Here is a 288358-nt window from a genome sequence, read left to right as displayed (position 1 = left end):
TTAAAGGAACCGTCATTCGGCGAGTAGGCGTCGGGAGAAGAGGATGTTCTGCGTCGGCTGGAAGATGATGGCTCCGGAAGAAAGAAGATTGAAGATGCTGCTTGATAGAAGACTTCATCCCGATGATGGACTTCCGACTTCAGCCCGATGATGGATTTCTTCAGTCGCCGCTTGGATCCAGACTTCAGCCCGAGGATGGACGTCACTCTTCAGCCCCCCGCTTGGGCTTGGATCAACATTTCCGAGGCTTGGATCAAGACTTCCGAGGACCGATCGGTGAACCTGGTATGGTGAAGATAAGGTAGGAAGATCTTCAGGGGCTTAGTGTTAGGTTTATTTAAGGGGGGTTTGGGTTAGATTAGGGGTATGTGGGTGGTGGGTTGTAATGTTGGGGGGGTATTGTATGTGTTTTTTTTACAGGCAAAAGAGCTGAATTCTTTGGGGCATGCCCCGCAAAGGGCCCTGTTCAGGGCTGGTAAGGTAAAAGAGCTTTGAACTTTTTTAATTTAGAATAGGGTAGGGCATTTTTTTATTTTGGGGAGCTTTGTTATTTTATTAGGGGGCTTAGAGTAGGTGTAATTAGTTTAAAATTGTTGTAATATTTTTCTAATGTTTGTAAATATTTTTTTATTTTTTGTAACTTAGTTCTTTTTTATTTTTTGTACTTTAGTTAGTTTATTTCATTGTATTTATTTGTAGGAATTGTATTTAATTAATTTATTGATAGTGTAGTGTTAGGTTTAATTGTAGATAATTGTAGGTATTGGATTTAATTAATTTATTGATAGTGTAGTGTTAGGTTTAATTGTAGGTAATTGTAGGTATTTTATTTAATTAATTTATTGATAGTGTAGTGTTAGGTTTAATTGTAACTTAGGTTAGGATTTATTTTACAGGTAATTTTGTAATTATTTTAACTAGGTAACTATTAAATAGTTATTAACTATTTAATAGCTATTGTACCTGATTAAAATAATTACAAAGTTGCCTGTAAAATAAATATTAATCCTAAAATAGCTATAATTATAATTTATATTGTAGCTATATTAGGGTTTATTTTACAGGTAAGTATTTAGCTTTGTAACAGAAAGAGAAAACCAATGGCACTACTTTTTTATTATTGAAAGAATTATTAGAAGCTCTAGATCTCTATATGTGGCAGACTGGGGAGTATATCCCCGATCAATGCTGTGGTATATGAGTCTGTGGTGCTGTGTACTGTATGTAAATTATGGAGGCTGGATGTGGTTAAAGAGATAACCACAGAAAGGAGTACACTTGTAGCACTCGAGAGCTTGTAATTTTATGCTTTTTTAATCATAAGGGTCAAAGTGGTGAATAAAGTGGTGAAATGTTAGTAAAGACAACACTAGTTCCCTATTATACTAAATCTAACTAATTTAAAACTTAACATTTATTAATTCACAGTGCTAAAATTTGCGGAAAACAAAAAATCAATTAAAAACACTTAACCAAAATGTGTGCTAAGTAAGATTATGTAAAGTAATAGAGTGGGCTAATAATACTAGGGTAAGAGTCTCTATTTGGGTTATTCTCTGTAGGGGGGTCGTGTAATATGGGTACAATCGACAGGGGGTTAAATATACTTATAAATGAAGTCCGGATCAGTACTTAGTATGTAGTACCTATGTGGCCCCTATCTTATGTGTCAGTACTGACAGCAGCTGACTGGAGATATTTTGGATATAAACTCTCTAGGGATTTAATATCCTTACTTAATAATTAGAACCGTTTGGAGTAGTATTGTAACTATAAAGTGGTTAAGCAAAATTGACTCCTTAGGGTTGGGGTTGACACTTAAGTGTGTTCACTCAGAACTTGTCTGATAGATACCATGTATAGTGGGGTTGGGTTGAATGGAATAGGTTATAAATCCTATATTGTGAGTCTGCTCGTGTATTATGCCACCTATAGGTGTAGTTTATCATTCAACGTAGATACCAGAGTTCGGGTGTGTATTGTATTACTGACCTGCTTATTCAAACAGGGCTAGCAGGATAACACGTAGTTGATTTCATTGGCTAGATAATAGTATGGGTTGTCAGAATCTCACAAACTGCGATTCTGAATTGATATTAGCCAGTGGAGGTAGTTTAATACGTGTAGTTGGTTGTGACTGGATTGGCTCTATATCAATATTGGTTGTCAGGATCTCCCAAATTGAGATTCTAAATCTATGTCATTAAATACAATAGTTTCAAACATATAATTATTTGTGACTAAGATTTACTTATGTCATGTGGTTATTAGAGTTATTTCGATAGAGTTCAATAGATATTTGGTTCATAGCTCAATTGATGCAGCAATATGTGTTACAAATTTTGTTACATTTTATTATTTCTGAATGTGCTCGTGTAAATACAATTTAATTGCTGAAAAAACTACCTGCAACTTTTCAGTTAGAGTTGTATAGTTTGTTAACATGTAGTAAACCGCTTCTAATGTCCTCTATTTTTCTGATATTATGTTAGCTATCTCTTAGCTTTAGGAGAAATATCTTAGACTTGATTTTTTATACGTTTGTTAAAGTCACAGTATTGGTATTCTTAGAAAACAACACCCACTTGTACTCTGTTAGTGTCTAGTATTTGGGTTTTAAATGATTGAGATTTAATAGTGTTTGTACATTTTCATGTCATAGTATTGCTCTCTTATGGAGTAACTCCCCCCGCTATTCTGTTAGTAAGCGTTATCATTATAGCGATATAGAGTCCGTTTTATTATTTTCAAATATCACCCACCACCATTCTATTAGTAAGCATAGTTCTTATCACGGTATAGAATCAGTTTTTTATTATACAATATCTCCCACCAGTACGTGGATAGAAAGCATTATTGTAGTAACGGTATACAGCCGGTTTTGTTGCTCGTTGTGGGCTTACTGGTAAAGCCCAGTGTTACCCTTATTTTCTTTTGGCGCTTTTGAAATTTAAATTGTTTAGCCGTTAATACTATCTTACACACAAGCAATAGCTGTAATTTAAAAAGTAGCCATTTCTATCTTGTAGCCAGTACTATATTGATCCCATATGAGTCTTAAATACAACTGACCTCCCTTGTTTTCGTTTTAAGTTAAATAGAGACTCGAGTATATTGCCTCAATTCAATAACAAATTTACATTTAGCATTACTAATGGTTAGCATCTAAAAATACAGGAGTTCGCAATGACTCCTCACCATTTCCCTAAATCCCTAACATGTTTCGCCGTCTAACACGGCTTTTTCAAAGGGTTATCGCGATTGCACTGTCTGCATACGCCTTTTAAACCCGATTGGTAGTTAGCTCCATCCAATGGGAAGTAGCTGTGCAGGTGGGATGATCATCATTTAGTCGCAAGCCTTCTGGGTAATGTAGTTTTATGCGAGGCTTGATTGTGACACTGAGTTTTACTGGTGCCAGAAATTATTTACGTCTATAATTGACGTTTAAACGTTAACTTTAGCCTTGATTTAGACCGGATTACCATGTTGGATATATTGCTCTATTAATTTACCACAATATTGTTATGTGTTTTATTCGAAGGAACTCAATGTATTAACTTCATGATTACTTTTATAAACTGAAAAGTATTATTATTTGTTACTTAAAGAAGAAGTCATTAGCAGAATGCAAATTTTATTGTGGTAATCTTTACTTTAAATAAAAAAGTAAAAGAAGTTGAAACAGTGACAGTTAGACACTGTATACCATGTGTTTCTTATTTGTTATACTATTGATGGACCCTAAAGATGCTATTATTATGCTTAGATGGGACCTTAAGAAATAGTCATAGTGAATAACTAGAACTAATATACATAAGTAAAAAATAGTGCATAGAATATGCTCTAATGTGCACTAAAATGTGAGTGAAAGAAATTATAATATTTCACAGATTTGTGTCTTATAATAGGCTTTATATGATTCAGTGATTTAAACATATTTTTAAGGGGAAATTGTGACGTGATTATAGGTAAGTGTCCCTGTGGGTAATATTGGTATTTGTGTTTGGTGTTGACGTCCTAAATTTTTTTAATAAAATTAAAAATTTGAAGGGGTGGTTGGATCGGCTAGAGTGGCAGAGGGAGAAAGTGAAAGTTAATAAACAAAGGGGAAAAAGAAAAAACGTGTCCTAGTGCAAGAAAAGGTGCTAAGATGTATTGGGATTACGGTGTCTCCAGTTATTGATCCCATTTTCGTTATTATATTTGATGATATTTACCACTATGTCATAAGATAATGTCAATTCTCGCATTTACTGATTATGATGATTTTATTATCTTTAATTTTATGCCTTTTAGGGAGATATATCAATTGAATTCTCACTTGGCCATAATGGACAGATGTTTATTGGTTATAGTTTCATAAAAAGGGAACAGAGCGCAACCGCAACTCAAGGTAAAACTTTTTTTATTATATCATGCGCTAAAAACAAATTGCACTTACAAGAAGTTAGCAATATTCAAGCCTTTAGGTATTAACAGTCCGCTGGATCACAGTTTCTCTCTTGGCTCTTCACACTGGGATCGATTATGGCGTCTCCGTGAAAACCCCAGGCTCAGATGTTAATAACCCAAATGATGACGGATAAACGAGTACTTGTAAGAACAAATGAATATAAATGTCTATCAACAGTGTCCCTATTGATGTCTACGCGTTTCGTCGTCCTTTGTCGGGACTTTCTCAAGACTCAGGGTATGATAACTTATTTCGCGGGGATCCTCTTCTTAAACGTCCAGCTATGTTTCCATTGGTTGAACTATAGGCCTATCGTAGACTCCGATCCGACACACCCACTAACAAACAATGTGTCTCATTTGTGGTAAGTCAGATGTGAGTCGCCGATGTTGATATTCTGATTAAAATTTAAAACACAACATTACACAGAATGCATATTGCAGTAAAACTGAATGAATATGTTTGGCAATACAAAACAAAACAACAACGTCTTATAATATACCTAAATATACGAACATATCATTATTTTGTGCTTTTGAATAGCGATTGTGGGGCTCTTGCTTACTACACACTCTACTAGTATTTAAGAATTCCTTAAAGGGATATAGACTTTACTTTATCCCTTATATACCTCCTATTGTTAGTAATAGTGATGTACCAACACCAATTCTAATCCTCACTAATGTGTGCTTTCCTATAATTTAAAAATTTAAAAATTTACACTGTTAAAACCCTAAGACTTTAAATTCATAAAAATACACTGCTCAAAAAAATAAAGGGAACACTTAAACAACACAATGTAACTCCAACTCAATCACACTTCTGTGAAATCAAACTGTCCACTTAGGAAGCAACACTGAGTGACAATCAATGTCACATGCTGTTGTGCAAATGGGATAGACAACAGGTGGAAATTATAGGCAATTAGCAAGACACCCCCAATAAAGGAGTAGTTCTGCAGGTGGTGACCACAGACCACTTCTCAGTTCCTATGCTTTCTGGCTGATGTTTTGGTCACTTATGAATGCTGGCTGTGCTTTCACTCTAGTGGTAGCATGAGACGGAGTCTACAACCCACACAAGTGGCTCAGGTAGTGCAGCTCATCCAGGATGGCACATCAATACGAGCTGTGGCAAGAAGGATTGCTGTGTCTGTCAGCGTAGTGTCCAGAGCATGGAGGCGCTACCAGGAGACAGGCCAGTACATCAGGAGACGTGGAGGAGGCCATAGGAGGGCAACAACCCAGCAGCAGGACCGCTACCTCCGCCTTTGTGCAAGGAGGAACAGAAGGAGCACTGTCAGAGGCCTGCAAAATGACCTCAAGCAGGCCACAAATGTGCATGTGTCTGCTCAAACAGTCAGAAACAGACTCCATGAGGGGGGTATGAGGGCCCGACGTCCACAGGTGGGGGTTGTGCTTACAGCCCAACACCGTGCAAGACGTTTGGCATTTGCCAGAGAACACCAAGATTGGCAAATTCGCCACTGGCGCCCTGTGCTCTTCACAGATGAAAGCAGGTGCACACTGAGCACATTTGACAGATGTGACAGTCTGGAGATGCCGTGGAAAACGTTCTGCTGCCTGCAACATCCTCCAGCATGGCCGGTTTGGCAGTAGGTCAGTAATGGTGTGGGGTGGCATTTCTTTGAGGGGCCGAACAGCCCTCCATGTGCTCTCCAGAGGTAGCCTGACTGCCATTAGGTATCAAGATGAGATCCTCAGACCCCTTGTGAGACCATATGCTGGTGCAGTTGGCCCTGGGTTCCTCCTAATGCAAGACAATGCTAGACCTCATGTGGCTGGAGTGTGTCAGCAGTTCCTGCAAGACGAAGGCATTGATGCTATGGACTGGCCCACCCGTTCCCCAGACCTGAATCCAATTGAGCACATCTGGGACATCATGTCTCGCTCCATCCACCAACTTCACGTTGCACCACAGACTGTCCAGGAGTTGGTGGATGCTTTAGTCCAGGTCTGGGAGGAGATCCCTCAGGAGACCATCCGCCACCTCATCAGGAGCATGCACAGGCATTGTAGGGAGGTCATACAGGCACGTGGAGGCCACACACACTACTGAGCCTCATTTTGACTTGTTTTAAGGACATTACATCAAAGTTGGATCCGCCTGTAGTGTGTTTTTCCACTTTAATTTTGAGTGTGACTCCAAATCCAGACCTCCATGGGTTAAAAAATTTGATTTCCATTTTTTAATTTTTGTGTGATTTTGTTGTCAGCACATTCAACTATGTAAAGAACAAAGTATTTAATTAGAATATTTTATTCATTCAGATCTAGGATGTGTTATTTTAGTGTTCCCTTTATTTTTTTGAGCAGTGTACTAACTTAAATTTTTTTTTTACTGCTTATTAACTTGCCTTGATCTCTTTAGAATAGTTGTTACTTGTAAAAGTGTACCTATGATAATTAGTTAATAAATTATTACAATCAAATCATGAATGCTTGGAGATCCAAATCTATGTTTAACCCTTTTGGAACCAAGCAATCTAACAACTGAATCCACTTTGTTTCTCTTTTTCTTAATTCTGTTAATCTTTGGTGGGGATTAGAAGTCACAGATACTGTTTCTAAAATACTAATTTTAAGACTACTAGGGTCCTTGTTATGGAACTCACGGAAGTGATCAGACACACTATGTGTCTTTAGACCTTGTTCTATGTTGTAAATATGCTCATAGCATCTACGTTTCACTTTCCTTTTTGTCCTTCCTACATAGACACACCCACATTTACATGTTAGGCTATAGACCACATATGTTGATTGACAGGTGCCTCTTGATTTGATGGGAAATGATTTCGAATGACTTGTGTCCTTAATGGAATCCCTATTCCAGATCAAGGGGCACATGCAACAGTTTTTTCGGCCACATTTAAAGGTCCCTGGTTTCCCTTTTGCCCATTGGTATAATGTTCCCAGGCCACCTTGTTTATTCTGGTCTAACATCGGTAATTTGGAGGGGGCTAGTATATTTTTTAGGCTCCTATTTTTCTTATACACAATATTCGGTTTATCTTTAATTGCGTCCTTAAGTAATGGGTCTGCCTGCAAGATACCCCAATGTTTATTCAGAATTTTCTTAAAGAAACCAGCCCCTTCATTGTACGTGGTTATGAACCTAATTGTATTATGCTCAGATCCTTCATTAATAGTTCTCTTTTTGGAACATAATAGTGAGTCCCTACTACACACTGTATTCCTACTTCTTGCTTCTGTTATCAGCTTTTTATCATACTCCTTTTCTAGGAACTTCATTTCTAGCACGTCAGCTTCCCTACTGAAATCCTCTAATTTTGTGCAATTTCTTCGTACCCTACGGAATTGCCCGTAAGGGATATTTTGTATCCATGATCTCTTATGGCCACTATTGGCATTTAGGAATCCGTTACTGTCCGTGGGTTTGCGGAAATTTTTTACCATTACAGTATTTGGACTACCTTCACTGAAAAATTCAACGTCCAAAAATTCAATACTAGATTTGGACATTTTGCTAGTAAATGATAGATTAAAAGTATTGATATTCATATAATTGATAAATTCTGTGGCCAATAGTTCCTCTCCTTGCCATATAATGATAATATCGTCAATGTATCTCAGATACTTGACGATATACTTTGCAAAGGGGTTATTATTCCAAATTTTCATATCTTCAAATTGGGCCATGTATATATTAGCGTACGAAGGTGCCATCGGGGTACCCATGGCCGTCCCTTGGATTTGTCTATAAAAATTACCCTGAAAATTAAAGTAATTCTTACTTAATATAAAATCTATTGCTTTGATTAAAGCTGTTTATTTGATATGCCACTATTAGCACCTACAGAGTTAAAAGCTTCTATTCCTTCTTTATGAGGAATACTGGTGTATAAGGAAGACACGTCGCATGTTATCCACACATAATTCTCATTCCATATTAAACCTTCTAATTGAGTGATAACATCCAACGTGTCTTTAACATACGATTTGATTTCTTTCACGATTGGCTGCATAAAAAAGTCAATATAAGTGGATAAATTACTGGTGATTGATTCCACCCCTGAAATAATGGGACGGCCAGGGGGATTACATGGATCTTTATGTAGTTTAGGAATATGATAGAAAATGGGTATCTTTGGGTGGGGATTATATATAAATCCATATTCCTCATTGTTCAGGATAGATTCATTTTTAGCCTCACTTAAGATGCTTAACAGCTGTTTATTATATTCGGGAACCAAACGAGGAAAGCGAAGTGGTAAAAGAACCAAAGAAACAGAGAGAAAGGAACAACATCTAGAGAAAGCCAAAGATAACATTTTCAATTTATCTAGTACTGAATTAACCAACTCAGATATATTGTTGCTAAACAAAGGGCTTAAATTTGCCCCTAAACAACTCCCAAATAAATTTGAGACCTATATTGACCTCCAGAAGTTTGTACGCAAACTAAACCTCAAGAGGTATTATACAAAGACTAATACAACTTACAAAGCAGTAAACATGAAAGACCAGATAGAAAACATTTGGGATAAAAAAGATGTTGAAACTCTGAGGATTCTCAATGAGCTCAAAGATACAAGAGATGTAGAAAATGGTGTGAACTCAGAATTGGACGACTTGTTAGAATTAAGTTTACATGATTCTGAGGTTGAAATAAAACACAGTAATTTTAAACGCCCATCTTCTTTTAATCCCACGTCCACGCAGGGAGAATATATTCCAGTATTCAATACATTAATGACTGAAGAACTAAATAGATATTTTGATTCAGGTACCTTCAAGAATAAGTTTAAGTTTAAAGATAATTTAAGTCAGCAAGAACGAATATCTCTTAACAAGTTGAAAAACGATAAACAGTTGGTCATAAGACAGGCGGATAAGGGTGGGGGGATTATTGTCCAGAACAGGGCAGATTACTTAAATGAAGCTTCTAGACTTTTGGGAGATACTCAAACTTATGAAAAATTATGCAGAGATCCCACGGTCGAATATAATAAACAGCTGTTAAGCATCTTAAGTGAGGCTAAAAATGAATCTATCCTGAACAATGAGGAATATGGATTTATATATAATCCCCACCCAAAGATACCCATTTTCTATCATATTCCTAAACTACATAAAGATCCATGTAATCCCCCTGGCCGTCCCATTATTTCAGGGGTGGAATCAATCACCAGTAATTTATCCACTTATATTGACTTTTTTATGCAGCCAATCGTGAAAGAAATCAAATCGTATGTTAAAGACACGTTGGATGTTATCACTCAATTAGAAGGTTTAATATGGAATGAGAATTATGTGTGGATAACATGCGACGTGTCTTCCTTATACACCAGTATTCCTCATAAAGAAGGAATAGAAGCTTTTAACTCTGTAGGTGCTAATAGTGGCATATCAAATAAACAGCTTGAGTTTTTAATCAAAGCAATAGATTTTATATTAAGTAAGAATTACTTTAATTTTCAGGGTAATTTTTATAGACAAATCCAAGGGACGGCCATGGGTACCCCGATGGCACCTTCGTACGCTAATATATACATGGCCCAATTTGAAGATATGAAAATTTGGAATAATAACCCCTTTGCAAAGTATATCGTCAAGTATCTGAGATACATTGACGATATTATCATTATATGGCAAGGAGAGGAACTATTGGCCACAGAATTTATCAATTATATGAATATCAATACTTTTAATCTATCATTTACTAGCAAAATGTCCAAATCTAGTATTGAATTTTTGGACGTTGAATTTTTCAGTGAAGGTAGTCCAAATACTGTAATGGTAAAAAATTTCCGCAAACCCACGGACAGTAACGGATTCCTAAATGCCAATAGTGGCCATAAGAGATCATGGATACAAAATATCCCTTACGGGCAATTCCGTAGGGTACGAAGAAATTGCACAAAATTAGAGGATTTCAGTAGGGAAGCTGACGTGCTAGAAATGAAGTTCCTAGAAAAGGAGTATGATAAAAAGCTGATAACAGAAGCAAGAAGTAGGAATACAGTGTGTAGTAGGGACTCACTATTATGTTCCAAAAAGAGAACTATTAATGAAGGATCTGAGCATAATACAATTAGGTTCATAACCACGTACAATGAAGGGGCTGGTTTCTTTAAGAAAATTCTGAATAAACATTGGGGTATCTTGCAGGCAGACCCATTACTTAAGGACGCAATTAAAGATAAACCGAATATTGTGTATAAGAAAAATAGGAGCCTAAAAAATATACTAGCCCCCTCCAAATTACCGATGTTAGACCAGAATAAACAAGGTGGCCTGGGAACATTATACCAATGGGCAAAAGGGAAACCAGGGACCTTTAAATGTGGCCGAAAAAACTGTTGCATGTGCCCCTTGATCTGGAATAGGGATTCCATTAAGGACACAAGTCATTCGAAATCATTTCCCATCAAATCAAGAGGCACCTGTCAATCAACATATGTGGTCTATAGCCTAACATGTAAATGTGGGTGTGTCTATGTAGGAAGGACAAAAAGGAAAGTGAAACGTAGATGCTATGAGCATATTTACAACATAGAACAAGGTCTAAAGACACATAGTGTGTCTGATCACTTCCGTGAGTTCCATAACAAGGACCCTAGTAGTCTTAAAATTAGTATTTTAGAAACAGTATCTGTGACTTCTAATCCCCACCAAAGATTAACAGAATTAAGAAAAAGAGAAACAAAGTGGATTCAGTTGTTAGATTGCTTGGTTCCAAAAGGGTTAAACATAGATTTGGATCTCCAAGCATTCATGATTTGATTGTAATAATTTATTAACTAATTATCATAGGTACACTTTTACAAGTAACAACTATTCTAAAGAGATCAAGGCAAGTTAATAAGCAGTAAAAAAAAATTTAAGTTAGTATTTTTATGAATTTAAAGTCTTAGGGTTTTAACAGTGTAAATTTTTAAATTTTTAAATTATAGGAAAGCACACATTAGTGAGGATTAGAATTGGTGTTGGTACATCACTATTACTAACAATAGGAGGTATATAAGGGATAAAGTAAAGTCTATATCCCTTTAAGGAATTCTTAAATACTAGTAGAGTGTGTAGTAAGCAAGAGCCCCACAATCGCTATTCAAAAGCACAAAATAATGATATGTTCGTATATTTAGGTATATTATAAGACGTTGTTGTTTTGTTTTGTATTGCCAAACATATTCATTCAGTTTTACTGCAATATGCATTCTGTGTAATGTGTTTTAAATTTTAATCAGAATATCAACATCGGCGACTCACATCTGACTTACCACAAATGAGACACATTGTTTGTTAGTGGGTGTGTCGGATCGGAGTCTACGATAGGCCTATAGTTCAACCAATGGAAACATAGCTGGACGTTTAAGAAGAGGATCCCCGCGAAATAAGTTATCATACCCTGAGTCTTGAGAAAGTCCCGACAAAGGAGGACGAAACGCGTAGACATCAATAGGGACACTGTTGATAGACATTTATATTCAGTTGTTCTTACAAGTACTCGTTTATCCGTCATCATTTGGGTTATTAACATCTGAGCCTGGGGTTTTCACGGAGACGCCATAATCGATCCCAGTGTGAAGAGCCAAGAGAGAAACTGTGATCCAGCGGACTGTTAATACCTAAAGGCTTGAATATTGCTAACTTCTTGTAAGTGCAATTTGTTTTTAGCGCATGATATAATAAAAAAAGTTTTACCTTGAGTTGCGGTTGCGCTCTGTTCCCTTTTTGTGTTCGCAGCTTTCCGTGGTTTGGGCGCTCTTCAGCGTCTAACGAGCATCAAAGCAGCACCGCTCTCAACAACAGAGACAGGAGGATCTTTATTCTGACACTCGAATATATGTTTAAGTTTACCATACTCCTGGGGACATCGAGGTGAGATAGGTAGCATATGTCAAGCTACTTTTTAGTTTGTTTTAATGTTATATGTAACAGTTAGGTGATGTTTTATTTTTGAATATTGCATTTGTCAATTCAATTGATTTTCAACATTGTTCATATTGACTGTGTTGTTCTATTGTGTAATAGGAGTGCTTAGCAGTCGGCTCACGTAGACATTTTTACATTGTGAATTTTTACTTTGTATGCTAATCTTGTAACCGGTCTAGTGTGTAGAGTACAGCCAGCTGATAATAGGTTACAGTAGGCTCTACAGCAGTGGTCAGTTAGCGCAGTGTTAGGGTAATAGTATAGGTTATAGTTTCATAAAATTATTTGTATTCTCATTAATTTTGTGCCCTATCTACTTGTATCACTGGCTGCAGTAATCTGAAATATGATGATTATAATTCAGTTAGAGTCATATTTGTTCTACCTTTGAGTCTCAAATATATATAATCATCTATTATTGACATAGTGGATTCTTCTACATTATATCCTAGCTATTAGCTCCTTCAATTTATTAGTCTTCTTCTATTTGATTCATTATTGAAGCTTTTGAGCTTGATAGAATCTATTGTTATGCGTTCCTGTTTTCTTTCATACCTACTTAACAATATACTGTTTGTTATAGAATGGTATGTGTCATGTTTTCTATTCTTGATGTTTTACGTATTCTTTTGGCTTTTTCCTTTATATTGTTAGTTGTCTTTTGCATGTTTTTCTTATTGTCATTATAGTTTCAAGAGTAAATATAATTCTTGTATTTTGAAAATATTTTATATTGATTTATTGCACTTTAAAGAAAAGAGCTAAAATTATTTTATTCATTATTGGAGTTAAAGTTTCAAGAGTATATCTAACTCTTGTATTTTGAAGATATTTTATGTGGGTTTGTTGCACTTTAAAGGAAAGGGCTGAAATTATTTTGTTCGTTAAGTCCATGTGGTTGGACACTGTTGAGCAAAAATATCCATTTTGTCTCTGCTTGTAATAATCTTGTTTCCAGGTCACCTCCTCGAATGCCTAGGGAGATTTTTTTGTAGGCCAAAGCATTTTACTTCATTTTGTCTTGATTGATGATGATTGAGGAAGTGTCTGGCCACAGAAGTAATTTTTTTGCCATCTTTGAGGTCCTTGTCGGCATTTTTAATATTCCTCAGGTGCTCCTGAAGTCTGGTTCTTATTTTTCTTGTTGTCATTCCAACGTAGTATTTCTTACATTTACATTGGAGGGCGTAAATGACCCCTTCTGTATGACAATTTATATATTTATTGATTTTGTGTTTTTTATCAAATCTGTCTGTGATAGAATCTATCTTCAACATGAAGCTACAGGTGCTACAGGTGCCACATTTGTATGTGCCTGGTTTAAAGGCATTTCTTGTTTTAGGGCCTTGAAAATGGCTTGGACTGACCAGGTCTTTTAGATTTTTCGTTCGTCTATAGCCTACTTGTACTCTATCTTCCAGCAATTTCCCCAAAATTGGATCCGATTTTAGGATGTGCCAATGCTCGTTAATCACATTAGTGATTGCTTTAGAGTTGGGGGTTATAGGTAGTTATAAACCTTACTTTACTGTCGGATTTCTTGGGTCTAGTTTCAAGTAGAGAAGTTCTTTCTGTCTTTCTTGCCCTAAATTCTGCCTTTTTAATGGACCTTTTACTATATCCACGTTGTATTAATCTTTCTCTGAGTTCCTTTGCTCTTTGATTGTAATTAGCTTCATTTGAGCAGTTTCTACGCATTCGTAGGAACTCTCCAGTTGGTAGTGCTCTTATGGTGTTAGGTGCATGTGCACTGGTGCTTTGTAAGAGACTATTTGTCGCTGTTTTTTTGCGATGAACATCTGTGAGCAGATTTCCTTGGTCATCTTTTGTTATTAAAAGGTCCAAGAAGGCAATTGATTTTTGGTTAGCTTCATGTGTCAATTTGATGTTAAATTTGTTGTTATTTAGCACCTGGAGGAATGCATCTAGTTCTTCTTTTGAACCCTCCCATAGGAACAGTACATCATCAATGTACCGCAGCCATAGGGGTATGTACTTTAGGATCATTAGTATCAGAGAAGACTGTACTGTGCTCCCACCACCCTAAAAATAGGTTGGCGTACGTGGGAGCACAGGCCGTCCCCATGGCAGTTCCACGGATTTGTAAGAAGAATTGATGGTTAAATGTGAATGAATTGTGTGTCAGGACAAATTTTAATAGTTCCAGAACAAATTTGTCATGTTCAATATTTTCTTCAGATCCCATTTTTAGAAAATAATCAATTGCTTGTAGACCCAGATCATGACGGATGCAGGTATACAGTGACTCAACATCCGCCGTTACTAACCAAGTGGAGGTAGTTACTTGGATGTTAAGTAATTGATTTAGGACATCACGGGTGTCTTGTACATAGGAGCTTAGGTGGGGTAGATATTCTCTCAATCTGTAGTCTACATACTGGCTCGCCTTTTCGGTAATGCTATTAATTCCTGAAATAATTGGGCGTCCAGGGGGATGTTTGATGTTCTTATGCACTTTCGGAATGAGATAGAAGGTTGGTGTTGTTGGTTCAGAGTTTTTTAGAAAGGAATGCTCCTTAGTTGTTATGATTTTTTGTTTTTTTGCAGAATCAATGAATTTGTTGTATTTTAACAAATACTCTTGTGTTGGATTAAAGTTTAATTTTTGATAACAGGTTTTATCATTGAGTTGTGATTCTGCCTCTTGGAGGTATAATGTGATAGGCCAGATCACTATATTGCCGCCCTTGTCCGAATTTCTGATAATGACATCTTCCCATTTCTTCATTTCATCCAGAGCTTTTAGTTCTTGTTTAGTTAAGTTCATTGCCGTCTGGATTTCTCCCATTTTCATTATTTCGGAACAGACCAGTTGGTTGAAGACCTCTATTTGGGGACAATCCTGTGACTTAGGCATGTATTTAGATTTGTTTTTAATTCTCTCTCTCCATGACTTTTGTTCGACAGGTTCATTTTCTTTAAGTAACTCTTCTAAGGTTTCCAGACAGTTTTGTTCTTCCTCTGTCCATTCTTCTGTGTTTGAAGGGTCTGTCGTTTTATTATATAGTCTTTTGAGAGTTAATTTCCTTAAGAACAATTGAAGGTCTTTGATTACGTCAAATTTGTCCATCGATGGTGTGGGACAAAAGGACAAGCCTTTTGACAGTACATTTTTATGATGTATAGTTAGAATCTTGTCTGATAGATTGATTATCCTCATTGTTTCATCTTTATTTGAGAGAATGGGCTCGGTGGTCTCCGATAGGGAGTATGTCCTTGTTTGTTGGATTTGTTTTGTGAGCGGCTTCTCATTGGTCTCTTTGTTTTTCCTCCTGCCTCTTCTCGTGTGTTTTCTTCTGAAGAGGCATTGTCCTCTAAAAAATTCTTCCGTTTATTTCGGTTAGAGAGTATGTTTGGGCCAGGGGTTGATGTGCCTGGTTCAGGTTCTGTATCAGTATTTTCTGATTCCTCTCCTTCTGTGTCTGAGATGTCACTTTGTACTATGTTCACTCGTGATTGTCTATTTGGGTTGGTGTTAAATTTTCTTTTCCACTTGTATACTTTTTTATTTTCATAGTCAGACTTATCTCTACTCAATTTCCCCTGTTTGGTTTGTTTAATTTCCTGTTCATATTTTTCCAGTTCTTGTTGGTATTTTTTGTACATATTTTCAAAATCTTTATTTGTTTCGAACTCCTTCAGCATCTGATTTTGTTTTTGTATTTCGGTTTCTAATAAGTCATATTCTGACTTATCATGTTTAATTAAAATTTTCATAAGTTTGACCGAACACTCTGTGAGTGCTTCTTCCCATTCAGTGCCTAGATTTGGATTTCGGAATTCGAACGCCGGGAAAAGTTGTATACGTAAGCCTCTGGGTATGAGTTTATGTTCAAGATATTTTTCGAAAAAATGGTGATTCCACCATAGTTTGTCCTGTTTGTGCATGGTTTTGTGAATGTTTTTTAATGCTAAATTCATTTTATCCTGTACATTGACTGTTAGATTTTGAGGATTTTTAAAGACCTCATTTAAATCAGCCTCTCTTTTTTGTTGTCTGGATAGTCTGTCAGTTTCCCACTTGGATGACATTGTACTTAGGCAACAACGTGTGTCTAACTATACCACTATTGATTATAATTGTTCTTTATTTTTGAACAATTACACGGTGTGCTCTATTGGTAGAGAATCCTGTATTACAGGTTTTTGTATTACTTGGTAACAGAAAGAGAAAACCAATGGCACTACTTTTTTATTATTGAAAGAATTATTAGAAGCTCTAGATCTCTATATGTGGCAGACTGGGGAGTATATCCCCAATCAATGCTGTGGTATATGAGTCTGTGGTGCTGTGTACTGTATGTAAATTATGGAGGCTGGATGTGGTTAAAGAGATAACCACAGAAAGGAGTACACTTGTAGCACTCGAGAGCTTGTAATTTTATGCTTTTTTAATCATAAGGGTCAAAGTGGTGAATAAAGTGGTGAAATGTTAGTAAAGACAACACTAGTTCCCTATTATACTAAATCTAACTAATTTAAAACTTAACATTTATTAATTCACAGTGCTAAAATTTGCGGAAAACAAAAAATCAATTAAAGACACTTAACCAAAATGTGTGCTAAGTAAGATTATGTAAAGTAATAGATTGGGCTAATAATACTAGGGTAAGAGTCTCTATTTGGGTTATTCTCTGTAGGGGGGTCGTGTAATATGGGTACAATCGACAGGGGGTTAAATATACTTATAAATGAAGTCCGGATCAGTACTTAGTATGTAGTACCTATGTGGCCCCTATCTTATGTGTCAGTACTGACAGCAGCTGACTGGAGATATTTTGGATATAAACTCTCTAGGGATTTAATATCCTTACTTAATAATTAGAACCGTTTGGAGTAGTATTGTAACTATAAAGTGGTTAAGCAAAATTGACTCCTTAGGGTTGGGGTTGACACTTAAGTGTGTTCACTCAGAACTTGTCTGATAGATACCATGTATAGTGGGGTTGGGTTGAATGGAATAGGTTATAAATCCTATATTGTGAGTCTGCTCGTGTATTATGCCACCTATAGGTGTAGTTTATCATTCAACGTAGATACCAGAGTTCGGGTGTGTATTGTATTACTGACCTGCTTATTCAAACAGGGCTAGCAGGATAACACGTAGTTGATTTCATTGGCTAGATAATAGTATGGGTTGTCAGAATCTCACAAACTGCGATTCTGAATTGATATTAGCCAGTGGAGGTAGTTTAATACGTGTAGTTGGTTGTGACTGGATTGGCTTTATATCAATATTGGTTGTCAGGATCTCCCAAATTGAGATTCTAAATCTATGTCATTAAATACAATAGTTTCAAACATATAATTATTTGTGACTAAGATAATTATTTGTGTCTAAGATATTAATTATTTCAGGAATTAATAGCATTACCGAAAAGGCGAGCCAGTATGTAGACTACAGGTTGAGAGAATATCTACCCCAACTAAGCTCCTATGTACAAGACACCCGTGATGTCCTAAATCAATTACTTAACATCCAAGTAACTACCTCCACTTGGTTAGTAACGGCGGATGTTGAGTCACTGTATACCTGCATCCGTCATGATCTGGGTCTACAAGCAATTGATTATTTTCTAAAATGGGATCTGAAGAAAATATTGAACATGACAAATTTGTTCTGGAACTATTAAAATTTGTCCTGACACACAATTCATTCACATTTAACCATCAATTCTTCTTACAAATCCGTGGAACTGCCATGGGGACGGCCTGTGCTCCCACGTACGCCAACCTATTTTTAGGGTGGTGGGAGCACAGTACAGTCTTCTCTGATACTAATGATCATTTCCTAAAGTACATACCCCTATGGCTGCGGTACATTGATGATGTACTGTTCCCATGGGAGGGTTCAAAAGAAGAACTAGATGCATTCCTCCAGGTGCTAAATAACAACAAATTTAACATCAAATTGACACATGAAGCTAACCAAAAATCAATTGCCTTCTTGGACCTTTTAATAACAAAAGATGACCAAGGAAATCTGCTCACAGATGTTCATCGCAAAAAAACAGCGACAAATAATCTCTTACAAAGCACCAGTGCACATGCACCTAACACCATAAGAGCACTACCAACTGGAGAGTTCCTACGAATGCGTAGAAACTGCTCAAATGAAGCTAATTACAATCAAAGAGCAAAGGAACTCAGAGAAAGATTAATACAACGTGGATATAGTAAAAGGTCCATTAAAAAGGCAGAATTTAGGGCAAGAAAGACAGAAAGAACTTCTCTACTTGAAACTAGACCCAAGAAATCCGACAGTAAAGTAAGGTTTATAACTACCTATAACCCCAACTCTAAAGCAATCACTAATGTGATTAACGAGCATTGGCACATCCTAAAATCGGATCCAATTTTGGGGAAATTGCTGGAAGATAGAGTACAAGTAGGCTATAGACGAACGAAAAATCTAAAAGACCTGGTCAGTCCAAGCCATTTTCAAGGCCCTAAAACAAGAAATGCCTTTAAACCAGGCACATACAAATGTGGCACCTGTAGCACCTGTAGCTTCATGTTGAAGATAGATTCTATCACAGACAGATTTGATAAAAAACACAAAATCAATAAATATATAAATTGTCATACAGAAGGGGTCATTTACGCTCTCCAATGTAAATGTAAGAAATACTACGTTGGAATGACAACAAGAAAAATAAGAACCAGACTTCAGGAGCACCTGAGGAATATTAAAAATGCCGACAAGGACCTCAAAGATGGCAAAAAAATTACTTCTGTGGCCAGACACTTCCTCAATCATCATCAATCAAGACAAAATGAAGTAAAATGCTTTGGCCTACAAAAAATCTCCCTAGGCATTCGAGGAGGTGACCTGGAAACAAGATTATTACAAGCAGAGACAAAATGGATATTTTTGCTCAACAGTGTCCAACCACATGGACTTAACGAACAAAATAATTTCAGCCCTTTCCTTTAAAGTGCAACAAACCCACATAAAATATCTTCAAAATACAAGAGTTAGATATACTCTTGAAACTTTAACTCCAATAATGAATAAAATAATTTTAGCTCTTTTCTTTAAAGTGCAATAAATCAATATAAAATATTTTCAAAATACAAGAATTTTATTTACTCTTGAAACTATAATGACAATAAGAAAAACATGCAGAAGACAACTAACAATATAAAGGAAAAAGCCAAAAGAATACGTAAAACATCAAGAATAGAAAACATGACACATACCATTCTATAACAAACAGTATATTGTTAAGTAGGTATGAAAGAAAACAGGAACGCATAACAATAGATTCTATCAAGCTCAAAAGCTTCAATAATGAATCAAATAGAAGAAGACTAATAAATTGAAGGAGCTAATAGCTAGGATATAATGTAGAAGAATCCACTATGTCAATAATAGATGATTATATATATTTGAGACTCAAAGGTAGAACAAATATGACTCTAACTGAATTATAATCATCATATTTCAGATTACTGCAGCCAGTGATACAAGTAGATAGGGCACAAAATTAATGAGAATACAAATAATTTTATGAAACTATAACCAATAAACATCTGTCCATTATGGCCAAGTGAGAATTCAATTGATATATCTCCCTAAAAGGCATAAAATTAAAGATAATAAAATCATCATAATCAGTAAATGCGAGAATTGACATTATCTTATGACATAGTGGTAAATATCATCAAATATAATAACGAAAATGGGATCAATAACTGGAGACACCGTAATCCCAATATATCTTAGCACCTTTTCTTGCACTAGGACACGTTTTTTCTTTTTCCCCTTTGTTTATTAACTTTCACTTTCTCCCTCTGCCACTCTAGCCGATCCAACCACCCCTTCAAATTTTTAATTTTATTAAAAAAATTTAGGACGTCAACACCAAACACAAATACCAATATTACCCACAGGGACACTTACCTATAATCACGTCACAATTTCCCCTTAAAAATATGTTTAAATCACTGAATCATATAAAGCCTATTATAAGACACAAATCTGTGAAATATTATAATTTCTTTCACTCACATTTTAGTGCACATTAGAGCATATTCTATGCACTATTTTTTACTTATGTATATTAGTTCTAGTTATTCACTATGACTATTTCTTAAGGTCCCATCTAAGCATAATAATAGCATCTTTAGGGTCCATCAATAGTATAAAAAATAAGAAACACATGGTATACAGTGTCTAACTGTCACTGTTTCAACTTCTTTTACTTTTTTATTTAAAGTAAAGATTACCACAATAAAATTTGCATTCTGCTAATGACTTCTTCTTTAAGTAACAAATAATAATACTTTTCAGTTTATAAAAGTAATCATGAAGTTAATACATTGAGTTCCTTCGAATAAAACACATAACAATATTGTGGTAAATTAATAGAGCAATATATCCAACATGGTAATCCGGTCTAAATCAAGGCTAAAGTTAACGTTTAAACGTCAATTATAGACGTAAATAATTTCTGGCACCAGTAAAACTCAGTGTCACAATCAAGCCTCGCATAAAACTACATTACCCAGAAGGCTTGCGACTAAATGATGATCATCCCACCTGCACAGCTACTTCCCATTGGATGGAGCTAACTACCAATCGGGTTTAAAAGGCGTATGCAGACAGTGCAATCGCGATAACCCTTTGAAAAAGCCGTGTTAGACGGTGAAACATGTTAGGGATTTAGGGAAATGGTGAGGAGTCATTGCGAACTCCTGTATTTTTAGATGCTAACCATTAGTAATGCTAAATGTAAATTTGTTATTGAATTGAGGCAATATACTCGAGTCTCTATTTAACTTAAAACGAAAACAAGGGAGGTCAGTTGTATTTAAGACTCATATGGGATCAATATAGTACTGGCTACAAGATAGAAATGGCTACTTTTTAAATTACAGCTATTGCTTGTGTGTAAGATAGTATTAACGGCTAAACAATTTAAATTTCAAAAGCGCCAAAAGAAAATAAGGGTAACACTGGGCTTTACCAGTAAGCCCACAACGAGCAACAAAACCGGCTGTATACCGTTACTACAATAATGCTTTCTATCCACGTACTGGTGGGAGATATTGTATAATAAAAAACTGATTCTATACCGTGATAAGAACTATGCTTACTAATAGAATGGTGGTGGGTGATATTTGAAAATAATAAAACGGACTCTATATCGCTATAATGATAACGCTTACTAACAGAATAGCGGGGGGAGTTACTCCATAAGAGAGCAATACTATGACATGAAAATGTACAAACACTATTAAATCTCAATCATTTAAAACCCAAATACTAGACACTAACAGAGTACAAGTGGGTGTTGTTTTCTAAGAATACCAATACTGTGACTTTAACAAACGTATAAAAAATCAAGTCTAAGATATTTCTCCTAAAGCTAAGAGATAGCTAACATAATATCAGAAAAATAGAGGACATTAGAAGCGGTTTACTACATGTTAACAAACTATACAACTCTAACTGAAAAGTTGCAGGTAGTTTTTTCAGCAATTAAATTGTATTTACACGAGCACATTCAGAAATGATAAAATGTAACAAAATTTGTAACACATATTGCTGCATCAATTGAGCTATGAACCAAATATCTATTGAACTCTATCGAAATAACTCTAATAACCACATGACATAAGTAAATCTTAGTCACAAATAATTATATGTTTGAAACTATTGTATTTAATGACATAGATTTAGAATCTCAATTTGGGAGATCCTGACAACCAATATTGATATAGAGCCAATCCAGTCACAACCAACTACACGTATTAAACTACCTCCACTGGCTAATATCAATTCAGAATCGCAGTTTGTGAGATTCTGACAACCCATACTATTATCTAGCCAATGAAATCAACTACGTGTTATCCTGCTAGCCCTGTTTGAATAAGCAGGTCAGTAATACAATACACACCCGAACTCTGGTATCTACGTTGAATGATAAACTACACCTATAGGTGGCATAATACACGAGCAGACTCACAATATAGGATTTATAACCTATTCCATTCAACCCAACCCCACTATACATGGTATCTATCAGACAAGTTCTGAGTGAACACACTTAAGTGTCAACCCCAACCCTAAGGAGTCAATTTTGCTTAACCACTTTATAGTTACAATACTACTCCAAACGGTTCTAATTATTAAGTAAGGATATTAAATCCCTAGAGAGTTTATATCCAAAATATCTCCAGTCAGCTGCTGTCAGTACTGACACATAAGATAGGGGCCACATAGGTACTACATACTAAGTACTGATCCGGACTTCATTTATAAGTATATTTAACCCCCTGTCGATTGTACCCATATTACACGACCCCCCTACAGAGAATAACCCAAATAGAGACTCTTACCCTAGTATTATTAGCCCACTCTATTACTTTACATAATCTTACTTAGCACACATTTTGGTTAAGTGTTTTTAATTGATTTTTTGTTTTCCGCAAATTTTAGCACTGTGAATTAATAAATGTTAAGTTTTAAATTAGTTAGATTTAGTATAATAGGGAACTAGTGTTGTCTTTACTAACATTTCACCACTTTATTCACCACTTTTGACCCTTATGATTAAAAAAGCATAAAATTACAAGCTCTCGAGTGCTACAAGTGTACTCCTTTCTGTGGTTATCTCTTTAACCACATCCAGCCTCCATAAGTATTTAGCTTTAAATAGGAATAATTTATTTAATAAGAGTTAATTTATTTCATTAGATTTAAATTATATTTAATTTAGGGGGGTGTTAGTGTTAGGGTTAGACTTAGCTTTAGGGGTTAATCCATTTATTACAGTAGCTGTGAGATTCGGTCGGCAGATTAGGGGTTAATAATTGAAGTTAGGTGTCGGTGATGTTAGGGAGGGCAGATTAGGGGTTAATACTATTTATTATAGGGTTATTGAGGCGGGAGTGAGGCGGATTAGGGGTTAATAACTTTATTATAGTAGCGGTGAGATCCGCTCGGCAGATTAGGGGTTAATAAGTGTAGGCAGGTGGAGGCGACGTTGAGGGGGGCAGATTAGGGGCTAATAAATATAATATAGGGGTCGGCGGTGTTAGGGGCAGCAGATAAGGGGTACATAAGGATAACGTAAGTAGCGGCGCTTTGCGGTCGGCAGATTAGGGGTTAATTATTGTAGGTAGCTGGCGGAGACGTTGTGGGGGGCAGGTTAGGGGTTAATAAATATAATATAGGGGTCGGCGGTGTTAGGGGCAGCAGATTAGGGGTACATAAGTATAACGTAGGTGGCGGTCGGCAGATTAGGGGTTAAAAAATGTAATCGACTGGCGGCGATGTGGGGGGACCTCGGTTTAGGGGTACATAGGTAGTTTATGGTTGTTTAGTGTACTTTAGAGCACAGTAGTTAAGAGCTTTATAAACCGGCGTTAGCACAGAAAGCTCTTAACTACTGACTTTTTTCTGCGGCTGGAGTTTTGTCGTTAGATTTCTAACGCTCACTTCAGCCACGACTCTAAATACCGGCGTTAGAAACATCCCATTGGAAAGATAGGATACGCAATTGACGTAAGGGGATCTGCGGTATGGAAAAGTCGCGGCTGAAAAGTGAGCGTTAGACCCTTTAATCACTGACTCCAAATACCAGAGGGCGGTAAAAACCAGCGTTAGGAGCCTCTAACGCTGGTTTTGACGGCTACTGCCCAACTCTAAATCTAGGCCTATGATAATTACAATATAACTATTAGTTATTTTGTGGCTAGCTTAGGTTTTTTTACAGGTAAGTTTGTATTTAGTTTTAAATAGGTATTACTTAGTTAATAATTGTAAGGTTTATTTAGCTTTATTTTAATTAGATTTAAGTTAGGGGATATTAGGGTTAGGGTTAGACTTATGCTTAGGGTTACGTTAGGGTTAGGTTTAGGGGTTAATAACTTTAGTGTAGTGACGGTGACATTGGGGCAGCAGATTAGGGGTTAATAACTGTAATGTAGGTGGCGGCGATGTTAAGGGCGGCAGATTAGGGGTTAATAGTTTTATTTAGGTGGCGGCGATGTTAAGGGCGGCAGATTAGGGGTTAATAGTTTTATTTAGTTGGCGGCGATGTTAAGGGCGGGAGATTAGGGGTTAATAACTGTAATGTAGGTTGCGGCGATGTTAAGGGTGGCAGATTAAGGGTTAATAGTTTTATTTAGGCGGCGGCGATGTTAAGGGCAGCAGATTATGGGTTAATAATTGTATGTAGGTGGTGGCGATGTTAAGGGCGGCAGATTAGGGGTTAATCATTTTATTTAGGCGGCGGCGATGTTAAGGGCAGCAGATTATGGGTTAATAATTGTATGTAGGTGGCGGCGATGTTGGGGCAGCAGATTAGTGGTGTTTAGACGTGGTTTTTGTGTTAGGTTTAAACATAACTTTTTCTTTCCCCATAGACATCAATGGGGCTGCGTTACGAAGTTTTGTTTCCACGGTCGCAGGTGTTAGGCTTCTTTTTTGCCGGCTCTCCCCATTGATGTCTATGGGGAAATTGTGCACGAGCACGTCAAAGCAGCGCTTGTATTTCGGTGCGGTATGGAGCTCAACGCAACCATTTCATCCCGCACAAGCCTGCTTTTTGTAAACCTGTAATACCAGCGCTATAGGGAGGTGAATTAACGCCGCTTTTATGACGGTTGTTAATTTCCCTATAGCGCTTAAAACTCGTAATCTAGCTGTATGTAAATTAAGCTTCACATTACTAGCACTACTAACATTGACTGCAATATGACTAAAATAACATTTTATAGTGTCTTGCTAAAGGTGAAAAACAGACACATGATATTTAAAATAATGCACTATTTCATGAAACATTAATGACAGGTTAACATGGATCATTAGGCTAAAAGAACCACAATGTATTTTAATCTTTATCAGACAATGCTACATCCAGTCATGAGTGAAACTGCACAGTTAAAGGTTTTATGATTAAAAATAGAACATTTCAGTGGTTTCACTGCCCCAAAGTATCTAAAGGGTCAGGAATTTGACAAATTGCTCTTTTAAACTGTTTAATAATTTTTGCCCTGTGTAAGCGAAAGGTGCGCAGTAACTGGAATGCTATTTTATTTAGTTTGTTAACTACATTAGGTATTAATCCTGAATTCATACTCTTTCATAATAATAATATTCGTCTAGTGTTTGGGTTTTTTTTGTTTAAAAAAAATAATAATTATCCAATTGCACTGCACCTTTGGTCTTATTTACTCAGTGGATGTGCAAAGAATACTCCCTGCTAGATCATATTTAAACAACGTCGGTTCCAGTCCTTGGTTAATCTATCCATGGGTTGCCTCCAGTTCAATACATGAAAGCAATGATATAAACATATCTCTCCTTGCACAATCTACAAAAGTGAAGTTTGATTATCACACACACCTCCCTTGCATGACATACAAAGTTAGGGGTGACTATGCACAATGACTGCAAGGTAAGGTTTATCTATCTGCATGGCCTATACACAGATAAAACAATAATCCCAAAAAAATGTAATCACCTGTGCTCCAGTTCAGATATCCTCAAAATGTGGCCTGTTAGGGAGACCTGAGGAAAAGTTTGAAAAGTGAAAACCAGTGATCTAGACGAAAGACATAGTCTATGATGCTATAATAAATTTATATTTTTAACTGAAGTTGCAGGACAGTGATAAATATATGCACTTGGTGTTGGTCCCTAGTGTCCTTTCTTGTTAGAGTTGACTAGTATTGACATAAATTCCTATCACCTTAGGCAGCATTCCCATAATTATTGTTTCCAATTCCATAATTCCTCCCTTGAGTAAGACTTTCTATACTCCTTAGTTATTGTATTTTTTCCTGTTGTCACTTGTTTTTTTTTTTTTACCCCTTTAACATTATTGTTTTGTGTTCTTGCTTTATAAGTCTGGTTGAATACATCATGGGATAGATAACTATCTAATGAAAATCCCCATGGATAGTATTTTTACATAATAATAAATAATAATTCTCAGGATAGATAGATAGATAGATAGATAGATAGATAGATAGATAGATAGATGATAGACAGACAGATAGATAGATAGTTAGATAGATCGATAGATAGATGATAGATAGAGAGATATGTGTATATGATATATACACACACAGCGAAACACAGACACATTAAAATGACTCAACACAAATTTAAATACCTTATGGAGTGTCGCACTATATTCAGAAATAAGTCTGGGGTGTCAGAACGTAATAAAGGCTGGTTGATTACAGTAATAGTATTTTTACAGAAAAATAGTAAATAATTCTTATTTTAAGACGGATAGATAGATAGATAGATAGATAGATAGATAGATAGATAGATAGATGTGTATATATGTATGTATATATATATATACATATATATATATATATATATATATATATATATATATATATATATATATATACACACACATTAAAGCGACTCAACACATGTAGTTGATTAAAACAATGGAAATATCTCAAGGGGTGTCATGCTAAATTCAGAAATAAGCGGCAGAAAGCAATACAACGTTGGTTGATTGAAGAGCAAAATAACTGAGGTGCTTATGATATTTAATCATATGCTTAAATTAAAGCATGTAAAATATACAAGTAGCACTTTCTGTGGAGCTGACAATCACATATCTAGATATTGTCAATTAATGGTACAAGACTGAAATGAAGTCTTTTAACCCTCTTTATAGATCTGCTATGTATGTGTAACATGAGACAGCAAGTAGTAAAAGGGAAAATTAAGTTTAAAAAATAAGCTATCATCGGATTTGATTGTACAACCTCTCTCCAGACACCTCATAACAGAGAAGCACTATTGTCTATAGTATTGAAGTGAATTATCTACACTTGCTAAATGCCCTGTGACCTAACACTGCCAGAATTCCTGTCCTGGGGCGACTCACATTAAGTCAGGAGTCAGCCAATCTTTACCACTGCTTGGAAACTGCCCCTTTTTCCTTTACAAAAGAGCCCTGCTAATTGACAGCACGAGACAGTACAGGACAAGAAAGGCTGCCATCACTGTTGCCATGGTGACAGTGTGGCCCTATGTAATGGCCAGCTGGTCGTCTTTTGTTGCAAGTAGCAGCTGAGGCCCCAGTTTTATTTGAATGGAAGACCACATATGTCCCCATTAAACAGTCATTTCCCCACAAAATATCATACCTAAGGGACCAGTTTAGAAAAATAGCACATAATGTGACGGGCAGGCAATGCATTAGGTCTGATTTGCATAATACAAGCACGAAACTTTATCATGTCACCAGGGCAATATCGAAACATAGAGGTAAAGAGAAGAAAAGTAAAACCTTTCTTGAATGAAAAGAATTTTCTTTGAAATATGTTTTAATAAATGTCATCTCTAACTTGTTCTGTTTTACCTACCTATAATATTCTATTTATGTGTTTAAGCAAGAGAGTTTTGAGGTACATTTTGCAAAGTATCAAGCACTATTTTTAGTGAATAAACAAAATGTACAGAGAAAGCCCAACACTAAATGACATCACAGAGTCATTTAACCCTAAAGTAGGAATTTTCCTGTGTTTTCTCAATTAAAATAAAGACCACTGCTCCATCACTTGCCCACCTGCTCTGAGGCCACGGACAGAAATCAACCCGATCGAATACGATCGGGTTGATTGACACCCCTTCTAGTGGCTGATCGGCCACAAATCTGCAGGGGGCGGAACCAGCAGTTCACAAGAACTGCTGGTGCAATGATAAATGCTGACAGTGTATGCTGTCTGCATTTTTCGATGTGCGGCGGAGATGATATACTACATCGTATCATGTCCGCTCGCACATTGATAAATACATCCCAATACATGTTTATCCCTGCACACCCTGCAGCATGTGTAACTCATAAGTGTCTAGAAAAACATGGCTGAGGTGATATCAGGAAAATGAAGCAAATTAGATAATAGAAGTAAATTAGAAAGTTGTTTAAAATGACATGCTCTTTCTAAATCACGAAAGAACATTTTTTGGGTTTCATGTCCCTTTAAAGAAACTATTTAACATAGCTCAAAGACCCTATATTTCAGATGTTATCTTTCCCTAATTTAACTCAGCAGAATAGATTATTTTAAGGAAACCTAACTTTGCCATTACTTTATAAAGGAAATCCCATAATATTAAATTACAAGAAAATAAAACAACATAAATAATGAAAGTATATTCCAAAGCTTTTTTCACTACACATAAATTAAAGGAACATTAAACCCAAACATTTTCTTTCATGATTCAGACAGAGAATACAATTTTAAATAACATTCCAATTTACTTCTATTATCTAATTTGCTTCATTCTTTAGATATTCTTTGTTAAAGAAATAGCAATGCACCTGGGTGAGCCAATCACATGAGGCAAATATGTGTAGCCACCAATCAGAAGCTACTGAGCCTATCTAGATATGCTTTTCAGGAAGGAATATCAAGAGAATGAAGCAAATTAGATAACAGAAGTAAATTAGAAAGTTGTTTAAAATAGTATTATCTATCTGAATCATGAAAGAAAAAAAATGGGTTTAATGTCCCTTTAAACATTACATATATTTTACAATCTAAAACTGTTTAGTATCTCATTAAACAGTTTTTTTCGCAGATGGATACTGGGCACAATAAAACATTGTGAGATTCAGGGGTCAAGTCCTACAAAAAAAAGTGTGGGAACTCACCAAGACTTTCACCTCCCTCACATTTAATATTATTTAATATATACACACACACTGTATTTAAATGTATAAAATTTATACACTTTGGTTAATGAAAGCAAATTAAATACAATAAAGTGTTGAATGGTTGCCTGAGAATCCTCCAGGGTTGAATGGTTGTCTGAGAATCCTCCTCTGTCACAGAGTCTCACCCACTTAGGTGCAATAGTCCTATTTCTGCTGAGGGTAGCTAAATAAACCTAGAGCAAGCCACACAGAAATGTAAGCACCATGTGTTACACATATTGCGCGGTGATCACACAGCAGGACTGCTGACATGCTTACATTTAGTGTATTGTAGGAAGTGCTACTGCACATTACTAGAGGATCTCACTATCCCTCTAACCAGACTGTGCTCTAGCTCCTTCCACTAGAGGGAACTTAGTTATACCTGCAAAAATAATGAAGGAACTCCGTTCCCATGCATTCCCGCTCGACTTGACCCCTGGTGAGATTCCCAGAGGATTACTTTTCTTGCATGTTATTACTTTAAATGATATGTTCTTAAAAAAGAAATTTAGTAATATCTTCAGTAAAAATCTTGCAAAACCCCACCTTACTTACGTCAGCCACTTAGGTTACTATATATAATAGTTTTGTGTTCAGTGATGATGATGATGATAACTAAACGCTGGCTAAAGTTATTCACGCAAACCACTTTTTCTAACAAAAAGTGACATTCTGCCTCTCTACAGAAAATCATACTGGAAAGGAAATGCAATGGCACAAATTTACCATACAATTATATTAATTTAAAGAGCACACAAATGTATACCGAGGTATTAATAGCTAATATATATTTGTTTTGCTAACCACGTTTTATTTATCCATGACAATATCCATAGGGCATGACTACTGAAACTACAAATAGCTTTCTAATCATAAAGTGTGCAATTCAACAGTGTAAACTATAACATTGTTTACGCAATTTAATATGTGAACTACAAATAGTTTGTTCTCTAACCAGAGTATTATAAATTGTATTTATATGTATCTTGCATATCAATAAGTAAATGTAATAAGCATGTTAATTCAAAGGTATTACAGAGTACGGGTGCAAGGCAAAAGCGCTGTTTCTTATGATAAGATGTCTTCGTCCCTGTGATAAACATTCATATAATTTCCTTCAAGCACTTGCAAATATGTTTTGCTAGAAGTGGAAGCTGCTTTTGAAATCATAAAGGCTTGTTTAATTTTATCTGCTTGTTTACTGCATTTCTCTCCTCTCATTAAATAATAAGACGCTTGTCAGATGATTGTCCAATTAGTAGCTCTAATGACTCGCTGTAATATGATTACGGAGTCCCATTCCAAAAGTACGACCTTGATTCCTTAGCAACCAGAGCTGTAATTGTGCAAGCAGATTACCTGTGTTCCCCCAAAAGAAGTTTAGGTGCAGTTAGCAATTGTGATAATGGATACATGATGCTTGAGAAAGAACTGCACTATCAGGACAAATCTGCCAATCTACATATAAATCTGGCATGAGGAGGTACCAGCAGCATTGCAAATCTGTGGTTGCTAAAAATCATACATAGATAGAAAGATAGATAGGATAGATAATAGATAGATAGATAGATAGATGATCGGTAGGTAGATAAATAGATGGATAGATAGATATATAGATAGATAAATAGATAGATAGATAAATAGAGGATAGATAGAGGATAGATAGATAGGTAGATAGATGGATAGAGTATCGGTAGATAGATAAATAAATAGATTATAGACAGAAAGATAGATAGATAGATAGATAGATAGATGGTAGATAGATAGATTATAGACAGATAGATAGTTAGTTAGATAGATAGACAGTCAGATAGAGGATAGATAAACTATTTGAAATCAGTTCTAATATTTATTACAAACATTTCCATAAAAAGCAAATAACTTGCAGGATTACCCTTATTTAAATGGACAATAAAAGCATTGTAATTACAATTCATTTTTTGTTGTTGCTATAAAATAACATACCACCCACCATCTTATTTGGAGAAGCCAATCTGGGTTTGAGTCTGCAGACAAATAAACTGTCTACAGTCATAATGTTAGTATTCAATGCATTCTGCAGTCTGTTATCTGTTAAAGCCATCTAGGAAATATATGTGGCAGGTTTAGCCTTGAGCCAGAGTTAGCTGACTCTGCCAATTTAAACCACAACCTAATCAAATGGGCTAAGCTTCCAGGGAGAGCAGACCTCATTAGCTTATCTCTCTATATTTACACAAAATCATCCTTATATTATCTCTCTATATCTCTCTAGGCTGACAAGATTCTGTAAGATGTATTGTAAAAAGAAAGGGACAGGAAAAGGGGGCATAATATGGCACACTTATGGTGAGATAATCTCAACAGTGTAGATATGTGTGGAGTGGAGTGAGTAAAACCTAACTTTTATTTGAGATATATTTAAAAGAAAGTGGAATAATCCACTAAAAAATTTAAATTGTGTCAACCAACAAATTGTGGAGTCAGATACGGGCGCCTCTGAAAAAGCAGTTGCGAAACGCACATCAGACGTTTGCACTGCTCCTCTCTGCCTGCTCATAACCTCTAGCTTAATTGTTGGCCCTTAAGGCAATATTTTAGATAGGCTTCGCTTAATATTTGGGGTATATGATTTAACTTAAATTGTGGGCCTTTTTTTGGCAATTTACTCGTTATTGGGTAAAGATATTTTACCTTTTCAGCATACAGGGAGTGCAGAATTATTAGGCAAATGAGTATTTTGACCACATCATCCTCTTTATGCATGTTGTCTTACTCCAAGCTGTATAGGCTCGAAAGCCTACTACCAATTAAGCATATTAGGTGATGTGCATCTCTGTAATGAGAAGGGGTGTGGTCTAATGACATCAACACCCTATATCAGGTGTGCATAACTATTAGGCAACTTCCTTTCCTTTCGCAAAATGGGTCAAAAGAAGGACTTGACAGGCTCAGAAAAGTAAAAAATAGTGAGATATCTTGCAGAGGGATGCAGCACTCTTAAAATTGCAAAGCTTCTGAAGCGTGATCATCGAACAATCAAGCGTTTCATTCAAAATAGTCAACAGGGTCGCAAGAAGCGTGTGGAAAAACCAAGGCGCAAAATAACTGCCCATGAACTGAGAAAAGTCAAGCGTGCAGCTGCCAAGATGAACTTGCCACCAGTTTGGCCATATTTCAGAGCTGCAACATCACTGGAGTGCCCAAAAGCACAAGGTGTGCAATACTCAGAGACATGGCCAAGGTAAGAAAGGCTGAAAGACGACCACCACTGAACAAGACACACAAGCTGAAACGTCAAGACTGGGCCAATAAATATCTCAAGACTGATTGTTCTAAGGTTTTATGGACTGATGAAATGAGAGTGAGTCTTGATGGGCCAGATTGATGGGCCCGTGGCTGGATTGGTAAAGGGCAGAGAGCTCCAGTCCGACTCAGACGGCAGCAAGGTGGAGGTGGAGTACTGGTTTGGGCTGGTATCATCAAAGATGAGCTTGTGGGGCCTTTTCAGGTTGAGGATGGAGTCAAGCTCAACTCCCAGTCCTACTGCCAGTTTCTGGAAGACACCTTCTTCAAGCAGTGGTACAGAAAGAAGTCTGCATCCTTCAAGAAAAACATGATTTTCATGCAGGACAATGCTCCATCACACGCGTCCAAGTACTCCACAGCGTGGCTGGCAAGAAAGGGTATAAAAGAAGAAAATCTAATGACATGGCCTCCTTGTTCACCTGATCTGAACCCCATTGAGAACCTGTGGTCCATCATCAAATGTGAGATTTACAAGGAGGGAAAACAGTACACCTCTCTGAACAGTGTCTGGGAGGCTGTGGTTGCTACTGCACGCAATGTTGATGGTGAACAGATCAAAACACTGACAGAATCCATGGATGGCAGGCTTTTGAGTGTCCTTGCAAAGAAAGGTGGCTATATTGGTCACTGATTTGTTTTTGTTTTGTTTTTGAATGTCAGAAATGTATATTTGTGAATGTTGAGATGTTATATTGGTTTCACTGGTAAAAATAAATAATTGAAATGGGTATATGTTTGTTTTTTGTTAAGTTGCCTAATAATTATGCACAGTAATAGTCACCTGCACACACAGATATCCCCCTAAAATAGCTATAACTAAAAACAAACTAAAAACTACTTCCAAAACTATTCAGCTTTGATATTAATGAGTTTTTTGGGTTCATTGAGAACATGGTTGTTGTTCAATAATAAAATTAATCCTCAAAAATACAACTTGCCTAATAATTCTGCACTCCCTGTAGATTATTATATACTGTGCTACTCTGGTTAAATCATTCTTACCTGCTAGATTTTTAAACACGGTTACTATCTGAAGTACTGACACTTTACTTATATAATTTTAAGGTGATAGTAGTTGTATTAGGCTAAACCTATTATTGAATTAAGAGGTTAGTGTCAGACCAGTGTAATATATAATCAATTGTGCCTGTGATCCTTAGGGAACCACAACTTATGTGCACATGCACTTCATGATATCTTTAAATTCATATTTGACACATTTAACCGTGTTCCTCTAGCCTGACATTGTGACACCACCACAGTATCTGCAGTTTGATGGCTCATTCGCTAGGGGGACAGGCTATCGGTGCAGATTGAGTACTGCACCGAATTATGAGAGGAGTATGTGTGTCAATTTGTTGGTTGACACAGTTTTAATTTTTTAGTGGATTATTCCACTTTCTATTAAATATATCTCAAATAAAAGTTAAGTTTTAATCACTACACTCCACACATCTCTACACTGTTAAGATTATCTCACCATAAGTGTGCCATATTATGCCCCCTTTTCCTGTCCCTTTCTTTTTACAATACACAAGCATAAGGCACTACCTACCTTAATACTCAGGCCTATATTTGGCAGGTCAAGCAGAGATAATCTCATAACTCCCCCCCTTCCCTAGGGGTTTTAGGGATACTATTTTCAAAGATTCTGTAAGATGCTTTGTCAGTATCGTAAGGCCCCTCAGAGATTGATTTAACCCCTTAATGACAACTGACGTACCAGGTACGTCCTGCAAAAACTTGCAGTTAGTGACAATGGACGTACCTGGTACGTCAGTTGTCTTAGAGAGTGCTGGAAGCGATCGCAATCGCTTCCAGCAGCTCTCAGGGTATTGCAGTGATGCCTCGATATTGAGGCATCCTGCAATACCCTTTAGAAAGCATCCGATGCAGAGAGAGCCACTCTGTGGCCCTCTCTGCACCGGTAGCGATGCGGCCGTTCGTTGGTGGGTGGGAGCTTACAGGGAGGAGGGTGGGCGGCCCATCGCTACCCGGCATCCGGTTCCTTCAAGTGTATTGTGCACGCCGGATGCCGGGAGCGTGCGGGGGCTGCGTGCACGCGCGCGCGTGCGTGTGTGTGCGCGTGCGCGCGCGCGCGCAGCAATCACTGGCACTGCCACCAATGAATTTAGTTAAGAGGGAGGGGGGCAGAATTTTTTTAAAAAATGATCAGGATCAGGATCTGGATCTGGGGGGGGGTGGTGGGGGGGGTGGTTGGGGCAGCTACACTACAGAAAAAATAAAAATAAAACATGTAACAAAACAACAAAACACTTTATTTTTTGGGGAAAACTGGGTACTGGCAGACAGCTGCCAGTACCCAAGATGGTGGCAATTAGGTAGGTGGGGAGGGTTAGAGAGGTGTTTGGGGGGGATCAGGGAGGTTGGGGGTTAAGGCAGGGGTCCATCACAGCTGAATAATTAAAAAAAAAAAAAAAAAAAAAAAAAAACACCTTTTATTTTAGTACTGGCAGACTTTCTGCCAGTACTTAAGATGGCGGGGACAATTGTGGGGTGGGGGAGGGAAGAGAGCTGTCTGGGAGGGATCAGGGGGTGGGATGTGTCAGGTGGGAGGCTAATCTCTACACTAAAGCTAAAATTAACCCTGCAAGCTCTCTACAAGCTACCTAATTAACCCCTTCACTGCTGGGCTTAATACAAGTGTGGTGCGCAGCAGCATTTAGCGGCCTCCGAATTGCCAAAAAGCAACGCCAAAGCCATATATGTCTGCTATTTATGAACAAAGGAGATCCCAGAGAAGCATTTACAACCATTTGTGCCATAATTGCACAAGCTGTTTGTAAATAATTTAAGTGAGAAACCTAAAATTGTGAAAAATGTCACTTTTTTTTTTATTTGCTCGCATTTGGCGGTGAAATGGTGGCATGAAATATACCAAAATGGGCCTAGATCAATACTTTGGGTTGTCTACTACACTACACTAAAGCTAAAATTAACCCTTCAAGGTCCCTACAAGATCCCTAATTAACCCCTTCACTGCTGGGCATAATACACGTGTGGTGCGCTGCTGCATTTAGCGGCCTTCTAATTACCAAAAAGCAACGCCAAAGCCATATATGTCTGCTATTTCTGAACAAAGGGGATCCCAGAGAAGCATTTACAACCATTTGTGCCATAATTGCACAAACTGTTTGTAAATAATTTCAGTGAGAAACCTAAAGTTTGTGACAAAATTTGTGAAAAAGTGAACAATTTTTTTTATTTGCTCGCATTTGGCAGTGAAATGGTGGCATGAAATATACCAAAATGGGCATAAATCAATACTTTGGGTTGTCTTCTAAAAAAAAATATATACATGTCAAGGGATTTTCAGGGATTCCGGACAGATATCAGTGTTCCAATGTAACTAGCGCTAATTTTGAAAAAAAGTGGTTTGGAAATAGCAAAGTTCTACTTGTACTTATTGCCCTATAACTTGCAAAAAAAGCAAACAACATGTAACCATTGGGTATTTCTAAACTCAGGACAAAATTTAGAAACTATTTAGCATGGGTGTTTTTTGGTGGTTGTAGATGTGTAACATATTTTGGAGGTCAAAGTTAGAAAAAGTGTGTTTTTTTCCATTTTTTCCTCATATTTTATATATTTTTTATATTAAATTATAAGATGTGATGAAAAAAATGGTATCTTTAGAAAGTCCATTTAATGGCGAGAAAAACGGTATATAATATGTGTGGGTACAGTAAATGAGTAAGAGGAAAATTACAGCTAAACACAAACACTGCAGAAATGTAAAAATAGCCATTGTCATTAAGGGTAAGAAAACTGAAAAATGGTCCGGTCATTAAGGGGTTAAAAACAATTTTTACCTTGGCTACTGTGTGTGTCGTTCAGAGGAGTTCACTAAAATACTTTATGCTAAGGGGAGACATTTACTTTACAATATAAAGGGACATGAAACTCAATTTTTTCTTTCATGATTTAGACCAAGGATACAGTTTTAAACAATTATCCAATTTACTTCTATTATCTAATTTGCTTAATTCTCTTGTTATTCTTTGTTGAAAATACATACCTAGGTAGGCTCAAGAGGTGGGAGCTAGCTGCTGATTGGTGGCTGAACATATATATCTCTGTCATTGGCTCACCAGTGTGTTCAGCTAGCTCCCAGCAGTGCATTGTTGCTCCTTCAACAAAGGATACCAACAGAATGAAGCAAAATTTATAATAAAAAAAGGAAATTGGAAAGTAGTTTTGAAATGTGTGCTTTATCTGATTTCATGTCTCTTTAATGCTCAGTAAAATAAACTGATGATTTCTCTCCATGCCGGCAAGTTTTTGAGAATCTATTCTCTATATATCCATGTCAATGTCACATTTTTTGAGGATATGCGTCCATACAGATGAAGCCATAAATGTTTTTTCATGATTCAAATCAATGTGATTTATAATTAACGTATGAAAGTGTTTTATACACTAGGGGACTATGCATGAAAACCATGTAAAACTATACTGTTTTATGTATGTAAAGAAAAACGTGAAATGGCTCCCTTTTGGGTTATATATAACTGTTATTTCTGGGTGCTCAGATGAAGAATTGGTGCCACAGAACAAACTGAATACTTTTTTCATTGTCTTAGCTTCATTTGTCCCATTGCTTATAATGCGGTTCTCAGCAACCGCAGAGAATTTTAGGAGCATGATCAATTGCACAAGTGTTGAATAACAATTACAGACAAATGAGACAATATGGCTGCTTGATGTGTGAAAAATCGGAAAAAAAAGAAATAAAATTTAAAAAAACATTGAACTCATTTTTGCTATTACGTTTAAAGAGACAGTCTGATCAAAATTAAACTCATGATTCAGATAGGGCATGCAATTTTAAACAACTTTCCAATTTACTTTTGTCATCAAGTTTTCTTTGTTCTCTTGGTATTCTTTGTTAAAAGCTAGACCTTGGTGGGCTCATTGAAGACTGCCTCTTATCTCAGTGCATTTTGGCAGTTTTTCCACAGTTACATACTGCAAATTCATGTGTGTCATATGGATAACAGTGTGCTCACTCCTGTTGAGTTATGTGTGAGTCCTCGCTGATTGGCTATAAAGCAAATCTGTCAAAAGGACTGAGATAAAGGGGCAGTCAGCTGAGACTTAGATACAAGGTAATCACAGAGGTAAAAAGTATATTAATATAATGGTGTTGGTTATGCAAAACTGGGGAATGGGTAATAAAGATATCTTTTTAAACAATAACATTTTGGTGTAGGCTGTCCCTTTAAAAGAGGCTATTTAACAATACAGTACAGTCAGAATTAAACATTCATTGTTCAGATAGAACATGTAATTAGGAAAAAAACTTCCCAGTTTATTTCTATTAACACATTTTTTTTGTTCTCTTGGTATTCTTTATTGAAGAGTAAACCTAGTTAGAAAGAAGCAAATTTCATAACAGAAGCAATCTGGAAAGTTTTTTGGGTTTTTTTAAATTGCATCAAAGTTTTGTTTTTCACATTATTGTCCCTTAAAGTGAAGGTTAAGTTACCTGTTTGTCGATCTTGAATTCAATTCTCTGTACCAAATGAATATGACTTTCATTCATCATCTTGTATCAAATCATTGTTAACTGTACTTATCGCCCTAATAAATCTATATTTAACCCGTTTTTTATTTATTTATTTATTGAATGATCACGTTCTCATTACATCCAATTGAAATTCTGGCCATTAGGCGGTCGTCGATCTACGTCACCCACTTCCCTTTTAAAGTGCGCATGCGCTAATGTCTCATTCTTAATATTGTACTCCACGCTCGTTCCCGTTTCATGCATGCCTCATAGATTGAAGTAGAACTAGAAACATACTTCACACTGTTTGTTATGGACGTCTCCGAAACTGAGAAGACCATTGCTGAACTTCGGATAAGTACTATTTTTAGTAAGTGTCGATGTGCATCACCAATATTATACTTATATACACACTTAGTTACCGATAGCATCGCATGCGCTGTAGTGGTAGAAATCGGCGATTCGCGCATGCGCAATAGTTATGTTCGTCGTGCTTGTGCTTTGAAGATGCGTATAGAGCGGGTGGGACCGCTCTATACGTCACAGCATAGAAAGTGCGGAAGTAGAGGTGGGGAGGAGTTTTCATATAAACGGTAGGCAGATATCTATTGATAAAAAATAGCGAAATTGATCAAAAAAATATTTATATTTATTTATATTCTATATATTCTATATTATTTATATTCTATTAATAATGTATGAATTTATGTCTTCAATTCAAGATAACTTTACCATCACTTTAATATAGACCTATATAAACTTGTATATCCGTTGCATATGAATATATGTTTCCTGGCTGTTTTAATTTAAATGTATCCAACTTTAACCCTTTTTATGCAATACACATCATACTTAATTGCTATCCTTTAACATGCATGGCAAAGAAATGATGCCTGCAAATTCAGAAGTATATTTCATTGCGCTTATTTCAAATATTCTACTTAAGCAAATAAATTAATTGTTATAACCATATTTAATTACATGTAATTTTCTTTACAGCACTGCTACTTGCAGACTAAAGAATGTGCCGTAACTGGTTAAAGAGAATTAGTAAAAAAATCACAAATTGTTCTCTTTGTGCTCTGAAATAACACATTTCTAAACTGGAGATCATTTTTGTAAACCTTTTTATAATTTAGACCAGCTTTTTTTTTTTTTTGGCTTGCATAGGCATGTTCCTCTCCACCAATAAAGCCATGTGAGGTATCCTAATTAAAGAGACATTGTACACTAGGGGCGAGATTACATATACGGCGCAGGCTTCAGCGCAAGCGCTGCAACCTGCGCCGCCCGTAATTTCACCTTGCACATCGGGGTATCCAAGAAACCCCGCCGGCAGTTCATAAAGTATTTGAACAGCCAATAGGATTTCAGTAACTCTCATCCTATTGACTGATTTGAATTTGAAGAATCCAATTAGCCAATAGGAATTCAAGGGACGCCATTTTTAATTGCGTACCTTTAATTCACTATCCAGTGTACGGCGGCGATCCACCAAATAGCCAATTGAATTTCAGTAGCTCTCATCCTATTGGCTGATTTGAACAGCCAATAGGATTTGAGTAGCTCTCATCCTATTGGCTGATTTGAATTTGAAGAATCAAATCAGCTAATAGGAATTCAAGGGACGCCATTTTTAATCGCGTACCTTGAATTCCCTATCCAGTGTACGGCGGCGATCGGACAAAGAGGATCCTCCACGCTCCATGGCTCCACAGTCGCCGGTCTTCAGTTCAAGGGTCGCCGATCTTCAATTCCAGGGTCGCCGGTGTTCAGTTCCAGGGTCGCCGGTCTTCAGCTCCGCGGTCATTGGTCTTCAGCTCCACGGTCATCGGTCTTCAGCTCCGCCCTCCGCTCCGCACTGGATTGTTCCTGGGAAAAAAAAGAAGAGGTCACCGCTTGGGACAGGACCTTCTCCGCCGGACTTCAGGAATGGAGAGTATCAACCTGGGGGTTAGACTTAGGTTTTTTTTTTTTAAAAAATATTATTATTTTTAATTTAGATTAGGGAGGGCAATTTGTAAAAGCGCTAAATGCCCTTTTAAGAGCAATGCCCAAACAAATGCCCCTTTCAGGGTATTGGGTAGTTTAGGTTTTTTAGTGTTAGGTTCTTTTATTTTTTGGGTTTGGTGGGTGGGGGGGTGTTTACTGTTAGGGGGGACTTTGTGTATTTTTACTGTAAAAGAGCTGTTTATCTTGGGGCAATGCCCTGCAAAAAGCCCTAGGGATAGGGATTAGGTATAATTTTGATAATTTTGTTTTTTATTTTCTGTAATCTTAGACTTTTTTATTTTCTGTAATAATTGTAGCTTAAAGGCACAGTCTACACCAGAATTTTAATTTTGACTAGACTGTCTCTTTAATTAGGTTTTTATTTTAAAAGTAACTTTAGTATTTTGTAATTTAGGTAATTTGGGTTAATTTAGGGGGTGTTAGGTTAGGGGGTGTTAGGTTAGGGGACTTAGTATTTTAATTATTTATTTGCGTTGTGGGCTTTGGAAGTTTAGGGGTTAATACTTTAATAGGTAGTTTGCGTTGTGGGCTTTGGCGGTTTAGGGGTTAATACTTTAATTGGTAGTTTGCGTTGTGGGATTTGGTGGTTTAGGGGTTAATATTTTAATAGGTAGTTTGCGTTGTGGGCTTTGGCGGTTTAGGGGTTAATATTTTAGTTATTACTTGCGGTGTGGGTTTGATGGCGGATATAGGGATTAATAGTTTAATTAGGCATATTGCGTTGTGGGGGGTTTGTTGGTTTAGGGGTTAATACTTTTATTAGTTCTGATGTGGGTTTGATGGCGGATATAGGGGTTAATATACTTTATTAATTATTGCGGTGGGGGATTGCGGTTGACAGGTAGATATTACGCATGCGTTAGGTGTTAGTTTATTTTTGCAGGCAGTTTCGGGAGTTATGGTGCTCCCATACTCCCATGCATAGTCCCATGCTTGCTGCGGCTGCCTTGTGTGGCGAGGTGAAAATGGAGTAAGATTTCTTCATTTTCGCCACGTATGTCCTTGCACTGAATATTGGATACCGATTTGCGACGCGGCCACATGTTATCTTATTTGAGTAAAAATTGCAGACGACGGGTGAAATATACGTGCCACATTTATATGCAGCGCTGTATATTGGATACTAAAACTGCTCAAAAACCGGCATATGTAATGGGCCCCTAGATTTTTCTTTGCATAAATGTTTTGTAGATGATCCATTTATATAGCCCACCTGGGGATGTTTTTGTAAAAATGTATAGTTTTGCTTATTTTTAAATAACATTGTGCTGATTTTCAGACTCCTAACCAAGCCCCAAAAATGTAGATGTATACTGATGTATACAGAATTCAGACTGCTTCTGTTTGTATAATGGGCCTTTTCATATGCAGGGGAGGAGGAGGTTCTGCTCTCAGCCCCCTTCAGTGGGTTCCCAAGCTAATCTTATCAACAGTGCTAAACTGGGAGCTTCTAAGTAAGTTTTTAAAAGGTTTTATACTGGATTTTTATATCAGTATCTGTGCATATTATTCTTTATAGTAGTGTCTATTACATGCAGCTATATGAATAAATGTATACTGCCCCTTTAGTCAATGAGCAATAACAGAAAGTCCCAAATTCTGAGGTCTCTCCCAATAATGAGACAGTGATATGCTCAGAATTGAATGATTGTCTTTTACTTCGCCTACTGACTATCAGGGGCGCGATCAAATATACGGCGCAGGTTTTGGCGCAAGCGTGGGAACCCGTGCCGCCCGTAATTTCACCTCCCACATCGGGGTATTACATATACTGCGCCATTAGATGCTAAACTGGCGTAAGTAGGACAAACTGGCGATCTTCCGAAATGTGCGCAAATACACATTTTAGTCGTTGCAAGTAACTTACGCCAGTATTTTGTCCACAGAAAGTCTCAATAAAGAGTAGTTTTATGCAAATTAGGCTAACACTCATAAAAATGAACCGCGATTTCATATAAAAATGCAACACGTAATTACGCTATTCAAAATTCATATATAAGCCCATGCGCAGCCGCCATTTTCTTCAGTGTGTTTGGATGGTTCGTTGAGCTACAGCACACTACACTGGAGTGGAGGATTAGTCAGAGTAGAGAGAGAGGCGCAAACAGAGGAGTTAGTTAGATTGCATTGTTGTTTCATTAAGCTTGTACACTTACACATATTTTTACATATTGCACACATTTTGCATACATAAATATACAAATACACCACACTTTTTTTTCTAACACCTCACACATTTTATTTGAATTTTACAGTGTAATAGGCTGAATGTTTGGTTGTGATTGTGTGTGATTGAACTGGGAGTGAGTGTGAGCGTGTGTAGTGTGATTTAGTGTGAGGATGGCAGGGAGAGGTAGGGCGGAGGGGAGGAGGGGAGAGGAGTAGCAGGGAGAGGAGTATTGTAGAGGACAGGAGGAGCAGTGGGGTCCCCGTCAGGGAGTAAGTGGAGTGGGGAGAGGGAGAGCTAGAAGGGATGATGGGAGGGGAGATGCCTGAGAGCCCCAGAGACCAGGCACATCTAGGAGAGGGACAGAGGGTGCACATGGGGACAGAAGGGGAGAGGAGGGAGAGGATAGGGAGGAACCCATACCAGGTACATCACAGGGAGGAAGCCAGGTGTCCATGGAGGATGAGAGGCTGAGATGTCCAGGACTGTTGAGGGCCTTAAAAAGCAGTGGAATGACTGCAAGAGGCGGGTGAAAGAAAATATGGGGCAGGAAGCTATGCACCAGAGGGGAACAGGCATGGTCCATCCCTAGACATAGAATATAACACCTGGCAGGAGATGATACGCAGGTCCCTGAGTATCACAGCAGTCCGTGGACTTCCAGGGGCTCGTGACTCAGGGGCTGCAACCACAGCACATCATGCTGGTGAGTAACATCCCACACACCAGTATTATATGTATTTGAGATATAACATCCTTTAATATCACACATTCATGTACACAATGAGGAGCATGGTATTTGGCCTACTAACAAAAACATCTACAATTATATTTGACATTAATGCTACTTAACACAATGCAATTCATGAAATGAGGTGGAATAGTGCAATACTAACATGTCTCAGAGTAACACAGGCCACAAGCCACATGTAGAGCTTTCAGTAAATGGACACTATAGCCATCACAATACTTTTAGCTCAAGAAAGTTGGTTCTGTGCCTACATCAGGCTAAAGTAAATTGTGTGACCATAGTGTCACTTAAAGAACACATTTTTTTCCATCATTGACATGTACACATAACTATTGTATGAAACACATACATGTATACTTTGCATATTAAAATCCCTCATAGCACAAATCACAATGTGCACATGCATGTTATAGAGTTTGACATGAGAATCAGTATAGGCTCTAGCATGTATCAATGTACATTGTATGCCCACATGGACATATATATGACTGTACTAATCTCTCTCATCATTTGACTCCTCCACAGAACCGCCTGTCAAGAGAATACAAACAGGCATGCAGCCACCAACACCACCACCAGTCACAGGCATGCAGCCACCACCACCACCACCACCAGTCACAGGCATGCAGCCACCACCACCACCAGTCTTCAGGCAACCACATGAACAGTATGCTCCCAGGCATGAGCAGGATTGGATGGCTTCAGTTGAGGACCCGGGAGTGATGCCACCACCATTACCATATGACCTCTGGAAAGATTCCTGGCCAGAGGAATATTCTTCTTTTGGCTTTGATGGGGAGCCAAGACAGCCACAAAGGGTCCATGTATTTACCCCCCCCCCCAACACAATCTCAGGGCAGTCATGGCTTTTACCCACACCCACAGACTATGTCACAAGAAGTGCCAACTGGACAGGCTGAGTGGTCACACACTGGTCATCAGTGGGACTATCAATCAACCCTGAGAGCTCCACCATCCTCATCACTTGGGAGAGCTCCACCATAATCATCACTTGGGAGAGCTCCACCATCCTCATCACTTGGAAGAGCTCCACCATCTGCAGATGAAAATATAGCTGAAAGTACTCAAGCACCAGCAGATGCAGCTGAACCTGTCCCACCAGAACTAGCAGATGCAGCTGAACCTGTCCCACCAGAACCAGCAGATGCAGCTGAACCTGCACCTCAAGCAACTAGAAGCCCTGCTGCTCAAGAGCCTGTGGATGCATTGTATTCTCCCCTGGGTGAGGAATACATTGCACTCCAGAGGAGGCTCATAACAAGCTCTGAGAGCAGACAAAAAGGCCAAGAAAGGTTCCACAGGAGCCAAGAGAGGTTATTCAGGAGCCAAGAGAGGTTCTTCAGGAGCCAAGAGAGGTTACACAAACGTAGCATAGAGCTGCAGAGAGACATGGCAGCATCATTAAGTGGAAGTGTTCAAAACCAGTCACAGATGATGCGAATTCTGTCTGATATGCAGATGCAGATGGACAATAGATGGCGAGAACAAAATCAACTCTTGGGTGTTTTGGTTGAGCACTTTACACACCAGCAGGACACTGCCTCCAGCCTATCATCTGTGGCCAGCAAACCAGCAGAAACATCAGAATCTTCTCAAACCAGGAGAACAAGGCAATCCACTTCAGTCACCTCAGCTCCCTCATCTAAGAAGCCAGAAAAGAAATAAATATTCTTATAGTTCACCATAAATCTTGTCCTCTGTTATTTATCATATAATTGTCATCCACATCCATGTAAGAGGTGTGTTTTAGTACACTAATATTGTTAAAACATATAATAAGACTTGTGTGGAAATGGCAAAAAAAGGTAATATTATCCTGTTTATGACATATTCTTGTACTATAACTCACATCCACAATAGTTGTTTCTGAAGGGTACATATAGTAATATTCACGTCTAAGATGTAAATCAATGTATCTCACATCCAATATAAATTGGCACATTGGTATATATAGTAGTGATGTTACTGATAGGGTGGGCATTATCAGGTGTTTTAAGTCTGCAGGTGAGAGGTCATGGTGTCTGTGATTGGTTTGACACAACTGCAAAGAGGCAGCCTTCAAGAAGGTCTTAGAAATTATCATATGAGCCATCCTAGGTTTTGCTTTCAACTAAGAATACCAAGAGAACAAAGCAACAGTTATAATTAAATCTGAAAGTAGTTTGAAATAACATGCCCTATTTAAAAGAAGAAGGTTTTTTATATATATATATATATATATATATATATATATATATATATATATATATATATATATATACCTGTGTATATATATATATGTATGTACGTACGTACATACGTACGTACGTATCTATGTATATATCTATCTAAAGGTGCATGCCACTTTTTCTTTTCAATCGAAAATATCATTAAAAATAAATACATTTTTTCTGGTTGAGAGACTTCATACGGTGGCATTTTATTGGAAAAATAACTAATGCAATTAAATACACATTATTACTTTCAATTGTATTATCTGTTTTTAGTATTGTAGGTGCCATTGTGCACAGTCATGTGATCCAACTGCCTGTACAGAGGTGATAGATGCCAAGTATATCTCATTGATGTGATTGACTGGATACAGTTTAAAACCGTGTCTTGGAATTATGACGTAATCTATGAGTAAGCGCTCTGTGTAGCGAGGAACGTGTAAGATGTTGATTTTTCACCTTCCATGTCAATTTCAATGGATACCAATATATGCTGTATTTTTATCTGAGCTTTCAGGAGTGCAGCTATCTTTTGTGTGAAATTAAATCCACACTGGGAGGAGTGATAATGGACTTGTTCTATTGGTTCAAATAATGATACATCTTACATTGTAAGAATCTTTTAATCCTTCTGTCTTTGTTGTACATACACAATTTATAATTATTAACCGTAAACCCCAAGAAGCACTGCAGAATTTGATTACACATTATTCATTAATGCATACATCTATCTAAATAATACAACAATGGATCTGCACTCACTGGATTTGTGGAAATATGTTAATTTACTAGGTACCGTTTCAGGGAACAAAACTCCCCAGTGCAAATCTATTGTTATGTTGAACTTTATTCTGACACCCTGGTAGTTTGCATATAGAGGTGAAGGTGCAAATCTCTACTGACTTTTACTATCTATCTATTTTTAAAAATAGGTGTTCTGCTTGCCTTGGTATTGGGCAATCAGGGGCAAAGTCTGTAGTGCCGTTTACATTGAATTCAAAGAATGATTTTTATTTTATCTATCTATCTATCTCTCTATTTATCTTTCTTTCTTTCTATCTATCTACTTCCATCAGAAGTTAGTGCTTCTCCCAGTGTTAACTGTGGCATGGTACATAGCATCATCACCTGCACTTTTAAGTGTGCACAAATAAAAAATGTGTGTGCACAGCTTACGGCAGTTGGAAGTATGATGTTGGTGTACAGGGGGGACAGCTTTCAAAATAGGATTATTCTGCAAAATATGAAAAGGTCAAGAGATGTGAAAGTATATTGCAAGAACAAATGTCCCTTTTTAGCGTGTCACACTTTGACTAACCCTACTATGATTGGCTAATAATAACAATATTCATGAAAACTGATGTTGTTTACAATATAAACATGTCAGAGATACCTATTTGGGCGCTGCATTACTATATTTTAGGGGTTCTTTGTATATATGGGGCCATAGCAATTCATAGGTTAGGCAACCTGTACAGCTTGATGGGTATATCTATATGTATTAATTAGGCTTTCATAACAAAAGATAATTTGACCAGACAGTGAAAGATAATTCTTGTAAAAAAAAAAAAAAAAAAACATTGCTTGCAAATCTTTTGTTATGCATATAAAATGTATGTGTTATCAGATATATACAGACCCAGCGTGCCATCTTGGAATTGTGGTTACTAGCATATTTGTCACTTTTGTCGTGAGTGATATGTTAGGTTTTTGTTTTATTATAAGAGTAGTCTGATTTGCATTGTACATACCATAAGAAGACGTAAACTGCCACTGTGTTTATGAACAGCCAGGCAATAATCACGTACAATTAATTTATGTCACACTGGATCTAAACTGATGATAACTAAACACAAACTTATGTTATTGTGAATACAAAGTGATTTGTCACTTTACTAACAACTCCTCCCGCTACAAGAGATAAAGGATCAGGTGATCTAAATGTCTCTAGGCTGGCGAGATTATTAAACAATTCTCTCGAGTCTAGTACTTCTTTTTCCCTCGTAGAATGATCTAAAGCCACTTTTTACCCAGAAAACATTTGTATTTTAAAAATCTTACAAAACGAATAATTGAACCATTTGCATAAAAGTACACTGGAAAAAACTGTATAAAAATTGTAACAAAATTCTACACCAAAAATTGTATTTTATCAAAAACTTAAAATTTGTATGCAAATTATTCAAGAATAAATCATATTTTATTTCGGGAAAGAATGATCGTGTTGTTAAACTGTTTTTTTTCTGATGTAAAAGGCCTTCCCTTTTTTTATATACAAGATGTAAAGTAATTATGTATTTGAATTTTGTATTGTTGATATAAATAAATAATAAAAATAAAAAAATAAATAAAAAAAGAATAAATCATATTAAATATATGCACAGCGTAAATAGTAATTTAATTACACTGGATGCGCAAAATAAAAACCCAGAAATTCTTATAAGTACAAACGACAAAGCAAAATTTCATTTTTTTCGGCCAGCGAGCTCCATTACTTTTAATATCTCGTCACTCATAGAAACTGCCCCATTTTTGCGATAATTCCACCAGGACAGCCCCTGCGAGGGTCGGCGAGAAAAAACATGTCTGATCTGGCAAAGTTTAGATCATCGGCCCAGAGTTTAAGCAGTTGTGCGAGCACTCACCCACAACTAAAGATTATGGCAACTTTTAACACCCCCCCCCGTCTTTACAGGGAGGCCGGGACAGTTAGGATTTTACACAGAAGCAAAAAGACACAGACAGATGCAATTCCCAGATTTTGTAAAGCTTTAATGTGATTTCATATTTGGTGTTTTTTTGCTGCCACAAACTTATCACTATGAGAACTTCATATTTTTAACACCACAAGTAAAATGTAACATAGTTTTGCTTTACCACTTGGTAATATTCACTTTAAACATTGCAGCTGTGACATTACCAGCACTGATATTGAATTCCCAATGCCAACTCTAATTATATTATTGCATGTAAAGGTATCCCATGCAAATGAGGCAGCGCATAAATGTCGCACACCACAACATTCTTAGGAAAATGACACCCCGTCTGAAAAAAAAAGGCTTTAATTGATTGTAAATGAGGGATTCTAGGTTTAGTGCAATTTGCATGCCTCAAGATATTTTTAAAACACATTTCCAAGAGTGGAATTTGCCCTCCATAACACTGTAGCCTGCAATTCTGTGAATGAGATATTAAATTGTTATGTTTTGATAATAAAGCCTCCTTGGCTGTTAGAGAGAGATGCAACATATTCCAAAGCAAAACATTATCCACATTGGCAGTAAAGGTGTTTATTATTATCATTATTAATATTTTTCTTTCCATGTATTCTCACGTGTCTTCCTGTGATTTTATTTTTCTCTTGATATTTCTGGGAGCTATTCCCTTAGTAATTTTCTTCATTGGTCACATGCTCCCCCTAATGGCCATTTTTATGTATTACAAAAAAACAAACAAAACACATATAAAACCTTTAGCCTGAGGTTAAAGTTCAGTTAAGACTCTACACATTAAGACAACTAATCAATTCAGGAATCCAGGGACCAAGGGAATTATTTTTAAAAGTATTACTTTATTTATTTTGTAATACTGATTTTAATTTGCTAATGGATTTGATAATCCATTTAAAAGTAATCTCTTAAAAATTAAGGATCCCATGTATTTTAATCTGTATAATGCAATGAATATCCTGCACTTAGAGCTTTGCCTTAAATAAGGTATTATGATCCAGAAAGTATTGCTGGGCATCAAGAAATTACAGCTAAATGAAAAAAAAAAACTCCCACTGATTTCAGAATTACACAGATGCTAAAAACAGCCTTTTTTAAAACAAAATATATGATTTTATTTAATATTTTACATGGTATGCTAGGGCTGTATGTCCCCTGTACACTTTATGTCCTTTTCATTCTGAAAAAAAAAGTATCAACAAACACAGGGGTGTCTGATTGGCAGCTCTGCAAACAAAGTAGGAGTGAAAATAAGATACATTTAAAAACTAATTAATGTAAGTGGGTGTAGAGATGACTCTACAACAACCCTTTCCATGTGTTTACTCCTGGAAAAACCACAACAATGCTCTATTTACTCATGTTTGCTTCTATTGTATTTTTCTCCCTAATGTCAAATTCACTTTCTGGAACAGGACCTACTCAATACACCCACTTTTTTTTAATTTGTATATACTTTATAGAGTGACAAAATAAAATATTACCCACAAGGGAAGTTATAATAGACATTATCTCTGTAACACATTTACAATACTGGGCACCCAGCAAGGAGTTTAGTTTATATTAACCCCTCCAGTGCTAGATAGGCATGCTTAATGCATTGTAACGCCATACATTGGAATGTCCCCTAGGCTATACATAGAAACAAATGATAAATACCATAGCAAGCATAACAAGCATACTGTTTCTCTTTGTCCAGTTCACTTAATTTATAGTGTTGCAATAATTGAAGTTGATGATATCCCAAAACTACTAATTAATTTACCCAGTAAATATAATTCTGAGTCTGGAAAATAAAAAGTAATATGGAATAAACAAATAAATTATGGAAAACATGAAAAAGTAAAGATCAACTATAAAGAAAAAGAAAAAAAAACATTTTGGGGATCAACCTTTTCATTCATTGTACAATATAAATACTGTATTTATTCCAGCAAAAACCAAAACAGTGGTTCACAGTTGTTGTTTTTTTGGAGCACTCTCATTCTAGTCATACCCAATTAATTTTTTAAGCCGTCACGCAAGGAATATGTAAATGTGCTAAAATGATCATTAACATACTGTGGGTATAGTTCGACAATATTAAGTGTCTATAACAAACATTTGAAGGTTATAAACATTAATATTAAAGGGACACTGAACTCAATTTTTTTTCTTTCGTGATTCAGATAGAGCATGACATTTTAAGCAACTTTCTAATGTACTCCTATTATCAAATGTTCTTTATTCTCTTGGTATCTTTATTTGAAATGCAAGAATGTACGTTTAGATGCCGGCCCATTTTTGGTGAGCAACCTGGGTTGTTCTTGCTGATTGGTGGCTAAATTCATCCACCAATAAAAAAAAAGTGCTGTCCAGAGTCTGAAATAATAAAAATGCTTAGTTGACTTCTTTTTCAAATAAAGATAGCAAAAGAATGAAGAAAATTGATAATAGGAGTAAATTAGAAAGTTGCTTAAAATTGCATGCTCTATCTGAATCCCAAAAGAAAAAAATTGGGTTCAGTGTCCCTTTAAAAAAAAGACGTTGAAAATATTTTGGGATAATTCCCCTCTCTGTTCTAGTTTTTTGTGACACCCTAAATTAAAGGTCTTGACAATGTGATTAAATATAACTGTTCTAAGCAACAAGCAAGTCACAGAGCTCATATGCACTACTACATTCTGCATATACTTGCAAACCAGAACCATAATTGAGTTAGTGAAATCATATTCAGGTATGTATAGCATACATGAACATTTTTTTTAGAAACAAATGTAAAATTAAAAAATAAATACAAAGTTTTCCTAGCTGATTATTTGAGTTTGCAAACTCTAAAGTGTAAGTAGTTAGTTTTGTATGTATGTGTTTCTAAAGAGTGAGACTTGATCAGTCTGTAAAAGCAGAATTTCACATTTCCGTTCCATCAGTCAATAGGTGTGAAACATACAGAAGTGTTGTAAAAATGTTCTGTGGGTTTGAAAAACATTTATTTGAAAAGTGGGTGGTTTGCATAAAAAGAAGCAGATTTTTTTTTTTTTTCAGGGCATAGAGCCAAAAATGGGGTGCATAAAGGTGGATACAATCATTGTGAAGTTTTAAATAAACTGGTCTGCAGTGTGACCTTAACCTCAGAAAAACTATGCAAGGTCAAAAAGTAAAAAAGAGACATATAAACATTATATCCTGACACCAATGCTGCTATGAGCAGCTGCCACCCAAAAGACAAAAGATTGGATTATCTCACGCTACTAGGAATTTACATTGTATAATCTCTTGTACGCATTCGGATCAAAATATTGCAGGCTAATGGGATTTTGATTGCTTGTTAGGAACAAAATATATATAAAATAAACAGAGCACACATTTTTATGTAGGTGAACAATATAATTCTACACATGATATATCTGTGACATATATTTATAGAGAGAGATCAACTAATTTGATACTATACATATTAATATTCCCTTAAAGGAACATTACAGTGGAGACAAGTTGCAAAAACACTGTGTAAAATTTACTTCATTTAAAAAAAGAAAGAAAGGTGTATTTATTTATTTAGTTTTTATTCCTAGATCTCCACTATTTATAATCCAACAATCAGATGCTTGCAAAGCCCCCAAAAACTCCACATTGTGCAAGATCCCATTCCAGCTTTTGGAATAAAAGGCTAAGCACAAAATGTACATTATAAAATTGCTACAGAGCTTCAGGAAAGATTGCACTGAGGTTTACTTTAACTTTTATGTTGGTGTGTGTGACACAAAAAAAGGTGCCATATTCAAATTGCAGAGAATGGTAATGGTTCAGTTATGGTAATTAGCAGCATTTTTCTTCACATAAATGCTTGAATGTAAAATTGCTAAAAACATATGAAGGGTTAAATGTCCGCTATATGATGATTTTTCAAAACATTCAGCTGAGCTACATTGGTGCAAACCAGTTAAACTGGCCAAAATCTCATACATAGAATAGAGGCACTTCCCGCCAAAACACAACATACAGACCTTTTTTTCTGTAATAAGTGATACACAGAGTTATAAAAGTGAAGATATTCTATTCTCATAGACATGTGGAAGCTTCCATTGATGAAAGGCTTTTTAGTTGATTCTTAGAAATGCCATCAGATGAAGGTCTATTGTGTGCACAAAGCATTCATGTCGATTTTTGTGTCAGTGTAGTTTGCAGTAGTAAAAAGAAGCCAATTTCAGGTTATTTATTGGCTATTGGATTTCCAAATCTCTGTGTCAATATCACAAATCCCCTGCGAGTACTGCATTCTTTATCAGCACAAACTAGAGTGTAAGGGACATAGCTGGCATTGCAAACACATCCATAGCAAACACTGACACATTCAGAAAATAAATAATGTCAATGGTATTTCTGTTGCTTAAAGGGACACTGAACCCAATTTTTTTTCTTTCGTGGTTCAGACAGAGCATGACATTTTAAGCAACTTTCTAATTTACTCCTATTTTCAAATTTTCTTTATTCTCTTGGTATCTTTATTTGAAATGCAAGAATGTAAGTTTAGATGCCGGCCCATTTTTGGTGAACAACCTGGGTTGTTCTTGCTGATTGGTGGATACATTCATCCACCAATAACAAAGTGCTGTCCTGAGTTCTGAACCAAGAAAAAAGCTTAGATGCCTTCTTTTTCAAATAAAGATAGCAAGAGAACGAAGAAAAATTGATAATGGGAGTAAATTAGAAAGTTGCTTAAAATTGCATGCTCTATCTGAATCACGAAAGAAAAAATTTGGCTTCAGTGTCCCTTTAAGTATATATATATATATATATATATATATATATATATATATATATATATACTTTTGCTTTATAAATAAAAGTATCTTATGAACTCACATAATTTGTTTTACTATTGAGAATTTAACCCCTAGCATGAACTTTGTTTCATGTACTCTTTATTTCATCCAAACTCCCACTTTAATTTATTGGGATTATATTGCCATAATAATTTGCTTTTTAATTTAAAGTAAAACAATATATTAAGCCCCAACAAATCATAAGTGTCTGCACTTTAACTCCTACTTTGTAATTAGCACATTAAAACTTTTTTTTTCTGTGACCATAGGGTATTTTAGAGGTGGTATGGAAGGGGTTAATCTTATTACACACACAAGTAAAAGGTCTGATTTCTAGATTTTGCTTGTATTACATACAGATCAATAGATAGATGCAGATAGATATAGACAGTTAAAAGTAGACAGACTCTGATATAGATTATTATAGAACGTTGCAAAAGTAGTTAAATATGGTTAAAATATAGATCAATACAAAAGATACTGATTATATGTGAATACAGAAAATTGATATAGATAGCTAACAAATAGATATATTTACACACAGAGGTATAAATACAGGCAGACAAATAAAGATAGGTTGATAGATTTCACATAGTGGTGAAATAAAAACACATTAATCTATCTCACAAATGATTAATTTAAAAACTATATGTATTCCATACACTAAAACACTCGACACCTCCCAGCTGTGGATAGAGACCTGTTGCCGTGCGTATGTCACCTGTAGCTCACACATCAGTGCAGGTGTGTATATTGTGCGCTGGCTCCCCCAGTGCTTTGAGGCTGTGCTTGCCTAGCACACTGTCAGTGACAGGGAAGAGGGGCGTGCCCAAGCTGTGTGTAAGAGTGTGGCTCTGCCTCCCAGTGCTGACATCCACATGTATAAGGGAGAGGAGAGACTGAGAGAGAGGCAGACAGAATAGTCTCACTGATCACACTCCCTGGCCATCATCACACCCCGGCAGATCTCCTGCGACCATTCAGCCAAAGATAAACTGCTAACCCACCAGAGGACCAGCCTTTCTATCCTGCTTCATTTGCTTTTCAGTTGCACAATTTCATTTTTTCTACAACTGCAACATCTCACCAGTGGAAATAACCATTTGTTTGCAAGGAAGAAGGAGACACTAAATATTTGCCACCCTTGTCTGGCTGTCCCAGTTAATACTTTTTGTTTCTGGGAGGGGTGTCATTTTGGGGGAACATATTTTGGAAAATTACTTCAGTCCAATAAAGGAATCCTCTTGCTCATGAGTTTGAAGTTTTTTTGCTCGTGCTGAAGGCACTAAGAGAAAAAAAAAGAACAGATTGGTCAAACTAAATGACTTTATAGCAAAGGATTTCAAATTTTTGTATTAAAGCGAAAATGGATTTTTGGACTCTTTATCTGGGAGTTATTTCTCTCTACTTTTCTGGATCCAGTGGTTCAAGTCAGGGAGGTAAGATTTTTAAAGTTATTACTAATTCCTGTATTGTTGGGATGTATGGGGGATCCACCTTCAGTTAGTACTTTGATGACCCGTGTGCGTGTCCCATGTCCAACAGAAGGGGCTACAGACATTGCTCCTTCCATCTCCAGCACTCACTCCCCCTTCTCCTCCCTTACAAAACGCATTCTCCAAAAGGAGACAGGCTCTGGCTGCTGCTGGATGTCACATCTGGAATAAATCAAAGGTTTAAAAATACTACAAAGCCTTTGCAATCCTCTTTTTTTTGCCTTCATGTGTTGTGTTGAAGCAGAGCATATCTCCCAAGCGTTACCTCTAGTCCCACTAGACGCGCATTAATCATTTATAAAGAACTTGATTTAAATTCCAATTAAAGGGGATTGCTGGGAAGAAAAGGAATCTGGATGTACAAGAGACAGAGTGCAAGATAGAGGGGGAAAATGTGTGTGATTGGGATCTTGCTGATAGGTTTTGAGATTATCTCAGTATTTGGCTGTTTACAGTTGTGCGTTGCCAGCAGAGCCCTAGTGCAGAGTGTGTGCGTCTGATCTACATGGGCTGTTTGGAAAGTGAGGCAATGAAATTACATTTTAGGAGATAAAACAAACAATGCAAACCTCAAAAATACACAACTCATGTGAAGTGTTTTTTGTAAGTCTTCCGTATGCTTTACTGCTTATGTGTCGTGCCAAACAGATACACACAAACTGGGAGTGCAGAGATAAAGTGATAACCACATATGTTTTATTTTATCTGTTAATAGTAATACCAATTCAGCAATGGCTTTCCTGCGGCTGCTTTCCAATGAATTTTGAACATCATTGGCCATTTTGAAACGAAAAGAGCTATGAGTGAGTAGTGAGTGCCGCATTTCAGACGAATGTCTTGAGGCATAAATATTAAAATAAGAACAAGTTGAAGGCGCAACGTTGTGGTTTATGTAGCACAATACACATATTCCATAAGATAACTTTGATCTCTCTTGAAGCAAGTCTGGCTCGCTTGTAAATAAGATTAGCTCTCAACGTGTCACAATAGAGATAGCAACAAGCAATTGTTACTGTCCTGCAAACTACAATGAAATTACACATAGTAACAATGCGCAAATACAGCCCAAAGGGTCATTGTTGGGAAGCTATTAGCCCTAATTGACTTTCTATTTCTTCTGTTATCTAGAAAAAAAATGTTTAAATAGATATGAGCCAGCAGGGTTTTTTTTTTGTTAAAAGGTGTTATTTTATAAATAAAATATGTACTGTTGTAACTTGGGAGTTGAGCGTCCCTCTAATGCAAGGTGGTCATGAATTTTACACGGGCTTGCTTGCTACACTGGTTGAATATTCAGCTGGCGTTGTGGCTGAACCAAAGCTACATTTCCTTGCTTGTATTACAATGATACCCTCTCTCCTTTAGTAACGCCTTTTATTTGCCAGCTGGGACACATACTGTAGAGTAGGGTTCTGCTAAAATATTAATAATTGTGCACTCTAAATAATGATAACAATAATAAAGCAAACCTAGAAAATGATTTATTCCTTATTCAAGCGATAGACAAATGGTGTGATAACTAGGGTAAGACAGTGCTGTATAGCTTGAAGTAAGGGAATTATTTCAATCAAAATATTCAGGGCTCAGCAATGACGTGAACCGGCACACTGCAGATCTGGCAGTGGAGAGAATGAGCCCTGTGATTTTAGAAAGAGGATTATCCATCTCAGTGTTGGATGAGGATTTCAGAAGGGAATGGCATCTTATGATCCCCAGCTAGCTAAGTGGCTTTGGCAATCATCCTCCCTTTAGGATCCCCATGTGATTAAAACTTTAAAGGGTGGAAAACATGCCTGGGGGGACTTGAGCCATAAATACTCATCTTGTCTGCTCTCTCCACATCTTTTCCTAGGGACAAGTAACCTATTTTTCCTTTAGCTGGATAAATTATGCTCTGGAATAATTGGATCATGGATGCATGTAAGATCCTTATTTGATCAAAGGCCAGCCACCTGGCATCCCACTATGACAATTTATGCATAGACTGGCTTAGATTTATAGAAAATAATGAAAAACAATCAAAAGTGACCTAGTTTACAATTGATCTGCAAGATCCAGTGGATCACTGTATGTATACACAGGGTTTTTGTATCACAGCATAGGTATATTTTGAATTTTTGGCCTAAGCAGAATTGTGCATGGTTGTTTAATAAAACTATGCTGGGATCCTAGCACATATGCTGCAGGATTCTACATTTTCTATATCTTTTTAGTACATTATAGAATATGCACACGTGCACCGACCGCCTGGCAATCATTTTCAGTCTGATTTTAATGTCTAAAGCATAGTAGTCTGCAAAAGCAGAGCTTTCAGTTAAACCAGTATTCAGCCTTTTTGGACATATCAATAAACTGATCACATGAAAGCATTTAGTGGCAACTGACTTTTGCAGTAAGCCTCTTTACCCGTAACTTGTGACAGAATTTATTCAGTGATGATGCAGGGATGAATGATGCTGGGATTAAATGTGAAATTGACACCTAAAACAAACACATTTGTAGGAATGGTAAGCTACTATTTGAGAAGCAGGAATTCACGTTATTTTTTATTTATAGTTGTCCTTATGATATAACAGTAATTTGTAAAGTGTTATTTTTGTAATATGATAAACAATAAGTACCAATATTTCACCACTAATAAAAGTCTGGTGCCTTCTCTTGAGTAGTGGACAATTGTATACTATTACTGGTCAACCAGATAAAGCACATCCCAGAAATAGATTGTTCAATACCCGCCATGTGGAGACTCATAAAAGTGACACCCAGCCTGGCTGGTTCACACTTCGTTGTCCACATTAACCACCACCTGTGTCACCATTAACCACTCTACTGCTCTGAAGCCAGGGACTGAGGAACATATGGACTTATCCATTCAGCTGCCCCTTTGGGAGGGTCATGTGAGGTCCCCCTCTATCAAAATTAGATGGGTTTTCCCTCTATGAGACAGCTTGAGAAAGCATTGTATGTCCTTAGGGTAGTAGCCAATCCCATATTTCTGCTCAGAAGTGTCTTCTGCAAATGAGCAAAGATAATTGTGTTTTAAGCCTATCAAAATGGGATATTTCATGCTCTGCTGAAAAGGGTTGATCTGTAATGTCAGAATGAGTTCCTTTTAAGCATACATTTTTGTAGAGAAAAATATGTCTAGACTCAAGCTGAAATCTAATTTAAGTATTAAATAGAATAAAATAGTCTACCAGAAGCATAGAGGCACACCCAGGCACTGAAAGCAGGGATTTAAAGCAATTTCTATTAATTCCAGCTTCGCATGATGGTGTTTTTGAATCTACTGAGATGTCACAATAGGGTTATTTGTCCTACAGATCTTTAGTTTTTATGTTTTCCGCACATAATCCACAATATTTACATTCAGCTATATAGTAAAGTTATTTTTTCCCTCTCAGAAGTATATATAAAATATCTACAGTACCTGTTCAAACCTCAGAGTTGCTGGTTTGAAACCCAACAGGGCAGACTCAGCTCGCCTCCTTTTTAGGTCCATACATTGATTACTATTATAATGGATAATTATGGCTATCTTTTTGTATCCGTTGTTATTGCTTGCTTAAAATTCAAGGCTTGTGCTTTTAGAACAGGGAACCCCCTAGGGTAGAAACGCTTTAAATAAATAATGCAATTATTAGACTAATGTCTTAAAATTGTCCATATATTTAATTTGTCTATAAACTCTTTAGAAGTGGTACTTTGATCTCAGAGTTACCATTAATATCTGCCATACCTATCCCTATAATGTATTATTGTGGAGTTGTTCACATGCCTGGAGCTGTACATTTAAAGATACATTTACACTTGTGTCTGCTCTAAGAGAAATTTCAGAGCCAGTATTTCATTCTTACTCTTGTCAGAAATAATGTTATATATAGTATCCTGTCAAAAAATGTTTTGGAGGTTTTATATTCTGATGTTTATCAAATGTAAACTTATTTTTTTTAAAGTATATAAAACATTTGTTGTTGTGGGAACAGCAAATCTATATTAATATTTAGTTAAAGGCATAGTAATCATGACGTTATGCTTCCGTTGAGCTCTATCGCCACCTATGTTTGAATTTCCTTAGTTTTTGCTTACATGACAAATTCTAAATTTACAGTCTCAGCCAATTGCAAAGCTTCATTGTTCATATACTGAAGAGTATCAGAACATGTCAAAAAATCTTCAGCACAAGGCTATCTACAACTTTTGATGTTAACAACTAATTGCTCTAGGTGTGTAGTTCTATGAAAATCGAAGTTGCAAGTAAAGTTTACTCTTGTAGGGTTGGTAAATATGAGCTTAAGTGTATAAAGAGCGAAGATAATGCATGTTTATTGTGCAACTTTACCAGGTCAGAATTTATAGATATGTTTCAATACAATGATTTCATTAAACGTCTGAGGTGGAAATGTGATACCAGAGACAGGTTGTTTTGTCCTCTAGGGTTGCAATCTATTCACTTTTGCCATGACAGTATGGTCTTAGACTGAAACACCCTACTTGCTTTATGACCTATGCACAGTTTTAAAGAATGCTAAATCCTAGACAGCATTGCTGTGATCAATCAAATGTTTTATAATATTTTCTGTGAAAATGTGGCAGCTTATTATTTGATTGTTGCACCTCTGAAGATATCATATGGTTGGGGCGGGGGATACATTTTAGAGTAACAGAAGAAAGCATTGGAAATGCTTCTACAAATTGTTAATAGATTCCGTCTGTTCTATTGTTAGTTGCAGATCATAATATTTGACCTTTTTGTTTGGGACTATTTAAAATTGCAAACTTTAAAATTACATAATGTAAATAACATCATAACAGATATGGTAGCAGTATTGCTTTGGAAAAGCCATGCAAGTATGCATATTTTAAATCTGTTTATTTGTCATTGTAGTGTCTACACTTCTATATAGTTAATTATTAACCAGCTGTTAAAATATGTATACAAGAGGCACGCATGTAACTTCTTTAACTCTATTCTTTGCTTTTAAAATGAATTGATATGTATGTCAATGTTAGGATACATTTTTTCCCAGTTTGAAATATATTTTATTTAGAGATATTTAGATTTTATAATCTGGGATATGGTGGGATTTTTTTTTCTTTCTTTCAGAAATTGTATGCAAAGTGGAGTTATAAGGAAAGTATTATATGGGTGACAGCAATCCTAATAGAGAAATTAAACACTGATATGAAGAGTTGGCATCATAAGCCAGACTCAATTATGTGTGTGTTGCTTTTATAGCAAGAAACTGTGAGGCCATGTGTGTATTCTTACTTTTTGTTCAGTAAACGGACATATCCCTTTTTGAAAACAACTCCCCAGCCTTGTCTTCCACATGATAATTTAAAGCAGGTGGCTACCAGAGACACAGACAATTTAGCCACCTGGTCTCCAATTATCATAGATATGTTCTATTTATGGACTAGTCTTATCCTGGGCACTACAATATGTTTGCATATAAGGAAAAAAGGGCTCGGTAATATAATCCCTGCACTGAAGTGAGTCTTTAAAAAAAGGAAAAATGTTAAAGAGCTCGGCTGGTGCTGAAAAATAGGTTTAGTTTGCTTAATTACACTTAGGGCATGATGATCAAATAACTCGCCGGCAATGAAAGAAATCACGCTAAATCTTTTTTTTTTTTTTTGGGGGGGGGGTTAGATCTTGTATTGTAGAGGTCTCCTCATATCCAGAGCCTTGCATAGTGAGATAAATATCTTTCAAGCTAAAATTTGCCGTTCGAAATTCTTTGAGAGGCCTTAAAGTACTGACAAGACTTCTTACAGGATCTCCCAGATCGGAGATCGTTAGAGAAATGGGCCCTTAGTGTGTTAAAAAATACATGGTAATACATGGTTGTAAAGCAAATCCTTGGTGATGAAAAACTGTGCAAGTAATACATAAATTATTACATAAAACACTAAATCAATACAGTGATCAAGGTTCTTTTGTTGGGTTAAAAGGACAGTATACTATAAAATTGTTTTTCCCTTAATGTGTTTCCAGTTACTTTTTTAATAAAGCTGCAGAGTATAAAATGTATAAGATTTGCCTTTTTAAAGCTTATTTGTGTATATGAATTAGCTTATTTTGTATTTTGAAGCCACAACCTAATAAAATGGGTTGAGCTTGTAGGTATAATCAGATCTCATTACTTTATCACATTGTGTACATATACCTGCTTCTTTATTTTATATCTGTCCATAAACCAATCACCAATACTTGGAGAGAACAATGGAAAATTAATATTTTATTACCTTATCTGTTCTATAACCGACTGGGAGTGTAATTTCTTCTACTGGCTGTGTTAACACAGCTTGGCCTTGAGGCCAAAAACTTTCAGGATGGGTGGGGATACCACAGGCTAAATAAACTATTTCAAATGCAAATATAAGGGTAATGGAAATACTTGCAAACAATTTAATACACTCCAGCAGGTAAAGTGGATCATTGGTAGCGATGGGCGAATGTTTCTAAATATTCGAAATTTAAAAAGAATTTTGATACATTCGTTCAAATCGAATTTCGAATGTTTATATAACATTCTATTTTCAAATTTTCGTTATCGAATTTTTAAATAAAATTCGAAAATATTTGTTTGAATAATAGAATGTTAAGCTATGTATTCATTCAATTTCGAAATGTAATATTCAAATTTGAATGTGACATTTGAATTTGAATGTAACATTTGAATTTAAAATAGTATTTCTAGTCTACAACTGTGTTTAATAAATGTAATATTCAAATTTGAAAGCAACATTCGAATTCGAATGTCACATTCAAATTCGAATAAGTATTTCTAGTCTAATACTGTGTTTTTTAAATGTAATATTCAAATTCAAATGTGACAGTAAACTGTCCCTTTAAGATACCTCTAGACACAGTAATGAGAAAATCTTCAGTCTTTGTGTGTTCCATTAATGTTTTAAGATTCTATGAGTGTCAACAATATTTTGAATTCAATAACTTATCTTCAAAATTCTGTTTGCTGCTGGTGATTCTGATAGATCAGTGAGAACAACCTCTTCTGTTGCCAGCAAATCCAACATCCTGTGCAGTCTAGATTCAGATCTTCAGTACTCTTATCTCTCATGTAGCAGGGTATATTAACCCCTCTGAAATTATCTGTATTAGTATTGCAATGTAATGTTACCTGCAAAGGGTCATTTGCATTTTCCTTTGGGAGATCATACACATCAAACACATACTTCTGTCATTTTGCAGACTGATAATGACAAATTAGCTTTATCTTTATGACATTTTCATAACTGGTTTAAACCCCTCCCCCATCATTTATAAAATACAAGCCAGTTATTTTCGTTCATTGAATGTTGTCTCCCTTAACAGCAAGGAGTTAAAAGAAATTGCACACAGCCATATAAAGTACAATCACAAGAACATTTAATTCATTTCATTTTTAAAGGGACAGTATACACTCATTTTCATATAACTGCATGTAATAGACACTACTATAAAGAATAAGATGCACAGATACTGATATAAAAATCCAGTATAAAACTGTTTAAAAACGTACTTAGAAGCTTTCAGTTTGGCTCTGTTGAAAAGGTAGTTGGAAAGCCCACTGCAAGTGGCAAATAAGACACTCCCCCTCCTTTTGCATATGAAAAGACCCTTTACACAAACAGGAGCAAGCTGGAGAAGGTAGCTGACGGTATTGAAATAAAACTTTGGGGCTTGGTTAGGAGTCTGAAAATCAGAGCAATGTTATTTAAAAATAAGTAAAACTATATATTTATTTAAAAAAAAAAAACTTTATGGGTTTTATAAATAGATCATCTACAAAACATTTATGCAAAGAAAAAATGAGTGTATAATGTCCCTTTAATATGCTGTATTGAGAGGACCATTTGTAGCAATTGGTGGCCCATGAGCATATCCTGTCACCCTTTCAGTCTGTAAGACTAGACTAGACTTGTATATTGTTTAAGTTATAGGCAAATCATTTATATTACTGTGAAAACACTTACGTTTAATGTACATGGTCGTGTAATGGTAGCCCATGGATTGTCTGTATATAAAATACAAAAAAGTTCTTGTTTTGTTGTTGTTGAAGTCGGTCAGCCTTTTTCTTTATTGAATAAAAGCTTGTGTAGTACAACCATCCAAAGGCTGTATTGCCCAAGCCATTAAATTGAATTTAACATGCCCCTGGGATATTGTTTCCATAGGGGAGAAGGAGGCAGAAGCGTTCCGGTGCACATCGCTATAAATTTCCTTGCTTTGCAGATGTGAGTAGCCAGGAGCGCAGTCCCAGTCACTCAGTTGATTCCGCTATATAGTTTCTAATTCTTTTTGTCCTCAGCTGTTTTTCAATATTGTACAGGAGAAAGGGACCAGGCAAAGTCTGCAATTCTAGGTGTTTTAAATACAAACCTGCCCCAAATGAACTATGCAATACTTCTTCTGTGATTCAGACAGATCATACCATTTTAAAAGGGGTTCTTCTATTAACAAATTTGCTTCGTTCCTATGATAATTGTTGTTGAAGATATACGTAGGTAAATGTCTGGAGCACTTACATGGCAGGGAATAATGCTGTTGCAAATGGATAACATTCTAGCAAAACTGCTGCCATATAGTGCTCCAAACATGTGCACACTCCTGAAAGGGACACTAAACCCCCAAAAAATATTTCATGATTCAGATAGAGAATACAATTTTAAATAACATTCCAATTGACTTCTATTATCTAATTTGCTTCATTCTTAAGATATCCTTTGTTGAATAAATAACAATGCACATGTATGAGCTAATCACACGAGGCATCTATGTGCATCAACCAATCAGCAGCTACTGAGCCTATCTAGATATGCTTTTCAGCAAAGAATATCAAGAGAATGAAGCAAATTAGATAAAAGAAGTAAATTAGAAAGTTCTTTAAAATTGCATGCTCTTCCTAAATCATGAAAGAAAAAATGTGGGTTTCATGTCCCTTTAAATTACATTCCTGCTTTTCAACAAGAGATACCAAGAGAACAAAGAAAATCTGATAACAGAAGTACATTAGAACGTTGTTTAAAATGACATGCTCTATATGAATCATTAAATAAACAATATGGGTTTCATGTCCCTTTATGTGTGCTGGTGTAGATTTATAATTTATATTTAGAAGTTTTTCTTGTACCTAATAACTTGTTGATCAGTGGAAAATGTTACTGGATTCTGTTATAGAAATAGCTCAGATCTCAATACATCACATGTTCAAAAATAGTGTATAAAATAGAAAAACAATCTCAGAAACTATTTATAACTGAAACTCCAAAATGATTAGGCTTCTGATTTGTATATATATATATGGATTAATAATAATATTAATAGTATTTCTGATCTGTATATATACAGATACAATAATAAAAGGTAACATAGCACTAAAATATTTGTAAATAAAGAAAATCATTTTTTTGTGATAAATATGAAATGAGACTTTAATTTCATTCGGTGAGGTCTTTAGTAAAGCTCACTATTAATCTATGGTTTCAGTGTGAGAGCTGTGAACACCTCCATACAATGTGTCAATTTAAGATGGAGAGACCTAGGGGTTGACCTGTGTAATGGAATGCTCTTTAAACACCAAGTTGCAAAGCATTGTGGTCCTGCGCCATTGAGACCCTTCACAGAAGAAAGGATTCTTTCTTGGGGTTTAGGAAGCTGTCAAGTACAGATAAGGCACTTGATCTAATCCTTTGGGGATACCAGTATGTATTAAAAAGGAAAAAATTAATTTCTAACTGCTGGGATTGCAGCCAAATTATGTGACCTTCGTACAGTGCAGCTGCAATGTAAAAATAAAGCTGCGATAAGTGAAATGCACGAATCCCACCAGAGTTGATGGCAAATAAAAAAAAATTAAATTATAAAAAAACAACTAAAATAAATTAAAACATGAGTGAGCTGGCTTACCTCTCATTTTCCTCTAAGGTTGGTTGGTTACTATAATCATTTTGTTAGGTCTAGTTTTTCAGAGATCTCTATTTAGTTACTTATATTTATTATTATTTTTTTTTTTTAAAACCTACAGTTTTGTAGAATAAATAATCAGAAATGTTATGCAGAACTACATATGTGTTTTCCCAGAAGGCCCAGGGACATCAAAATTCAACAGTTTCCTATATCTGGTTTGAATGTAATAGTTGAATTTGAATGTAATAATTGTATACAGTCAGTGCAAAGTCAGATCTTTGTGAATATTGCTGCTCATTCCAGCTTTTACACTAAAATCTGCAGCATCATTCCTTTCTCCTCCATTTGCTTTCTTATCTCAATCTTTTGCCATCTTCTTCAGCCCTTTAAATCACTGTTATTAAACTGTAGTTCTTTATGAAAGGTTTAGTGTGTCATTGCTAAACAAGATCTTAAAGGGACACAAAAACCAATTTTCTTTCTTTCAGGATACATACAATTTTAAACAACTTTCCAGTTTACTTATATTATAAAATTTGCTTCATTCCTTTGATAGCCTTTGCTGAAGAAGCAGGATTGCACTACTTAGAGTTAGCTGAACAAATCTAGCCAGCCAATCACAAGAGACAAATATGTGCAGGCACCAATCACCAGCAAGCTCCCAGTACAGTAGGATATGTACATAGTATTTTTCAACAATGAATACCAAGAGAACAAAGTACATTTGAAAATAGAAGTGAATTTACAAGTGTCTTAAAATGACATGCTCTATCTGAATTTCTTATCCCTTTAAACCATTTTGATAAACTATATGCTAAAGGGACATATAAATTATTGTTTTCCTTTGTGAGCATATTATTTAAAAAAAGTTTTCAATTTACTTCTGTTGTCAACTTTCTTTTGTTCTCATTGCGTTCTTTGTTGAATAGAAAGGTAGGTAGCATGCACATGGAAGAAAAAAAAGTGCTGCCATCTAGTGTTCTTGCAAATGAATAGCATTCTTGCAAAACTGCTGCCATATAGTGCAGTAGACACGCTCCTGAGCGTACCTTGCTGCTTTTCAACAAAGTATACAAAGAAAACTAAGAATATTTGATAATAGAAGTAAACTGGAAAGTTGATTAAAATTGCTTGCTGTACCTCAGGGCTGCTACCTGAATAATAAAAGAAATCATGTGTGTTCTGTGAACCATTTGTGTCTGGTAGGGCTGAGAATGTCAATAGCATGAACATCTTACTGTTGCCTTATCGTTTCAACTAGGGGTGTTTTTTTCTGCTATATTAAAGGGACACTAAACCTAAAATGTTTCTTTCATGATTCAGATAGAGCATGCAATTATAAGCAACTTTCTAATTTACTCCTATTATCAATTTTTCTTTGTTCTCTTGCTATCTTTATTTAAAAAGCAGGAATGTGATGCTTAGGAGCCGGACCATTTTTGGTTGAGAACCTGGGCTATTCTTGCTTATTGGTGGGTAAATGTAAGCCTCCAATAAGCAAGCGCTATCCATGGTGCTGAACCTAAAATGGGCTGGCTGCTAAGATTTACATTCCTGCTTTTAAAATAAAGATAGCAAGAAAATGAAGAAAAATTTATAATTGGAGTAAATTAGAAAGTTGCTTAAAATTTCATGCTCCATCTGAATCGTGAACGAAAAAAATTGGGTTCAGTGTCCCTTTAATGTCAAAACCAATATTGTCCCCACAAGTTTATTTTTTTCCCCCTGACTTGTCATTGTCCTCATTTCCTCTTGTGTTTTCTTCTCTGTCCCTTTTCTCTCCTTTGCACCTACCTAGCCATTTGCCCTTTATGATTCTGAAATTGCCTTAGGGCAGCAGTAAGGAAAAATGTGCTCTTGTATGCTTTTATATTATTCACTAATTCAGTCTAAGGGGTTTAAAGAGAAATTGTGCTGAAAAAAAAAAAAAAATTCTGGCATGAATATAATAGTACAGCAATTAAACACATTGAACATTTTTTTGTGCATAAAAAAATAAAGTAAAAAACAATTTAAATATAAAGCTTGTATAGCAGAAAATGTATGTACATAACTTTAACACTATTTTTGCCCTGTTGAAGACATTTGAAAAACATCCTGTGTAGCTAGGCTTATATTTTCTGCATGTTATCACATCTCGTGATGACATTGTTCATTACTTTATTCCTGTTTCTGAGAAGTGCTGGGAACAAAATAATCATGTAACCCCTTAGCTGCCAGGGAGTGCAACAATGCATTGCCATTTCTGGCTGTAAAGTGAATAATAAATTAACCTTGATGCCTTTTTATTAATATTAGTTCAGTTGCTGAAATACAAAGGTATTTAAAAAAAAAGTGAGTATTTGAAAAACGTAGAGATGAATTGATAAAATGTCCCGAAGCAAAAGTATCTAAACATTGTCTGATTTAAAAAAAATATACCAAATGCTGAGCAGTAAGTTACATACATTTCCGCATTCATTTTGCAAATGCAGTGATAAGTCACCATGAAAGGGTAAATATTAGTCAAATAATTGTTACACACAGTGTTTTAACATACTCATTTTTTATTTAATGCTAATATCTCTTTAAATAAAGTGTAGGTGTAGGCTAAATTATGTTTCTGTACTGAGGATATCATGGAATTTCCACTCTGCAGCACCAAGCAGGGGCTTTTCCAGTGAGTCAATCCGCAAGTAGTAATTTTAGAGCTTTCTAGTCCAATAAATATTCCTGTAAAGTATTGTCCAGAATATATAATGTCATCACTGAGACTCTGAGCACGAGAGCCCTGTCCAGGTATTGCAGTGTGAATAAGACAGTCCTGATCTAGACACAAAATCCCCCTGTGTGTGTCAGTATAGTAGGGGGCAAATTCAGCAAACACACAAGAATGGGGATTTAACAGTGTTAAGTGTCTGCTGTGAGATTTAGTCTTCCCTAGAAAGGTTGTTGTTGATATTTGAGAAAAAGAAGAAAATGATCTTATTTTGGGGAAAATATGATGTCATGTCTGCTATTATTATTATTATTATCGGTTATTTGTAGAGGGCCAACAGATTCCTCAGTCTGCTAGGCACCTATTGATAGGAGTTCTACTTAAAATTAAAAATGTTACTACTGGAGAACAACTAACACCCTTTTTGGCACATATTATATTAGAAAAAAATATAGAATCTTTCTGTATAACTATGGTGATGTTTATAATAGTGTTGTAATCTGCAGGATAATCAGATATGTGGCATTGTTGGAGTTCTGTTCCCCAATATGACACAATGCTAATTATGATGACACCTGTGTATAGTATCTGCCACTGGGTTTATTGTAGTGTAGTTTCCCCTGTTAAAGGGAATGATGCAAAAATGTCATGCTGTGCCTAGATTAAAGGGGCAGTAAAGTCAAAATTAACCTTCAATGGATATGATAGAGCATGCAATTTTAAACAACTTTTTCCTTAGTTCTCTTGGTATCCTTTGTTAAAGAGTAATATTTGGTGAGCTCGGGAGCTTGTATGTGTCTATAGTCATCTGGTAGCAGTGTTTGCAACATTGTTTATAGCAATGGTAAACAAATAAAAACTGCTGCCATAAAGTGAGCTCCTATTAGCCTAACCAGCTTTACTCTCCAACAAAGGATATAGAGAGAGCAAACCAAATTTCATGAAAGAAGTACATTTAAAGGTTGACGTAAATCACGTGCTCTAGCCAAATCTGATAGTTTAATTTGGACTTTACTGTCACTTTAATATGTATTTAACCCCTACTCGCGCGCAAACCCGATCGCATATTCTCAAGTGTGCTAACCCCACATAAAAATATGAATATTTTACATTCCAATGTTCTTCACATACAAGAATATATTCTATTTATTCATAAATAAATATTTCTACATATATCTGATGGTATTTTGGTACTATAAATCTATACATGATTATATATATATATATATATGTATTGATACAGAGATATATAGGAATATCTATTGATAAATATATATAACATATCCTGCTATGTGCAGAACATTGGAATGTGAAATATTTACAGTAAATACACACTATAACACTTTATTAAAAATGAGTATTGCATAAATATGATTTTACATGTTTTCACCTACTTAACTGCAAAGGGCTCCAATACACACACACACACATATATATATATATATATACACACACACATATATATATATATACACACACACACACACACATATATATATATATACACACACACACACACACATATATATATATATATACACACACACACACACATGTATATATATATATATACACACACACACACACATATATATATATATACACACACACACACACACATATATACACACACACACACACACACACATATATATATATATACACACACACACATATATATATATATATATACACACACACACATGTATATATATATACACACACACACACACACACACATATATATATATATATACACACACACACACATATATATACACACACACAAATATATATATACACACACACACACACACACATATATATATATACATACACACACACACACACATATATATATACATACACACACACATATATATATATATACATACACACACACATATATATATATACATACACACACACACACATATATATATATATATATACATACACACACACACACACACATATATATATATATACACACACACACACACATATATATATATATATACATACACACACACACATATATATATATACATACACGCACACATTCACATCTTTAGACATGTATATGTATGTATCTCTGAGACCTCATATCTTTGAGCCCTTATAACGGTAATTTTATTAGATGGTGTTATTATGAGTGTTACTTTATAATGTATTTTTGATGTGTTTTGTGACACTGTTTTGTTTCACAAAACAGTTAACTAGAGTTCTGAGGACGCAGTAACCTGACGAGTGTTAACTTGAATAGCGCTTGAGTGATCGCGTTTGTTTTCAACTTGTAATACAAGCGAAAAACCCAACGCACTTGAACACACAGAAAAAAACTTATCGCTCACTTCCAAATGTTAGCGCTCCACTCGTAATCTGGCCTATAATTAGCTAGGGTCAGTAACGAATGAATTAGTGCATGTTTGTGTATTAGAGCATCTCTTTTAGCACCATTGCTATATGACACTATGCACTAGTCATAAGGAGTTGAAGCCTAGTTTAGTATATATTATGTATCTAACAGTTCTATTTTTGGTGTATATCAGAAAACCTATCATTCTGAGAGATAAAAAATGTATTGCCTTACTCTGTACAGTCCACTGTGTGGGAGATTTTCTTATTAGTATATCTCATTTCCAGTTCGATGACCTTAGCTTCAGTGTAACTACACGGCTTAAATAAGTTACTGTACAATAATTATTTACTTAGCTCATCTGGACAAATGGATCAATATTAAAGGGACAGTCAACACAAAAATTGTTATTGTTTAAAAAATATATAATGCCTTTTACGACCCATTCCCCAGCTTTGCACAACCAACATTGTTATATTAATATACATTATAACGTTTAAACTTCTAAATTTCTGTTTGTTTCTAAGCCACTAAAGACAGCCCCCTGTTCACATGCTTTTTTATTAGCTTTTCACAACAGGGGAGTGCTAGTTCATGTGAACCATTATCGATAACAACACATCACAAATTTTCTTAAAGGGACATTAAACACTAAATACATTCTAGATAGAATGATTCATTCAAAGAAAAGATTAGTCCATGACTAACATGTAGATGTATTTTTTAAAGTTTCATTAGTTGTTTAAAAAGTGACAAAATAAGTTTAAAGTTTTAGTGTCTATAAAACACTGGGAGCTGCCATGTTGTAACTTGTGTTACCTTCTCTGCTGTGGCCAATTAGGGTCAGTTATACATAGGTCATTAGAGTGTGCAGCCAATAGTTGTGCTGGATTTAACAGTGTTCTGCACTTCCATTTCTAACAGGAACTGAAAAGCTCACAATTTCAGAATGGAATTACAGGCAAAGAGGATAAAATAAATAATGAAAGTATATTGCAGAGTTGTTTTATTATATACAATTTATCATTTTATATTACCATCTCAAAGTGTTTAATGTCCCTTTAAATGCAAGTCAATAGATAACAAATAAATAAAAAGTCATGTGATCAGGGGGCTGTCAGAAGATGCTTAGAAACTAAGGCCTAGATTTAGAGTTCGGCGGTAGCCGTCAAAACCAGCGTTAGAGGCTCCTAACGCTGGTTTTGGGCGCCCGCTGGTATTTGGAGTCAGTGATTAAAGGGTCTAACGCTCACTTTTCAGCCGCGACTTTTCCATACCGCAGATCCCCCTACGCCATTTGCGTAGCCTATCTTTTCAATGGGATCTTTCTAACGCTGGTATTTAGAGTCGTTTCTGCAGTGAGCGTTAGAGCTCTAACGACAAGATTCCAGCCGCCTGAAAATAGCAGGAGTTAAGAGCTTTCTGGCTAACGCCGGTTTATAAAGCTCTTAACTACTGTACCCTAAAGTACACTAACACCCATAAACTACCTATGTACCCCTAAACCGAGGTCCCCCCACATCGCCGCCACTCGATTAAAATTTTTAACCCCTAATCTGCCGACCGCCACCTACGTTATACTTATGTACCCCTAATCTGCTGCCCCTAACACCGCCGACCCCTGTATTATATCTATTAACCCCTAACTTGCCCCCCACAACGTCGCCGCAAGCTACTTAAAATAATTAACCCCTAATCTTCCGACCGCAAATCGCCGCCACCTACGTTATCCCTATGTACCCCTAATCTGCTACCCCTAACATCGCCGACCCCTATGTTATATTTATTAACCCCTAATCTGCCCCCCACAACGTCGCCGACACCTACCTACACTTATTAACCCCTAATCTGCCGAGCGGACCTGAGCGCTACTATAATAAAGTTATTAACCCCTAATCCGCCTCACTAACCCTATCATAAATAGTATTAACCCCTAATCTGCCCTCCCTAACATCGCCGACACCTACCTTCAATTATTAACCCCTAATCTGCCGACCGGAGCTCACCGCTATTCTAATAAATGTATTAACCCCTAAAGCTAAGTCTAACCCTAACACTAACACCCCCCTAAGTTAAATATAATTTTTATCTAACGAAATAAATTAACTCTTATTAAATAAATAATTCCTATTTAAAGCTAAATACTTACCTGTAAAATACATCCTAATATAGCTACAATATAAATTATAATTATATTATACCTATTTTAGGATTAATATTTATTTTACAGGCAACTTTGTAATTATTTTAACCAGGTACAATAGCTATTAAATAGTTAAGAACTATTTAATAGTTACCTAGTTAAAATAATTACAAATTTACCTGTAAAATAAATCCTAACCTAAGATATAATTAAACCTAACACTACCCTATCAATAAAATAATTAAATAAACTACCTACAATTACCTACAATTAACCTAACACTACACTATCAATAAATTAATTAAACACAATTGCTACAAATAAATAACATTAAATAAACTATCTAAAGTACAAAAAATAAAAAAGAACTAAGTTACAGAAAATAATAAAATATTTACAAACATAAGAAAAATATTACAACAATTTTAAACTAATTACACCTACTCTAAGCCCCCTAATAAAATAACAAAGCCCCCCAAAATAAAAAATTCCCTACCCTATTCTAAAATACAAATATTACAAGCTCTTTTACCTTACCAGCCCTGAACAGGGCCCTTTGCGGGGCATGCCCCAAGAATTTCAGCTCTTTTGCCTGTAAAAAAAAAACATACTATACCCCCCCCCCAACATTACAACCCACCACCCACATACCCCTAATCTAACCCAAACCCCCCTTAAATAAACCTAACACTACCCCCCTGATGATCTTCCTACCTTGTCTTCACCATGCCAGGTTCACCGATCCGTCCTGGCTCCAAGATCTTCATCCAACCCAAGCGGGGGCTAGACATCCACTGAAGAAGTCCAGAAGAGGGTCCAAAGTCTTCCTCCTATCCGGCAAGAAGAGGACATCCGGACCGGCAAACATCTTCTCCAAGCGGCATCTTCTATCTTCTTCCATCCGATGACGACCGGCTCCATCTTGAAGACCTCCAGCGCGGATCCATCCTCTTCTTCCGACGACTAGACGACGAATGACGGTTCCTTTAAGGGACGTCATCCAAGATGGCGTCCCTCGAATTCCGATTGGCTGATAGGATTCTATCAGCCAATCGGAATTAAGGTAGGAATTTTCTGATTGGCTGATGGAATCAGCCAATCAGAATATAGTTCAATCCGATTGGCTGATCCAATCAGCCAATCAGATTGAGCTCGCATTCTATTGGCTGATCGGAACAGCCAATAGAATGCGAGCTCAATCTGATTGGCTGATTGGATCAGCCAATCGGATTGAACTATATTCTGATTGGCTGATTCCATCAGCCAATCAGAAAATTCCTACCTTAATTCCGATTGGCTGATAGAATCCTATCAGCCAATCGGAATTCGAGGGACGCCATCTTGGATGACGTCCCTTAAAGGAACCGTCATTCGTCGTCTAGTCGTCGGAAGAAGAGGATGGATCCGCGCTGGAGGTCTTCAAGATGGAGCCGGTCGTCATCGGATGGAAGAAGATAGAAGATGCCGCTTGGAGAAGATGTTTGCCGGTCCGGATGTCCTCTTCTTGCCGGATAGGAGGAAGACTTTGGACCCTCTTCTGGACTTCTTCAGTGGATGTCTAGCCCCCGCTTGGGTTGGATGAAGATCTTGGAGCCAGGACGGATCGGTGAACCTGGCATGGTGAAGACAAGGTAGGAAGATCATCAGGGGGGTAGTGTTAGGTTTATTTAAGGGTGGTTTGGGTTAGATTAGGGGTATGTGGGTGGTGGGTTGTAATGTTGGGGGGGGGGTATAGTATGTTTTTTTTTACAGGCAAAAGAGCTGAAATTCTTGGGGCATGCCCCGCAAAGGGCCCTGTTCAGGGCCGGTAAGGTAAAAGAGCTTGTAATATTTGTATTTTAGAATAGGGTAGGGAATTTTTTATTTTGGGGGGCTTTGTTATTTTATTAGGGGGCTTAGAGTAGGTGTAATTAGTTTAAAATTGTTGTAATATTTTTCTTATGTTTGTAAATATTTTATTATTTTCTGTAACTTAGTTCTTTTTTATTTTTTGTACTTTAGATAGTTTATTTAATGTTATTTATTTGTAGCAATTGTGTTTAATTAATTTATTGATAGTGTAGTGTTAGGTTAATTGTAGGTAATTGTAGGTAGTTTATTTAATTATTTTATTGATAGGGTAGTGTTAGGTTTAATTATATCTTAGGTTAGGATTTATTTTACAGGTAAATTTGTAATTATTTTAACTAGGTAACTATTAAATAGTTCTTAACTATTTAATAGCTATTGTACCTGGTTAAAATAATTACAAAGTTGCCTGTAAAATAAATATTAATCCTAAAATAGGTATAATATAATTATAATTTATATTGTAGCTATATTAGGATGTATTTTACAGGTAAGTATTTAGCTTTAAATAGGAATTATTTATTTAATAAGAGTTAATTTATTTCGTTAGATAAAAATTATATTTAACTTAGGGGGGTGTTAGTGTTAGGGTTAGACTTAGCTTTAGGGGTTAATACATTTATTAGAATAGCGGTGAGCTCCGGTCGGCAGATTAGGGGTTAATAATTGAAGGTAGGTGTCGGCGATGTTAGGGAGGGCAGATTAGGGGTTAATACTATTTATGATAGGGTTAGTGAGGCGGATTAGGGGTTAATAACTTTATTATAGTAGCGCTCAGGTCCGCTCGGCAGATTAGGGGTTAATAAGTGTAGGTAGGTGTCGGCGACGTTGTGGGGGGCAGATTAGGGGTTAATAAATATAACATAGGGGTCGGCGATGTTAGGGCAGCAGATTAGGGGTACATAGGGATAACGTAGGTGGCGGCGGTTTACGGAGCGGCAGATTAGGGGTTAAAAGTGTAATGCAGGGGTCAGCGATAGCGGGGTCGGCAGATTAGGGGTTAATAAGTGTAAGGTTAGGGGTGTTTAGACTCGGGGTACATGTTAGGGTGTTAGGTGCAGACTTAGGAGGTGTTTCCCCATAGGAAACAATGGGGCTGCGTTAGGAGCTGAACGCTGCTTTTTTGCAGGTGTTAGGTTTTTTTTCAGCTCAAACAGCCCCATTGTTTCCTATGGGAGAATCGTGCACGAGCACGTTTTTGATGCCGGCCGCGTCCGTAAGCAACTCTGGTATCGAGAGTTGCATTTGCGGTAAAAATGCTCTACGCTCCTTTTTTGGAGCCTAACGCAGCATTTGTTTGAACTCTCGATACCAGAGTTAAATTTATGGTGCGGCCAGAAAAAAACCCGCGGAGCGTTAACAGCCCTTTTACCGCCGAACTCTAAATCTAGGCCAAGGTAATCACAAAGTTAAAAAGTGTTTTAATATAACCATGTTTTCTGTGCAAAACTGGGGAATGGGTAATAAAGGGATTATCTCTTTTTAAACAATACATTTTTTTGAGTTGACTGTCCCTTTAAACATGTATTCTAGTTCAAATTACCCTTTTTTTTTTTAAACGTATTATTATAAATGTATAGTAAATCTTTCCTGGGTTGTTATATATATATATTGTTAACTTATGTTTTTGCACTGGAAAAAAACATCTGTGATTTTTATGCTAGTGGGGCATGTCAGTGGCCACCAATAAAGCAGTGCTCATCACCCTGTGAGCAATTAGGCTCAGTTGCACTTCCTGTTCACTTAAAATTAAAAATTAAACGGCTTTCATTGTTAACATGATTTAAAGGACATACCATTCAAAATTAAACTTAAATGGTAGAACTTGTACTTTTAAGATACTTTTTCATTTACTTTGGTTATTAAACTCAGTTTGTTTCTTTGTTGAAAGGCATACTTCAGTATGCTTAGGAGCAGCAATGCACTACTGAGAGCTAGCTGGTTGATACATGCATGTTCCTCTTGTCATTGACTCACCAGATGTGTCCAGCTAAGTTTATTGCTGCTCTGGAGCTGACTTTACTTTGCAGCAGTTTAATAAATAGCTACATGAAAGCAAGTAGTGCCATAATAAAACTCTTGAATAATTAAAAGCATTTCCTCTACTTGTATGCCCCTTTAAATGGGGATCATTCATATGTAGGAAATATACTTTTACCGTTTTGACTGTATTGAAAAATAAGCTAGTAGTGTCAGAGAACTGTCAGAGAACTTATCAAAAAGTGTTGAGTACCTCTGATTTAGAATAACCAAAATATTTAGGAGCCATTTTAAAATGTGTGGCTCCAGGGATCTGTCATGCTCTGGCTTGACATTATATATGAGGTATAGTTGTAAAATTACTGTAGAGTATTAGTTTCAACTTAGAGCCCAACATTTGAGTCCACCGCTGTTTCAATAATATAGTAATTCCTAACATTCTTGCTGATCCTGCCAGCAGGAGTCAATAAAGATGTCATATGCCCTTAGGCACAGCTTATTCATTCCATCAATATCCATCTTATTTCTAGTAATATCAGACAAGTGTTTTTAGGGGTGCCCAATCTTTTTTGTATTAGGGGACACATTGCAATATTAATGGAAAGACATTTTATATATATAGAAGTATATTTTGGGAGTGCCAGATAAAGTATGAACTAGGCAGACAGTTATATGTTTTCCAACCATGCCTGTGTGTTCATAACTTGACTTCTTGTTATAGCATTTCTTATCCTCTGGATTATGCTTACCTCCTGAAGCCTTTAATCCATTTAAGAATATGTTGTCAGGTTGACAAACTGGTCCATTATGAGCGATCGCAAAGTAACTTGCACTTTCTGGAATTGATACAGCTACAAACTCCCTATTGTACTGCCTTTAATGGGATCAATAATACTGAAGATCTATGATGTAAACATTCTCCTCATTACTAGGCTCTATGATAATAACATAATTACATAGTGCTGACAGTGTGCTCTGTTCTGTAAATAGAAATCATTTTTACTCACAGTAAGACCTAGCCCAGGTTACAGTCAAAGAGATGACGTGATTTACCTAAGGTCACTTGTGGTCCACTCTGAACTCACTCGCATGACTTATTCTTCTTTCTTGATGCTTCTTATTTTTTACCAAGTGATTACAGACAACATTGCTAGAAGCCTACTTGCCGGCCATATACACCATAAACGCAACTACCTATAATACTTACAGCTGAAGTCACATGATCAAAAACAACAACAAATATCAGTGGGTAGAGAAATTAAAAACAAAACACAGTATACATTTTTTCTTATCCTCTTGGCTAACAGAGAGTTGTTTAGCGTTATTGAAATAAATATACTAATAATACTCAAATTGCAACTTACAAGTTTGAAATAGCAGCAAGCATGTTTTTCATATGGAATTTATTCACTATGACTGGAAGAGACACTTTATGCTCTAGTCAATTAACCCCATAGGAAAACCAAGGAATCAGAACATTGCTACATATAAATCATGCACTTCTAAGAGACTTTTCAGCTAACATTTGTAATTAAATGTACTTTGTTCACTTGGTATCTTTTGTTGAAAAGCATACATAGGTAAACTCAGGAGCAATATTGGTAGCCAGCAGGTGATTGGTGGCTACACACAAATGCCTCTTGTCATTGACTCATCAGATGTGTGTAGCTAGATCTCATTGCTGCTCTGAAGCTTACTTTAACTATGTGTTTAACCCATGTGTGACCGTTAAACACTTAGTTATATTCAAGCAATACAATGCTGAGTTTTCTTTTTGCACTTTTATGTCCCTTTAAGTAATAACTGTTAGGTTGCAGTGTGCCAGTCCAGTCTTCTGGCGATAGTGATGATGTCACACTATGCTTTTTACAGTAATAAACAGCCACCCGTGGGAGGTCACTTCAGTGACTTGAAGAAATCTATTCCTGCCTTTTCCTTGCCTTCTCTGAGGCTCTCAGGGGGAATGAAACATTCATAACATGAAAGAACAGCAGAGTTAAAGGAGCCGATGCTGAGATTACAGAAGACTCAGCTGGCATGTCTGAAAGGCCAGGGCGTCCGCACTGTAACACGGTTAAGCAACGATGAGTTCATCATGATTTTCAGGAAAAAAAATGGAGGAGAGAATATTTGTGTGTGCTTAATTCCTAAATATACTGTATATATATATATATATGTAAATATGTATCTATATTATACACACACTGTAGGTTTTTATTGTGAGGGAGATGAATGAGTGTGACATATTTTTAACCTCTCTGGGGTACTGAACTTGCTCATTTCAAAACCATTCTCTTTAGCACTAAACCATTAAAAGAGGCATCCGCTAATGTGCTAGAAGCTCCAGCACCACTTAGAGGAAACGCGTCTGGCCACTTCACACCTTCTGTTACATTTTTACCATAATTTGTAATTGAGGTTATGTATATATAATTAGAACTGAAAGTCCGTTTTAAATAGAACATCAAAACGCTGAAACCAGGATCTATCTTTAAAACTGGTCATCATTCTCATCTTTTTGTTGCCTTCATTTTATATACAAGAACTTGAATGTTGTATCCCAAAATTCAATATTCCTATGCAGTACTAATCAGAAGCAATCTGTTTAGTAGGAATTGCTAGGACTGACATAACCCTCTAATTACTGTAAACCCATGTGCTTAATGGTGTGTGCAAATTTAGAAAATGTTTACGACTTAAAGGGACATGAAACACAAAAATGTTCTTTTATTATTTAGATAGAGCATGTCATTTTAAACAGCTTTCCATTTTACTTCTATTATCTAATTTGCTTAGTTGAAAAGCATACCTAGGTAGGCCCAGGCGCAGCAATGCACAACTGGGAGTTAGCTACACATATATGCCTGTTGTCATTGGTTCACCACATGTGCTCAGCTAGCTCTCATTAGTGCAGTGCTGTTCCTTCAACAAAGGACACCAAATGTATAAAGCAAATAGAAGTAAATTGGGAAGTTGTTTAAAATGTTATGCTCTATCTGAATCATAAAATGAAGATTTGGAAATTCATGTCTCTTTAATCATTGTAATGTGACTAAAACATACTAATGCTACTATTGGGATAGATATGGAAGTGCTGTACGTTATGTTTATATTGACGGCAACAAGGTGCAAGGTTTAGGGAATTTAGAGGATGGACAAAATATCATAAAACAAGAAGATGTAGGAAGAAGAGACAAAGTGCAAAAATTGCCCTAAGAACAATCAGATTTGGAGAGCTAACAAGTGTATACACACCCAAACACATACACACACAAAAGCATACACGCATTACACACATACAATACACACATACACAAACGCATACCCACATACACAAACGCATACACGCATACACACATACAATACACAAACGCATACACACACAGGCATACACATACACAAACGCATACACACAGGCATACACACACATACACAAACGCATACACACACAGGCATACACACACACATACACAAACACAAATGCATACACACACATGCACACACACATGCACACACACATATACAATTCATATATACACACATACAAACACTGGCACACACACACACACACAATACACACATACACACACACACAAACACATACACACACATACACACACAGGCATACACACACACACATACACAAACACAAACGCATACACACAGGCATACACACACACATACACACAAACACATACACACACACATGCACACACACACATACAATTCACATATACACACATACAAACACTGGCACACACACACACAATACACACATACACACAAACACATACACAGGCATACACATACACAAACACAAACGCATACACACAGGCATACACACACACATACACACAAACACATACACACACATGCACACACACACATACAATTCACATATACACACATACAAACACTGGCACACACACACACACAATACACACATACACACAAACACATACACAGGCATACACAAACACAAACGCATACACACAGGCATACACACACACATACACACAAACACATACACACACACATGCACACACACACATACAATTCACATATACACACATACAAACACTGGCACACACACACACACACAATACACACATATACACACATACACACACACATACACACACATACACAAGTACTTGCATCTTTTATTATCTTTATTATTGTCGCCATATACCCTTATCATATAAATTGATCTCATTCTCTGAAATAATGGCTGCTGAGTCGGCCACAATGTGAAACTCCAGACCCTATCATTAGTACTAGTGGAATTATATTAGCTATTATATGCCCAAAGAAAGCAGGATATAAATATTCCCTAACGCCATTATATCATCTGCTCTGTCCCATCAAAATTGCATTTGTTTGTGTTTATGAAATTATCTAAACTCTGATTGCACAAGATGAAATTAGGCTGAGCAGAATAAGTAATTTCATCAAAGCTTCAGTCAAAAAAGGAAAAAAATTAAGTGAACATATTTTTATTTGTTTAGACTCCCACACTTAGAGATCAATAGAATGGTTGCAATTGTTCTAATTTCCTTCTATTTTACAGTTTAATGTACAGAAATGGTAGATAAAGTTTGCACAGTTTAGCTACCCTGTCCAACTTTAAATGCCTAATTTAAACATTATAATTAATCATATTAAAATGAAGTGATGGCCAACTCCCTAACTCTTGGATGCTGCACATCAATATGTATGGCTATTAAACAAAGAAATAATATACTTTATGTTGAGTGGCACAAGGCTAGATTTAGGGCATTTTTTTAGTTATGATCAGCCCAAAACACTTATCTTTTGTTGTTCTTTTTCTGGAGTTACAAAATGTGTGACATCCATAGTTGTAGCTTTTCCCGGGGACGCAAGAACTAGCCCCTGGGCTTCATACTAACTATCCTACTAATAGAATGCTTTTACTTAGTGTCTGAATATATTTCCCTCTTTCACCTTATCTCTCAAACATCCATCTAGGTTGTCAGTTACAATGTCTCTGGCGCGCTATCTCATTCTGAACAACTCAATCTTGAGTGTCTCCCAATATCTCCCAATATCCAGTTTCACCTAATGCATCCTACCTGTATACCCATTACCAACCAATCACCTGCCTTTGTGTTCACATGCTCAGTTGCTCACTCACAAGCCATATAACTACAATAGATTCATTGGGGCCTATCTATCAAGCTCCGAAAGGAGCTTGACGGCCCGTGTTTCTGGCGAGTCTTCAGACTCGCCAGAAACAGCAGTTATGAAGCAGCGGTCACAGAGACTGCTGCTCCATAACCTGTCCGTCTGCTCTAAGCAGGCGGACACACATCGCCGTAAATCAACCCGATCGAGTACGATCGGGTTGATTGACACCCCCCTGCTGGCGGCCCATTGGCCGCGAGTCTGCAGGGGGCGGCGTTGCACCAGCTGCTGGTGCAATGCTGAATATGGAGAGCGTATTGCTCTCCGTATTCAGCGAGGTCTGGCGGACCTGATCCGCACTGTCGGATCAGGTCCGCCAGACCTTGTTAAATAGAGGCCATTGTCTTTCATATTTAGCAGTAGTTAATGGAATACTCTAAAGGTCATGGCGGGGTATTAACAATCTATTATGTTGCCATACCTGTCTGTGTCATTGAGTCTTCCTCTAACAGAGCCGTGTAGGCTGTGGAAAATTTTAAGAAATATGTAAGGTTTGATTTAGAAATATGTTTGTATATATGTTCAGATGTATGTATATACCTGCTAGAAACATTGTATAGTTGTGTGACCAACATTCTGGATTCTCTCTGAAGCTGGAGCCAAAAGTCAGATTTAATAAAAACCAGGCCTATGATGTGTTTTACATCAGTTGTTGGATTTAAAATAAAACAAGCACATGATTCCAGGAAACGTAAAGCACAGAGCAATTTCTGCAATAGCCTAACAAGACAATATTTGGATGATCACGCTGCATTGTAAACAGCACATAGTACACTGGAGGTCAAGAGAACAACTTAAAATTGAAGAGTCAAAAAACAAACAGTTAAAAAATCTATGAAATACATGTTTGTTTATTTGTGGACTATACAGACAAGTTAGCGAGGGGGGGGGGGGTTACTTCAAATATTTTGGCCCAAATTTTGAGCTAACAGAAAAAAAAAACCAATATATTGCACAACAGAGATAATAAAAGAACATATTTTAAGAACACTTTGGCATTTCCAGGCTATAAACAGCTCATGGTTGGATAGAATATTACAAGAATTTGCCATTCTTTATAAACTTTTTTCTCGGCGTTACTAGATAATGATGTCCTCTGTCTCATATGGGCAGGGTTGGGCACAGACCTATGATAGATTGACGGAGGATTCTTATTTCATGAATTTGAGACCCATCCAAATGTGAGTCAAGAAGAAGCAAGATAAGCTTTATTTTATTATATGTGAAGATAAAAAAACGTTAGAAGCAAGAAGTAGAACATTTTGAGAACTTGGCATACAGAGTACATAAAAATAAACTGTTCTATAGTTTAATAATGAACTGGGTTCATAACAAAATATGAGCAAGGTCACATTCAATTGTTGTACAAAAACAAATGGTCCTTATTACCACTGGTTGTTAGATCTATTTTAAAGGGACACTCAAGTCAAAATAAACTTGTATGATTCAGATAGAGGGGGCTAGTTATCAAGCCGTCTACTTTTCTGGCTTCGCCGGCCCAATACGTCCGCCTAAGCTCGCCTACCTTCGCCGCCGCGGACCTGAAAAAATACGCCTAAGTTATCAAATAAAGCTGTCAAAAAGCCGCGGGGCGATGAGCAGCGGACTGTGACAGTTATCACTCATCCGATCTCGCTGCCCTTCGGCTTTTTCCCAGCTTTATTGCTAGCCTGTCACTAAGCACTCACACTAAACTGCACTGTTCTACCCCCTATACGGGCGCCCCCGGAGCCCCCCGCAACTCAATAAAGTTACTAACCCCTAAACCGCCGCTCCTAGACCCTGCCGCAACTCTGATAAATGTATTAACCCCTAAACCGCCGCTCCCGGACACCGCTGCCACCTACATTATACCTAGTAACCCCTATCCTGCCCCCCCTATACCGTCGCCCTCTATTATAAAATTATTAACCCCTATCCTGCTGATCCCGCACCTCTCCGCAACTAAATAAATAGTTTAACCCCTAAACCGCCGCTCCATGAACCCGCCGCAACCTATAATAAATTTATTAACCCCTATCCTGCCCCCCACTACGCCGCCGCCACTGTAATAAAATGATTAACCCCTAAACCTAAGTCTAACCCTAACCATAACGCCCCCCTAACTTAAATATTAATTAAATAAATCTAAATAAATTAACTCTTATTAACTAAATGAATCCTATTTAAAACTAAATACTTACCTATAAAATAAACCCTAATATAGCTACAATATAAATAATAATTATATTCTAGCTATCTTAGGATTTATTTTTATTTTACAGGTACCTTTCAATTTATTTTAACCATGTACAATAACTATTAAATAGTTATTAACTATTTAATAGCTTACCTAGCTAAAATAAAGAGAAATGTACCTGTGAAATAAATCCTAACCTAAGTTACAATTACACCTAACACTACACTATACTTTAATAAATTATTCCTATTTAAACTAAATACTTACCTGTAAAATAAACCCTAAGATAGCTACAATATAATTAATAATTATATTCTAGCTATCTTAGGATTTATATTTATTTTACAGGTAACTTTGTATTTATTTTAGCTAGTTAGAATAGTTATTAAATAGTTATTAACTATTTAATAACTACCTAGCTAAAAGAAATATAAAATTACCTGTAAAATAAATCCTAACTTAAGTTACAATTAAACCTAATACTACACTATCATTAAATTAACTAAATAAACTACCTACAAAGAACTACAATGAAATACAATTACATAAACTAACTAAAGTACAAAAAATAAAAAAAGCTAAGTTACAAAAAATAAAAAATTAAGTTACAAACATGTTAAAAATATTACAACAATTTTAAGCTACTTACACCTAATCTACGCCCCCTAATAAAATAACAAACCCCCCCAAAATAAAAAAAATCCCTACCCTATTCTAAATTACATAAATTTCAAAGCTCTTTTACCTTACCAGCCCTTAAAAGGGCCATTTGTGGGGGCATGCCCCAAAAAGTTCAGCTCTTTTGCCTGTAAAATAAAAATACAACCCCCCCCAACATTAAAACCCACCACCCACATACCCCTAATCTAACCCAAACCCCCCTTACAAAAACCTAACACTAATCCCCTGAAGATCATCCTACCTTGAGTCGTCTTCACTCAGCCGAGCCACCGATGGAACTGAAGAGGACATCCGGAGCGGAAGAAGTTAATCCTTCAAGCGGCGCTGAAGAAATCTTCCATCCGATGAAGTCATCATCCAGGCGGCGCTGAAGAAGTCTTCGATCCGGCCGATGTCATCTTCAAAGAGGCGCTGAAGAGGTCTTCTATCCGGGCGAAGTCATCTTCCAAGCCAGGTCTTGAATCTTCCTTCCGCCGACGCGGAACCACCTTCTTCACCGACGGACTACGACGAATGACGGCTCCTTTAAGGGACGTCATCCAAGATGGCGTCCCCTCAATTCCGATTGGCTGATAGGATTCTATCAGCCAATCGGAATTAAGGTAGGAAAATCTGATTGGCTGATGGAATCAGCCAATCAGATTGAGCTCGCATTCTATTGGCTGTTCCGATCAGCCAATAGAATGCGAGCTCAATCTGATTGGCTGATTGGATCAGCCAATCGGATTGAACTTGAATCTGATTGGCTGATTCCATCAGCCAATCAGATTTTCCTACCTTAATTCCGATTGGCTGATAGAATCCTATCAGCCAATCGGAATTGAGGGGACGCCATCTTGGATGACGTCCCTTAAAGGAGCGGTCATTCGTCGTAGTCCGTCGGTGAAGAAGGTGGTTCCGCGTCGGCGGAAGGAAGATTCAAGACCCGGCTTGGAAGATGACTTCGCCCGGATAGAAGACCTCTTCAGCGCCTCTTTGAAGATGACATCGGCCGGATCGAAGACTTCTTCAGCGCCGCCTGGATGATGACTTCATCGGATGGAAGATTTCTTCAGCGCCGCTTGGAGGATTAACTTCTTCCGCTCCGGATGTCCTCTTCAGTTCCATCGGTGGCTCGGCTGAGTGAAGACGACTCAAGGTAGGATGATCTTCAGGGGATTAGTGTTAGGTTTTTGTAAGGGGGGTTTGGGTTAGATTAGGGGTATGTGGGTGGTGGGTTTTAATGTTGGGGGGGGGGTTGTATTTTTATTTTACAGGCAAAAGAGCTGAACTTTTTGGGGCATGCCCCCACAAATGGCCCTTTTAAGGGCTGGTAAGGTAAAAGAGCTTTGAAATTTATGTAATTTAGAATAGGGTAGGGATTTTTTTTATTTTGGGGGGGTTTGTTATTTTATTAGGGGGCTTAGATTAGGTGTAAGTAGCTTAAAATTGTTGTAATATTTTTAACATGTTTGTAACTTAATTTTTTATTTTTTGTAACTTAGCTTTTTTTATTTTTTGTACTTTAGTTAGTTTATGTAATTGTATTTCATTGTAGTTATTTGTAGGTAGTTTATTTAGTTAATTTAATGATAGTGTAGTATTAGGTTTAATTGTAACTTAAGTTAGGATTTATTTTACAGGTAATTTTGTATTTCTTTTAGCTAGGTAGTTATTAAATAGTTAATAACTATTTAATAACTATTCTAACTAGCTAAAATAAATACAAAGTTACCTGTAAAATAAATATAAATCCTAAGATAGCTATAATATAATTATTAATTACATTGTAGCTATCTTAGGGTTTATTTTACAGGTAAGTATTTATTTTTAAATAGGAATAATTTATTAAAGTATAGTGTAGTGTTAGGTGTAATTGTAACTTAGGTTAGGATTTATTTCACAGGTACATTTCTCTTTATTTTAGCTAGGTAAGCTATTAAATAGTTAATAACTATTTAATAGCTATTGTACATGGTTAAAATAAATTGAAAGGTACCTGTAAAATAAAAATAAATCCTAAGATAGCTAGAATATAATTATTATTTATATTGTAGCTATATTAGGGTTTATTTTAAAGGTAAGTATTTAGTTTTAAATAGGATTCATTTAGTTAATAAGAGTTAATTTATTTAGATTTATTTAATTAATATTTAAGTTAGGGGGCGTTAGGGTTAGGGTTAGGTTTAGGGGTTAATAATTTTATTACAGTGGCGGCGGCGTAGTGGGGGGCAGGATAGGGGTTAATAAATTTATTATAGGTGGCGACGGTGTAGGGGGGGCAGATTAGGGGTTAATAAATGTATTATAGGTGGCGACGGTGTAGGGGGGGCAGGATAGGGGTTAATACATTTAATATAGGTTGCGGCGGGTTCAGGGAGCGGCGGTTTAGGGGTTAATACATTTATTATAGTTGCGGTGGGCTCCGGGAGCGGCGGTTTAGGGGTTAATATGTATAGAGTAGCTTGCGGTGGGCTCCGGGAGCGGCGGTTTAGGGGGTAATAACTTTATTTAGTTGCGGCGGTGTAGGGGGGGTCAGATTAGTGGTGTTTAGACTCGGGGTACATGTTAGGGTGTTAGGTGTAGACAGCTCCCATAGAAATCAATGGGATGTCTGTCAGCAGCGAACTTGTACTTTCGCTATGGTCAGACTCCCATTGATTCCTATGGGATCCGCCGCATCCAGGCTGGCGCTTTGAAAACCAGGTACGCTGGGCCGTAAAAGTGCCGAGCGTACCTGCTAGTTTTTTGATAGCTAGCAAAAGTAGTGAGAATGTGCCGCACTTGTGTGCGGAACATCTGGAGTGACGTAAGAATCGATCTGTGTCGGACTGAGTCCGGCGGATCGAAGCTTACGTCACAAAATTCTACTTTTGCCGGTCTCGAGCCTTTGATAACTAAGGCGTATCAGCCTCGCCACAAATACGCTGCGGAATACGCAGCGTATTTGAGGTTGACGGCTTGATAACTAGGCCCCAGAGCATGCAGTTTTAAGGCGCTTTCCAATTTACTTCCATTATCCAATTTTGCTCAGTCTTTTTAAAATCACACTTTCTGTGTAATAAGATCCTACTGAGCATGTGCACAAGCTCACAGGGTATACATATACTAGTCTGTGATTGGCTGATGGTTGTCACATGACACAGAGGGCTGGAAAATGGGAGAACAAATAAATTGTCAGAAAAAAAAAATCTACTGTTTATTTTAAATTCAGAGTAGGTGTTAAATTGTTGTCTTTTTATTATGCACTTGTTAATTATGTAATTCTACTGCATTGAGTGGCCCTCCTTCCAGCATCTGCCATGTTAGAGTACACAGCCCAAATCAATGAGTATTGTTCAATTTAGCTTTACTGACAACAAAACCCTCCCAGACCAAACTCTATCCTGTAGCTCGTTTACATGAGCAATGTTAGGGGTGGTCCTACAAAAATACAAGCCAATCACACAGTAATGTACAAATATACTAGACAAGTCTCAGGCATAACTGTTATTGTTGCAGGATATAGTCCTTATGTGTTCAGTCCAGTAGCAGATCATGTTAGCTGGATATCTGAGACCATTCATAATGCCCCATCTGTATCAAGTGCATCATTATGTGTTTAACTTTGTATTTTTTAGATTTTAGAATGTTTCATAATCTGTAAATGCTTCATACTGCTTGAATAAACCTAAGTGTTATGAAAATCAATCTGTGTTTAGCAGAGGGAGGTGAATAAAATTATTCTGTCACCAAATGAATGCCTTTTACAGCCTGTCCAATGTCATCTTTGTTCATTTCATTGCTTAGAGTTGGGCTGCACACAAGCTGGCAAAGGATAGAGCTTGAAATGAATTAAAAGTGCATCAAGCATAATTATCTTTGTGCTCCAATTATTCCGTAACTATGACATGCAATTAGATACAAAACAATGGAGGCAGAACAAGGTGGGTTTTTTTTTAGGCAAATGACATATTTTCAGCGAGGATTTTCCTTTCAAGTTTTAACCTATTAAGGACATTAATTTTTAATATATATTTCTAATGTCATCTTGGGTCATAACAAGCTGAAATCAAGTTAACACCCATATGCTTTAAATGCCTCTCGCAGTTGATAGATTGCAGTTTTATGGGTTTGATCAGCTTCTCCAGCATCACTAATTCCTGTTATTCTGTACAGCTAAAGCTAACTAATTTCTCCATACTGAAGCGAAATCAGCTACCAGAAAAAAATAAAAAAACATATACACTGAGGCAACCAGAGTGAAGTGGGGGAGCCTGGTGAGACCACTGTCAGGGCCGTCTTTAATACAGGGCAAAAGGGGCAGCTGCCCAGGGCCCAGTCTCTGTTGAGGGGCCCAAGAGTCCTAAAAAAATAATAATATATATATATATTATTTTTTTTTTGGTTCATACCAGACTGCTGATGTGACATGGGGAACACACACATTCAGTCCTAATACTGTCACAGTCAAAAGTTCTCTGCTTATATATTTTTTTTTAAAACTGTGCCAGACCGTGCCGGTATCATGTGACATGCCAAGCTAGTGCCATGTGCTGTTTTAGATGTGCACTGTGCAGCACTGAATGCAAAGCCCTAACTCGGCATCCAGCCATTCCCACTGAATCAGAAAAGGTCCTACTGGGGTTACCACTGTTACCAGGTAACTGCTCTGGTGGTGGGTATTGTTTCTGGGTAGGACTGACTGTAGGCGCATGCAGCAGAAAGCTGGAGTGGCAGGCACGTGAGCATTTGAGCATCTGTGCAGCTGCATACACTGCACTCTTCAGTCTTGAGGCTGTGTGACTCATCTCACACTGTATCATGCAGCCTTGGGCAGACAGCATCCAGTCTGCTGGTCCCCTTAGCCCTGCTCTTTCTGCTGTGGCCCTAAGATAAACTAACTGAAGTTTGTTAGGGGAACAGTGCTTTGTAGAAAGGTGTCAGTGGGAAGAATAAGTGAGTGCACACACGCCCCTCCCCATGCAGCATTGTCTAGTGCATGGTGAGAGGGAACTTGTTCCTAGCAAAGAAGTGACATATGCTGCTGTGGCTGATGTATAGTGTCATGCTGATACTTCACACATTAATGTAAGGTTTATTTTTATAGTTTTTGTCTTCTCTCTGTTTCAGATTTTACAGCTTCGCATAGTAGTTCTGCTGTTGCAGTCAGTAAATGTTTATTTGTCTGCACCTCCATGCTTCCTCCTCAGTCTTTACCTTGCTTTGCTCCTGTTGGCTGCCCTAAATCTTAAATTTAACCAGCTAACCTCACACCAGAATCATATTCAAAAGAATATTAAATGAATCCACAGTGGAGGAATTTTATATATTTATTCACTTATTAGTACTGCTTAAGTCCAGTTTCACATATTGCAAATTATTTCATTTTTTTAAAATGATTAGCCTAGCAGTGGATGATCTACTGCTGGGCTAATAATTTAAAAAAATAAAATAAAAAAAATTGATTTAGTTGTTTTTTGGGATGTTGGGGTGGAGAGCGAAATTGCATGGGGTAGGGGTGGGGGCACACAGATTTTTTTTGCCCAGGGTCCAGTCAATATTAAAGACGGTCCTGACCATTGTGAATGTTACTCAGTGTGTTACTTTATCAAAAGTCATAGCATTTTATTTGAAAGGGAATGTCTGATGATGTTGCTGTAGATGTAATGGTTAAAGGGGCATGTCTGATGATGTTGCTGTAGATGTAATGGTTAAAGGGCATGTCTGATGATGTTGCTGTAGATGTAATGGTTAAAGGGGCATGTCTGATGATGTTGCTGTAGATGTAATGGTTAAAGGGCATGTCTGATGATGTTGCTGTAGATGTAATGGTTAAAGGGCATGTCTGATGATGTTGCTGTAGATGTAATGGTTAAAGGGGCATGTCTGATGATGTTGCTGTAGATGTAATGGTTAAAGGGCATGTCTGATGATGTTGCTGTAGATGTAATGGTTAAAGGGGCATGTCTGATGATGTTGCTGTAGATGTAATGGTTAAAGGGCATGTCTGATGATGTTGCTGTAGATGTAATGGTTAAAGGGGCATGTCTGATGATGTTGCTGTAGATGTAATGGTTAAAGGGCATGTCTGATGATGTTGCTGTAGATTTAATGGTTAAAGGGGCATGTCTGATGATGTTGCTGTAGATGTAATGGTTAAAGGGCATGTCTGATGATGTTGCTGTAGATGTAATGGTTAAAGGGGCATGTCTGATGATGTTGCTGTAGATGTAATGGTTAAAGGGGCATATATGATGATGTTACTGTAGATGTAATGGTTGAAGGGCATGTCTGATGATGTTGCTGTAGATGTAATGGTTAAAGGGGCATGTCTGATGATGTTGCTGTAGATGTAATGGTTAAGGGGCATATCTGATGATGTTGTTGTAGATGTAATGGTTAAAGGGCATGTCTGATGATGTTGCTGTAGATGTAATGGTTAAAGGGCATGTCTGATGATGTTGCTGTAGATGTAATGGTTAAAGGGCATGTCTGATGATGTTGCTGTAGATGTAATGGTTAAAGGGGCATATCTGATGATGTTGCTGTAGATGTAATGGTTAAAGGGCATGTCTGATGATGTTGCTGTAGATTTAATGGTTAAAGGGGCATATCTGATGATGTTGCTGTAGATGTAATGGTTAAAGGGGCATGTCTGATGATGTTGCTGTAGATGTAATGGTTAAAGGGGCATATCTGATGATGTTGCTGTAGATGTAATGGTTAAAGGGCATGTCTGATGATCTTGCTGTAGATGTAATGGTTAAAGGGGCATGTCTGACAATCATGTTGTAGATGTAATGGTTAAAGGGGCATGTCTGATGATCATTCTGTAGATTTAATGGTTAAAGGGGCATGTCTGACGTTCATGCTGTAGAGTTAAAGGGACAGGAAACCCTATAATTTTATTTCACGATTTGGATAGAACATTCAATTTTAAACAACTTTCCAGTTTACTTCTATTATAAAATTTGCTTCATTCTCTTGTTATCCTTTGCTAAAAGAACAACATTGCACTACTGGCAGCTAGATGAACACAAATAGTTAGCCAATCACAAGAGACAAATGTGTGCAGGCACCAATATGCAGCTAGCTCCAACTAGTGTAGTATATGTGCGTATTCTTTTTCAACAAGGAATACAAAGAGAATGAAGAACATTTGAAAATAGAAGTGCATTTAAAAGTGTCTTAAAATTACACGCTCTATCTGAATCATGCAAGTTTAATTTTGACTTTCTTATCCCTTTAATGACTAACATTAATATGGCATTATTTTTTTGTTCTTTCCTGCATATAAATAATGTCAATTGTAAATGATGTTACAGTTTTGTTTATTTGGTAAAAAGTAAAAGAGTTGTGGGGATTGTCCTTGTCAGCTAGTGATCAGTGTGCTTGGTCGTGTAATTGCTCTTCTGGTCCACTGTGTTGAATTAATATATATGTAGTGTACTGTATATATATATATATATTTATACACTTTTAAAACTGCTGAACAAGGTGTTTTAGAAGAGGAGGATATAAATGTTCTCACCTACTATCTTTATGCTTAATGGTAAATTTGAAATATGAACTGGTTCTTGATATCTGATACATCACTACTTGCCACAGTCAGGAAAGTATTTTTAATACTATTTCTCCAACATAGGTGTGTCCGGTCCACGGCGTCATCCTTACTTGTGGGATATTCTCTTCCCCAACAGGAAATGGCAAAGAGCCAGCAAAGCTGGTCACATGATCCCTCCTAGGCTCCGCCTACCCCAGTCATTCTCTTTGCCGTTGTACAGGCAACATCTCCACGGAGATGGCTTAGAGTTTTTTAGTGTTTAACTGTAGTTTTTATTATTCAATCAAGAGTTTGTTATTTTAAAATAGTGCTGGTATGTACTATTTACTCTGAAACAGAAAAGAGATGAAGATTTCTGTTTGTATGAGGAAAATGATTTTAGCAACCGTTACTAAAATCCATGGCTGTTCCACACAGGACTGTTGAGAGGAATTAACTTCAGTTGGGGGAACAGTGAGCAGTCTTTTGCTGCTTGAGGTATGACACATTCTAACAAGACGATGTAATGCTGGAAGCTGTCATTTTCCCTATGGGATCCGGTAAGCCATTTTTATTCAGACAGTAAATAAGGGCTTCACAAGGGTTTATTAAGACTGTAGACATTTTCTGGGCTAAATCGATCATATTTACACATATTTAGCCTTGAGGAATCATTTAATCTGGGTATTTTTTGTAAAATAATATCGGCAGGCACTGTTTTAGACACTTTATTCTATAGGGGCTTTCCCTAATCATAGTCAGAGCCTCATTTTCGCGCCGGTATGGCGCACTTGTTTTTGAGAACAGCATGGCATGCAGCTGCATGTGTGTGGAGCTCTGATACATAGAAAAGTCTTTCTGAAGGCATCATTTGGTATCGTATTCCCCTTTGGGCTTGGTTGGGTCTCAGCAAAGCAGATTCCAGGGACTGTAAAGGGGTTAAATATAAAAACGGCTCCGGTTCCGTTATTTTAAGGGTTAAAGCTTCCAAATTTGGTGTGCAATACTTTTAAGGCTTTAAGACACTGTGGTGAAATTTTGGTGAATTTTGAACAATTCCTTCATACTTTTTTGTAATTGCAGTAATAAAGTGTGTTCAGTTTAAAATTTAAAGTGACAGTAACGGTTTTATTTTAAAACGTTTTTTGTGCTTTGTTATCAAGTTTATGCCTGTTTAACATGTCTGAACTACCAGATAGATTGTGTTCTGACTGTGGGGAAGCCAAGGTTCCTTCTCATTTAAATAGATGTGATTTATGTCATAAAAAATTTAGTAAAAATGATGCCCAAGATGATTCCTCAAGTGAGGGGAGTAAGCATGGTACTGCATCATCCCCTCCTTCGTCTACACCAGTCTTGCCCATACAGGAGGCCCCTAGTACATCTAGCGCGCCAATACTCCTTACTATGCAACAATTAACGGCTGTAATGGATAATTCTATCAAACATTTTAGCCAATATGCCCACTTATCAGCGAAAGCGCGACTGCTCTGTTTTAGAAAATACTGAAGAGCATGAGGACGCTGATGATATTGTTTCTGAAGGGCCCCTACACCAGTCTGAGGGGGCCAGGGAGGTTTTGTCTGAGGGAGAAATTTCAGATTCAGGAAAAATTTCTCAACAAGCTGAACCTGATGTGATTACTTTTAAATTTAAGTTGGAACATCTCCGCGCTCTGCTTAAGGAGGTGTTATCCAATTTGGATGATTGTGATTATCTGGTCATTCCAGAAACACTATGTAAAATGGACAAGTTCCTAGAGGCCCCGGGGCCCCCCGAAGCTTTTCCTATATCCAAGCGGGTGGCGTACATTGTTAATAAAGAATGGGACAGGCCCGGTATACCTTTCGTACCTCCCCCCATATTTAAAAAACTGTTTCCTATAGTCGACCCCAGAAAGGACTTATGGCAGACAGTCCCCAAGGTCGAGGGGGCGGTTTCTACTCTAAACAAGCGCGCCACTATACCCATAGAAGATAGTTGTGCTTTCCAAGATCCTATGGATAAAAAATTAGAAGGTTTGCCAAAAAAAGATGTTTGTTCAGCAAGGTTACCTTCTACAACCAATTGCATGCATTGTCCCTGTCACTACAGCCGCGTGTTTCTGGTTCGATGAGCTAGAAAAGGCGATTATTAGTAATTCTTCTTCTTATGAGGAGATTATGGACAGAATTCGTGCTCTTAAATTGGCTAATTCTTTCACCCTAGACGCCACCTTGCAATTGGCTAGGTTAGCGGCGAAAAATTCTGGGTTTGCTATTGTGGCGCGCAGAGCGCTTTGGTTAAAATCTTGGTCAGCGGATGCGTCTTCCAAGAACAAATTGCTTGACATTCCTTTCAAGGGGAAAACACTGTTTGGCCCTGACTTGAAAGAGATTATCTCTGATATCACTGGGGGCAAGGGCCACGCCCTTCCTCAGGATAGGTCTTTCAAGGCCAAAAATAAACCTAATTTTCGTCCCTTTCGCAGAAACGGACCAGCCCCAAGTGCTACGTCCTCTAAGCAGGAGGGTAATACTTCTCAAGCCAATCCAGCCTGGAGACCTATGCAAGGCTGGAACAAAGGAAAGCAGGCCAAGAAACCTGCCACTGCTCCCAAGACAGCATGAGATGCGGGCCCCCGATCCGGGACCGGATTTGGTGGGGGGCAGACTCTCTCTCTTCACTCAGGCTTGGGCAAGAGATGTTCTGGATCCTTGGGCGCTAGAAATAGTCTCCCAAGGTTATCTTCTGGAAGTGATTCATCCTGTTCCATTAAGAGAACGAGGGATGGGGTTCTACTCCAATCTGTTCGTAGTTCCCAAAAAAGAGGGAACGTTCAGACCAATCTTAGATCTCAAGATCCTAAACAAGTTTCTCAAGGTTCCATCGTCCAAAATGGAAACCATTCGAACAATCCTTCCATCCAGGAAGGTCAATTCTTGACCACGGTGGATTTAAAGGATGCGTATCTACATATTCCTGTCCACAAGGAACATCATCGGTTCCTAAGGTTCGCATTCCTGGACAAACATTACCAGTTCGTGGCGCTTCCTTTCGGATTAGCCACTGCTCCAAGGATTTTCTCAAAGGTACTAGGGTCCCTTCTGGCGGTGCTAAGACCAAGGGGCATTGCTGTAGTACCTTACTTGGACGACATTCTGATTCAAGCGTCGTCCCTTCCTCAAGCAAAGGCTCACACGGACATAGTCCTGGCCTTTCTCAGATCTCACGGATGGAAAGTGAACGTGGAAAAGAGTTCTCTATCTCCGTCGACAAGAGTTCCCTTCTTGGGAACAATAATAGACTCCTTAGAAATGAGGATTTTTCTGACAGAGACCAGAAAAACAAAACTTCTAAACTCTTGTCGGATACTTCATTCCGTTCCTCTTCCTTCCATAGCGCAGTGCATGGAAGTGATAGGTTTGATGGTAGCGGCAATGGACATAGTTCCTTTTGCGCGCATTCATCTAAGACCATTACAACTGTGTATGCTCAGTCAGTGGAATGGGGACTATACAGACTTGTCTCCGAAGATACAAGTAAATCAGAGGACCAGAGACTCACTCCGTTGGTGGCTGTCCCTGGACAACCTGTCACAAGGGGTGACCTCCCGCAGACCAGAGTGGGTCATTGTCACGACCGACGCCAGTCTGATGGGCTGGGGCGCGGTCTGGGGATCCCTGAAAGCTCAGGGTCTTTGGTCTCGGGAAGAATCTCTTCTACCGATAAATATTCTGGAACTGAGAGCGATATTCAATGCTCTCAAGGCTTGGCCTCAGCTAGCGAGGGCCAAGTTCATACGGTTTCAATCAGACAACATGACGACTGTTGCGTACATCAACCATCAGGGGGGAACAAGGAGTTCCCTGGCGATGGAAGAAGTGACCAGAATCATTCAATGGGCGGAGACTCGCTCCTGCCACCTGTCTGCAATCCACATCCCAGGAGTGGAAAATTGGGAAGCGGATTTTCTGAGTCGTCAGACATTGCATCCGGGGGAGTGGGAACTCCATCCGGAAATCTTTGCCCAAATCACTCAACTGTGGGGCATTCCAGACATGGATCTGATGGCCTCTCGTCAGAACTTCAAGGTTCCTTGCTACGGGTCCAGGTCCAGGGATCCCAAGGCGACTCTAGTAGATGCACTAGTAGCACCTTGGACCTTCAAACTAGCCTATGTATTCCCGCCGTTTCCTCTCATCCCCAGGCTGGTAGCCAGGATCTATCAGGAGAGGGCGTCGGTGATCTTGATAGCTCCTGCGTGGCCACGCAGGACTTGGTATGCAGATCTGGTGAATATGTCATCGGCTCCACCATAGAAGCTACCTTTGAGACGAGACCTTCTTGTTCAAGGTCCGTTCGAACATCCGAATCTGGTCCCACTCCAGCTGACTGCTTGGAGATTGAACGCTTGATCTTATCAAAGCGAGGGTTCTCAGATTCTGTTATTGATACTCTTGTTCAGGCCAGAAAGCCTGTAACTAGAAAAATTTACCACAAAATTTGGAAAAAATATATCTGTTGGTGTGAATCTAAAGGATTCCCTTGGGACAAGGTTAAGATTCCTAAGAGTCTATCCTTCCTTCGAGAAGGATTGGAAAAAGGATTATCTGCAAGTTCCTTGATGGGACAGATTTCTGCCTTGTCTGTGTTACTTCACAAAAAGCTGGCAGCTGTGCCAGATGTTCAAGCCTTTGTTCAGGCTCTGGTTAGAATCAAGCCTGTTTACAAACCTTTGACTCCTCCTTGGAGTCTCAACTTAGTTCTTTCAGTTCTTCAGGGGGTTCCGTTTGAACCCTTACATTCCGTTGATATTAAGTTATTATCTTGGAAAGTTTTGTTTTTGGTTGCAATTTCTTCTGCTAGAAGAGTTTCAGAATTATCTGCTCTGCAGTGTTCTCCTCCTTATCTGGTGTTCCATGCAGATAAGGTGGTTTTACGTACTAACCTGGTTTTCTTCCAAAAGTTGTTTCTAACAAAAACATTAACCAGGAGATAGTCGTGCCTTCTCTGTGTCCGAAACCAGTTTCGAAGAAGGAACGTTTGTTGCACAATTTGGATGTTGTTCGCGCTCTAAAATTCTATTTAGATGCTACAAAGGATTTTAGACAAACATCTTCCTTGTTTGTTGTTTATTCTGGTAAAAGGAGAGGTCAAAAAGCAACTTCTACCTCTCTCTCTTTTTGGATTAAAAGCATCATCAGATTGGCTTACGAGACTGCCGGACGGCAGCCTCCTGAAAGGATCACAGCTCCTTCCACTAGGGCTGTGGCTTCCACATGGGCCTTCAAGAACGAGGCTTCTGTTGATCAGATATGTAGGGCAGCGACTTGGTCTTCACTGCACTCTTTTACCAAATTTTACAAGTTTGATACTTTTGCTTCTTCTGAGGCTATTTTTGGGAGAAAGGTTTTGCAAGCCGTGGTGCCTTCCATTTAGGTGACCTGATTTGCTCCCTCCCTTCATCCGTGTCCTAAAGCTTTGGTATTGGTTCCCACAAGTAAGGATGACGCCGTGGACCGGACACACCTATGTTGGAGAAAACAGAATTTATGTTTACCTGATAAATTACTTTCTCCAACGGTGTGTCCGGTCCACGGCCCGCCCTGGTTTTTTAATCAGGTCTGATAATTTTTTTTTCTTTAACTACAGTCACCACGGTATCATATGGTTTCTCCTATGCAAATATTCCTCCTTAACGTCGGTCGAATGACTGGGGTAGGCGGAGCCTAGGAGGGATCATGTGACCAGCTTTGCTGGCTCTTTGCCATTTCCTGTTGGGGAAGAGAATATCCCACAAGTAAGGATGACGCCGTGGACCGGACACACCGTTGGAGAAAGTAATTTATCAGGTAAACATAAATTCTGTTTTCACTGTCAAAGGTAAAATACCCCCTTAGATGCTGTTATACCTATATCTTCACAAACATTTTCTCCAACATTGAAGCAGAGGTGGTGGGAGTGGGCTCTGCGTTCTGTCTGCAGTGCAGGCAGTATGGCATGTGATTGGCTGTATCACATGCCACATCAATATTGAAATAAGCTTGGGAGCAAGAGGTAGCCAAGGGGAGTGAGTATAATAGCATCTAAGTCAGCGGTTGACAAATCTGTTTAAAATTTAGGAGCCAGTAAGAATATTTAGTAGCCAGACATACTTTTAGGAGCCAGTGGTATCTGTATATAGATCTAGGGTGAATAACCAAAAAAGTTAGGAGCCAAGAGTAAAATTATAGGAGCCAGTGGCTCCCAAGCTCCTGGGTTTGTCAAGCCCTGATCTAAGTAACATTAAAGGGACACCAAACCCAAATTTTTTTCTTTCATGATTCAGATAGAGCATGCAATTTTAAGCAATTTTCTAATTTACTCCTGTTATGAATTTTTCTTTGTTCTCTTGCTATCCTTTATTTAAAAAAGAAGGCATCTAAGATAAGGAGCCAGACCATTTTTTGGTTCAGACACTGGACAACACTTGCTTATTGCTGCTGTCCAATCAGCAAGGACAACCCAGGTTGTGAACCAAAAATCGTCCGGCTTCTAAACTTACACTCTTGCTTTTCAAATAAAGATAACAAGAGAAGGAAGAAAAAATTATAATAGGAGTAAATTAGAAAGTTGCTTTAATGTGCATGCTCTATCTCAATCATATAAGAAAAAAAAATGGGTTCAGTGTTCCTTTAAAGGGACACTCAAGTAAAAATTAAACGTTCATGATTCAGATAGTGCATGCAATTTTAAATAACTTTCCAATTTTCTTCCATTAAAGCGAATGTAAATTTTGATGCTAAAGTGCCCAGTTTTTAAAAATTCGATTGAAAACAGGGGCACTTTAATTCATCAAAATTTACATTTCACTCCTGTTGTAAAAAAAAAAACTTACCTTTTAATCTTCACAGCAGCTCCAGCTTCCTCCGGTCGTTGCAAGCCATTTCTGACGTCAGAAATGATGGATAGGTCATCCTCCAATCACGGCTTCCCCCCCGGGGAATCAGTGTCTGATTCAACGCCGTGATTGGAGGAAGCCGGATTCCTCATTTTAGACCCAGGAAGAGGCTTTGCTATGGGTGGAGGAAGCTGGAGCGTCTGTCAAGAATAAAAGGTAAGTTTTTTTTTCACAACAGGAGTGAAATGTAAATTTTGATGAATTAAAGTGCCCCTGTTTTTAATAGAATTTTTAAAAACTGGGCACTTTACCATCAAAATTGACATTCACTTTAACAAAATGTGCACAGTAATATATTTACACTTTTTGAGTCACCAGCTCCTACTGAGCATGTGCAAAAAGTCATATATATGTATTTTTCATTGGCTGATGGCTGTCACATGATACAGGAGGAGTGGAAATTTGTCTGAAACTTTGAAATTTGTCTGAAACAAATCTACTACTCATTTGAAGTTCAGACTAAGGGGCCTATTTATTAAAGGTCTTGCGGACCTGATCAGGTCCGTAAGACCTCGCTGAATGCAGAGAGCAATACGCTCTCCGTATTCAGCATTGCACCAGCAGCCAACAAGAGCTGCTGGTGCAACGACACCCCCTGCAGACTCGCGGCCAATGGGCCGCCAGCAGGGGGTGTCAATCAACCCGATCGTAATAGATCGGGTTGATTTCCGGCGATTCTTTAAACCGCTGCTTCATAACTGGTGTTTCTGGCGAGTCTGAAGACTCGCCAGAAACACGGACCCACAAGCTCCATACGGAGCTTGATAAATGGGCCCCTAAGTGTTATTGCATTGTCTTTTTATCATACATGTGTTGATTATGCAAATCTACTGTATTACTAGTTCTTTAACGTGATTTGGTCACTTTACTTTTAGCAATCAGTGCAATCTTTTACATGCGTTGTGATTAGTATTCATGTTTACTGTATGTTATTTACTTCTGGGAAGAGGAATATTGGAGTAAGCGCACAGAGCGTAAAAATGACACCATAAATATCTCACTCACTCATAGTTCTTGTATGTTTGTTTATTTCACTGTCAAAATTACAAATAGTTTTAGAGGAAAAAATTAGTTGTGCGTTTTTTTAATCTCTTTTTTTTATCCACTAACATTTAATAGGGCAAAGTGTGTGAGTCTGGCACATTTCATAATTCTGTAAACAGATTTAGACACATTAAGGACATGAATGTGATACTTTTTACAGCCTTAGTTAAGAATATAGTTGCAGTTTTAAGAGATCCACATACACAGCACAGCTCATTTAATGCAGAAGGAAATTCCACTTTAATTAGGAGCCGCTCAATGTAAACATTTGTTTTTAAACTGCACTGAATGTTCAGGCTTGGCCGCTGGAAGAGACCGTGAGAAAAATGTTCATATTGCGCAACCAATATTTGTATCCAATCCATATGGACGTTATAGCATACAAGTCTCTTCCAAAAATATCTGAAAAAAAGGGGCTCTCTAGATTGTGGCGGAAATGTCCTGTGAGTCTGGGCTTCTGATGTCTAAAAGGGGCATAACAATAAATTACCATGCCAGTGGCATGCATTTTTAATACTTTAAGGGACAATTTTCTGTTGTTATTTGGATAGAACATTCAATTTTAATCAACTTACCCATTTACTTCTATTATCAAACATTGGCAGCTAGCTGAACACATCTTGTTAGCCAATCATAAGACACAAATGTGTGCAGACATCAATCAGCAGCTAGCTCCCACTAGTGAAGGAAATGTGCATATTCTTTTTTAACAAGGGATACCAAGAGAACAAAGCCCATTTGAAAGTAGAAGTTAATTTAACCCCTTAAGGACCAGCGACGTACCCTGTATGTTGCTGGCCTTTTTTTGGGACTTGATTGTTTTATAGCACAGTCTTGCCACCAGCGTTGAGACTACTCTATTCCACAAAGCCTGCTGGAGGGAGGGCATTAATAGCGTGTTCTTGCTAGACTTGTGCTATTATGTCCTGAAAAAACCCTTAACGACCAGTGACATACAGGGTACATTGTGGTCATTAAGGGGTTAAAAGTGTCTTACAATTACATTCTCTTGTTATCCTTTGCTGAAGGAGCTGCAATGCAATACTGGGATCTAGCTGAACACAACTAGTGAGCCAATCAAAGAAAGAGAAGTGTGTGCAGTCACCAGCTAGCTCCCACTAGTGTAGGATATGTACATATTATTTTTTGACAACGGATACCAAGAGAACAAAGCACATTTGAAAATACAAGTTTATTTAAAAGCGTCTTAAAATGACATGCTCTATCTGAATCATGCAAGTTTTATTTTGACTTCTCTATCCATTTAACAGCTTGCTTGCTGCTTTTTCTTGTACTAATCGATTTCTCTCTTACCAAAGTGCCCAAAAAGCAAATACTGTAACCTAAGTTTTCATCAAAATGCTCCAAATCAATAGCTAGTTTAGATGACTTCCAGCAACTTGAAGATAACGTCTCTTGTCCTAGGGTTAGTGCACAACCCTTCAGCAAGTAAGGGGTTAAGAATATTTCTAGTTTGTGAAATTATTTAAACTTATTTTTGGATGAACTCTTTGTTATGGGAGAACCACAGAGTAGATGAACAGCAGCAGCTGAATCATGTGCAAAACATCAGACAGCAGAGGCCGCAGCATTTTATCGGGAAAACCACATACTGTACACAGCTATGATAACAACAGTATTCTTGTGCCACTCAGTCGTGTCAGAATCTGCTGGGATACTTATATTGTTAATAAAATGTTTCAGTGAAATGATCTTAAAGGGAGATTTTTTATACATGCAAAGTGTATATCAACTATTAATCACTGCATTGCAAATTACCTGCATACCAACTTACAAAATAACAGCATTTACAACTGCATTTGAAAATGTGAAATGTTTTGCAGTTAAGGGACATAAAAACCCTTAGTATTATATCTTATCTCCTCTGCTGTGGACAACTAGGGACAGATAGAATTAAACTCCTGCACTGATCATCAGTGTATAGCTTGTTATAGGGTAAACCTTTAGAAGTCTATAGGATGCACTCCAACCTCTCTAAATAGTAGAAATGCCACAAATGTCAAAATTAAATAACGTGAAAAACTGTCATTAAATGATGAAAGTACATTATTACTTTTACCCATAGCGTTCAATGGAGTTAACCCAACACCATGTTAGTCCTCTAACGCTGAACCCGAAGCTAGTTATGAATATTTCACATTCCAACGTTCTTCACATAAAATAAAATGTTCTTTATATATATATATTGAAGAAGCGCACTCTCATTCTTCAGGTTCATCCCCCAGGGTGCTAGCAATACAACATAATATTCAACAAATTTGCCTTACACTCATTGGATTTTCAAAAAAGTTTTATTCCATTCAAAAGCGTGAGGTTTTGGGCTCTTCGCCCCTTCATCAGACAGAATGTGAGTGAATACAAAAAGTGCAAATATATAACATATCTACTCCCTCCCACCAATCAAGTAGAACTGCCTGCATCTCATTAAATATAATAAAATATATCATACTGATGATTACACAAATAAAATACTAATCCACACATATATAACATACTGAAAAATAAGGCAGTATAGTGTTCAAGTGAATAAACATATACTGTATATAGATAGAAAGTACAGAAAAGGATCAGCTACATGTCAAATTGTTATGGAAGCATCATCACTGGTAATACACGCCATTCTCACAAGTGGTAAAGGCCATTCACCACAAGGCACACCATGGGTGTGACGTCATTCGCGTCATATCACATTGTACTAATCGCGGCACGCAACATAAGTGGAGGGAAGATTAGCTGTCAAAATAAAACGTACCAATAGTATTAGCATAAACAGATAAAATTCACTGATTCAACTCACTACTAAGTGTTAACACCGCTAATAAACTTTGTATCCAGTAATTAGATGATGCTTTCATGTGTGAGCATCAGTATGATATATTTTATTATATTTAATGAGATGCAAGCAGTTCTGCTTGATTGGTGGGAGGAACTAGGTATATTATGTTATTTATTTGCACTTTTTGTATTCACTCACATTCTGTCTGTGGAATGGGTGAAGACCCCGAAACGTCATGCTTTTGAATAGAATAAAACTTTTTTGAAAATCCAGTATGCAAGCCATCATTGTTGAATATATATATATATATATATATATATATATACAGTATCTCACAAAAGTAAGTACACCACCCACATTTTTTGTAAATATTTTATTATATATTTTCATGTGACAACACTAAAGAAATGACACTTTGTTACAATGTAAAGTAGTGAGTGTACAGCCTGTATAACAGTGCAAATTTGCTGTCCCCTCAAAATAACTCAACACACAGCCATTAATGTCTAAACCGTTGGCAACAAAAGTGAGTACACCCCTAAGTGAAAATGGCCAAATTGGGCCCAAATTGTCAATATTTTGTGTGGCCACCATTATTTTCCAGCACTGCAAGGCCTTTTAACATAACATAGTGAAGAAAATTAATTATTTGTAATCTAACCTAAAAAGTATAATAGCTTTTTCTTTTTTTAAAAACCACAACTCTTTGTGGATGTACTAATCTAGGGCCATCTTGTCTAACATTTATATCCTCTGTCGTCAATTTATGTATGTGGTTTTAAAAAATTAGATTAGCAACATATGAGGAAATTACGTGAACTAAAAAAAAATAAACATATTTACCTTGCATAACACAATCTCATTGTTAAAAAAAAGTTTCGGTGAATTTGCTAATATATGTTTGTTTTTTGTTGATCCAGAACAGGATAAACAAAAATCTTAAGTGAAGCACTTCCCTTTTTTACCATATTCTGTGACACTTAGCATTTATATTTGCGTTGAACAATATAGTTTATATTACACAGCAGATGAATACTTGTGTAGACGGTGTACATTGACAGGGTGTGGATGCATTTACAAAAGCAGGTGACGTGTGTAAGTGTGACTGTGTGTGATTGATAGACAAGACTTCTACCCGGTTAGTTAATGTTTGGCCAACTCTATAGAGTTCCCAAAAGAATTAGACCAGATGTTCGTTGTTTTTTTACTGATTTTTTTTTTTTTTGTTGAGTTTGCGGTTGCTGCAGGTGTTGAACAAAAATATATTCCTTAAATCATATAGAGTTTTTATAAACACCAACAAAATAAATAGTTTACTCATTTGTATGAGCAGTATTTTTATTTACCCTGTAAACAGCTATATGTATATGCAGTTTGTTTGTTTATTGTAACATTTTACTGCTTTTTGACCATTGAAAAGTTTTGACTTTAGAGCGTGTTATGCACATCACATGGTGATGTGGTTATATACGTATATATATATATATTTTTTTTTTTTCTTCTTGTTGTCGCTTCATTGTGTATCTCATGTTAAACTACGGTATATAAAATATTTGTTGGACATCTTAAAGGGTAATTTTGAAAATATAGATGCTCTAATTTGTTAAAACATGTCATTTTAATACTAGCAACACTGCACATCTATGTGTTTAACCCCCTCCCCTCCACAAAGGGGTTAAAAACTGTAGAAGTACAAAGCACTGCTGGTCCTGAGCTGAAACTAACTTAAAACCTCTGCATTTGTTGCACAACCCAGCCGTGTAATTAGCAGCGGTTTAACAGCACGTCATTTGTTAACTATAATGGCCCTTGCATTTTTTTTACTGATATGCTTATTGTACCACTGGTATCAGAAGGTTAAAATATTTGCTAAAGTTAATGGTGAGTCTTGTTGTTGTTTTATAAAAAGGAGAAGGGTGGTTATGGTTAGCAAAGTAGTGGCTCCGAGCTTTATGTGGGAACTGAAAGCACTTTCTATAAGGGAATATCCTGTTGCATTGTTAGGCTTCTCATATTGGCTCATGCTCTGCGTGATTCAGCTCAGCTGCAGATACCTTTTTCCTGCTAATTTATACGGACATTGCTTATTGTGAAGGGGAATTCCCACTGAGATGGCCAAACAACATCTTTAAGTAAACAAGAAAAAAATAAGTGACACTGTCAGGAACCACCAAGAGACCCCCCCCCCCCTCATTTTCCTTGTGTAGTTATGTGAAGATCATTATTAATATGTATACTGTATTGTAATTTTGCTTGCTGCAGGTTTTTGGCAAAAGCCGACATAGAGAGTAGAGTGAGAAGCAGTGGCACATTAACAGCTAGGCACTCACGGACTAGGCCAGCCAGCATTTAATATAATTATTATTAAAGGGACATTAAACTGCTGGGTGCAAATACAGTAACATGGTTACTACTCACTGTGCTATTGTTTTTCCTCCTGCGCCTGCCGCTCTTTTAAAGCCATTATCTTCTGTTTGCCTCTTACAAGTGGTGGTTAGTTGTGCATCTTGCAGCTTTGGTGCACATTCACAGATCAGTGACAAGCTGTATCATGCACGTCTGTTTAGCGTGTGCAATACAGAGAAAAAGCCATATATGTTTGCATAGCATTTTGGAGGGCTATTATATTAGTTATGTAACGTTTACATTTTTAAACTACAAAAATGTACAGAGCCAGTGCTCTATTGTTTGAGAAACCAAAGTGAAATGTACAGCTATGAAAAGCTGGCAACATCACTGATCACAAAATGCTAGTGCACTTTAGCTCTAAGACGCCAGTGCCATGTGTGAAGATACAAAGCTTCACCAGTCTGCACCTTTAAGGGGTTAAAATAAGAGAACCGCTGTGCAGAGAACTATAGGCACTGGAAGAAAAAACATTATCTTGGTGCAACCATTTTGTTGTAATTGTGCCCAGCAGTTTAATGTCCCTTGGAAGTGGCTCAGGTGCTGTCAGCCATCACTAGTCTCGGTGAAGGCCTCATAATCCCTTCATCTGCCCGCGGCGAGCAAACACATGAAATACTTTCCTCCTCCAGAACACCTCACTGAGGGCCTGATATCCAACCTCGCCGGCTAGGAGAGAAATCACCTTGTATTGTAATGTAGGAGTCTCTATTTCACTGAACACTACATAGCAACGTAAACATTTCTCAAGATAACATTTTGTGTTTCTAAAATTTTTTAAGGGTCTCACCATACCGACGAGACTTTTTAGAATATCTCGCCTGAGCGGCAAAGTTTTAAATATCAGGCCTTGGACCAGGATGGGTAACTGATGTGAGCCATAAATTTAGAATTATGTGTAATTTCTCCAACATAGGTGTGTCCGGTCCACGGCGTCATCCTTACTTGTAGGATATTCTCTTCCCCAACAGGAAATGGCAAAGAGCCAGCAAAGCTGGTCACATGATCCCTCCTAGGCTCCGCCTACCCCAGTCATTCTCTTTGCCGTTGTACAGGCAACATCTCCACGGAGATGGCTTAGAGTTTTTTAGTGTTTAACTGTAGTTTTTATTATTCAATCAAGAGTTTGTTATTTTAAAATAGTGCTGGTATGTACTATTTACTCTGAAACAGAAAAGAGATGAAGATTTCTGTTTGTATGAGGAAAATGATTTTAGCAACCGTTACTAAAATCCATGGCTGTTCCACACAGGACTGTTGAGAGGAATTAACTTCAGTTGGGGGAACAGTGAGCAGTCTTTTGCTGCTTGAGGTATGACACATTCTAACAAGACGATGTAATGCTGGAAGCTGTCATTTTCCCTATGGGATCCGGTAAGCCATTTTTATTCAGACAGTAAATAAGGGCTTCACAAGGGTTTATTAAGACTGTAGACATTTTCTGGGCTAAATCGATCATATTTACACATATTTAGCCTTGAGGAATCATTTAATCTGGGTATTTTTTGTAAAATAACATCGGCAGGCACTGTTTTAGACACTTTATTCTATAGGGGCTTTCCCTAATCATAGTCAGAGCCTCATTTTCGCGCCGGTATGGCGCACTTGTTTTTGAGAACAGCATGGCATGCAGCTGCATGTGTGTGGAGCTCTGATACATAGAAGAGTCTTTCTGAAGGCATCATTTGGTATCGTATTCCCCTTTGGGCTTGGTTGGGTCTCAGCAAAGCAGATTCCAGGGACTGTAAAGGGGTTAAATATGAAAACGGCTCCGGTTCCGTTATTTTAAGGGTTAAAGCTTCCAAATTTGGTGTGCAATACTTTTAAGGCTTTAAGACACTGTGGTGAAATTTTGGTGAATTTTGAACAATTCCTTCATACTTTTTCGCAATTGCAGTAATAAAGTGTGTTCAGTTTAAAATTTAAAGTGACAGTAACGGTTTTATTTTAAAACGTTTTTTGTGCTTTGTTATCAAGTTTATGCCTGTTTAACATGTCTGAACTACCAGATAGACTGTGTTCTGAATGTGGGGAAGCCAAGGTTCCTTCTCATTTAAATAGATGTGATTTATGTCATAAAAAATTTAGTAAAAATGATGCCCAAGATGATTCCTCAAGTGAGGGGAGTAAGCATGGTACTGCATCATCCCCTCCTTCGTCTACACCAGTCTTGCCCATACAGGAGGCCCCTAGTACATCTAGCGCGCCAATACTCCTTACTATGCAACAATTAACGGCTGTAATGGATAATTCTATCAAAAACATTTTAGCCAATATGCCCACTTATCAGCGAAAGCGCGACTGCTCTGTTTTAGAAAATACTGAAGAGCATGAGGACGCTGATGATATTGTTTCTGAAGGGCCCCTACACCAGTCTGAGGGGGCCAGGGAGGTTTTGTCTGAGGGAGAAATTTCAGATTCAGGAAAAATTTCTCAACAAGCTGAACCTGATGTGATTACCTTTAAATTTAAGTTGGAACATCTCTGCGCTCTGCTTAAGGAGGTGTTATCCAATTTGGATGATTGTGATTATCTGGTCATTCCAGAAACACTATGTAAAATGGACAAGTTCCTAGAGGTCCCGGGGCCCCCCGAAGCTTTTCCTATATCCAAGCGGGTGGCGTACATTGTTAATAAAGAATGGGACAGGCCCGGTATACCTTTCGTACCTCCCCCCATATTTAAAAAATTGTTTCCTATAGTCGACCCCAGAAAGGACTTATGGCAGACAGTCCCCAAGGTCGAGGGGGCGGTTTCTACTCTAAACAAGCGCGCCACTATACCCATAGAAGATAGTTGTGCTTTCCAAGATCCTATGGATAAAAAATTAGAAGGTTTGCTAAAAAAGATGTTTGTTCAGCAAGGTTACCTTCTACAACCAATTGCATGCATTGTCCCTGTCACTACAGCCGCGTGTTTCTGGTTCGATGAGCTAGAAAAGGCGATTATTAGTAATTCTTCTTCTTATGAGGAGATTATGGACAGAATTCGTGCTCTTAAATTGGCTAATTCTTTCACCCTAGACGCCACCTTGCAATTGGCTAGGTTAGCGGCGAAAAATTCTGGGTTTGCTATTGTGGCGCGCAGAGCGCTTTGGTTAAAATCTTGGTCAGCGGATGCGTCTTCCAAGAACAAATTGCTTGACATTCCTTTCAAGGGGAAAACACTGTTTGGCCCTGACTTGAAAGAGATTATCTCTGATATCACTGGGGGCAAGGGCCACGCCCTTCCTCAGGATAGGTCTTTCAAGGCCAAAAATAAACCTAATTTTCGTCCCTTTCGCAGAAACGGACCAGCCCCAAGTGCTACGTCCTCTAAGCAGGAGGGTAATACTTCTCAAGCCAATCCAGCCTGGAGACCTATGCAAGGCTGGAACAAAGGAAAGCAGGCCAAGAAACCTGCCACTGCTCCCAAGACAGCATGAGATGCGGGCCCCCGATCCGGGACCGGATTTGGTGGGGGGCAGACTCTCTCTCTTCACTCAGGCTTGGGCAAGAGATGTTCTGGATCCTTGGGCGCTAGAAATAGTCTCCCAAGGTTATCTTCTGGAAGTGATTCATCCTGTTCCATTAAGAGAACGAGGGATGGGGTTCTACTCCAATCTGTTTGTAGTTCCCAAAAAAGAGGGAACGTTCAGACCAATCTTAGATCTCAAGATCCTAAACAAGTTTCTCAAGGTTCCATCGTCCAAAATGGAAACCATTCGAACAATCCTTCCATCCAGGAAGGTCAATTCTTGACCACGGTGGATTTAAAGGATGCGTATCTACATATTCCTGTCCACAAGGAACATCATCGGTTCCTAAGGTTCGCATTCCTGGACAAACATTACCAGTTCGTGGCGCTTCCTTTCGGATTAGCCACTGCTCCAAGGATTTTCTCAAAGGTACTAGGGTCCCTTCTGGCGGTGCTAAGACCAAGGGGCATTGCTGTAGTACCTTACTTGGACGACATTCTGATTCAAGCGTCGTCCCTTCCTCAAGCAAAGGCTCACACGGACATAGTCCTGGCCTTTCTCAGATCTCACGGATGGAAAGTGAACGTGGAAAAGAGTTCTCTATCTCCGTCGACAAGAGTTCCCTTCTTGGGAACAATAATAGACTCCTTAGAAATGAGGATTTTTCTGACAGAGACCAGAAAAACAAAACTTCTAAACTCCTGTCGGATACTTCATTCCGTTCCTCTTCCTTCCATAGCGCAGTGCATGGAAGTGATAGGTTTGATGGTAGCGGCAATGGACATAGTTCCTTTTGCGCGCATTCATCTAAGACCATTACAACTGTGTATGCTCAGTCAGTGGAATGGGGACTATACAGACTTGTCTCCGAAGATACAAGTAAATCAGAGGACCAGAGACTCACTCCGTTGGTGGCTGTCCCTGGACAACCTGTCACAAGGGGTGACCTCCCGCAGACCAGAGTGGGTCATTGTCACGACCGACGCCAGTCTGATGGGCTGGGGCGCGGTCTGGGGATCCCTGAAAGCTCAGGGTCTTTGGTCTCGGGAAGAATCTCTTCTACCGATAAATATTCTGGAACTGAGAGCGATATTCAATGCTCTCAAGGCTTGGCCTCAGCTAGCGAGGGCCAAGTTCATACGGTTTCAATCAGACAACATGACGACTGTTGCGTACATCAACCATCAGGGGGGAACAAGGAGTTCCCTGGCGATGGAAGAAGTGACCAGAATCATTCAATGGGCGGAGACTCGCTCCTGCCACCTGTCTGCAATCCACATCCCAGGAGTGGAAAATTGGGAAGCGGATTTTCTGAGTCGTCAGACATTGCATCCGGGGGAGTGGGAACTCCATCCGGAAATCTTTGCCCAAATCACTCAACTGTGGGGCATTCCAGACATGGATCTGATGGCCTCTCGTCAGAACTTCAAGGTTCCTTGCTACGGGTCCAAATCCAGGGATCCCAAGGCGACTCTAGTAGATGCACTAGTAGCACCTTGGACCTTCAAACTAGCCTATGTATTCCCGCCGTTTCCTCTCATCCCCAGGCTGGTAGCCAGGATCAATCAGGAAAGGGCGTCGGTGATCTTGATAGCTCCTGCGTGGCCACGCAGGACTTGGTATGCAGATCTGGTGAATATGTCATCGGCTCCACCATGGAAGCTATCTTTGAGACGAGACCTTCTTGTTCAAGGTCCGTTCGAACATCCGAATCTGGTCCCACTCCAGCTGACTGCTTGGAGATTGAACGCTTGATCTTATCAAAGCGAGGGTTCTCAGATTCTGTTATTGATACTCTTGTTCAGGCCAGAAAGCCTGTAACTAGAAAAATTTACCACAAAATTTGGAAAAAATATATCTGTTGGTGTGAATCTAAAGGATTCCCTTGGGACAAGGTTAAGATTCCTAAGAGTCTATCCTTCCTTCGAGAAGGATTGGAAAAGGATTATCTGCAAGTTCCTTGATGGGACAGATTTCTGCCTTGTCTGTGTTACTTCACAAAAAGCTGGCAGCTGTGCCAGATGTTCAAGCCTTTGTTCAGGCTCTGGTTAGAATCAAGCCTGTTTACAAACCTTTGACTCCTCCTTGGAGTCTCAACTTAGTTCTTTCAGTTCTTCAGGGGGTTCCGTTTGAACCCTTACATTCCGTTGATATTAAGTTATTATCTTGGAAAGTTTTGTTTTTGGTCGCAATTTCTTCTGCTAGAAGAGTTTCAGAATTATCTGCTCTGCAGTGTTCTCCTCCTTATCTGGTATTCCATGCAGATAAGGTGGTTTTACGTACTAAACCTGGTTTTCTTCCAAAAGTTGTTTCTAACAAAAACATTAACCAGGAGATAGTCGTGCCTTCTCTGTGTCCGAAACCAGTTTCGAAGAAGGAACGTTTGTTGCACAATTTGGATGTTGTTCGCGCTCTAAAATTCTATTTAGATGCTACAAAGGATTTTAGACAAACATCTTCCTTGTTTGTTGTTTATTCTGGTAAAAGGAGAGGTCAAAAAGCAACTTCTACCTCTCTCTCTTTTTGGATTAAAAGCATCATCAGATTGGCTTACGAGACTGCCGGACGGCAGCCTCCTGAAAGGATCACAGCTCCTTCCACTAGGGCTGTGGCTTCCACATGGGCCTTCAAGAACGAGGCTTCTGTTGATCAGATATGTAGGGCAGCGACTTGGTCTTCACTGCACTCTTTTACCAAATTTTACAAGTTTGATACTTTTGCTTCTTCTGAGGCTATTTTTGGGAGAAAGGTTTTGCAAGCCGTGGTGCCTTCCATTTAGGTGACCTGATTTGCTCCCTCCCTTCATCCGTGTCCTAAAGCTTTGGTATTGGTTCCCACAAGTAAGGATGACGCCGTGGACCGGACACACCTATGTTGGAGAAAACAGAATTTATGTTTACCTGATAAATTACTTTCTCCAACGGTGTGTCCGGTCCACGGCCCGCCCTGGTTTTTTAATCAGGTCTGATAATTTATTTTCTTTAACTACAGTCACCACGGTATCATATGGTTTCTCCTATGCAAATATTCCTCCTTAACGTCGGTCGAATGACTGGGGTAGGCGGAGCCTAGGAGGGATCATGTGACCAGCTTTGCTGGCTCTTTGCCATTTCCTGTTGGGGAAGAGAATATCCTACAAGTAAGGATGACGCCGTGGACCGGACACACCGTTGGAGAAAGTAATTTATCAGGTAAACATAAATTCTGTTTTTATGTGTAGCACCTTTTATCTTGCTATCGTACTCAGTAAGCTATTTGTAGGCAGGGTATTCTTATATGTTTAGGGGTCGATTTATCAAGCTGCGGCAGACAGGGGCGCACATATGCGAGACCAGGGAGATTGAAATTCACCACCTAAGAGGTGGTGAAAGGTTAGGGAAGCAACGGTCTGATGACCGCTGCTTCATAAATACGGACTGCAGGTTCTCTTGTGAGAACCTGCAGTTGTAGGCAGGCGAATGGGTTGATAAATCGACCCCTTAGTCAGAGAAAACAGGTAACACTCAGACTGCCGGAGATTTCTTTAATCTTTTGTAGTTTGACATTTCCTTACATTTAATAGTGTGTTACACAGGGAACTTGCACTTATTGACGTGTAATACAATCGTTTGTAACCAATAAAAAATTTGGACTTTGTTAGACTGCAATTATATAAATGTCTCATTGACTTTATCTTAATACCAACTACAGCTGTAAATTGCTCCTTTCACAAAAAAAAGTTTAACATCATTAGCGACGACATCCGTTTTTGGCAGTTTTAGAATATGTTAACATTTCCAGTTTTGATCTGAAGCTTGTGAGAAGGCTACAAAATCATAGAGAGTTAGGGTAACATCTTTTGCTTAATATGTGTTGAACCTAACAGGAAATGACTCTGTAGTCCACTGGAATCTCCAGCACTATACTGACTCCCTGTGCTGAGTTTTATGCTTTGATAAATACCAGGAAGGAAGTCTCTTTTATCAAGCAAAACAATATAACCTGCGATTTATAACGGCATCTGGAATTCGAGAAGAGTTTATGTCTGGGTGAACAGTTGGGTTTATTTGCACATTTACACTGATGCACTGTAAGGGCTTACATTTCCTTAAAGGGATATGAAAAAATAATAATAATCATGATTTAGATAGAGAATGCAACCTTAAACAACTTTCTTATTTACTTTTATTCTCTTTTATTTCCTTCCTTCTCTTGATATCTTTTGTTGAAAAGCAGGGAAGTAACTTTGGAACCAGGCCCATTTCTAGAGCACTATATGGCAGCAGTTTTGCAAAAACGTTATCCATTTGCAAGAATAGATGGCAGCACTTTTTCCTGCCAGATGCCTGCCTAGGTATCTCTACAACACAGAATATCATGGGAACGAAGCAAATTTGATAATAGAAATAAATTGGAAACTTTTTAAAAAGCTATGTTCTGTCTGAATCACAAAATACATTTTTTGGGTTTCATATCCGTTTTATGTAGAAAATATTATACTTTGTGTTGAGTTATTTTAATTCTTCGTATTCCATTGAAGGTGTATTATTAACACAGGGTTTAAGCATATCGCTTGATTCTACATATATCTGTATATAAAATCCTTCACTGATTCCTGAAAATGTGCTGCCATTATGTTTTGCTCCTAGGTTTTATATAAATGTGACTGCCAAACCCTTGCATTCTCACAAAACAGGCTGACTAATAGGAATAACATTTAGGAATCAGCCAGACACACAATTTTCCATTGACATGGAAAGAATAGGTGTGTTATAAGTATGGCTCCCTGAATCATGGGATTTTTTTAAACCATTCATTAAATGTTTTTTTATTTTTTACTTAGCTATAAGGCTGCAGGTTACTGGACTTCTCTGGCAATAAGGGTTAAAGGGACAGTCTACACCAAAATTTTTATTGTTTTAAATGATAGATAATCCCTTTATTACCCATTTCCCAGTTTTGCATAACCAACACAGTTATATTAATATACTTTTAACCTCTGTGATTATCTTGTATCTAAGCCTCTGCAAACTGCCCCTTTTTCAGTTCTTTTGACAGACTTGCAGTCTAGCCAATCAGTGCCTGCTCCCAGATAACTTCTCGTGCACGAGCACAGTGTTATCTATATGAAATACGTGAACTAACACCCTCTAGTGGTGAAAAACTGTTAAAATGCAATCTGAAAAGAGGTGGGCTTCAAGGTCTAAGAAATTAGCATATGAACCTCCTAGGTTAAGCTTTCAACTAAGAATACCAAGAGAACAAAGCAAAATTGGTGATAAAAGTAAATTGGAAAATTGTTTAAAATTACATGCCCTATCTGAATCATGAAAGTTTATTTTGGCATAGACTGTCCCTTTAAGCAAATAATGTTATACATTTGTATTTATATGGCAATGTTTTCCAAAGGATGATGATAGTGTTGCTTGCACCCTGGTCATCATGTGACCCTAACATGCCAACCCTTTATGTAGATCTATTTGCACTGTGTGAGAATTACACAGAATGATTGTAATGCTGGTTATCTAAACTGTGTTAAGGGATCTGAACAAAGCAACATGTTGCTAATCTCTTAACAACAGAAGGCATAAATCTTTGCCTGTTATGGAACGTTCAGGACAACGGAACCGCTGCTTTATAATAAGTAATAGCTCAGCACAATTATGATGCTAAATCATACCACTTATATAGTTCTTAAAGGGACATTTAAATACTTTATTATGCATGCATCAAAAATAAAAATGCTATGCATACAAAATAAAGGGTTTATAGTATCACATCTCCCTCTTGAAAAATGTATTGGGTTTTATCAATTGTATCTGCTTTGTATTGCAGTTTTTTCACTGTGCATAATTGTGGAGAATTTCATTTTGATTTTAATGTTTCATTAAAGGGACACTGAACCCAGATTTTTTCTTTCGTGAAAGAGCATGCAATTTTAGGCAACTTTCTAATTTACTCCTATTATCAAATTTTCTTGTAATGTTTATTTGAAAAGCAAGAATGTAAGTTTAGATGCCGGCTCATTTTTGGTGAACAAACTAGGTTGTCCTTGCTGATGGGAGAACACCAATAAACAAGTGCTGTCCATAGTTCTGAACCAAAAAATTTCTGGCTCCTTAGCTTAGATTCCTTCTTTTTCAAATAAAGATAGTAAGAGAACGAAGAAAAATTGATAATAGGAGTAAATTAGAAAGTTGCTTAAAATTGCAGGCTCTATCTAAATCATTAAAGACATTTTTTTGGGTTCAGTGTCCCTTTAATGGAACATTGTTTTTAACTGGCCCATGTTTGCTCAGCAGTACAACTTGCATTTACACATACATTTCTGTTGTGCAGCTGTAGCATAACATATCAGCCAAGTCTAAATGATTTCAAAACAAACTAACATCCCTTTTACTGTAATTATTTTTCAATAGGCAAATGCCACCCAAAATTTTGGAAGCCAAACTGGGCTTTAGTCCAAATACAACAAGACTAGCCAAGGTCATATGTTAATATAAAATGTATTGTTTTGCTGTTGTTATCTGATAAAGACAATTAGGGATATACATATGTAGCAGAGTTAGCCTAGATAAGTCAGCTAGGTGAATTTCAAGTTCTAGAGAATTAGAAATTGCTCAATTTTCAGAATTTATTGAAAAGAGGGCAAACTAAATCATGTGAATATATTGCAAAATTGTTTTATTATGCATAATTAAACATTTTATATAAAAAATATCAAGGTGTTTACTGCCCTTTTAAAGTGACCCTGGTAGATAAGATTGCAGGGCCCTGAGAAAATCAAATGTAACCCTTTGGTTGTGCTTTAAAGGGACTTTTTTCCATTGTACCTACTGGACTAAATTACATTTTTTATAAATACTTTTCGTACTTTCATTTTGTCACTTGAAACCACCATCTATGCAAAATTTTAGTACTGCCATATTGGTTATAGAGACACTATGTAAACGACACAACAAAATAAAGCAACCTCCCATCAGGGGAATACGAGACACAGAGAGAGCCCAACCCATATGAAAGGGGAGTTTCTGCAGCTGCTTTGAACACAGTCACATTTGTATCAGCTGCTTGCTGTGTACATTGTTCCTTTAAATTGTATATATATTTGGAATGAAGGTTATATTGACAAAAGTAACAATCTTATGACAATGAGGGTCATCTGTACAATTTCTGCAGTAAGAGAAATCAAAGCTGTCATTTTGTGGAAGTAAAAACAATACATGTCTCTTTTGTTAATTAAACGTTACTCCATTTACAGCCAGAGGGACTCACCACTCACTGCGCAGCAGTTCTCTGCAGGTGCCTCTGGTAGCAAAGGGGTTAATAGTATGTGGCTTTGACTGCATTACATAACAGTGCCCCTCATATTCATTCCCCTTCTGTATACTTTCAATTATAGCTGGTTATTAGCAGAGTGTTAGGAAACAAACAATCCATCCATCTAGTCACCCTATGGGTGTAATATCTGTTGCTGAGTGGGTTGTAACATAAATCACATTTAATAACATATCATGAATGATTTCCTTGACTGGAACAGCCCTTCAGGACTCACTAGTATCATACTGATGGCTTGTTTGTAATTGTTCTCAGACACAATGTGGGATGGGCCCCACAAGACTGTTATTGTACTAAACTATAGCCTGGCAATGCTAATAAGCCACCTTACAGTTCTGTTGTCAAGGTCAGTGACTCTTATAAAATCATTTGAAGCTAGTTTAAACTTGTAAAGTCAGTGTAAAGCCATATTAATCCAGGATCAGATGTATTTCTATTTGTTACTATCAAGTAGAATAGATTAGTTAGGAAAGAACTACAGACTGACTAACCGGAATATAGAACATTTCTTTTAACTAAACTAAACCTAATATGGCTGCACATATTTTGATTTGCCAGTACAATGAATTTCAGCGTTTATAAGGTTGTGCAGAGCAGTAGCTGACTGTTGTTTATTCTTTCCTCATTGTAGGGAGCTCATGTGGTGGCCGTTTAAATGCTAATGATCCTGGTTACATCACCTCTCCTGGGTATCCGAATGACTACCCTTCTCATCAGAACTGTGAGTGGGTCATCAGTGCACCAGAACCCAGTCAGAAGATTGTGCTGAACTTCAACCCACACTTCGATATTGAAAAGCACGACTGCAAGTAAGAGCTCCTATACACCGTGTGACAGACGGCTGCATGTTAACTACAAAGCTGTCACTGACATGTTGCAGGAAGCAAACAGTAATGTGTTGTGGGTCAGCCATTGCTAAAACCCAACAAAACATTGCATATGCTGCAGTAAAATAACGGGCCTGTGATAAGGTTATTTCACTTTATTGATTGCATTTAAAATTTAGTACAGTTTTTTTTAAAGGGACGTTCTAGAGGTTTGCCTCTGTCTGCCTGTAGACTATATGAATTTGTCCTTATCCCTAGGGATAACATGCCCACAAATACATTTCCTGATTGTTTCAATATGAATTTAATCAGCTTTAAGTTTACCTTATTCATTCAAAATATTTGTAACATTGCTGCTCTTTCATGTGTATGATAGAACATTTTTGGGTTTAATGTCTCTTTAAGAGGCTTGTCTTAGTGGGAGGTCTAATTCCACTCTCTGAAATATTCCACATTATGTCATCACCCTGAAGATTACACAGAAGCCTTGCTTGACCTGCTGAGCTGCATCTGCTCGAGACCTAGCACTGAGCTATTGATTTGTATTGATCTCTCGTATACACTGGATACCTTCTACCCTATCTCCCCTACGTTGATCACTCTCCGCACATCAAGCTTTATTTATAAACCATATGCATTTTTCCTATTCCCCTAAGCACAGATGGAGTAATCGGACAGTGTCCACTTTTTTAAAGCTCTATGGGGGTATCAGGTCTGCAGATCTCATTTAGCTAACATTTTACTATTGGTCAGTATGCTATGGAGAAATATTGTAATACTCTCTCTATCTCTCTTTATTTTTAATAGCCCTTAACCACTACAATAAATGGACACTGAACTCTCAGGTCTAAGCATAACCTTTTTGCAATATTTGTAATTCTGTAAAGAAAACAAGCATTTTTGAGAAGCTTGCACATTATCATACAAATATTTGCTTGCAGTGCCTTAGCAAGAGTGACTCCTCCAGTTTGTACTCTGTTTGTTTAGGTATTTCCTGGGCTGAATACGTAACCTCTCATACAGTTAAGAAGTTAGCTTCAAGGTTTCCTATAAATGTGTTCTTAAGTAGTTCATAAATAAGTGATGTTCTGACCCACATATGCCAGACAGCATCAGTACAGAAGCGCTACAGCCCACATTTACTAAGTAGAGCTAAGTCTTGTTATGATCTGTGCGTATTATACTCTTATCAGATACAATCAATATGTAGATTTTACAGTCATACTTGTTCTGGAGTACGATGCTAAATAACCAGCTCTAATTTGCAAAAAAAAAAATCTATACAGAGTGAAAAATTGTGATTTTTACACAGTGCTGATTTCAAAGGGTGTTAAATATGTTTCAGAATTAATTTGCGCCTTCTGTGACTGAGAAGGTGTTAATGCCAGAAAGTGCACATTTCAAAAATATGATTCTCATTTCTGTTTGATTAAATTTATTCTTTTAGTGTTGCGTTTGCAAGTAAGATTAACTATCTTATTTCTATAGTCTCAGCATCCCCATGCAATTCTAGATCTATTTTTAATCTATCTGTATTCAGTATAAAGGGTCATAAAAGTCAAAATTAAAGGGACATTATACACTCATTTTTTCTTTGCATAAATATTTTGTAGATGATCTATTTATATAGCCCATAAAGTTTTTTTTTTTAAAAATAAATGTATAGTTTTGCTTATTTTTAAATAACATTGCTCTGATTTTCAGACTCCTAACCAAGCCCCAAAGTTTTATTTGAATACCGTCAGCTACCTTCTCCAGCTTGCTCCTGTTTGTGTAAAGGGTCTTTTCATATGCAAAAGAAGGGGGAGGGGGGGAGTGTCTTATTTGCCACTTGCAGTGGGCTTTCCAGCTGCCTTTTCAACAGAGCCAAACTGACAGCTTCTAAGTAAGTTTTTAAACAGTTTTATACTGGATTTTTATATCAGTATCTGTGCATCTTATTCTTTATAGTAGTGTCTATTACATGCAGTTATATGAAAATGAGTGTATACTGTCCCTTTAAAACATCATGGTTCAGATATAGCATGCAATTTAAGAGACTTTTAAAATGTATTTATGGTATGAAATGTATTTTGTTCTATTGGTATCCTTTGTTGAAAAGCATACCTAGATGGGCTTCCAGTAGTGCATTGGTGCTCTTAAACTGACTTTAACTGTGTGTTTAACCCCATTGTATAGGTTAAACATACAAGCATATACAAGCGATAATAATACACATTAAGGAGACAGTCTTAATACACATTAAGGGGACAGTCAACACGAGAACTTTTGTTGTTTAAAAAGATAGATAATCCCTTTATTACCCATTCCCCAGTTTTGTATAACCAACACGGTTATATTAATATATTTTTTACCTCTGTGATTACCTTGTAACAAAGCCTCTGCAAACTGCCCCCATATTTCAGTTCCTTTGACAGATTTGCATTTTAGCCAATCAGTGCTGACTCATAGGTAACTCCACGTACATGAGCATAGTGTTAACTATATGACACACATGAACTAACTCCCTCTAGTGGTGAAAAACTGTCAAAAATGCCTTCAGATAAGAGGCGGCCTTCAAGGTCTAAGAAATTAGCATATGAGCCTACCTAGGTTTAGCTTTCAACTAAGAATACCAAGAGAACAAAGCAAAATTGGTGATAAAAGTAAATCGGAAAGTTGTTTAAAATTACATGCCCTATCTGAATCATGAAAATTTATTTTGGACTTGACTGTCCCTTTAAAGCATTTTCTTTTTGCACTTTTTTGTCCTTTTAAGCAGGTATTTTTTTTGTGTTGTAGCTGCTACTACTTTTACTGTATGCACAGTTTTTTATGTAAAAATTTCTTTGGCTGCTGAATTTTCAAGCAAATTTAGATAATTAAAAAATAATAATATATGATATTTGGATAAAAATATATAGTGGTCCTCCAGATGTGACCGGTTAACATCAGGGCTGGCAGAACACTTTGGTTAATTGACTTGGCACCTTGTCCCTGCAGGCAGCTCTGCTTCATGACATTACAAGATACATAAGTTCCAGGAAACCTTTCAGAGTCACTGCCTGATTCCTGCCAGACGTTTACATCAGGAACAGGAGATGACACTCCTGATTCACCACTGTGCAGTAGAGATCGTGTGCAATGGAAGCGCAGCTTTTTTATCCTGGGAATATAATATCTTTTCAACGATAACTGCTAGACATAATAATGAATTCAAAGCAAAAGATTAGTCTGAGAATAATATGTAGATGTATTATTTTAATTGATACTATTTGTTTAAATATTTAATAAATAGGTGTGAAGTTTTATTCATGTTGTACCCCACGTTTCCCTTATCTTACAGTGTATCCTCAGCTGATAACAAAAATGGACATATATCTAATGAATATAGTATTTTTTCTTAAAAAAAAAAAAAGTTTTGTAGATTATAGATTATTTCCGTGTTTGACTTCTTAGGGGCCTATCTATCAAGCTCCGAAAGGAGCTTGACGGCCCGTGTTTCTGGCGAGTCTTCAGACTCGCCAGAAACAGCAGTTATGAAGCAACGCTGCTCCATAACCTGAGCAGGAGGACAGGAACCGCTGCTCCATAACCTGAGCAGACGGCCCATTGGCCGCGAATCTGCAGGGGGCGGTGTTGCACCAGCAGCTCTTGTGAGCTGCTGGTGCAATGCTGAATACGGAGAGCGTATTGCTCTCGACATTCAGCGAGGTCTGGCGGACCTGATCCGCACTTTCGGATCAGGCCCGCCAGACTTTGTTAAATAGAGGCCTTAGGGGCATATGTATCAAGCTCGGTATGGAACTTGATGCCCCGTGTTTCTGGCGAGCCTGCAGACTCGCCAGAAACAGCAGTTATGAAGCAGCGGTCACAAAGACTCTCTCTGCTCTGAGCAGGCGGACACACATCGCCGGAAATCAACCCGATCGAGTACGATTGGTTTGATTGACACCCCCCTGCTGGCGGCTGATTGGCCGCGAGTCTGCAGGGGGCGGCGTTGCACCAGCAGCTCTTGTGAGCTGCTGGTTCAATGCTGAATACGGCGAGCGTATTGCTAGCCGTATTCAGCGAGGTCTGGCGGACCTGATCCGCACTGTCGGATCAGGTCCGCCAGACCTTAATAACTAGAGGCCTTAGTCTTTGATTAATTAAATTATATTGACTTCAAACATCAAACTGAAATTTAAATCTCATGAGTGCTGCTGAGCAAGAGAAATGCTGATATTTATTTACTTGTAGAGAAACAATTTTATTATTATTAATATATTTTTTTAAAACTAAAAATACTTGCTCTTACTAGTGCAGGGAAATGCCTGAGGTGGCAAGGATATGCACTATGCAAGGGCAGTGTTGTAAAACGTAAGCAGAGCAGGAGAGGCGGATAATACTCATGACATTTGCATACTATGTATAAATAAAATAATCTTTTTATAAGCTGCAGTTTGTAAACATGCAATAAATCCTACAGGAATCACAGTGACTATTTTCCTTTTAAATCTCCACGCCTGGCACTTATATTTTTGAGTGAGTAGTTTTGAGGGATTCTGTCATCTCTCTGATACCTGATCTCATTGTTGATTGTGGGTGAGCGAGTGAGATGACTGTTTGTTTTGTCGGTTCTATGGTCAATAAAATTAGAAGCTGTGTCTAAGGTTTATGTCTTGTAAAAAAGAATCCCCTAGCTATAGTTTCTCAACCGCTTGCATAGAGATTTGAGGGCTGCTTAGAACATGACACAGGATAGCAAGCTTTGGGCTGGGATTGTGGGTAGACAATAATAAACCAGAGCTTGACAAACTGAGGAGCCAAAGAGCCACTAGCTCCTTAAATTTTACCCCTGACTTTTTGGGTTATTCTCCATATACTGTATCTATATTCAAATACAACCATCTGGCTCCTAAAAGTATGTCTGGCAATGGCTACTTAATATTCTTACTGGCTCCTACATTTTAAACAGATTTGTCGACCCTTGCTAAACAATATTGTACTTTAGGGTGGACACATTCATTTCAAATTTAGGAGCTCACGAGTCTACTGCGGAGCCAGACACACACTTTTGTGAGTGTCAGACATGGCTGTTTGTATATAAGTAGAATAATCAAAAAACTTAGGAATCCGAAGTAACTTTCTAGGAGCTCCCTGGCCAAAAGGGTTTTATCAGTAATTTATCATCCAGTAAGTTAATTTTATTAGCCATTAATTAAATAGTAAGGTTATTGTAACACTTGTATTTCTTATTCTGTATTTAAATGGAGGTGCTTATGTTACTGTTTTAAGGACATGCTGAATCTTTGGGTCAGTCATTCTTTTCTGCAATTTCTTATGCATATTGTACTTATTTCCAGCAGTAGCTAAGTTGGTGGCATAGTGTGTGTGTGTGTGTTTTTTTTTTTGCTAATCATTTTTTGGCTAATTTAAGGTCCTTTGATGTAGGAGGATGTTCCAAAACTGGTGTTCTGGTTTAGAAACTGTAATTAAATGCCAGGCTTAGACATATTTAAAGAGATGATTTTAGGGACGGAAATAAGCTTTAATTAAAGTGTATAATGTCTGAATGACAGCCTGCAGAAAACCCAGAATTATATGCAGGCTTCATTTCATTTGCAGCTGACAATGCTTGAAAAAAATATTTCTCTTCTAGTCCATATATTGTACTTATTTCAGTTATTTTATTATGACTCCAGTACTTTGGGGTATATTTATCATAGTGCGAGCGGACATAATACGATGTAGCGTGTTATGTCCGCTGCACATCGATAAATGACGACACCATACGCTGTGGACATTTATCATTGCAACAACAGTTCTTGTGAACTGCTGGTGCAATGCCGCCCCCTGCAGATTCATGGCCAATCGGCCGCTAGCAGGGGGTGTCAATCAACCCGATCATATTTGATCGGGTTGATATCTGTCCTTGACCTCAGAGCAGGCGGACAAGATATTTAGACCGCTGCTTCAAAACTTCTGTTTCCTGCAAGAGAAACAAGGGGTATCAAGCTTCATACAGAGCTTGATAAATCAGCCCCATAGCGGCCTATGCGGATCAGGTCCGACAGACCTCGCTGAATGTGGAGAGCAAGTACTCGATCGGGTTGAATTGTGCTGCTCAGAGCAGGCGTACAGGGTTATGGAGCAGTGGTATTTAGACCGCTGCTTCATAACTGCTTTTTTCTGGTGAGCCTGCAGGCTCGCCAGAAACACGGCCCCTCAAGCTCCATTCTAGACCTTAATTGTTGTTATTGCTGGTTCCTAATCAATCCTTTTATCTTTGAAATCATAACAGTAGCTCTAAATAAGTAGCTGCAGGTCTGCTTGATGTATGTGAATTCTCAGCCTTTTTAAATCTGTCTTCCTGACAGTGTAAGACACTCACATAGAAATAATAACGCATATATCTGATAATAATTATGTATCATTTAAAGAGTAAAAATGTATTTTTGAAACAGAGTTTAGGATGACTTCTGTGGAATATCACACTGCTAGCAAACACAATGTGGGTCACGGATCATCACTGGTGAGGATGTCAGCTCTATAACAGTTAAATAACGCGCTGGCATGATAGCCGTTTATCCACTGATAGCATCATTTCTACATTATAACTTGTCATGTGCAATACATTTCAGTAAGGAGTTTCTTGCCTTTTTATCTCTCTTTCTTCCCGTCTCTGGCTCAAGCTGATAAGGAATTATATCAGAGAGTCCTGAATTTTAAGCAAGAATGGTAAATTCAGCCTTATTTCTGGTGTGGCTTTCTGTATGAGCTGAGGATCAGAGGGGTAATATCAATGAGTCATACAATCCCAATATGTGAATTGGAGATAAATTATAAAAAAAACTTAGATTTTTAGGATTTATAGAGCCAAAGAAGTGAAGCAAAAGTATATTTTTATGAACCAAGATTTTTCCACTATATATTTATGCATCAATTAACTATTGATGCATAAATCATACCGATGTGCTAGATGCTTGTGAAAGTTCAGTGTATACAAGTGTCTGTATGGAATTGTGTAGTCTGTGATACACAGCGCTGCCAAGTTTGAGTGATAAGATACATATCCAGTGACATCACCAAAATTCCTGTCAAATACGGCAGTATTGAAATGAATAATTTCACAATTTCATTTGGTGATGACTTGTTAGCAGATATGTATTTAACAGCATTGCATAACTAAGTCTGTAATCCAGATGTTAGAAAACACTGACTTGACTTTTGAAATATGAACTTACACTTACAGATGATTTCGAGGTTTGGTGAAACCTTCATAGTATGAGATTTTGAGAATGCTCAACCATAGTATGACCTGGAGAATGACTTCCAAATAGTGTGCCACTTCTTATCATAGAATGCCTTGACAACTCTGGATATATGTATAAATGTAGTATATGAATATATATATATATGTATATAGATGTGGGTGTATAATATATGTGTATATACATTATCCGTATGCTGTTTTGAAGACAGTAAAATAACATTTACAGGTTTTACACTGTGCATCTCATTTCCGTGCCTGAGGCAGGCGTTCAAGTGGCAGAAGAATATTCCCACACTGTTTGAGCTGTCTTGCAGATCACTCATCTTTGTGGAGATTGCTTAGGAGATATCCACTGAGTGAAAAGAACCCACAGAGGCTTCACACAGCACATCTCTGTCATCTACTACACTGCAGCAGTCACATTCATTGACAGCAGATGCACTAGCCTCTCTCTCATTCTGTGTTTCTCTCTGTTAAAGTTCCTGATGAAGGGATGTGCAGAACAGTTGTCTTACATGGCAGCGTCAGTGTAAACAAACAGAAGTAGAGACCTGGGATTGATTCAGGAAGTCATCTTACAAGGTGTTAAAACAGCAGTTGCTGAAATGTTGATATAAGCAAAAAAGGATGATAGACAGGTAGCTCAGTTTTTACATCTAGGTTGGCCAATATCATACCATGTAGCGAAGAGCATTGCATTTTTTTTATCCACAATACAGAATAATACCATTCCTAGAAACACAGTCTTGTGAAAATTAATTTTACATCTCTTAAAAATAACTTGCCAGACTGCAAAAACAAACACCCCCCCCCCCCCCAGTAAATTTGATTTAAAAAAGCAGATATCATTAAAAATCCTCTACACATAACAAAAACATATTCCTGTGTTCTTTATTCAAAATAAGCCAACAAACTATCATGGAAGAAAACAATTTAAACATTTTAGAAATATGTTTCATTTGATTTTGAATTTAACAGGAAATTCAAATTGCAGTACAGATACTAGCTACACAAGCTTAGTTATAATGGCACACTCATCAGGATTATCTTTAGATACACATGTACCCTTGTAACATTTTGAAGGAAGATTAAACACAATTTCTTTCTTTCATGATTTAGATAAAACCTACAATTTTAAACAACTTTCCAATGTACTATCTCTTAACAAATCAGCTTCATTTACTTGGTATCCTTTGTTAAAGGAATAGCAAATGCATCAATGAGAACTAGCTAAACACATTAGTTGAGTAAATTACAGGAAGCATATTTGCAGCCACTAATCAGCAGCTATCTCACAGTAGTTCATTTCTACTTCTGAGACTACCTAGATATACTTTTCAGCAAGGGATACCAAGAGAAACAAAATAGATTAGAGGATATAAATAAACTGGAAAGTGGTTTAAAATGGCATGCTCTAACTGAATTATATCCCTATGTAAGTACCTATTGGATAAGGCCTATATGTGGCTAAAACGGGACCTCACTCTTCACTTTTCCTCAGTACTAATCTATAGGAAGCAGGGCCCTGTAATCCATCTGTCCCAGTTGGTCTCCACCATCTTGTTTTTATAGCATCTTCTGTATACCTCTGCAGAATAAAGATACAAATAAAGATAATAATAATGGGCTAACCGTTTATGAAAAAGGATGACATTAAACAGCTGTAGAAGGAGGGCGGAAATGAAAAATACTTGGTCAATGTCTGAGTGTTCCACCTGCTGTCCAAGAAATACTAGCTAACCGTCCAAGCATGAATTACATGCATATATCCTCTAAGGGAGACACTGGCATATGGCTCAAACTTTCCCGGCCGTGTCTGACTCATACAACTTGGATCCTGCACTGAGTCCTCGACAATCCTCTGTAAATTTGCTAAATTGCTCACATTTTACAGTCCTTGTATATCCAGTTATGTATGAGTCCCAAATCTCCTTTAATCTTTTTAGTCCCCTATTCTGGCCTTAGTGAGTGTTCTGTGCCCCTATATATGTTCTGAACTCCATCATTGCTGTGTCTGCTGCATATTGAAAAATTAACTGGGGTAGATTGTTCACAAGTCATTTATGCATAGTTTTATAAATCTTGGCTGGTGGTAAGTTGTTGTTTTTACAGAATGATGCCGACGTCCCAACCTGCAAAAACTAATTTCAGGGAAGTGGCTTTACCCGCTACTGTGCCGAAACCCCCCCTTCCAGTTATATATTGGACACCTTGAAACCCTAAATAAGATAGAGACTTATCATTAAATTAGCTTCCCACTAAAGTAACATTAAAAAAAGTAGCTTTATTGCACCACCACATACAACTAACCTATTTTCCAGTGATCATACGCTTGTTGAATGCTTAAATATTTTAGAATACGAAGTTTAATTACGTGCAGTAAATAAGGTAGTATTTGTGTTTTATTATATTAAAATCAGTGGGGGCTTTTTCGCTACTGATGCATGATTTAAGGGTTCTATAACGTCCCAGCAACTAAAGGCATTCCTTAAGGAAACACTTTTCCAAATTTCAGCCACATTGGATCATGGTACTTGAAGTTTCAGGGAGATTGCATTCCATTTGCTGGCATCAGGGAGCCGCTATTACAATTAGGAGACTCCCTGAACTTCAGGGAGAGTTGGGATGTCTGATGATGCATGGCTCAGTAGAGAGAAATGTGTGGTCTGGGTTAGAAAATGAGCTTTTGTGATTGATAGAGCCATGAGTTAGGTGAAAGTGGATTTGTTGTAATTTTTTGTTTTGTAGAAAGCTTATATTTTTCAAATTCTAAAGTATAACAACATGAAGTACTATTTATGAATTAACTAAATGTGTCCAAATAATCTTAAAACAGTTCTATAAATGTGTCAGTGCATTAGGGAATGACATATTTTATATTTAGCCCTCAGCATAACGTTTAGCATGACATGCCTACTATATATATAGAGACACTATACTCAAAAAAATTCTATCATGCATATGAAGGTGCATCATTTACACATGATGAAATATTTTTTTGGCTAAAACATGTAAAGTAGCTACTGTTTAAATTTAAATTGACACCGGCCTCTGTTTTACTGGTGGAGATGTACACATATCTGCCAGTGTGACAAGAAAGCAAAAACCTTTGTGTATTTAGGACAGGAACACAAATGATAATAAAAAAAAAAGTAAATGAAACAAAGGAAAAGGCTGTCTACACTATTCCTTTACATTTAGTATTGAACTTTACTTGTGGAGCCTATGGTGCGAGAGGAAATCCTAATCATAAACCGTGTCACTTGAAGATTAAATCAATACAGAAATTGCTATGTATGCCTTCTTATGCAACAACAAAACAAACAAAAAATTGCTATTTTATAAATTTATAAAACTTATTTAAAAAAGAGTGTCTGAAACAGTAGAAGTGTTGGGTGCATTTTACAGTAACTCCACCTAAATGGCTTAGCCCACCATTATCAGGAAATGCTTTGACATATGCAAAAAACAATTGGGAGTTTTGCTCAGAGTGCAGTCACAGAGCCCAGTACACATAGCACAGAACAATTGTTTCTGTCGTAGTCTCCTGTGTTGTTTTGGTTACCTTGATATTCCAGCATTGAATGACCTCTTGCATACGGTTCTTTCACCGCACACCAAATGTATCTGACTGTCATAAGGGAATGTTATTAGTTAGGATATAGCATTCCTTAGAAATATTCAGTGATAAAAGGGAATGCGTACAGAGTGATATCAAAGACAAAAATGCAGAAGTTTGTATACTTCTTTCCTGCTACGGTTCCAACACGACGCTCAATGTAAAACACATGGCGGTCAAAAGAGATCTAAATGAACGTTTCCAGAATCACATCCTCTCTTCATTACTCAAAACTACGCCTGCCAGTGAGTTTTCTGGCATGAACAGACAGTATATTGTCACATTTAAAGGGACATTAACATTTAAAAAGCATATCATAAATACTTTACGAGTTCTTAAACTGATATGAGCTGACATTTCCTAAAATATTTCTAACATTCTTATGTGCCACATGTGAGCTGCCTGTTCTGTTCTGTTCCCATTCCTGGTTTGCAGCATAACAGCCTTGCTTTCAGGGAACAAGCCTTGTTAGTGTGTACTATTCACTGCAGCTTGAAAAGCAAATCACGTGAAGCAGGAAAAGAGAGACTAGATCCTCATAAAGAAAGGAACAAAAGGCTAGATGGCCCTTTGAATAATGTGAATAATACACTGACATTTTCTATATACATTTCAAATGGTTCATTCAATAATTAGAGCAAATTCATAATTCTAAATGGACATAAAAGTCAAAAAGAAACTTTCATGGTTCAGAAAGAGCAGTTTTAAGAGACTTTTAAATTTACTTATGTTATCAATTGTACTTAATTCTTTTGGTATCTTTTGTTGAAAAGCATACCTAGGTGCAGCAATACACTACTGGGAGCTAGCTTGTTATTGGTGGCTGCACACATATTACTCTTGTCGTTGCCTCACCACATTTATTTAGCCAGATCCCAGTAGTACCTTGCTTCTCTTGAGCTGATTTTACCTATGTGTTCAGCCCATTTGCAGGGGTTAAACAGGGTTACATGCAAGCCAACAGTGCCATAATCAAATTCTCTTACCCATAAGAGAATTTTCTTTTTACATCTTTATGTCTACATTTTTTTAGTGTTTTGACAGTTTTTCCTTAGCTATATCAGTGAATGTCAAACAGTTGCATTTGATTTAGGTATAATACAGTTTCTGTTGCACAGGTACGACTTCATAGAGATCCGGGATGGTGACAGTGACTCTGCAGAGTTACTAGGAAAGCACTGTGGAAGTATAGCTCCCTCTACAATAACATCATCTGGCTCACAAATCTACATAAAGTTCATCTCTGATTATGCCCGTCAAGGAGCAGGGTTCTCATTACGGTATGAGATCTACAAAACAGGTCAGTCTTTAGTCAGTCATTTAGTAATCTTTTATATGTATTTGTTTTTTGCTCACCTGCACTGATCTGTTGTAGATTGCTACTGGAGAAACATGCACAATACTCCCAAGTTTTCTGGATGTTTCCTAAAGTTTTACGCACAAGGCTCTGCATGAGGTTATGAAAAATGATTCATAATGCTATCATATTTGCCATGGTTACTTTGGTCTATATTTTTGTTGTGTTTATTGAATTTGTAGAATAGTTTTGTTATATCCTTAAGTAAAAGAAAAACAATACAGTGGTGCCTAGAGAGATATGGCTGCCCCTCACTGACGAAGCCCACACTAGGCAGAAACGTTTGTCTGGGGTTTTGCCGTTTCTCTCGTTCAGAGCGGGATTGCCTTGTATTTCGGGACTGAACTGGATTGTTTCGTCAGGACTAGACGGATATAATACAGGAATGTTTTTCTCTGTGAAAGGTATATGTTGACTTGTTGAGCAAAAAGAGGCTGCTTCTAGGGTGGTAACTAGCCAAAGAACAAGCTATCATACTATTCTTCGTTCCCAGGTTAAGCGCTTCCCTCTTTTTGTATAAAAAATACAGTGGTCCTTTGCTTGAATTGGTTTGACATCCACGTTTTAACATAAATGTAGTGTTATAATATTTTTTTAATCAAATTATTACTATAAATCCTACTTTAGACCGCTAAAGGAACATGTACTAAACAAATTAATAAAAACAACATCATATTAGGGTTTGTTTGTTGTAAACTGCATAATAGATGTTTGCATTTTATTAGTAACACATACCCTCTTAATGCCTGTTAGCACCTAAAATTATACTACAGGTGCATTATTTTTTATTTTTACACATAACTGTATATATTACGTGTATATTTTTCCCCTGGTATGAGTCAACCACTACTTTAGTGAACCTTGATCCCCAGTAACAATCCACAAACACATAAGGCTTGTTTCCATTGAGCCGTTAAAAATGAAGCCGCAAACTACCAAAGCGGCCAACAACTAAAAGTAGTTTATGGCTCCATTTTAGTACAGGTTTCCATAGAATTATTTAGCGCATTGCGTGCAGTTGTTCTTTTCGTGTAGGTGTAAGTTAACTCTCTGTTAACGCTTCTATCCGATGTTGAATTTTTGGAAAATCACGACATAACAAGTTCATTGCTATGGTAACCCGGCCTTTCACTATAACATTTACGTTTAACTTCTGCTCTCCTTATCTGTGATCATCTCTAGAGAGAAACAAAAAACAAAAATAAATTGAATTCATTAAATGAAATTAAATAAAAAATGTTTTATTTAATGAATAATAATTTTTTCCTTTTTTTTATTTTTTATAAATCATTCAATTTATTGATATATGTAATATCTATTGCTGCCCAAGGCATAGGCCCAGTTGAAATTATGGAGATATGTGCTTGATTATATTTTTATATGTAAATACATATTGATATTTACATAAGAACATAACTGCATTATTCCTATACATGGGCCAGCATTAAACATTACATAGAACAATTTATAATTTTCCCCCTTTTACACCTAGCTGGGTGTAATTTTATCAAATTATCGAAAACCTCCGACAGTGTATTAACGGTTTGCACTTTCAGTGGAAACCTGATGTAATTTAGCGCTTTACGACTTCTAATACTTTTAATGGAATGTGTTATTCTTTTTGGCAGCCGATAATTTGGTATAATGCAACATCCGAAGCTGTCGATAAGCGAAATTGTTTCCGACAGCATATTTTTCATTTTGCGACCTCGCGCAAACCTATAAACGACTGAATGGAAACAAGCCCTTAGCTGGCTTTTTTATCATATCATTCTGTTCTGACACAGAGGTTGTGAGTTACTGCAGTAGGCAGAAATTCATACTGGTAAATATAAATACAAAAAGCCACTGAATGCTCAGATAAAGATCAAACCACTTTTGCCAGCAAATGGAAACATTTATAAAACACATTTACAAAACTGTATTCCCCAGCACATCCAATGTATCACTTAGTTAAACGTACACATCTCTTGAAGCTCAGAATGTGATCACTCTTCCTGAATGATGCGTATGCTTAATCAATACCTGTTTATGACTTCTAATGCCATCATCTGAGTCAGCTTTAAATAAGCCTGCAGCTGATCAGTTGAGTATTCTGTTAGATCTTTTCAGATCATTAAGATACTTTGTTTTATAGCTCTTCCAATCAGGTGAGGATTTTAGTGATGCATTGAAGTCAAGGGTAAATAAGATGAAGGTCAGTTGCGTTTTACAACCTGGAAATCATCTCTTCACCCTTATCATGACTGCGGGTGCCTGAAAATCATTACCTAGGAAACAGCTGCTCAAAATATTATAGCTTGACTGATTTGTAATACATAACGTTTATACTGAGTCTAGAAATCATTTCTTTTAGAAAGTCAAAAAGAAACTCAGAGAAGGATAACTTATACAGTTAAATATAAAGCTTGGGGACTTTATAGATGCTAAACAGACATGCTAGTGCAATATTAAAATGTTCTTTTATTAAACAAATTTCCCTAGATAACTTTGCAGGATTTAAACACACAGGGCCACATCACAAGTGGCGCTCTAAAAACTTTTTTCACTAGGGCACTAGGTGTGAAAGTAAACACTTAGCGCTCAAGCAAAAGACTAAGGCGCACTATCTATTAGGATATTGCGAGTGCTCTAACTCCTGCCCTTAGACGTCTATTGGGCACGCAGAAAAAAAAAAATTAGTTATCGCTCGTGCACTAACCCAACACTGTGCTAGACCAACTGCGCTAAAGCCAAAGGTGTTAGTATATGAGGGTAATACTTTGTTTTAATGTGTTTTTGATGTGTTTTGTGATTTTTTTTTTTAACCCTTACACTTTACTTCAGGGAGTAGATTTAACAAATGTCGGGCAGACATGATTCGCTATAGCAAAACAGGTCCGCCTGACATCACTAACATTGCACAAGCATTTCACAAGAAATACTTGTGCAATGCCGCCCCCTTTACATTCGTGGACAATCGGCCCCTAGAAGGGGGTGTCAATCATCCCGATTGTATCTGATTATTGCAGTCCGCCATCTTCGACCGCTGCTTCTTATCTTATGTTTCCATTGATCCCGGAAACATCAGGCGGAGCAAGCAGCACGGGCTGATTGATAAATCTCCCCCATGGTCTCAAGTTGCGCTAAATATTCTAGCACAGTTTCGGCTTTCACTTGAGCACAAACCATAACTTTCAACTTGTAATATAAGCGCAACTTAGCGCGTTTGCAATATTTTTTTTAAAGTATATATTGCCCTAGAGCGATGTCAGTCGCATTAACTCTTCACTGGTAAATGCGCTTTACCATGAACTTGTAATATCAAGACACTCGCTAATGTTAGCATGGTCCAGTGATATAAGGGATTGCAACCCGTGCTATTATTAGCGTGCCACTTGTAATCTGGCCCAGCCATAGTTAAGTCCCAGCAGCAGGAGCTATACATGGCCTGTCTTGAGCAGGACACAGCCTGTGATTGGTGGCTATATGTGTATGCACAGGAGTGACAGTTTGTTATGGCTCTTGAGTGGGCTTTAACAATGTTTTTAAGTTCTTTGCAGGGGTTAAACACAGAGTTAGATACCTCAGAACATTTATGAATTGCTGTTACTAATTAGAACATTTTAGTATTGCACTCGTCTCTTTAATATTGAGCAAAGTGACAGGTAAACATTGGTGGCAGATGAACTTCACTTATTTTGCTGCCTAAATAATGCAAACAACAAAGGTTTTCAACTGTATCATGCTGACTTATAGTAGAGGAAATATTAGGCCTACAATATGCATTTTAGACCACAACATCATAGCTGCTTACAGTATGTGTTGGCAGATTAGTACTTTTTTTGGTATAATTATAAGGTAACTAATTTTAGTCAGGTGCAGGAGACATATAGACTTTGTATGCCTGTGCACAGTAAAAACTAAAACAGTTATAGTTTTTACAGGGACAGTCTACAATAGATTTCTTTATTGTTTAAAAAGATAGCTACCGGTAATCCCTTTTCACCATTCCCCAGTTTTAAATAACGAACACAGTTATATTTATATACTTTTTACCTCTGTGATTACCTTGTATCTAAGCATCTTCTGACAGCCCCCTGATCACATGACTTTTTATTTATTATCCATTGACTTGCATTTAGTACTGTGCTGTGCTAAATCTTAAATAACTCCTCGGGTGTGAACACAATGGTATCTATATGGCCCACATGAACTAGCAGTCTCCTGATGTGAACATAAAATAAAAAAGTGCATGTGATTAAGAAGCTGTCTATAGTGGCTTAGAAACGGGCAGAAATGTAGAGGTTTAAATGTTATAAAATATATTAATATAACAATGTTGGTTGTGCAAAGCAGGGAATGGGTAGTAAAGGCATTATCTATCTTTTTAAACAATAACAATTGTAGTGTAGACTGTCCTTTTAAAACTTTTTGGCCAATAAAAATGTAATGCAAAAAATGCATCTATTTAAAACTGTAATTCATTGCTATGCTTTTTTATAGTACAGATCTGGCTTCACCAAGGATACTGGATGAGGGAAGCAGGGCACTTGACTACATTAAACAATGAAATTGAAGAATCATTACTACACAGTTTTGTACAGTAAAAAAAAAGTAGGAAATTGAGATTTTACATAATTGGATTAAAATGAATGAAATCACATAAGAGCATATTAAAAAAAAAAACTAAAACATCATGTGCATTTAAAAGGCCTTTTAACAAAATTGCCTCCTCACAAGGTCCTTTTGATGGAATTGTAGTGAGGGGAACATAGGTTAAGTGACGTTTTTGCCTCTGTCAACAGTCCTTTTATGCATATACAATTTAAGATCCTCAGTGATTTGGTTCTCTTTGTGAGGCTTGTAGGTCAGTGTGCCGAGGGCTGCTGTCAGTGAACCAGGTCAAGTAGAAAGTAGACTTTGCAGTGCTTCAAAAAAAAGGAGCTATTGAAACTTTTTTTTTCTGTAAAGATCAATTCCCTTTAATACAAATACACTGTCTCAAAGTTCTGAATACACAAATATATCTTATAGAATAAAAATTGTTGTTCATTATACAATTAAAAAAGCACTGAAAACCAGAAACCTTGTTATGGAGACTAAGGATTGTGCATATATTAATGAATGGCAGAGAAAATGTTCCCCTTGACACTCCGTTTTATGATACATTTTAGTATGTTCACTTTAAACATCTTTTCCTTGTGCAGATTGTACACTCCCATTGTTACATTTTCATACAAATGCGTAAACATATTGCTTTTGAAAACATAATAGACGAGATCGATTTTGTACAATATAAGAATTATTGACACATACTGTCTCATGATGATACAGGCGTTAGAAGTAATAGGTAATAGTGTGCATTTTAGGATTTCAGAGATTCATTTCAGCAGTCTGCGGCTCCAAAGGTATTTGTATGTGTGCTGTATCAGTCATCTGGCTACTGTCCTGGGTCTTACACACTGTATAAGAGTGTGCATGTGAGCAGAATGGCAGAACAAGCCCTGCATACGAACTACCTGAACCTGCAGTACTGCTGTGTATCAGAGGGAAATATTTATGCACATAATATAGAAGACAAGCAAGAACTGGGGATAATTGAATAGTAAGCTGAATATTGAAGGTCACAGAATAAATACTAAGCAAGTTGAGTCTTGAGTCTGTATTTAAACATACAGGGTGTAGTATTAGTAGTATATATAACAGAGGAAGGAAGTAAACTCTCAGAGGTTTATATATATATATATATATATATACATACATATATATATATATAAATACACTGTACACATACACTAATGACATGGAAAGGCAGCAGGCTTGGACAGAAGGATTACAGGACCCTGTATGCAATTTAAATACATAACAGAGTTTTGCTGTTAGAAGGGTGAACATCACTCTACTCTGTGCCAGTCACATAAATCTTTATAGTTCATGGTCTGATAAAATGTTTTTCTTATGATATTACTTAAAACTCACCACCACGTTATAAATGGGGCTTCAAACTTCCCAAGCTGAGAGAAGATGGCATCAAAACCAGATGTTCAATAGAGGTCTAATTGTTAATTGTATACTTTATCCTTGTGCCACATATTCTCAGTCAGAGCACATGAATAAGATGCCGGCCTTGTCATCCTCCTAATTCCCCTAGGGCACCTCAGACAAACTAGCGGACTAGACAAAGCAGGCTGCTCTGCTAACTCAGTACAATGAGCAGCAGTGTTAAGGTCTGCACTATTTAGTCACTAATATTCTTTGGTCTATGGTCAAGGGGACAATCTTTTTTTTAACTATATGAGTGTCTGAAAGTATTGCTTATTTATTATTATTGTCTCTTTTATGTTTGCTCCACTAAATGCACACTTCAGTTTAAAACTCACATTTATCTATTTGATGTTTTACAAAAGCCAGTGGGTTAATTTTAACCAGTTACACACGTTTTATAACCTCCTTTTAATTTGGTTTTCTACACATTTTTTGGTTTGAATCATAAATTGTATATGTAGAATTTTTTTGTTAAATTTATGATAAAATATATATATTTCTGTATGGGTTACTTTTGATAATGTGCCAACAATGATTGCCTGGAGTGCTGGTTATATTTAGAATTGGTACAACCACATAAAATGTGTGTGGGGAATTTGGATATACATTTTTTTAGCTGGGCTCTACATTAAATGCCTATATTTCTTCTTCATCAGGCACACACCTTTTCTGCTTCATACATTTTAGATGCATAAATGTTTTAAACATAGCATTCTGATTAACAGTAGCTAGTGGAATGTGCATGATTTTAATGAAAAAAAATGTAACCATATGTATTGGCAGAGGTATTTGCAGCAGAAATAGTAAGGTTCTTATGCCACTTTACAGATCACTAGTTGCTTGAGTATTGTGTACAGTCCTGAAAGTTTTATCTCCAAAAAGATATAAACAAACTGGAATCCGTGCAAAGGAGGGCTACTAAAAGGGTATATGGTCTAAAAAATAAAACTGACCAGGAAAGGCTCAATGACCTTAATATGTATAGCTTAGAGGAGAGAAAGGGCTTAGTAAAGCTGAGGCTTTGAGTATTGTTCATAAAATGAAAAATTCAAGACAAAGAAGTCATGAACTGAGGGGTAGTAGATTTAGGAGTAATGTGCAGAAGCACTTCTTTACAGAAAGTGACTTCCTCAAGAGGTGGTAATGACATACACTGTGGGGACTTTAAGAATGCCTGGGATAAGCATAAGGCTATCCTACGAACTAGATACCTTTATACAGTTACGAAATATTGAGCAGACTTGTTGGGCCTATGGCTCTTATCTGCCATCAAAATCAATGTATGTAAGGATAATTCTAGAGGCCACAGCTTCTGACTCTCTGGATTTTCCAATCCAGAATTAGAATAATATGGTAAATAACTAAAATAGCGGTCATGATGTTAGAAAGTATAGTGGTTTCCAACTCAACTTGAGTTAAAGGGACACTGAACCCACATTTTTACATTGATGATTCAGATAGAGCATCAAATTTTAAGCAACTTTCTAATTTACTCCTATTATCACTTTTTCATCATTCTCTTGCTATCTTTATTTGAAAAGCAAGAATGTAAGTTTAGAAGCCGGCCTGTTTTTGGTTCACAGCCTGAGTTGTGCTTGCTGATTGGACAGCACCAATAAAAAATTGCTGTCCAGTGTCTGAACCAAAAATTGGCTGGCTCCTTAACTTAGATGCCTTCTTTTTCAAATAAAGATAGCAATAGAACGAAGAAAAAATGATAATAGGAGTAAATTAGAAAGTTGCTTAAAGGGACACTCAATCAAAATGAAACTTTCATGATTCATATAGAGCATGCTACTTTAAACAACTTTCCAATTTACTTCCATTATCTAAATGTGCACAGTCTTTTTATATTTAAACTTTTTGAGTCATCAGCTCCTGTTGGCTGTCACATGGTACGTGTATGCATTTGTGATTGACTGATGGCTGTCACATGGTACAGGGGGAGTGGAAAAAGACATAACTTTTAAAATTGTCAGAAAAACAAATCTACTACTCATTTGAAGTTCAGACTAAGTGCTATTGCATTGTCTTGTTATCTTGCATTTGTTGATTATGCAAATCTACTGTGTTGACTGGTTCTTTAAAATTGCTGCTCTATCTGAATCATGAAAGAAAAAAATTGGGTTTAGTATCCCTTTAAGTTAAGAGTAACTTTCTTTCTCTTGACTCACTTTGTATCAGTATGTCAATATATTTTTGGTTTTGCACTCTTAAAATGTTTATTGTACCCTTCTATAGGGGCAAAGAAAATGTTTATGCTTTATCAAAAAACATAAGAAGTATAACAAAGCACCAGATCTGTCATACATACTAATGGCTCAAACTAAGGGAATGTCAAGTCTGTGGTTCTCGGTTTGCCCCTGATAGTAAAATAATGAGGTTTAAACATATGTTTTTAAGACCAAGGGGCTAGATAAGACGGGTATCAGATCTTTAGATGAGCAACATTGTGATGCTTATAATTTTGTGTCCTTACAGGTTCCGAAGATTGTTCTAAAAACTTTACAAACAGCAATGGCACTATTGAGTCTCCTGGATTTCCTGACAAATACCCACATAATTTGGACTGTGTCTTTACTATTTTGGCTAAACCGAAAATGGAGATCATTCTGCAGTTTCAAACCTTTGATCTTGAGCATGATCCGCTCCAAGCTGGAGAGGGAGATTGCAAATACGATTGGCTTGACATCTGGGATGGTGTCCCTAATGGTAAGACTAGACTTAACGATCCACTTTGCCATATCTTATCTCAATTGAAACAAACTTATTGAACCAATATTAGTTTGATTTAATTTAATGCATTGAAAGTTAAATCTCTATAAAATCAACTCAAGTTTGTATTAGACCTCTTGACACTTTTTCTGAAAATATTCATTAATGTTGCATTGCTAAAAAAATGGGTTCCCTAATAGTGTTAATCAGGAAACAGTACATTACTACCAATAGGCAGAAATACACGTTTATTTCTTTGTAGCAAAATCTATTACAACATAGTTGATATATTTCTATCATAATGTTTTCAGCTTTAATTCGAAGATACAAATATATATATTTGTATGTGTATATATGTAGCTTTGAAACTAAATGAAATATTCAATTCAGTACACTTGTGTTGATACATACATGTCAGATATTAAACATCTGTTGGTTATGTAGAAAGGTCTGCTCCTGACAGTGGTGTGTTTTCACTGTCAACAGCCCAGCAATTCTGCTCTTTCTAGTAGTTTCATTGCCATCTCTTCAATCAAGTCACTATGTTTTGGACTGCAGAGTATTATATTAGATTACTGGAATTTGCAGCTTTCCTTCTGCGTACACCATTACTGCCGTTGGCCCTGTAGAAGATAAGAAAGCACTAGAGTGCTATTAGTCGAACAGAGAAGGATATGTCAGACTCTAATACCCTCAACTGATAACGCCGCTCTTTTTCCTCTCTGCAGTGGGGCCCTTGATTGGCAGGTATTGCGGCACCAAGACCCCTTCGGAAATACGCTCTTCTACTGGTATCCTCTCACTCACCTTTCACACAGACATGGCAGTAGCAAAAGATGGGTTTTCAGCACGCTATTACCTTGTTCCTCAGGAGGTCCCTGAAAGTGAGTGAAAACCTTCTTTTTTTCTAGCTGACAGACTGTGGCAGTACCATTTTTTTTATTATCTTGTGAGTCTGTCAAACATTTTATTATGTTATAAGTATACTATATATTAATAAGGTATACCTTGAATTTATATCATTATTTCAATGCATTGTCATGTTTACATTTATGTGTGTTTAGATAGATAGATAGATAGATAGATAGATAGATAGATAGATAGATAGACAGATAGACATTTGTATTTGTGTATGTATAAATGACTATGCATTAATGAATAATTTTCTATCATATTCTGCACTGCTTCATGGGGGTTACAATTAATAATGCATTCATTTTATAATGCTATTTTTGATTTCAAACAAAAAGTGGCATGCACCTTTATGAGGTTGGCTCATTTGCAAACAGATACCCACAATACCTTGGAAATAGCGTTCCTGCAGAGTGGCTTTAATTAAAGAAGATCTTTTGGAAGCAAACTGAAATGTTTATAGGTTGTGAAATTGAGCACAATCATACATTGATGTTGATGCTTTTTTAATTAGACTGCTCTTGCAGTTTCCACTTATTATGCGGCTTACTTATTGTCTCAGTAGCACCTTAGTGGCTGAAAAACTTTCTTAATTTAAATTACAGAACAGCTATAGAGGGCTAAGGCAGTTGTAAAGAAATATTAATTATCATTTGTGAATTCTTAGTGTCAGTTATAGTTTAGAAGCCTTAATACAGATACCTCTGGGATGGGTCCACTTGAACATTAATTTGAAGAGCAGTTTTCAAAGAAATTAGACAATATGCTACAATGCTCAGCATTGTACCATAGTTTTCACAACATCTGGGATAGACACTTGTTTTTATATGAGGGGCATAAATGTTGAATTTGAAATGCAATACACTGTCACTCGATTCCTTTAAAATGTAGATAAGTTTAAACTGCCAATCAGACTTTGTTTACAAAGAGGCTTATCTTTCCCACCACCATTGCCAGTAATGTGCCCAATGCATTTATGCAACATCTGATTGGTTGGAAACAGATATAAACAATTTGTCATTCTTAGGTGGGCGGAGATGAGGGCTGCTTGTTCTTTTCTGAATAATAAATACATTTACTAGATACTATTCATTATAATAAAGCAGTGTATTAAAAACACAACGAAGGCTCCCAGAAAACAAATATAAATATCAAAAAACTAAATTATTTGCAGCACTTCAAAACAAGAGATATGTGGAAATGCATTGTATGCATTAAAGGGTGCATGGGATAAACCCTATCCATTTTGTGCGTACATTATTAGAAGACTTCTAATTTGAATGTGTATCTCTTTCAGCTTTCCAGTGCAACTTTCCTCTGGGACTGGAGTCTGCACGCATTTCCAATGCACAGATCAGTTCATCTTCTACCTATACTGATGGAAGGTGGACTGCTCAGCAGGGTAGGCTGAACAGCGAATACAACGGCTGGACTCCTAATGTCGACAATAATAAAGAATATCTGCAGGTAAACTGCCATTTAGTTGATCATTAACTTCTATGAGACAGGAAAGATTCTTTTCACACAGATGTCCATAATGCGGTCTATTCATGGGTAAACTGTACTTTGCTTATATGAATGTGTCATTCTATTTATAGTATGCAGTAAAAACTCTACATCAAGGATTGGTGGCAGTATATGAAAAGGGGACAAATCATGCACCAAGAGAAGGACAATATATGCGTATGACACGTACACTAGTGGTCGTGATGCATAGCAGTTTTGAATTCTTTAGACAAGTATATCTAGAATCAGTCTGTAGTCGTAATAGTCTTAACCCAAGGATATTTTCCCCATTTATGGCAAAGTTGTTTTTTTTATTTTTAATTCAAGGATAATTTAATTCCAAATATTCTACTAGCTATTTTTTTTTTAAAAATGTGTTTATTTAAATTCAATTAAACAAATATATGAACATGGGCACTTTTAATGAACAAATATAAATTCTCGAGTGATTACATTTCTTTAATAATGAACAGAAAGATGTCATAGAGTTTAACTACTTAACAATATGTATGAACATTACCAATAATACAAATAAATATGGAAGTCATAACACAAAAAAGAGGGGGGTAAGAGTGCAGTCTCCTCTAGCCTATAAAGAGTATAGTCTTCTCAAAGGGCTCAATTTATTAAGCCCTTCTTCCTTCAACTGTAGGTTCGAACCTGCACTCAAGATTTATCAAGCAGCAGTCATCAGACCGCTGCTTCCCTGCCCTGTTCGCCACCTCTTTTCCGTGTCTTTCGACCAAGGAGATTGAAAGTAGGGGGCACACACAAGCGCACAGGAACGCTTGTGTGCAATGATAAATGTGGGCAGCAGATTGCTGCCCACCAGAGGAGAAGCCAGGCAGATAGGGTTGAATATGTCTGCCCCTGTCTCCCTGTGGATGATAAATCCAACCCAAAGAGTGTAGTCTCATGTAGCCTATAAAGAGTGTAGTCTCCTCTAGTCTATGAAGAGTGTAGTCTCCTCTAGCCTATAAAGAGTGTAGCCTCATCTAGCCTATAAAGAGTGTAGTCTCATCTAGCCTATAAAGAGTGTAGCCTCCTCTAGCCTATAAAGAGTGTAGTCTCCTCTAACCTATAAAGAGTAATCTCCACTAGCATATAAAGAGTGTAGTCTCCTCTAACCTATAAAGAGTAATCTCCACTAGCCTATAAAGAGTGTAATTTCCTCTAGCCTATACAGAGTGTAATTTCCTCTAGCCTATACAAAGTGTAGTCTCCTCTAGCCTATAAAGAGTGTAGCCTCCTCTAGCCTATAAAGAGTGTAGTCTCCTCTAACCTATACAGAGTGTAATCTCCACTAGCATATAAAGAGTGTAGTCTCCTCTAGCCTATAAAGAGTGTAGCCTCCTCTAGCCTATAAAGAGTGTAGTCTCCTCTAACCTATACAGAGTGTAATCTCCACTAGCATATAAAGAGTGTAGTCTCCTCTAGCCTATAAAGAGTGTAGCCTCCTCTAGCCTATAAAGAGTGTAGTCTCCTCTAACATATAAAGAGTGTAGTCTCCTCTAGCCTATAAAGAGTGTAGTCTCCTCTAGCCTATAAAGAGTGTAGTCTCCTCTAACCTATAAAGAGTGTAATCTCCACTAGCCTATAAAGAGAAGAGTGTAGTCTCCTCTAACCTATAAAGAGTGTAATCTCCACTAGCCTATAAAGAGTGTAGTCTCCTCTAGCCTATAAAGAGTGTAGTCTCCTCTAATCTATAAAGAGTGTAGTCTCCTCTAACCTATAAAGAGTGTAGTCTCCTCTAGCCTATAAAGAGTGTAGTCTCCTCTGCCCTATAAAGAGTTTAGTCTCCTCTAATCTATAAAGAGTGTAATCTCCACTAGCCTATAAAGAGTGTAATCTCCTCTAGCCTATAAAAAGTGTAATTTCCTCTAGCCTATAAAGAGTGTAATCTCCTCTGCCCTATAAAGAGTGTAATCTCCTCTAGCCTATAAAGGGTGTAATCTTCACTAGCCTATAAAGAGTGTAATCTCCTCTTGCCTATAAAGGGTGTAATCTTCACTAGCCTATAAAGAGTGTAATCTCCTCTTGCCTATAAAGAGTGTAGTCTCCTCTTGCCTATAAAGAGTGTAGTCTCCTCTAGCCTATAAAGAGTGTCATTTCCTCTAGCCTATAAAGAGTGTAGTCTCCTCTAATCTATAAATAGTGTAATCTCCACTAGCCTATCAAGAGTGTAATTTCCTCTAGCCTATAAAGAGTGTAATCTCCTCTAGCCTATAAACAGTGTAATTTCCTCTAGCCTATAAAGAGTGTAGCCTCTTCTAGCCTATAAAGAGTGTAAATTCCTCTAGCCTATAAAGAGTGTAGTCTCCTCTAGCCTATAAAGAGTGTAGTCTCCTCTAGCCTATAAAGAGTGTAGTCTCCTCTAGCCTATAAAGAGTGTAGTCTCCTCTAGCCTATAAAGAGTGTAATTTCCTCTAGCCTATAAAGAGTGTAATCTCCTCTAGCCTATAAAGAGTGTAATCTCCTCTAGCCTATAAAGAGTGTAATTTCCTCTAGCCTATAAAGAGTGTAGTCTCCTCTATCTTATAAAGAGTGTAGTCTCCTCTAGCCTATAAAGAGTGTAGTCTCCTCTAGCCTATAAAGAGTGTAGTCTCCTCTAGCCTATAAAGAGTGTAGTCTCCTCTAGCCTATAAAGAGTGTAATCTCCACTAGCCTATCAAGAGTGTAATTTCCTCTAGCCTATAAAGAGTGTAATCTCCTCTAGCCTATAAACAGTGTAATTTCCTCTAGCCTATAAAGAGTGTAGCCTCTTCTAGCCTATAAAGAGTGTAAATTCCTCTAGCCTATAAAGAGTGTAGTCTCCTCTAGCCTATAAAGAGTGTAGTCTCCTCTAGCCTATAAAGAGTGTAGTCTCCTCTAGCCTATAAAGAGTGTAGTCTCCTCTAATCTATAAATAGTGTAATCTCCACTAGCCTATCAAGAGTGTAATTTCCTCTAGCCTATAAAGAGTGTAATCTCCTCTAGCCTATAAACAGTGTAATTACCTCTAGCCTATAAAGAGTGTAGTCTCCTCTATCTTATAAAGAGTGTAGTCTCCTCTAGCCTATAAAGAGTGTAGTCTCCTCTAGCCTATAAAGAGTGTAGTCTCCTCTAGCCTATAAAGAGTGTAGTCTCCTCTAGCCTATAAAGAGTGTAGTCTCCTCTAGCCTATAAAGAGTGTAATTTCCTCTAGCCTATAAAGAGTGTAATCTCCTCTAGCCTATAAAGAGTGTAATCTCCTCTAGCCTATAAAGAGTGTAATCTCCTCTAGCCTATAAAGAGTGTAATCTCCTCTAGCCTATAAAGAGTGTAATTTCCTCTAGCCTATAAAGAGTGTAGTCTCCTCTAGCCTATAAAGAGTGTAGTCTCCTCTAGCCTATAAAGAGTGTAGCCTCCTCTAGCCTATAAAGAGTGTAGTCTCCTCTAGCCTATAAAGAGTGTAGTCTCCTCTAGCCTATAAAGAGTGTAATCTCCTCTAGCCTATAAAGAGTGTAGTCTCCTCTACCCTATAAAGAGTGTAGTCTCCTCTAGCCTATAAAGAGTGTAGTCTCCTCTAGCCTATAAAGAGTGTAGTCTCCTCTAGCCTATAAAGAGTGTAATTTCCTCTAGCCTATAAAGAGTGTAATCTCCTCTAGCCTATAAAGAGTGTAATCTCCTCTAGCCTATAAAGAGTGTAATTTCATCTAGCCTATAAAGAGTGTAGTCTCCTCTACCCTATAAAGAGTGTCGCCTCTTCTAGTCTATAAAGAGTGTAGTCTTCCCAAGCCTATAAAGAGATAGCACTTTATATCCACTCCACTGACATCCTGTAAAAGGCATTATCAAGCATTCTGAATTTAAGGAAGTGATGAGGTTGTACATTCAAACAAATTCATCTACTATTCATAAAAAAAGATTATTTTAAAGGAAATATGTATTTGACTAAATTAATACAAAAAACAAAAATAAAGTACACTTACATGTGATTACATAGCATAGAAATTTGTATGTTGGTGTGGAATTTTTGCTTCAGAGTAAATGGAGTTATCGACCACTCATGGTATTGGATAGTAACATACAATTTTAAACGACCTATAAACACAGTAGAATATCATAATCAATAAATGCATAATAAAAAGACAATGCAGAAGCACTTCGTTTGAATTTCAAATGAGTAGTAGATTTTTTTCTGACAAATGTCAGTTAGTTACATTTTCCTTCCTAATGCATCATGTGACAGCCCTCAGCCAATCACAAAATTCATATACGTATAGCCTGTGAATCGTGCACATGCTTAGTAGAAGCTGGTGCCTTATAAAGTGTGCATACAAAAAGACTGCACATTTAGAAAATGGAAGGGAATTGGAAAGTTGTTTAAAATTGTGTGCTCTATCTGGTTTATGAAAGTCTAATTTTGACTTCACTCCATTTAAGTCATCATAGTACCATTATTTAAAAAAAATGTACATTAAAGTAAGATCTGTTAAATCATAAATATATTAAATTAATAAATAATAGATTTTTAATTCACTGAATAAACTTTTTGTTTTCATGCTTGTGGAGGTATGTCCTTTTCACCAAGTGAGCTGTTAGGGATTGTTCTTATCAGCCAAATAATAATCCCTCCCTAGCTGAGTTGTGCATAAAGATGCATTTCCTGGTAGTTTCAAAAACAATTTTTTTTCAATATCTTAACCTTTTTTTTTTCATGCAAATTGTTTATCACCCATTGAATTGCTGCTCTTTCATATGCATGATAGCTGCGTTTTTTTTGTTGTTGTTGTTAAATGTCCCTTTAAATGCAAAATAGTATACATAAGGGCTTCCCTTTTACAATCATTCACCTGCTAGGATTTAGCAGCATAAACCCTATTGTCTTCGTAACTAGACATGTAATATTTATAAATAACTTTTATTATTGATGAAACTACCGACAGATGGCTGAATTGGTAAAAAGTGTATATTTGGTGCAATGAAAATGCCTTTGCATTCTAAAGAGTTCTGCAGTATTACAGCAACACTAAAGCCGCTGCAGCTGAAAGAGTTAAAGATTCAATGTTAAAAAGCAAGTTGAATTTTTCCAATTTTTAAATGCCATTTTTGCTAGTTAATTAAAAATGCTGCAAAAAAATAATATTTTTTTTTTATTTCACCACACAACATGAGCATTCTACACCTGCAGTGTTGCTTTTCAGATGCATTGCAAAGAGTGAGAAGCATATGCCGCAATGTGTGAAGAACTGGTTTAAATCAGGTATATTGATGTATTGCACAGAGCCTGTCAAGGGCTCATTTGAATCGCTTATAACATAGTGTTTTGGAAGCGGTTGTTGTGCATTGGAAAGGTATTCCTGTTAAGTGGATCTCTCTGCACCATGCTCAAGATTAATTGTTAGTCAGTAGGCATAATACTAGGGCTGGTGGGAGTGTCGTAATGAATTGATCCTCTGCAGAAGCAGGCTGCAGCTCTTTAAATCACCCCTTCATCAGTCAGTTCCCTTAGGATGTAAGCCAAGTGGAACCGGGATTTAGTGTACAAGAAAAAAAGTCTACACGCCTTCTGAGCCAGGCGCCGGTGCAGCATAAAAAAACAGACTCTTTGACTGCTGTAGTGGATTTGTTGTTAATCAGGGATACTTCTCTGTAATCAAACTTTACAATGAGTATGACACCCAGGGTTCATATAGTATTCTGCAATATATGTTTGTATTATGTATAATTCTCTTTAATACTACTGTGCATTAGTAATATAAAGTTTTTCAGAGTAGATGGTGCTATATAAAGTTGTACACACACATATATATATATACTGTATATATATAAATATATATATATATATACATATAAACAAACACACACTCATACACATTCACACACAACATCTTGAAGATGCAAAAACAATCCCCAAAAACTTTTAATGTGGATCTATTACTGTCTCCTGAAAACATTAGTAGTTTTTGAATAAATCTTGTAAGATGAATACCCCCATCTCAGTGGTAGGTGGAACTTACCTGCAGTGGTTTGATACCTTTATGATGCCTCCAGAGGAAAATGTATGAATCATCATTTTACAGTGAACATAGATCTGAATCTCCATATGAAAGAATGGGGTGTATATGGACTTGTGCAAACTCAGTAATATTGGACGCTGCTACTTGTTCAGTGTGAGTGTCCCTAGAGTTTAATTCAATAATTGTTAAAATCAATTGTTTGTCATGTGTTGCACAGAAGCAAGTAAAATGGCATTTATGAATGTTTCCTTTCACCTCTTTACGCTGAAGGTCAGGCCAAAGCATTGGCTTGTCAGAGCCAAAGACCAGCCAAGCCCACCTGTGGCTTGTAGAGAAAGGACATTGTCTCAGCATGGATGTGACCAGCTGCCAAATACTGGGATAATTTATTCCACATTAGTAACCTGGCAAGAGAAAGAAGCTACCAAGCAAAATGTAAAGTGTCTTAGATATTTGCTGCATTGGGATTTTTTTTATAAGCAAAAAGGCAAGACAGCATAGTCTGCTTACTGAACAGCAAGGGTCAGAGTGGCTGAGGAGACCTTAGCAAGCTTTTTAATGTCACATTTAACAGTTTTACAAATCTGTCACAATTGCCTATAATCCCTGATGGGGGGGGGGGGGGGGGGGGTTATAGGGCATTTTTAAATGGTCACATATCATTTTGCCTTCTTAACTGCAATAAAAATGAAGCTAAGCAGCATGATTTATTTAATAAATATAATGCTATTCTTGTTGCCTGATCCAAATTAAAGATGGTGGCACCCAGTACTCATTTTTTTACATAAGGAACTTTTCTCTTTTTAATAATCATTACATCTTGCTGCCTCCCTATTGGGAAGTGGATTGAGGTGTTGTGCCATCTTGCCACCTGGCTAAGCTTAATGAATTTGGCCTCATTGCTGAGACTAGTGAACTTCTTTGTAAAATATGCCCCTAATTAACATTTCATTAAAGGCCACATGGTCTAAGTTATATGCTCATTCATGAGTTAAGAGTGAAGCCATTTTGAATGCTCATTTAGCTTTGCAGGCATCTTAAAATGTAAATGAAATGAACAGATAGTTCTTAAAAGGACATTAAACTTTAAACTGGGTATCATGCATAGGAATCAGAACTAAACAGAAATGCATTGGCATACATGGGCATTTGTTATGTAGTGACTGATAGTGATATCTCACAGCCCTGTTGAGGGAATGTATATATATATAAGCTACTTTGCACTTGGAAGAGAATAAAACATTTCGAGAAATCTGAGGGGAAAAAAGAGCTTTACAATTGTTATTTAATCAATTTGCACACAAAAGGAAAGATTTGCTTGACTCAAAATGTGTGTTAATGTTCCAAAATACATTACTTCACTTTTAATTTTAATAAATGTATCTGTTCTCACCTGTAGTCCCTCTCTACCTTCTCTGTTTTATAAAATCTAAGTGTTACTGTGCTACTCCAAAATAGTAAATATATTGTTCTCACCAATACACCTACAGATTGACCTCCGCTTCTTGACTCTTCTGACCGCCGTTGCGACACAAGGTGCTATCTCCTCAGAAACCCGTGTGGGTTACTATGTGAAATCCTACAAGCTCGAAGTCAGTACTAACGGAGAGGACTGGATGATGTTTCGGCATGGTAAAAACCACAAGGTAACGCCTCGGTTCCTAATGTTAATCTTACTGGATAGGCTTGAAACTGTTTGCCTTGTTCTGCTGTTCTACATAGGTTTCATAGGTTAGGTAGACAAGTCATTTTGAGGTTTCAACCAAACTCTAACCCCTACCTTATATTTTTTATACATTTGAAAGTCTATTTTTCCAACAACAAACAAATGATATAAAAAGTAATTTAGTTGCTTCTGAGGAGAATATTATATTGCTATTTTACGTAACTGTGTTTAACATCTGCAGAGGGGTTAAACACAAAGTAAATCAGGCCCCAGAGTCTCACTGCTTGTTTGCAGGACATAACCACTGAGCAAATCAGGATTAACAAATTGTAGGATTTTTTTTGTATTCAAATGTCACTAATTTATTTGCTAATGCAAAATAAAAACATACAATATATATCAATCCCCATGTGTGTTTCTTTGCTAATTGATGTAATGCTTTATGTGAGTGGCTAATCTACTACCCAATGATGTATGTAGTCCTTACAGCAAATAATAATTTACTGTGTTGAAGATGAAATCTTAAATGGACAGTGTACACCAATTTTCATATAACTGCATGTAGTAGACATTACTATAAAGAAGAATATGCACAGATACTGATCTAAAAATCCAGTTTAAAACCTTGTAAAATCTTACTCAGAAGCTCCCTATTTAGCACTGTTGATGAGGTTAGGCTGGCACACTCATTGAAAGGGGCTAAGAGCAGGAAGAGCAGACCCCCTTCCCTGCATATGAAAATACCCAACAGGAGCAAGCAGGAGACTGTAGACTTGGGTTTACATCTGATACTTTGGGGCTTGGTTAGGAGTCTGAAAATCAGCACAATGTTATTAAAAAATAAGAAAAACTATACATTGTTACAAAAACACTCCCAAATGGGCTATATAAATAAATGATCTACAAAACATTTATGGAAAGAAAAATCTAGTGTACAGTGTCCCCTTAGTTTTGGGACCCTAATAAGTGAGCTGCTGTCATTTATAAGTTTATTTCTTCTACATTAATCACTGTAACGCCAAATACACACACACAGTGCATACCATCAGGGACCACTCACTGCTAATGTGTAGACATGTACCAGCATTCAGTGGGGAATTCAGAGTTTGGATTCCCATGAAATAGAAGCATTTACCTGGAACATCTTTATTACATCTCTTGTTATTAAAGATATTTTGCAAGTTGCCTTGTTTTGATGGTTGTTTAAAAAAAAAAAAAAAAAAAAGTTAGAGCTCAGCAGGAGAGAGATGCTTTAGCCATTCAGCAATCTGTGTTTGGAATCCCCAAGGTCACCGATGTAGAGGCAACTGACCAATAGGGTGTAAGAGCTGCAATGTCCCATGATCTAGTATAGCGTATCAGTGGGATTTACAGAGTGGCAGTAGACAGAGCAGTTAGGTCTGTTAACCCATGTGGGCATTTTGTTAAATCAATAAAGGCCTTTGTCATATAACTTTGCCTGTATATAGTAACACCAGATTTTTGGTGCTGAGTCATTTATTACAGTGCTTCAGCAGCATGCTTGTGCACTTTTATGAAATTATATTTAGGGCAGCTGTTTTCAATTGACAAGAAATGAATCAGTTTGTTTTACAGTGTGTGTCATGGGTCCTCTTGGCAGAAAAAAAAGCTTATTAATAGAGAGGACAAGAACAAGCGCTCCTAGCTGACAGCACACTGAAGCAGACCTTGCATTCTTGCTGTGCTGTAGACTCCTTGACAGCAAGTCAAGGGGAAGCTGTTTTCTCATTTTTTGTGTCTTCCTTTTTACATGGAATTCATTGAGAATTTATGTTCTGTCTCTCCATGCTGTGAAAACAATCACAAAACCACATGGAGCTCCAGTCTGAGAGCTACTGAGGCCTGAAACTCAAGAAGGCCGACTACAGTTTTGTGAAAAACATATATATGAAAAAGAAAAGAAGACTGGACTCTTTCCTTTATAGCGATAATATCCATTGCAGGCAACTTGCCCACACCCCTAATGTTATAAGTGTCAACTTCAAATCTAGCCCACACCCTTGGAAAAATATATATTATCCTAAATTCATTACTATTTTCATTAAAAGACCAGTCAACACATTAGATTTGCATAATCAACATATGCAAGATAACAAGACAATGCAACAGCACTTACAGGCCCATTTATCAAAGGGCTTGCGGACCTGATCCGACACTGCGGATCAGGTCCGCAAGACCTCGCTAAATGCGGAGAGCAATACGCTCTCCGCATTTAACATTGCACCAGCAGCTCACAAGAGCTGCTGGTGCAACGCCGCCCCCTGCTGACTCGCGGCCAATCGGCCGCCAGCAGGGAGCTGTCAATCAACCCGATCGTATTCGATCGGGTTGATGTCCGGCGATTCCTGTCCGCCTGTTCAGAGCAGGCGGACAGGGTTATGGAGCAGCGGTCTTTAGACCGCTGCTTCATAAGTTGTGTTTCTGGCGAGTCTGAAGACTCGCCAGAAACACGGCCCTTCAAGCTCCGTACGGAGCTTGATAAATGGGCCTGTACGTCTGAACTTCAAATGAATAGCAGATTTTTTTTTATAACAAATTTCAAAGTTATGTATATTTCCACTCCCCTTGTACCATGTGATAGTAATCAGCCAATCACAAATGCATATATGTATATTCTTTGAATTCTTGCACATGCTCAGTAGGACCTGGTGACTTAAAAATTGTAAATATAAAAGACTGTGCACATTTTTTTTTAATGGAAGTAAATTGGAAAGTTGTTTAAAATTGAATGCTGTATCTGAATCATGAAAATTTAATTTAACCTGAGTGTCCCTTTAAATCTCCAGCTCTCTAAAATGTATGCATTTGTTATGTTGTCATAGACAGTCAACACATTGAGCTTTACAAATCCCCACAAAATAACAAAGGAATGGTTTATCTCATTGAAAAAATCTAAACCAATGTGTAGAACAACTCACTCTTGCCTTATAATGGACTGTCTCAGGGCTTGACAAATCCAGGAGCCAGGGAGCCACATCACCCCAGGACTTCACTCCTGGCTCCTATCGTTTTATTTTTCATATATCTACATGAAAATACTATAGTTGTCTGGTAAAAAACATGCCAGCGGCTTCGCAATGGCTTTTGCTAAGATTGATATTATTATGTCTAAACATGTAGCTTAATACATTAAGTCATTGCAATTAAGTAGAAATATTGCAGGTAGAGCTCTGTTTCTGGCTTTAATATGTAGTTTGAATAGTTTGATAATTTAGCCCCACCCCTTATGATATCCAGTTTCTAACAATAAGCTGCACTCTAATATCAGATGTCAGATAAAGTTTCCCACTCCTAACAATATGAACTTCTTAGTTCTTAACAAGTCATCTTGCAGATTATAATATTTAGTTTAAAGTAAATAACAAGTAACAGAATATCTGTTAAGTATAATTGGTTAAAAAGCAGATTATTCATTTTTGTCAGACTCAAAAGTTTAGTTTTAACTCAACATGGTTTTAAATGAAGCACTTTGATTACAATAGGCATAAAACCCAACAAAATATGGTCGTTGTTTTTAGGGGGAAAAAACGGGATCCGCTCTTTTATGCCATTTTTGAGTAAGACTTTAGCTGATCATATGAATATTCACAGTTATAATCTGCCTTTTTCTTTGTTTTGGCTCTTAATGACCCTGGGCCCTGAGCTGATGTTGATTATATGTATGAGGATAATGAATATGCATTTTGGGCCAAATAATATAAGCGTTTACTGAATTTTCTCTTAGTTTTCTTCATGCTATATCCTAGAGAATAAGATGGGTGATTAGTACATAGCAAGAGGGATATATCCTGTCAGGAATATAGGATCTGTTAGAGCAATCATACTTGGCAGATATATATTGAGTCTCCCGTCTGCTTTACCATATGCAGCTTTTGGAAGAAAAATTAGAGTTTTCTGAATTTATTGTACTCCCATGAGGGGGTTAACCCTTGTTGTTTTTGTAACACCAGCAGAACACAAACATTCATAGAGGCCAGAAGAGGTCAAAGGACAACAGCTCCCATGGAGGAAGTGATGCATTGATATGATACAAGTATATTATAAGAGTAGTTGTACCTCATGTTTACTGAAGGGATCCTGATACTATTAAAGGGACAGTTCACCCAAAAAATTTCTCCCCTTTAAATTATTCCCAATGATCCTTTTAACCTGCTAGAGTGTATTAAATTGGTTACAAGTAGCTCCTTTACTCCTATTTCAGCATTTGAAATAGCTGATTTAGCCTGTGGTATCGCCACCTATACTGAACAAATTAATACTGGAGTATAGGCTATTGAATAGCCTAAGTATACACAGCCAGCAGAAGAGATTACACTCTCAGTGGGATGCAGGATAGTTAAGTAACAAAATGATCATTTTCCATTGTTCTCTTTATGTATTGAGCTTTGGTGTTCCAGCCAAATAAAATATAAGGAAGCAAGTCTGTTTACACAAACTTAGAACATAATGAGATCTGATATCACCTTTAAGTTCAACCCATTGTAATAGGCTGTGGTTTCAAAGCACAAAATCAGCTATTTCATATACACAAATAAGCATGAAAATGCAATTTCTCAAATATTTTATACTCTGCAGTTGGTATAACAAGTCATTTAAAATACATTAATGGGAAAACAATTTTACAGTGTACTGTCCCTTTAATGCTGCTTGGCTTTGTAATAAACTGTCCACTTTATTTGGGGGGCAATTGGGGCAACTTAGCTTCATGCAAAGTGCTTGCAGAAGCGTTAACAGGCCACTTCTAACGGGCAAAGTTTCATGTTAAAATAGCGCTCCACTTGTAATATATATATATTTATATATATATATGATTATATATAGGTATAGCTACTGTATATACAGATATATATAGGAATATCTATTTATAAATACATAAAACATATTCTGCTATGTGCAGAACATTGGAATGTGAAATATTTACAGTAAATACACAATATAACACTTTATTAAATATGAATATTGCAAAAAACATAATTTATGCTTACCTGATAAATTCCTTTCTTCTGTTGTGTGATCAGTCCACGGGTCATCATTACTTCTGGGATATAACTCCTCCCCAACAGGAAATGCAAGAGGATTCACCCAGCAGAGCTGCATATAGCTCCTCCCCTCTACGTCACTCCCAGTCATTCGACCAAGAATCAACGAGAAAGGAGAAACCAAGGGTGAAGTGGTGACTGGAGTATAATTTAAAAGATATTTACCTGCCTTAAAAAACAGGGCGGGCCGTGGACTGATCACACAACAGAAGAAAGGAATTTATCAGGTAAGCATAAATTATGTTTTCTTCTGTTATGTGTGATCAGTCCACGGGTCATCATTACTTCTGGGATACCAATACCAAAGCAAAAGTACACGGATGACGGGAGGGATAGGCAGGCTCATTATACAGAAGGAACCACTGCCTGAAGAACCTTTCTCCCAAAAATAGCCTCCGAAGAAGCAAAAGTGTCAAATTTGTAAAATTTGGAAAAAGTATGAAGCGAAGACCAAGTTGCAGCCTTGCAAATCTGTTCAACAGAGGCCTCATTCTTAAAGGCCCAAGTGGAAGCCACAGCTCTAGTAGAATGAGCTGTAATTCTTTCAGGAGGCTGCTGTCCAGCAGTCTCATAGGCTAAACGAATTATGCTACGAAGCCAGAAGGAGAGAGAGGTAGCCGAAGCCTTATGACCTCTCCTCTGACCAGAGTACACGACAAACAGGGAAGACGTTTGTCGAAAATCCTTAGTTGCCTGCAAGTAGAACTTGAGGGCACGAACTACATCCAGATTGTGTAGAAGACGTTCCTTCTTTGAAGAAGGATTCAGGCACAGGGAAGGCACCACGATCTCTTGATTGATGTTCCTGTTAGTGACTACCTTAGGTAAGAACCCAGGTTTTGTACGCAGAACTACCTTATCTGAATGAAAAATCAAATAAGGAGAATCACAATGTAAAGCTGATAACTCAGAGACTCTCCGAGCCGAAGAAATAGCCATTAAAAATAACACTTTCCAAGATAACAACTTTATATCAATGGAATGAAGGGGTTCAAACGGAACTCCTTGTAGAACGTTAAGAACAAGGTTTAAACTCCATGGCGGAGCAACAGTTTTAAACACAGGCTTGATCCTAGCTAAAGCCTGACAAAAGGCCTGGACGTCTGGATTTTCTGATAGACGCCTGTGTAACAAGATGGACAGAGCTGAGATCTGTCCCTTTAATGAGCTAGTCGATAAACCCTTTTCTAAACCTTCTTGTAGAAAGGACAATATCCTAGGAATCCTAACCTTACTCCAGGAGTAACCTTTGGATTCGCACCAGTATAGGTATTTACGCCATATCTTATGGTAAATCCTTCTGGTAACAGGCTTCCTAGCCTGTATCAGGGTATCAATAACCGACTCAGAAAACCCACGTTTTGATAAAATCAAGCGTTCAATTTCCAAGCAGTCAGCTTCAGAGAAGTTAGATTTTGATGTTTGAATGGACCCTGTATCAGAAGGTCCTGTCTTAGAGGTAGAGACCAAGGCGGACAGGATGACATGTCCACTAGATCTGCATACCAAGTCCTGCGTGGCCATGCAGGCGCTATTAGAATCACTGATGCTCTCTCCTGTTTGATTTTGGCAATCAATCGAGGAAGCAGCGGGAAGGGTGGAAACACATAAGCCATCCCGAAGTTCCAAGGTGCTGTCAAAGCATCTATCAGAACCGCTCCCGGATCCCTGGATCTGGACCCGTAGCGAGGAAGTTTGGCGTTCTGGCGAGACGCCATGAGATCTATCTCTGGTTTGCCCCAACGTCGAAGTATTTGGGCAAAGACCTCCGGATGAAGTTCCCACTCCCCCGGATGAAAAGTCTGGCGACTCAAGAAATCCGCCTCCCAGTTCTCCACTCCCGGGATGTGGATTGCTGACAGGTGGCAAGAGTGAGACTCTGCCCAGCGAATTATCCTTGATACTTCCATCATTGCTAGGGAGCTTCTTGTCCCTCCCTGATGGTTGATGTAAGCTACAGTCGTGATGTTGTCCGACTGAAACCTGATGAACCCCCGAGTTTTTAACTGGGGCCAAGCCAGAAGGGCATTGAGAACTGCTCTCAATTCCAGAATGTTTATTGGCAGGAGACTTTCCTCCTGACTCCATTGTCCCTGAGCCTTCAGAGAATTCCAGACAGCGCCCCAACCTAGTAGGCTGGCGTCTGTTGTTACAATTGTCCAGTCCGGCCTGCTGAATGGCATCCCCCTGGACAGATGTGGCCGAGAAAGCCACCATAGAAGAGAGTTTCTGGTCTCTTGATCCAGATTCAGAGTAGGGGACAAGTCTGAGTAATCCCCATTCCACTGACTCAGCATGCACAATTGCAGCGGTCTGAGATGTAGACGTGCAAAGGGTACTATGTCCATTGCTGCTACCATTAAGCCGATCACCTCCATGCATTGAGCTACTGACGGGAGTTGAATGGAATGAAGGACACGGCATGCATTTAGAAGCTTTGTTAATCTGTCTTCTGTCAGATAAATCTTCATTTCTACAGAATCTATAAGAGTCCCCAAGAATGGAACTCTTGTGAGAGGAAAGAGAGAACTCTTCTTTTCGTTCACTTTCCATCCATGCGACCTTAGAAATGCCAGAACTAACTCTGTATGAGACTTGGCAGTTTGAAAGCTTGAAGCTTGTATCAGAATGTCGTCTAGGTACGGAGCTACCGAAATTCCTCGCGGTCTTAGTACCGCCAGAAGGGCACCCAGAACCTTTGTGAAGATTCTTGGAGCCGTAGCCAATCCGAATGGAAGAGCTACAAACTGGTAATGCCTGTCTAAGAAGGCAAACCTTAGATACCGGTAATGATCTTTGTGAATCGGTATGTGAAGGTAAGCATCCTTTAAATCCACTGTGGTCATGTACTGACCCTTTTGGATCATGGGTAAGATTGTCCGAATAGTTTCCATTTTGAACGATGGAACTCTTAGGAATTTGTTTAGGATCTTTAAATCCAAGATTGGCCTGAAAGTTCCCTCTTTTTTGGGAACCACAAACAGGTTTGAGTAAAACCCTTGTCCTTGTTCCGACCGCGGAACCGGATGGATCACTCCCATTAATAACAGATCTTGTACACAGCGTAGAAACGCTTCTTTCTTTATCTGGTTTGTTGACAACCTTGACAGATGAAATCTCCCTCTTGGGGGAGAGAATTTGAAGTCTAGAAGGTATCCCTGAGATATGATCTCTAGCGCCCAGGGATCCTGAACATCTCTTGCCCAAGCCTGGGCGAAGAGAGAGAGTCTGCCCCCCACTAGATCCGGTCCCGGATCGGGGGCCCTCGGTTCATGCTGTCTTTGGGGCAGCAGTAGGTTTCCTGGCCTGCTTGCCCTTGTTCCAGGACTGGTTAGGTTTCCAGCCTTGTCTGTAACGAGCAACAGCTCCTTCCTGTTTTGGTGCAGTGGAAGTTGGTGCTGCTCCTGCTTTGAAATTCCGAAAGGGACGAAAATTAGACTGTCTAGCCTTAGCTTTGGCTTTGTCTTGAGGCAGGGCGTGGCCCTTACCTCCTGTAATGTCAGCGATAATTTCTTTCAAACCGGGCCCAAATAAAGTTTGCCCCTTGAAAGGTATATTAAGTAATTTGGACTTAGAAGTTACATCAGCTGACCAGGATTTTAGCCACAGCGCCCTACGTGCCTGAATGGCGAATCCTGAGTTCTTAGCCGTAAGTTTGGTTAAATGTACTACGGCCTCCGAAATGAATGAATTAGCTAGTTTAAGGACTCTAAGCCTGTCCGTAATGTCGTCCAGCGTAGCTGAACTAAGGTTCTCTTCCAGAGACTCAATCCAAAATGCTGCCGCAGCCGTAATCGGCGCGATGCATGCAAGGGGTTGCAATATAAAACCTTGTTGAACAAACATTTTCTTAAGGTAACCCTCTAATTTTTTATCCATTGGATCTGAAAAAGCACAGCTATCCTCCACCGGGATAGTGGTACGCTTAGCTAAAGTAGAAACTGCTCCCTCCACCTTAGGGACCTGTTACAAACTGCTGTTTGTAACTGGCCCTTTAAATGGAAAATTGCCCTGCTTCCCTGGATTTTGGAGAAGCCTATTTGCCAGCCTCCTTCCACATGACTATGGCCCCTGGAAGATTGTGCCCCTGAGGACATATTGACTTTTGTTGGGTGTGTGTGGCCCTTTAAGAACCATCTGGGGACATATTGTGACTTTGATGAACAATGCCCCTTTAAGACTATGTCCCCAGACCTGTGAAATGACTTGTCCCTGGCTTTCTCCCACTTGGTTCAGTTTCATTGTGTGCCATTAAGAGTTAAATTTTGTTCAGCTTCAAGAAACCTATTCTAAATACAAGTCTGCTGGGATTAGCTCTAATTAGGTTTAGTGATCAACTTTCCCATTGTCTAATCAGACTAGTATTGATAAGGTGGACTGCATTGTTTTATTGTGTGTAATGTTATCTGCTGAAGTAAATGTTGTGGCCTGTCAAAGGGAGTGTCTCTCTATCTAATATCAAATGTGTGATGGGGGATTTTATACCTCCCCCTGAGAGTGTCCTGTTTGCATGTAACCTGAATAAAAGCAGGCTGTGTGCTCCAGCACATCAGACCTATTTTTGACCCTCTAACTTGCAGCTTTGACTCATGTTTGTAGGGGACAGCTTATAATCACTACAGGGATTGCTATGTTTTTCATACTCCCTTAGCTACAGGGATTGCTACAGAAGGAAGAGGTTCGCCTACTGGAGCCTGGTCGTAGGTCCAGGGCGCAGAGCAGACGGCGAGATACCAGCCCAGCAGCGGTGGTTCATATAGTCTGCATTACTGATGGTGGCTACGCAGTAGTTATAGTGTCCATGGTGCTGCTGCTCCTTTGGTGAGCGCTAGGAGCATCGTTTTCTACAGTCCAACTTCCAGCCAGCCTGGAGGCAACCGTAACATTTGGCGGCAGCGGTGGGATTGGCGTCCTAGCGCAAGGAGCAGCACCACAACAGCACTGGTATCGTAGGAGAGTAATTGAGGGCAACGCTAGCCACTGCGCAGCGTCCCTACCTACAGCAGCATGGAGCTGACAAGATACTGGTCAGAACCATGTGAAGAGCACCTCAACCGGATCCGTCGCTATGAGGGCGCGGATTTCGTTCCAGAGGTAAAGAGGCGGCTAGTCCGATATGGTCCAGACCCTGCGCAGGAGGTAGTCAGTCGCATCATCCGGGAATTGGATACGGAGAACAAAGCGGCACGAGCCTTTGAGCGCCAACTGTGGAGTTTGAGGGTATGGACACCTGGTCTCTCTCCCCAGCCGCAGCATGTTCCACAGGGAGAGGAGAGCAGCGACCTCCCTCCCCAGCGGCAGTATACTGTGCAGAGGGAAGAGACAACCGGTCTCCTTCCCCAACCCCAACCAGAGATACCAGAGGCAGCAGGCCTCATAGACTGGTCCTGGGAGGACCCCCAGCAGGCAGGTGGAGATGGGACCGCAGTCTCTCTACCGGCCCTACAGGGATGCTGGGCAGGCGGCCCAGATCCACAGCGACAGACCCAGCTACAGGGAGGGGAGAGCATCGACCTCCCTCCCCAGCCGGAGTGTGCCTTCCAGGGAGAGGAGACAACCGGTCTCTCTCCCCAGCCGCAGCATGTTCCACAGGAAGAGGAGAGCATCGACCTCCCTTCCCAGCGGCCGCCGGAGTATCAGGAGGAGGAGGTAAGCCAATCTCCCCCTCCCCAGCTAACTCCTAACTTGGGCCCAGGGTTAACAGTGGAGATGTTAACCCCCACTGACCCCCACGTTCCCTTTGCCACCGGGCAGGACTATGCCCCAATTCCCCCAGCAGAAGAGCTGGCATCAGGACAGAGCGCTGCTGGCCTCTGCCCTACAGACCCCCTTGTTACAGGACTGGCCTGCAAACCCCTCACCCCAGCAGAAGCGCTGGCACCAGGGCAGAGTGCCGCTGGCCTCTGCCCCCCAAGTACCATCAGCTATTTGCCCAGCTGCGCCAGGAAGGCAGAGGATGCTACACTTTCATCCTATAACCTGGAACCTACAGGCCAGTGCTACTTGTTGTGGGGGGGCTGCTTTGCTGCTAGTGTTTATTTGTGGGTGGGTTGCGAGACTAACTTAGGCACTGACCGACAGAAGGTCAGGTGCCTGGTTAGTCTCCCTCCAAAAGGGGAGATATGTTACAAACTGCTGTTTGTAACTGGCCCTTTAAATGGAAAATTGCCCTGCTTCCCTGGATTTTGGAGAAGCCTATTTGCCAGCCTCCTTCCACATGACTATGGCCCCTGGAAGATTGTGCCCCTGAGGACATATTGACTTTTGTTGGGTGTGTGTGGCCCTTTAAGAACCATCTGGGGACATATTGTGACTTTGATGAACAATGCCCCTTTAAGACTATGTCCCCAGACCTGTGAAATGACTTGTCCCTGGCTTTCTCCCACTTGGTTCAGTTTCATTGTGTGCCATTAAGAGTTAAATTTTGTTCAGCTTCAAGAAACCTATTCTAAATACAAGTCTGCTGGGATTAGCTCTAATTAGGTTTAGTGATCAACTTTCCCATTGTCTAATCAGACTAGTATTGATAAGGTGGACTGCATTGTTTTATTGTGTGTAATGTTATCTGCTGAAGTAAATGTTGTGGCCTGTCAAAGGGAGTGTCTCTCTATCTAATATCAAATGTGTGATGGGGGATTTTATACCTCCCCCTGAGAGTGTCCTGTTTGCATGTAACCTGAATAAAAGCAGGCTGTGTGCTCCAGCACATCAGACCTATTTTTGACCCTCTAACTTGCAGCTTTGACTCATGTTTGTAGGGGACAGCTTATAATCACTACAGGGATTGCTATGTTTTTCATACTCCCTTAGCTACAGGGATTGCTACAGAAGGAAGAGGTTCGCCTACTGGAGCCTGGTCGTAGGTCCAGGGCGCAGAGCAGACGGCGAGATACCAGCCCAGCAGCGGTGGTTCATATAGTCTGCATTACTGATGGTGGCTACGCAGTAGTTATAGTGTCCATGGTGCTGCTGCTCCTTTGGTGAGCGCTAGGAGCATCGTTTTCTACAGTCCAACTTCCAGCCAGCCTGGAGGCAACCGTAACAGGACCGTTTGCCATAAGTCCCGTGTGGTGGCGTCTATTGGAAACATCTTTCTAAATATTGGAGGGGGTGAGAACGGCACACCGGGTCTATCCCACTCCTTAGTAACAATTTCATTTAGTCTCTTAGGTATAGGAAAAACGTCAGTACTCGCCGGTACCGCAAAGTATTTATCCAACCTACACAATTTCTCTGGTATTGCAACAGTGTTACAATCATTAAGAGCCGCTAAAACCTCCCCTAGTAATACACGGAGGTTCTCCAATTTAAATTTAAAATGTGAAATATCTGAATCCAATCTGTTTGGATCAGAACCGTCACCCACAGAATGAAGCTCTCCGTCCTCATGCTCTGCAAGCTGTGACGCAGTATCAGACATGGCCCTAGTATTATCAGCGCACTCTGTTCTCACCCCAGAGTGATCACGCTTGCCTCTTAGTTCTGGTAATTTAGCCAAAACTTCGGTCATAACAGTAGCCATATCTTGTAATGTTATCTGTAATGGCCGCCCAGATGTACTAGGCGCCACAATATCACGCACCTCCCGGGCGGGAGATGCAGGTACTGACACGTGAGGCGAGTTAGTCGGCATAACTCTCCCCTCGCTGTTTGGTGAAATTTGTTCAATTTGTACAGATTGGCTTTTATTTAAAGTAGCATCAATACAGTTAGTACACAAATTTCTATTGGGCTCCACCTTGGCATTGGAACAAATGACACAGGTATCTTCCTCTGAATCAGACATGTTTAACACACTAGCAATAAACTTGCAACTTGGTTACAATCTAATTTAACAAAAACGTACTGTGCCTCAAAGAAGCACTAAACGATTAAATGACAGTTGAAATAATGAACTGAAAAAACAGTTATAGCATCAATCCTTAAAAACAACACAACTTTTAGCAAAGGTTTGTTCCCATTAGTAAAGTAACAATGATTAAATTTGAAGCATAAAAATTACAGAGCAACGTTTTTAATCACAGTCAATATATAAGTCTCACAGCTCTGCTGAGAGAATCTACCTCCCTCCAAAGAAGTTTGAAGACCCCTGAGTTCTGTTAGAGATGAACCGGATCATGCAGGAAATACAAGAGTAACTGACTGGAAATTTTTGATGCGTAGCAAAGAGCGCCAAAAACGGCCCCTCCCCCTCACACACAGCAGTGAGAGAGAAACGAAACTGTCACAATTAAAACAAGCAACTGCCAAGTGGAAAAATAATGCCCAAACATTTATTCACTCAGTACCTCAGAAAATGCAAACGATTCTACATTCCAGCAAAAACGTTTAACATAATAAATACCTATTAAAAGGTTTAATGTACTTTTAACAGAGTAATTCCAGTGAAATACCATCCCCAGAATACTGAAGTGCAGAGTATACATACATGTCATTATAACGGTATGGCAGGATTTTCTCATCAATTCCATTCAGAAAATAAAAACTGCTACATACCTCAATGCAGATTCATCTGCCCGCTGTCCCCTGATCTGAAGCTTTTACCTCCCTCAGATGGCCGAGAAACAGCAATATGATCTTAACTACTCCGGTTAAAATCATAGTAAAAACTCTGGTAGGTTCTTCTTCAAACTCTGCCAGAGAGGCAATAACACGCTCCGGTGCTATTGTAAAATAACAAACTTTTGATTGAAGTTATAAAAACTAAGTATAATCACCATAGTCCTCTCACACATCCTATCTAGTCGTTGGGTGCAAGAGAATGACTGGGAGTGACGTAGAGGGGAGGAGCTATATGCAGCTCTGCTGGGTGAATCCTCTTGCATTTCCTGTTGGGGAGGAGTTATATCCCAGAAGTAATGATGACCCGTGGACTGATCACACATAACAGAAGAAATATGATTTTTCATGTTTTCATCTACTTTCATCCAAAGGGCTCCTGCACACTTATGTAAATATTTGTGTATATATGTATACATATGTATATACATATAAATACATTGGTACACACATATATACATGTATCTATGCATACTTATACATACTTAGATGTATATATCTCTATGTTAAAGCCCTTTGCCTGCCTTTTTTTTCAACACCTGAGACCTCATATCTTTAAGCCCTTATATATATATTTTTAAAATAATTTTTATTAGATAGTGTTATTATGTGTAACTGTACTTCGTAATGTATTTTTGATGTGTTTTGTGAAATTTTTTTGTTTCGCAAACAACTAGAGCACGGAGGAGGCGCTATCCTGACACGTGTTAACTTCAATAGAGTGATAAACCCGACACGCACAAACACCTGCGTAACTGTTAGCACCCATTTGTAATCTGACCCTTTATTTGGAAGGCACTGAAGTAGATTTTCTCATCAAATTTTTTTTATGATTGAATAGGAACTTTTTTTTTATAGAAACTGGGGTCATATATACAGATTTTAAGACATTTCAATAAGGTTAATTTTATAATATATATATTAAACCAAATACCATACAATTTTATTGTAGCCTCTTTTAAGTAGAAGTTGTAGAATTCATTCCTGTGATTACCAGAGAGAGACGCACAATGTTACAGCCCTCCCTGGAAGTCAAAGGGTTAATCAAAAGATTTAAAAAAAAGATCATAAGGTAGTCATAGTGTTAATCTGAACACAGTGAGTTGATTGATAAGGTTTGTGCTTTTAATTCAAATATAAAAACAGGATGCATAAAATTATGTGTTTGTTAGTTTTTTTATTAAAGATCTTAATAAAAATTAATATATTTGTAGAAAATAGAATGATAATGGTAACCTTAAAATAGAGCATCATGGTGGATGACTGCAGTATTATGATCTGGGCAGCCATGCCAAATAGATTTGTCATATCTGCCGCATCTTGACTCCGCGCCACAAAAGGAGGCAGCCGTTTAAATAAATGTATACATGTCTATATATGTGTCAGGCCATTAAAGGCTTCTCTGAATTACTCCCTGCCGTCTCATGGGTGGGCCCTCTGCCAGCTGAAAATTGCAATCAGAGTTTAAACTTCTTTCTTAGCAGAGGGAAGAAGAGAAGGTACGAAAATGTGTGTTCTGAGATACCCAGGCATCTGACTGTACTGCTGCTTTGTCAAATGTCAGAACAGGATGTAGGCCGGGTGTGTGGGGGTGGGAAGTGAGTGATGGGAAGAAATTGGTAGGGGAGATAAATGAGGATATCGAGAGACACATGGTAAATAAAGGTAAGGGGTAAAGGAAAATGAGGGAGCAGTGGGTAAACAAAGATGGGAACAGAGGAATGAGACAAGTAAATGCAAAGGGGTGAGATGTATAGAATGGAATACAGAAAAAAGGCTGAATTATAGATTTAAATAAAAATGGAGTAGAGACTATGTTCATACTTCATAGTTATTCATCCCAGCATGATTGGTTACTGCTCATTCATATTATCCACAGAAAAACATACAATTCATTCTTAAAGGATTAACTTTGTATTTTTAGTGCCAAAAAAGTAAAATATTACTGGAAATTTGTATAAAGTTAGCCATTTAACTTATATTCACTTTCAGCTGAAGAGAACAAAAATGTTAATATAAAATGGCATTTCATAAGTTTAAAGGGACATGAAACCCAAATTTTTTCTTTCATGATTTAGAAAGAGCATGTAATTTTAAACAACTTTCTAATTTACTTCTATTATCTAATTTGCTTCATTCTCTTGATATACTTTGCTGAAAAGCATATCTAGATAGGCTCAGTATCTGCTGATTGGTTGCTGCACATAGATGCCTCGTGTGATTGGCTCATCCATGTGCATTGCTATGTCTTCAACAAAGGATATCTAAAGAATGACGAAAATTAGGTAATAGAAATACATTTGAATGTTGTTTAAAATTGTATTCTCTACTTGAATCATGAAAGACATTTTTTGGGTTTAGTGTCCCTTTAACAAGTCAGCAAAAAAGAAATGTGGTATAACTGAGTGGGCAAACAAAGTAAACCATTTGGTGTTGATGAGATCAATTATTAAAGTGGGTTAAGATATAGGGTCGGATTAGAAGTGGTGTGCTATTTAGCACTTTTTCTATATTTAGGAATATATATTTAAAAATACTAAGAACTGTTTTTTACTTTGTGAAGAACATTATAATGTAAAATATTTACAGTAAATACACAGTAAAATACATAAAATATTAAAATGGAATAAAAATGATGTTTCATGTTTTTAAGTATTTGAGTAGAAAGGGCTCCAAAGTGTATGTATACAGTGGGGCATATGTATCAAGGTCTGACGGACCTGATCCGACACTGCGGATCAGGACCGCCAGACCTCGCTGAATACGGCGAGCAATACGCTCGCCGTATTCAGCATTGCACCAGCAGCTCACAAGAGCTGCTGGTGCAACGCCGCCCCCTGCAGACTCGCGGCCAATCAGCCGCCAGCAGGGGGTGTCAATCAACCCGATCGTACTCGATCGGGTTGATTTCCGGCGATGTCTGTCCGCCTGCTCAGAGCAGGCCGACAGGTTATGGAGCAGCGGTCTCTGTGACCGCTGCTTCATAACTGCTGTTTCATTTGGAGCTTGATACATATGCCCCAGTGTGTGTGCATTTAGTTATATACATGTGTGTGTGTGTGTATGTATATATATATATATGTTTATATGTGTATGTATATTCATATATACATAAATACACACACACATATAATATATACAAATTTTTAGGTATCTTTAGGTTTTCAGAGTATAAACCGAAGTAAACAGGCAACTATTGACTAGACTGAAAAAAAAAATTCATGCTGAATTGACATAATTCTGGATTTGGATCAAGTAGTTCTTGTCAGGGCTGTAAAAAAATAGTTCCTGTTTTTTAAACGTCATAAAATTGGTTATACAGTGGTTGTCATGGTATGAAAGAGGCAAGTAGATTTGAAGTACACATGCATTTGTAGCAGACGTGAACTTAAGTGGGGCTTGAGTTTTAATGTTAAAAGTGTCTCATTCCTTGTTGTACTTGCATGGACCATGGATGAGGAGGCAGAGATGTCTAATGCTGAATGCAAAGACCAGAAATAAATTCCCACGATGCTGTCAGTAGCACTAATACTGCATACTAAATGCAAAAGCATAGGGAAGGAAAGGTTGCTTAATGAGTTCTCAATGCTGTACGTGCAGATAGTGAGAGACAAGCTTTCTAACATGCTCAGGATCTTATTAGTATGGAAGGCCAGATTACTACACATAGTTTGCTGAATTCAAGTTAATATATATATATTACTTAGAGGTAAATTGGAAGTATTAATTTCCATGAAAAAAAAATATGTTATTCTAGTGTATGTTGATGTAATAGTAGGGTCTTTGATGGTTACCAGCAACTATCTCTATATCAGAAAATATTATTGGTAATACTTGTTTATGTAATCAGTTGGCGTTATGGAAGCTGAGTGGTCTTATTTACTTACTTTCATTAAAAATCTTAGGATATTCATTCATCTTTGATAGTATATGGATTTACTATGTTGCCTTTCAAGAGAATGTCCATCTTAATGTCATGAACCAATCCTGGAGTGTAAAAGACTTTACAAGACTGTAGTTGCCTGATCACATTGCTGATATAAAGACAATAAGAAGAGCATTTTGTGGTAACTTGGTCAACATCAGTAAAGAATTGTCAACATCTCCCATCTCTAGGTACTATATTACAAACTTGCTGTATAAAGCCAGAGTCAGATTTTTCCCTACCATTCACCTCATTCAACTCTTTCTGTTGTTTTCCTAGTTTGATCTGCCTTGTTACAGTCCTAAATGTCCATTTTATGCAGGTGTGCTGGAAAGAAAATGCCACTATTTTTGAGGCTCTACAGTTGAAATTGTTTTGTATCTGAAACTCTCTGTTATAATCCTCAAATTCCATGGGGATGGAGTCTTGAAATCCTAATCCGGTTAGCACACAGACTTCTAAAGCACATTTTCCAACCCTATATATTTATTGGGGAGATAATCTCACAAACGACCTACAGGTGCAGTACAAACAGACAGATGGTAAAGAAATCCATAAGTCAAATATCAAACATTTTTGCACCCTTTACATGAGCAGTACCAGGTCGGCCAAAGCATAGTTAATCTATGGGAGTGGGGAGCTGAAGGCGGTAAATTGCCTTTCCGATTTAATGGTGTTTTAACTTTGCGTTACTTCTGACTGTGAAGCTGGCAGCTTTCCCACAGCAGCTGAAACTAATGCAGCTTTTAAAGCAAGGAGGGAAAAAACACACACACAGCCTAGGGGAGGGAGATTAAAAGTAAAAAGTACATTGGTTATGATTTACAAAGAGAAAACTTTCTACTCTTTATAGTGTATTAGTTCAGTACAACACCAACCTTGATTTATGCAATATAATGGTTTAGTCCAGTTCTAACTTATGGCCATTGTGTTATTACTTCACCCTTTTGCCCATACCATGTGTTCAGTTAAACAAGTCCCCTTCACTTTACCATCTGTCCATTGTACCATGTATTAGTTCAATACAGCACCAACCTTGTGTGCCGTGTGTTTTTTCAGCCCAGTGTTAACCCTCTGTGTGATGTATTAGTTCATCCCTGAGCCATCACCCTGTGCCATGTGTTGGTTGGTTCAGCTCTGCAGCAATCTCCTGTATTATGTGTTACTCCAGCCTACTACCAAGTCACTGTGCTATGTATGAATTCAATCCAGCACCCACCATTCTAAGTGACATTAGTTAGTTCATTTATGTTTCCTTGCTTTGTTCCATTCAAACTTGTTATAGCCCTCCTGTTCCATGACAGGTGTAAGTTTAGTGTGAAACATCTTACTGGGATAACATTAATTGAAACACATTGTTCAGAAACACATTGTTCAGAAATAACTAAATTTAATTTCAGGATAAATTTAGGTTCCATGATATATCTATGAGTCTTCGAAGTAGGGTTGCTTGGCACCCGCTAGTGAGATGTAATATAATGTTGGTCACTGCAGAGTTAACACCCTGCATAACCTTGCCTCTAGACCAGGAGAATTTCCCAGTGAAGTCGAAGTAGGAGGGAGATCCAGAGCCAATTTGTAGTGTAATTATATTTTTTTTCTTATGTTTATCTTTTATTACTGATTTTGTTGTGCAAAATGAGATATGGATTCAGCACTAAAGACAGATGATGAGCAGCCAACATCATAGGCCAGGAGTGCATCCTAAATAAACCCTTTAGGTGACAGTATTAATTAAAACCACTTTGCGTTAGAATGGGTTATAAATCCTGAAAAGCCAAAAGTCCAGGGCATTTTTTTTACGTCTGATGCCACATGGATTAAAAATAAAATCATTTCAAAACGATATAATCTCCATTAACACTGACATGTTCAACAGTGAATATCAACATTTTTGCTAACCAGGGCCTAGGTTGGGTACTCGCCTGTGCCCCTTTAACAGGATGTTTTCTAATTATTGTAAAGGTACAGTTTTCTGATCTTTAAAGGAAGCCTTTTGACTTCATTTAACCCTAATTAATGGCAGGAATCCCGCATCCCTTTCCTCCTCTTGTAGTCACTGCCTAAACCCTTCCTATTTATTACAAACTTATCTCACGTCTCATTTGCACATGATTGCTTTACTTTGTAATTCCCATTTGGTTTAATCCCAAAAAGGCAAATTGTGCATTTCTAGTAATTTGTTTAAAGATAATGTAAAAGGAACACTTTACATCTGGCTTCACATTTTATATCAAGATAAAGCTAATTAGCCACAATTTAACAAGAGTATCATCCTATTATCACCACAGATTAAAAAGATAGTTTATTATGTAAATACTTAAAAAGAGTTCTCATGCATTTTAATGTAAAAATAGCCCACTGCATACCACTGCATGTCTTCATTTTATCCTGCAAAAGAGAATGAGTTTCAGATTCTCACAGCGCTATACAGATTGTCCCACCATTTTAATTTTAAAAGGATATGAGACAGTTTATATACATACATACATATATATATATATATATATATATATGTGTGTGTGTGTGTGTGTGTGTGTGTGTATAAGCAAATTGTGTACATTGTCGCTTTTGTAGACTGATCATATCTTGGAAAACACTGCACATTGGATCAATTTTTGGCTCTTAAAGGGACATGAAACCCAAAAAAAAAATGTTGTGATTCTGATAGAGAATACAATTTTAAACAGCTTTCCAATTTACTTCTATTATTTAATTTGCTTCCTTCGCTTGTTATTCTTTGCTGAATGGTTTATCTAGGCAAGCTCAGGAGCAGCAAAGAACCTAGGTCCTAGCTGCTGATTGGTGGCTGCATATATATACAGATTGTCATTGCCTCGCCCATGTGTTCAGTTAGAAACCAGTAGTGCATTGCTGCTCCTTCAACAAATTGTTCCAAGAGAATTAAACAAATTAGATAATATAAGTAAATTAGAAAGTTGTTTAAAATTGTATTCATGAAAGAAATATTTTGGGTTTTGATGTCCCTTCAAAAAGGTGATCGTAATTTTCAATATTCCTAAATTTTAAATACGTGCCATCCTTTGCATTGTGGGTCTGAAAAGTGTTACATTAGAAGGGGGCTTTAAAATTGTAAGGGGGATGATATTTATGGGGAGAAAATGTACAAGAGGATATTGAGATAGATGAGGATGAAAAAAAAGAATGGGAGAAAATCTAGAAGCTGACCAGAGAAAGGGAAGGAAAAGATGTTAAAAGGTTTAAACTTATTATTATGTGTCAGCATTTATATTTTAATTAATTTCCCCTCTTTTTTATGTCTTTTTAGTCTGTTCTAGTGGTGACAGATAACTGAGCCACATATCTCATAAACAGTCTTTGCTATTATGATTATTATTGTTAATAATAACAGGGAGTCTAAGCTAGTATGAAAGTTAAATATTTGGAGTTAACGTACACTGTTATTCTTCACTTTGTAGATATTTCCTGGAAATAACGATCCAACTGAAGTCGTTCTGAATAAGATTCCTCAGCCAGTGCTGACCCGTTTTGTTCGGTTTCGGCCTCAGACCTGGCACACTGGAATAGCAATGCGAGTTGAGCTATACGGCTGCCAGATTACAGGTAAAGATCTTTATACAGAAGTCATTTCAAGGCACTTTATAATACAATTTAGCACAGCAATGCATGAACATCCATAGGCCATTTTGTTACATTGTTCCTCTTTTTGTGTTTTGTGTATTTAGTTAAAAACTTTCCGCTAGATTTAGAGTTCTGCGGCCAAAGGGGTGCGTTAGCTACGCATGCTTTTTTTCCCTGCACCTTTTAAATACCGCTGGTATTTAGAGTTCACAGAAGGGCTGCGTTAGGCTCCAAAAAGGGAGCGTAGAGCATATTTACCGCCACTGCAACTCTAAATACCAGCGTTAGAAAGATCCCATTGAAAAGATAGGATACGCAATTGGCGTAAGGGGATCTGCGGTATGGAAAAGTCACGGCTGCAAAGTGAGCATTAGACCCTTTCCTGACTGACTCTAAATACCAGCGGGCGGCCAAAACCAGCGTTAGGAGCCCCTACTGCTGGTTTTGACGGCTAACGCAGAAGTCTAAATCTAGTGGTTGATTTTTTTAAATTTATTTAATTTTATTTAAAAAAGATTGTATCAAAAATCACCCATAAATCACAAAATGAAGTTGTTTCTGAAAATACCAGATTTTTTTTTTAATATTCTACACAGGACACTGGATTACCTGATCAACCTACATTTGCTACAAATTCTACTTCTTGTCTCCATCTGCCATGTCTAGAGCCTGGTTTACTTTATTGTTATGATTATTTTGATATTGTATTGTGTTAATTCAGATGAGCCTGTTTGTACTATAAAATGTTTATGGTTTCATTAAAGGACAATAAATAACCTTCATAAAATGTAATTTTGTGCTGTATGATGCTACAGACCATATAATATAGTATATGCACCATTATGTTTCATGCACAGTTGCTTACTCAATTTCTCCATTTCTAATTATATAGACGATCAGCAATTTATTTTTTGGTAATATGTGGAGCAGTGGTGGTAACCTCTTATTACTCATATAGATTTTCTGTCATCTGTAGATTCCCCCTGCTCAAATATGCTGGGAATGATGTCAGGTCTGATCTCAGACTCTCAGATCACTGCCTCATCCACCAGGGAGTACCTGTGGTCGCCTGGCGTATCTCGATTAGTGAGCAGCCGCTCTGGCTGGTTTGCACATATCCCACCTGAGCAGGCGGGGAAAGAGTGGCTGCAGGTTGACCTTGGAGCACTGAAGACTGTGAAAGGGGTCATTATACAGGGCGCACGTGGAGATGACAGTCATACAAGCACTGAGAACAAAGCTTTTGTACGAAAATTCAAAGTGTCCCATAGCATGGATGGAATTGCCTGGGAATTTATTAAGGATCCAAGGACAGAGCAAACCAAGGTACTGCCGACCATATAAATAGATACATATTTGTTCATATAAAATAAGAGCCAAGATTACAAGTGGCTTGCTAATTTTAGCACGTGACGCAATAAGCAGTATTGTTGGACCACACTAATATTAACACGTAACTTGATATACTCACACATTTTTAATAAAAAATGTACATTTACATATAAAAAATGTTTAGCAAGAGTTAAAAAGGAATATGGTATATGACAAGGTGTTTGACTGGGCTGAAAATGTTGCAGGGTCATGGGATGTGTACCCGGTCCAGTATGAGAGTGCAGTCCCCTTCCGTGTTTTGTATATGTCTAGGGTGATTACATAAGCCTGTGCACCCTTCCCTTGTTCCCAGTTTGTTTGGATTTAAGAGCATGCATTGTGTGGCTGTTTTAGGGTCCCAGGTATTGGAAAGGACCTTGACGTGGTACCTGGGCTTGTCCCATTTGGCCAGATGCGGTAACTAACCTTTCCATTTTTGCTTTTAAATCTTAGCTGAGAGCTTGTGAGTGCTGGACCTACTCTGTGTGTTGTATTAATTTGTTTTGTAATTTTCCCTATGGTTCTTGCACCCAGACCTGTCTGGGGTTAACTGCCTGTGACTCTGGGGACAGCACAGCTTCCTGTGAGTGATAGTGAGCACCCAGGGCTGAGCATGTTGCAGGGTCATGGGATGTGTACCCGGTCCGGTATGAGAGTGCAGTCCCCTTCCGTGTTTTGTATATGTCTAGGGTGATTACATAAGCCTGTGCACCCTTCCCTATGGGTGACAAGGTGTTTGACTGGACGTGGTACCTGGGCTTGTCCCATTTGGCCAGATGCGGTAACTAACCTTTCCATTTTTGCTTTTAAATCTTTGCTGAGAGCTTGTAAGTGAGTGCTGGACTTTCTCTGTGTGTTTTATTAATTTGTTTTGTAATTTTCCCTATGGTCATGGGATGTGTACCCGGTCCGGTATGAGTGTGCAGTCCCCTTCCGTGTTTTGTATATATATATATATATATATATATATATATATATATATATATATATATATAAAAAAATATTTTTATGTGTCATTGTATATATGTGTATTAATGAGTAAATATGTATGTGCACACATAAATACATACATAATGTATATACACATATACACACACATGCACACAAACCATTATATATATATATATATATATATATATATATATATATATACACATACACACACACTTTTGAGCCCTTCCTACTCAAATAATATACTACTATAAAATAATCCTTCAAATTCCTATGTTTTTATTTAAAAGAAAATGTTTTTTTGTTTTTTTTTAAATATGTAATTTTATATGTATCTGTATATACAATATATTCAGTATATATATGTATATTCATATAGATATCAAGGCAAAGATATATATTTTTCAAAATGATATACAGACATCTATAGAAATATCTATTTAAAATAAAATTAAAAGAACATTTTCTTGTAAGTGAAGTTTAAAGGAATTTAAGGTATTCCTTACAAACCTTTGGCTTTAGACTAGTTGGTCTAGTGCAATTTCGGGTTAGCGCACAAGCAATAAATGGAAAAGGCTTTCTTTAGCGTACCCCATAGAAGCCTATTGGGAGATGGAGGTAGCTCGGTTTCAATAACCAAAGTCCTGAAGTTAGCGTGCCTGGGTCTTTCGATCTCGCGCTACTATTTTACTTTAAACCTGTAGTGCCAGCACTAACCTGGAAGTGCTCATGTTTTACTTTGCGTACAGTAAGCTAAAAAATATTATCACTCCACTTGTAATCTTGGTCAGTATCTTAGTTTGGCATTGATTCCAGAATGTTATCGTGTAGAATGGTGATTTACTATTACATAGTACACTCACACACAACCACACACACTATACACACATATGCACATACATTTACTCAAAATACTTTTTTTGAGCATTTTATTTTGATTCTCCAAGCAAACCATCAATCAGATGACAAGAGTGAACTTAGATGAGAACCATTCATTTTCACCAAAAGTCCTTTAAAAATAGAAATAGCATTTTTTCTTGGACATTAGCTTGTTTAATAATAATAATAATAGTAATAATAATGATCCATCCTACTTTTTAAATAGCACCCTTGTTTAATAAGTATTGAATATTTTATTGAATCTTAAATGAACTCAAAAAACAACCACATCAAGTACAACACATTATCCTTGTTCTTCCAATCTCTGCTCTTGTGGTAACAGTTGCCTTTACTGTTGTCTTCATTTTAGCTTTTTGAGGGCAACATGCATTATGATACACCTGAAGTACGAAGATTTGAGCCGGTGGGTGCACAGTTTGTTCGAGTTTATCCTGAAAAGTGGTCTCCTGCTGGCATGGGCATGAGGATGGAGATCTTGGGCTGTGATAGGACAGGTAAGAGAACTTGCTTACTTACATTTATAGTCAAATATGTGACAAGGTTCTGGTCCCACTATGTGCCTAGTGACTTCAGAACATATGCCAGTACTGCCATCGTCTCTTGGCCAGGTGGATTTGGCTTACATGCATTGTGAAAAGAGTAATGTTGCATCAAATGCCATTTAATTCTTCTAGTCCAGCAAGGTATTTTCTGGCCATAGGGTAGTATTGATATACAGTATGCTTAGACACCAGGGGCAATACGGAGGGATCATGCCCCCACTAGATCACACGTATCATCTAAAAGAGGATATGTTGTTTTTTTTGGAAACAAGTAGATAATACTGCTTGTTATGCAGCTGATAAATGTTAAAGCTGCTTTATATGTGGTCAAAAAGGTCTTGTATGCCTGACACGCAATAATTGCTGTTTGCATGTCTGGCTATGATAAATGTATGTATAAGGCAAATATGATATAAAACTAGTGAGATGTTATATGTTTCTCCTATGGGAGAATACATCCTAAGCATGCCACTGATCTAAGATAAAGACTTATTTAAGATCTAAACCGCTCCCAGACTGGAGACAGTATACTGTATGTCAGCCCATTGAAAGCATGCAGAATATTTTCTTTGATATTTTACACTGGAAGACGCCTGCTACAGAGCTTGTCTATGAATCTGATGAATCAGGTCTGCTGTCCAGATGTGATATATTTTGTAGATATGCAGAACCACATATGGAAAACACATCTCTCTTTGAGTTCCCATAGCAGGAAGTAAATAGTGCAGAACTGAATATAGCGCTTTTCCAGGGTCATCAAGAGCACATAACTCACTTTATGAACATTAGTCTTTTTTAAGGATTGTTAAAAACAAATTATAGTAAAAAACTGAACACATTATTTTGTTGTGGTGTAATGATATTCTATATACTTATATAAGTTAACAAATATTAACTCATGTAACATGTTATGATGCAAATCTGATTTTTAATTTGCCAAATCTTGATTGCATAGAACTGAAAGGGCGATTAAGAAAGGTTTTGATATTTTCCCATCACATGCTCAGAGGGACATAAACGTCTTCATTTAGCTAACATGGTGTTTAAAAGGACATTATATTTAAAAATCCCTCCCTATCTGAATTCTTCTCTTTTCACTTCCCTGTCGGTACCGAAGGTGCCACTTCCTTCAGTGATTTCCACTAAAACCCTCAATGCACCAAACCTTTGGAGGTTGGTCTCTTTAGGGCTTTCAAAGGAATCTAAGGAGCAAATTTAATTTAACCCCTTAAAGTGAAGGTAAAGTTACGATCACCACTATCAACTATCACATCAAATGATTACATCAAACATAAGTTTCATTCATCATTTTCTATAATTTTATATATAAACATAGTTATAAGTGTTTAAAAGCAAAATTCTTAGCGTCTTTTATTCATCCTGTTTTTTGTTTTGTTTTTTCACATTTTTGTCACGTGTTTCAATCCTCCTGTTGAAATTTAGGCCGTCAGGCGGCCGTCACTGTCTTCCGCCCACTAAATAAACAGCGCATGCGTGATTTCCTTTTTCATGCTATTGAACACCATACGCGCTCCTGTGTTACACATGCGTGGTGTTTACAATTGGGAATCCCTTATAACGGCATTGGGTAAACGATACTGTTGAGCGCATCACTGTATTTAAAACATAATACTTAATTATGTCTTATCATAATTTATAACCTGCTGTACTTTAATGAAATTACTGGCTAATGATGATAACTGGCTAATGATTAAGCACGGGAGCGAGCATAGAGTGGTGACGTAGGGAGCAGGTGGGACCGCTCTCTAGTATACAGAGTTATCGGAGCAGGAAGTAACAGATGGGAGGAGCGACTACCGGTAAAATACAGGATTTTATACATTAAAATATCTTCTTCACAAACATATTATACTTTTAAAAACCTTGTGATTAAGCTAAAAAAAAATGGACAGGCTGACTAGAGATTGCTAGTAAACAGCTAAACTTTACCATCACTTTAATGACCGGACCATTTTTCAATTTTCTTACCCTTAATGACAATGGCTATTTTTACATTTCTGCTGTGTTTGTGTTTAGCTGTAATTTTCCTCTTACTCGTTTACTGTACCCACACATATTATATACCGTTTTTCTCGTCATTAAATGGACTTTCTAAAGATACCATTATTTTCATCATATCTTATAATTTACTAAAAAAAAAAAAAGATAAAGTATGAGGAAAAAATGGAAAAAAACACACTTTTTCTAACTTTGACCCCCAAAATCTGTTACACATCTACAATCACCAAAAAACACCCATGCTAAATAGCTTATAAATTTTGTCCTGAGTTTAGAAATACCCAATGTTTACATGTTCTTTGCTTTTTTTGCAATTTATGGGGCAATAAATACAAGTAGCACTTTGCTATTTCCAAACCACTTTTTTTCAAAATTAGCGCTAGTTACTTTGGAACCCTGATATCTGTCAGGAATACCTGAATATCCCTTGACATGTATATATGTTGTTTTAGAAGACATCCCAAAGTATTGATCTAGGCCTATTTTGGTATATTTCATGCCACCATTTCACCGCCAAATGCAATAAAAAAAAAAAAAGTTCACTTTTTCACAAATTTTGTCACAAACTTTAGGTTTCCCACTGAAATTATTTACAAACAGCTTCTGCAATTATGGCACAAATGGTTGTAAATGCTTCTCTGGGATCCCCTTTCTCAGAAATAACAGACTTATATGGCTTTGTGGTTGCTTTTTGGTAATTAGAAGGCCGCTAAATGCCGCTGCGCACCACACATGTTTTATGCCCAGGAGTGAAGGGGTTAATTAGAGAGCTTGTAGGGTTAATTTTAGCTTTAGTGTAGTGTAGTAGACAACCCCAAGTATTGATCTAGGCCCATTTTGGTATATTTTATGCCACCATTTCACCGCCAAATGCGAGCAAATAAAAAAAAAAAACTTTACATTTTTCACAATTTTAGGTTTCTCACTGAAATTATTTACAAACAGCTTGTGCTATTATGGCAGAAATTGTTGTAAAAGCTTCTCTGGGATCCCCTTTGTTCAGAAATAGCAGACTTATATGGCTTTGGCGTTGCTTTTTGGTAATTAGAAGGCCGCTAAATGCTGCTGCGCACCACACGTGAATTATGCCCAGCAGTGAAGGGGTTAAATTAGGTAGCTTGTAGGGAGCTTGCAGGGTTAATTTTAGAGATCAGCCTCCCACCTGACACATCCCACCCCCTGATCCCTCCCAAACAGCTCTCTTCCCTCCCCCACCCCACAATTGTTACCGCCATCTTAAGTACTGGCAGAAAGTCTGCCAGTACTAAATAAAAGAGTTTTTTTTTTTTTTAAATAAAAATTATAAAATATTTTAGTTGTGATGGACCCCTGCCTTAGCACCAACCTCCCTGATCCCCCCCCCTCCAGCTCTCTAACCCTCTCCCCTACCTAATTACCGCCATCTTGGGTACTGGCAGCTGTCTGCCAGTACCCAGTTTGGCCCCACAAACCAAACTATTTTAATTTTATTTATAACTTTTATTTGTATGTTTAATTATTTCTGTAGTGTAGCAGCCCCCCCACAATACCCCCACCCCCTCCCCCTCCCAGATCCTTTTAAATGTAAAAAATAAAATAACTAAAATAACTTTTTTTCCCCTTCCTTTTTCATTGGTGTCAGTGTGGCTAATGCGCGCACGTGCACGTGCACGCGCACCTACGTGCACACGCGCACCCGTGCACGTGCGCGCATCGTGCACGTGTGCGTGCATCGTGCACGCACGCGCATCGTGCACGCGCGCACGCTCCCTCCTCCCACCAGACAAAGGCACCATCGGCACCATCACTACCGGTGCAGAGAGGGCCACAGAGTGGCTCTCTCTGCATCGGAGGCTTGTAAAGGGGTATTGCAGGATGCCTCCATATCGAGGCATCACTGCAATACCCTCAGAGCTGCTGGAAGCGATTGTGATCACTTCCAGCACTCTGTTAGACAACTGACGTACCAGGTACGTCTATTGTCATTAACAGTTAGTTTTTGCATGACGTACCTGGTACGTCAGTTGTCATTAAGGGGTTAAAGGTGAAAGTTTTATTTTGACTAGACTATTCCTTTAAGAAGGTGAAAGGGACATTCAATTTTTTTTTCTTTGTTACAGCTAAAATAGGTTATTTTAAAATGTCTAAAAACACAATGGGGCCGAATTATTAAGCTCCGAAGGGTGCTTGATGCTCCTGTTTCTGCGCACGCGTAAACAGCAGTTATGAAGCAGCGGTCTAAAGAACGCTGCTTCATAACTTGTCTGCTGCCTCTAAGGCCGTAGACATCAATCTGCCCGATACTATACGATCAGGCTGATTGACACCCCCAGCTAGCGGCCGATTGGCTGCGAATCTGCAGGGGGCGGCATTGCACAAGCATCTAACAAGAACTGCTTGTGCAATGATAAATGCAGACAGCGTATGATGTTGGCATTTATCGATGTGCGGCGGACATGATATGCTACATCGTATTGTGTTCGCTCGTACTTTGGTAAATTGGTCCCAATCTTTATTGTTTTTATGCTTGTTGGGAGATGTGAGCAATTTGTCCCACACATGACATGTACTTCCTGTTTGTATCAATTTACACAGGAATTGTTTCCTATGCATGATAGGGATGTTTTTAATCCGAGATGCTGTTTTAAATGCCCATTTAGTTGAATAGATTCTTCTATTTTCCTTTCACCAAGGGAATTAATCGTTTTAAATCTCCAAAGGGCGTTGACACAGTATAAAAAGAAAATAATTCTAAAAAGAAAAAAACAAGTTCTCTATGCACTTCCTTTATGACTAGAAATGGAGACTATTTATTTCTGGCATACACATATATGGTATTAAATACATATACAGTATATTTTGTTTGTTTAGCACTGTTTGTGATGGGTTTGATATTTAAGAAATAGAAACAGTGGACTTTGGTCTTTACATGGGGTGAATTTATTAGTTCATATGTTGAAAGATAGAACTATGCTTAATCCATGGCTTGAAAAATGTATTTTAAATTTAGGCGTCAGCAAGAATATTGAGAAGATGGGCACAAACTATTGTTTGCATATAAATAAATGAAGACTTATTTAAAAAGTTGTGAGCTAGAATTAAAGGGACAGCCTACTCCAGAATTTGTATTCTTTAGAAAGATAGATACTGTAATCCCTTTATTGCCCATTCCCCAATTTTAATAACCAACACAGTTATATTAATATATTTTTACCTCTGTGATTACCTTGTATCTAATCATATGCAAACTGCCCCCTTATTTCAGTTCTTTTGGCAGACTTGCATTTTAGCCAATCAGTGCTGACTCTGTAGGAGTGAGCACAGTGTTATCTATATGGCACACATGACCTAGTACTGTCTGGCTGTGAAAAACTTGTAAAATGCACTGAGATAAGAGGTGGCCTTCAAGTTCTTAGAAATTAGCACATGAGTCTACCTAGGTTTAGCTTTCAACAAAGAATACCAAGAGAACAAAGCAAATTTGATGATAAAAGTAAATTGGAAAGTTGTTTAAAATTGCATTCCCTATCTGAATCATGAAAGTTTCATTTTGACTACACTGTCCCTTTAAAGCAGTCATTAATCCCTTGCTCCCAGGATCTATCAAACCCTTTAGTAGTCAATTCATTGTCTAAAAAAAAAGTCTGACTATACATGTGCATGTGGGATGTCCGTAGTGAACTCATTGGTACAATGAGAAATACACGTTTCTACATGAAGCAGTTAGTGTGTGCAGCCACACATTGCGTTTACTGGTCCAAAACCAATTAAAACAATTTGTGTAACAGCTCAGGGGAGAACAGATTGGTTTGAAATTTTAGCTCTGTTTTAAAATACATTTATTGCCTAAATTGCTTAATTTAGTCAGATGTTAAACGAATATCTGAGGTTCCAGCAGACATGAAATGTTAATCCAGAAACACAGAAATGGCACTAGTGATCTTCTGCTTGGCTATAATCATTATAAATTGCGTGTGTGTGAGTGCGTTTGATGATTGGACTAGCCTAGTTACTCTACAGATTTGAATGCCAAAATTACAAGAGTAATACTTTGTTCTTCAAAAAGAAAGTTATTACTACTTACTCCAGTACCCTTTTTTTGACACACACTCACACGCACACTCATGCACTAACACACACACATGCTTATGCACACACACACTCATGCACTAACACACACACTCACACACATGCTTATGCACTAACACACACACACATGCTTATGCACACACACACACTCATGCACTAACACATACACTCACACGCACACTTATGCACTAACACACACACATGCTTATGCACACAAACACACTCATGCACTAACACACGCACACTCATGCACTAACACACACACACATCCTTATGCACACACACACTCACAGGCACACTCGTGCACTAACACACACACACATGCTTATGCACACTCACTCTCATGCACTAACACACACACACATGCTTATGCACACACACACTTTCCATAGCTCTTGAAAATTTCTGTGGCTGGTTAAGCATAATTCTTGCTGGCAACTAAATCTCATATAAATTTGTCAGCATTTGTTCTAACCAGCATTCTCTACATCATAGAGTACTAGGTCAAATTTCTTAACATAGGTTATCTTTATTTATTGTTTTTGTTCTTATTATTATTGCTATTTTTGTTAAAAAAAAAATGAAAACAAATGCCACTAATCATTTTGCATGCCTGTCATGATGTGGGCAGCATGTGAGTGAGCCTGACAGCTGCTTGCCTCAGGATCCTTCCTTTCCCGCTATGGTTACAGAAACCGGAGTACTTTTTGGCCAGGGTTAATAGCTGGACAGCTTTACATTAAGGTGCCGGTGGTTAAAGGTTGAAGATATCATATAGCGCTTCGGGTCACTTCTTCTAGTCATGGTTAATAGTCTCTTTTGAGGTTGAGCCAGACGCTGCCAATTCTGCTATTGCTAATGACTCATCCCCAGATGACCTGCTCTTTCTTAACCCTTTAATTGCCCACAGGGATCTATTATGTGTCTATGAATTACAAGAGTTAAAACACTTTAGAACATAAAATGCTAATTAAATAAGTAGATTGTTATAAGTATAATATAAACATTTTAATGTAAACAATTCTATTGGAAAAAATAATTTGATCTAAAAAACTTTAAACAACTATATTTTAATATGCAATTTATAGGGTACTTTATGCTATATTTCAACTTTATAAAGAAATTCAGTTACTCTTTACAAAGTTTTATTAATCATCTCAATTTCCAATTACCATGGTCCAAATGTAAATTACATTCTATTCCAAAAGTCAAACAAAAGGATTGCAAAAATGTTCCTAGTCACACATGCAATACACTAGTTTACTTTTCAAGTTTGACTTTTATGTCCTTTTAATATCATCATCACTGACTGTGGGGCTGCACTACTTTTAATTAATGAGACCTACTGTGGAATGTGGCCTTGGCTACTTTCTCTTTTTTATGTCAATTGTCCATGCGTCTTTATGGACCAGTCAACACTGTAGATTTGCATAATCAACAAATGCAAGATAACAAGACAATGCAATAGGATTTAGTCTGGTCTTCAAATGAATAGTAGATTTTTTTCTGACAATTTTAAAAGTTATGTCTATTTCCTGTACCATGTGAAAGCCATCAGCCAATCACAAATGCATATACGCTTATTCTGTGAATTCTTGCACATGCTTGCACTTTTTTTAATGGAAGTAAATTGGAAAGTTGTTTAAAATTGCATGTTCTATCTGACTCATGAAAGTTTAATTTTGACTTGAGTGTCCTTTTAACTCTTGGGTTTAGTCTAATTTGCCTCTCTCATACCTTTTTGGACTTCACACTCTTCCCTCCCCCTATCTTTGCATTGTTTCCATTTTTCCCTAACACTAGTTTAGTCTTGCCATCAGCACCAGAGAAACACTACAAAACTCTATATAGCTCCTGTTCCATTGGGCAACAAGTAAGGATAGATCAGTTTTTCTAAAATCAGCAATCTGCAGGATGGTGATCTTATGGGTTCTATTCACTTATGGGGACTATTCACCTGATGCACTAAATACATATTAGTAATGATGATATTCTGACTCCTCCTCCCTATCACCTGATGCACTAAATACATATTAGTAATGATGATATTCTGACTCCTCCTTTCTATCACCTGATGCACTAAATACATATAAGTAACGATGATATTCTGACTCCTCCTTATCAACTGATGCACTAAATACATATTAGTAATGATGATATTCTGACTTCTCCCCCATCACCTGATGCATTAAATACATATTAGCATTGATGATATTCTGACTCCTCCTCCCTATCACCTGACACACTAAATACATATTAGTAATCATGATATTCTGACTCCTCCTTTCTATCACCTGATGCACTAAATACATATAAGTAATGATGATATTCTGACTCTTCCTTCCTATCACCTCATGCACTAAATACATATAAGTAATGATGATATTCTGACTCCTCCTTCCTATCAACTGATGCACTAAATACATATTAGTAATGATGATATTCTGACTCCTCCTCCCTATCACCTGATGCACTAAATACATATTAGTAATGATGATATTCTGACTCCTCCTCCCTATCACCTGATGCACTAAATACATATTAGTAATGATGATATTCTGACTCCTCCCTACTATCACCTGATGCGCTAAATACATATACGTAATGATAATATTCTGACTCCAACCTCCTATCACCTAATGCACTAAATACATATTAGTAATGATGATATTCTGACTCCTCCTTCCTAGCACCTGATGCACTAAATTCATATAAGTAATGAGAATATTCTGACTCCTCCCTCCTATCACCTGATGCGCTGAATACATATATACGTAATGATAATATTCTGACTCCAACCTCCTATCACCTAATGCACTAAATACATTTTAGTAATGATGATATTCTGACTCCTCCTTCCTAGCACCTGATGCACTAAATTCATATAAATAATGATAATATTCTGACTCCTCCCTCCTATCACCTGGTGCACTAAATACATTTTAGTAATGATGATATTCTGACTCCTCCTTCCTATCACCTGATGCACTAAGTACATATTAGTAATGATGATATTCTGACTTCTCCCCCATCACCTGATGCACTAAATACATATTAGTATTGCTGATATTCTGATTCCTCCTCCCTATCACCTGGCACTCTAAATACATATTAGTAATGATGATATTCTGACTCTTCCTTCCTATCACCTCATGCACTAAGTACATATTAGTAATGATGATATTCTGACTTCTCCCCCATCACCTGATGCACTAAATACATATTAGTATTGATGATATTCTGATTCCTCCTTCCTATCAACTGATGCACTAAATACATATTAGTAATGATGATATTCTGACTCCTCCTTCCTATCACCTCATGAACTAAATACATATACGTAATGATAATATTCTGACTCCAACCTCCTATCACCTAATGCACTAAATACATATTAGTAATGATGATATTCTGACTCCTCCTTCCTAGCACCTGATGCACTAAATTCATATAAATAATGATAATATTCTGACTCCTCCCTCCTATCACCTGGTGCACTAAATACATTTTAGTAATGATGATATTCTGACTCCTCCTTCCTATCACCTGATGCACTAAGTACATATTAGTAATGATGATATTCTGACTTCTCCCCCATCACCTGATGCACTAAATACATATTAGTATTGCTGATATTCTGATTCCTCCTCCCTATCACCTGGCACTCTAAATACATATTAGTAATGATGATATTCTGACTCTTCCTTCCTATCACCTCATGCACTAAATACATATAAGTAATGATGATATTCTGACTCCTCCTTCCTATCAACTGATGCACTAAATACATATTAGTAATTATGATATTCTGACTCCTCCTTCCTATCACCTCATGCACTAAATACATATAAGTAATGATGATATTCTGACTCCTCCCTATCAACTGATGCACTAAATACATATTAGTAATGATGATGTTCTGACTCCTCCTTCCTATCAGCTCATGCACTAAATACATATAAGTAATGATGATATTCTGACTCCTCCCTATCAACTGATGCAGTAAATACATATAAGTAATGATGATATTCTGACTCTTCCTTCCTATCACCTGATGCACTAAATACATATAAGTAATGATGATATTCTGACTCTTCCTTCCTATCACCTGATGCACTAAATACATATTAGTAATGATGATATTCTGACTCCTCCTTCCTATCAACTGATGCACTAAATACATATTAGTAATGATGATATTCTGACTCCTCCTTCCTATCAACTGATGCACTAAATACATATAAGTAATGATGATATTCTGACTCCTCCTTCCTATCACCTGATGCACTAAATACATATAAGTAATGATGATGTTCTGACTCCTCCTTCCTATCAACTGATGCACTAAATACATATTAGTAATGATGATATTCTGACTCCTCCTTCCTATCAACTGATGCACTAAATACATATTAGTAATGATGATATTCTGACTCCTCCTTCCTATCACCTGATGCACTAAATACATATAAGTAATGATGATGTTCTGACTCCTCCTTCCTATCAACTGATGCACTAAATACATTTTAATAATGATGATATTCTGACTCCTCCTCCCTATCACCTGATGCACTAAATACATATAAGTAATGATGATATTCTGACTCCTCCTTCCTATCAACTGATGCACTAAATACATATTAGTAATGATGATATTCTGACTCCTCCTTCCTATCAACTGATGCACTAAATACATATAAGTAATGATGATATTCTGACTCCTCCCTATCAACTGATGCACTAAATACATATTAGTAATGATGATATTCTGACTCCTCCTTCCTATCAACTGATGCACTAAATACATATAAGTAATGATGATATTCTGACTCTTCCTTCCTATCAACTGATGCACTAAATACATATAAGTAATGATGATATTCTGACTCCTTCCTATCAACTGATGCACTAAATACATATAAGTAATGATGATATTCTGACTCCTCCTTCCTATCAACTGATGCACTAAATACATATAAGTAATGATGATATTCTGACTCCTTCCTATCAACTGATGCACTAAATACATATAAGTAATGATGATATTCTGACTCCTCCTTCCTATCAACTGATGCACTAAATACATATAAGTAATGATGATATTCTGACTCCTCCCTATCAACTGATGCACTAAATACATATTAGTAATGATGATATTCTGACTCCTCCTTCCTATCAACTGATGCACTAAATACATATAAGTAATGATGATATTCTGACTCCTCCTTCCTATCAACTGATGCACTAAATACATATAAGTAATGATGATATTCTGACTCCTCCCTATCAACTGATGCACTAAATACATATAAGTAATGATGATATTCTGACTCCTTCCTATCAACTGATGCACTAAATACATTTTAGTAATGATGATGTTCTGGTTCCTCCTTTCTATCTTTGTGAACAACAGAAAATGGGAACTGTGAGGATTCAGGCTGAGCATTTGTATTTAACTCTGATAAAAAGGCTCAAGAACTAAATGCAAAAACAAAGGAGCACAGAGCACCTGAAGTTTGATTCTAAAAGCCCAGCTCTCCTCAGATGTATGCCCTGCATCTGCTATAGATCCTTTTTGAAGTTCCGAGCATCTGCTTTCAATTACTGCGCTGCTGGGCAACTCAAAATGAAGCTGCTTTTTGCTGCTAGCTGCTCAGAAGGGGGCTTTCTCCTCTGTTCACTTTCCATTTTGTATACCACTGCGTCCAATCTTTTTTTTTCTTTTTACATTATCTCAAACCTCCATTCTACACTATGGCACCATAACGAGAAATACAAACACTGCTATAGTCATGCGAATGCATCAGGTGTCAAGAAAGCTGTATTGTGTTGTTTGGGAAAATAGTGCTAAAAAAAAGTTACAAATTGAACAGAATAGCGAGAGATACATGATAAATGAGTGTAGAAGTAAATTGGGCTATTTTTTTTATATTATGCATTTCTTGGGTTCTGGTTCATTAGATCATCTTATTATTTAACCAGTTTCCCTTGATAATATTTGTTTAACACATACAAAGGGATTAAACATATAGCTAAACTCCTTATTAGCATATTGCTGTTCCTAAGCAGGGCACTGTTGGTGAGCCAATCAAGAATCACAATTGTCAGCTGCTTCCTGTTTAGGATGACACCATTTTCTGTGGGGGGAATCAAAAAGTTACCAACAAATCTTCATGTAAATAATAAAATTATTGCATTATAATGTCTCTTTAAATTATGGAGTGCATACATAGCCTTCTGAGGACAAGTACGCATAGAAAATGAGAATTAAATGATCATTTAGCTTTTGAAATACTTTTCTGAAGTAAAACACATGCTAAACTCTCTAATAAACTAACTTTAACATCCTATACTTTCTAAACTAGGCCGAACTAACAGATTGTCGAACTTGAGGTTTCTATTTGCAGTACAGAAACACTAATATGGAGGTATAAGGCAATATATATATATAACTCAAAGCTCCTCAATTTATGTGAATAATTATACATATATCTTTATATAAATTGTAGCTGGCCCATGACTATTTCTGTTGGCTCCTAAGTTTAATTTACATTTGTCAACCCCTGGTTTCTCCATTTTTTCTGCAATCCCATCCTTGTTTATTCTATGAAAAGGGTCCAAAAGAATGCTTGCATCCCCAGCCACCACTTCTCCTTTAACATCTACCATATGTATCTATACTAATATGAGTATTTATATTATCTCCTTATAAATTAAGCATGACCAGTTGTTTTAGCATTTAATTATCTATATATTTTCTGCATCCGCAACCCATATGGCTTCTGTTATTTTCAGACAATATCTTCTTATATAAGATTACTAACTGATCAACTTTCTTGGTTTGCCTATGAGGCACTGTCTAATGTCTTTCCATCAGCAAATAATTGCGTATAATAAGGTTATTAGGAGGATGTGAGGAAGTTATTATACATATAATAATCGGATATTAAATGAGAGCCAGACAGAGTAAAAGGATATAGATTTGTATTTAAACATAAAAGTAATCAGCAAACTTATACAAAATAGTTGACATTTGTGGGCAACACTAAATAAAGAACCCTATAGATCTTGATATAAGATAAGAAAAAAGAAACCAATTAATATTATATATATATACTGTATATAAATAAGACTAATAGTTGTATATCCTAATCATTGTCATTGTTTTCCACAATTTTGCTGATTATTTCCTCCTGAGTTGTATTTCATATAACCATGTTTTTTTTTTTATATAATAGTTTATTTACTCATTCCTAATATGATTTCTTGTTCATCATGGTATTCATAATTTTCTGTAAAATATTTCCTCTCCTAATATACCTAAATATTTCTTTCACATTGTCCTTCTTCCTTTCTTAAACCAAAAATGACATATTAAACTCATGAGATAATGTAAGATTCATCATTTTTATTTAGTATTTATTATATTAAAATGTGGTGAGAAACGTTTAAAGCAAACCACTGACAACATAAAAATAGCATACTCTCTCTCTCTCTCTCTCTCTCTCTCTCTCTCTCTCTCTCTATCTATCTATCTATCTATCTATATATATATATATATATATATATATATACATACATACACGAAAGTTAATAGGCATTTGCACTCTCACCTCTTAAGTTACGAGTCAGGGTGTCAGGGACAATATCCAATTCGAAGTAATAGATCCGCACTTGCTGGACTCTCTGTACACAATAAACTATTGTTTTTTTAAAGTCCAGCGAGTGCAGATCTATTTACTTGGAAATATATATATTTATATATAAACAAGATATTTCCTTGAGAATAATATCATTTTGTGTGTAAATTGATTTCCCATAATTCTTTGAGCTTTTACAAGCTGTGGTCAGGAGGCCTTTTAAATAGGGTGGACTGACTTCAATTTCATTTCAGGCAGATATTTCCAAAGCAAGATATAGTATCTTTGGAAAGGAAATGCCTCACTGCCTTCCGCTTGCTAATTATACTCTATTTCTGGATAGCTCACATTTACACAAGCGTGACACAGCTTCACACTTGTCATATTTGGGACTAAACACTTGTAATTCTTATTAGGAACTTATTAGGAACTTATGTCACACACATTTGTATATCCTAGTACTTTTATATATTCAAAATCTGAAATAAACTTTATATATATATATAAACATGTTGGAATGCTTGAGTCTCCAGGAGGACTACAAGCAGCTGTTTTGTTTTTGTTTTTTTTTTTGTTTTTTTAAAAAAAATTTTTTTATGTAACTGGGAATCTTCTGCATTATTAAGAGTGTTGAGTGAAATCTTTGGCAAATTGCAGTAGAAATTGGATTTCTACATACCTCTGTGAGAAAGGAACCAGATGGCTAGGTTTGTGTCCGGACCTTCACTGCTAGATGAGTAATCTGAATTCCAAGTCAGAAAGGCCCAAAAAACATTTATCTACAGTGGTTGTATAGTATTCAATTGACAATTTATTCATTTTACTGAGTTTCATCTGAAATGGGGCATTTTAAAATGCGAATTACATCTACTTTTCCTCATTGTCTTTTTTTTTAATACTGTCAGTCAATACAGCTGTGGTAGATGTTCTTTTCAGCCAATGTGCAGCAGAAATGTCAGTATCAGTTGTGCCATGAATTTTACCGTAGTTTAAATTTTAAAGGGCCATTGTAAAGTTTTAGGGCTAGACTACGAGTGGTGTATTAACTGTTGCGTGCGAGCGATAAGGGGTTTATCGTGGCTCTTTGCGAGCGTCAAAGTAACATGATTATTGAGTATTACGAGTTGAAAGTAAACACAGTCGTTTGAGCTCAATTGAATATAATGCGCGTCGGGTTAGTGTCATTTCAGAGCTCTGGTTAACTGTTATGCCAGACAAAAAAGTTGCACATAACACTTTATAAATACATCTAAAAGTACACATACACTCATAACACTGTCTAATTAAAAAATATTTTTAAAAAATGCATTAAAAAGTTATAAGGGCTCAAAGATATGAGATCTCAGGTGTTAGAAAGAAAGAAAAAAGGCCTGCAAAGATAAATATATACACATTTAACAACGGCCGAATGGCCCCTAATCGAATGGCCCCTTCAGGCTCGCTGGAAACAAGAGTTAAGAAGCAGCTGTCTTAAAACCGCTGCCTCTTAACTCAAACGCCTCCTCTGAGGCTGCGGACATCAATTCGCCCGATCTTGCACGATCGGGTTGATTGACACTCCCTGCTAGCAGCTGATTTGCCGCAAATCTGCAGCGGGCGGTATTGCACAAGCAGTTCACCAGAACTGCTTGTGCAATGTTAAATGCTGACAGAGTATGCTGTCGACATTTAGCGATGTCTGGCGGACATGATCCATATAAACACATAAATACATATATATACATATATTGACATATAAACACATAAGTACATATGTATACATATATTGACATATATATATATATATATATATATATGTGTGTGTGTGTGTGTGTGTGCATTGGAGCGTTGCAGTCAAGTAGCTGAAAACATGTAAGATGATATTTAATAAAGTGTTTAACTATGTATGTACTGTAAATATTTCACATTCCAATGTTCTTTACACAGGGGAATATGTTCTAAGTATTTTTAAATAGATATATATATATATATATATATATATATATATGTGTACATATTTATATATATATATATATATATATATATATATATATATACACACACACACAGTATATATGTATAGATATATACTTTACAATAAATCATTTAATATATATGGATTTAAGAATAAATAGAAGGTATTCTGCTATGTGAAGAACATTATAATTTGAAATATTAATATTTTATGTTGGATTAGCACACGAGTAAAGGCAATCGGGTTTGCACGCAAGTAAGGGTGTTAGTTTTTTCATTGAAGTCTATGGGGGGAAATACATTAATGGCTTTTTGCACACGTCAAGTTACCGCTTGTGGAAAAAAACTTTTTACTTTCAACTTGCAATACGCACACTAGCCGACGCACGCAAAAATCTTACTTCTAGCAAATTTAACGCACAAGGGCTTAGTATTGCTCCACTCGTAATTTAGCCCTTAGTGTTCATAAAATAATGAGAGCTGCCATGCTGTAACTTAGGTTACCTTCTCTGCTATAGCCAATTATGGAAATACAGGAAAAGGGGAGAAAATAAATAATGAAAGTATATTGTAGTTTTTTTATATATACAATGTATCATATAATTTTATATTACCATCTCAAAGTTGTTAATGCCCCTTTAAAAGCTTTAAAGGACCAGTCAACACAGTAGATTTGCATAATCAACAACTGCAAGATTACAAGACAATGCAATAGCACTTAGTCTGAACTTTAACTAAATAGTAGATTTTTTTCTGACAATTTGTAAAAGTTATGTCTATTTCCACTCCCCCTGTACCATGTGACAGCCATCAGCCAATCAAAAATGCTTATACTCTTATTCTGTGAATTCTTGCACATACTCAGTAGGAGCTGGTGACTCAAAACTTTTAAATAAAAAAAGACTGTACTTTTTTTTTAATGGAAGTAAATTGGAAATTGGAAAGTTGTCTGAATAATGAAAGTTTAATTTTGACTTGAGTGTCCCTTTAAGGTGACATTGTTATAACAAAAATGTATGAATTTTCTGATTTGTACAAGAGATACATGAAAATACAGCATCAGAGATTATTGAGAAAAAGGCAAACCACGGAATTTAAACATTTTAATAAAACAAAAACTTCACTTTGCTAGTATTGTTTATGGGAACTCGTGGAGTGCTTTAAAAAGCATTATGGGTACTCCATATGTTGCATGTCATTATAACAGTTCTATTTGTGATTGGGCTGTAATGTAGACAAAACAGTTGTTTGTCTCAATTTTAAATTCCCTCATGAGTGGATATCTCAGCAAAGGCTATCTAAGCCTGCAAGAAACAGAAGGCCTCTAAGTGCAGATTATTATAAACACATTTCAAAGCATTTTCTTCTATTCCTGTCTTTGACACCATGTAGAAATTTAGTGGTACTTAGTAAAAAATATTTTGTGTACTACTAAAGTTTACAAAGTATGCACATATATCCCCTGCTAGCCATAGCCTTGCCAGCCCCAAACTGATTTTATTTTCTTAGCCAATAACATGTTGTACAGATGTACTAATAGCATTGCAGTTTATTGTACAAAATCACCAAGCCCCTTTGTTAACATATTAAAGGAACATCAAAATCAAAGCCAAATGAGATAGTAGAGGTAGATTGGAAGGTTGTTAAACATTGCATGCTTTGCCTGAATCATGAAAGAAAAAAAAATGGGTTTCATGTTTCTTTAATTAAATGCAACATGAGTTACGAGTATAAGTACATGAGGCAGTGTCCAATTAGGCTCGACCCTCCAGAGCATAAAAGTATCCCATAAATGAATGATAGGACTCAACAGAAACCAACTAGCAAATGTAATCAGACCTGCACTGTCGCGTTTCACAGTAGCTTTCTTATGGCGAAGTGCGTCAGATGATGCAATGTAATGTTTTAACACTATTTACCATGGCTTGGATTTATGTTCACTTTAAAGACAACAGTATTTACTTACCCAAGTACATGGGATGTGCAATTTAATGCTGGTAATTTGACACTGGTCATGCCTATGCAGGTCTAATTACATGTGCTAGTTGGTCCAAGTCTCTTTAAGACAAATTAACATTTTTTTATATAAAGAATATAAGCAGAAGCTGGCACATTGCATACCCAAGAAATCTGTCACGCATATGAAAATAGTAAACAGACATTAAAAAATTGTTTTGCAAGAAAACATATTGGAATTTGGAAACTGGCGCTTGCAGCAAGGAAACACATGTATGCAAACTTATACTGTAATATCCATTGTTTACTGGCCAATAGAGATGACTCACACAGATGTATTGGCTGTTAAAGACAATACTGACAAGAAAAAGTAGGTTTATTCAATGCAGAATTATTTTATTTTACCTTTTTACTGCAGTTAAAACTAAAAACCAAGGTACAATGTCCCTCATAAATGGGTTATGCAGTCTATGGGTTACCCACAGTCATGAAAAAATAAACAAAGATCATGTTTTAAACTACAGATAATAGAGAATAAACCAACATATTATAGATATGGCATGCTGCTTTAGGAAACTGCACTAAATAAAAAAAGTACCCGTTGTGGCTAAAAATGCATGAGCCATCTGCTAATCCCAGCTCAGATATGAATACTTTGCCTTTTATAGTATTGTTACAGTCTTTGTTATTCATTCTTAACAACAGACCTGCAAACTGGAACAAAGATTCAGAACTACTGTTGGTTGAAAATTACAGCTTCTCACCAGAGACCATGGATCAAAGCCTCTAGTGTTTCCGCTAACAACGCAAATTATCTTCACATCACAGAATTGGCGCTGTTTTGTACATTCGTGTTTGATACACAAATTGACTCACTTTCTCTATATTATTGCACGTTAAGGGTTAAAACAGAGGCGCTTTCAGTGCATTTCAGAACAGCAAAGAGGAAAGAAGGGAGAAAGGAAATATATAAAAAAAAAACTTTAGTAAGATTTAATCCATTTACAGTAATTATTGGTTTATTGGCCTGCATGATATGTGAATGTGTAGGCACATTTAAAAACAAAAAACAAATGTTTGTTTTAGACAAATAAAAACTTTTGAACACGTAATTATTTACTTATTTTTTATTGAAATTTCCATTCTAACATTGAACTAACAAATGTAGCATTTAAGTATGTTTAATTTAAATATAAAAACTGAATATTTGAGAGTTAACTCTGTGAAATTATATTTGAATGGGCAGAAGAGCACCTATGTGCTTATTTGCTCTTATTATTAGCACTTGTCTTGTGGTATCCAACGGTTTTAATTGCTGCTGTAAAACTATACCACAAACCCCTCACCTTTATATTTCTCACATTTGTAACTTTGAGGGCATAACCATAGGCAATAGGGGCAATGCAGGGCAAAGCATAAATGTCCCCAAACATAATATCATCAGTGTAGACAGATACTATAAATATATCACTATAAATATATATTCAAATATCCAACCTATTTTTAGCTTCATTTAGGAAGATATTGGTTAGGTGACCCATTATTTGATGAAAATAACCTGTTCCTTATAATGTGAGGTCTCAACTGAGCATTGGTTTATTCTTTGAATGATATATCTCTGAACTAAGTATCGATTGTATTAAACTTTTTATTCTTCACATATGATATCTAGAGGGTTAAAAGGAAATTGTAGTGCAACAATTACACACTCACATTCATTAGAGAATGTAACTTTAGCTCTAGGAACCTTGTAAGTCTATATGTGTCCAACTGTAAATTTACCAATACTTTAACTATGTATTTAACTCATTTGTGCAGAAGTTGTTCTGGAGCCCTTGTGGGGCAGGCTCACACTCAAGTGAAAATTAAACATTTATGAATCAGATAGAGCATGCAATCTTAAACAACTTTCCATTTTACTTCCATTAACAAAATGTGTACAGTCTTTTTATATTTACACTTTTTGAGTCACCAGCTCCTACTGAGCATGTGCAAGAATTCACAGACTATACATATATGTATTTGTGATTGGCTGATGGCTGTCACATAATGCAGTGGGAGTTTAAATATACATAACTAAAATTTGTCAGAAAAAAATCTACTACTCAATAGAAGTTCAGACTAAGGGGTAGATTTAACAAAGGTCAAGCGGACATGATTTGCTGTAGCTCGACCTCATAGCGAATCATGTCCGCTTGGCAGCATACGTTGCCGGCATTTAACATTGCACAAACATTTCTGGTGAAATGCCTGTGCAATGAAGCCCTCTGCTCACTGGCAGCCAATCGGCCGCTAGCAGGGGCCGTCAATCATTCAGATCGGATCGGGATGATTTAAGTCTGCCACCTAAGAAGCAGACCGCTGCTTCTTAACTTCCATTTCAGGCGGACCTGAAACAGTGGGGCTATGAAGCAGCAACCGCTGCTTAATAAATGGAGCCCTTAGTGCTATTGCATTATCTTGTTATCAAGCATTTGTTGATTTTGCAAATCTACTGTATTTACTGGTCCTTTAAGATGCAGCGGTAAGGTGGTGGAGTTAAAAGACCCTTAATTTGTATGGGGTGATTAACAGACCCTGAGTAGGATTTCCTTGTGCAATGTAAAATGTGGGCAGAAGACATGCACCGTCTGCTTCCTATCAGGCACAATCACAAGTGGACAGGTTCTCTAGATGGCAACGTTGTTTGCTTGTGATTTAAAGGAACATGAAACCCCAATTTTTTTATGATTCTAATAGAACATACAGTTTTAAACCATTTTCCATTTTTTATACAATACTGGGATCCAGCTGAACACATATAGTGAGCCAATCACAAGACACAAATGTGTGCAGGCACCAATCACCAGCTAGCTTCCAGTAGAGAAGGATATGTACATATTCTTTTTCAACAACAGATGCCAAGAGAACAAAGCACATTTGAAAATAGAAGTTAATTTAAAAGTGTGGTGAAATAACATGCTCTGTCTGAATCAAGTTTTAGTTTGACTTTCCAATCCCTTTAATAAATCTGGGCCCTAGACTTACAGTGTTGCTACTGCTCTAACGTAGTAGAGCATGTCAATTTTGCATTAAATTGGGCCATTAAGTTACATCCAGTTTAAAAGAGGCTTTTCTTCATTTTCAGCATTACAGGATTGTCATGCATGTGTGTATATAATTGTAACACTAATCATATGATAAACAGAGGGTCAAATGGGAAATGTTCAATACCACTGAATAGCTTATAGACTTGAATGATAGTATTGCACTAGATAGGATAAGAATATATTCATACAGCATTGTAAGAACATATACTAATGTTAGAACATACTGCACAAATTACACTGTGCCAAAAAGATAACACTGGCTCCCATTTTATGTACACATTCTGCACTTATATATAATATTGTCCGTTATATCAATTCTCTTTCAAATATTTTTATTTATGAAGACAGCTAACAGGTAGCCTGGTAGTGTTTAAAATTTCCTGCTTCCTATAATTTTATCTTCAAAAAAAGTATTTTACAATGGTAGATCTGATCCTCTGCATTAAAAAGTTTGTCTTAATACTACAGACCCCAAAATTGAGTTTATTGTGGCTACAGATGCCCTCTCATTAGTGACATTAATGCACTTCAAAGAGTTAGATAAGATATTGTATTCTGAGAAGAGCCTTTGATGTTTGAATGGTTGGTTCTTGCTAGCTGCTGAAATGTACAAGTGTGATCTGTAGCTATGTAAATACCCTGCTGCAGACTTTGGGTCTTTTTAAAATCTAAATTAAAATATGAATAAATGAGTTTAAATTGGGTAAACCTTTTGTATGGTATTATATGAGATATTCGCTGTGCTGCTTTCTACAGATATCATGGGATATCGTCTATCATTCAGAGTTTAGCTTAGCAGACATGAAATGATTTGCCATGTTAAGAAAGGATAGCATAAAATGGCTAATAAACATGGAAAAATATTTAGGCAAAGCGCAAATGTTCACCTGAATTTACAGATTATATTATTCTTTTACTTTTTTTCAATGAGAATGTTCTATTTAAACCACCAGGTGAAAATCACTTTAATAAATTAGATCTTATTGAGCAACATTTGCAACAATAAATCTCTATGTTGTATTGAATTCCACTTTTTGTTTTGCCTTATTGTGCCAAGGAATATCACACAGGCAGGTCATAAATCAGCTGTTACGGGAAATGGCAATCATTTTGCTTATACCAATCACTTTTCTATTTGCCTTGGTTTCTATTTTCAGTGAGTCAGAAATTTGAATTGACATTGACTTACACATTTTTTTATGCAAACACAAGAATTATTTTAAGTACTTTCTATGCAGTTGCAAGCTATTTTAGGTGAAGTATTTCTGAAGATAATTACAGATGCTGATCAGAACATAACTAAGGCACTGCTTTTTTTTTTATAGAAACAAAACCTACTTTTGAGACACCAAAACCTACCATGAGGACAGAAGAGACAACCACCCAGACAGTGACTGAGGAGACAACAGAATGCGGGGAGGCTTGCTCGCCCAGTGAAGGTAAATGAAGACCTACGTTGCTTTTCTCACACACATACAAGAACATCTTCATACAATCACCTTTCCAAAGAATACACACAGATGCACGCGTTCTTTAGCACTATCACATATTTTAGTTTATAAAAAGCAGTGCAGTCAAAAGCACACCATTACAAAATGCAAAAGGACACAAATATACACATGGCCCCTAGCACACACACCTTGCCGATAGCATAAGGCTTCAACACACATTGCCCTTAACATAATAACAAACACACTGCCCCTAGCATAGATAAAAACACACATATCCACTGGCTCAGACACAAACACACAAAACCTAGCATAAACACTCAGCCCCTAGCATAAACATAAACACACAACCATAGTATAAACACACACAACCCCTAGCACAGTCACAAACACACCCTCTAGCACACACACAACCCTAGTATAAACACACACAGACTCCAGCATAAACACACACAGCCTAGCACAGTCACAAACACACCCTCTAGCACACACACAACCCTAGTATAAACACACACAGACTCCAGCATAAACACACACAGCCTAGCACAGTCACAAACACACCCTCTAGCACACACACAACCCTAGTATAAACACACACAGACTCTAGCATAAACACACACAGCCTAGCCTAGCATAGTCACAAACACACCCTCTAGCACACACACAACCCTAGCATAAACACACACAGCCTCTAGCATAAACACACACAGCCCCTAGCATAAACACACACAGCCCCTAGCATAGTCACGAACACAGCCTCTAGCACAGACAACCCTATAATAATCACACATAGCCTCTCGTATAGACACAAACACACACAGCCCCTAGCATAGTCACAAACACAGCCTCTTGCACACACAACCCTAATATAATCACACATAACCTCTAGCATAGAGACAAACACACACAACCTCTAGCATAGTCACAACCACACACAGCCCCTAGCATAGTCACAAAAACAGCCTCTAGCACACACAACCCTAATATAAACACACACAGCCACTAGCATAGAGACAAACACACAAAGCCTCTAGCATAGTTACAAACACACATTACTGCTGCCACTAGCATAGTCACACACACATAGCTTCTGCCACTAGCATAGTCACAAACACACATTACTGCTGCCTCTAGTATATTCACAAACAAACATCATTGCTGCCACTAGCATAGTCACAAACACACATTGCTGCTGCCACTAGCATAGTCACGAACACACATTACTGCTGCCACTAGCATAGTCACAAACACACATTGCTGCTGCCACTAGCATAGTCACAAACACACATTGCTGCTGCCACTAGCATATTCACAAACACACATTGCTGCTGCCACTAGTATAGTCACAAACACACATTGCTTCTGCCACTAGTATAGTCACAAACACACATTGCTGCTGCCTAGTATAGTTACAAACACACATTGCTGCTGCCACTAGCATAGTCACAAACACACATTGCTGCTGCCACTAGCATAGTCACAAACACACATTGCTGCTGCCACTAGCATAGTCACAAACACACATTGCTGCTGCCACTAGCATATTCACAAACACATATTGCTGCTGCCACTAGCATAGTCACAAACACACATTGCTGCTGTCACTAGCATAGTCACAAACACACATTGCTGCTGCCACTAGTATAGTCACAAACACACATTGCTGCTGCCTAGTATAGTCACAAACACATATTGCTACTGCCACTAATATAGTCACAAACACACATTGCTGCTGCCACTATCATAGTCACAAACACACATTGCTGCTGCCACTAGCATAGTCAAAAACACACATTGCTGCTGCCACTAGCATAGTCAAAAACACACATTGCTGCTGCCACTAACATAGTCACAAACACAAATTGCTGCTGCCACTAGCATAGTCACAAACACACATTGCTGCTGCTACTAGTATAGTCACAAACACACATTGCTGCTGCCACTAGCATAGTCACAAACACACATTGCTGCTGCCACTTGCATAGTCACAAACACACATTACTGCTGCCTCTAGTATAGTCACAAACACACATTACTGCTGCCACTAGCATAGTCACAAACACACATTACTGCTGCCTCTAGCATAGCCACAAACACACATTGCTGCTGCCACTAGCATAGTCACAAACACACATTTCTGCTGCCACTAGTATAGTCACAAACACACATTACTGCTGCCACTAGCATAGACACAAACACTCACAGCCCCTAATATAGTAACAACCACACACAACCCCTAGCATAGTCACAAACACAGCCTCTAGCACACACAACCCTAATATAAACACACACAGCCACTAGCATAGAGACAAACACACAAAGCCTCTAGCATAGTTACAAACACACATTACTGCTGCCACTAGCATAGTCACACACACATAGCTGCTGCCACTAGCATAGTCACAAACACACATTACTGCTGCCTCTAGTATATTCACAAACAAACATCATTGCTGCCACTAGCATAGTCACAAACACACATTACTGCTGCCACTAGCATAGTCACACACACATTGCTGCTGCCACTAGCATAGTCACAAACACACATTACTGCTGCCTCTAGTATATTCACAAACAAACATCATTGCTGCCACTAGCATAGTCACAAACACACATTGCTGCTGCCACTAGCATAGTCATGAACACACATTACTGCTGCCACTAGCATAGTCACAAACACACATTGCTGCTGCCACTAGCATAGTCACAAACACACATTGCTGCTGCCACTAGCATATTCACAAACACACATTGCTGCTGCCACTAGTATAGTCACAAACACACATTGCTGCTGCCTAGTATAGTCACAAACACACATTGCTGCTGCCACTAGCATAGTCACAAACACACATTGCTGCTGCCACTAGCATAGTTACAAACACACATTGCTGCTGCCACTAGCATAGTCACAAACACACATTGCTGCTGCCACTAGCATAGTCACAAACACACATTACTGCTGCCTAGTATAGTCACAAACACACATTGCTGCTGCCTAGTATAGTCACAAACACATATTGCTACTGCCACTAATATAGTCACAAACACACATTGCTACTGTCACTATCATAGTCACAAACACACATTGCTGCCGCCACTAGCATAGTCACAAACACACATTGCTGCTGCCACTAACATAGTCACAAACACACATTGCTGCTGCCACTAGCATAGTCACAAACACACATTGCTGCTGCCACTAGTATAGTCACAAACACACATTGCTGCTGCCACTAGCATAGTGACAAACACACATTGCTGCTGCCACTTGCATAGTCACAAACACACATTATTGCTGCCTCTAGTATAGTCACAAACACACATTACTACTGCCACTAGCATAGTCACATACACACATTACTGCTGCCTCTAGCATAGCCACAAACACACATTGCTGCTGCCACTAGCATAGTCACAAACACACATTGCTCCTGCCACTAGCATAGTCACAAACACACATTTCTGCTGCCACTAGCATAGTCACAAACACACATTACTGCTGCCTCTAGCATAGTCACAAACACACATTACTGCTGCCTCTAGTATAGTCACAAACACACATTACTGCTGCCTCTAGCATAGTCACAAACACACATTACTGCTGCCTCTAGTATAGTCACAAACATACTAATAATCTGTGGATTCATTATTTGATATTATGTCAGTAAATATTTCTAAACCTGCGCTGTATTTTTCATTCCTTTTTAAAATGAGCATTGAGCCCATACTAATACGTCATCTGACTTACCTTCTTGCTTCCTAATACACAAATGGAATTAGACATGTTTTTGGCCTGGTAGGTACAAGCTGACTATTTCTGGCCTTAGGCTTAAGTTCTACTTTCCGTCTTAGTTTTGTTGGTGGGATTAAGGGGGTTTCATTCTATCAAAACTAACTGCAGGTTTAAGAACTGAGCTAACTAAAAACATCCCAGAAGAGAGGGATTTTATATTCTGCGCATTGCTGGCGATTTAGCAAAAAACAACGGATTAGAGCAAATATAAGGAAGGGAAAAATCTCATGTTGTCTTTTTTTTGTCTTTTAAAGATGTTCAGTACCCATCAGGATTTAGCTGCAACTTTGACCATTCTGGGGATGTGTGCAGCTGGAAGCATGACAGCGAGGCAGATTTAGCTTGGTCTTTTCATCCATACAGTCCCTCAGTGGTGCATTCCAGCTCTGTACCTGGTAAGTCAGTAATGATTAACCTAATACTCTAACAGAGGCCTGTGCTACATTATTGATTAAAAACAGCATTAAAATAGGTATTGATTATAGAGGGTTTCAAAATAATCTGCTATGTGTAAACTAGCTGGGAGACTGGAGACGTCAATCACTTGTTTTCTTTTATGTGAATGTTTCCATTTATGTATTAGGTCTTGGTCATTTATTAATACAGGATTCTTAAAGCCATTTATTTATGTATAGAATATATTGGCAGATAAACACTGCATTGCAAAAAAAAAAAGTTCCCCATAAAAATAAAAGTTTTATAAGCACATAAAGCTACCATTTAATTTGCAAAATGTACAGTTTTTCCATTTAAGATATGTTTATGGATACACCACTCAAAAAGTCTCTTGAGTATTAAATGCTCCTTCACTGAGCTATGCAATTGCTGCGTAGTATGTAGCAGGGGCAGTTAAAATACTTAAAATGATACTAAAGTCAAAATTAAAGCTTCATGATTCAGATAGAGGACGTAGTTTTAAGAGGCGTTTCAATTTACTTTCGTTATCAAAATGTGCACAGTATTATTATAAGCACACTTCCAAGAGTTCACAGTGTACTGTCCACACATGTGTGAGTGTGATTGGCTGAAAGCTTTCACATGAATCAGGGGGCTGGCAAACTGAAGTGCAATTTTAAATTTGTCAGAAAAAAAATACTGCTTTAGCGCTGTTGGTCTAATGCGGTGTCGGGTTAGCACGTGAACAGTAACTTAGGTTTTTTGTGAACAGCGCTCTCCATTGAAATCTATGGGAGAAGAAGTTACTCTATATCTGAAGTCCTGAAGTTCGCGTACATGGGACTTTCGCTGTTGCACTAACTTTCTGCTTTCAATTTGTAATACGCACATACACTGCCCATGTTAAAGGTTTACTTTTAAGTGAAGTTAGCGCGCGAGCGAAACTAAAATTTAGTGCGCCACTTGTAATCTAGCCCTATGTGTTTAACCCCCACGTGTACCACTCAGGAGACTGCTGGTCCCAAGTGAAAACTGCTGCTGACCCAATTAGCAACAGTATCGTACGGTCCAGCTGGATCGTCCTTACTTTACTATTTTATATATATATATATATATATATATATAGGTTTTGATTTTCAATTGTCCAAGATGACTGCTGGAAAAGACTGATGGTTAATATTTATATGAGCCATAATGTTATCGGCTTCATATATTATAGCAAGAGTAGACAAACATATTTACCAACAACTGAAATGAAAAGTGATAGTTTTTTTTAGGGGCAGGAATGAACATTTGTATGTACATAGCTTATTGGGCCAGGTGTAAAATGTTAGTAGCCACGGTTTCTGGAATTTATCTGAAACAGCACAGTGATACCATTTAGTCACAGTTTTCTTACGAGGAGTTAAACCTCAAAAGCAGCATTTTACCAGCTAAACGCTTTATTTTTAGAACTGACATGATCCACTATGGAACATATTACTTAATGTAGCTGTTCAACACCTACTGCTATAGCAACCATAATGTTAACCTGTTGTGCACAAATGAGCCCTGCAAATGAGTGCAGTGCAATGCATTGTTGGCAGACATGGCACCCAGGGAGTTACAAGTGAAAGCATTTGGCAACCTTTGAAAAACTCTTGTCTTGAGTATAATGGTTGTAAAATATTCAATAGTGTTCCCACCTCCTTCCCCTTATTTTAACTTGCATTGAACAAGGATGCTGGGAATCTCTTATATACATACACCCACATATTTTCCCTCTCATACAGATTTTATACTGTGAGATTATGCTTCCTACCCAATACACCATTTCTTGAAAGTTCTTTCCATGTGATGACAATACATATAAATTCCCAGTCTTCAAATCTCACTATTTTTATAGAAAGTATTATTAGTTAGTACAATTGGTAGTTAATATAATAGTTATTATATAACTTTTTATGTTAGTGTGTTACACACATTTTGAGTAATTTAGGACTGCATTGAAGTTCCCATAGAGTGCATATAGATTGTATATTTCATTTTGGGGCTCTATCATGTGACCATACAAATGTTTAATTGCTTTTTCAGTCTTTTTCAAGTAATTATACCAGCTCGGCAAGAAGTGGTGATCAAATGCTTTAAAGGCCATCCAGATGAACAAACATATAATAAGAAATAAAACACTGTGTAGTTTAACAAGCTATAGCTGTGCTGCACAAATCTGTGCATTATATGTATTGTCTGCATTTAAGTGTTACTATACAGAAGCCTGCAGCAACAGAGAGAACGCTTACCCACTGTCTCAGCTGAAAAACTTCCCTGCCCATCTCCATCAGACTAATAATGTTTAATTAATATAATGAGCCTTCTGCATGAAGGACCTATTTTTATAACCTATGCTGGATTTCTGTTTTCATTTCCTCTCCCCTGAGAAACTATAATTGCCTGTTTTTTGTTAACCCATTCAGCACTCCAGAAATACATCTGAGTGCTGAAACCTTCACAGGTAAGGCCACTTCAATCTCAGTGCCTCTGACCTTGCATAGCATTCTGAGGTTTAATTTTAAATATATTTTGTACCAACAGTAAGTAAAGAACAATTCCACAATAAACTATTATAGACTAGTAGACCTGTGGAATCAGTTAAACAACATTCACACAGAAAAACAAGAGGAATTGTTAGGAAAGAAAGGGTCATTGAGATGAGAGAGACCACCAAAAAAGGAGGAAAAGAGAAAGACAAATCCTGGGAGGACTATAGTCACTTATAATTATTTAATGGCACATTCGATTTAAAATGTAATTCTTAATATGTTTAATGATGAGCAATAGAAACATTTTTACAGTATATATTATTTATTTAGTCTGTTTGTTTTTCTTAAGTTTATTTAAAATTGCGTTGTGGTATTTCCATGACTTCCATAGAGGCTGGAATGCATCTTGCAGAGTTGAGAACTTGACCCTCTATCATAATACATAGTGATTGGTTGATTAGTACATGAGGTCATTAATTTCTGTCTCTAATCGGCCTCAGCAGGGGAGATAAAAAAAACATTTGCAGGTTTTCTGTACAAAACATGTTATAGGATGACCCTGCAGCTATAGAAAATGCTCAGTTTTCCAACGCTTCACCCTATACATTAAAACTAGCAGAATTAAATTCAAATTTCTCACCCTGACCTACAAAGCCCTCACCAATACTGCCCCACCCTACCTGTCCTCACTCATCAACAAATATACTCCAGCTAGGGATGGGCGAATGTGTTTATATTCGAATTCGAATGTTAGAACGAATGTTATTGTAGAAATTTGATTTACATAATAGAATGTTGATAAGAACAAATATTCTTAAAAATTTGATTTTCAAATGTTATTTACAGTTTTTGAATGTCACATTCGAATTTGAATGTCACTTTCAAATTTGAATATTACATTTATAAAACACAATTGTAGACTAGAAACACTATTTCGAATTCGAATGTCACATTCGAATCGAATATCACATTCGAATTTGAATATTACATTTATAAAACACAGTATTAGACTAGAAATACTATTTCAAATTTGAATGTCACATTCAAATCGAATATCACATTCGAATTGAATATCACATTTATTAAACACAGTTGTAAACTAGAAATACTATTTTGAATTCGAATGTCACATTCAAATTCAAATATTACATTTAAAAAACACAGTATTAGACTAGAAATACTATTTCGAATTCGAATGTGACATTCAAATTCGAATGTCATATTCACATTCGAATATTACATTTAAAACATAGTATTAGACTAGAAATACTATTTCAAATTTGAATGTGACATTCTAATGTAGCATTCGAATTCAAATATTACATTTATTAAACACAGTTGTAGACTAGAAATACTATTTCGAATTTGAATGTCACATTCTAATTCGAATATTACATTTCAAAATTGAATGAATACATAGCTAAACATTCTATTATTCGAACAAATATTTTTTCTAATTTTATTGAAAAATTTGAAAACAAAAATTAGAAAATAGAATGTTATATAAACATTCGAAATTCGAACGAATGTATCAAAATTCGTTTTAAATTTAGAATTTTTAGAAACATTCGCCCATCCCTAACGCCAGCCTGCCCCCTAAGATCCAACAATGACCTGTTTCTTGCGTTCTCTACCATCACCTCCTCTCAAGCTAGACTACAGGACTTCTCTTGTGCGGCACCAACCCTCTGGAACGCACTTCCTAGAGCTGTCAGACTTCCCCCTAACCTCTCTTCCTTTAAACGTTCCCTAAATACCTTTTTGTTCAGGGAAGCTTATTACCTGACTCATTAACAAATTAACTTCATTTACCCAACAGTTGCCCTCATCTATCTCCTCACTAATATCATTCTCACCTTTGCAGTCCCCACCTCCTGTTTCCCATCCTCCTACCCATCTAGATTGTAAGTTCCCACGGGAATAGGGCCCTCAATTCCCCCTGTATTTGTCTTTAAAATGTTGTCTCCTATTTTATTGTTTCCCCATTGTACTTTTAATCCTTTTACCCATGGGCAGCGCTTTATAAATAAATAATAATAATAATAATAGCTAGGTTGTGCAAAAAAGAAAGACACGTCCCACTAGCTTTAATACGCTTCAAGAGTATCCCATGGAGGTCATTAATTTGCATATATACTACCTTTGCTGACAACAAAGAAAGGTGTCTTTAGATTTACATTTGTTATATACCTTAACTCCTATTAAATTGGTGGAGGACTTAAAGGGACATGAAACCCAAATTATTTATTTCATGATTCAGATGGAACATACAATTTTAAACAACTTTCAAATTTACTGCTATTATCAGATTTGGTTAATTTCTTGGTATCCTTTGTTGAAAGTGCAGCAATTCACTACTGGTATAGCTGAGCGCATCTGATGAGCCAATGACAATGTTCATATATGTACAGCCACAAGTCAGCAGCTAGCTCCCAGTAGTGCATTGCTGTTCCCGAGCCTACCTAGCTAAGCTTTTCAACAAAGGAACAAAGCAAATTAGACATAAAAGTAAATTGGAATGTTGTGTAAAATGTCATTGTCTGGCTGAATCATTAAAATATAATTATTATGACTTTAGTGTCCCTTTAGGGGAAATAAATACCACAGGGTTTACTGAAGTTAGGAAACTTCCTTTAGTTTTTACCGGCACTGTGAAAATGTAAGTAGCCCTATGTAAAATGTGAAATTTATTTATTGCATTTTGTGTTCCATTGAAAGATGGATGTGCAGGGACGAAACTACAGGGGGTGCAAAGGTCGCAATTGTAACTGGGCCCCCAAGGGTGTGGTCCCAGCTTCAAAAAAAGTTTACAATAAAAAACTTTGACCTGCCACTGCCTGCACTGATTTCATGAATGTGACATGATGCTTCACTAGTGTCTCTGACTACAGGGGTTAGTGTTTCTGTTTTACCCATTGGTGTTTATGTGTGTGTGTGTGTGTATGTATGTATGTGACTGTGTGTGTATTTATGCATGTATGTGTGTGTGTATGTATGTGACTGTGTGTGTATTTATGCATGTATGTGTGTGTGTATGTATGTGACTGTGTGTGTATTTATGCATGTATGTGTGTGTGTATGTTTGTGGAACCAGCAAATTACAGACCTTGTTATTACAGCATGGGGGGCGGGGGGTAAACAGTCTATACAGTACCACTATATACAGTATGGGGGGCTGGACCATGTCACAGACTACTGTGGTCACTTTATAAAGTACTGGGGCAGGTAGGGTCAGGCCAGCCATCTCACCGGCAGATTACAGACTGTGTCACTAACTCTATATACAGTACTGGTGGGTTAAACAGTGTCACTATATACAGTAATAGGGGGTCAGACCATCTCACAGACTGTAGGCACAGGGTACCTCCTTTTGCAGACATGTATCAAATTCACCTTTTTTTTGGGGGGGGGGGGCTTTTTAGATTCTTGCACCTGGGCCCTGTGGTTTCTAGTTACGCCTCTGTGGATGTGCCTAGAATCTGATTTATCATCTTGTGTAGGTTTCTCACATTTTTTATGTTGGGAAGTTTTAGCCATATCCCTTACCAGCCTGTTTCTTTGGAGTGGAGCTGTGTATAAAAAAATAAATAAAAAAAAAAGGTGAAGGGATACTCTCAAAACTAAATTAAACACGTAAAATAATTTATTTTGGTAAAACTGCAGTTTTTGCAAGGGGAGTGATGCATCATATTCATGCAGGGCCTATTTCTATGTGCCTTTAGGCACAAATATGCAGTGGTATACACACACACACACACATATATAAATATAAATATATATATATATATATATATATATATATATAAAAATATACACACACATACATACACGCACATATATATATATATAAATATACACACACATATATATATATATAAATATATACACACACATACATACACGCATATATATATATTTATTTATATATATATATATATATATATATATATATATGTGTGTGTGTGTGTATTCATTAAAATTATGGTGGAGATAAAATCCTCCATGTCTCAAAAGTAGATCAATAAAATATTTTTGCATAGGATATTAGCTAATTACCTATGCAAAAATATTTTATTGATTTATATATATCTATACACACATACATATAAATATATATACACACACACACATATATATTGTTAGTGTAAAGTGAATTGTTTTGCAGTTTTCATTAGTTAAAGCCAATTTAGGGAGGTAAATGTAGCAGGGTTAACCTTCAGAAGTCAGGTGCTTTTCAAGTTTTAAAGAATTAGAACATCCTTAATATTTAAAACTAAATTACATAAAAATGGTGCAAAATAATGAATATTATAGTATTATAGTATATTGCAAAGTTATTTAATTATGCATAACTAAGCCATTTATATAAAAAAAAAACAATTTTTTTACTGTCCCTTTAAATCTGTATTTAAAACCTATCCTAACTAAGGCAAAGTACATCATAATTATGTTATAAAATGCTTAAAGAGGAAACTGCAATAATTGCAGCTGGAAGTGGAGCATACCACTGAGAGAAAGGGGGAGAAAAACCTTTAAAGAAAGTGAGAAATAAGGGGATGCAAATAATTGGGATAGATAAAGATTTCCTTAGTTCCAGGGTGGTCTTCTTTGATGAAAGACAACAGCAATTTATGACAAAGAGAAACAGCTGTAACCAGTTAGGGTGTTTGGAAAAAGCCCTAGGGTTTTTTCAGTAACCAATCCAGGTTGCCTTAGGATGTTTCAGAAAATACCTAGTGTCCTTTTATGGATATGTATAATGTTTTTCATCAGTAGAGGACGTGAGATCATGTTTACATTGTACTAATAGAATGATGCATTTGCTGTTGTAGAAAATGTTAATGTAGTGCAAATGACATTTTCTTGATTATTTGTAATCTTCATTTTTCCACTGTACACTTCATTCTTTTGTTTTGACTTCTTAAAGTATTTCTCAAAACCAGATGTGTTTTTTTAAGACTTTGCTACCAAAGTGTGCATTTGACCTTAGTCTGTTTCAGATCTAGTTACTAGCTCAGTTTTAAAACGTGGTCACCCTTAGCAGACACCACATCCATTTAAAAAGGGAAATACGTTTAACCCCTTGTCATAGATGTTTATTATTCTAAATTTTGTTTGTTTTTAATGTGAGAATATGCACCTTCCGAAAATCTTAACTTTTTTGAAACTTAGATGTTTGTCTTATAATGTAGTAAATGACAGTCGATTGAGCTCTTAAACAGTTACACCAACTCATTCACTAGGGGGAGTTCTTGTTTTCTGCACTGTGCACAATAAATTAGGTGCTGAATGTGATTGGCTGTGCATAACACTCAAAAGTATTTTTAACAGAATAATTAGTCAGCAATATCCAAGAACATCCTTTACTGTATTTACAGCATGTATGTATATATATATTAACAACAGATCATTCATGCCATGTAGATTGTCAGCTCCCCCTCTTGTATTAAATGGTTTTGTTTAGTATTTTTTATAATTCTGTATTCTTTTGCCATGAATCAATGATCAGATTGTTTATGCCATTTGGATTGTAATCTTTTTGAAGCAAGGTCTCCTCTTCTTGTTTTAATTGTTTTTTGTTTCATCAATTGTATGTATTTATATTGGTTGCCTTGAATTAGTGTCATTGTGTACCCCTACTCATGCACACAGTGAGGTACATAATTTGGCGGCACTGTACAAATAAATAATAATAATTATATCATGCTCCTCTAAGGGTGTGGATTGATCAATCATGAGCTTCATGAATATATGTAACGATGCTTAGTAAATTAAGATTATTTTCAAAGCAAATTGTATTTTTCTAATTTGAGTATACTGTGAATTAATTCTAATTAATTGTTTTCTTGTACACAGCTGTTGGCAAAAATTACTTAAGGCTGCCTAGCGTCAGGAGAGAGGCGCAGCATGCACGCCTAGTCAGTCCCCAGATGTACTTGCCCAGAAGTGTTCTTTGTATGGTGTTCCAGTTTCGGGTGTCAGGAAATGGTGGGGGAACACTGCAATTCTTAAGGAAATCTGGCCAGGAGAACAAGATGCTCTGGGAGATGAGAGAAGAACAGGGGAGCGACTGGAGGGAAGGCAGGATCATCTTACCAAATTATGACCAAGAGTTCCAGGTATGTCCATAGATGATAGATGACAATTGCCTTCCTTATTAGTCACAAGTGTTCCCTAGATGTTGGATTGTGTTTTGCCGGGAACTCAATGCATAATTTAATTTAGAAGGAAACACACCAACAACATATGTTTTGTCTCTAGGGAAGCCTCAAGAAAACTGTTGATAAGAAATGCTATCATCTTGCTAATTTCTTAATTTATTAAGCATTCTGTCACGGCTTCTACATCTCCTCTTCCAGCTGTCTCCCTCAGCATGACCATTATTTACAGCACTTGCATATTTCTAAGAGTTCTTGATCATTAAATTCCCTGTATTTGTCACAGACACCATTATAATGAAAGTCTTGGACTCTCTACACAGATCACAAGGTTAATAAAGTAGCACCTGGGTACAAGAGAGAGTCTGATTTCTCAGAGATTTAAATTAAAGGGACAGTTCTGGCAGACATGCAATAGCAGATTTGTATTAAGAGGATTTGCAGTGTTTATTTTAATATTACAAAGAGAATCTGGATCGCTCCCATTGGAGACTCCAGCTAAGCAGAGTTGTTTTCGTTCTGTTTCCGTGTTGTTATAGCAACTAAATTGTACGCTGCTTTTTATTCAGAATGCACTGATCTATGGCAGCGGTTGGGTCTTTGTGGCTGGCATTAGCTTTTGATGTATTCGGCAGAATTTTGAAGTCTTGTCTTGCTAAGGAAAATGTTCTCCACTCCCTGTAGTTTAGGTGTAGAAGCTGCTCAGTTTTTCCAATGCAATTCTAATCTAGTATTATCAGTGCAACCAATCAGTGGAATGCCTACACCTATCCTTTGTAAAGTTAAAAAATAACACTTAGTGTGCATGATTTGGGATTTTATGGTGTGAATATAAAATGGCTTATTCACAGTGAAACAACATTTAGCGGTAGATACTTTGCTCTAGCATATGTGGGGATAAAATGTAGCCTATTGAATTTGATATTTATGTAGATAAATGATGCATTTGTTTATATTGTTTACCATAGATAGATAGACAAATCCGAAACATTGCAGCTAGCCATTAAGGGTTAATTGCTATTAATGATTACTAGAAAGGAGGATGGAAACTAGTCTGTGCATACATTCTGCATCTGACACAAAATCATCATCTGCTAATTATCCATGTGTTACATATATCTTCGCTTGCTGTTTATTATCTGGCATGTGCTGTACGTATACACAAAGTCACACTCGGCTGATCAGCTGATACAAATTTCACTAGTATTACAGACACTAAAAAGATGAATAGATTATGTGATAATGAGGTAGAAGCAGCTGACATAAAAATCTCTCAGCATGAAGCTCAGCATTTATATAGATAACAGGACTTAGGTGCTAATAGGTTTGTCACATATGTGGGAAGGAATTGTATGTGAACTGTCTTTTTCTTTGTTGGTATAAATGAAGTAATGATCAAAAAATAATGTTTCAGGAATGGTTGTTTTTGTTTGCTAAAAGTGATCATTCATTATATTATTGTTAGAAGTATATATAAATAAATAAAACATTCCATGCTTAAATAGCTTTTACATAGTTAATGCTTTTTAGATACATAATTATCTTTATCCAGTGCATTTTTAAATTCTTATTTCTGATGCACAGTGAAATAATATATCACAGGTCATGGAGATTGACTAACTTCACTGGTCTGGACCTTGAAATTAGCAACTTTAATATAAAAATAGTAAACAATACTCAGCACAACATAAAGTATTATGAGTTATCCCTTTTTATAGATCACCTGCTGAGCTTGTAGAAATCAAATACGTCTAATAAAATGATGCAGAGATATTTTATCTACAGATACAGTATATGTAATGTTCCTGTACATTACTGCATAAAGACATACAGTATGTCTAACAATAAATAGCCTTAGCAAAGAAAATGTGGTGGCAAAGCATTCTGGGAACAGAATGTCTATAGTCAGCCATCTTGATAACAAATTTACATGTACTAACAATAGGATGAGCATTTAATCCTTGCTTGTAGAAAAATGATGGAAATTAGTTGAAAAACAGGAGAAACAAATGTGCATTTAACAGCATCCCTCTTTCTTCCCTGTGTTATTGCTTCAAAGGCTGAGTAGGCTGGATTGATTTTTGAAAGTGCAGGCAACTGTATTAATCAGAGCTGTGTGTGGCTGCCTTGGTGTTGAAAAGAAAATGAATTGTGATTTCAGTTCTAATTGTTTAGCCTTTTCATTGCCACAGGGACCTGCAGGGAATGTGCTGCAGGATCTTTAAAGTATCTAATAGCAACGTGAGTGAACACTTAAGGGGTGAAATATAAAATATGTAGATAGAGGCTTCCCTGTAGAATCATGTTGAGCAATAACAACTAGTCACCGACCCTGAGCCAGACTGTTATGTCAGGAAGAGACCTGTCTGCTCTCATTTGTTTTGTAGAGGTGACGTGCAAACAGGTACAAAGCTTGCAGTGAATTAAAGCCATGAATATAGTTGTTTTTTTATTTAAGTTTTAGAAAAAAATGTGCCTGAATCCAGCTGCTTTGAAGTATACAACCAGTTATCTGGTGTTAAAAGGGCTTTCACAAATGCACACGTAATATGCTCACATGGTTATATCATGTTATTTTGTACTATGTGTTTTACAACAGCAAAGGGGTTGAAGATAAAGAAAAGTCAAAATTAAACTTTCATGATTAAAATTAAGCATTTAATTTCAAAAGATTTTTTTATCAAATGTACTTCATTCTTGTTAAACAAAAGCATACCTAGGTAGGCTCAGAACAGAAATTCACTTCTGGGAGCTAGCTGGTTATTGCCTCTTGTCATTGGTTTATTAGATGTGTTCAGTTTGGTCCTAATAGTTTGCTGCTCTGAAATTGACTTTAACTTTGTGTTTAACCACTGCGCATTAAACACAGTAATATGCAAATAATAGTACAATAATAAAAATTACATTACAGCATTTTATTTTTACACTTTTATGACCATTTAAACACAGAGCTTGGGACCTTCTTGGGCCCTGCATCACATTGCAGCTCCTAAGCAGTACACTGCCATGAGCCATTTTAGAGTGAGATATGCATGTAGCCACTTGCCATGTCCTGTTCAGGGGGTTAAACACATTGATACCAAAGGACAAAAATAGCACGCATTAATAAATTAGCGCACAGTATTTTTGCTGTAGCATGGCCCTTTTATCTCTAAAATTGATTAATTAACCCAGGTAGTAAAAGTAGAATTTTTCTTTTTTTAGACCATGTATATTCCTTTATCTCCTTCTCTATGAATTGTCTAATGTACATTTGTGTGCACGTGTGTGTTTGTGTGGAAGTGCATGCTTGCGTACATGTAGACTCACGCTCTTATGTGTGTGTGGGAGTGCATGCTTGCGTGCATGTAGGCTCACGCTCTTATGTGTGTGTGGGAGTGCATGCTTGCGTGCATGTAGGCTCACGCTCTTATGTGTGTGGGAGTGCACTTGTGTGTGTTTGTGTGGGAGTGCATGCTTGCGTGAATGTAGGCTCACGCTCTTATGTGTGTGGGAGTGCACTTGTGTGTGTTTGTGTGGGAGTGCATGCTTGCGTTAATGCAGGCTCACACTCTTATGTGTGTGGGAGTGCATGCTTGCGTGCATGTAGGCTCACGCTCTTATGTGTGTGGGAGTGCACTTGTGTGTGTTTGTGTGGGAGTGCATGCTTGCGTGAATGTAGGCTCACGCTCTTATGTGTGTGGGAGTGCATGCTTGCGTGCATGTAGGCTCACGCTCTTATGTGTGTGTGGGAGTGCATGCTTGCGTGCATGTAGGCTCACGCTCTTATGTGTGTGGGAGTGCACTTGTGTGTGTTTGTGTGGGAGTGCATGCTTGCGTGAATGTAGGCTCACGCTCTTATGTGTGTGGGAGTGCACTTGTGTGTGTTTGTGTGGGAGTGCATGCTTGCGTTAATGCAGGCTCACACTCTTATGTGTGTGGGAGTGCATGCTTGCGTGCATGTAGGCTCACGCTCTTATGTGTGTAGGAGTGCACTTGTGTGTGTTTGTGTGGGAGTGCATGCTTGCGTGAATGTAGGCTCACGCTCTTATGTGTGTGGGAGTGCATGCTTGCGTGCATGTAGGCTCACGCTCTTATGTGTGTGTGGGAGTGCATGCTTGCGTGCATGTAGGCTCACGCTCTTATGTGTGTGGGAGTACACTTGTGTGTGTTTGTGTGGGAGTGCATGCTTGCGTGAATGTAGGCTCACGCTCTTATGTGTGTGGGAGTGCACTTGTGTGTGTTTGTGTGGGAGTGCATGCTTGCGTGAATGTAGGCTCACGCTCTTATGTGTGTGGGAGTGCATGCTTGCGTGCATGTAGGCTTAAGCTCTTATGTGTGTGTGGGAGTGCATGTTTGCGTGCATGTAGGCTCACGCTCTTATGTGTGTGGGAGTGCATGCTTGCGTGCATGTAGGCTCACGCTCTTATGTGTGTGGGAGTGCACTTGTGTGTGTTTGTGTGGGAGTGCATGCTTGCGTGAATGTAGGCTCACGCTCTTATGTGTGTGGGAGTGCACTTGTGTGTGTTTGTGTGGGAGTGCATGCTTGCGTGAATGTAGGCTCACGCTCTTATGTGTGTGGGAGTGCATGCTTGCGTGCATGTAGGCTCACGCTCTTATGTGTGTGGGAGTGCATGCTTGCATGCATGTAGGCTGACGCTCTTATGTGTGTGGGAGTGCACTTGTGTGTGTTTGTGTGGGAGTGCATGCTTGCGTGAATGTAGGCTCACGCTCTTATGTGTTTGGAGTGCATGCTTGCGTGCATGTAGGCTCATGCTTGTGTGTGTGTGTTTGTGTGGAAGTGCATGCTTGCGTGCATGTAGGCTCACACTTATGTGTGTGTGTCTTTGTGTGGGAGTGCATGCTTGCGTGCATGTAGGCTCCCACCTGTGTGTGTTTGTGTGGGAGTGCATGCTTGCGTGCATGTAGGCTCCCACCTGTGTGTGTTTGTGTGGGAGTGCATGCTTGCGTGCATGTAGGCTCATGCTCTATTGTGTGTGTGGGAGTGCGTGCATGTAGGCTCATGCTCTATTGTGTGTGTGGGAGTGCATGCTTGCGTGCATGTATTCTCACACCTGTGTGTGTGTGTGGGATTGTATGCTTGCGTGCATGTAGACTCATGCTTGTGTGTGTGTGTCTTTGTGTGGGAGTGCATGCTTGCGTGCATGTAGGCTCATGCTCTTATGTGTGTGTGGGAGTGCATGCTTGCGTGCATGTAGGCTCACACCTGTGTGTCTGTGTTTGTGTGGGATTGCATGCTTCCGTGCATGTAGGCTCACGCCTGTGTGTCTTTGTGTGGGGGTGCATGTAAGCTCATGCTCTTATGTGTGTGTGGGATTGCATGCTTGAGTGCATGTAGGCTCACACCTATGTGTCTTTGTGTGGGGGTGCATGTAGGCTCATGCTCTTATGTGTGTGTGGGAGTGCATGCTTGCGTGCATGTAGGCTCATGCTTGTGTGTGTGTGTGGGAGTGCATGCTTGCGTGCATGTAAGTTCACACCTGTGTGTCTTTGTGTGGGGGTGCATGCTTGCGTGCATGTAGGCTCATGCTCTTATGTGTGTGTGTGAGAGTGCATGCTTGCGTGCATGTAGGCTCACACCTGTGTGTGTTTGTGTGGGATTGCATGCTTACGTGCATGTAGGCTCACACCTGTATGTCTTTGTGTGGGTGTGCATGTAGGCTCATGCTCTTATGTGTGTGTGGGAGTGCATGCTTGCATGCATGTAGGCTCACACCTGTGTGTGTGTTTGTGTGGATTGCATGCTTGCGTGCATGTAGGCTCACACCTGTGTGTCTTTGTGTGGGGGTGCATGCTTGCGTGCATGTAGGCTCATGCTCTTATGTGTGTGTGGGAGTGCATGCTTGCGTGCATGTAGGCTCACGCTTGTGTGTGTTTGTGTGGGAGTGCATGCTTGCTTGCATGTAGGCTCACACCTGTGTGTGTGTGTGTTTGTGTGGGAGTGCATGCTTGCGTGCATGTAGGCTCACGCTTGTGTGTGTTTGTGTGGGAGTGCATGCTTGCTTGCATGTAGGCTCACACCTGTGTGTGTGTGTGTTTGTGTGGGAGTGCATGCTTGCGTGCATCTAGGCTCACGCTCTTATGTGTGTGTGGGAGTGCATGCTTGCTTGCATGTAGGCTCACGCTTGTGTGTGTGTCTTTGTGTGGGGGTGCATGACTGCGTGCATCTATTCTCACACTTGTGTGTGTGTGTTTGTGTGGGAGTGCATGCTTGCTTGCATGTAGGCTCACACCTGTGTGTGTTTGTGTGGGAGTGCATGCTTGCGTGCATCTAGGCTCACGCTCTTATGTGTGTGTGGGAGTGCATGCTTGCGTGCATGTAGGCTCACGCTTGTGTGTGTGTGTCTTTGTGTGTGAGTGCATGCTTGTGAGCATGTAGGCTCATGTCTGTGTGTCTGTGAGGGCATGCTTGCGATCATGTATGCTCACACTTGTGTGTGTCTGTGAGTGCATGCTTGCGAGCATGTATGCTCACGCTTGTGTGTTTTTGTAGGAGTGTATGCTTGAGTGCATGTTGGCTCACACTTGTGTGTGTGTCTTTGTGTGGGAGTGCATGCTTGTGATCATGTAGGCTCATGCTTGTGTATGTGTGTAGGAGTGCATGATTGTGAGCATGTAAGCTCTTGCTTGTGTATGTGTGTGAGTGCATGCTTTTGAGCATATAGGCTCACACTTGTGTGTGTGCGTGGGAATGCATGCTAGTGTGCAAGTAGGCTCAAGCTTTTGTATATGTGTGTGGGAGTGTGTTTATGTGTGGGAGTGTGTGTGTGAGGGAGTGTGTGTGTGTGTGTGGGAGTGTGTATGTGTGTGGGAGTGTGTATATGTGTGGGAGTGTGTATATGTGTAGGAGTGTGTTTATGTGTGGGAGTGTGTATGTGTGTGGGAGTGTGTATGTGTGTGGGACTGTTAATGTGTGGGAGTGTGTATGTGTGTGGGTATGTGTGTGGGAGTGTGTGTGGGGGTGTGTATGTGTGTGGGAGTGTGTATGTGTGTGTGGGAGTGTGGGTGTGTGTGTGTGGGAGTGTGTGTGTGTGAGTGTGGGAGTGTGTGTGAGTGTGGGAGTGTGTGTGAGTGTGGGAGTGTGTGTGTGTGTGGGAGTGTGTGTGTGTGGGAGTGTGTGTGGGAGTGTGTGTGTGGGATTGCATGCTTGCGAACATGTATACTCATGCTTGTGTGTGTATGTGTGTGGGATTGCATGCTTGTGAACATGTAGGCTCATGCTTGTGTGTGCGGGGGGGGGGTTGCATACTTGTGTGTGTATGTGTGTGGGATTGCATGCTTGTGAACATGTAGGCTCATGTATGTGTGTGGGATTGCATGCTTGTGTGTGTATGTGTGTGGGTTTCCATGCTTGTGTGTGTATGTGTGTGGGATTGCATGCTTGTGTGTGTATGTGTGTGGGTTTGCATGCTTGTGTGTGTATGTGTGTGGGATTGCATGCTTGTGAACATGTAGGCTCATGCTTGTGTGTGTGGGGGGGGATTGCATACTTGTGTGTGTATGTGTGTGGGATTGCATGCTTGTGAACATGTAGGCTCATGTCTGTGTGTGTATGTGTGTGGGATTGCATGCTTGTGTGTGTATGTGTGTGGGTTTGCATGCTTGTGTGTGTATGTGTGTGGGTTTGCATGCTTGTGTGTGTATGTGTGTGGGATTGCATGCTTGTGAACATGTAGGCTTATGCTCTTGTGTTTTTGTACAATATAATAAAATAACAAAATTGTGTTTATGTAGCAGGGACTGAGCTAATCATCAATCACCCTTGTTGTCTGTGCTGTTTGTCTACAGGTTGTCGTTGAGGGGATTGTCGGAAAAGGGCAGTCAGGAGAGATAGCCGTGGATGACATACGAATAGCTACTGACATCCCCCTAGAGAGTTGTATGGGTAAGTGAATTGTCTGTTTCTTCAGGTTTTGTCTTCCATGAAAATAATACAAATTGTCAATGGTTTAAAACAAATATAAATAACATATATATTGAGCCAAACTAAGATAACTAGTTAGACTTAAGAGAAAGATAAAAAAATAATGCTAATAATTTTGTCCTGGTATGAAATCATTAGCTTATTATATTCAATAAGCAGGAATTATTCTTGTACAAGATGCACACGCCAACAACAACATTATTCATCCTGTATCATTCTATTGCTCTGCAACTGGCTATTTGATAGATGATGAATAAATCCTACTGGTGTAAATCTGTACAACTATATTCTTACTTACACAGGAAATTGGTTTTCCAGTGAAAGTCGGAACATAATTCTAAAGTTTATGGTTAAGCTGAGGACTACAAATAGATGTAGGTCTTTAAGAGCCTCCACAGGCCACCTGGTTCACCAGAGAGGTTACTGCAGTGCCTTACTACGTGCAGTGTCTATGATTGTGTTCTAGAGTGGGTGAGGAAAACGCATCATTAGGCCACGAACAAACAAGAAATTGAAAAATGTCAGTGTATCATCATTAACTTCTCAGCCATGTTCACTTTTTATATAACAACCTGTCTCAGGGGATACACTCCAGCTGCCACTCAGTGTTATACGCATGGAAGGCTTGACGGGCTCCGAGGAGAGCTTTTCAACCTTTCTGTGCCGGAGGCCATTTGCAATATATTGAGGCAAATAGACTTCAAGCACTACATGCAAGGAAGAGGTTAACACAATGAAAGAACAACAACAAAAAAAAGAATAGAAATCACAGAGCAAGCTATAGAAAGATATTAGGAGGGATTGAGTTCTCTGTGTTCATTACTATATATTGCCAATTACAAAGCTGATCCCACGTCAGTCAAAATTACCTTTTTTACGCCTACATATGGAATAAAAATTGTGAAGGATTTGAGGGGAAATGTAATGTACACACTAACATGTATGCAAAGTCATATCTGTTCTGATTCTTCTGCAGAAGCAGTAGGGAATGTTAAATATAAATGACCATTATTTAGCTAGCTATCTGCGTGTATTTCTGTCTTTATCTCTAACTTTCTTTATCTCTATCATCTATTTCTCTGGCTGTCTGTCTATCTCTCTATCTTTCTGTCTGTCTATCTATTTATCTATCTATCTATGTATTTTCTGTCTCCTTATTTTACTTATCATCTAGCTAGCTATCTACATACATACAAACACTGTCAGATTGCTTGATAAATATCTTCACTGTCTTTTGAAAGGAAAGCAAATGTAGTTTAGATTTAGGACAGCTGCAGTGCTTTCATGGTATTTCTCCTGTAAATTAGTTGTCAAGACCCAGTGACTCTGATACGTTGGATTTGGAAGATCTGGACCAGAAAATTACATTTTAGTGGAATAATTGTGACTTTCATGAGGGATGCTCAATTGAATATCCATTGATCCCAGCAATGAGTAAAGCAGAATTTCAACTAGTGGAACATCACAGACCAGAGATCACAGCCTTTAAATTTTGCTTTGGAAAATAAATATATCTGCAGACTGAAGACTCAAGTTGTTCCCTAATGTAGACATTAATAAGTAGTCTGAACACAGACTTAAAGAGACACTGAAATTTAAAGTTGTTTTCCCCTCAACCTGTTTCCAATGACTTAGTATACCAGCTGTGGAGTTTAAAATGTATGGCAATATTCTCCTTTAGATTTACTTTTGTATAGGAAGTAGCTGCCCCTGCTAATTGAAACCACAACCTGGTTAAATAGCCTGAGTTTGAAATGAGAACAGACTTTATTAGCTTATCTCTGTATATTTCCACAAAATTCTGCTTTTCTCATCTTTTCACTCTATACACAGTAAGACTAATGATCACAAGTTTGCTTTTTGATAAAAGCTTAGCCGCCTTTTAAGATTGTGAGAAAGAAACAGTGAGATCTGTTGGGCAGATATGTTTAGATAATTATGCTGGAATTTGATAGACAATTTCATACACACCCATGAAATGCCCATGTTCGGCCAATTTCACGATAAAAATAAAAACAATTACATTTTGTTTGATAATTCCACCAGGGAAATTGAAGTACATGTGAGCATTCTTTAATAATCTCGCCAACCCAGAGACCTTTAGATTATCGGGCCCATAGAAACAAACATTTTAGTTCATCTCTGTCTCAGCCCCACTGGGAACAGGATTTCTTCTAAACCTTCTTGTTTACATACATTATCTATAACCAGTACTTGCCATTTTTAATATAGGTGGGATACAACAGGCAAAAGCATAAATTTCAAATAGCAAAATAAAGGAGCTTTATGTAAAGAGTTTAATACATTTCAGCAGGTTAAACGGATTATTGGAAACACATTAAAGGGTAGAACAAAAAATCACAGTAACTGTCCCTTTAACTGTCACTGCCTCTGCATAGAAAAAAGAATTAGCCATAGACATTGCAGGGTTTTACTTGTTAAATTAATTATGCTATGAGATCATTATTATTTAATTCCAGTTAAAGTTCACACATAACCTGCAATTGTGGTTCTCCCTTTTACATCATGGATAATGGTGTAAGCAGTTAGTAATGCTCCTGATCAATACACATCTCTTTGTCACACGGCCAGGATCGACTTTGCATAGTAAATAACATGTAATGATTGTGATGGTCTTTCTGAAATTAACTCACTAACATGGCTGAGCTAATGTTTCTGTGTATATTTTCCCATCCTCTTTTGCCATAATTTTACTCATTAAAGGCACAGTCTAGTCAAACTTTCATTATTCATTTAGGGCATGTCATTTTAAACAACTTTCCAGTTTACTTTTATCATCAAATTTGTTTTATACCCTTGATATTCTTTGTTGAAAGCTAAACCTAGGTAGGCTCATATGCTAATTTCTAAGGCCGCCTCTTATCTCAGTGCATTTTGACAGTTTTTCAGAGCTAGACAGTGCTAGTTCATGTGTGTCATATAGGTATAATTGTACTCACTCCCGAGGAGTTATTTATGGGTCAGTACTGATTGGCTAAAATGCAAGTCTGTCAAAATAACTGAAATAAGGGGCAGCCTGCAGAGGCTTAGATACAAGGTAATCAAGGAGGTAAAAAGTGTATTAATATAACCGTGTTGGTTATGCAAAACTGGGGAATGGGTAATAAAGAAATTAAAGAATAAAAATTCTGGAGTAGACTGTCCCTTTGAATATTATGCTATTCTATAAATTTAATATTTCCCAATGCACACAGAGTGTACAATTTTAAGCAATGTTTAGTTTTACTTCTATAATCAAGTTGACCTATTTGACTAGTAGCTTTTGTTGAAAAATAGCTTTAAGCCTTTCCATGAGATCATACTTAAGTATGCTCGGGGAGCAGTTTTGCAACATTGTGTGTAAATGATTTTTATTATTATACTTTATTTGTAAAGCAGCAACATGTTCCGTGCATAACATCATAATCTTATACATATGGTGCTCGATACAAATTCCCTCTCCAGAAGTATGCTGTTATTGGAAAGAAGCTAGTTTTAACAAAGGATAGCTAGAGAAAATGTAATATTTATTGGATTTTTTTTTATATTGTAATCTTTCAAAATCATCAAAATTCATGTGTGACTTCAACCTCCCATTAATATTATTATTATTTAAAAGAATATATATTTTAACATATTTTATACAAATAATTAAAAGCTTTTAAAAATACTTATTTAGCTGTGTTGGTATTTGTCAGGATCATGCAACAGGTCTCAGTATGAGAACAATTTGAGTTAGAAGTTCTGTTAATTTATTTATTCTTTGTTAGGTCTATACACAAATCGTTGAGTGATAAAGGTATAGGGTTGAAGACCGGTATCTTCAATTACTGTCTTGGTCGAAAATGAATTCTGACTTGAAATTATAACTTTCCAAAGTAGTTTGTACAACAATGAATTTGAAAAAAAAATAAGGTGTTACCTTTCCTGAATTATTTGTCCAATAAATTTAAAGGCAGTTTGTTGTAAATTAAATTTAAGCAAGACTAATTAATGGTGTTGTATTGTAAAGTAAATAAATATGTGTCTCTTAAGTATTATTAACTCATTATATTTTTTTTGTTTTTAGAACCTATTACTGCTTTTCCTCCTGGGAAGCCATCTGTATACCAACCTGGTACGTGTATTTATGAATATATATTAATATTTCTCAACTATAATTTTAAACAATAATAGACTGATCACAAAGTAGTTTGTGATGAGTAAAAAAGGGGTTAAAACATATCTATTGCTTTTCTTGCATTACAATTCCTATCCATGTAATTTTACACTTCATTACCACCACATATGCATAAGGGAATACATGTATACTATAGCTTAAGGAGCCAAAATGAAAGACATGGTGAGTCTGATTTGTATATCCTTACCCAGAATCCCAAGCTCAGTATATCTGTGGGAAAACAGGTTCCCTGATTCTTCTGGAAATGTAATTTGGTATTTGTAAAAGTTGTCCGCAATGAATTATTTTCCTCCATAAAAAAATAACTTGCTTTGACACATTTTTGGCTACCTCAAGATTTAAATACTTTAGGAACAATGCCATTAAAAAGCTTTGGCAACAAATATTTGCATCAATTTTACCTTTTAATTTATTTATACAAAAGGCTTCAGGAAGTGACAGTAAAGCATAAGAGTCCTTTGCTTTCTAACATGCGTGTTTATGTTCTGCAACCTGTATCTTATCTATGTCTTAGATCAGCCTGTCCTTTGTGTATATGTTTTAAAGTAGACATTGTTGCCTGTCGTTTTTACAAACATAAATATTGTACATTAAGAAACAAAGACCTGCTCACTGTAGTTGACCTGAAATCCTTGTGTCACTAAAAGCAAAATTATCAATACAGACTGATGTATCTAGTGGATTTTAAATTTGTGACCTTATCTCAGTGATAATAACCATGAAATAGATGACCTAATCATAGTAAATCTTCCATTAGATTAAAATAACAATTTGAAATGGTTATTGCCATCCACCAATTCAGACAGGACCAAGCTTCATTGCAATAGGATTGATTGGAGACTGTCTGTCAACCACTAGCATAGATTCTCAAAGGATTTAGAGGCTTCTGCACAAACCTCTTCAATTCTAGTCTGTGGACCAAAATCACTGATGCACAAGGTTAAATTAGTGAGAATATTCCATAAAATAACTTATTAATGGATATATGATCATCACAAAAAATATATAATTATTTCTGAAAATATTTGTTTAACCGTTCGTGAGTGGCTCCCCCACATAGAATGACTTTTGACTTAATGAGCTAAAGCATTTTTAAAATTAAACAAAGCTCACATGTATACCAAGTATCCCTCTCCTGCCTTTCTCCTGATGCACATGTTTCAACTGATATTGGGCCAGATTATGAGTGGAGCACTAACGTTTGCGTGCGAGCGATAAAGAGGTTTACTGCTGGTATTACGAGTTAAAAGTAAATGCGATTGCTTGAGCACAATCGTGATTTGCGCTGGAATGATTACTGCATCAGCTCTGGTTAACTGTTTTGAGAAACTAAAAAGTGTCACAAAACACATCAAAAGTATATTACAAAGTAAAGTTACCTTCATAATAACACCATCTAATAAAAATTATATTAAAAAATTTGCACACAAAAGTTATAAAGGCTCAAAGATATGAGCTCTCTAGTGTTAGAAAAAAAGGACTGCAAAGGGCTTTAACATAGAAGATATACATGTCTAGAGATGGATATGTATGTATATATATATGTGTACATATGTATTATATGTGTATATATGTATTTAAAGACAAGGGGGGCGATTTACTAATGTGCGGGTGGACATAATTTGGTGTAGCGGATCATGTCCGCCGCACATTGATAAATGCCGACAGCATGTGCTGTCGGCATTTATCATTGCATAAGCATTTCTAGTGAAATGCTTGTGCAATGCCGGCTTCACTAGCATGGCGTGTCAATCAACCCAATCGTATTCGATCACTGCTTCTTAACTTCTGCTTCAGGCGGACCTGAAACGGAGTGGGTCGGAAGCAGCATCCGCTGCTTCATAAATCGACACCATAAAGTGTTATACTGTATTTCTCCAACATAGGTGTGTCCGGTCCACGGCGTCATCCTTACTTGTGGGATATTCTCTTCCCCAACAGGAAATGGCAAAGAGCCCAGCAAAGCTGGTCACATGATCCCTCCTAGGCTCCGCCTACCCCAGTCATTCTCTTTGCCGTTGTACAGGCAACATCTCCACGGAGATGGCTTAGAGTTTTTTAGTGTTTAACTGTAGTTTTTATTATTCAATCAAGAGTTTGTTATTTTAAAATAGTGCTGGTATGTACTATTTACTCAGAAACAGAAAAGAGATGAAGATTTCTGTTTGTATGAGGAAAATGATTTTAGCACCGTAACTAAAATCCATGGCTGTTCCACACAGGACTGTTGAGAGCAATTAACTTCAGTTGGGGGAACAGTGTGCAGTCTCTTGCTGCTTGAGGTATGACACATTCTAACAAGACGATGTAATGCTGGAAGCTGTCATTTTTCCCCTATGGGATCCGGTAAGCCATTTTTATTACGATGGTAAATAAGGGCTTCACAAGGGCTTATTAAGATTGTAGACTTTTCTGGGCTAAATCGATTCAATTTTAAAACATATTTAGCCTTGAGGAATCATTTTATCTGGGTATATTGATATTATAATATCGGCAGGCACTGTATTAGACACCTTATTTCTCTGGGGCTTTCCCAAAGCATAAGCAGAGCCTCATTTTCGCGCCGGTGTGGCGCACTTGTTTTTGAGAGGCATGGCATGCAGTCGCATGTGAGAGGAGCTCTGATACTTAGAAAAGACTTTCTGAAGGCGTCATTTGGTATCGTATTCCCCTTTGGGTTTGGTTGGGTCTCAGCAAAGCAGATACCAGGGACTGTAAAGGGGTTAAAGTGTTAAAACGGCTCCGGTTCCGTTATTTTAAGGGTTAAAGCTTCCAAATTTGGTGTGCAATACTTTTAAGGCTTTAAGACACTGTGGTGAAAATTTGGTGAATTTTGTACAATTCCTTCATGTTTTTTCGCAATTGCAGTAATAAAGTGTGTTCAGTTTAAAATTTAAAGTGACAGTAACGGTTTTATTTTAAAACGTTTTTTGTACTTTATTATCAAGTTTATGCCTGTTTAACATGTCTGAACTACCAGATAGACTGTGTTCTGAATGTGGGGAAGCCAGAATTCCTGTTCATTTAAATAAATGTGATTTATGTGATAATGACAATGATGCCCAAGATGATTCCTCAAGTGAGGGGAGTAAGCATGGTACTGCATCATTCCCTCCTTCGTCTACACGAGTCTTGCCCACTCAGGAGGCCCCTAGTACATCTAGCGCGCCAATACTCCTTACTATGCAACAATTAACGGCTGTAATGGATAATTCTGTCAAAAACATTTTAGCCAAAATGAACCCTTGTCAGCGTAAGCGTGGCTGCTCTGTTTTAGTTACTGAAGAGCATGACGACGCTGATATTAATATCTCTGAAGGGCCCCTAACCCAATCTGAGGGGGCCAGGGAGGTTTTGTCTGAGGGAGAAATTACTGATTCAGGGAACATTTCTCAACAGGCTGAACCTGATGTAATTGCATTTAAATTTAAGTTGGAACATCTCCGCATTCTGCTTAAGGAGGTATTATCCACTCTGGATGATTGTGAAAAGTTGGTCATCCCAGAGAAACTATGTAAAATGGACAAGTTCCTAGAGGTGCCGGAGCTCCCAGAAGCCTTTCCTATACCCAAGCGGGTGGCGGACATTGTTAATAAAGAATGGGAAAGGCCCGGTATTCCTTTCGTCCCTCCCCCCATATTTAAAAAATTGTTTCCTATGGTCGACCCCAGAAAGGACTTATGGCAGACAGTCCCCAAGGTCGAGGGAGCGGTTTCTACTTTAAACAAACGCACCACTATACCCATAGAAGATAGTTGTGCTTTCAAAGATCCTATGGATAAAAAATTAGAAGGTTTGCTTAAAAAGATGTTTGTTCAGCAGGGTTACCTTCTACAACCAATTTCATGCATTGTCCCTGTCACTACAGCCGCATGTTTCTGGTTTGACGAGCTGATAAAGGCGCTCGATAGTGATTCTCCTCCTTATGAGGAGATTATGGACAGAATCAATGCTCTCAAGTTGGCTAATTCTTTCACCCTAGACGCCACTTTGCAATTGGCTAGGTTAGCGGCTAAGAATTCTGGGTTTGCTATTGTGGCGCGCAGAGCGCTTTGGTTGAAATCTTGGTCGGCTGATGCGTCTTCCAAGAACAAGCTACTAAACATTCCTTTCAAGGGGAAAACGCTGTTTGGCCCTGACTTGAAAGAGATTATCTCGGATATCACTGGGGGTAAGGGCCACGCCCTTCCTCAGGATCGGCCTTTCAAGGCGAAAAATAGACCTAATTTTCGTCCCTTTCGTAAAAACGGACCAGCCCAAAGTGCTACGTCCTCTAAGCAAGAGGGTAATACTTCTCAAGCCAAGCCAGCTTGGAGACCAATGCAAGGCTGGAACAAGGGAAAGCAGGCCAAGAAGCCTGCCACTGCTACCAAGACAGCATGAAATATTGGCCCCCGATCCGGGACCGGATCTGGTGGGGGGCAGACTCTCTCTCTTCGCTCAGGCTTGGGCAAGAGATGTTCTGGATCCTTGGGCGCTAGAAATAGTCTCCCAGGGTTATCTTCTGGAATTCAAGGGACTTCCCCCAAGGGGGAGGTTCCACAGGTCTCAGTTGTCTTCAGACCACATAAAAAGACAGGCGTTCTTACATTGTGTAGAAGACCTGTTAAAAATGGGAGTGATTCATCCTGTTCCATTAAGAGAACAAGGGATGGGGTTCTACTCCAATCTGTTCATAGTTCCCAAAAAAGAGGGAACGTTCAGACCAATCTTAGATCTCAAGATCTTAAACAAGTTTCTCAAGGTTCCATCTTTCAAGATGGAAACCATTCGAACTATTCTTCCTTCCATCCAGGAGGGTCAATTCATGACCACGGTGGATTTAAAGGATGCGTATCTACATATTCCTATCCACAAGGAACATCATCGGTTCCTAAGGTTCGCATTCCTGGACAAACATTACCAGTTCGTGGCGCTTCCTTTCGGATTAGCCACTGCTCCAAGGATTTTCACAAAGGTACTAGGGTCCCTTCTAGCGGTGCTAAGACCAAGGGGCATTGCAGTAGTACCTTACCTGGACGACATTCTGATTCAAGCGTCGTCCCTTCCTCAAGCAAAGGCTCACACGGACATTGTCCTGGCCTTTCTCAGATCTCACGGCTGGAAAGTGAACGTGGAAAAGAGTTCTCTATCCCCGTCAACAAGGGTTTCCTTCTTGGGAACAATTATAGACTCCTTAGAAATGAGGATCTTTCTAACAGAGGCCAGAAAAACAAAACTTCTAGACTCTTGTCGGATACTTCATTCCGTTCCTCTTCCTTCCATAGCTCAGTGCATGGAAGTGATCGGGTTGATGGTAGCGGCGATGGACATAGTTCCTTTTGCGCGCATTCATCTAAGACCATTACAACTGTGCATGCTCAGTCAGTGGAATGGGGACTATACAGACTTGTCTCCGAAGATACAAGTAAATCAGAGGACCAGAGACTCACTCCGTTGGTGGCTGTCCCTGGACAATCTGTCTCAAGGGATGACGTTCCGCAGACCAGAGTGGGTCATTGTCACGACCGACGCCAGTCTGATGGGCTGGGGCGCGGTCTGGGGATCCCTGAAAGCTCAGGGTCTTTGGTCTCGGGAAGAATCTCTTCTACCGATAAATATTCTGGAACTGAGAGCGATATTCAATGCTCTCAAGGCCTGGCCTCGGCTAGCGAGGACCAAGTTCATACGGTTTCAATCAGACAACATGACAACTGTTGCGTACATCAACCATCAGGGGGGAACAAGGAGTTCCCTGGCGATGGAAGAAGTGACCAAAATCATTCTATGGGCGGAGTCTCACTCCTGCCACCTGTCTGCTATCCACATCCCAGGAGTGGAAAATTGGGAAGCGGATTTTCTGAGTCGTCAGACATTGCATCCGGGGGAGTGGGAACTCCATCCGGAAATCTTTGCCCAAGTCACTCACCTGTGGGGCATTCCAGACATGGATCTGATGGCCTCTCGTCAGAACTTCAAAGTTCCTTGCTACGGGGCCAGATCCAGGGATCCCAAGGCGGCTCTAGTGGATGCACTAGTAGCACCTTGGACCTTCAAACTAGCTTATGTGTTCCCGCCATTTCCTCTCATCCCCAGGCTGGTAGCCAGGATCAATCAGGAGAGGGCGTCAGTGATCTTGATAGCTCCTGCGTGGCCACGCAGGACTTGGTATGCAGATCTGGTGAATATGTCATCGGCTCCACCTTGGAAGCTACCTTTGAGACGAGACCTTCTTGTTCAGGGTCCGTTCGAACATCCGAATCTGGTTTCACTCCAGCTGACTGCTTGGAGATTGAACGCTTGATTTTATCGAAGCGAGGATTCTCAGATTCTGTTATCGATACTCTTGTTCAGGCCAGAAAGCCTGTAACTAGAAAGATTTACCACAAAATTTGGAAAAAATATATCTGTTGGTGTGAATCTAAAGGATTCCCTTGGGACAAGGTTAAGATTCCTAGGATTCTATCCTTCCTTCAAGAAGGATTGGAAAAAGGATTATCTGCAAGTTCCCTGAAGGGACAGATTTCTGCCTTGTCGGTATTACTTCACAAAAAGCTGGCAGCTGTGCCAGATGTTCAAGCCTTTGTTCAGGCTCTGGTTAGAATCAAGCCTGTTTACAAACCTTTGACTCCTCCTTGGAGTCTCAATTTAGTTCTTTCAGTTCTTCAGGGGGTTCCGTTTGAACCCTTACATTCCGTTGATATTAAGTTATTATCTTGGAAAGTTTTGTTTTTAGTTGCGATTTCTTCTGCTAGAAGAGTCTCAGAATTATCTGCTCTGCAGTGTTCTCCTCCTTATCTGGTGTTCCATGCAGATAAGGTGGTTTTACGTACTAAACCTGGTTTTCTTCCAAAAGTTGTTTCTAACAAAAACATTAACCAGGAGATTATCGTACCTTCTCTGTGTCCAAAACCAGTTTCAAAGAAGGAACGTTTGTTGCACAATTTGGATGTTGTTCGCGCTCTAAAATTCTATTTAGATGCTACAAAGGATTTTAGACAAACATCTTCCTTGTTTGTTGTTTATTCAGGTAAGAGGAGAGGTCAAAAAGCAACTTCTACCTCTCTCTCTTTTTGGATTAAAAGCATCATCAGATTGGCTTACGAGACTGCCGGACGGCAGCCTCCCGAAAGAATCACAGCTCATTCCACTAGGGCTGTGGCTTCCACATGGGCCTTCAAGAACGAGGCTTCTGTTGATCAGATATGTAGGGCAGCGACTTGGTCTTCACTGCACACTTTTACCAAATTTTACAAGTTTGATACTTTTGCTTCTTCTGAGGCTATTTTTGGGAGAAAGGTTTTGCAAGCCGTGGTGCCTTCCATTTAGGTGACCTGATTTGCTCCCTCCCTTCATCCGTGTCCTAAAGCTTTGGTATTGGTTCCCACAAGTAAGGATGACGCCGTGGACCGGACACACCTATGTTGGAGAAAACAGAATTTATGTTTACCTGATAAATTTCTTTCTCCAACGGTGTGTCCGGTCCACGGCCCGCCCTGGTTTTTTAATCAGGTCTGATAATTTATTTTCTTTAACTACAGTCACCACGGTACCATATGGTTTCTCCTATGCAAATATTCCTCCTTAACGTCGGTCGAATGACTGGGGTAGGCGGAGCCTAGGAGGGATCATGTGACCAGCTTTGCTGGGCTCTTTGCCATTTCCTGTTGGGGAAGAGAATATCCCACAAGTAAGGATGACGCCGTGGACCGGACACACCGTTGGAGAAAGAAATTTATCAGGTAAACATAAATTCTGTTATTTACTTTAAATATTTGACATTCCAATGTTCTGCACATAGCAGAATATGTTCTATGTAGTTGTAAATAGATATTCCTATATATATATGTATATATATATATATATATATATATATATATATATATATACAGTGTGTATATATATATACATATATAATCCATATTGATAATCCTCTCTCTCTCTATATATCTATATATATATATATAGGTATAGATATATATTGTACCAAAATTACATTGGATTTATATATATATATAGAAAGATTTATTAATAAATAAAACATATTCCTTTATATGAAAAGCATTGGAAAGTAAAATATTCATATTTTCATGTCAGGTTAGCTCACTTGAGAAGATGTGATTGGGTTTGCTCACAAGTAGGGTGTTAAGTTTTTATCCACTTTTGCTCCATTGACTTCTATCGGGGAATATCTGAACGCGCACACAGAATTCTAAGTTTGGCTTTTTGCGCTTGTCAAGTTAGTGCTCATGCGAAAACAGTTTACTTTAAAGGGACACTGAACCCAATTTTTTTTCTTTTGTGATTCAGATAGAGAGAAAAAAAAAGAAGGCATCTAAGCTTTTTTTGGTTCAGGACTCTGGACAACACTTTTTTTTATTGGTGGATGAATTTATCCACCAATCAGCAAGAACAACCCAGGTTGTTCACCAAAAATAGGCCGGCATCTAAACTTACATTCTTGCATTTCAAATAACGATACCAAGAGAATGAAGAAAATTTGATAATAGGAGTAAATTAGAAAGTTGCTTAAAATGTCATGCTCTATCTGAATCACAAAAGAAAAAATTTGGGTTCAGTGTCCCTTTAAACTCATAATACGAGTGCAACCTGACGAGCAAAAAAAGCCTTACTTCTAGTGCAATTAATAAGTGCTCCACTTGTAATCTGGGCCATTATATTTAGTGTATCTTAATCCTCTCCCAACGGAAACATTTCTGTTGATACTTATGACACAGTGGTTGTTTTATTAAGGTCTTGATTTTTATTTAATGCTTTCAACAGCTTTATACAAATCAGTGCTATGCAGTTTTTTTGTGATAATTAGGCCTTCTAATAAGATTATTCTTAAAAGTGATCAGCCTGTAGCTGGCAAACGTAAAGATATTGCTCAATGAATTTGTGTCCCAAGACCATCAACAGGTGCATACACATCAGTTTAGTTAAATAGTCATGTAGGCTATGCTAAGATGTGGAGCTTGCAAAATGCATGAACATTGTATATTAGTATGAAATTTTAAAATTCAGAGTTTTACTTTTAAAAGCACTTAAAACCCCAATTTTTTTTCATGATTTGGATAGAACATACAATTTTTAACCACTTTCCAATTTACTTCTATTATCAGATTTGCTTCATTCTCTTGTTATCCTTTGCTGAAGGAACAGCATTGCACTAGTGTACTGGCAGCTAGCTGAACACATCTAGTTAGCCAACCACAAGAGATAAATGTGTGCAGGCACCAATCAGCAGCTAGCTCCCACTAGTGTAGGATATGTGCATATTCATTTTTAACAAGGGATACCAAAAGAACAAATCACATTTGAAATTAGTGTGGTTAAAATTTCATGCTATATCTGAATTATGCAAGTTCAGTTTTGACTTTCTTATCCATTTAATAATGTAAAACAAGATTAAAATGAAATCTAGACCGAATAAGTGATGGGAAAATTCTAGATTAAGGTGAGGTGGTATAATTTTTTCATTGCTTCATATATGTCTCTATATGGTTGTATTGTGTCTCAGTCAGTTCCAATATTCTAATGTTACCACAGCTCCATATTATGTTTTGTTGCTAATAATGATATTTTATAAACTTATTTGTGAAACATTTGGTGATTCTTTCTTTGGTAAAGTTGTTTTTTACTGTCTTAAATCTGTAGTGTTAGCATTTGTCATCACAGGACATATCAGAACTTTTTTTTTCTAACACGCTAAGTACAATCTAAACACACCCCCACACACTACCCCCAAGACACACACCACCACTCTAAGCACTACACACAAGACACACATACACAATCTACACACATACTACACTCGAGACACACACACACTAGACATACACACTTTACATTAGACACTAGAAACAGCCACACTTTACATTAGACACACTAGACACACACACTTTACATTAGACACTAGAAACACACACACACTAAACATGCACACTTTACATTAGACACACACACTAGACATACATACACTTCACATTACACATACACACACTACATTAGAAACACACTTCCCATTACACACTAGAAACACACACACTTTACATTAGACACTAGAAACACACACACACTAAACATGCACACTTTACATTAGACACACACACTAGACACGCACACACTAGACATACATACACTTCACATTACACATACACACACTACATTAGAAACACACTTCACATTACACACTAGAAACACACACACTTTACATTAGACATACACTTTACATTAGACACACACACACACTAGACAATACACACATCAGGAGTGAAAAAAATATCACTATAGTTAACCAGTCAGTGGGAAAAAGTTGTAAACAATTTCTTATTAGCCCAAGACTAATGGAAACATATTTGATTGATAAAAACAAATGAAACATTTATTTAAGGAAATATTTTAATAACTCTCATTTCAATACTACAAACCCTTAGTTATCTCAGATACATAAAACATTTAGCACATAATGTTTCTTTATCCCATGACAGCCCCTCGTACCATGCACCCATTTTCTCCTTTGCTTCAAATGCTTTATCATTGTGTCATTTGTTGCATTAAGCTTGCGTATTTGTATACCTGTGTATAAATGTGTAGCTGGAACTAACTTTATCCTTCCCCGTTTGTAAAAAAAAAACCCCCAATGTATTTGCTTTGCTGTTCAAATAACAAAAATGCACTTTTGTAATGTAATAAATATGTGCTCATACACAAATATGTGTAGAGATACTGTGACCCTGTTCATTTTGCCTCCTTGCAGTATCTTACTAACATCGCTTTTGCATGTGTCTAGAGTTTCTTCAAGCAGAAAAGCCAGTTTTAGGTGTACTGAGAATAGCCACAATTGTGAGTCACTTACTGCCTTGCCATTGCACCTTATTTGGCTATTTTCATCTGCTTTATGAGACTGTCTGTTCTCCAGCTTTTTTTTAATTAATCAGCAAAAAAATGAAGCCAGTAAAAACATTTCAGCAGCTTGGCCCATTCTTGAGAATAGTCTGTCCTTTGCTTGTTATTTTCAAATTCAAATGTTGATAGCTAAAAGCATTACATTCTTCAGTCTGTCACCCTATTAAAGCAGAAGTAAAACCAAATATAATTATAGCAAGTGATTATTGTAATAGTGTTATTTATTTAAAGTTGTTTTGGCTTTGCTACATACCATGTATTTGTGGCTAATTTTTTGGCTGTTGATTCTGTTTAGGATTATTTTAATGCAGCAGATGAGTTTAGTTAAAGGGATTTTAAAGTTCAGTGCAGTGTTAAAAAGGCTTTTTTTTTAATTATTATTATTAACAGAAACTGTATCCATGGGATGTGTGGTACCCATCTCAGCACAATTCATAAATAGGATCTGTCTTTTAAAACTACTTTTGCTTTCTCCGACTAATCTAGCAGCATATATTGTAGAGTTGGTGATGGTATTACCTGATATAGAAGAGTCATTTTTAGGAGTTAATTTAGCCTTTCTAATCACTAAGTAGTAAATTACAAAGAAACACAAAACTAGCCCTTGGTGACATAATAATTGTACTAGAACACTGACCAGACAATAACACAAATTTAGCAGCCAGAGAAGGCATTTAAATATGGATATATATATATATATATATATATATATATATATACAACAATGGAAAAGTTATGTGTCAGAAGTAACATTTTAATGGCCCTCTCATATAGCGCATAACCAGTTAATTTCAGTCTTATTTAATATTATACATTTTCATCTGTTTTTTTTTCTTTAATTACATTTCAGGGTAGTTTCATTTAAATATATATTATATATGTTCTTTAATACAGAACATAATAATAGTTTTTTCGTCGTAGCTGTAGTCCACAGTTTTGAAAGTTCTGCTCTTTTATTCTGAGGATGTATATAATTGAAGCCTCTGACATATGAATACTTACACAAAGGTTGACTTACCCTTGTGCTGGAGAAAATTGTGCATTGCCTGTTCTGGTTAAGTTGACAAATTAGAAAAAAGAACAGTATTGCTGAGCAAGCAACATATAGACAAATCTACATGATAAGGGATTTTGGCTGACCCAGTGTTATTGGAAACTGTATATTTATTCAAGGCCCAACTTCAACAGTGTGGTATTTTGTATAACTCCCAAGAATTTTAGCTCCGCTTCTCTAAAGTAACATAAATTTAGACAGTTGCCAAGGCCAGCATGACTCACAGTTGGATAGGATTTCATCATGTACCATTCTGTTAGATTTAAAAGGGCTGTGGTGTTTTTAATTTCTTCTTATAAAACATATCACACACCAAGCCATCATTTCTCATTTTGTTTTATACACTCCATAAAAAGGTGGCAGATACAGATAAACCAACTTTTGAAGGTAAAGGAAGATTAATATATGAACAAAAATATGTCAAAATAAATGTAGGTAACCTTAATTTGTTCTAAATCAGTGGTGTGGTGAACCTTTGGAATGTCACTCAACTCTGGCCAACCATGATAGCGCTTGGTTATTATAGTGCTTAATAAACTGGTTTGCTTATGAAGCCATGCTGAACTTAAGCAATTAAGCTTGAATTGTTGATATATATTATGGAATTAAACAGTAATGATGTTTTTATTGTGTCTTTACATAAAAAAAAAAAAAAAAACTATCGTGGACACTCAAGAAATGTTGCCTATGTGAGTCCTCATTTAAAAAAAAGTTTTCCACACCTTTACTAAATTAGCAGTATTAAAGGAACACTTAACCCAAAAAAATTTCTTTCGTGATTCAGATAGAGCATGACATTTTAAGCAACTTTTTAATTTACTCCTATTATCAAATGTTCTTCATTCTCTTGGTATCTTTATTTGAAATGCAAGAATGTAAGTTTAGATGCCGGTCCATTTTTGGTGAACAACCTTGGTTGTTCTTGCTGATTGGTGGATAAATTCATCCACCAATGAACAAGTGCTGTCCAGGGTCTGAACCAAACAAATAGCTTAGATGCCTTCTTTTTCAAATAAAGATAGCAAGAAAACAAAGAAAAATTGATAATAGGAGTAAATTAGAAAGTTGCTTAAAATTGCATGCTGTGTCTGAATCACCAAAGAAAAAATTTGGGTTCAGTGTTCCTTTAAGTGCATTCATTATCATCAGATACTCAAAATGAGCTCTCTCCCATCCTCTTTATTAAAGGGACATTGTATTACAGAATATTAAAGAGTTTGAGATTGTAATATAAAATGTTTCATTGTTTATAGTAAAAAAGAATTGGCAAATACTTTCATTATTTATTCTGTTCCATTTTCCTTTAATTTAACTCTGGAACATGCAGTTTGTTTGTTTAATCTATCTTATCTGCTGAGAACAATTAGGGACATATATAAAATAATAATAATAATATATAATTTATAACAATCCTATATTCCACACAACTCTGTTTCTAATTGTCCTCAGCAGAAGTAATATATAAGGGGAAATCCTAGGTTCCAACATGACTGTGCCCATTACTTTATAAAAACTTAACCTTTAAGTTTTTAAACAATATTTAAACAACTAATATAATTTAATCAAATACATCTGCATATTGTTATCATGCTATGTTTGCTTTGAATATATCATTGTCTAGTATGTTTTTACTATTTAATATCCCTTTAAAATTAATTTCAGTATTTTTCACTTCTAGATAATCAAAATAAGTATTTTTTGAACATTTAACTTAGCTAGAATATTTTAAGACAAATATAAACTGCATTTTGAAGATATTTTAGAACAACCCAATCCACTGATGTCCGTGTTTCTATGTTGGGATTAGATTTTTTCAAAGGAGTACCCAGAATTCCTCAGGTTTAGGGTAAATGTCATGTAGATTTAAATGTTAAGACAGACCTGTCTCCCATTATAGATGGCAAGATAGGATAAATAATTGCTCTAAAAAGTGATTTGGCCAGATAGGAGCTTTATTGTTTTCTTTCTAAATAGCATGTATATTACTCATGATATTAGTCAGACAACAGCCCAGTTAGCAACGCTCTTCTATGTCTCTCCACCAGGGGGCACTCTTCTTCCAGGGAGCGAGCCCACAGTGGACACGGTGTCAGTGCAGCCCATCCCAGTCTACTGGTATTACGTTATGGCAGCAGGAGGCGCTGTTCTGGTGCTGGTCTCCGTCGCACTGGCTTTGGTGCTCCACTACCACCGCTTCCGCTATGCGGCCAAGAAGAGCGACCCTGCAATCACCTACAAAACCTCACACTACGCCAACGGGGCCCCCTTGGCTGTGGAACCCACCTTAACTATAAAACTAGAACAAGATGATCGTGATCCCAGCTTACGGTGCTGAGGGTGCCAGCCGGACACAGGATCTAGACTTAAAAGACTTCAGAACTTTTGGCTCAATTTGCACTTTTATCATCCTGTCCTATACGTCCCTTCTCAACGACACTTCATTCTGCATACATGAGAACTTATAGATACCTGGCCCCTCCCTTTTGACTGTCTCTAAAATCTAATGCTGCATCTTGGGAAATGTTTGAGAAGAAGGCTCCATGCCTCTTAAAACCTGAATGCTCTTATATTTTTATTATTTTCAAAGACTGATATTTTAATGGAATTTATTTTGCTCTTTTTCCCCTAATGGAAAAAAATATTGCCTGAAAACATGAAGGAATGTTTGAAAGAGTGTATATACTTATATATAATTCTGTGTGTGTGCGTAAGCTTGAGTGAAATTTTATGGTCACCACAAAATGAGATAGGGAAGACTGTACAGCAGTCAAGCCGTCCTTTTTTACATTATTTCAGCTAATTTTGTGATTTTCTGTGCATCATGGAAATGATCATTTGGTTAAAGGTGTGCTAGCATTGTATTTAAATCTTAACAACATTAAAGGAACATTCTAGTGACAATTGAAATGCCCATTGCATATTACCTACATAGCATCAGGAGGTAGATCTTGTGCAGCCTGATTCCCTGTTTACATAATGACAATATGTATCTATTGTCATCACCTGTGAACCGAGCAGTTGTAAACAGTGAACACAGGTGCACAAGACTTCTATCAGTAAGCCACACTATATTCTGCCATTAACACAGTGATAGCTTTTGCTAGAAGAATTTTTGCTTCATATAAATTATACTGCATAAATAATTTTCATCAAATTGAAAAGCCAATTTGTATATTTCAGTTTAAAACATGTGCCTAAACATATTTAGTAGCTTTTTATTCCTTCCATAGTGATAATGTTGTATAAATTTGACAAAATCTTCCAGTTCAGAATTCTGTTCTGATTCACCCTCTGGGTTTCGGACAACAGTAACTTACTTTACAGGCCTTTGCATGCTGTGCTAAATATTACTCATACCTTAGATGGCAACAGAGTTAAGCAAACTGAACCAGAAAAAGACACTGAACAGGTCGTATCTACAAAGATTTGAACGTTTTATGACACCTCAAAATGTGACTAAGTATGTAAAACTTTTATCAAACTTCAGATTATTAGTTATTTTTACAGTTAGTTCCATTTATTAGATATGGGCATACAAGTTTTATGACTGAAAACAGCACATAGCAAGTTTTTAAATCCTGATTCTCTTTAAAACAAATGTTAGTGTGATCTGTCTTAGATACATTCTTGTGTATAGAAAATAACAAGACTGCTGAAATTCAGATTTACCATGGAAGTGAACTGAGCTCTCTTCACTGTGTTTTTTTACCTGGTGTTTTTTACAATATATGCAATAAGAACAGAAGTGGAGAGATCTCTCTTTTTGATAATATGTTCTTAGTGTTTTAAACTAGACTTCATATTGGTAATATGTATAGTATGTTTGTATATGCATTGTTTACAGCTCTGCCCCTGATCTTGTATAGGTTGACCAATTGTATGAATGTGAGAGAGGGCTGAAATCAATGAAGATTACTTATTAGTGCCGAAAGCTTCAGACCTTATTGTTTTTATAAGGTTGATATGGTTTAACCCCTTGACAAAGATGGTTGAGGCAAAGCATAGAATTGCATTGCAGCTCTCTTTGCCAGCCAACGGGTTAGTTCTCCTTTAAAGTGTAAGCCATTAAAAAAAAATTAAGTAATGCCAGAGAATGGATTTATTTTACAAAGTGCTCACATTTTTTATATAATTTGTTACAGAAGATGTTTGTAATCTTTTGTTGTTTTTGGTATTACTTTGATCTTGGACACACATTAATGGCAATTATGGTTTTCTGGTTAACACAACCACCACAAATGCAAGGTTTATACAATTAGACTGCTGATGATGTTTTCCTGGACCTGAATTCAGATTCCATGAGACATAAAAACATGTCACCTCTCCATACTTTGATTCAGTGAAGGTTACACTTATTCATAAGACTAACTAGGTAGTATCTTCATGTGGAGTCGCTATTGTACAAGCTCACTCCTAAGCACTGCTGCACATGCCAAGTAGAATACACTTACCATAAAAACTGGATTGCAGTTTGAAGACAGTAAATGCTGTTTTAGTAATGACCATTTTCCCTCTGTTAAATAGTTTTTTATATTTATTTTATTGTATAAAATCTTGTGTTTAAACTGTGATTAATAGGTCTGTTTAATTTCAATTTACTTGCATAAAAAGGAGTATAATACCACATTGCAGTCTGATAAATTTAGACCTTAGGATGCTGTGAAACATTTCTTTTTAAAAAAAATAAAATTAAAAAATAACACACACATATAATAGTCTTTATCTCCACAGCTTTAAGTGGGGCCTGTTTATTTCTGTGAGACTCTCTCATCTGCAAACCTAAATACCTTAAAACTTAATTTATATTTATTTTTTACACCTTATTTAGCTTGTGCACATTATATACATCAGGCAACTCAAATAGTAGTGGTGGTACTAATGAATACCTGACATTGATATCTAATTGTTAGCTAATGTGAAATTACAACTTATTTCATAGTTTTGTAAATAATAGTTTCTTATTGTTTAAATCATGTTGCAATGAATCTGAGAACATCATAATTTGTCTTATGTACTTAAAATGAGTAACGAACAAAGCAGCTAATTGTGACGTTGCCTTAGGATGGATAACTGATAGATAATGAGTTGTGTTAGGCTAGGATGGAGTTTAATTAAGAGCAGAAATTGGGATAGCTAATTCAGTTTCAATACACTTAACAATTATCATCTTAAATAACAGGCTATGAAATTATATAAGCAGTTAGAATGCACTGCAGAAGTTATGATATATTGTGCATTAGCAAAAATGTTGGACAGTTAGTTGGCAAGTTGACTATTTTTGTAAATGTGAATTGCCATCACTCAAAAAATGAGTGTCAAGTCAAGTTCCAAGTCTTAAAAGCTGCCAGTCTTATCATTTGCTTACAGTTTTCTACAAAACAGAGTCCAGTGTATCAATTTTGAGCTTTGTTTACTTAGAGCAAGATAAAGGAGGAGGGTAGCTCTCAACAGACAACTCTGGAGTATTTCTGGTACTTTATGCTGCAGTTGAAAAAGGTACTATTAAGTGCCAATATGACTTGCACCATGAGATAGGAGCTTATTCTTGCCACCAGCCTGTTTACTATTTCTATAGCACAAACAAAACATCTGATAATTGTTTGTTACCATCTTACAATTAATTATTTTCCTACATTTTTGCCCCTTTAATTTCAGTTTATTGGGTTTTGTTATTATATGATTTTTTTCCCACAAGGTTTAGTAGAGAAAAGTCAAAATTAAACTTCCATGATTCAGATACAGCATACACTTGGAAAAAAAACGTCCCAATTTACTTCCATGATCAAAATTGCCTAATGGCTTTCACATGATAGATGGGGAGTGGAAAATAGAATTAACTTTGAAATTTGACTGCAAAAAAAATCTACTATTCATTTGAAATTCAAAGTAAGTGCTATTGCTTTGTCTTTTTTATGCATTTGTCAATTTTACAATTTACTGTAGTTAATGCTTCTGTAACAGTAGAAAAGTAGGAAAGCCCCTGAATTGTGCAACTGATCATTAGTAGGTGTACCCATCAGCGAATTCACAAATGACCCTCTTAAAAGTCTGCTGTACTCACATGTCCTAGCCTAAAATAACTCAAATATCAGTTAGCATCAGTTCTGCTCTAATATTTTATAAGTTAATCGATTGGATGCTATTTTTTGATCAAATCATATTATGCAAAAACACACATGGTTGTTATGTATTTGTGGAATTACAATGTTGTAACTCAATCAGTTTACAAATGCAGTATTGTGGAGCTTGGAACAATCAGTTTTACACATTTATTTTTTTTAAATAGCAAATGGGTGGCCTTAAAAGCAAAGTGAATAGAAAATGTATATCTTCTTTTTATCCACTGTTGTTTTTTTAGGTATTAGAATGTATTTGTGTTTTGCCAGAGGAGCACTTAATGTAGTTTTTTTTTTAATTATTATTTTTTATGGCAAAGTTTGCACATTCATATGTGCTTTGAGCTTTCAGTGCTATATAAAGTTATTTATCAGGATTTTTGGGCATCATTTTCTTTAATGCATTGCTACCTGGTTTTAGCATAAAATATATGTTTAGCATTTTGATAACCTATACTACAGAATTTTGTGTTACATTTGTGTATATATAATAATATGCCACTGCAGTGCAGCTAACTATAGCTTCACTTGTAATTTAATTTTAAAAACACACACATGCATATATACATGTTAATATTCTGTTAATTAAATGCCCCTGTTTATCACACAGTGCTACATTAATGCTAATTGTTATTAAATGCCAAATTGAAAAGTACAGGGTCATACTCAATAGTTATCAAAAGGGAAAAAAACTAGATGGAACTTTTTTTTTTAAAGAATCATCTATTTAGGTAAGGGACTTTGAGCATTTATATCACATTAGTCTTAGAATAAGTGTCAGCAGGCTTCCATACATTGCACTGTAATTGGTAATTATAATATTTGATATCCCTCCTCTGTTAAATCTAACTGTAGTATCAGAGGTTCCTTTTCCATTTACTATTTTACTGCAGAAATACAACATGGAAAATAGAAATAGTTTACTTCAAAGTTACAGACATTTTTCATGCCCCAAAATGTTGTCATTTTTAAAGAACACATGACCATTTGGTAAAAAATAATAGTTTCTTGTAGGTAGAGGTAATCTGGCAACCCTAACAATAAATAGGTTAATTTGTAATGTTTAAAGAGACATTACACACTAAATACATTTCATGCACCTCCCTCTAATTGTGGACGCCACCATTTTGGAACCTAGGTTTCACTGCAGGTATCTGAAAGAGAGTTGCTGCACATGTGAAAACAGGATTTCAACATGGCGGGACCCATGACTAGAGGGAGGCGCGCAATAACCTTAATGCTGTGCTTATAAAATATATATGTAGAGTTTAAGTTCCCTTTAATGTATATAAAAACACATGCTTTAGAACATGCTGTATTGAATAATGTGTAATTTGCAGTTCCACATACTGGTGTTAAGTTCCCCACATTTAAGTAATGTGAAAACTGAGCATGAAATCACCAGCATTTCATTTAGTTTTGAGATCACTTACATGCTTATAGGATGATCAGCATAAAAAACAATAACCTGTTCATCACATCAGTTGTGCCTTTTTTTTAGAAATACAGAAAAAGTACTACAATTAATCTTTTATACTTTCCACCCTGTAATAATTAGGGGTAGGTGAGATTTTAAGTATTTTCAATAAAAACTGGTGACTGCTTTTATTGGTCCCTTTATCAAATGATGTAACATTTGATTATTATACGTAAAATTTAAATATTGATTCTCAAAGGCATCAATTTAAGTCTAGGAGAATCACAGAGCAATAGTAATATTCACATTACATTCATATATTTAAAAGCTATGTTAAATATTTGAATGTTACATGGGATATTTGAATATTGACATATCATTTTTGAATACCAAAACAAATGTCAAGGGGAACATCAACATTCTAAAATTGCAACATTTACATATTCTCAATGATAAAAAAGTATAACAATCCTGAAATCAGAAAATATAAATTTTGTGCAGCAGTCTGTAGTTATAGCCTCTAAATAAAACTTCCATAACAATAACAACAGTAGTTTCTGGAAAAGTCCAGCACAGTAAGAGAATTCTAATACATGCAAATATTAAAAAATCAAATGTCACAATGCGGGAATAAATGTTAAAACTGACACATTAAACCCGTATAGCAGGGACACCAATTTTTTTTTTTTTTTTACACAGAGGGTCAGTTAGCATTATATTTGACTCACTCTTGCTAAACACCTCAAAAATAAATTATAATCACCCTTTTGTTTTTTTTAAATTAAATAGGAAATTAGTTATTTAATAACTATATATACCACACAAATGTTGCAAAATTTGGTACAAATTTACATACTTTTTACTTTATTATAATTACCAGCATGGGCCACACAAAATAAACCATGATGGGCCAGATGTCACCCATGGACTATAATTAGGGTGGCAGACTTGTATTCTAAATGAGAAAACACTGAAATACTCGGTTTTAATATCTACACATAGAAAACACTTTTTAGTGAACTAGTGGACTTCTCTTTGTACTTGTGTTTGCTTATTTCTAGATATAAAGTTTTAATTGTATCTCCTCTTACTGGTGATTGGACAATGGGAAAGTTACCTGACACCAAACTGTTCAGTTCAGAACTGGATAAGTGGCAAATCTATATGAAATACATTTGTACATACGTTATTTTCAAGGGAGAGAAACCTTGTTTTTTTAAATTTGTGTTATATTATTCAGATTCCTCTCAATTGTGTTTATATGCATATGTAAAATATAAGGAATGTAATTTCAAATAAATGTATTGCACCATAGTTTGTATCTATCTCAGATACTATAACTTGTGGTGGGGGGGGGGTGAAATTGAACATTTTATACAGTTTGTATATATTTTGTTTTTAATTTTACAAAAGAAAACTTAATATAGATTTATTCATAGACAAAAGCCTATTTTTTTTAGAATCAGAATTCACATAAAACAGATTTTGCCTTAGAAATAACATTGCCACTTACAAAATAGGTTATCATATTTTAGTCCAGTGATTGGTGTTATCAGGTAGCTCAGAATGGTTTTTTTTTGTTTGTTTTTTATAACATTTTATTTTCTGAATTTAGAAACAGTGTAACATAGGAAGTGTTGCTTCTGTACATTGATAAAACCAAATCTTTCAAATGAAGGTAAATGGTGCCAATTCTTGTTATTGTCTCCCTCCCTTTAATGCCTCAGAGTCGTTTTGCTTTGCCCTCTGCTTGTGAATGAAAGAAAAAAATATCTCTTAAGGAAATTTGAACTTATTTGAAATTGTACTGTGTGGAATGTAATAAAAGGATGATATTTTTGTACAAATACTATTTTATTCTTTATTTGTATTTGGAAAACATTACTACTTGTTGTTTTGTGTTTTTTCCATTTTTGTCCATGGCTTACATGGGATCAGACTCTTTCTCTCTTTCATTTGCAGAATTCAGTCCTCTGGGACAAATCTGATTGTTGTTTGGGAGTTTAAGAAAGTTGCTAAGTGTTAAATTGCCCAAAAGTGATTATATAGAAAATTACCCTATCTCTGATGTAACCTGCGTAATGGTTCATAATTTCCTACTATTCATCAGGGGATTGGTGAAAAACATCATTATGCATAAAGAAAATTATAAATACAGATGTCAAAGTTATCAAATTAATTGCTTAATAACAGCAGTCTTGGGTGTGCTACTTGCAAATTATTCTTGTATTTTATAAATTCATAATGTGTTTTACATAGGCCTATACAGTTACACAAGTATTCTGCTAACTGTTGTAACAAAAGCTAGAAATAAGTGAACAGTAAGTAAATAATACTTATCAGACCATATAACCACTAGTAAGGCAGTATAAGTGCAGTATAATGTTTTTTATTTTTATTCTTGAAATTAGATTATTTACATTTTAGAATGAGTACAATTGATTAAACCATTGAGCACAGATGTTTTACTCTAGTAATAAACTACCTACCAAATGTGCTAACTAAGACAGAATTATTCAGGTGAAATCAGTACTTTTTGTTTAGTCAAGAGCAATTTAGCTCTGCTCAAATGATTGCCAAATACTAATTCACAAAAATTAAGACCATGTTGTTTTTATAATGTATATATTATCATATTTTTTTTAATCACAGCTTCAATGCTGTGCACTGAGGGGTTAGTGAATCCTATAAAAGTATCTGAAACCTTTTTCTCCTGTAACCAAGACATGTATTATACGGTATACCCCATAATGGCACTGTTTTCATTTTCAGTAACAATGTAATTGTGTAGAATTGTGTAATCTTGATGAGGATCAGCAACAAGAAGTGAGTGTACTTCCGTGATACAGTCATTGCTACTAATAATTAGTGCCTTTTAGTGGGAAATAAAAAAAAATACTAGCGGGAGACTTACACAGGATGTAGAAATAGAAATGGTTAGAAAGGGATATATAGGGGAGTTCTGGAACATTCAATGGGACATTGAGAAACAGAATGAAATGTATCTTAACTAGTAGAACATTTAGGTTTATAAAGAGAGGCAGAGAGGGTGTGGTACAGATTAGCCAAAAGTATTGGTTAGAAAATTAAAAAGGCCGGACAAATAAAGCATAGCACCAAATGTGTACAGGGTTGCAAACCATTTCTTGATCTGTCATTTAACAATTAAATACAAAAGTACAAGTATACAATGGAGTGGGAATTTACAGACTTAGTAGAGTTTGGTTCTTTTTATGTTTATTTTTTTATTTTTATAATTTTGTCCCTGTGAATTACTGTGAAAAAAAAGTCTTGCTAGATTTCATCCTGGATTAATATTTACTTTTGGTGAAAGTTTCCTTTTAAAGCAATACTGGTTTCACATATTGCTCACCAGTTGTTCTAAATATCATGTTCTGAATCCCAACTTGCTCACACAAAATATCTGTTTTCTTTTTTTTTTTATAACATAATCTCCACAAGCTCTCAGGACAGTGTCCAAACCTATTACTATCTTGTGATTATTTTGTCAAGGCTTAGACATCGGCAGGTACATCACAATCTACACACTGGACACACCTGCAGTAGAAACCTATATTTAATATTGCATAAAATGGTAATAATTTTGATGCTATTACTTTTCCAGCTTCAATTAAACATACATAAGATGGAAAACAGTCCTTATAGCAAGGTTTCTTCTGATGAAAACCTCCTTCATATAACAGACAAAACAAATGTACCACAAACTATACAGGACTAGATTACAAGTGGCACGCTAACTATAGCACGCAAGCGATATGGGTTATTCCTCAGCTTTTTACGCGTGTATTGCGATTTGAAAGTAAAGCCGTTCCCTTGAGCGCAATCAGTCAGGTTAGCGCAACTTCAGAGCTCTGGTTAACTGTTATGCTAGACACAAAAGTAGCAGAAAACACATAAAAAATACATTTTAAAGGGACAGTCAACACCAAAATTGTTATTTTTTTAAAAAGATAGCAAACACCTTTACTACCCGTTCCCAGCCTTGCACAACCAATATTGTTATATTAATATACTTTATCACATTTAAATCTCAAAATTTCTGCCTGTTTCTAAGCCACTACAGAAAGCCTCTTATCACATGCTTTTTTATTAGCTTTTCACAACAGGAGACTGCTAGTTCATGTGGGTCATATAGATAACATTGTGCTCACTCCCGGAGTCATGTACGACACAGCACTAATTGGCTAAAATGCAAGTCAATTGATTATAAATAAATAGCGATGTGATCAGGGGGTTGTCAAAAGAGGTAATCACAGAGGTTAAAATTATATTAATATAGCCATGTTGGCTGTGCAAAACTGGGGAATGAGTAATAAAGGGATTATGTATCTTTTTAAAATTAATAATAAAAGTTTTGGAGTTGACTGTCCCTTTAACAGGTTCCAGGTGTTACAAAAAAGGCTGCAAAGGGCTTTAACATAGTTACATACATATACATTTTTTACAGTACAGCGGTCCCACCCCTTGCTCTCTCCCCCCTCTCTTTTGCTCTCTCTTCCCCCCTCTCTTTTGCTTTCTCTCCCCTCTCTCTTTTGCTTTTTCTCCCCCCTCACCTTTGCGCTCTCTCTCTTCTCTTTTGCTCTCTCTCTCCCCTCTTTTGCTCTCTCTCTCCCCTCTTTTGCTCTCTCTCTCCCCTCTTTGGCTCTCTCCCCCCTTTCTTTTGCTCTCTCTCCCCCCTCTTTGGCTCTCTCCCCTCTTTTGCTCTCTCTCCTCTTTGGCTCTCTCTCCTCTTTGGCTCTCTCTCCTCTTTGGCTCTCTTTCCTCTTTGGCTCTCTCTCTCCCCCCTCTTTGGCTCTCCCCCCCCTTTGGCTCTCTCCCACCCCCCTTTGGCTCTCCCTCCCACACCCCTTTGGCTCTCTCCCCCCTTTGGCTCTCTCTCCCCCTTTGGCTCTCTCTCCCCCTTTGGCTCTCTCTCCCCCTTTGGCTCTCTCCCCCCCTTTGGATCTCTCCCCCCCTTTGGCTCTCTCCCCCCTCTTTGGCTCTCCCCCCCCTTTGGGTCTCTCCCACCCCCTTTGGCTCTCCCCCCCCCCTCCTTTGGCTCCCCCCCCCCCCATTGGCTCTCCCCCCCTCCCTTTGGCTCCCCCCCCCTTTGGCTTGGCTCTCTCTCCCCCTTTGGCTCTCTCCCCCCTTTGGCTCTCTCTCCCCCTTTGGCTCTCTCCCCCCCTTTGGCTCTCTCCCCCCCTTTGGCTCTCCCCCCCCCCTTTGGATCTCTCTCCCCCCTTTGGCTCTCTCTCCCCCCCCCCCCCCTTTGGCCCTTCTCCTCTCCTCTCCTGCTCCCTCTCTGGCTCTGTCTTAATTGAGAGCCTTTGCCTCTCTGGCCACGCCCCATAGTGGCACCCTGCCCGGCCACGCCCCATCACGACGACACCCGCCCGACCACGCCCCTCGCCGCGCCCAACCACGTCCCTCGCTATGTCCGGCCACGCCTCTCACGACATCCGGCCACGCCCCCATTGCGACCCTCCCGTCGGCCACGCTCCCTGACACTCCACTTTAGCCTTGCTCTGTGCTGAGTGTTGAGTGTCAGGATCCAAACGGCCAGCTATGTTTGTCACGTGCAGTCTCTACTGCGCATGACTGCATCTGACAAATATACTTGGCCATTTATTATATAGGATATATATATATATATATATATATATATATATATGCTCTGGAGCACTTTGCAGTCAAGTAGCTGAAAACATATAAAATCATCTGTATGCAATATTCACATATAGGGGCATATGTTGTATGTATTTTTAAATAGATATTCCTATTTATATCTGTATATACCTATACCTCTACCTACAGTATATATGATCATGTGTGTGTGTGTGTATGTATATATATATATATATATAAAATCATGTATGTGTGTGTGTATAGTATATATATATATATATATATATATATATATATATATATATATATTTGTTTTAAGAATAAATAGAACATATTCTTCCATGTGAAGGACATTGAAATGTGAACAACTCATGTTGTGTTTAATGCACTTGAATAAACTCGAATGAGTTAGCTTGCGAGTATGAATATTAGGTTGGTTTATTTGCAGTTGACGCGCTCCATTGAAGCCTAAGGGAGAATAAGTTAATGTGGTTGCGATATTTCAAAGTTACACATTTTGTGCACTTCTGGTTTTTCTTGCCCACTGTTATTACTTTCATCTTGCAATATAAGCGCAACCCGACACACACAAAAAGCCTCCAGCTTGATAAATTAACGTGCGAGTAGGAGTACGAACTAGTTCTCCACTTGTAATCTAGCCCACAATGTGTACTAGCAGCGCAACCAGATTATGAACAACACTATTAATTGATATCCATTTGTCGCAGACATAATCTATACAACGTTTACTAAAATCAAACAGATTTGTTAGTATACTATATTAATGGTCATATATAAAACGAAATAAAATAATGTTCGTATACCAATGTCTCTCTAGCAGTGTAATAAAATATCTACTTCTATTCTTTTCTATTACTGATACATTCTTACTTTAAATATATAGGACCAGATTACGAGTGGAGCACGAACGTATGCACGTGAGCAATAAGGGATTCAGCACGGGGGTTTGTGCTCATCGGGTTTACCGCTCGTATTACGAGTTCAAAGTAAACGCGATCGCAATTTATGCTAGAATGATTACTGCAGCTTTAGAGCTCTGGTTAACAGTTTTCCGAAACAAAAAAGTGCCAGAAAATTAAATATAGATTAAGACCTTGTTTTAGCACACCTTTGGCTTAGTACACCTTCAGGTTAGCTCTTGAGCAAAAGCCAGGAACTGAGTTTTTCAGGGCGCCCCATAGAAGTCTATTAGTGAGGGATTTAGCAATCAGACCTACAGATGTTAGAGAGCCCTAGGCATTTGTTCAAACACTAACATTTTACTTTCTATGGTAAAAATGGAAGCACTATGGATTGTTCTCTTGCAATGTTAGCACACCATAGAGCTACTATTTTCCTAACACTTGTCATTGAGGCCATATCATCTGGTAGGCATAACGGTATATAGCTCTATATCTGGGCGTACAAATACTGTTAATGAATATTTTATTTTATTGTTAGCCTTAACATTTCACAATAAATCAAGCTTATCACTTACATTTTAAAATCAAGTAGCAGGTCCTGCAAAGCAAAAAAAAAAAAAGGCTGGTATAAATTGACCATCCTGCTTTGTACAGACCTCCCATGTGAGCTCTCCTGGGTGGTCCAGGGGAATGTTCTCTGGCTCTGCCTGGTCTAGTGTAGATGCAAAATGAAATGCATTCATTATAAGGCAAAGCATACACCTGCTCCTTTATGTTAGAAGCATTCTCACAGGTCAGATATGCTTATCCTTACTTAAATCCAGTTTAAATTCTGCTGCTCTCTGCTTACATATACAGGGTGGTTTATACAAACATACTGTGCTCCATTAACCTAAATAAAGACAACATACTATTTTAATCTTTTTAGAACCTCAAAGGCATTTCATGTTTAAAATAAGTTCTTTTTTTTTTTTTACAAAGCAATTGTACCGCTCAATGTTGGTTTTTAATGTATGTTTTTTAAGTTCTGAAGATGTTTCCTCTATGAAAAATAACCATAAAAATGTGTCTATCTTAAAGGGATATTAAATACTTTGGGTCAGACTCCAAGTGAAGCGCAAATGTTGGCGCGCAAGCGATAAGGAGTTTACTGCAGGTGTTTGCGTGCGTCGGGTTAATAGAACATTACAAGTTACAAGTAAACGCAATAGCTTAAGCGCAATTCAAGTTAATGCTAGTTGGGTTAGCGGATCCTCAGAGCTCTGATTAACTGTTTTGCGAAACAAAAAAATGCCACAAAACGTATCAAAAATACATTACAAAGTACAGTTACATTTATAATAACACCATGTAATAAAAATCATTTAAAAAAAATATTGCACAAAAAAAAGTTATAAGGGCTCAAAGATATGAGGTCTCATGAAAAAAAACAGCCAAAGGGCTTTAACATAGAGATACATACATATACATGTCTAAAGATGTATATATGATTTATATATGTGTACATATGTATCTGTATTTATATGTGTGTATATGTATTTACAGACATATAAACACATAAATACATATATATATATATATATATATATATATATATGTGTGTGTGTGTGTGTGTGTGCATTGGACATTTGCAGTTAAAGTAATGGTAAATCCAAGCGTATAAAAAATACTAGGATTAACCATCACTAAAAATAAACATTAGTTTCAGTTTCAGTCATCACTTACTAAAAAAAACGCTGTTAAACTCACCCTATCTGTGCAGCAAAGCGCTCTTATTCAATGAGGTGACGTTACCACCTCTAAACCAATAGCCATTTTTTTTAGTAAATGATAACTGAAACTAATGTTTATTTTTAGTGATGGTAAAACCTAGCTTTTGTTATACGCTTGGATTTACCATCACTTTAAGAAGATGAAAACATTTAAAAGCATATGTATGCAATATTTATTTTAATAAAGTGTTATACTGTTTCTAATGTAAATATTCACATTCCAATGTTCTGCAATGCTGAGTATTGTGAACTTTCCAGGTACTGTTAGAAGTGGAAGTGAAGACTGCTACATTCCACACATTCATTGGCTGCACACTCTAGTGATCCATTTATAACTGTCCCTAATTGGCCTCAGCAGAGAAGGAAACCTAGGTTACAACATGGCAGTACCCATTGGTTTATGGACACTAAAACGTTATACTTATTTTTTTCAATATTATAGTCTCATGCTAATATTTAGTGTTTAATGTCCACATTTTTATGTTATAAAATGAAATAATCTATGAATATGAGTGGAGCGGGAAGTAGAAACATCTTTTAAAAAAAAACAATTATATTAATGTTATTACTTATTCCTTGGTCTGATAAATTGGGCTAAAACATATGTTACCTCTGTTTTTCTAGTGGATGTTCCAGTTCTGAGAAATGACTATGACGTCTCTCCTGAACATAATTTTGGAGTAGGAAAACTTGGTAAGACATATATGAACAGTCACCTCCATATATCTTGGTTTGAGAGCTGTAGCAACTTGAGTGGAATAAAAAAATTGCCTAGTAAAAGTATTCTCTTACACAAAATTTCTAACCTGAAAAGAATTTGTAGTAGCAGGTCCAGTAGATTACTTAAAAAAAAACAGGTTTAGCTGAAAAATAAACACCTACATAGTCTTAGATAACATATAATCAGAATGTTATTAGATTTTTTTTTGAGATCAGGAAAAGATGATTGGTAAACATTACAAATGTACCCCCCCCCCCCCCCCCCCCCGCACACACACACACACTTTAATCATGGATGATATAATGTAATGTATAAAGAGTATGTACATCATTCTTGTTTTCTGTAAAAAAATCTTCTTTTGTAACTTTGCATCCTTTAATATAAATGTATGCTATCTAGTTAATCTAGATAATTCTGGTGGTCTACAGTTACAATTTTGCTTTCTATTTTTATTTTAGAGAATATAATATCAGATGCCTTTAAATCAGAAAATACTATATGTTTATAAATGTTTTTATATTGTAGGTGACTTTGACGGAATCTACACCACTATTCCTACCAGCAACATGGTGACTCCCAGATCTGATAAAGAAGAGAGCTGGCTTTACACCTTAGATCCAATATTGGTGACTATTATTGCTATGAGTTCCCTAGGAGTTCTACTTGGAGCCATATGTGCTGGTCTTCTTCTCTACTGTACCTGTTCATACACAGGACTCTCATCCCGCAGTTCTACAACACTGGAGAACTATAATTTTGAATTGTATGACGGTATCAAACACAAAGTGAAAATGAACCCTCAAAAATGTTGCTCAGAAGCATGACAAAATGTATTGAAATAGAATTGGACATTTCAATTTGGCTTAGAGAATTCTTCATTTGAAAATGGTCTCTAGGCATCAGCCATGGTAATTTACGCTTGGTCTTCAAGTAACTCTCCCAGCTGCTTTTTTCTACAAAGCTCCCACTTGAATACCAACCATGGCTTTGCATTAGCATGGAAGAAAACCTTGTGCTACACAAGATGTCTTAAAGAACGGTTTATTGCAGACCATTCCACCAATGCCTCATAAAATAGAGCTTCTCCATCTACTCTTTTTATATAATTGCATTCAGATAACCCTTAAACCATTATATACAGTCAATCTGATAAAGAGTGTTATGGACGAAGTCTCCTATCAGATGGGTGCATTCACCTGCTGGATTTTGGAACCACAGCACTATGTAATTGGATGAGATCATTTTAAAGACTATGAAATTAAGTGCTACAGATAGTATCTGGGCAAGAACAGAAGAGCCTTAAAATTAGTTGTGAACAAGAGCCATTTTCTACATCCAGGTCTCTATTTGAAAAGTGACTGCTTCTGTTAGAGGCCCCCAGTTTTGTTTCCCCAAATGCCTCGAACAATGGACACATTTTTAAAGGTTTTTATATTCAGAGCTGGCTTTGATTGTACCTTTTATGTATTCTATGTTTGGGGAGGGAGGGAATTGATTACATTTCATCTATTGTTTTGGTGAAGCTTTTGAATTATTTGTTTGACTCCTGAACTGCTATTGTAAGCAGCGTGCTGTTGTCAGTTTTTCAGATGCTGTTTATTTGTTAAACATACATCATTTTGTTAGTGTTTTAGGTAGGTGAGAGGACTTACAGGCATTCTGACCCAAGTCTTTTTAACAGTTTGTTGTCAACAGACATCCATACAGTTAAGATTTGGATATAGAATAAATGCCTAACTTGGTCAAACTTACCTATGTTAGATTGTATGGAGCTCCTATAACTGCTTAAAATACAAAATCAGTTTTCAACTATTTGAAAATTCTGTTGAACATTTCTGACAGAATATTTTCCTGAAAATCTGGCACATTCGGTAATAGAACTTGGGGTCTTATGTTTATATAATCAAGGGTAGCTATTTGCTATAGCTCGTGAGGGAAGTATATAGGCAAAGGCTTGAAAAAACAGTGGCAGTTTACCTCCTACAAGAGTGCCTAGCAAGACATTAGTCGACATTAATGTGTGGATTGTCCTTTTTTATTTTGTTAAAAAAAATAGCAAAAACAAAAAAACAACAACAATTATATAGAGCTTTTAAACTACAATTATATTTATAAAAACCCAACAAGGCTTTGTTTTGTGTTGCCAACTTAGTGATAAAGGTGCTCAACTAAGTATCTCTTTATGGTTTGACGTGTTTTCATAGGTGTACTGTGCAGTGCCATACTTTTATTTAGAATGACATTTTCTAGAGTACGTGACGTGTTTTATTACACTTAAATCAAGCATCATCATCATCTCCAAATCTATTGCCTCTATTTTGGCAAAAGAGGACAAACTGGTATATTTTGCCTGAGATTTTATTTATTTTTTTAAGTAAACAATCTGGTAAGAACTTTTTTCACAACCATCCTTTCTCACATTTAACACTGTTTCCTGCTTAAGTGCCTTGGACAATTAATACATTGCATAGAGTGAAAACGCAAAAGATTACCAATATATTATCCTTGACCATATTTTTTCAGGGCTTGAGTGTTTTTGGAGATCTTTCAAATGTAATGGAAGATTTACATATCCCTGTGCTCAAATGTTTATATGGTCAAGTAGCCTTGTTGTGATGAGTCTGATGTAATTTACTTTGTCAAACCGCAGTTAAACAGTCAACAAATAATATTACAATTTGTCCATGGACTTTGTTTTTAATTTATTGAATAAAGTATTACCCCTTTTCAGCTGATAATATACTCAACCCCAGAAAAAAATGTAAAATTAAAACAGTTTAATAAGCAATGTAGCAATACATCTATTTATTGCCCCAAACACTTACTGACCAGCTTTTAGTTTTGGAATGTAATGGTCATTAATGGAGACAATTTCTATAGTAAGTGCCTATATTGTTTAATATCATGAATACTATCAATGATCTACATGGGGGTTTTCTGTTGTCACATGGCTTACAAATTCTGTAAAGAACCCCTTCTTGGGCTTAAAAAGGATTGAAGATTGTTATGAATTAAGAGAACCGTAAAACATATGAACCAAAATAGTCTGTATTTGAAATTATACATTGCATAGAGAAATATAAGTTTAATTGGTGAAAACATCTTGATAGTTTATAAAAGGGATGTTAAAGTCAGTTTTTTTCTATCATGCATGCATGCAAAAGACCTGGAATTAAACAATTAAAATATTTTCCGCATGAAAAACAGTTACGCTACTGAAATTTATAATGCAACTGCTAATGCATGATACTGAAGTATCCATCACCTACTGGCTGATAAGGACAAGCCCCACAACTGTACTGGTAATTAGGGACATACCTCCACAAGCATGAAAACAATGTAATTTTATTAAGCAGAGCAATGTCTGTTAAATAATCTGTAATAAATGTTAACTTACTTTTATATATATATATATATATATATATATATATAATTGGCTTTTATGTCCATTTTAAATCCTCTGACACCAAGAGATCTGGTTTTGTTCCCCACATTTTCCATTGCTAATACCTAACTAAGCAATTTGATTACTTCATTACAAAAACAGTGGTTTATAATGTACAAATTAGCTTTTCAAGCGGTTTTATTAAGACCTCTGCCAAGTTACCATATCACTAATGACCTCTAGCCTGTATAGGGAAAAGAAAAATAATGGAATCATTTATGTTCAAGTTAATATAATGGAGAAAGTAGATGATATTAAATATTGACATTATTATGGTTGAAGTCATCTTTGAGCTTATAATGTTTACTTTCGAAAGGAAAAAATGATAGACGTAACGTAAGGTGCATACTCATGGTGCTGTTGGAAGCTATGTGCAGTCCTAGAAAGCTACATGGCAATTAAATTAATGAATTCAACCATGTAAAACAATTTAAGTCTTATTAAAACAAATGTTTAAGCATAACCCCTATTGCCTCAGTGGAAAGTTTTGCAAAATGTTTAACACAAACAGATTTTTTTGTTGTAAATAAGAGGATTATACCAATTTAAACTCAACTATAGTTGTATTAAAACCAGCTAATCATTGGGATTCAGACACGCTTGATCATATGTTGGGTCTAATTTAATATAGTATGAGGTGGTCGTTTGGGGTTTCCACTGTAAGCAACAATTTCTCTTATAATGACACAGAGGCTTTTGCTGAATATACCAACTAGGCATTTGCACACGAATTAGACAGAACTGAAGATTTTGCAGAATGGAAAGTGATCAAAACTAAAATCAAGGGGTTGTCTGGATAGCAGCATACCAGTGACTACATATGTTGGTTAATGGGTGTTGTTACCGCTCTGATGGACTATTACCCCAATTGTGAGGTAATCACAGCAAAGAGCATTTGAATGTTAAAGGACTAAAGGATTTTTTTGTCATTTCTATTTTAAAGCAGCAATGTCACATTCTATGCAAATTTCATATTTCACACCAATAATCCACCATGTGTATATGTCTGTGTATGTGTGTATGTGTATGTATGTATATATATATATATATATATATACTGTATATATATATATATATATATATATGCACACACACATACAATCATAAATATGTAATTGTATATTAAACCACTTTTCCACCTAACCCACAATTTAGTTTAAGTAGCACTATAGAAACCTAAAATATTATTCCCAATGATGAAAAATGTATTCTATTTATTTCAATTAGTCACCCTCTGTATTTATGATAAGTGCTGCTTCTCTAAATTTGATATTTGAAGTATTTTGGGGCATGTTGCTTTAAACATAAATCCTTTACTAATAGAGCCGGCTTTGTTAAGTTCCTCTGGCAGTAAAGGAGTTAAAATGCATCCTACCACTTACTGGCTGAGCCAGAATTAATGGATTTAAGAGCTTTACTGTGATTCTTAAATGTAAAGAATTTAGGAAATACAATGTAAAACTGTGTTATGTAATTTGTACAAACTTTTTTTAAGATAACTATTTAATAAATAATATTCCAGAATCTCTTTGTGACTGGTCAATTTAATCCAAATTATACACGGTCTCTCTTATAGTTAACATTGTAAGCCATATTGTTCTATATTCCTTAAACCTCCTGCAATGTGAAGTGAGTTCCCTATGTTTAGTTATAATTCTTATATAGTTGTTTTGTGGGAATTTAATGTGTGGCATATATTGCTAGGAGCATAAAACACTTTGGGGAAGATTACGAGTGGAGCGATATAATTTGCGAGTGAACGATAAGGGGTTTATCACGTGTGTTTGCGCTCGTCGGGTTTACCAGTTTACCACTAGTATTAAGAGTTGAAAGAACTCTGGTTAACTGTTTTGCAAAACATAAAAATGCACAAAACACATAAAAATGCATTACAAAATACAGTTACATTCATTATAACACCATCTAAAACAAATTATTAAAAAACAAATATTGTACACAAAAGTTAAAAGGACTCAAAGATATCAGTTGTTGATATTGTTATTGTTAGAAAAAAGGCTGCAAAGGGCTTTAACATTGAGATACATACATATACATATCTAGAGATATGTATATATATATATATATATATATATATATATATATATATATATATATATACCTGTTTACATATGTATTTATAGATGTATATATGTATTTACAGACATATATACACATATAAACACATAAATATTATTGTCATTTATATAGACATAAATATAGACACTGGAGCCCTTTGCAGTTAAAGGGCCACTAAACCCAAAATCTTTCTTTCATGATTCAGATAGAGAATAGAAATTTAAATATTACAATTTACTTCCATAATTTATTTTGCTTCATTTTTTAAATATCCTTATTTGAAGAAAAAGCAATGCACATGGTGAGCCAATCACATGATGCTTCTATGTGCAGCAACCAATCAGCAGCTAGTGAGCATATCTAGATATGATTTTCATCAAAGAATATCAAGAGAATAAAACAAATTAGATAATATTAGTAAATTAGAAAGATATTTAACATTGCATTCTCTTTCTAAATCATAAAAGAAAAAATGTGGGTGGCATGTCCCTTTAAGTATATGAAAACATGTAAAAGCCTATTTATGCAATATTCATTTTTAATAAAGGCTTTAACTATTTATTGTAAATATTTCACAATCCAAAGTTCTACACATAGCATACAATGTTCTATAAACAGATATTCCTATATATATAATATATATATATATATATATATACTATATATATATATATATATATATATATATATATATATATATATATATATATATACTGTATATATCTATATAATCATATATATATAGATAATCATATATATATAGATAATTATCTAAATATATATTGTACAAAAAAAATCAAATATATCTAGAAATATGTATTTATGAATAAATAGAACATATTCTACTATGTAAAGAACATTGGAATGTGAAATATTAATATTTTCATGTCAGGTTAGCGCACATGAGAATATTCAATGGGGATTGTGCTCGAGTAGGGTGTTCGTGGAATGCATGAATATGCACATGATATTCTAACCAACTTTTTGCGCTCATCGGGTTAGCACAGGAGCGAAAAAAGTTTACTTTCAACTAATAATACAAGCTCAACCAGACGAGCGCAAGAAGCCGCGCTTCTAGTGCAGTTAACACTCAAGTGGGAGCATTAATTAGCACTCCACTTGTAAGCTGGCTGTTTATAATTAAGTTTTGGCCCACTTTTTTTCTTTTGTCACAATTTATTAGAAAGGAAGTGCCTCAATTCCTTTGTATTGGAAAATTGGACTGCAAATATTACAAGATATGTTTTTAAAACTTTAAACCACTTACATTTTTACAAATATAAACATAAAAATAATCTTTAAAAAAGTCTAATAGAAGAGTTAGAAATTCCATGACATGCAAAATGGCTGACATTTAACGTAAAGAAACATTTGTTATTAATAATAATAATAATAATAATAAAAAAACAGCTTTGTCACATGGTTGTAGATACGATAAAGGTTGCACACTGAAATCAAGAGTTAAGGATATATCTTGATGAGGAATAATCAAAACTGAGCTTAGTTTGAGCATCTACTCTCAAACAACAGTGATCTCTATACCCTGACTGTTTAAACATCCAGTAAGTACAGTATTAGTAAATATGCTACCTTATTTTATATGTGACATTTATATGAAGCTTTTAGTGCTAGGATTCCAGTTAAATGTCGCCATAGATTAAACTTTCATCAGAAACAAATACATACACAGAGATTTAATGTTACCATATTAGTCTATTGCTGTCTTTAGGTCTAGTCATAATAAAATACATTTCTGATATTAATATCTTTATTCAGAGAAAATTCACCAGTTTGTATTCAATATTTTTATTCAGCTTAAAAGGACAGTAAAGTCAAATTAAACTCATTAAAAGCAAAACAATTGTACACTATGCCACCATTAACCAATAGCTAGGCATTTATTTAATTATATGCAATATGGAAGCCTGAGCAGGCTTGCTCTGATTTTCCTAACACTTGGATTTAGCTGTACTCCACGTTAGTCTCTTTAGCAGGGCTAGCTTTTAAGCAGTTAGGAAAACACAGTGGGGCCCACCCCACAAGTTCCTGACAGATTCCTGCCCTCACTTAATCTGTTCATTCTTCTATCCACAGGTCTCTGTGAGGAGCGGCTTCCTCTCATACCAGTGACTGGTCCTCCTGCCGGACAGTCAGGTGTGTAGGTAAATGCCATGTTATTTCTTATAGGATCTATTTTGGCACTACATCATAAATAAACTGCACTATATTGGGACTCATATTCCTGAGGTCAAGAATTTTTTCAGGCAGGTTGCAGGGCACTGTGTGGCAGTAGGAGGGAGATTTCTATTAGAATACATTTAAATTGAAAGTTAGTTTTTTTTAAAAAATTTTTATTGGTGGCTCAGTTAGCGTATCTGCTTATACATGCAGTTGCTTTTTTGGGGGGCTTGTGATTTTATCGGAGGGTTTAAACGATATCCGTTTTCGGCGGTGTAAAGAGTGTGATGTCATTAGGAGGCATGTTTCCTCCTCATAGCGCGTGGTTTTTTGGCTCCGTTTATTTACAGAATAGTCTCACAGCGTACATTACTCCGACTTCTTCTGCTGTGCCGCTAAGTTTCTCCTGCAGTTCGGAAGTCCTCAAAAGTTGATCGTTCCATGTCAGGAGGAGCAGGTAGGCACCTCATCTTAGCGCTGAGGTGTAGAGAGTGCAGGAGGTTTTTACTCAAATTATTTATATTTAATCCCTGTTTAATCCTTAGAATAAAGGTTTTTGAAGCAATAGATAACGTTTTCCCTTAAAGAGAAAGTAAAACTTTTTTGTCAAATTTAAAAGTAAAGATTTTTTCTTAACATTCCGGTCGGTGCCAGATGGATCTGGAGTCTAGGCCTTCTGCTGAATGCAGACTTTGTTTGCATACCCAAGTAGAACCCCCTTTGCCTTTCTGCAGTTCTTGTTTTGAGATAACTCTTATGTACAAAGACAAACTGTTTGTTACTGAGCCACAATTCCCCCAGGATTATGCTGTGCAGGCACTGTCACAGCCTCTTCCCTGTACATCTCAACATCACATGCAGTGTAAATAAAAAGAGAGAAGCGCTCAACCTGGGAACGAACAATAGCATATTAGCTTGTTCTATGGCTAGTTACCACCCTAGAAGCAGCCTCTTTTTGCTCAATATGTGCCTTTCACAGAGAAGAACTTTCCTGTAGCATATCAGTCTGATCCTGACTTCACAGTACAGTCCAGCCCCGAAATACCAGGCAATCCCTCTCTGTACAAGAGAAACAGCAAAACCTCAGACGTACGTTTCGGCCTATTGTGGGCCTCGTCAGTGAGGTGCAGCCATATCCCTCTAGGCACACTGAGCAACGGGTCCACGTCTGGATTCCCGCATCACACTTAGGGAGACTTCCCTAAATGTCATAATTTGCATAAATAAAAAGAGAGAAGCGCTCAACCTGGGAACGAACAATAGCATATTAGCTTGTTCTATGGCTAGTTACCACCCTAGAAGCAGCCTCTTTTTGCTCAATATGTGCCTTTCACAGAGAAGAACTTTCCTGTAGCATATCAGTCTGATCCTGACTTCACAGTACAGTCCAGCCCCGAAATACCAGGCAATCCCTCTCTGAACAAGAGAAACAGCAAAACCCCAGACGTACGTTTCGGCCTATTGTGGGCCTCGTCAGTGAGGTGCAGCCATATCCCTCTAGGCACACTGAGCAACGGGTCCACGTCTGGATTCCCGCATCACACTTAGGGAGACTTCCCTAAATGTCATAATTTGCATAAATAAAAAGAGAGAAGCGCTCAACCTGGGAACGAACAATAGCATATTAGCTTGTTCTATGGCTAGTTACCACCCTAGAAGCAGCCTCTTTTTGCTCAATATGTGCCTTTCACAGAGAAGAACTTTCCTGTAGCATATCAGTCTGATCCTGACTTCACAGTACAGTCCAGCCCCGAAATACCAGGCAATCCCTCTCTGAACAAGAGAAACAGCAAAACCCCAGACGTACGTTTCGGCCTATTGTGGGCCTCGTCAGTGAGGTGCAGCCATATCCCTCTAGGCACACTGAGCAACGGGTCCACGTCTGGATTCCCGCATCACACTTAGGGAGACTTCCCTAAATGTCATAATTTGCATAAATAAAAAGAGAGAAGCGCTCAACCTGGGAACGAACAATAGCATATTAGCTTGTTCTATGGCTAGTTACCACCCTAGAAGCAGCCTCTTTTTGCTCAATATGTGCCTTTCACAGAGAAGAACTTTCCTGTAGCATATCAGTCTGATCCTGACTTCACAGTACAGTCCAGCCCCGAAATACCAGGCAATCCCTCTCTGAACAAGAGAAACAGCAAAACCCCAGACGTACGTTTCGGCCTATTGTGGGCCTCGTCAGTGAGGTGCAGCCATATCCCTCTAGGCACACTGAGCAACGGGTCCACGTCTGGATTCCCGCATCACACTTAGGGAGACTTCCCTAAATGTCATAATTTGCATAAATAAAAAGAGAGAAGCGCTCAACCTGGGAACGAACAATAGCATATTAGCTTGTTCTATGGCTAGTTACCACCCTAGAAGCAGCCTCTTTTTGCTCAATATGTGCCTTTCACAGAGAAGAACTTTCCTGTAGCATATCAGTCTGATCCTGACTTCACAGTACAGTCCAGCCCCGAAATACCAGGCAATCCCTCTCTGAACAAGAGAAACAGCAAAACCCCAGACGTACGTTTCGGCCTATTGTGGGCCTCGTCAGTGAGGTGCAGCCATATCCCTCTAGGCACACTGAGCAACGGGTCCACGTCTGGATTCCCGCATCACACTTAGGGAGACTTCCCTAAATGTCATAATTTGCATAAATAAAAAGAGAGAAGCGCTCAACCTGGGAACGAACAATAGCATATTAGCTTGTTCTATGGCTAGTTACCACCCTAGAAGCAGCCTCTTTTTGCTCAATATGTGCCTTTCACAGAGAAGAACTTTCCTGTAGCATATCAGTCTGATCCTGACTTCACAGTACAGTCCAGCCCCGAAATACCAGGCAATCCCTCTCTGAACAAGAGAAACAGCAAAACCCCAGACGTACGTTTCGGCCTATTGTGGGCCTCGTCAGTGAGGTGCAGCCATATCCCTCTAGGCACACTGAGCAACGGGTCCACGTCTGGATTCCCGCATCACACTTAGGGAGACTTCCCTAAATGTCATAATTTGCATAAATAAAAAGAGAGAAGCGCTCAACCTGGGAACGAACAATAGCATATTAGCTTGTTCTATGGCTAGTTACCACCCTAGAAGCAGCCTCTTTTTGCTCAATATGTGCCTTTCACAGAGAAGAACTTTCCTGTAGCATATCAGTCTGATCCTGACTTCACAGTACAGTCCAGCCCCGAAATACCAGGCAATCCCTCTCTGAACAAGAGAAACAGCAAAACCCCAGACGTACGTTTCGGCCTATTGTGGGCCTCGTCAGTGAGGTGCAGCCATATCCCTCTAGGCACACTGAGCAACGGGTCCACGTCTGGATTCCCGCATCACACTTAGGGAGACTTCCCTAAATGTCATAATTTGCATAAATAAAAAGAGAGAAGCGCTCAACCTGGGAACGAACAATAGCATATTAGCTTGTTCTATGGCTAGTTACCACCCTAGAAGCAGCCTCTTTTTGCTCAATATGTGCCTTTCACAGAGAAGAACTTTCCTGTAGCATATCAGTCTGATCCTGACTTCACAGTACAGTCCAGCCCCGAAATACCAGGCAATCCCTCTCTGAACAAGAGAAACAGCAAAACCCCAGACGTACGTTTCGGCCTATTGTGGGCCTCGTCAGTGAGGTGCAGCCATATCCCTCTAGGCACACTGAGCAACGGGTCCACGTCTGGATTCCCGCATCACACTTAGGGAGACTTCCCTAAATGTCATAATTTGCATAAATAAAAAGAGAGAAGCGCTCAACCTGGGAACGAACAATAGCATATTAGCTTGTTCTATGGCTAGTTACCACCCTAGAAGCAGCCTCTTTTTGCTCAATATGTGCCTTTCACAGAGAAGAACTTTCCTGTAGCATATCAGTCTGATCCTGACTTCACAGTACAGTCCAGCCCCGAAATACCAGGCAATCCCTCTCTGAACAAGAGAAACAGCAAAACCCCAGACGTACGTTTCGGCCTATTGTGGGCCTCGTCAGTGAGGTGCAGCCATATCCCTCTAGGCACACTGAGCAACGGGTCCACGTCTGGATTCCCGCATCACACTTAGGGAGACTTCCCTAAATGTCATAATTTGCATAAATAAAAAGAGAGAAGCGCTCAACCTGGGAACGAACAATAGCATATTAGCTTGTTCTATGGCTAGTTACCACCCTAGAAGCAGCCTCTTTTTGCTCAATATGTGCCTTTCACAGAGAAGAACTTTCCTGTAGCATATCAGTCTGATCCTGACTTCACAGTACAGTCCAGCCCCGAAATACCAGGCAATCCCTCTCTGAACAAGAGAAACAGCAAAACCCCAGACGTACGTTTCGGCCTATTGTGGGCCTCGTCAGTGAGGTGCAGCCATATCCCTCTAGGCACACTGAGCAACGGGTCCACGTCTGGATTCCCGCATCACACTTAGGGAGACTTCCCTAAATGTCATAATTTGCATAAATAAAAAGAGAGAAGCGCTCAACCTGGGAACGAACAATAGCATATTAGCTTGTTCTATGGCTAGTTACCACCCTAGAAGCAGCCTCTTTTTGCTCAATATGTGCCTTTCACAGAGAAGAACTTTCCTGTAGCATATCAGTCTGATCCTGACTTCACAGTACAGTCCAGCCCCGAAATACCAGGCAATCCCTCTCTGAACAAGAGAAACAGCAAAACCCCAGACGTACGTTTCGGCCTATTGTGGGCCTCGTCAGTGAGGTGCAGCCATATCCCTCTAGGCACACTGAGCAACGGGTCCACGTCTGGATTCCCGCATCACACTTAGGGAGACTTCCCTAAATGTCATAATTTGCATAAATAAAAAGAGAGAAGCGCTCAGGTTGAGCGCTTCTCTCTTTTTATTTATGCAAATTATGACATTTTGGGAAGTCTCCCTAAGTGTGATGCGGGAATCCAGACGTGGACCCGTTGCTCAGTGTGCCTAGAGGGATATGGCTGCACCTCACTGACGAGGCCCACAATAGGCCGAAACGTACGTCTGGGGTTTTGCTGTTTCTCTCGTTCAGAGAAGAATTGCCTGGTATTTCGGGGCTGGACTGCACTGTGAAGTCAGGATCAGACTGATATGCTTCAGGAAAGTTTTTCTCTGTGAAAGGCACATGTTGAGCAAAAAGAGGCTGCTTCTTGGGTGGTAACTAGCCATAGAACAAGCTATTATGCTATTGTTCGTTTCCAGGTTGAGCGCTTCTCTCTTTTTATTTATGCAAATTATGACATTTTGGGAAGTCTCCCTAAGTGTGATGCGGGAATCCAGACGTGGACCCGTTGCTCAGTGTGCCTAGAGGGATATGGCTGCACCTCACTGACGAGGCCCACAATAGGCCGAAACGTACGTCTGGGGTTTTGCTGTTTCTCTCGTTCAGAGAAGAATTGCCTGGTATTTCGGGGCTGGACTGCACTGTGAAGTCAGGATCAGACTGATATGCTTCAGGAAAGTTTTTCTCTGTGAAAGGCACATGTTGAGCAAAAAGAGGCTGCTTCTTGGGTGGTAACTAGCCATAGAACAAGCTATTATGCTATTGTTCGTTTCCAGGTTGAGCGCTTCTCTCTTTTTATTTATGCAAATTATGACATTTTGGGAAGTCTCCCTAAGTGTGATGCGGGAATCCAGACGTGGACCCGTTGCTCAGTGTGCCTAGAGGGATATGGCTGCACCTCACTGACGAGGCCCATAATAGGCCGAAACGTACGTCTGGGGTTTTGCTGTTTCTCTCGTTCAGAGAAGAATTGCCTGGTATTTCGGGGCTGGACTGCACTGTGAAGTCAGGATCAGACTGATATGCTTCAGGAAAGTTTTTCTCTGTGAAAGGCACATGTTGAGCAAAAAGAGGCTGCTTCTTGGGTGGTAACTAGCCATAGAACAAGCTATTATGCTATTGTTCGTTTCCAGGTTGAGCGCTTCTCTCTTTTTATTTATGCAAATTATGACATTTTGGGAAGTCTCCCTAAGTGTGATGCGGGAATCCAGACGTGGACCCGTTGCTCAGTGTGCCTAGAGGGATATGGCTGCACCTCACTGACGAGGCCCACAATAGGCCGAAACGTACGTCTGGGGTTTTGCTGTTTCTCTCGTTCAGAGAAGAATTGCCTGGTATTTCGGGGCTGGACTGCACTGTGAAGTCAGGATCAGACTGATATGCTTCAGGAAAGTTTTTCTCTGTGAAAGGCACATGTTGAGCAAAAAGAGGCTGCTTCTTGGGTGGTAACTAGCCATAGAACAAGCTATTATGCTATTGTTCGTTTCCAGGTTGAGCGCTTCTCTCTTTTTATTTATGCAAATTATGACATTTTGGGAAGTCTCCCTAAGTGTGATGCGGGAATCCAGACGTGGACCCGTTGCTCAGTGTGCCTAGAGAGATATGGCTGCACCTCACTGACGAGGCCCACAATAGGCCGAAACGTACGTCTGGGGTTTTGCTGTTTCTCTCGTTCAGAGAAGAATTGCCTGGTATTTCGGGGCTGGACTGCACTGTGAAGTCAGGATCAGACTGATATGCTTCAGGAAAGTTTTTCTCTGTGAAAGGCACATGTTGAGCAAAAAGAGGCTGCTTCTTGGGTGGTAACTAGCCATAGAACAAGCTATTATGCTATTGTTCGTTTCCAGGTTGAGCGCTTCTCTCTTTTTATTTATGCAAATTATGACATTTTGGGAAGTCTCCCTAAGTGTGATGCGGGAATCCAGACGTGGACCCGTTGCTCAGTGTGCCTAGAGGGATATGGCTGCACCTCACTGACGAGGCCCACAATAGGCCGAAACGTACGTCTGGGGTTTTGCTGTTTCTCTTGTTCAGAGAAGAATTGCCTGGTATTTCGGGGCTGGACTGCACTGTGAAGTCAGGATCAGACTGATATGCTTCAGGAAAGTTTTTCTCTGTGAAAGGCACATGTTGAGCAAAAAGAGGCTGCTTCTTGGGTGGTAACTAGCCATAGAACAAGCTATTATGCTATTGTTCGTTTCCAGGTTGAGCGCTTCTCTCTTTTTATTTATGCAAATTATGACATTTTGGGAAGTCTCCCTAAGTGTGATGCGGGAATCCAGACGTGGACCCGTTGCTCAGTGTGCCTAGAGGGATATGGCTGCACCTCACTGACGAGGCCCACAATAGGCCGAAACGTACGTCTGGGGTTTTGCTGTTTCTCTCGTTCAGAGAAGAATTGCCTGGTATTTCGGGGCTGGACTGCACTGTGAAGTCAGGATCAGACTGATATGCTTCAGGAAAGTTTTTCTCTGTGAAAGGCACATGTTGAGCAAAAAGAGGCTGCTTCTTGGGTGGTAACTAGCCATAGAACAAGCTATTATGCTATTGTTCGTTTCCAGGTTGAGCGCTTCTCTCTTTTTATTTATGCAAATTATGACATTTTGGGAAGTCTCCCTAAGTGTGATGCGGGAATCCAGACGTGGACCCGTTGCTCAGTGTGCCTAGAGGGATATGGCTGCACCTCACTGACGAGGCCCACAATAGGCCGAAACGTACGTCTGGGGTTTTGCTGTTTCTCTCGTTCAGAGAAGAATTGCCTGGTATTTCGGGGCTGGACTGCACTGTGAAGTCAGGATCAGACTGATATGCTTCAGGAAAGTTTTTCTCTGTGAAAGGCACATGTTGAGCAAAAAGAGGCTGCTTCTTGGGTGGTAACTAGCCATAGAACAAGCTATTATGCTATTGTTCGTTTCCAGGTTGAGCGCTTCTCTCTTTTTATTTATGCAAATTATGACATTTTGGGAAGTCTCCCTAAGTGTGATGCGGGAATCCAGACGTGGACCCGTTGCTCAGTGTGCCTAGAGGGATATGGCTGCACCTCACTGACGAGGCCCACAATAGGCCGAAACGTACGTCTGGGGTTTTGCTGTTTCTCTCGTTCAGAGAAGAATTGCCTGGTATTTCGGGGCTGGACTGCACTGTGAAGTCAGGATCAGACTGATATGCTTCAGGAAAGTTTTTCTCTGTGAAAGGCACATGTTGAGCAAAAAGAGGCTGCTTCTTGGGTGGTAACTAGCCATAGAACAAGCTATTATGCTATTGTTCGTTTCCAGGTTGAGCGCTTCTCTCTTTTTATTTATGCAAATTATGACATTTTGGGAAGTCTCCCTAAGTGTGATGCGGGAATCCAGACGTGGACCCGTTGCTCAGTGTGCCTAGAGGGATATGGCTGCACCTCACTGACGAGGCCCACAATAGGCCGAAACGTACGTCTGGGGTTTTGCTGTTTCTCTCGTTCAGAGAAGAATTGCCTGGTATTTCGGGGCTGGACTGCACTGTGAAGTCAGGATCAGACTGATATGCTTCAGGAAAGTTTTTCTCTGTGAAAGGCACATGTTGAGCAAAAAGAGGCTGCTTCTTGGGTGGTAACTAGCCATAGAACAAGCTATTATGCTATTGTTCGTTTCCAGGTTGAGCGCTTCTCTCTTTTTATTTATGCAAATTATGACATTTTGGGAAGTCTCCCTAAGTGTGATGCGGGAATCCAGACGTGGACCCGTTGCTCAGTGTGCCTAGAGGGATATGGCTGCACCTCACTGACGAGGCCCACAATAGGCCGAAACGTACGTCTGGGGTTTTGCTGTTTCTCTCGTTCAGAGAAGAATTGCCTGGTATTTCGGGGCTGGACTGCACTGTGAAGTCAGGATCAGACTGATATGCTTCAGGAAAGTTTTTCTCTGTGAAAGGCACATGTTGAGCAAAAAGAGGCTGCTTCTTGGGTGGTAACTAGCCATAGAACAAGCTATTATGCTATTGTTCGTTTCCAGGTTGAGCGCTTCTCTCTTTTTATTTATGCAAATTATCACATGCAGTGCCCTGCAGTTCCTCTCAATCTCCATATGGAGTGTTTTTGAAGGAAGCGGTTTCTGAGGTGCTGGCAGCCATTCCCATGCTGCAGGGGAAGCGTAAGAGGAAAACTATAGAATCAGATAAGGTATCAGCTCCTGTTCAGGCTGACCGGATTCCTCTCTCACATATACTTCGGTAGCTTCTGAGGGTGAAATCTCAGATTCGGACAGTGTAATTCCTTCTTCTGATGCTGAAGTGGTTTCCTTTAGATTCAAGCTTGAGCACCTCCGTGTTTTGCTAAAAGAGGTTTTAGCTACCTTGGACGACTCCGATACGCCTATCGATGTTAACCCTAAAAAGTCTAGTAAGTTAAATAGATACTTTGATTTCCTTCATCTGGTCATTGCCAGACCGTGCCACGGAAATTATGGGAGAGACCAGGAATTCCCTTTTCCCCCTCCCCTGTTTTTAGGAAAATGTTCCCTGAGGGCACGACTCCATCAAGGAATCATGGCAGACAGTTCCCAAGGTGGAAGGAGCGATTTCCTCTCTGGCTAAGAGAACTACTATTCCTATTAAGGATAGTTGTTCCTTTACGGATCCTATGGATAAAAAGTTGGAGGCCCTTTTATTGAAGATGTATACTCATCAAGGGTTGCAATGGCAACCAGCGGTATGCATTGCAACAGTAACCAGTGTGGATGCCTATTGGTTTGACGCTTTGTCGGAGTCCCTTCAAGCTGAGACTCCTTTGGAGGAGATTCAGGATAGGATAAAAGCTCTCAATTGATGTTTCTTCTAAATCAAAACTTTTGGCAATCCCTTACAAGGGAAAGACCTTACTCAGACCGGCATTGGCGGAAATTATTTCTGATATCACGGGTGGTAAAGGATCTTTTCTACCTCAAGACAAGAAGAACAAATCAAAAGGACGCCAAACTAATTTTCATTCCTTTCGTAACTTCAGAGGTAAGTCTTCCCCTGTCTCTACCAAGCAGGAACAGTCCAAGCCCTCTTTGAGGCCCGGTCAGTCTTGGAATAAGGGGAAGCAATCCAAGAAACCCCAAGTCAGCATGAAGGGTTTGCCCCCAATCCGGAATCAGATCAAGTGGGGGGCAGACTCTCTCAGTTTTCTCAAGCTTGGGATCGAGATGTCCCGGACCCGTGGGCAGTAGGCATAGTTTCCCAGGGGTACAAGTTAGAGTTCAAAACTTTTCCTCCCAATGGCAGGTTCCACCTCAAGATTATCTGTAGACCAGATAAAAAGAGAGGCATTCTTGAAATGTGTTCAGGACCTTTCCCTCTTGGGAGTGATAGTTCCAGTTCCAAGTCAGGAACGAACAGGGTCTAGATTTTTACTCCAACCTGTTTGTGGTTCCCAAAAAAGAGGGAACTTTTCAGCCCATTCTAGATCTAAAGCTTCTGAACAAATCCCTCAGAGTGCCGTCCTTCAAGATGGAGATGATACTTCCATTCTTTCTCTGATTCAAGAAGGTCAATTTATGACGACCATAGACTTGAAGGATGCGTACCTGCACGTTCCCATTCACAGGGATCATCACAAATATCTGAGGTTTGCCTATCTCGACAATCATTTCTAGTTTGTGGCACTGCCATTTGGTCTTGCCACAGCTCCCAGAATATTCTCAAAGGTCCTGGGAGCTCTACTAGCAGTAATTCGGTCTCAGGGCCTTGCAGTAGCACCTTATCTGGACGACATTCTGTTTCAGGTGCAATCCTTTCAACTAGCAGAATCCCATAGAAAGATTTTGTTGGCGTTACTTCGTTCCCACGGTTGGAATATCAGTATGGAGAAAAGTTCTCATATTCCATCTACAAGTGTGACCTTCCTAGGAACCATTATAGACTCTCTGTCTATGAAGATTTTCCTGACGGAGGATAGAAGCCCCAAGATTATGTCCGCCTATCTGTCCCTACAAGTGGCGATGCGACAATCAGTGGCCCAATACATGGAGGTAATTGGGTTGATGGTGGCCTCCATTGACATAGTTCCGTTTGCTGGGTTCCATTTGCGACCTCTGCAACTATGCGTGCTCGCTCAGTGGAATGGGGATTATACAGATCTGTCTCAGAAAATAGTTCTGGACCAATCAGCAAGGGATTCCCTACCATGGTGGCTGTCTCAAGAACGTCTGTCCCAGGGGACGTGTTTCTGGAGACCCTCTTAGGTAATTGTGACCACGGATGCCAGCCTGTTGGGTTGGGGAGCAGTCTGGGACTCGTTGAAGGTGCTAGGACTTTGGTCTCAGGAGGAATCTGTTCTCCCCATAAACATTCTGTAGTTGATAGCAATCTTCAATGCCTTGATGGCTTGGCCTCAGCTGGCCCTAGCCCGGTCTATCAGGTTCCAGATGAACAATATAACCTCAGTGGCTTACATCAACCAACTTAGGAGGAACTCGGAGCTCCTTAGCCATGAAGGAGGTGGCATGGATCATCCAGTGGGCAGAGACTCACAATTAATGTCTGCCATCCACATTCCAAGAGTGGACACTTAGGAAGTGGATTTTCTGAACAGACAGACCTTCCATCCCAGGGAGTGGGAACTCCATCCGGAAGTGTTCTCCAGGTTAACAAACAAATGGGGGCTACCAGAATTGAATCTGATGGCGTCTCGTCAGAACACCAGCTCCCAAGGTACGGTTCGAGGTCGAGAGATCCTCAAGCCTTTCTGATAGATGCTCTGGCAGTTCCTTGGAACCTTAAGTTGGCATATCTCTTTCCTCCATTTGCTCTCCTTCCGCGAGTCATAGCTCGGATCAAGCAGGAGAGAGCATAGTTAATTCTAATAGCTCCTGCGATATGTATGCGGATCTAGTAGAGATGTCATCTCTACCTCCTTGGAAACTTCCACTGAGGAAGGACCTTCTGCTCCAGGGGCCCTTCCTTCATCCATATCTCATTTCTTTGAAGCTGACTGCTTGGAAATTGAACGCTTGATTTTAGCTAAGCGTGGGTTTTCTGAATCGGTCATTGAGACCATGATTCAGGCTTGTAAGCCTGTCGCTAGAAAGATTTACCATGAGATATGGCGTAAATATCTTTATTGGTGTGAGTCTAAAGGATTCTCTTGGAGTAAGGTCAGGATACCAAGGATCGTATCTTTTCTCCAGGAAGGCTTTGGAAAGGGGTTATCTGTCAGTACCCTCAAAGGTCAGATTTCTGCTTTATCTATTCTGCTGCACAAGCGTCTGGCGGACATGCCGAATGTTCAATCCTTTTGTCAGGCTCTGGTCAGAATCAGGCCTGTATTTAAATCAGTTGCTCCCCCTTGAAGCCTTAATCTTGTTCTTAAAGTTTGGTTTGAGCCTATGCATTCCATAGATATTAAGTTATTATCCTGGAAATTTTGTTTCTTATTGCTATTTCTTCTTCTCGGAGGGTTTCTGAACTCTCAGCATTGTAGTATGATTCTCCTTATCTCATATTTCATGCAGATAAGGCAGTTCTCTGTACCAAGTTTGGTTTTCTTCCTAAGGTTGTTTCGGACAGAAATATTAATCAGAAAATTGTTGTTCCTTCACTCTGTCCTAATCCGTCTTCTCATAAAGAACGTTTGTTACACAACTTAGATGTTGTGTGGGCTCTTAAATTTTATCTGCAGGCTACAAAGGACTTTCAATCTTCTGCATTGTTTGTTTGCTTTTCTGGTAAAAGTAAAGGCCAGAAAGCTACTGCCACTTCTCTTTCTCTCTGGTTGAGAAGTGTTATCCGTATGGCCTATGAGACTGCTGGACAGCAGCCTCCTGAGAGAATTACAGCTCACTCCACTAGGGCGGTGTCTTCTTCTTAGGCCTTCAAAAATTAGGCCTCTGTAGAACAGATTTGTAAGGCTGCGACTTGGTTGTCTTTGTACACTTTTTCTAAATTTTATAAATTTGATACTTTTTCCTTGGCTGAGGTTTCTTTTGGGAGAAAGGTTCTGCAACAGTGGTGCCTTCTGTTTAGGTTACCTGTCTTGTCCTCCCTTATCATCTGTGCCCTCTAGCTTGGGTATTGATTCCCAACAGTAACTGATGATCCGTGGGCTCACCGTGTCTTTAGAAAGTAAACAAAATTTATGCTTACCTGATAAATTTCTTTATTTCTTGACACGGTGAGTCCACGGCCCTCCCTGTTTAGAGACAGTTGTTTTATATAAACCTCAGGCACCTCTGCACCTTGTGTTATTTCCTTTATCTTCTTTTCCTTCGGTCGAATAACTGGGGGTTGTGGGAAGGGAAGTGATACTTAAAGGGACAGTATACACTCATTTTCATATAACTGCATGTAATAGACACTACTATAAAGAATAACATGCACAGATACTGATATAAAAATCCAGTCTAAAACTGTTTAAAAACGTACTTAGAAGCTTTCAGTTTAGCTCTGTTACGATCTCCATATTTATAAAAAAAAGCCGTCAAAAAGCTGCACACCAAGTACAGGGCGATTAGCAGCAGACTGTTGTTAAATAACAGTTATCGATCTCGCTACTATTCGGCTTTCTCCCAACTTTATTTATACCCTGTCACTAAACACTGCCACTATACTAAAATGTATAACCCCTATCCCGCCACTCCCGGAGCCCACCACAACTTTAATAAAGCTATTAACCCCTATCCCACTGCTCCTGGAGCCCACCGCAACTAAATACATGTATTAACCCCTATCCCGCCGCTCCCGGACCCCTCCGCAACTAAATAAATATATTAACCCCTAAACCCCTGGCCTCCCACATCACTACCACTAACTAAACCTATTAACCCCTAAACCGCCAGCCCCCCACATCGCCATAAACTAAATGAAGCTATTAACCCCTAAACCTAACACAACCTGCTAACTTTACATTATAATTTCCTCATCCCTATATTATAATAAATTAAAACTTACCTGTATAATTAAATTAAATTATATTAAACTATTAATTAACCTACCCTAACTTTTATACTACAATTACATTAAACTATATTAAACTATTAATTAACCTACCCTAACTATTTTACTAAAATGACATTAAACTACAAATTAAATTAACTATATTACATATTTAAAAACCTAACCCTACTCAAATTATTTAAATCTACAATTAAAAATTACTAAGTTACAAAAAATAAAAAACTCTAAGTTACTAAAAAAACAAACCACAGTATCAAAAATAAAAAAAACAATTACACCTAATCTAATAGCCCTATCAAAATAAAAAAGACCCCCCCCCAAAATAAAAAAAACCCCTAGCCTACAATAAACTACCAATGGCCCTTAAAAGGGCCTTTTGCAGGGCATTGCCCCAAAGAAATCAGCTCTTTTACCTGTAAAAAAAAATACAAACACCCCCCCAACAGTAAAACCCACCACCCACGCAACCAACCCCCCCAAATAAAACCCTATCTAAAAAACCTAAGCTCCCCATTGCCCTGAAAAGGGCATTTGAATGGGCATTGCCCTTAAGGGCATTTAGCTCTTTTACTGCCAAAGTACCTATCCTAAAATTAAAACCCACCCAATAAACCCTTAAAAAAAACCAACACTAACCCCAAGACAATCCACTTACAGTTTTTGAAGACCGGACATCCATCCTCATTGAAGCGGCAGAAGTCCTCATCGAATCCGGCAGTCTTCATCCAAGCGGGCAGAAGTCTTCATCCAAGTGGGCAGAAGTCTTCATCCAGACGGAATCTTCTATCTTCATCCATCCGGCGCGGAGCAGATCCATCTTCAAGACATCCAGCGCGGAGCATCCTCTTCTTACGATGGTCAACGAAAAATGAAGTTTCCCTTTAAGGTACGTCATCCAAGATGGCGTCCCTTACATTCTGATTGGCTGATAGAATTCTATCAGCCAATTGGAATTAAAGGGGAAAAATCCTATTGGTTGTTTGCAATAGCCAATAGAATGCAAGCTTAATCCTATTGGCTGATTGGATCAGCCAATAGGATGAAAGCTCAATCCTATTGGCTGATTGCAACAGCCAATAGGATTTATTTCCCCTTTAATTCCTATTGGCTGATAGAATTCTATCAGCCAATCAGAATGTAAGGGACGCCATCTTGGATGACATACCTTAAAGGGAAACTTCATTCTTCATTGACCATCGTAAGAAGAGGATGCTCCACGCCAAATGTCTTGAAGATGGAGCTGCTCCGCACGGGATGGATGAAGATAGAAGATGCCATCTGGATGAAGACTTCTGCCCGCTTGGATGAAGACTTCGGCCCGCTTGGATGAAGACTTCTGCTGGCTTTGATGAGGACTTCTGCTGCTTGGGGGGTCCGGGAGCTGAGGGGTTGGGGTTAATACATTTATTTATTTGCGGTGGGCTCCAGGAGTGGTGACTCGGGGCTTATGTTAGGGTGTTAGGTGTAAACGTTACTGGTTTTCTACCATAGAAATCAATGGGATATCTGACAGCATCGAACATGAGCTTTCGCTGCTTTCAGACTCCCATTAAATCCTATGGAATCCGCGGTCTCCAGGGTGGCGGATTGAAAACCAGGTACGCTGGGCTGGAATAGTGCCGAGCGTACCTGTTAGAAATTTGATAACTTGCAAAAGTTGTCAGATAGTGCCGAATTTGTATTCGGAACATCTGTAATGACGTAAGCATCGATCTGTGTCGGATTGAGACAGGCGGATCATATGTTATGTCACAATTTTCAACTTTTGCCGGTCTGTAGGCTTTGATAACTAGGTCGAATCAGGCTTGCCACTATTACGCTGCGGAATTCCAGCGTATTTGCGGTTGACAGCTTGATAAATATTCCTCCATGAATCAACTACCTTTTCTGTGAAGAAGTGCTTCAGAAAATTACTCCTGAACGTGTGCCCTTCATCTTGAGATCATGACACCTTTTTATTTTTTGTGAAAAATACTTTTAGCCTCATCTACCTGTCTATTATTATCTATTATCTATCTATCTTTCATCATCTATCTGTCTGTCACAGTTAGTCAATAAGGAACTATCTTATAATTGATCCATCTCTTTACACAGAGACATCTACCAAATGATATTCTAAGTCATATGACAATATTATGCATTTTATTTTTTTACATGTATTTTCCTTCATAATATTTTAGAATTTCTAAGCTTTTTAAAATGCCAATTCCACTTTATTTCAGTGGTTACCACACACACTCACTGCATTAAAAATGAAACTTGAAAAAAAATAATATACATTTTATATATATCAATATAAATGTCAGTTTGAATGTTTTCAAATCTCACATGATACCATCACACTTACTACTTGCAGCAACATCAATTTAATAACCTCTGCCATAATCCACTTAACACCTTGGCTGTTCCAAGAAATATCAGTGTCAAATATCAAAGAGGTGTACGTATTCTAAAACAAGTTGAGGAGGGGTTAGTACACTTGAATTCTGGATTTTTTTTGCCAAGTTTGACAAGAAGCTTACCAAAAAGATTAGAATGTGTATCAATGTCCAAATGAGACTCGTTAATTCCTTAGCTGGCAATGCTAAGATTCTTCTCAAGATTAGCTGTTTCATCTCAGGCAACATGGTTTGTGTAAATGTTACTTTATGGAACACTGTTCCAGGAGAAACTCTGCTCTTCTAAATCCAATATCTATTTTATTGTTTTATGGTTCCCCATCATTTGTTTTGTCTTTTTTTTCCAAATATTTTTTCCAAAACCTTTTTTTTATTGAGAATTGTACATTATAAGCAACCAAGAATTGTAAGATCTGGTACAATATTTGACATGTTGACAGAAATAGGACACAATTATACAGATAGTACCTATGAAAAATGGAAAATGACAGGCGATAATGACAGCTGAATGATTTAGGAAGTGAGTAATATTTCAATGAAGTTCTTATTGTTCTTAAAAGCTAGTTATTGCTGTTGTTACATAAACGTCAAGTCAAAAAACTGAGAAGTATGTATGGAATTTTAGAAAAAATAAGGAGGGAATATAAGGAACCGATAAAGAAAGTAAAATTAAATTCCCTGTAGTCACACTTATATTGTTATGTTTCAGATATTTTTCGACTTCCAAGTAAAACAGAAAATTTAATTATTGAAAAGTAGTGAAAAATTTAGAATTTTTTGGTTATCTATTGTGCAATGATGAAAGGAGTATAAAAAAGAGATGGATATAGACTTACTCAAGTTTTTGGGGCTGATTTTCTCGTGAAATGCGATCGGAATGATTGCTGTCCGCCACCTCAGAGGTGGCGGACGAGTTAAAGAGTAGCGGTCTTAACACCGCTGCTTCTTAAATTCAGTTTCAGAGGAGCCTGAAACTACGGGGATAGATTGCAGCATCCGCTGCTTGATAAATCTACCCCTTTGTGTAGTGTTTAATTGTAGAAGCAAATTAGTAGACATGAAAAGACAAAAATTGCTTTGGATGAATTGTGTGAATAATATAAATATTTAGTTTATTCTGATATTCATTAAGGGGGTTGTTTGGAATTTGTGTGTTAATGAAAATCCATTTGTCTGCTATTTCCTTTGGGAGACATCTTCAGAGCAGCAGAACAAAAGCTGGACAGCAGCTTATGCTTAAGTAAAGTTAAGCTAGTAGCTAGTGCTACTGTTACAAGCCACAAAATTGTATTTATTTATTTATTTTAATGGGGTCAGGACTGACTCAGAACTAAAGTTTTGGCAGACACAGGAATCCATCAACTGACAAAGACATTGCTAGAACTTTGTTAAGTAGTATACATTTGAACTTTTGAAGCCTTTCCAGTCTGTAGAAAAGCTTTAGAATAATGATACTAACTGCATGAACAAATCAACTACATATGTTTGTTGTATGTATTCATTTATTCCTTTTTTTCAATTAAAGAAGCTGCTTGTTTATTATTTTCAGATGAATGTAAATATATATATATATATATATATATATATATATATATATATATAATGCACATGCCAACTGGAAAACAAAGTGTTTGGTGCAAGCAGTTAATGGGATATTATAGAATTTATTTCTTTATTTTTATCCTAAAAATAACATTTCATAAAGAATAAATGTTTTGCTTTTTTTATTTAAATGTACATTCCATTTCCTACCTTGGTTAAAACCACATTTTTGTCTGTTTCTCAGAGGTATGTCCTTTTCGAACAACAGAACACTGGGAGTTGTCCTTATCAGTTACAAAGCAAATTCAGGAAGTACAGAACTGATACTGCGGCATTATATTTTTATAATTTACAGCTTTAAATACATCTTTAACATTTTTAGGCATATGCTGCTCTTTTATACACATTATGGGCCAGACTGCAAGTGGAAAGTTATTTAATGCTCCCGCTCGCATGCTAACTCTGCTAGAAGTAAGGTTTTTGCGTGCGTCTGGTAGTTCTCGTATTACAGGTTGAAAGTAAAAAGTTTTTGATTTTGAGCAAAAAGCTGAACTTAAAATATAACAATAGCGTTAACGTATTCCCCCAGAGAAGCCAATGGAGCAAAAAAAGTGGAAAAAACATCCTAGTGGCGCGCAAACCGGATCTCATATTCTCAAGTGCGTTAACTAGACATGAAAATATTAATATTTCGAACTCCAACATTCTTCACATAATAGAATATGTTCTATTTATTCATAAATACATATTTCTACATATATCTGATGGTATTTTGGTATAATATAAAATCACCGGCCACTTTATTAGGTACACCTTGCTAGTACCGGGTTGGACCTCCTTTTGCCTTCAGAACTGCCTTAATTCTTCTTGGCATAGATTCAACAAGGTGTTGGAAACATTCCATTAGAGATTTTGGTCCATATTGACATGATAGCATCACACAGTTGCTGCAGATTTGTCGGCTGCACATCCATGATTCGAATCTCCCGTTCCACCACATCGCAAAGGTGCTCTATTGGACTGAGATCTGGTGACTGTGGAGGCCATTGGAGTACAGTCAACTCATTGTCATGTTCAAGAAACCAGTTTGAGATGATTTGAGCTTTGTGACATGGTGCATTTTCTGGCTCTGGCTGAAAGTAACCATCAGAAGATGGGTACACTGTAGTCATAAAGGGATGGACATGGTCAGCAACAATACTCAGGTAGGCTGCTGCATTTAAACAATTCTCAATTGGTACTAAGGGGCCCAAAGTGTGCCAAAAATATATCCCCCATACCATTACACCACCACTACCAGCCTGAACTGTTGATACAAGGCAGGATGGATCCATGCTTTGATGTTGTTTATGCCAAATTCTGACCCTACCATCTGAATGTTGCAGCTGAAATTGAGACTCATCAGACCAGGCAACGTTTTTCCAATCTTCTATTGTCCAATTTTGGTGAGCCTGTGCAAATTGTAGCCTCAGTCTCCTGTTCTGAGGTCTTCTGCTGCTGTAGCCCATCTGCATTAAGGTTCGATGTGTTGTGCATTCAGAGATTGTATTCTGCATACCTTGGGTGTAATGAGTGATTATTTGAGTTACTGTTGCCTTTCTATCATCTCGAACCAGTCTGCCCATTCTCCTCTGACCTCTGACATGAACAAGGCATTTTGGTCCACACAACTGCCGCTCACTGGATGATTTATTTTGTTCTGACCATTCACTGTAAACCCTAGAAATGGTTGTGCATGAAAATCCCTGTAGATCAGCAGTTTTTGAAATACTCAGACCAGCCCGTCTGGCACCAACAACCATGCCATGTTCAAAGTAATTTAAATCTCCTTTCTTCCCCATTCTGATGCTCAGTTTGAACTTCAGCAAGTTGTCTTCACCACTTCTAGATGCCTAAATACATTGAGTTGCTGCCATGTGATTGGCTGATTAGCAATTTGTGTTACCAAGCAATTGAACAGATGTACCTAATAAAGTGGCTGGTGAGTATATATATATATACCTATATTTATACATGATTATATAGAAGTATAGATGATATATATATATATATATATATATATATATATATATATATATATAATATATATATAAATAAAACAGGAAAAGTGGTATGTCTTATATGAGCCCCAAGATGCTATTGCCCATAGACCCCCTATACAGTGGCAATTCTTGGTAAATGTCCAGTATACATGCAGTCTCATAATGAAAAACACATCAGAACCACTGAGCTATGCTTAGATCTTGCTCCTTTTCACATTAATGAGATGATGCCAGTGTGGGTCTTAAGAAGCAAACAAACAACTGAATCTGTGTCAGTGTAAGAACCGCTATGCGGCTGTACCCACTTATCGGTCTCAAAGTCCTTTGTGAATCTGGACAAATTCTCCTGGGACTTCGGATTCTGTGTGCAGGTATACTCGCTGTTCAGTGTCTGTCTCTTTCGCTTTGAAAGCGCTGCGTGTTTGTGTCACATCCATGTAATCCAACCCATCCAATTGGACAATCCGACAAACAAAAGTTAGACCAATGAGCTGTGCGCCTCCTGCAAGCATATTAGCTTGGGGTCTAGCTGTCAGCGCTATCAAGGGGCTGGGGAGCGGAAAAAAACACCTCTGCTATCCTGATAAAATAGCAATTCAATGTACAAGAAAGTTTTAGCAGAAGCGGAAATGCAGTTAAAACTTCAAAAATGTATTCAATCCAAAGTAGGAATTAAAATAGCAAACAAATGGAAGGTACTATACAAAAAATCAAAGGATTCACAGCATAAAAAAGGCTAGCATGTTTCGGCACTGGGCCGTAATCATAGCTAGTGGATACACCTGTTGCATGACCTATGTACCCTATAACAACTTTTCATTGGTTAAAAACAAATGATTTATATAAAATACAAGATATGTCAGGACACAAGCACAGTGGGTCCTGGACTATATCAATAAGAGGCGCCTAACCAAAGGGAGGGTATAAAATAAGTATGAGTATAGAATAACACAATAGAGCACAAAAATATGTGTCAATATCACAATATAGCGATACCCAAACCAATCACCCAAATCACAAAACCGGACCAGAGATGTGTGGTCACATTCAAAAGATAATACACATAAAATAATTAACAAGATGATTGTACAAGGACACAGTCCAATAATATCAGAGTCTCTCCTATAACTGTAGTGGAAGAGGACCAATATCCAATTTCCAGCAGTGAAGGTGATACTAAATCGACAGGCAGCTCTTCTAAAATGTCACTCCAGACACACAGGGATCTACAATTGAAAGAAATAAAATGTGCCTCATGGTATAGGTCAATAAAATCACACAAGCAGGTGTATAGACAGATAAAACCTAATCACGTGATTTATAGCACTCAAAGTGCTCAACAGGCAGGCTGGACCCTAAAAGTCGTCCAGCAGACTTATAACACCACAGCAGCAGCAAGGACGATCCTAACCCAGATATACAGGAGTCCAGGGATCCACAAAGCGCTGGCAGCGATGACAAAACACAAACTCACAACAAGGTTATCCCAGAATCATGTTCAGGAGGATAATAAAAACAGCAGCAGAAGATAAGGTTAAAAAGTTTAATAAAACTTATTAAAACAGCAACGCGTTTCTCAATGGCACAGCACCGTTTCCTCAGGCTAATTGTCAAGAAGTGTTTTTATGTCTAATCTAGCCACCTGTTTTTGAGCTCTGTCCGGTACTGGTTCTGAATAACCCCTGTTTGCCAAAAATGGATAACAGGGCTCAAAGCTCCTGGCTCCAGCCTAAGGGCATGTTTAGATGTGGCAAGAGAAGATGTAGACCCTGTGAATATGCCCTGATCTCAGAGAATTTTTAATCTATGAGTACAGGGGAGAGTTTTACATTGAGTCATGCCTGAACTGCACAACTTCATATGTTATTTATGTATAACATGCATTGAATGTCAAATTCAATACGTGGGGTTAACCTCTAATGACGTAAATACACATATTAGAAACCATCTATCAACTATCTGATGAGTTCCAAATAGAACGAAACAGGCTGTCTAGTGAGTGATTTCTGATTTGCTGCAATAATCCTGTTAAAAGGATAGCTGTGTTAAAACAGTATTTTTGAACCAAAAAAACTGAAAATTTGCTTATCTCATTTGCATAACTTACCCAGAATTCTCTTGTGCATTGGTAACATTATATATGAGGTATTTCTGGGGAAAAGCAAGCAGGGATTCTTGCCTAAATGTGCTAATTTCCTATGCAAATATTTGCATTGATATATATATATATATATATATATATATATATATATATATATATATATATATATGAATATCTATTTATAAATACTTAGAACATATTCCTCTATGTGCAGAACATTGGGATGTGAAATATTTACAGTAAATACACATGATAACACTGTATTAAATATGAATACTGTATAAATGTGTTTTTACATGTTTTCATTGAATTAACTGCAAAGGGCTCCAATGCACTGGGGGGTTCAAGGAAGTCGCCCCCATTGATCCTCTGGCATCCACCCCAAGTGAACCTTGGGGAATGAGGTTTACATATGTGCATATATATATATATATATATATATATATATAATCCCAAAAAGAAGCAGGCACTCTCCGTTTGAATTTTCAAAAATGATTTACTACGTGACGTTTCGGGGTTTCACCCCCATCCTCAGACTTACAACAACAGTGACAAAAGAACAGTGACATACTTATACCCCCCCTGCACCAATTATGTATTCAATAAACCAATAATGTAATAAACAACATCAGATACAATCACCTAAACTCTATCATGATCCGGCTCACAGCGGTGCACACCCGGCACTTCAATTGCGTCATCTGAGAGGAGACACCGCACTCTAATGGGTCACACCCCCGGAAGCTACCTGATAAAGGACTACCCAAAAGTACCAATCTTCTACACGCTCCCCAAGGTGCATAAGAGCTTAGAGAGACCACCTGGGCGGCCGATTGTTTCGGCAGTTGACTCACTACTGCAGCCATTGGCTATCTATATAGATAGTCTGCTACAACCATACGTGCAGGGTATGAAGACCTACATCAAAGATTCAAAGGATGTTATTGATTCCCTTGTAAAGATCAGATTGAAAGGAGGGGAATGGCTAGTGACCCTGGATGTCACTAGTCTATATACGGTGATCCCCCATGAAGAAGGCCTGGCGGCTATAAGGAAACAACTGTTGAGGAACCCATACATAGGACCCCCAGTGGAGTTCATCCTTGACCTCCTGGAGACCTGTCTGAAGAAGAACTATTTCAGATTTGAACAACAATACTTTCAGCAGCTGATGGGAACAGCGATGGGGTCCAATGTGGCCCCATCTTACGCAAACCTTTTTATGGCTGAATTTGAGGACCATGGAACTGATTGCTTTAAGAGGAAGGAGATCCTCTACTTTAAGAGATTCATTGATGATCTCATATTGATTTGGTCTGGAGATGAACAAGATCTACTCAGCTGGTTCAATGAATTGAATACTGAACATAGAACACTAAAGTTCAAGATGAATTGGAACCAGGAGGGGATAGAATTCTTGGACCTAAGGATTTTCAAATCCGATGGTGGTCTTGGAACCACTCTGTTCCGGAAAGCCACTGATAGAAATTCTCTTCTAGAAGCGACTAGTTGTCATCCGCCGGCACTGAAGAAAGCTCTACCCAAGTCCCAATTTGTGAGGGTTAAAAGAAACAACACGGATGGAGGACGGGCAGCAAGATAAACGGATGAGATGAAGCAACGCTTCTTGAGAAGAGGTTACCGTAAGGGGTTATTGGAGAAACACATCAGTGAAGTATACTCAGAGAAGGTCCCTGAGCGACAGGTGGTGGAGCAAGAGAAGATGACCCTGGTAACTACGTATGCAGCTGATAAGAATGGTTTGAGCACTATTCTGAAGCAAAATTGGAGAATATTAAGTTTGGAGGATGCCCTCCCTTTTAAAGGGATGGGTGAACCAAGGATTGGTTACCGGAGAGGTAAATCTTTGAAAGATATCCTACAGCTCACGGATCCGGTTCACTGTTATACCAACAGGACATGGTTGGAGGATGTTAAGCCTGGATGTTATAGATGCAGTGGGTGTACCACCTGTAACGGGCTAATAACAGGTAAATTCTTCCACCACCCAAGAAGTAGAAAAAAGTATACACATAGACACAGGATGACATGTACGACCAGTCATGTGGTCTATCTGCTACATTGCCCATGTAGTTTATTCTATGTGGGTAAAACTAGTGACAACCTACGAATACATATGGCTAATCACAAGAGTTCAATCAGAAGGGCCATCAAGAAGGGTGAGTCGGATCAACCGGTTGCTCGCCACTTCCTGGAGAGTGGGCATAATGTCTGTGATTTAAGATACACACTGATAGATCATGTCCCTGCACTACGAATAGGTGGTGACAGGGGTAACATTCTACTGCAGAAGAATCCAGATGGACATACGAATTGGACACTTTGACCCCCAAGGGCCTGAATGTGAAGCTGGACTGGCAGTGTTTTTTCTAAATTTTTCAAAAATTTCTAAATTTTCCATGAGTATTCTAGTGATTGATTATGCAGTTGGTGCATTCCATTCCTATAGTATGATCTATTGTTTATATTACCTTTCTAGTTTGGTTGCTCTTTAACTTTAACTTTACCTATGTGTTTATTTTCTATGAAGTAGGTTTAAGCATATAGTACATAATAGCAGTATGAAGTGATAATATGTAATTAAGTTTGGGGATCCTAACTTTACCCATGTGTTTATTTATTTACTTATGAGTTTAAATCAGCTCCTTCTTATGTCTTATGTCTAGCCATCTAGGTTTCACAACAGAATAACAGCATATTTAGTAGAGTACAGGCTGTGTCTTATCCTAATGGAATTAGAATTTGATGGTGAAGTGGGAAATGTTGCTTATGTTTTTAACTTGTATTACATGCTGTACATATTAATAATGTATTTCACACTTTTTATTTCACAGGGTTTTACTGTTGGTTATACGATCACTGGTAATTGAGCCTCCAGCCGCATACAACATCTTTGATGACGTATATTTGCTGTGGTTGGCACGGGTAGGTGGTTGGCGGCTTCCGGGGGTGTGACCCATTAGAGTGCGGTGTCTCCTCTCAGATGACGCAATTGAAGCGCCGGGTGTGCACCGCTGTGAGCCGGATCATGATGGAGTTTTGGTGATTGTATCTGATGTTGTTTATTACATTATTGGTTTATTGAATACATAATTGGTGCAGGGGGGGTATAAGTATGTCACTGTTCTTTTGTCCCCGAAACGTCACGTAGTAAATCATTTTTGAAAATTCAAACAGAGAGTGCCTGCTTCTTTTTGGGATTGTTTGTACTTATGCTGTGCACCCCGGATTATAATTGAGAGTGCTTTACCACTGGATTTTGTTCTTTTATATATATATATATATATATATATATATATATATATATATATATATATATATATATTCTCCAAAAAGCAGGCAGCTCACTGGTCTTTGTAATAAAACTTAGAATTTGTTATTTCAGTTTAAAAAACAAACGTTTCGGCACTGCATTGTGCCTTTGTTAATGTTTTACAAAAAAGTACAAGGACAGAGTGCACCCAAGTACCCCGGATCAGTGAATAAACATTTAAAACAACCCCCTTAAATAGAGGGAGACAACTTATCCCCACTACGAATTTGCCGCCATACCATTCGCATGTTCATCCAATTAGCTAGTCCATACGTCACGCTGGCACGCTAGCCGTGCCTAGCGTGATGACGCATAGCACGGCGTTGTTATGACAACGTCCCAAGCGTTGCATCGGTATATTTGCCAGATATTAGGAGATCACCAGGAGGCAGTCTGCGCATGTTCAGAATCAACAGTATTCATGAAGCGCAGCGGTTGCTCTAGGCAACCAGTGTAAACCTGTCAACTTGGCGGATAAAAACCGCTCTAGGTGTCTCATGTTATGTGGCTATGGCGGGGGCTCAAGAAATATTCAATCTTATCAGACTAGCAAATCGCACAACTCACTTGATATTAAATCTATCCAATAAAAATAAATACAAATGTAGAGTCTGTTATGCTACTGAAATGCAAGTCTGAAAGATGTATATAAACAATGATGTAAACTTCTTCTATTTCAGAGAATTATATGCAACAATGTATGTTAAAAGATATATACAGAGCAAACTATTAATTGATTTGAAAATACATCAAACCCATGGAGTATGGTAGTAACCATAACAGCGAAACTTTCACAAGCCCAAGCTAGGTGGACATAGACATCAATTTTAATAGAAAGAGCTGAAATCCAAAGTAGTATTGAGTCCTTTTGGGGTCATAGTTCCCAACTTATGAATCCACCTGCTCTCGCATTGGAGTAATTTTTTACCCCTGTCGCCACCCCTTGGATTTGGTGGGACATGATCGATCAACATTGATCTAATGCTTGACACTGGGTGTTTGAAGTTTGCACAGTGACGTGCCACCGGTTGGTCCGAGTCACCATCTTTCAGTGCTTCCCGTATGGCATGGCGATGATTTGCCATCCTGTCGCGGAAGGAAGTTATTGTTTTTCCAATGTAAATGAGTGAACACGGACAAGACAACGTGTAGATCACATAGGTACTGGTACAGCTAAGGCGATGGTTTATTTTAAACCTTTGGTTCTTGTGGGGGTGTTGGAAAGACTCCCCTTTGCACATGCTGTTACATGTTGTACAGCTCCCACAAGGGAAGCAACCTTTTTTAGATGTCTTGAGCCATGTTTCCTTTTTGTAGTGGTTAACAGGATCTGCTTTAACCAATATATATATACACAGTGTGTGTGTATATATATATATATATATATATATATATATTTATATATATATATATATATATATATATACAGTGTACACAAACACACATATATATATACATCTCTAGACATGCATATGTATATATATCTATGTTAGAGGGACAGTCAAATCCAAAAAAAACTTTCATGTTTTAATTAGGGCATGTAATTTTAAACAACTTTCCAATTTACTTTTATCACCAATTTTGCTTTGTTCTCTTGATATTCTTAGTTGAAAGCTAAACCTAGGAGGTTCATATGCTAATTTCTTAGACCTTGAAGGCCTCCTCTAATCTAAATGCATTTTGATAGTTTTTTTTTACCACTAGAGGCCATTAGTTCATGTCTTTCATATAGATAACATTGAGCTCATGCAAGTGAATTTACCATGGAGACAGCTATGATTGGCTAAAATGCAAGTCTGTCAAAATAACTGAAATAAGGGGGCAGTCTGCTGAGGCTTAGATACAAGGTAATTAGAGAGGTAAAATGTGTATAATTATAACTGTGTTGGTTATGCAAAACTGGGGAATTGGTTATTAAGGGATTATCTACCTTTTAAAACAACAAAAATTCTGGTGTTGACTGTCCCTTTAAAACCTTTAGCCTGCCTTTTTTTCTAGCACCTAAGACCTCATATCTTTGAGCACTATATTGTGCAACTTTTTTAAAAAAAATAATTTATATTAACCCTTTGAGTGCTAAGCACTTTCCCACCTGGGTGCTAAGATTTTTTAATGTTTTTTTAATTTTTTTATTTTTTGAACAATTGTTTTTAAAACTTTTTTTATTTTTTTTTTCAGACCCCCAAGCCTTACACTGTTGGAAAGGTTAGGTGATTACCTTTCGAATGGTGGGTCTTGGGGGTCTGTAGCTGCGTAGATGCCTGAGATACAGGCTTCTAAGCAGCATGCCCCCTGCTCCTATACTTAACATTGTTAAGTATAAATAAAGTTGCGCGATGACGTCATCACGTTATTGCCCGTGACGTCACCACGCAAAACGGGAAGCCCCGGCAATTCCTAGCACCAGAATGGGAAACTCTGTGACAGCTCAGAGCCGTCATTAGCACTCAAAGGGTTAAATAGTGTTACTATGAGTGTAACTGCACTTTGCAATGTATTTTTCATGTGTTTTGTGATGCAGTAATCATTCTAGCATAAATTGCGATTGCGCTCACGCGTTCTCTTTCAACTTGTAATACGAACGCTAAACCCGTAACTGCTAGCGTGCCACTTGTAATCTGGCCCTATATGAGCACAATGTAAAATTCTTTATCTCATTTAAAAGAGTCTGTGTGGGTGGTGATTTATGGTATTTGATATCAAAGTATGTGCAAAACATATGCAAAACCTTTATAGGGGAATCATTGATCCCTTTGCCAGTGATTTTTACAAGGAACTGAGTAAATACTTAGTAAAAAACCCCCAATAGTATACATCATCCAAAAGAATTTAAAGGACTTGTTCCATGAGGAATCCATGAGGATTTACAATCTAATGGGAGCTGATACACAATATACAAAAAAAAAAAATACAAAAAAAAAAAATACCGGTACTTTGGTGTCCAGCCAAATAAATGGTTTCCAGCCAAATTAATTAATATCTTTCATATTTTTTACATTCTTATTTTTTCTATATGTTGCTTTTCTACATTTAACCAAGGGTAGAACATCTAATAAGCAATACATAACATTTAAACGTGTGGCATGCAACATGGTGCGTTTCAATTCGCATTCCATTTTATGCAATAAAAAATTCCAGATATCAGAATAAGGAAGGCAGGATTTGGTGGGTGGTCTGGTACAGGTTAATCCCATAACATGTTTTTTTTTAAAACTGTGTGTGATACAATGTCCCTGTTAGACTCATGGTTACTGTTTGCAATATATCATCTTATCTTATCATTTACTGGACATATTTATCAGCTTTAGCCAGTAAGGATTTGCTAACTTGGAGCATACCAATAAAACAAAGGTCTTAAATGAAAATGTAAAGAAAACTGGCATTTCCTGCTGTGTGTGTGTTTTTTCTCTATAGTAATATAGCGTACAACCTTCAGAATGCTGCACATCACAACATCATGTACTTTGTTATTTTAAATATTTTTTCATTTCCAAGCTCAGCTTTCAAAAATCTCTCAAACATTCTAAAAATATTATCACATGGTACTGTATAATGGATTTCCTCTGACATACACCCAAAAACAAAAATTAAAAAAGTGGATTATTTTATCATGGCTCAGGTAAAAATTACACACATCACATGATTTTTTTTTTAATTGTATAGAGGTTGCTAAAAAATAAATTTAAAATAACATATACCAATACCATATTAATTAAATATGAGCTGAGTATAAAAAGTGAAAAAAAATATAGAAGTTATTACAATTATATATAAATTTAAAACTGTTTTTGAAGATTTTTTATAACTTTATTAATATTAAGTTTTTTTGTTACAATTATGAGTTCAACACATATATGTCATTTTTCATATAAATTTAAAGAATATCAGTATAGAATCTATAGAATCTTACATGTAGATATTTTCTTATTCTTTTTATTATTAGTAGTAACTATATTATTGTAGTGAGAATTTTGTTTATTCAAATACGGCTAGATTACGAGTTTTGTGTTATGAGTAAAAAAGCAGTGTTAAGCCTCATAAAGCTGCTTTTTCACTACCGCTGCTATTATGAGTCTTGTAGGTACAGCTGTCCCGCACACTTTTTTGGCCGTAACACGCAATTTTCGTAAAGTCTTTTTTCAATGGGACTTCCATTGCGCCGGTATTACAAGCTACTTTTTTTTTAGGCCAAAAAGTGAGCGGTACAGCCTATCCCGCAAGATTCGTAACGCATTATAAAGTCAGTAGTTATGAGTTTTACACTACAAAGCTGTAGCATAAAACTCATAACTAAAATGTTAAAAAGTACACTAACACCCATAAACTACCTATTAACCCCTAAACCGAGGCCCTCCTGCATCGCAAACACTAAAATTAAAATATTAACTCCTAATCTGCCGCTCTGGACATCGCCGCCACTAGAATAAACATATTAACCCCTAAACCGCCGCACTCCCGCCTTGCAAACACTAGTTAAATATTATTAACCCATAATCTGCTGTCCCTAACATCACTGCCACCTACCTACATTTCTTAACCCCTAATCTGCCGCCCCCAACGTCCACTATACTAAATTTATTAACCCCTGAACCTAAGTCTAACCCTAACACCCCCTAACTTAAATATAATTAAAATAAATCTAAAGGAAACCTACTATCATTACCTAAATAATTCATATTTAAAACTAAATACCTGTAAAATAAACCCTAAGCTAGCTACAATATAACTAATAGTTACATAGTATCTAGCTTAGGGTTTATTTTTATTTTACAGATAAGTTTGTATTTATCTTAACTAGGTAGAATAGTTACTAAATAGTTATTAACTATTTAATAACTACCTAGCTAAAATAAATACAAATTTACCTGTAAAATAAAACCTAACCTGTCTTACACTAACACCTAACCTTACACTACAATTAAATAAATTACCTAAATTAAATACAAATACCTAAATTACAAAAAAACCCCACTAAATTACACAAAATAAAAAACAAATTACAAGATATTTAAACTAATTACACCTAATCTAATAGCCCTATCAAAATAAAAAAGCCCCCCAAAATAAATAAAAAAACCCTAGCCTAAACTAAACTACCAATAGCCCTTAAAAGGGCCTTTTGCGGGGCATTGCCCCAAAGAAATCAGCTCTTTTACCTGTGAAAAAAATGCAAACAACCCCCCAACAGTAAAACCCACCACCCACACAACCAACCCCCCAAATAAAACCATAGCTAAAAAAACCTATGCTCCCCATTGCCCTTAAAAGGGCATTTGTATGGGCATTGCCCTTAAAAGGGCATTTAGCTCTATTGCTGCCCAAACCCTAATCTAAAACTAAAACCCATCCAATAAACCCTTAGAAAAACCTAACACTAACCCCTGTAGATCCACTTACAGTTTTGAAGAGCCAACATCCATCCTCAACGAAGCCGGGAGAAGTCAAGAAGTCCTCAGCGAAGCCGGGAGAAGTCTTCATCGAAGCCGGGAGAAGTGGTCCTCCAGACGGGCAGAAGTCTTCATCCAGACGGCATCTTCTATCTTCATCCATCCGGCGCGGAGCAGGTCCATCTTCAAGACATCCGGCACGGAGCATCCTCTTCTTCTGACGATTACCGACGAATGAAGGTTCCTTTAAGTGACGTCATCCAAGATGGCGTCCCTTAGATTCCAATTGGCTGATAGAATTCTATCAGCCAATTCCGATTATCCTAGTATGTGAAGGTATAATCTAGATTTTATTAAAGACACAGAGACGAGTATTTTTATGCATTACTCTTTCTTTACTACTCAATGCAGCCTTTTAAAGAACAAGATATATAAGATAAATAACATACATATAATAAGAACATAACATAGACTTATTATAGTGAGAAAAAACAGCCAATCAGCACAGAGCATAGCCTATAAACAGAGCACCTAATTAACATACTTCCTCTTTCTAATTGATGCTCAAAAAGAATAAAATATTAAACATCATGAGAAAACCAAAAAGTCCAAAACAACAGAGGGTAATAAACGCCAACTTCTTGTAGAACTGATGGACGAGATTCCATGGGATGTTGAATTTGATAGAAGGTAACGAAGATGTCCAGGGTTCAGTGGATGAAGGTTGAGACTTCTGAATTGATGGGAAGAATCCCGAAGATGAGAAAGGATTGGGTTCACATGGATACTGTTAAAAAATATAAAAAATTAATAACACGTAATGACGGTTGTTAGGGTGGGAAAAAACACCATTATCTATGTGAGGAGGGAAAATACTCGTCTCTGTGTCTTTAATAAAATCTAGATTATACCTTCACATACTAGGATAATCGGAATTTTATTACAAGACCAGAGACTCCTATTTTTATGCAAGTTTAAAGTAGTTAGGAGAATAAATTAAGCGAGGCATGTTGAATGGGTCTGAAATAAAATTGTTTGAAAATGGAATCTGAAGACCAGTCTGCAGCATTTAAAATCTGTTGAAGAGGAGCCGCCTTCAAAAAGGCTTTTGAAGCCGCGGAACCTCTGACAGAGTGAGCTGTAAAAGAAATGTTGATACCAGCCTCTTTCATGACCCATTTAACCCACCTAGCGATAGAGGTAGAAGTGATAGGAGCATAGGGGGGAACAAAAGAAATAAGTAGTTGATTATGGATAGGTTTCCTAAATATCAGAGTTCTAGATTCATATGACTTTAAGCACTCGACCACACACAAAGAGGGTTCAGAAGACAGGTAAGGATAGAAGATGGAAGTAGATAAGGTTTTTGTTCTGCGAGAAAGAAAAAAGGTGACTCCTTCAGGGGAGAAACGTTTAGAGTTCCAATCTAAGGCTTTTACATCAGATACCCTTCTGAAAGAAATAAGGCATAGAAGGGTAGCGAGTTTAGCGGAAAGTTGTTTTAGAGTCAATGAGTTATTATCTGGCCAGGATTTGAAAAGAGAGAAAATTAGGTCTACATCCCAGAAAAATTCGTGTTTGGGAACAGGAGGACGTTTTAATCTAATGGCTTTAAGAACTCTACAAACTAACGGATGTTTACCGACAGGTGAATTATTGACTAGATTATGTCTGGCAGAGATAGCAGATCTATGGACATTAATTGTTCTGTAAGCAAGGCCTGAGTCAAAGAGGTGTGACAGATAATTAATGATTTCGGTTAAATCCGAAGAAATGGGATCCAAATCCCTTTGCAAGCACCAGCTAGACCATTTTGACCATGCGGCAAAATAACATCTGCGGGTACCTGGAGCCCATGAGTCTTGAATGAGGGATCTAGCTCTCTCCGAAAGGCCTCGGAGAGACCAGGGTCCCCTGAAATTGTCCAGGCTATCAGAAAAAGAGAGCCTTGGAGAATTAGGCTGTGAAATTCGCCTTCCGGATTGACTAGTAGGTGAGGAAGTGGAGGAAGAAGAATTGGAAGATTGATGGACATCTCCAAGAGGGAGGGATACCAAGACTGGGTTGGCCAAAGGGGAGTCACTATAGTTAGGCATAGGAGATCCCTGCGGACTGTTGAAATTGTCCTCGGAATCATTGAGAAAGGAGGAAAAGCATAAGCTTTCTTGGGGGGCCATGGTTGCAGGAAAGCATCTATGGCCGCAGCTTCCGGATCTGGACGCCAGCTGAAGTATGGGTAAATCTGGAAATTGGTCCTGGATGCAAAGAGATCCAGACAAAAGGGACCTCTGAGAGATTGCAGGAACAAAAACATTTTCCTGTCTAATTTCCAATCGCTCGAATCTGTCAGATGACGAGATCCCCAATCTGCAACTGTATTCGATTGACCTGGAATATATTCCGCCTTGATAGAAATATTCCTGTCTAAACAAAGGTGAATAAATTCCTTGGTAATGTTGGACAAATTCCTTGATTTGGTGCCTCCTAAACGATTGAGATATCGTACTGCTGAAATATTGTCCATGCGAAGGAGAATAGAAACTGGAGAAGAAAAATTGGCAAAACTTTTGACTGCAAACGAGCCAGCCAATAATTCCAAACAATTGATATGGAAGCGTTTCTCCTCCAGTGTCCATTTGCCACCGGTGATGGAAGGACCGCAGCGTGCACCCCAGCCTGAAAGACTGGCATCGGATTCTATAATGTAGTCCGGAGTTCTGCCAAAGATGGCTCTCCCATTCCAGGCTTCTAAATGAGAGAGCCACCAAGACAGTTCTTCTTTGGCTTCTAGAGACAAAGGAATCAAATGAGAATAAGAAAAAACCTTTCCTCAAATGAAGGATCTTTAATCTCTGAAGTTCTCGGTAATGTAATGGGGCAGGAAAAATAGCCTGAATAGAGGATGATAGTAACCCTACTATTCTGGCTATGGTTCTGATGGGAACTAAATCTTTGGACAAAGTTTTGGTAATTTCTTTCTTGATATTCTTTACCTTGTCTGAAGGAAGACTCAGAGTAGAGAGTATTGAATTGATTTTGAAGCCTAAGAAAATCAAAGACTTTGTGGGTAAGAGAACCGATTTCTGTTTGTTCACAATAAAACCTAAGGATTCTAATAGAGAAATTGTGGTAAATAGATGATTCTGAAGGGAATGGAAATCTTGGTCCATAATCAATATATCGTCCAAATAAATTATTAGACGAATTCCTCGGAGTCTC

The 288358-nt window shown here is 37.7% G+C and overlaps 1 protein-coding gene across 2 annotated transcripts; it reads left to right on the top strand.

Moving 5' to 3' along the window:
* The first annotated feature begins 53494 nt into the window (after nt 1-53494).
* NRP2 (neuropilin 2) lies at nt 53495-251941 on the top strand. Of its 2 annotated transcripts, XM_053698656.1 has the most exons (17): nt 53495-54040; nt 115185-115362; nt 127355-127536; nt 136102-136332; nt 137064-137219; nt 138545-138714; nt 146225-146380; nt 167385-167529; nt 168524-168873; nt 171119-171263; nt 193362-193475; nt 197532-197672; nt 206049-206311; nt 214139-214235; nt 218344-218391; nt 246876-246944; nt 247498-251941. In XM_053698656.1, exons 1-17 carry the CDS (start codon nt 53968-53970, stop codon nt 247794-247796), a joined length of 2817 nt encoding a protein of 938 aa, XP_053554631.1. In that variant the 5' UTR covers nt 53495-53967; the 3' UTR covers nt 247797-251941. The 2 variants fall into 2 exon arrangements, with proteins under 2 accessions (XP_053554631.1, XP_053554632.1); XM_053698657.1 differs by lacking the exons at nt 246876-246944; nt 247498-251941 and adding an exon at nt 232444-239778.
* Nucleotides 251942-288358: the final 36417 nt, after the last annotated feature.

Source organism: Bombina bombina, chromosome 1 (assembly GCF_027579735.1).
Source record: "Bombina bombina isolate aBomBom1 chromosome 1, aBomBom1.pri, whole genome shotgun sequence".
Taxonomy (NCBI): Eukaryota; Metazoa; Chordata; class Amphibia; order Anura; family Bombinatoridae; genus Bombina; species Bombina bombina.
Note: the sequence above shows the minus strand (reverse complement) of the source record. Positions and strands in the feature narration are given on the sequence as shown.

Excerpts from the sequence above, each read along its gene's own strand:
- NRP2 (XM_053698656.1), top strand. The coding sequence starts at position 53,968 with ATGGATTTTTGGACTCTTTATCTGGGAGTTATTTCTCTCTACTTTTCT. Across the intron at positions 115,363-127,354 it reads ATTGAAAAGCACGACTGCAA|GTACGACTTCATAGAGATCC; the intron begins GTAAGAGCTCCT and ends TCTGTTGCACAG. Across the intron at positions 136,333-137,063 it reads CTGGGATGGTGTCCCTAATG|TGGGGCCCTTGATTGGCAGG; the intron begins GTAAGACTAGAC and ends TCCTCTCTGCAG.